The sequence below is a fragment of the Melospiza georgiana genome, chromosome 20 (assembly GCF_028018845.1).
Source record: "Melospiza georgiana isolate bMelGeo1 chromosome 20, bMelGeo1.pri, whole genome shotgun sequence".
NCBI lineage: Eukaryota > Metazoa > Chordata > Aves > Passeriformes > Passerellidae > Melospiza > Melospiza georgiana.
Window position 1 is genome coordinate 8,204,257 of NC_080449.1, and position 278,364 is coordinate 8,482,620.

At 49.7% G+C, this 278,364-nt stretch overlaps 10 protein-coding genes across 17 annotated transcripts in view; 7 read left to right on the forward strand and 3 right to left on the reverse strand.

Moving 5' to 3' along the window:
• The first annotated feature begins 9,831 nt into the window (after positions 1–9,831).
• On the forward strand, positions 9,832–48,527 carry FUBP3 (far upstream element binding protein 3). Of its 6 annotated transcripts, none has more exons than XM_058037971.1 (19): positions 9,832–9,930; positions 16,798–16,903; positions 22,908–22,958; positions 23,434–23,467; positions 25,058–25,107; positions 26,605–26,676; positions 27,369–27,426; positions 29,993–30,155; positions 31,011–31,109; positions 32,989–33,093; positions 33,483–33,585; positions 34,207–34,307; positions 35,506–35,647; positions 40,150–40,310; positions 40,997–41,070; positions 41,569–41,645; positions 45,227–45,298; positions 45,978–46,105; positions 47,159–48,527. In XM_058037971.1, the coding sequence occupies exons 1-19, from the start codon at positions 9,838–9,840 to the stop codon at positions 47,165–47,167; spliced, it is 1,698 nt and encodes a 565-aa protein (XP_057893954.1). In that variant the 5' UTR covers positions 9,832–9,837; the 3' UTR covers positions 47,168–48,527. The 6 variants fall into 6 exon arrangements, with proteins under 6 accessions (XP_057893954.1, XP_057893955.1, XP_057893959.1 ...); XM_058037972.1 differs by having other exon boundaries at positions 23,437–23,467; XM_058037976.1 differs by lacking the exon at positions 45,227–45,298.
• A 9,689-nt stretch (positions 48,528–58,216) lies between these two features.
• Positions 58,217–65,331, forward strand: PRDM12 (PR/SET domain 12). The gene is made up of 5 exons (XM_058038379.1): positions 58,217–58,430; positions 59,211–59,401; positions 60,319–60,474; positions 63,933–64,044; positions 64,949–65,331. The coding sequence occupies exons 1-5, from the start codon at positions 58,217–58,219 to the stop codon at positions 65,329–65,331; spliced, it is 1,056 nt and encodes a 351-aa protein (XP_057894362.1).
• Positions 65,332–67,356: 2,025 nt separating this feature from the next.
• EXOSC2 (exosome component 2) lies at positions 67,357–71,439 on the forward strand. Its single transcript, XM_058038201.1, has 9 exons — positions 67,357–67,489; positions 67,574–67,675; positions 67,773–67,818; positions 68,177–68,266; positions 68,378–68,443; positions 68,590–68,658; positions 69,511–69,687; positions 69,861–69,989; positions 70,662–71,439. The coding sequence occupies exons 1-9, from the start codon at positions 67,365–67,367 to the stop codon at positions 70,740–70,742; spliced, it is 885 nt and encodes a 294-aa protein (XP_057894184.1). The 5' UTR covers positions 67,357–67,364; the 3' UTR covers positions 70,743–71,439.
• A 5,331-nt stretch (positions 71,440–76,770) lies between these two features.
• Positions 76,771–154,462, forward strand: ABL1 (ABL proto-oncogene 1, non-receptor tyrosine kinase). The gene is made up of 11 exons (XM_058038281.1): positions 76,771–77,606; positions 131,060–131,233; positions 132,571–132,866; positions 137,920–138,192; positions 142,025–142,109; positions 142,473–142,650; positions 144,797–144,981; positions 147,069–147,221; positions 147,865–147,954; positions 148,287–148,451; positions 150,790–154,462. Exons 1-11 carry the CDS (start codon positions 77,471–77,473, stop codon positions 152,487–152,489), a joined length of 3,435 nt encoding a protein of 1,144 aa, XP_057894264.1. The 5' UTR covers positions 76,771–77,470; the 3' UTR covers positions 152,490–154,462.
• A 5,002-nt stretch (positions 154,463–159,464) lies between these two features.
• Positions 159,465–159,837, reverse strand: QRFP (pyroglutamylated RFamide peptide). Its single transcript, XM_058038460.1, has one exon. It carries the CDS (start codon positions 159,825–159,827, stop codon positions 159,465–159,467), a length of 363 nt encoding a protein of 120 aa, XP_057894443.1. The 5' UTR covers positions 159,828–159,837.
• Positions 159,838–161,425: 1,588 nt separating this feature from the next.
• Positions 161,426–177,857, reverse strand: FIBCD1 (fibrinogen C domain containing 1). Its single transcript, XM_058038347.1, has 7 exons — positions 177,729–177,857; positions 172,581–173,057; positions 171,264–171,423; positions 170,493–170,629; positions 165,716–165,812; positions 165,374–165,553; positions 161,426–163,986 (listed from the first exon to the last, which is right to left on the reverse strand). The coding sequence occupies exons 1-7, from the start codon at positions 177,798–177,800 to the stop codon at positions 163,727–163,729; spliced, it is 1,383 nt and encodes a 460-aa protein (XP_057894330.1). The 5' UTR covers positions 177,801–177,857; the 3' UTR covers positions 161,426–163,726.
• A 12,354-nt stretch (positions 177,858–190,211) lies between these two features.
• LAMC3 (laminin subunit gamma 3) lies at positions 190,212–209,727 on the forward strand. The gene is made up of 28 exons (XM_058038072.1): positions 190,212–190,269; positions 194,354–194,658; positions 194,836–194,966; positions 195,792–195,958; positions 196,223–196,411; positions 196,548–196,665; positions 196,768–196,866; positions 197,068–197,204; positions 198,572–198,688; positions 198,965–199,160; positions 199,351–199,463; positions 199,898–200,116; positions 201,744–201,932; positions 202,015–202,260; positions 202,574–202,727; positions 202,829–202,971; positions 203,053–203,231; positions 203,690–203,828; positions 204,210–204,415; positions 204,688–204,764; positions 204,878–205,003; positions 205,287–205,431; positions 205,536–205,694; positions 205,819–205,921; positions 206,023–206,222; positions 206,353–206,499; positions 206,727–206,826; positions 207,837–209,727. The coding sequence occupies exons 1-28, from the start codon at positions 190,218–190,220 to the stop codon at positions 208,079–208,081; spliced, it is 4,401 nt and encodes a 1,466-aa protein (XP_057894055.1). The 5' UTR covers positions 190,212–190,217; the 3' UTR covers positions 208,082–209,727.
• Positions 209,728–210,336: 609 nt separating this feature from the next.
• Positions 210,337–222,209, forward strand: AIF1L (allograft inflammatory factor 1 like). Its single transcript, XM_058038216.1, has 5 exons — positions 210,337–210,414; positions 214,743–214,809; positions 217,804–217,845; positions 218,980–219,142; positions 220,765–222,209. The coding sequence occupies exons 1-5, from the start codon at positions 210,337–210,339 to the stop codon at positions 220,850–220,852; spliced, it is 438 nt and encodes a 145-aa protein (XP_057894199.1). The 3' UTR covers positions 220,853–222,209.
• Positions 222,210–224,014: 1,805 nt separating this feature from the next.
• On the forward strand, positions 224,015–263,331 carry NUP214 (nucleoporin 214). 3 transcript variants are annotated; one of them, XM_058038213.1, is made up of 36 exons: positions 224,015–224,091; positions 225,429–225,624; positions 226,280–226,431; positions 226,690–226,894; positions 227,362–227,432; positions 227,795–227,858; positions 228,124–228,227; positions 228,536–228,642; positions 228,790–228,856; positions 229,364–229,487; positions 231,286–231,447; positions 232,523–232,979; positions 234,274–234,449; positions 234,971–235,062; positions 235,368–235,457; positions 235,799–235,948; positions 236,155–236,313; positions 238,490–238,593; positions 239,076–239,255; positions 239,702–239,787; positions 239,882–239,965; positions 240,312–240,557; positions 241,237–241,401; positions 241,938–242,049; positions 245,265–245,340; positions 246,006–246,114; positions 247,083–247,185; positions 248,691–248,764; positions 250,519–252,285; positions 253,690–253,760; positions 254,257–254,413; positions 255,716–255,865; positions 257,097–257,268; positions 260,499–260,641; positions 261,421–261,445; positions 262,124–263,331. In XM_058038213.1, exons 1-36 carry the CDS (start codon positions 224,050–224,052, stop codon positions 262,155–262,157), a joined length of 6,276 nt encoding a protein of 2,091 aa, XP_057894196.1. In that variant the 5' UTR covers positions 224,015–224,049; the 3' UTR covers positions 262,158–263,331. The 3 variants fall into 3 exon arrangements, with proteins under 3 accessions (XP_057894196.1, XP_057894197.1, XP_057894198.1); XM_058038214.1 differs by having other exon boundaries at positions 254,260–254,413; XM_058038215.1 differs by having other exon boundaries at positions 240,312–240,548.
• A 4,902-nt stretch (positions 263,332–268,233) lies between these two features.
• The window catches only part of FAM78A (family with sequence similarity 78 member A), a 12,620-nt gene continuing 2,489 nt past the window's right edge, over positions 268,234–278,364 (reverse strand). Inside the window, exon 2 of the mRNA XM_058037938.1 lies at positions 268,234–272,586. Coding sequence (XP_057893921.1) covers positions 272,058–272,586 — 529 coding nt within the window. The 3' untranslated portion in view covers positions 268,234–272,057. The remainder of the gene's footprint in view (positions 272,587–278,364) is intronic.

Sequence of the window (278,364 nt, forward strand, 5' to 3'; positions counted from 1 at the left end):
ATACCCAGGTGTGTGCAGCACATCCTGGGGGCTCAGACCAAGGTGTGTGGAGCCCCCAGATGTGGGCTGTAAATTGGGGACCCCAAGGGCCTGGTGGGGGCCCTCAGAGGCTGAGCGACCATCAGAGCCCACAAAAGCCAAGCCAAATGTTGTGCTAACCTTGTTGGGGCAGGGATTTTTCCTGCAAAAGACAGTGAGGATAGATGGATTTTAAGAGAAAATTCCTGGAGAGAGAGAGCAGTTGTGGGGCTGCTGGGTTTTTGCTTAAACTTTATTTTGTTGGGCGAAGAAGCACATCACTGGGTCCATGCAAGGAAAAAAACATGTTTTGCAGGAGGGAAGCAGGGAGGTCTTGTGTGGTTGTGCCCTGTGGGACTGTGTCCATATCACATCCCTTACTGGGGCTCCATCTCCCATCTGTGGGATGTGTAGGAGGGGACCCTGGCCCACCTCTCCCAAAAAAGGGACAGAAAATCCTCTGGTGCTGCCCAGTGTCCCATCACTGTGTGCAGATGGCATTCCCTGGCCCTGGGTGACATCCCCTCAGCAGGGACACTGCTACTCAGTAGGGACAAGGTTTACTCTTGGGAAAGCCACAGGATTCCCCAGGATGAGTGGTTGGCTCCCATTTTCCTTTGGAAATGTGGCTTCCAGTGGTCCATGGGAGCACAGAGGGTGCCCTGGGCTCTGCACAGGTCACAGGGCTGCAGCTCAGCACAGCTGCTCAGCACTCCCATCCTTCCCTGGATCACTGCTCCCAAACGAGGGACAGAAAACCCTCTGGTGCTGCCCACTGTCCCATCACTTTGTGCAGATGGCATTCCCTGGCCCTGGGTGACATCCCCTCAGCAGGGCAGCAATGGGTTACTCTTGGGAAAGCCACAGGACTCCCCAGGATGAGTGGTTGGCTCCCATTTTCCTTTGGAAATGTGGCTTCCAGTGGTCCATGGGAGCACAGAGGGTGCCCTGGGCTCTGCACACAGGTCACAGGGCTGCAGCTCAGCATTCCCATCCTTCCAGGGCAAAGCCATCCCCCCAGTGAGGTTGGGAGTCACCAGCCCTGATCTTCCCAGGCAGGGGGGAGATGGTGGCCTTTGTAAAGCCCTTAACAAGGTGGCTTTGTCTCACGTTTAACAAGGAGCTCCCTCGCTCCTTTCCCAATGCTGTGTCCCTGAAAGCCAGCTTTATGCTCTGGCTGGGGACACGCTGCTGTGGGGCCGGATCAGAGGGACACAGGGGCCCTTTGCACGGCCCTGACAAAGGCTGCCCCGGGGGGACAGAGCCTCACAGCTCAGCCGGCTCGGGGAGGGACAAGGGACCCACAGAGGGGGCTGCACTCGGAGCCCAGCGTCCATCTGGTCACTCGATCACAGGGAATGACCTGAGGATGCTCAGGGAGGGCCAGGGGCTCCTTCTGCTCTGTCCCCCTGCAGAGGGGGCCGTGGGAGGGGCTGGGAAGGCACAGGTAGGTTTTGTTGGCCGCAGGTAACAGGATCTGCGGCCGTTGGTGCCTCCCTGCCCTCTGCTCTGCCTTTGGCGGGGGGTGGGAGTGAGGAGATGAGGGCTGGAAATGAGACCTCATTCAGCAGGGATGGTTCAGCAGGGATGCTTCCCTCATCTGGAAAGGGGTTTGGAGCAAGCCTCGAGGTGTCTCAGCTCAGGCATCCCTCTGGTGTGGACCGGGCAGGTGCAGCAGCAGGAAGGGAGCACTGCAGTGATCCTTGGTTATGAGCAGCACCCTGAGGGTGGGAGTGAGGAGATGAGGGCTGGAAATGAGACCTCATTCAGCAGGGGTGCTTCTCCTCACCTGGAAATGGAGCAAGGCTTGAGGTGTCTCAGCTCTGGCACCCCACAGATCTGACCGAGCAGGTGCAGCAGCAGGAAGGGAGCACCAGGAGTTATCCTTGGCTATGAGCAGCACCCTGAGGGTGGGAGTGAGGAGATGAGGGCTGCAAATGGCACCTTATTCAGCAGGGATGCTTCTCCTCACCTGGAAATGGGTTTGGAGCAAGCCTCAGGCACCCCTCTGGCCTGGACCAGGCAGGTGCAGCAGCAGGAGGGGAGCGCTGCAGTCATCCTTGGCTGTGAGCAGCGCCCTGCTCATGGCACAGCCATCACCCATCCCCATGTCAGCGTCCCAGCTCCCCTCTGCCACCTCCTCTTCCTTCCCTGGGGGCTTTGCTGGCCTCTGCTCAGTTTGGGAGCTCCTGCCCTTCCCTTGTCCCACCCTCTCTCACCTCCCCCTCAGCCATCTGCCTCTGAGCCCCCCACCCAGCTTTGCTGTCGCACATTAAAACCAGGGCTCAGCACCAGGGTCAGCGTGTCACAGCGTGCCCTCATCGATTTGTTTTACCTCCCCTTGGCTAAAGCACTTTGCCCTGGCCCCTTCCATGGCAGAAGGAGCTTCCCAAGCCCCTCAGCTCTCCCCTTGCCCATCCTGGTCCTGCAAGGCCGGACCCTGTGGGCAGCAGGGGCCCAGCTGAGCTGCTGATCTCCTGACCCTCCCCGGGGCACCTAATGTGTCTCCCTGGTTTATCTGGATCAATATTTCTGCAAGGGCAAGGAGGATCCCTCCAGGGGAAGGAGGGGATGAGGGGATCCTGCTTGTTTGCACAGCCCCACGGCTGGTTTAATGCTTAGCTGGGCTGGGTCATCTCTGGGGATTGGGAAGGGAGGAAGACCCCAAATCAGGGGTGGAGCTCAGACCACTGAGGTCTCCTCCTCCCAGTTCTCACCCTCTGCACTGGGGCACAGTGGTTGGGATATCTTTGCCTTCAAAACCCGAGGAGCTGGGATGGCTTCAGCAGGGGTGGGGCTGCTTTGGAGGGTCTGCTTCTTGCTCGTGGTGTTTGGGCCTGGATGAGGGGTTTTGGAACTGTTCTACTTGGTGCTGGGACTGCTTTTATAGAAGCCTGGAGGTGACAGTAAAAGATGATCATCAACTTAATAAGTCCAAGCAGTGAGAGCCCTGGCTGGGACAGCAGCCTCCAGCCCTTCTTGCTGCACACTGGGGATGCCCAAGGCATGAGGACTCTTGGTTTTATGGCTTGGCTCAGGGAATGAAGGCAAAGAACACATGGACAACACTCCAACACCACCTCTGATGAAGGCACCACACCTCCAGAACCCCTCCCGTCCCACAGAACCACCCCACAGCCATGCCCAGCATCCCTGTGCCAGCAGCCAGGGCAGCCCGAGGAGAAAAGCAGGGAGCTCTTGGCAACTCTGCCTTTTGCTTTCAGCCCGGCCCTCTCGCTATTTATTGGTGACTTTTGTCCTTGGCCAGCTTAGCGGCTGAAAGGGGCTGTATTATATCACATGGAGGCAGCTCCTGGGGGGAGAGGGCCGCGCTTTCTGCGCGAACAAAGCGGGCTTGGCTAATTCCCCTCTCCTCCCGCGGCACCCGGGTCCCATCTGGTTGACACAGTTTGCTCCAGTGTCTCCTGCTATTAAGCCCCCACTTGCCTGCTTGAATCACCGGCGCTCCCCCGCCCCTGCACCCTCGGCCGCTTTTTCTTGCTTTATTTTTCATTTTCCCCTAAAGCCAGGCAGAACTTGCTCCGTGGAGTGATGTCAGATGTGTGCGAGGCAGACCAATAAAACCTAATGCATCCCCCTCTTTGTCTGCTGGCCTCTCCAGCGCCTCACATTTTCCACTCAGAAAGCCACTTAAAACACATCAGCAACAATCCCTCACAAAACAGCCACTTGTTGGCTAATTGTGCCGAGGGCCCGCGCTGCGCTCTCCTGCCAAGGAGGCTCTGATGCTGCCAGGGACCAGGGCAGTGGGGATGGAACCCTCAGCATCCACCAGGATTGGCCCTGGGGGTGTCTCAGCTGCTCTGCAGGGTGTGGTGAGGGATATGGGATTGGGATGTTTCTATTCCCCACAGCCTGGAGAGGATGGTCACAGAGCCAGGAGCGGGGCTTTGCAGTAGGATGGATGAGCAGATGGGTGCAGCAGAGCTCCCTGGACTCTGTCCTTCCTGCTAATTCCTTCCAGCATCCACCAGGATTGGCCCTGGGGGTGTCTCAGCTGCTCTGCAGGGTGTGGTGAGGGATATGGGATTGGGATGTTTCTATTCCCCACAGCCTGGAGAGGATGCTCAGAGCCATTTCTATTCCCCCTCAGAGGCAGGAGTGGGGCTCAGCTCAGCCCTCACTCTGCAGCAGGATGGATGAACAGATGGGTGCAGCAGAGCTCCCTGGACTCTGTCCTACCTGCTGATTCCTTCCTGGGAAGGAAAGCAGGCAGCTGCTGTGGAATGGGAGCTCTGGGGGGATGAGATGGGTGCCACCCTGCCAGACCAGTGACTTTAGCTCTGTGGCTGTGACTCTGAAGGCTGGAAGAGCTGCCCCACGCTGATGGGAGAGAGCTTTGTGGCAGCTTAGAGGGATGCCAGTGGGTTTCACTGGAGGGGATGGAGATCCAGGTGCCTGATGGAGGGCAGAGAGGGTGCAAATCAGAGATTCTTCAATGCAGGAAGGGAGGCAGAGAGGTTTGGACCTTTGCCTCCAAAATCCAAAAAGGAATCCTTTGGGCCCTTTGGGATATGGGAAAGAGATCAGAGGGTGGTTAATCTCCCCCTCCCCAACCAGGGGACCCAGCCTTCCCCTCCCCAGAAAGACACAAGTATGTGCAGTATCTGCATTTATTTTTCTGCAGAAAAACTTGGAGAGCCTCTGCTGCTGCCACCCCCGGCATCCTGGGGAGCAGGACAGGAGCAGTGTGCACTCACTGCCACCTGCTCTGGGGGCGGGGAGCTGTCACACCTTTATCTCACAGCCACCCAATCACACCCGGGTTTGGGGCTAATTTGAGGCAGGCAAGGAGGTTCAGAGACAGTGCCAGGGAGTGGGAATGCTGCCTGTGGGCGCTGTGCTGGGCAGGCAGCCCAGAGCCCCCCCTGCGGGCACCGAGCACACCTGCCCCTGCTCACCTGCCCACATCCACCTGCGCAGTTCATTGGCACAGGGCAGAGTCTGAGTGACCCGCAGGGACTCCTGCTGCTGCCTGCTCTGGCTCCATGGCCAGGCTGAGCCTCTGCCCCAGCGGCAGCCAAGGGATGAGGTGGGACATGCAGGCAGCTGCCTCCCATCCCCATCCCCATCCCCATCCCCATTAGCGTCCCCATTCCCATCCCCATTCACATTCCCATCCTGTTTCCATTCCCATCCCCTTTCCCATCCTGTTCCCATCCCCATTCCCATTCCCTTCCCCATTCCCTTCCCCATTCCCATGCCCATCCCGTTCCCATTCCCCCATTTCCATCCCCATTCCCATTGCCCCATTCCCTTCCCATCCCCATTCCCGTTTCCATTCCCCCATTCCCATTCCCATCCCTTTTCCCATTCCCATTCCCCATCCCCATCCCCATCCCATTCCCCATCCCCTTTCCCATCCACATCCCCATCCCCATCCCATTCCCATTCCCTTGCTGTGCCATGGGGGTCCCTGTGGGCTGGTCAGACCCCACCCCACACCTGTCAGGGGTGGGTGCTGGGGAGGAAGGGGTTAAGCAGCTGCAGGAATGAGGGATTACAGGTTTGTGTCCGGACTGTCCCATCTGTCAGCAGCACAAAGACGAGCCCTGTGCAGGGCTGGGCTGTCAGCGAGGAGCCCACCACTACATTAGGACTCCATTAGGGAGGCTGGTGCTGGGAAATGGCAGCTGTCAGGACACTATCATTTCTCCTGTAATTCCTCCTGCTCCTTTCTCAACTGCACTTAAATAGCAGCTCTACCCACTGGGCCAATTTTGCATTTTCGTCCTCCCCGCTGCTCCTCTTCTTTCTTTAAAGCTGCAGCTCCCTGGGCCCCTTCCCTGCAGCCTGATGGTGCCAGTGCCAGTGCCAGTGCTGCCTGTGCCTGGCCATGGCATCTGCACAGGGAGGAGGGTGCAGGAGCATTGGCAGCATCCTCACTGTGCAGCCACAGCAATGCCAGCCTGGTTTGAAATGGGAGCTCGCTGGCTCCTGAGCTGGCACAGAGAGGAGAGGAGGTGGATCACCATCTCCAAGGATGGTCCTTCCCTTCTCCCCTCGCCTGGGGCTGTCTCTGAGCTGGAGGATGTTTCCCAGGCTGTGCTGCCCTTGTACAACAGGCTGGCTGCTGATGCAGGGCTGGCCAGGATGGGGCAGAACAGCGGGTGGAGAATGGGGCTGGGGATCATGACCAGTGTGTGTCAGAGCAGAGTTTCTTCTTCCAGCCACAAAATCTGTCCAATCTTTCAGCGTTTGGCAGAGGCTCCTGGGTCACACTGCCTGCTGCAGTCGTGGCCACATCAGGGCGGGATGATCCCTTTGTGCCAGGGGACCCAGAGATAAAACCCCTGACAGATTTCCCGACGGGACAAGATCACCTGGAAATTCTCAGCACCTGCAGAAAAGCAGCTCAGCACGGTGAGGGGACCATGCTGGGGGGTCTCTCTGCTCACAGCTTTCCTGGGAATGCCTGCATCTTCCCACACCCTGCCCTGCCCTCAGCGCATCTCCATCCGGACCTGGCGCTCCCCATGGAGCCTCCTCTTCCAGCAGGGGATCAAAACAAACACTCGTGTGGGGAAGTGCATTGCAGTGGTGCTCGAAATAAATAACTAATTTCTCCCTACATGATCTCAAGGAGCAGGAGAGGTGTGAATAGCAGGGCCCGGTGTTGGGCTGACTGGACTCCCCGGGGCGGTAATTCAGAGGATGACAAACATAAGCCAAAGAAAAATGTTGAAAAATGGGCACTTCCCGCAGCCCTGAGCAAAGGAGCTATTGCAGGGTTTGGAAATAACGAAGGCAGAGAGAGGGAGAGAGGGGAATTTTCTCATTGAGACCAAGTGAAGTGCCAAACAAGCTGCTATTATGGTGGCTTTGAGAGGCACAGGGAGGGGGTGGTGGGGAGGAGAGTAGGGGGAAGGAGAGGAGGGAGAGAGGGCTGGAGGAAGGCAGAAGAGTGGGGGCTCTGGGGGAGAAGGGGATGTGAGGGGCCAAAGCTGTGAGGTGACACAGGGGACATGGAGAGAGCACCAAGGTGTGTGATGGTGGCAGGGCCACCACATGCCAGCACCCCACCCCTCACCCCCACATCTCCCCATCCTCATTCCCAGCCACCTTCTACCCCCTACAACCACCACCACCACCACCACAAGGGAGCGGAAAAAAAAAAAAAAAAGAGAAAAAAAAAGAGATGGAAAGAAGGAAAACAAAATATCTACAGTTGTCGAGACAAGGGGAGAAAAATAGAGGCAAACATCCATAATTTTCTCTGTGGGGCTTTGCAGTAATTGAGCCATTTGGATAAAAATAAAGGCAGCAGGCCCTTTAGGTAAGAGGAGCTTTTGCAATCCAAGAAGGCTGAATTATGCGTCTTGTATCACTTGAAACCCCCCAGCACATCACCCCCCTTCTGCCTCCCCCGTGCGACACCAAACCACTTTCCCTTTTCTTCTTCTTCTTCTCCTCTTTTTGTTTCTTTTTTTTTTTTTTTCCCTTTCCCTCCTCCTTTTTTAAGTACCCTGTCAAACAGCATCCGATGAGTGGAGAATTTCAGCTGTCACAACTAATTTCAGTGTGTGTGTGCAAAGGTGTGTGTGTGCCTCAAGAGGGGGGAGATGGGGATGGAGGCGTAGAATCACTCCCTTGCTTTTTATTTTTTTTTTTTTTTTTTTTTTTTATTCCTCAAAAAGGAAGATTTACATCAGAAATTTGTTTCTGGAAGTGTTTAAGGCCTGTAATTTCCCTCTTTTCAATCACTGCCTGATGTCTTCTTCTTGCCAGCTCCGGTGCTGAGGCTGGCTGTCACCCTCCCAGCAGCCTGGTCCTTCTCAGCTGCTCCTGCCCAGCACCAAGGAGGATTTTCTGCCTCTTACCAGGGCTTGGGGGTCCCAAAATTCAGCTCTCAGCATCATTCTGGGTCTGGTAGGGAAATTTCCAGCTTCTCCCTGCCTGTGTCCCGGTGCTGGTGGATTTGTGCTGCAGGTTTGGTCACCTTTGCAGCCCCTTTGGAATTGGCATTAGCTGGAGGCTCACAGGGTGGATCCTGCTCAGGACAGGAGGGCACCCCTGAGAGCCCAGTGGGGCTGTTGGGGTGATCCCTCACCCAGGATAAGCCCAGGGGAAAAGGGGCAGCTGGTGCTGAGCACATTGGGTCTTCCCAGCCAGAGTCAGGAGGGGAAAAATCCCCGAATCCAAAATCTCTGGGTGTTCCCAAGAGAGGAGGAAGCAAAGCCTGGGCATGGCTGGAGGTGTTGGCTCCATCACGTTCAGAAGGTGATGGGGTGGCCATGGTGATCATCTCAGGTGATCAGGTGCTCCAGGCCAGGCTGGGTGGAGCTCTGAACCACCTGGTCTCATGGGAGGTGTCTAATGGGTGGAACCAGCAGAGCTTTAAAGTCCCCTCACCCCAAACCATTCTGTGGTTAAAATCCTTCCTTTCCTAAAACAAATGGACTTTTTGCTTAAAATGACCCCAGTTTCTGAGAGGAGGAAAAGCTGGGGAGCAGCCAGACCACTGGTGTGGGGAGGTGACAGGGCAGACTCTGCACTCCAGTGGTGTTCCCTTCCCACCAGATCATTCCATCAGCTCAGCAATTCCTGCTCCTGTAGGCACAAATGGGATGCACAGAACTGGAAAGAGCAAGACCCAGCCAAGGATGAGCACAGAGCTCTGTGGGACATCCCTCAGGTGTTGAATTTCCTACTCAGGCCTTTGGGAAATGGGCTGTGGGTCCGTGAACCTTGTGTGCAAACCCTGCCAGGCCAGGAGCTGGGTGCAGGCAGCATTTTGGGGGGTATCACCCAAAAATGACACTCACAAAAAGCAGCAGGAAGGGCTGTGTAGGGCCCTGCTCAAGGAACAAGCTTTGCATGTTCTTTGCATGAATCCTTGACTAACTGGTCCTTGCATCATCATCCCAGAATCTCCTGCTGCTCCACTGTGGCAGGAGCAGGGGCTGGACCAGACCTGGGGGCACCCCCAGAGCTCCCCATGCCCAGAATCTTTGTGCAAAAAGTGTCACCAACACCATGGCAGTGTCCAGCCATGGCCATGTGAGTCAGGAACCTCAAACACATGGACCAAAGCAGGCAGGGAACGGGAGCTGTGGGATGGGAGGCATGTTCCAGGGAGGGGCTCAGTGAGGGCACAGCCTGGCATGGGATGGCACAGGCAGGGATGGGCTGGCGCGGGCACAGAGAGGGCACAGAGGGGATTGCATGAGCAGGGAGAGGATGGCGACAGGTAGGGATGGGATGGCACGGGCAGGGATGGGATGGAATAGGTGGGGATGGGATGGGACTGGCAGGGCACGGAGTGCAGGCAGGGATGGGATGTCACAGGTGAGGATGGGATGGAATAGGTGGGAATGGGATGTCACAGGTGCGGATGGGATGGCACGATCAGAAAGGGGATGTCACAGGCCGGTAGGGGCTGTCAGGGGCACAGCAGGGTCCGAGACAGCGGCGCTGCCGGTCCCTGCGGTGTCCCAGCCCTGTCCCATCCCTGTCGCCGCCCTGTCCTCGCCGTGTCCCATCCCTGCTCCCTCCGTGTCCCCCCCGTGTCCCATCCCTGTCGCCGCCCTGTCCCATCCCTGTCCCCTCGATGTCCCCTCGGTGTCCCCTCGGTGTCCCCGGGTCCATCCCGGGGGCGGTCCCAGGGGTCCCTGTGGGCGTGGCCTATCCTGACCCCGCCCCTCTCCCCCATCCCCACCCACGGCGCGCGAGCGGCCCCGCCCCTCAGCGCGAGCCCCCTCGCGGCCCCGCCCCCGCGGGGCACTTCCGCCGGAAGCGGGGGGCTCCTTCCCTTTCCGGGCGCGGGCCCCGGGCGGAGCGGCGGGACGGGCGCGGGCCATGGCGGAGCTGGCGCAGGGGCAGAGCCAGAGCGCGGCGCCCGTGGGGATCAAGCCCGAGGGGTTCGTGGACGCTCTGCACCGGGCCCGGCAGGTGAGGCGCCGGCCGGCGGGCCGGGGGCGGCCGGGAGGAGGAGCGGGGCGCCGCTAGGCCGCGGAGCGGAGGCGGGGCACGGCCGCTGCCCCTGTGCCGGGAGAGCCGAGCCCTGAGGGGGCGTCGGGCTCTGACAGCCCGGCCGTGCTCGGTGCCGCGGCGGCAGCGCTGCTGTGCGGGAGGGGGCGGCCCGCAGGCTCTGGCCGGGCTGAGGCGGTGCCGGTTCGGGTCTCACACCGGCCGGAGAGCGGCACCGGGGCTGGGGAAGGGGCCGGGCTGGGTGTCCGTGAGGAGCGGCTGAGGGAGCTGGGGGCATTCAGCCCGCAGAATAGCAGCCTCGGGGGGCACTGTGACAGTGTCAGTCCCTGAAAGGAGGATGTCCCCAGCTGGGGCTCAGGGAAGCTTTGTCACAGTGTCACTCTCTGAGAGGAGCTGTGCCCAGCTGCGGTCGGACTCATCTCCCCGACAGGACAGGAGCACTCAGTCTCAAGCCATGCCAGGGGAGGTTTAGTTGGGCATTGCATGGAATTCCTTCACAGAAGGGTAATTAGCCATGAATGGGCTGCCCGGGGAGGTGGTGGAGTCCCCACCCCTGGAGGTGTTTAAGGGAACCCTGGATGTGGCACTCAGTGACATTCTCTGATTGACAAGGTGGTGATCAGCCTCAGGTTGGGCTCCATGGCCTCAGAGATCCTTTCCAAGCTGTTTATTCTGTGAATGCAGACCTGGGCAGAGCAGGAGCTTGGCATTCCCTGCAGGGAGAGAGGAGGGGGCACTGAGGTGCTCCCTGAGGAATCCATGAGCTTACTCAGTGCTGAAATGGGGAGCTTCAGTGCGAGTGCCCAGCCCTGCAGGAATCACCACCCTTGCCCTCAGCACAGGCTATTCCAGGTGTTTCTGTGCTCCTTGCCTTGTGGAAGGTGCTGCAGAACCAGAAGCTGCTGCTGCCAGCACGAGTGCTGTGGCTGTTGTTCCCATCTCCTGTTGCAGGTCTGCCTCAGGGGTTTGTTTCATCTCTGAGCAGGCTGCACGTGCAGGAGCTGTGACACAGCTGAGTGCCGGGAGCAGCTGCTCAGAGACCCTGACTCTGCTCTCTCCAGGTGGGAGAAATCCCCTCCTGTTGCCCAGACTTTGTCACTTCACTGACAATCTTCTGAGGGAGCCAAGCTGCACCCTGAGGCATCTCAAGTGCTCTCTGTGGGTGCTGTCCCCTCACTGCCAGCCCCCCTGGCAATCAGGGGCAGCCAGTCCCTGTCGTGTGCAGCCTGCCCAGGGGCACCTGGTGCTGCAGACCCACACCCTGCCCCTCCCAGGGCACAGGAGCTGCTCTGGGGCTGCTGATTTCCCTCTCAGCACAGGCTGGTGGGTGTGAGCTGCTGCAGGGTGAGCCAGGCCTTGCCTCCTGCAGCCCCTGTCCTTGAACTGTGGTGTCTGAGCAGCCAGACTGGGTTTTGTGCTTGGTGCTGCAGCTGCTTTTGTCTGACCTGATTCTATCTTACTCGTTGCAAAAAAAAAATCTTATTTAAATATCTGATAATGCTGGCACCTGTTAGCAGCTGAATAACTCATTTATGTAAAAGAAAATAATTATTTGCTGTTGAAGTGCAGCTGGTTGGAATTATTTTGTGAGTGTTTTCAAGTCCAGGAGAGGCCATGAGGTTGGTCAGGGGTGTGGAGCAGCTGCCCTGTGGAGCCAGACTGGGAGAGCTGGGGCTCTCTGGAGAGGAGAAGGTGCACTGGGGACACCACAGCATCCTCCAGCATCTGAAGGGGCTGCAGGGAAGCTGCAGAGGAGCTGGATTCTTCCATCAGGAGAATGGGCTCAAACTGAAAGAGGGGACATTTAGTCAAATATTAGGAAAAAATTCTTCCCTGTGAGGGTGGTGAGGCCCTGGCACAGGTGCCCAGAGCAGCTGTGGCTGCCCCATCCCTGACCAGGTTGGACAGGGTTTGGAGCCACCTGGGACAGTGGAAGGTGACCCTGAGGTGGAGCTGGATGAGCTTTGAGGTCCCTCCCACCCCAAACCCTGCTGTGTGTACCACTGGTGAGCAGTCACAGCATAAAGGGTGATGCCTCACAGCTCAAACAGTGCAAACTGAACTCAAACACTCAAAGGGATCTGAGCTGGAGCTGCCTCACTGCTCTCATCATGTTTGTGAGGAGAGTCTGTGAGACCCCAACCCCTGCATGAGGGAGGTGGAATGATAACCAGTAAATAATTCTGGGTTGTTCTTAAGTTCATTATGCTTGCTGCAATTATTCTGTACCTGCAGGGTTTCCATGAGCCCCAAACTGGAAGATTCCAGCAGCAGCCTTCTGGCTGTCTCAGCCTGGCAACAGGAGTGTTGGGAAATGTGGGCTCTGCACGTGTTTGTGGGAGAGCAGTGTCCTACATTTTTGTGCAGTGAGTTGTTTGCTGCCTGTTGAATATGATTTTTTTTTCCTGTTAGGGTTTGTGGGATGAAAGGAGCTGTTGGAGGGCTGAAATGTTTCCTTCCCCAGTGCAAATAATTGATTTGAGTTCTGTAGAGGCTGGGTGAGAGAGCAGGTGGTTTTCTCTTGCACAGAACCAGGTTGTCACTAGTGACTCATTGCCAAATGTCACTGAGAATGCTCCTCATTGCTCAGGTGATGGATATTTCCCTCAGCACCCTGCAGTCTGTGATGGAACTTCCTGGCTGACAATCAGGGGAAAATGGAAATGCAGCTGCACCTTGTATCTCTCTGGAGGTGATGGCAGAGCTTTCACCAGGGTTTGGTGCTGTGTTTGCCTGAGCTGTACTGATCTGGCACAGCTTTTGGCCTTTTTGGAGTATTCCTTTTGCTCTGAGGGAATGAGGGAGCAGAGGAAAGAAATTCAGGATTTTACTTGATGGCTTGGTCATCCCTGCCTTGATGTTTGAACCTTTCAAGGTTTTGTGTCACATGCAAGACCAGGAATCAAATTTGCTAAATTCAGCTCTCATGAGAGCCACAACATCACAACCAGGCTATGGAATCCAGAGCTTGGCTCTGAACATCTAAACAAGGACAAGGAAGACTTCCCTGACTGAAGGAAAGTGCATTCCTCAGAGCCACTGGGATGTGAGGTGATTATGGGAATATAAAATAGAAACCTGGAATATATTTGAAAGAAATTACCTTGCATTGCTTTCAGCATTTGTGCAGGACTTGCTTGGATTTTTTGCGGACTCTGAAATATTTGGGATTTATGAATAATTACTTTTCCAAGGCAGTGCTGGGACTTTGAATTGCTCTGTCCTGCATCTTCTGCACCATGTCCCAAGTGGATTGGTGGCTCTAAGGTGGGGACAGGTCTGTGCAGCTGCTCCCAGGCAGGCTGGCTCTGGGGTGGGAAGAGAGAGAGAGGATGTTTGCTCCCCTTTTGAATAGTACTGCTTGTACTTTGGACTAAAATGAATTTCTCTCAGACTGTCCTTAAGTTTTGTTGTTCTTATTGACCAAACAGTGCCTTGCTGGGATTCTGGGAATGCTCTGGAGAGGAGAGGCTGATGAGGCTGTGATGTGCCATCCTGGCTGCCTCAAAAATGGGGAATATCCTGAGACTGACTGTCAGCAGGCTGTGTTTGAAATCCCTCTTTCTATCAGGCTCTGACTTTCATTTCTGTGGTGATGGAGGGGTCCTGGACAAACTTTTCTCTACCCCCTTTCTCAGGTCATCCTCAAATAGATTCAGGCTTTGCCAGGTACTCTGGTATTTAGGAAAAGCACCTGTGACAGGAGTGAATGGTTGTGGATGGTTTTATTGCTTTCTGCAGAGCTCTGGAGAAATGTCTGCCAGCCCAACTCGAGTGTTCTGCTGAGGGAACGGGAGGCGCAGCACAAGGACCAGAATAGTCTGAAGGGTCAGATGACAGTGCCTTACTGGGTTTTTTTACCCTGCTAATACCTAGAATTGGTGATTTTATCTCTTGCTGTTCTTTGCAGGGCACCATGGAGGGGTTTTTCCTAGAAGCTGGGCCTGTTCTCTTGAAATTCTGCAGATATTTGTGTTTGAGTGTGCCTAGCAAAGAAACTCCATGTTTAGAAGTGGTTTTGTATTAACTCTGTGTTTTGTATTGTCATTTTTCTGGCTGTTAAATGTATAGGAGAACAGAAGTGCCAGGTGTAGGAAAACTTGTATCTCTCACACAACTTCGTGGATTAATTTGATTTTCTTGGCTTTATCAGTGCAATTTGCAGCTGGGGTTTGTGTTGCTTTTTAAAGTCTTTGTTGCAGAGCTTTATTTTGGGATGCAGAAACAGAGATGCTTTTTCCCCAGTGTATTTCAGAGCTTGATAAAATGGATGCATTGGGTTTAAGTGCAAGAAAAAAGGAGGAAAAAAACCTAAGGCTGCCATGGAGCAGGACAAAAGCAGTGGCTAACAGCAGTACATTACTCAAGGTCATTGAGGCAGATAAGGGCTGGGTCTGCTTGCTTTTGCCATGTCCTAATTTTTGTGCTTACTTCCCTGCTGAACTTGTCATAAAATCTGAGCTTCCCATTTTAAGTTGAGCATGAGATGTTAAAATGTATTTTAGCTGCTCCATGTACTTGGAAAGCTCAGCTCTTCCTTTTGCAGGGTGCATTTTCCTGCTCTGGTGGGCTGGCACCATTGTCTGCCTGCAATCCAGTGGCAGCTGGGAGGCTTTAGAGATAAGGGTACAAGTTTAAATAAAGGGAGAGGGGGGGAGAAAGGAAAATATCCTAAAAGCTGATAATGTAAAAATTGCTTTAACACTCTTGCTTTGCCCTTTACTTGGAGGATTCTGTGCCAGGGTGATCATTGGGGTTCACAGAGCTCCTTGACGTGCCAGCAAAGGTCCTGAATACCTTTGTACTTCAGGCTGCCAGCTTCTGCTGTCCACAGACTGGTTTTTGATTTTCCTGGAGTGAGTGCTGAGTGATTTCACCTCTAAAGGATCATCCATAATTTGTAAGTCATGGTAAATAACCACTGACAGAAAGAGTTCTTGAATAGGGTGTTGAAATTAAATATCCCAGAATATGTCAGAGTGTGTTATACCTGACACTGTTCTTTTTGGTCTAAGTTACTGCATGAAAGCTGTTCATAGATTGCTGTAAAATAAATTTTAAAATTTATATTTCAGTGTTGAAGTAGTCAGAAAACATTTCTGCTTTTTGTATTTCATTGAAATTCTCTTCATCCCAAACATGAGGGGAAAGGGGAAAGGGCTGGATCCATGGATGCAGTACAACATTTATCAAAAGAGTAAAGCATCACCTGGCCCTCCCTCCTGGACAGGACAAGGTGTGTTAATGCTTTCAGAACCAGCTGGCTGGGGATTTCCTGCAGATGTTGCTGTACAAAATTCTTGTCATGAAAGCTGCACTACAGGATTGCAGCTGGAAGATTTTATTCTCTAGCTCTGACATTTCTGACACAGCAAAGTTTCTGACTTCCCAAAAGGAGACAAGACAGGATGGACTATAAGGAGAAAATGGTCCAAACTTGGGGCCTTTTTCATGGAAGGCATTGAACAGAATGTTTGCTGTTCTCTTTCTAAAAGCAATGCTCTCAATCTTCTGAGATTATTTCAAACAGCTTTTTTCCAGTGCCCTGTGGTTCTGCATCTTGGGCAGTTGTTTGTTCCACTGCAGCAGAAGACAGATAGTGTCAACAACCAGAGCTGCTGGAGATGTCTTGCTGTTGCAGTGAAATGCAAATTTTAGAAATCTTTAGATATGCTGGTCATTAAAACCATCTCTGTGTAAAATGCTCTTTCATCTGCTCCTGTTCCTTATTCCCTGGTGAAACTCAGTTATAATGGAGTGAGATCAGTCTCTTGGTAAAGATTTGATGAAATGATTTTATTTTTGCTGGAAAAGGCAGCAAGTGCTGTAGCATACAGTGTACTTGATATTTGTTCTGTAACTGCTTTGTTCTGTGCTTGCTTATTCCAGCAAAATGCTTTATGTGGGCAAGGGGAGCTGTGACAGTGCAGTTTGCCTGTCCTGGGTGGGTGAAATGGGGTGCAGCCCCCAGGGAATGCACCTGGCTGTTTCTGGGGTGGTTTTCTATCACTTAGCTCAGAGAGCTAATTGTGTTGTCAGCACCCAGCTGTACAGCTGTCCCCAGATGTCACTGGAGATGAGCTTCTCTTTTCTCTTGCATTGAGTGATGTTTAGGTGTGTGTCTCAGTTTATTTGCTTACCTCAGTCCCCTCACTGTGATACCTGCCTCTCCTCTTTGCTGTGAATGAACTCCTTGTGTGCTGGCTCAGCAGGGGATGGCAGTTTCCCCTCTGCAGGGCTTGGAAGCAGAGGCACAGGCAGCATTGGCTGTGTTTGTGCTGCACTGACCACTGCAGGAAATGGAAACTAGCTCTGCACTGATAGTTTGCCCACTGGCTTATTCCTCACACAGCAAACAAGAGTGATCCAGTCTTTGACAGGGAGCTCCCAAACCTGTCCTTGTGCTGTGTTTGCACTCTCCCTGTGCTCCCCCCTGGCTGTGAGTGCATTTCTGTGTGCCTGGATCTGCATGGATGCAGGAGGAAGCACGTGTCCTCCCACACAGCATCTCCAGGACAAAGTTGGGGGGTTGGTTTGAACCCTCCTCTTAGCAAGATTTAGCTTGTCAGCTATCCATTGAGCAAATAATCCTGAATGTAATGTTCCAGAGCTGCTTATGATCAGGAAGAGGAACTGGGTGAATATGATCTTAATTAAGCAAATATTCAAAGCAAGCAGAAAACTGTTTGCTTTACAAATGAAGCACCTTGTTACAAATCCACCTATATAGCAACAACCTGAGAGAAGACTGGCCTGGGGTCAAAGCTTTATTGGAAGAAACAGTGTTCAGTTGTGGTGGCTGATAATGTTTTTATCTCCTTTTTATAGATTGCTGCTAAAATTGGAGATATTCCTCACTTGAATAATTCTACAACACTTGTGGACCCCTCAGTCTACGGTTATGGAGTGCAGAAACGGCCCCTGGATGATGGAGGTAAGCTGCCTGTGGTTACTCACTCTTGTGCATGCAGCTCCTGAAATCCATCTATGGAGGCAGTTGTGTTTTAAGGATGGAAACTGCAGCTTTCTGTGTGTAGAGATTTTATACAAGATGCCCTGTGCTGTTTGCTCTTACCTAGATTGCACTGTGTTCTTAGGCATTAGTGTTAGTGTGAAGCAATTCTTTGGTAGTTCATGACCTTTGGGAATCAGCAAACAAACTGTGTCACTTAAATCTTGGTCCGTGGTAGTTGAGGGAGGAGGATTTGTTCATTTGGTCTATTCTGGAGCCCACATATAGAGCAGCAGGTGTACACAGTACATGTTCTTCCCTGATAGCCCTTCTTTTCTGAGAGCAGGGAATGTGTAGGGACAGTATTACACATGTTCCTTTCCACCTGTGACAATAATCACAGCCTAGGAGCTGAGTTGCTGTCAAGTTCTGGGTGCTGTTTACTTGAATTTTAAGGAGAAAAGATATTTATGTAAGGTGATGCAAATTGGAAGGAAACTTCCAATATTTAGCTGTGCTTTCTCCATTATTATTTGAGAATTCTGAAATCTGAAGAATTCAAAATTTGCCATAGCCAAAGGATGGTTTATTGCATGGACCATAACTGGTAACTGTCATGAGTCAATATTTTATGAATTGTTATAATTTTAAAATAAGCCACTAGTTTCTTATTAGAACAAGAGTTCTAACAAAAATGTTAGAACTCAAAAAATAGCTTTTTAGGCTTTGTTAATCTAATGATATGCATTGTTACAAGTGTTTAAACTGTGTTATCTGCTGCTGTGCAGATGCAAAGAGCTCACCTTTTCTTGTGAAGAAATAAAAAGCATGGCTATGTCTTCCTTTTTGTTATTTCCTCTGGTGTTTTTCCTGACACTCACAGCCCTGCAGGGTGATCCTCTCCCCCATGAACATGTTCAGGAGTACTGAGGAGATAAGCCAAGCTGCTGCCTAGCACTTCATTTTGAAAAGAATTTTTTTCTGTCTGATACAAAGGCTGAAAATAGCTGCATGTCTGCTCCTCAGTCTGAAAAAACATGCTGCTGCATGGGGAGAAGCTTCTCTCATGTGGAGCCTCTGGCTTGCTGTTTTCTGAGCACATGCCACCACCCACTTCTGTTCTCTGCTCTTGGCTCCATTTGAGCAACAGGTTGCTGCTGCTCCTTTGGTTTGGGGGTTCAGGAGAGAATGGATTTATCTGGGTGAGCCCCACATTTTGTATCTTTGTTGAGAAGCCAGAGGTCTGGCATTGCTGGTGTGTGCTGGCTCTGCAGGGGAAGGAGCTGGGCAGTGCTGGGGAATGCTGAACAGCTCTGAGCTTAGGGATGTGGCTGTGTGTGAAAAGGAGTAAAAATAGCCCTCTGGGAACCTGTCATTCACAACATTTACCCTGCCTGTGTTTGTCATTGATTCATCAGACTGAAGTGGAGCTCTGACCTCCTGGCAAAATGGGTTTTAGGAACTCCTACCACGTGAGTTGGTTGTAGTGTTTCAGTGACAGGTTGGACTTTGTACTTAAACTTGTACTGGTGAGCCCCAGAACGTGGTGAGCCTGTTTGTGTTGACACACAGCCTGTCAATACAGTAGAGTCTGGGCTAGAAAAGTGCATTGCTGCTGGTTTCTTGTGCTCTGGAGATAACTCCATGGGTGGGTGTTGTTCCTGGGAGAGCCTCCCAGAGTGGCTGTTCCTGACTCCTGCATCAGCAGTTGTTCTGCTCACCCTGTCCTCAGCACTGGACTTTGTTTGTAATTGTTTTTAAACGCTGTTTTTGCCCTTGGGTTGTTCATACACATCTGTATAGAACTTTGTCCAACTCCCCTCCCAAAAACCTGGTCTTTGAGAAGGTGAGAAATGACAGAAGTCATATTTTAAAGGGCTGGAATTTGACAAAGAAGCAGGAATTGTCAGGGTTGTAGCACTTCTTTCAGTTTGGGTCACGTTGGGTTTTATTTCTAATGGTGTTAGTAAATCCTGTACTGAGATGCAGCTGTGTGATGAGTTCCCCCCTACATGTGGGATCCTCCTGTGCTGATCTTTACCTGAAGCTGTGGGTGCTTCTTGCTCTGGATCTCTTTGTGGTGTTTTCCATATCTCACTCTTGGGCTACCTGCTCTTGCTGCTGTGTAATTAAATGTCTGTAATGCAGCTCTAGCTTTAAACATCTGGAAGATGGAAGTTGCTTTTAATAGGACACTTAAATTAGGAAAGCATTTCCTATTTGGATGATTTTTTAGTTCTCTGTTAGCTGCAACAAGGGGCGTTGGAATTTCATGCCCACACTTGTCTCCATTTTCTGCTTGTCTGTGAAACACAGTTTGGAGATGTTGTCAAGAAGTGATTATATTGTTACACATGCTTTAGAAATGTTATAGTGCATTTTATAGTGGATTTGGATACATTCTACTGCTTTGGATGGGCTGGAAACAAATCTGATGGGAAATTTCCCTGTATACTGCATGCTCACAGCTGGGTGCAGGTCTCACTGCTTCCTTATCCCCATGCAGCTCTTGGGAAATTATCTCTGTTCCTAATACTGCTGAAAAAATTGTCTGCAGAGGAAGTGTTTAAGGTGACAGGAGAACTGTCTGTCTTTCAGGACAATCTCATTCTTCCCATCTGTTTTTGTAAACAGCTGCTGCTGTGGCTGCCTGATGCCACCTGAGGAAGTGGTCTTGAGAAAGGTGTCAGTGTGTTGATCGAAACAAATTCAGCTGCTTTTCAAGCATTTCCAGGAAAAACAGATTTAATATAATGTCAGAAACCAGGATGTCTGAGTGCTTTTTGCACTTCCTTTAACATAACCCTCATCTGAACTGAGGAGCAGCAGGATCAGCCCTGGTAACCTGGCTCTGCTGTTAGATGGACCTTGAGACTGATTATTTCTCTTTTCCCTGGCTTCTTTTTTTCCCTTTTCTGGAAACAACTTGAAAGCAATCCTGCAAACAGCTGTAGTGCAGGGAAGAGATCAGGTTGATTTGTGCTGCTCCTGGCAAGTCACAGCTGGCATTTCTGTGGCCACTTGCAGGGGTTGATGTTTGTGGGGACAGGTGAGCGTGAGCTGCAGACAGACCTGGTGGCTTCTTGCCTGTGGCTGCTGCTGGGACAGACCCCAGCCCACCTGTTAAGGGCCAACTGCTGCCCCTGGCCTCTGTTCTAATTAAAAGGTCCCTCTAATTATCAGCAGAGATTAATAAGTTTGTTTAATGCCAAATAACCTTTAAAGAAGCAGCCTCCTTTTGTTCAAAGGAAGCAGGGGTCTAGTGTGCTGCAAAGAGACTGATGGACAGAGCATTGCCCTTTGTTTGGGCTGCTTTAAAGGAGTGTCCTGGGAGATCCGTGGGATTAAGCAGCAGCATTACAGCTGAAGGCTGGGGCACCCTTTCAGTCTGGGAAAACAAAGGTGAGAGACCTTGGAGAAGCCTCACACCCCCCTCTCCACTCCTCTCTCCTCCCAAAGCTCCTGTGGTACATCCAGATCTGAAGATGACTTGTTCTGATGTAATAAAATTTGATTTTAATAGAACCAAGGGCTCAAACATGACGTGATCCTGCTGTACAGAGTATTTTATTCTTTCCCTCCAATGTGTTTTCAATGAAAATAGTGATGGGCAGAAGGGAATTCTATCCCTTACTGCTGATGGAAGTCAGTACTGATGCTCTGACAGATCTGCAGCAGCAGTAGGACCAGGGCAAAAGTCCAGATCTCTTGGCAAAAGATTTTATTTAATACACAAAATGCCACTGTTCTTCAAAATTTGTAACTTTACAGATGGCCACTTTTTAAAATGAGGTGGTTTAAGGGAGGGGAAAAAACCTCCAAAGATTTGCAGTGAAGTCACACACAGAAATTATTAGGGTTTGACTATTTAATTCAAGAAAAACCTATCAATATTTAATGATGGAGAATTAGGATAACAATCTTTGTAGCTTTCTAAAATTTATGATTCTCCCATTTTGGCTCTAAAGTATGAAAAGCGACCCTGTTCCACTGCTCTCAAGGAGATGTGTTGCTGTGATTTTATTCTAGCCATGAAGATATTCCTGAAGAGATTGCATATTCCCATCATGCACATTAATTTAGTGGGAGGCACTGCTCTGTTTTATGGGGTGGAAGAAAAATCCACATTTGTTTTGAGTGTCTGTTAGGTAGAATTCAGTTAAGGTGAAGCGTAAAGCAGATTGAAGAGTTATCAACCAGCAGGTGCCATTAATAGGAAATTGTGCTGATTTTATTCAGTATTTTTCCTTATTTGCAATAAAATGACTGCAGTTACAGTTAAATTGTACTGAATAGATGTAAAAGAGGGAAATATGTATGTGGCTTGTCAGAGTTCAGCCCCCTCCTTGGTGTGAAGGGAGACAGTGGAATGGTGCATCAGCTTTCAGAACTGTGGCTGCCCCAGCCCTGCCTCTCTGTCACTCCCTGTTTTTCAGAGAAAAATGGACATGTTGGAGAGGGAATGGACCTTTAGTTTGTTGGAACTGGGAGCCACATCATTTTTTCCCCCTCAAACAGAGAGAAATCATAAATGACTTGAAGTAAATAATGTCCATTTCTCTCCGTTTGCCTTCAGTCTCAGTTTTTTGAGAAGTTATCTGTGAAGGAATGGTCTCTCACATAATTTACTGTGACATAATTTCTCCATACTAATTTGTCCAATAAACATGCATTAAGGCTGATACCTCCCTGTGGGGGTGAATGGCTTACTCTGGATTCTGCAGCTCACAATGGGTTGGAGGGACATTACTACCTGCATCCTAAAGCATTAATTCCCTGTCTGATTTAACTCCCTGTGCTGGTACAGGTTTCCCCTCCACAGCTGGCTTTTTCAAGTGTAGGATTGTGTTACAAAATGAAGGCTCTTCCCTTCCTTGCATGAACTTGGGGAGTTGATTATAGGATGTGTGTCTGTCTCATAATTTGTGGGCAGCGGCTGCAGCGGAACAGATTGCTAAGAGAGCAGTTCTGGTGAATTGAAATGAGAAGTGGAGATTTAAATACAGCCTTTGCAGGGTTAAAACCACTCTTCCTGGCATCTTGATAATGAGTGGCCTTGGCTGTGGCAGCCCCACTCTACACCAGTACCACCAGACCTACTGCATGGAGTTGAAATATTCTGAGTTTGGTTGTATTTGCTCAGCTCTGTGGTAGAAGCTTATCAGCCAGAGCAAATATTTCCCATTACATCACCCACCTTTTTCAACTGCAATATTCACAATTATCAAATTAGAGCTTTTCATATTCAAGAGGAGAATATGCAAAGACAAACTAAATGAGTCAATTAACACAGCAGTTGTCTTATCGCTGAGCTGGAGAGAGTAATAAAATAGAAACATTGTCAATATTTTGGTCCTGAACTATCACGGAGGTATTGACACGCAGCAGAAATACACTATTGACTCTCTTTGTCTCTTATTTTCTTTGAGTAAAGTGTTTGGCCACAAACTTGATGCATTTTTCTACCAGATTTAGTGAGTGTGGGATGCATCCACTTTCTATCCCTGCCAGCTGATTGCCAATTTATTTCAGGTCAAAGAATGTGCAGCTTGCTGCAAGGTAGTTTGAAACAGCATCTTTATTCTCACAGCTCACATGTTGGCCAGTTTCATTTGTTTTGTTCTGTGCCCTCCAGGCATGCAATATAATCTTTCAACTGGTTGTTAGCACCAAATGGTCTGGGTTTTAGCTGGTTTGCTGCAGGCAAAGTCCAGTAGGAAGCCCAGCAGGGCTCGTGTTCCTACTTTGCATGAGTTGGTCTAATGATATTTTCCCCATTAACATTTGGAAGAAAGATCTAATCTGTTGGGGCTGGGGGGAGAAGTCTGTCTCAGGGCTGTCAGTAGGGAGATAATTGCTAATCAGGGCTGGACCACCAGCTAGCATGGCAGCAATGCCTGGAATGTGTTGAAGAACATGTGTTTTGTTGGGTTGAAACAGCGTTTGGGTGCCACGAGGTTACTTAACAGCCCTATTCCTTTAACAGGTCTCCGTGTAAGTGGGCTCCATGGAGCACAGATCAGAGACACTGAGAGAAGTATGTGCCAGCCCTGTCAATGCTTGGACTGAGGGAATCTCTGAGGCTGCTTGGCTTTTATTCGTGTTTATTAATGCTCACTGGTCTCCTTCAGATTTCTCTCCCTCCTCCTCCCTCGCCCCCTTTTCCCTTTTTTTACTACTTTGGGTTTAATTTGGGAAGGGGGGAGGTTAGTTGCAGGGATTTGGCTTTGGGCAGGCAGGATTTTCTCCCATGACTCTCAGCATGGGGAGACTCGGATCAATTCCCTATCCTGTGTTCAGCTGGACACTGGGCTGTGCTGTGTGTTGATCAAGAAATCCCCTCCTGTTTTGTAGCACATAACGCATTCATTTCAGCCACTGAACCTAAATTACTGTTTTGCTTTTCTTTCTTTTTTGATGAAACGGTAAGAACTCTTTTTCTATAGGGATGAAGTTAGTTTATCCGTGCTAATGCTTTGATTTTTTTTCCCTTTTTTCTCTCTCTGCCACAGTAGGTAACCAGTTAGGGGCCCTGGTACATCAAAGGTAAGCAGTGGGTTATGTTTTATTATTTATTGATCAATTCTAATTGTTTATTGATCCACCATCTGTAGTAGTGTTAGAAAGTCAGAGGTTGAGAATGTGGAAAAACTGTCAGCTTGGGTTTTCTACAGCCTGGCTTGTTTGTTCTGAGGAAAAAAGAGGAGTTGATGTGAAACTTGGATTTGGTCTCTGCAAATCTGCAGGACTGAAAAAAAGAAATTCTCTCTCCTTTCCCTTCCCCTGCCCTGGCAGGGGCAAGACAGAAAAAGTGAGAAAAGATCTGGCATTTTGGTGAAAGGTGGAACTATGAAACAGACACGTGTAACTGTTGTTGTTGTCATTATTTAGTTTTGTTGATGTAAAATGACCTGGGATGACTCCTTTGTCAAAGATGGTTTGGGAAGACTGAAGCAAGTAGGAGTTGTCATCCAGCATGTCTCAGCATCTAATAAAAATGTAAAATTCTCAGTTTTTCTCAAATCCTGCTCTTGAGAATTTTCTGTGTTGGTTTGAAGGGAGGAACATTTCTAAAGCTGGATTAGCCTGAAGGTGAATGGTAGTGCCTTTCCATCCTAACCAGCTGTTTGGGGCCTCAGCAGAAGGGACAGACAATGTGCATGAAGGCTGTAGAACCTTAAATTTTTAATGGCTAAGCTAAAGCTAATGTCCTACCAGAGCATCCCAGAAAGGGGATAGGCAGTTTGAGTACTTATCTGCAACTTAGCTAATCGAGTCTAATATGTATTTTACACCTTTCCTGACTGATCTAAAGCAAAAAAATGGGAATATTTTAATACACCTCCCTACAAAACCTGCATTGAACTTACTGTGCAGGTGTTTTATTGCTTTTGGGATTGCTGAGCCAGTTGTATGTAATGCATATTTGCAAATTCCACATTCATGGTGTTGTGTTTTCTCTAAGACAGAAAAAGCTAAACAAAAAAAAAAACCAATCCAAGTTAATTTCTTTCTACTTCACTATGGTCATTTCTTAGGAAACTGCTTTGAGTAATTTGTTTTGAAAATGTCCAAAGAGCAATAGGTATGGAAGTCTAGAGATAATAAGAATTCAGAGGATAATTGAAGACAATCTTTATTAATTCCAAGGAAAAGAATGATAAGGACAAGCAAGTGAAAAGGAGTCCCAAACCACCAGACCTGTGAATATCAGAAGGGGGATTGATGTCAGGACTGGCTGTGGTTGGTGTCTCCTGGGAAGAGAATGTCCAGAAGCTCTGGGCAGACCCTGCTGCTTGGAAGGTCCAGGCTCAGTGATGAGGAAACTTTGTGGGTTTTTTGTTAAATCTGTCTGGAGCAAGAATGACAGAAGGAGCTTCTTCCATCAGCTCCATTCAAGGTACCAGAGACAGACTGGAAATGGATCCAGCATAGGAGGAATTGTGTGACCATCAGAGATCCCTTCCAAAACAAATAATTTTGACAGTGATGTGCTTTTACTTGTGTGTGCAGAGCCCCTGTGCTGAGCCCAGGCTTCATGGCAGGGCTGTAGTTTCCTCCAAATTGTTCTTTGTAATGACTTTGGGGTTTTCTTCCCTGTTCTTTTCTTTTCTTTTCTTTTCTTTTCTTTTTTAGGGCTGTAATAACAGAAGAGTTCAAAGTGCCTGATAAAATGGTTGGATTTAGTAAGTACCTTGGATGCTTTTGATGCTTCTTGATGTGTTTCCTGTGCAGGAATGCTGTTGATTCTGACACAATTTTTTGTGTTTATTAGCCTTGGATAAGTGTTGTTTAATGCTGTCTTCATGGGGAACAGAGGATCTGTGTTTAAAATCCAGATGCAAACTTCATGGAAAAGCTTGGTGTCTCAGTAATAAGAGCAAGAATGTTTGGTACAAGTTCCTGGGCATTTTAGTGATTTTCTCTTTTAAATTCCCATTAGCACAGTACATAAGTCAAAAGTGACTTAATTTCCCTTCATTGCAACATTTTACTTTGAGTATGCAAAACTGTGAGTGTTGAGGAAGAAAAACAACATTTAAATGTTAAAATATTAGTTGACCAAAGGCAAGTTAAACAGAATTTTAAATTCCTCACACATTTGCTGCAGGGAAACAACCAGACCAGAGTTTTTCCTAGATTTGCATTCCTGATGCTGTTCTCTTTCAAGCTTGATCCTAATTTCTCTCTTCCTCTTAATGATCATTACTCTGGCTTTCAATGGCACCTCCTGCTGATGTGTTACTGCAGTGATTGCATAGACTCTTCCACTGCTGCCTCTCTGTGTATCCCTTCCAATTTGATATATGGAGAGTAAAGAGGAAAATAACAGGCCCTGCTAATTACCCCATAGTGCGCCAAGTTTTGTCCCGACTCTGTAAGACTGGAACTCAAATTCCTGCAGAGGAAAAGCTCCCTCCTCTCCTGCCAAACCTCTTCATTTGTCACTCCTGGTGCTACACATGGAGCCCTGGGAGAGGGGAGCTTGCAGGCATCATCTCTGTTTCTCACACTGATTCAGGGGGGGATGCAGCCCCACAGATGAGATGCTTCTTTGGGAGCATCCTGAGCCAGGAATGCCTGGTTGACTCAAAGCTTTGCTGTTTCTGCAGTCTGGGAAGGGTAGGAATGGTGGTTGGCACAGCCTGTGCTCTGGGTGTCTTGTTGTGAAACAGCAATTTAACTCTGAGAGTTAAGGGAGAGGGATATTTGTGTTCCCTGGAGGTTGATAGAGCATTTCAGGATGTGGTTCTGGCTGAGTGCAGACAGCCAAATAGCATGTCCATTCAAAAATGGCAGTAAAATAGGAATTATAAAGAAACAAGTCTTTACCTTCTTTAGTACTCCAAATAACTGGCTTATTGGTTCAGACTGAACAAAATGTACTTAAATTACTCTCCTAGCATCATCCAGACTAGTGCCTTATTTCTTTCATGCTTATTTCTTTCCATTCCTGTGCAAGAAAGGCTTTTTTGTTTTGTTTTTCCAAGCAAATAGAATAACCTTCAGCAGTATTTTAATGTTTTTCTGCTATGATAAATTTGGTCATGCTGTGGATGCTCTTCTGCAATCCTGGAGTCAAACTGTTCCTTTATAAAAAGCTGCAGCAGAGTAAAAGGGGAAGGTGCTCTGCAGTTTCCAGGAAAAGCAGTTTGTTCTGATGCTTGTTGCACTCATTGCAGTAATCGGCAGGGGAGGAGAACAGATCTCACGGATCCAGATAGAGTCTGGCTGCAAAATTCAAATTGCTCCAGGTAAGGCCCTCTTTGTGTGGTGGGTGAGCAGGTTTTGATGTCAGAGGGTGTTGTGTCCATTAGATCAGGCACTTTCCATGCTCAGGGTGTGTTATCACCATTAACATGGATACACAGCCATGGGAGAGCTGTTGTGGGACCCACCTCCCAGGCAGGGTAGAGAACAGGTTGGCCAGGTGGTTTGGGGAATGGAGCACTGAGGGAGCTGCCTTTAACCAGCAGATGGTTGGAGAGCAAATCAACAATCCATGTTGTTCTCAGACCTGAAGCTGCTGGGTTTTCTCACTTTGCTCAGCTCTGTGGTTTGCCTCTGACTGGTGTGGTCAGCTCCAGCTCCTGGCAGAGGGCATTTCAGCAGGGTTGGCAGCAGCTTTCCATACAGCTTGCTTTGCATCATAAAAATGAGACATTCATCCAAATGGGATCATTTGGTGCCAATTTGCTTTGGGGAAGACTGTGCTGTTCCCTGCTGATCAATGTTATCTGAGTTTTTACCCTTCCCTTTAATTGGTGAGGAAGGGTTTAAAAGAATGCAGACATCCAGTAAATAATTTAAAATATGTTGATCCTGGATGTCTTTGAATTCTTTAGCATGCTATGTGTGCAGGTGGGTGGTGCTTCATGGTCACTGAAATAGCTGCCAGATTTTTAATTCCACGTATCACAAGTTTTTCTCCTTGTTTCCTTTGCAGACAGTGGTGGGATGCCTGAGAGGCCCTGTGTACTCACTGGGACACCAGAGAGCATTGAGTGAGTTCTGACTTCATTTCTCTCCCTTTTCCTTCTTTCTCTTCTCCCTAATGCTGTGCTCTGTCAGTGGTGCTACTTGGTTGTTAGCCACACCAGCAAATGTTGGCCTAGAGAAACTTGAGGGTCTCTGGAGCATAGAACCTCTTGGTCTGATGCTTTAAACTGTGCACCTCAAAGGCTTTTTTTCCACTTGCAGTTTGACTCCTCTGCAGAAATTTCCTTGGAATTCCCCTCCTCAGGGTGAGGTTGCTCTTAGGGCACCTAGGATGCAGTTTAGTAACTGCAGCTTTCCAGGATACTGAGCTAAGCTCTTGAAGGGCACTTCTCTTCTCCCCTTCGCTTCCCCACTCCTATTGAGATGAGCATCCTTCCAGCTGAACAAGGGCTGCATGAGGCCTCCAAAGCCTGTGGGTGCCACTCCAGGATACCCTGGAGCTGTTGGTGTTGTTGCAGAGGAGCATGAGGCCCACTGGGTGCTTGTCTCTGCATTGCTGCCAACAAGAAGCAAAGGACTGAACCCAAGTCTTGATTCTCTGCTCCTTGCATGGTAGAGACACGTGGCCAGCCAGCAGGGATTTCTATCTTTAGACCTATAGAAACTTTAGGGACAGTGTTTCCTCCCTCCCCCTTCCCAGGAGCTGAGTTTGAGACTCTCACAAACCAGTTGAGGACCTCCTGCTGGAACTGGATCCAGGATCCTCAGGCTTACAGGAACACACTTAACATATGGAGCTGCTCTTTCTCTCCCCAGCCTTTGGGTAGGTGGGTTTTTTAAAATCCATCTGGAAATCTTTGAGTTGCGTTTGAAAATACATTGGTGCAAAGATTGTCTCTCTAAAGAGAAGACACTCATCATCCTTCCATTCCTAAAGAGATCTAAGGGTACTTAAATCTCCTTATTCTACCATAATACTGCAAGCAGTGAGCCCCAACAAATATAATTGGCAAACTCATAGGGCAGGCAGTGTATTCTTGCTGATATTGAGGTGGTTTTCCCCCTTTAGCAAAGGATATTTAAGAACAGGAGCAAAATAGTAAAAAGCTGGGATGCTTCATGAGATGCAGTTGTGGGAAAATGGGGGAGAAGTGTAGTTAAAACTTTGTGGTTCTGAAATAAGCAGTTAAAGGTAGTCATGTCCAATGCTGTCTTTAAATAAAATACGAGTAAATCTTAAGTGAGACTTAAGTTAAATTTGTGAAACAGAACATGGACATGGAATTAATTGAAATTTAATTTAATTTTGTGGTAAAATTCTTGACAAATTGGTTGTTTGCACTGTTTTTTTCAGGCTACTTGTAGAAAAAGAAAATTAAGTAAGGAAGCCATTCTAAGTGTCAGACTTCTTTGAGAAGGGTTTTGTGAGGAATGTTTTCATTAGTTATATCCAGTGACAAACTTATAGGGTTAATTTCCAAGTGACCCCTTCTGATCTGAAATATGTTGTGTATTAACTGTTGTGGTCTCTATATTGTCACTAAAAAAACTTTGCACAAAATATGAAGGCAGATAAGTAAAATGTCCCAGGACTTTTCCAGAACATTTGAAGCAGGCTTCCAGAAATTCCACCTTTTCCCTTTTGTTGTGAGAAAGTCAAGGGCAAGCAGTGCTCTGCTCTGAGTGCAGCCTCAGAGCACCATCCCCTGAGATGCCCTGGGGGAATGTCTGCTTGAAGGGATGAGTTTGTACTGGTTCTTCAACTCTCCAGAGAGAATTCAGTCATCCTTAGGGTGCCTGATATGGCTTGGTGTGAGGTGGAGAGAGGGGAAGGTGCTGCATTAGGCTGTCAGGGAACCAGTGAATTTCTTCTGCTTTCAGAAGGGTTTTGGGACAAGGGCAGGAATGGGATGTGCTGGTATAGGAGTCTTCAAGAGGAAGGGAAACCCTGTCAGTTAGCTCTGACATGCTAAAGAATTTAGAGAAGGGATCTTTAATCTCCCAAATGCTTCTTTGTGTGTCTCTTCTCACCAGGAGTAGAAGAACCCAGTCTTTCACTGGTGGCTGCTGCAGTATCCCTGCCTTGCTTCGTGGTGTAGCTTCAGCACCTACTGCTTGGAGCAGAGGCTGTGTTAGGACAGTGTTCTGGTGCTGCTGGTAAGAGCAGGTAGAGAAGAGCAAAGCAGTTGCCTGTGACTGATCAGAGAATGGTTAATCCATGGGCTGTGTTAGTATCAGAGCAGTGTGTGTCTTTTTGTCTTGACTGAGAAGGAGACCAGAGCTTGAGTTTTATTATTGTGTATGTGTTAGAAAAGTTAAAACCTAGAGCATCTTCATTTGAAGCAAGCATCCCAAATGCTGTAGTTCAACTATGGTCCTTAACTTCCTAAGAGGTCAGAGCATGCTGCTGCTCTTCCTTTTCTCTTCCCCTTCAAAAATCAAACTGCTTATAAGTAATCATGATAGGGGAAAATAGACATCAAAGAGTTTATTAAAAAAAAAAGGGCAAACATTGTGCTGACTGGTTTCCTCCATCTTTCCACTTCTCCTCTCCATTCCGATGGTTCCTGGTCTCTTGGTCACGTGGAGCAATGTTGTCTAATGGTTGTTTCCCTCGATTCTTTTCCCAAGACAAGCAAAACGGCTTCTGGGGCAGATTGTAGATCGCTGTCGCAACGGACCTGGTTTTCACAACGATGTTGATGGCAACAGTACCATTCAGGAGATTTTGATCCCGGCATCCAAAGTGGGTCTAGTCATCGGCAAAGGAGGTGAAACAATAAAACAGTTGCAGGTGCGCAAGATGCATTTCCTTGAGGGCTCTCTTCCCTACTGCAGCTTCTCTAGATCCACTGGAACAGGCTGAAATGGAGAGCCTTGAATGCTCTAACCTTCTCCAGCAGGGACTACTCTTCTGCCTTCGGAGATTGGACTCAAATCCAATCTCGTGTTACAAAATCAGTGTGGCCCCAGCTACACAAGTAGTGGAGTTTTGCCAGAACTGCGACAGAAACCCTTGTGCTGTAGATAACACTTGGTGTGTGCTGTTCAGGAGGGGATCCCTGTAGCCAAGGAAGGGCCATGTCTGCTCTGCTCTGCAGTATTTTAATGCCAGCCACACTCTTGTAGAGTGCTCTGCTTCTCTTTTGTTGCTGGTCTGTGGTAAAGCTGCCATATGTCATCTTTTTTTCTCATCCCACCCCTTTCTAATTAAGTGTTGTGTTATGTATAAACTGTGTTCCTGGACGTTCTTTATTCCTCCATCTGGTACAAGTTTTTAAAGAATAGAAGGTTATAGCAAAACACCTAGGGTCAAAAATGGAGGGGTTTTGAGTGCCCTTATTAGACCTCTGTCATATAGTTTGGAGGCTGGTCACTTAATAACTGTTACATGCAGACAGCTACACATATTGGAAAGGGCTGGAAGGTCAGCAGTTGAGGTGGAGGGGGTTGTTCTTGCAAGGATTTCAGCTATTTGAGAACCTCAGGAGCAGTGCGGTTTCTGGCAGTCCTTTACACTCTAGGACTGTTCCTGAATTTGTGCATTCTATAGCGGTGCTGGTTTGACCTTCATAATGTTTAATAACCAAAATCTAGTCCCTTGTTTTAGGGACTCTGCTTAGAAAATTGCTCTGTGCTTTTTCTTCAGGAGCGAACAGGTGTGAAAATGATTATGATCCAAGATGGTCCTTTGCCTACTGGAGCAGATAAACCTCTCCGTATTACTGGAGATGCATTTAAAGTACAGGTATGTAACAAAAGCAAACTGGTTCCCCAAGAGAACTGAGGAGAAATTCAAACCTGACTGTATTTGTGAGCACCTAATGGAGTCAAATCCAACTGTAAATGTAATAATCTTTCCTGGCTTTGTTTGTTCTGTAAGGTTGAGTGGAGCAAGTTAAAACAGCAGAGTTTGTTTTACAGCATGACTTAGGAGCTGTCACTCCATAAATAGTGCACATGGGTAGGAGTAGAGATGAGGGGGAGGGTTTGGAGAAAGTAGTTTTGAAATGCTTTCCAGAATGTGACAAAAAATCAAAAAGAGCTCTGTGTCACTCAAGCAAATGGGTTCTTAGTGACTGAATCACGTTTGAGACAGCAAACCTTTCACAAAATTACCTCAGACAGCCAATCGACGCAGGTAATTAAAAACCAATCCCACAACAACTCCTGAAACCAAGGGGTTTGCTTAGTATTGGTGCCTCAGTCTCCTTGTGCCAGGGTTCTGCAGATGTGGATGTACCTATGGTTTGGAGAAAATCCCCATCAGCTGCAGACTGGGGGATTGCAGTGTGATGGGAGCACCTGAATTAGAGCATTAAAGTTCAGCCACAGCCTGTTCCACTTCTCAGCAAGTGCCTTTCATAACTTGCTAAGTACTTAAATCTAGCTTAGCATTCCTGTCTCCAATAGAAGAAGTTCTGTTTCATAGGATCTCCCTAATCATAAATTACTGCAACAGTTGATGTTGCTCAGGCATAGTGTTTGGGTAGTATTTTTCAAAGCTCTTATTGCAAGTTTTAGAGTTAATTTTTTTTTCTCTCTGAAATTCTTACTGTGGAGGTATCACTGTGCAAAAGGAGTTTAAAGACAGTCTGGCTACTTCTAACTAAATCATACTCTCAGTGCTGCCACTTCCCAGGTGGCTTCTGCTGTGCAAGATTTGCTGTTGTCACATCTTCCATTCAAGGAAACATGGAGACTGCACAGGCTGGAAGATCTTTGAGGCACTTATGGCTGAGCACACTCAGGAAGTGTTTAAGAAGTGTGATGAATCCTTGGGTTTGGTGGGATTCTGTGGATGCTGCAACAGTGTTTCTTAACTTCCTCAAATCCTTCTGAAATGTCTCCATCACCCATATTTCTGTCTTGGCATCTCTGAAATGTCTTTGAGTTGCTTCTTTCTGTTAAAAATACTTTGAGGACTTTGGGAAATATGTAAGAATGAAAGGAGAGAGATTCACCACTGTCCTCAAGCTTGGAAATAGAACCAAGTTGTCAAAAGCTTGACTGGTTGTAGAGAGAAACAAATGCTGGGGTTTGACATGCAGGCTTTTTTTATTTTATTGGTGAATACTGTTGGCTAGTTTCCAGGGTAGACTTTCACTAGCTGAGCTTGTGAATGGCCTTGAGTGCTGTCAGTAGGTAGGAAAAATATCCATTTGTCTCAGAAAATGTCTTGCTGGATTGCTGCAGACTTGGGTTTAACTTCTTAGAGTCAGTAAGCTCAGTGGTGCCCAGCAGCCTCTTTGGTATGTGCTCTGTAGCTCTTAGTGGGCATGACCTCTGCCAGCTTCTACCTTATTGTATTGGTGTCAGTTCTGTCAGTAGGAAAGGGCATCCACTTCCAAAGATATTTTAAAAGTTAAAGGACCTTTTTTAAAAAAATGGAGGAGGCAATTGCACCCAAGAAACTGCCACCTTGTGTACCTGGCAGGTTTTGTCAGACATAGAAGATGCCCTCAAGAACAGACTGTGGTAAAAGAAATCCTAAATCAGGCTGCTGTTCCTGTCAGCAGATGGAGACCCTCCTGCTTGAAGCCTGACCATTCCCCATGTTGAGGCCCTGACACCAGGAGGGCAAGCAGAAGAATTTGAAGCTAACTGTAACTTCTTTCCCCATGTAGCAAGCGAGGGAAATGGTACTGGAGATCATCCGAGAGAAAGATCAGGCAGACTTCCGAGGCGTGCGCAGTGATTTCAGTGCTAGAATGGGAGGAGGCAGCATAGAGGTACGTTTGCTTCTCAGTGCTCTGCTAACCTCCCTGTGGGATGGGTCCTGGGGGGAGTCATCCAACTGCACTTGTAACCTGTAAGCTTTTTTTTAAATGTGTTGTGTTCTGTTTTTGCCAGAAGAATTGAGTCTGGCTCTGCAAAGAGGAGGAGTTCTCGTGGACTCCCAGATGGCACTTTATAATTGAAGCTGCATTCTTGTAGTGCAGAGTTCATTTAGTGGGGAAGGAATTTGTGGCCACGTGTTTGTTTTTCTCAAGAGATGCGGTTCTGTAGCCTGGAGCTGCCTAACATGGCCCACCCTCAAAGTTAAGAGCATCTCCTTGTAAAATCAGAGTCATTCAGTCTAGTTCTCTGCACTTTCATACTCCTTTGCCTTTCCCATCAGGTCTCTGTGCCCAGGTATGCTGTTGGAATTGTGATAGGAAGAAATGGAGAAATGATCAAAAAGATTCAGAATGATGCTGGAGTTAGGATTCAATTTAAACCAGGTTTGTGTGAGGATGGAGAGCCGTTGCTTTCTGACCAGTGTTCCACTTTTGGGTTCCAGCAGCCAGGCTTTCCTCATTTACAGGTGCATTGTGTCTCTTTCTGAAACCCATTTAAATGTGATGTGCTGCCTCCTCATGCACTTCCTGGTTTTCAGAGAGTAAGATTACGTACAGCAACATTAGATGTCACAACAGTCATGTCTTGAGTGATAAATAAAATAACAAAAATCTTTTATTTCCTGTTAAAGAATTCTCCTTCAGGACATTAAAGCCTTTGGGGATCAGGAGTTGATTAATTCTGAGTAACTTTCTCTGGGTCCTTGGCTGTCTGATCACCTATCAAAGCTGCCTTTTTTCCTCTTAAAATTATATCAGTCTCTTTCATAGCTTTTTGACATTTGAAAGTGTTTTCTTTTGAGTGTTGTTCCCTCTGCAGTGTGGGCTGGGTTTTGTCTTCTTGCAGTCCAGGGAAGAGGGGCTGAAGGTGGAGGGAAGCAGTAGCTCCTGGGATAGTTCTGTGGTGTGAAAATGCTGCCAGCAGTGTTGGTGCTGGAAAGAGGCTTTTGTTGGTGAGTGGATGTTTTCTGCTTTTAATTGAGTCTCTGCCACCTCTCTCCACAGATGATGGGATTAGCGCAGAAAGAGTCGCGCAGGTCATGGGGCTCCCGGACCGGTGTCAGCACGCAGCACACATCATCAGTGAGCTCATCCTCACGGCACAGGTGGGTCCTGCAAGTGCTCTTTGGCAATGTGGGCTGCATGGAGGGATGGAGGCCAGCTTCTGAGAAGCAGCAGTGTTCAGTTTTCCCTGGTAGGGCACACATGCTGCTGCCCGGTGCTGCTGGGTTCGAGGTTTGATTTTTTATGATGAGGTTCTTTTAATGCAATGTGAGCTAACTGAGCTGTGGGAAGGTCTTTTATTCCCAGGCCTATGAGGCATCATTATAGCTCCACATCTATCTTCTGTTTAGTTGTTAACTTTGGAAACATTGACCTGATGGAATGGAGTCCATCAGCATCAGACAGTGACTGGGGGCTCTGCTTAGACAGCAGAGCACTGCCAGTGCTCAGTGGAGCCTCATCTTCAGCCTCCAGCCCTTTGGTCTGGTGGAGGCACAGGAAGGTGCTGAGTGCTCAGGTATTGTGTCACTGTGCTCTAAGACACACCAACATTGCATTGCACAAGAGCAAGAAAGGTGAAGTACTAGGGCAGACTCTTGAAGGAGGTTGTATATTCCCTTTGCACTATGAGGAATTAAAACTTTAGGCCATTTCAGAAACCTGAGCATAATTTGTCCAACAAGGTCCATAATTTATCCATCTTGATATCTCTTCTAGCCCCAATACCTGGTTTGAATACTTGATTTTGTAACTTGCTGTAATGATTCACTTAAATATTGTGGTCTGTCATGATAGCCTCTGACTGCCTATGGCATTTGCTTTTGGAAAAATCACTTACCCAAAATGGGTATGTCCTTTAAGTGCCTTTGAACTTAAAAGCTTCCTTTGGAAGTTTTGGAAAATGTGCATTTCTGCTGAGTAATTCCACCAGGGTGACACTTGAAAGGGGTGGAAAGCAACTTTTGTGTGTCAGTGCCAAGATCCATTGTTTGCTCTAAAGAGACCCCCATCACAAACTGAAAGTCCTTTAGTAGTTGATGCTTATTTATAGGTTTATTTCAGCAGATGTAAAGGCATGCATTTAAAAATAGAAATACCTTCCTGAATCAGGAAGGCAACCTACATTACTTGGCATCTTTCTAGAACACTTCAAACTCTTGACTGTGAAACTGAGGTCCAGGAATATCTCAATTCAATGCCATTGATTATGAGGGAGTTTAACTGACCTGGCTTTATTTTGTTTTTAATGAGCATTGGTGCCAGCATAAAACCACTGATGCACATGTTTTGGCTTCTCAGGAACGAGATGGCTTTGGGAACTTGGCTGTTGCCAGAGGAAGAGGTCGTGGCCGTGGGGACTGGAGTGTTGGAGCACCTGGGGGCATGCAGGAAATCACCTACACTGTTCCAGCTGACAAGTGTGGCCTTGTTATAGGCAAAGGTGGGTTTGGTGGCTCCAAATGCCACATCTTGCAATCCTTCTCTCTCAGGATGGTCATGTTCTTGCTGCCTGACAGCAAAGCTTTGGGGTTTTCTGTGATTGTAGTGTTTAGTGCCCGGTGAATGCAGCATAGGAATAAGCTGTTGTTGTTGTTGTCTTTGTGGTGTTCTCACTCATAATTGTGTTCTCCAGGCCCTTGTTCACAAGCTGTAAGAGAGGCTCTTAATGCAGAGCTGTCAAATAAGCTTGTTTTATAACAAGCAGCTGGCTGAAAAAAGGCAGGTTCATTTGTGGAGTCTTTTTACAGAGAATTCGTTTGAAGGACAGTTTATCAGGGATAAGCAGAGCAGTCATTTCATGGTGCTGGATTTCTGTGAGAGCTCTGTGAGGAAATGGAAGGTCTCTGGGTGTGCTAATAGCAGGAGCTGCTTCCAGCCCCTGAAGTGTGTGATGAATGAAGTGAAGCAGGAGGATTTCTCTGCCTGTGCTGGCACCTGACCTGGCACAGAAGCCTGGTGCACCTTGTGCCACTTGGCTGAGCGTGTTCACTGCCATGGAGGCCCCTTGGCTGCTTGGTCAGTGGATTTCTCCATGCTCAGGAGATGGATGAGGAGCCATCCTCTCAATCAAAACACCCCTGGTGTTGGCTATGAAACTGAGCCCCAGCAGCAGACTCTGTTTGTCACAGAGCAGGAGCTGCACGTGGGGCAGTGGCAGGACTCAAGGTAGAGCCAGGAGCAGACAAGCTCTGTAGCTCTGAACTGCTGGGATGTGTCTGAGCTCATGCACTGACCTATCTAAGGCAGTGTTTCATTTTTCTATCTGCTTATTTCAGAAAGAATGACATATGCCTGAACTGATGTTTAAGTAATCACAGCTGGCTTTCAGCCTCAGCAGAGAATAGAAGAGGAATAGATAAGCTACAGCAGAAAAGGAGGCAGAGACTTGAGGGCATTGGGCCAAGTTTCAGTGGCTTTGAGTGTTCCTGGCAGGAGGGAGCTTGTGGTGAGACTTGTTGTGGCCTCTCTCCCTCCTGCACATCCCTGCTGTTCCCTGCCATGGGCTGTCCCCACAGCACCCTGAACTCCTGCCCTGTTGGATGACCAGAGACATGGGCAGGTCAGCCCTGTGGCTGCAATTGTTTTCAGATGTTGTTTTTTGCCACAAGCCTGTTCACAAACCTGAAAACTTTTTTTTCAGTATGAAAAACCACCTGCTTTCCCCATTATGCAGAAATTGCAGTGATTATGCTTGTCCTCGCTGAACAGTCCAGTTGGCCAAAAGATCAAGCAAAGTAAATTTTAAGCCCACGAGTGAGACTTACATGTACAGAAAAATCAAATTATAATGAAACTTTATTGCTGTATCCATTAGTCATCTTTAATAAAGGATCAGAAAAGGTCACTTGTTGTTCAGCAGTGCACTGAAGTGGAGCATTTGTGACTACAGAGAGCACTGTGTGCTGAAAAGATAAATGCAGGTAGTGCAGTGAATGTCCCAGCATTCAAGTGCAAGGCCTGGCACAGCCTCACTGGGGGGTGAAGGGTGGCTTTTTACCTTTGTTTCCACAACAGCAAAATAGGGATTCTTACTTGGCCAGATCAGAAGCTTTCTGGAGTGACTAATTACTAGTTGTATGGTGATTTGAGTGCTGGTAGCATTGTAATACCACCTTGTAATCGGTGTTCTCACAGTGCCTGTGCTCTTAGGCTGCTGCAGCCTTCACTTTTGTCAAGTGAGTGATGGCTGTAGCATTGCCTTTTGGGGTCTGGACCAGCATGGATGTGCTGCACTCTCCACACATTGATGCAAGACAGGCAGGTCTTATTTCCACACCCTGCTGCCTGTGGGGCAGTGCAGGGCAGAGGGGATCTTAGTGAGGCTTCCTTAACTGTGACCAATTACAAAACCTTTGCACTCCCTGACAGTTTCTGAGCAGTTTCCAGCTGTTGGGTGTGAGTACAGGAAAGGGCTGTTGGCTTTCTCTGTAAAATCTGGCTGAGGGCTGTGGGCAAGCAGCTTGGTCTTGACATCAGCACCCAAGCAAAGAGTGCTGACCCAAGTGCCCTGAGCACCCAGGTGTGGTGTGTGTGATCTGACCTGGTAAGCACTCGAGAACTTGGCAAAAAAGGGAGGCTGGGAAGTCTCTCAGCTCAATCCTGCAGCATTCATGACTGAAGACCTGATGCCTTTTTCTTGTGACCATCTCAGCTTGGGAGTGTGAGCTTTTAGGAGTTGGCCTGCAGCTCCTGCGCATGGCTTTTCCCCCTGAAGGGTGGGAAGATGCAGCTTTTCTTTCCCAAAGGCCCTGAGGAAGGGTGGAGGCGAGCACCATACACATGTCAAAGTCTGTCTGTGTTTGGTGGTGCTTGGAAACAGCCTCTGACTGCCTGGGCCCCCCTGGATTTCCATGATAAATACAGCAATCCTGACAGATACCGCGCCCGGCCTGGCTCTTGTCAGGCCGGCCTTTGAGCAGGTTTGATTAATTGCTTTAGGATTTCACATCCAGCCGGGAGGGAGGCCGCTCCTGGCTCGCTCCTGCCCCCCATCAGGTGGAAGAATGGAGGGGATGAATGCTCTATAGGCAGGCACCATGTGCCCAGCAGTCACCTCGCCGTGGGGAGGAGATTCCTTCCGGCACCGCGGCTGCGTCACGGCGTTTCCATCCTCTGGAGGGTGGCTTGGCTGGAAGGGAGCACTTCCACCTGTACCAGGCTGCAGGGGGAAGAGCACAAGGGCACTGAGTCCTTCTGGAGTCTCCCACCAAACCTGGAAAGGCAGCTGACTTGTGCTGTGTAGTGTAGAGGAGCTGCTGTAGAAACAGGCCCAACAACCACAGGCTTGGTGCTGAATGCTAAATGGGGCAATGATTTGAAATCTGTATTCTCCTTGCTTCCAGTTTGAGAATGCTTCGATTTTTAATCCCCTTTTGGAAGGAGAAACTAGTCTGCAGTGCAAGTAGCAACCTCTGGTTGTGCCTCTGTCACCCAGTAAAGAAGTTGTGCCACTCCTTCAAATTGTGTTGCCTGAAAGGGTTCTCTGTTTTCACTGAGCAGATGAAATGGCTGTTGATTCAGATCTCACCTCGATATGTAAAAAACAGAGCTTGAAACAAATCTGCATCAGACAAAAGCATGACACAAAAAAAAAAAACCTTCTTGGTTTTGAAACTTCATCTTGCTCCTTTCCCATGCTTGACTGAAAGTAAGTGGGTTGGCTTTTGGCTGCACAGTACAATCCCTGTTGTCTGTCCAGGGATGTGACATGATTATCTTTTGTTAAATGCGTCTTCAAAAATTCATTTAGAAAGAGTTAATTGCCCTTTGGCAACTTTTCCTCCTCCCTTCCCCAAGAAGGCTTTAAAATGTTAAAAAGGTCACGAGTCCATTACAATGAAATGAACAAGTGTCTGCAACATCCACAGTTTGTTTTGAAATTGTGCTGGATGTATAGAGATGGAAATGTGAGCAAAATTGAGGCATTTCTTTTTGGAGGCTCTTTTTAATGAAAACCAAACAAAAATCCCTGGTTAGTTTCCTTTGCTCTCTGTGCTGCTTGCTGTCTATCCTTTGAGCTGGTGAGTTTTTGGTTTGTGATTTTAAAACTTATAAAACCCCTTCCTTCCCCACACCCTTTAATTTCTCCAGTTGAGTGGAGCTGCTCTGTAAGTTGTGTGAGCTTCCAAAAGAAGAATTGAACCATTGTAACATTGGCTGAGGCTTTTGTTAAGCAAATTTCATGAAGAGACCAGGACCTAGCAGGTCTTGAGGAAATCAGATCCACTTTGACTGGCCCTGCTGCATCCTGCTGGAAGCACTCCCGTGCTCTTGTGCATCCAGATGGCAAACGAGCCAGACATGTTCACTGCATGCACAGCTAACTCTGAAATAGCAGGAGACAGCCTGGAGTCGTGGAGGGATGTGTGGCTGCAGGGTGAATAGCAAACTCTGTAAGCAGAGGCTGCTCTAAGGCAACAACCTGTCAAACAGCTCCTGTTTGGGAGAAAGCTTAGGCTTTGTTATGTGGCTGGTGGCTTTTTGCCTTAGTGATGGAAAAAAGAAGAAAAACCAGCATGTTTAGATTGCAGGTGACCTTCATTTCATTTCCTAGAGGATTGGAACAGCTGTGCAAAAGCAATGGAATTCAGTCAGTGCAGGTTTTGCATCTGTGTTGTCAAAGTGTATCCCAGTCATGCTGCATCTTGGTGGGACCCTGGCAGTGGGCACTTAGCAGGGCTTGTGTGTTCTTTAAGCAGCATCATCCATGACCCCAAAAACTGTTAGAGTAGCTCAAGGTTTCAGGTTGTGCTTGTGAAGTAGATGAAAGGAGCAGCATGAGCTCAGGTACTGCAGTTTCTTTTGCCATCCTCAGCCCACCTCTCCTGAGGCACACAAAAAGTGCCTGAAGCTGTAATCCATTCCTAGGACCTGACTTTGATATGATTTTATGGAGAAAAATGCTGAATATCCCTCCTAATGTCTTGGCTTTCTTCTCCTCAGGTGGTGAGAACATCAAGAGCATAAATCAGCAGTCAGGAGCACACGTGGAGCTGCAGAGAAACCCACCCCCAAACACAGACCCTGGTGTAAGAATATTCACAATCAGAGGGGTCCCCCAGCAAATCGAGCTCGCTAGACATCTCATAGATGAGAAAGTTGGTGTAAGTTCCATCCCTGCTCTCTTGCTCTGTCCCTTTCAGACTTGCTGTTGTCACTCTTGGGTACAAGTAGGCCTGGACTCACAGGATGGCACAGAATGCACGTGCTTGCATTGTTCAGCTTCAGAACCATTTGCCTCTTAGCAGCTGGCTTGAACTGGATGGCCCTCCAGCATCCATTTGGTTAATTTTTGCTGTGGTCCCAGAAGGATTTGACTGTTGACATAATCCTGGGTAGTGTATACAGCTATATGAGAGGGAAGAACAGCAATAATAAGGTATGAAAAGGCTGTCAGAGGAGATTTTTTGAAAGGCAGACAATAGTGTCACTGTGTGAGAATGACACAGTCCTGGCAGCATCATCCTGGAAGTAAAACACTCAGCTTGCTCTGTAAGTTCAGGATGACTTATCTTACACTTAATGCAGTGCTGTGGTATTGAAGTTTAATGAAGTCATGCTGCGGTACTACTGAATGAGGACACTTTGGTAAAAAAAGTATGGAAAATACTGAACTGGGACATGGCAAAGCTGAAAAGCTGCCTTCATGCTGAATTGAGAGGAGAAGGCTTGACACCAACCTCAGGATCCACGTGTCCCAGGCTGTCTTCTCTCCTTTCTTACTACTCATAGTAGCTGCCTCCACCCTGCACTTGGAGCTGGCATTAAATATTTGTGGATTCTGTGGCAGGGTACCAGCATGGGTGGACCTGGAGGATTTGGTCAAAGTCCCTTCAGCCAAGCACCTGCTACACCTCATCAAAAGTAAGCTGCTGCATCTCCTCACCAGGGCTGGGGGAATGGCTGGGAGCTAGAAAGTGCTGGGAGAAGGGTGGAGGGCCCTGAAGGGGTTGGGTGTGAGTGGAGCCTTTTAAAGGCTGAGCATTCAGAAGCAAAAGCAAGTGAGCTCAATGCTTTAAGCTTGGCTACAGGAAAGATTTCACCTGTTAAATGATGCACAGGTAGGTATTGGCATCTCCAAAATTCCTATTTCTAGTGCAGTGAGCATGGAAAGAAGCCTGAACTGCACAGAGCACAAGGAGTGCTGTTCAGTGTGATGTATCTTCACCTTGGCTTCATGAACAGACTGATTCCAAAGCAGGACATAGCAGTTCACACCTGCACAGCTTTCCTTTTGCTCCCATGTTGCCTGTTTGATCAGCAGCTGCTGACTATACAGCTTCTCTTCTCTGGGCAGCTTCATGTCTGTGCCTTGGTAAGTATTTTATTGTCTACTTGAGCATGGCTTTTTGTCCTCTGCAGTGGTCCTCAGGCGTTCATGACACAGGGCTGGGGCAGCACCTACCAGACGTGGCAGCAGCCTGGACAGCAAGTCCCAAGTAAGTACCAGGGCCTGGAGAAGGGTTGGTGTTCCCTCTGCAGTGGCAGGATCCACCCATGAGACCACGTGTGGGAAAACAGCAGAGCAGTTTTACTGAGCAGAGCAGAAGTGTGTGGAGGCACGTGGTGGTGGCTGAGCTCAGAAGGAGCTGAAGGATGTGGAAAACTTTTGCTTTTTGTGTGCTTAAGTGCTTTTTGCCTCTTTCTACTCTTTGGGTAGGAACTTGGTCATTGCTGTCTGTTCCTCTCTTTACAAAAACATTCCTGCCTCTGGCTCTCTTCTCCCAGGATTCTCCAGGCAAGCACTTTCTAACCACCCTTCTCCCTAAAAGGTGCTGAGCCCTCCCATCTCTTTGTTCTTGACCTTATAGTTTCTTGCTTATTTTCTTATTTAATTATTCCTTACAAGCTTTTATCACTATTCAAATTCCAGACTGATGGAGCAACAGGGGAGAGGGATGCAGGAAATGGAAGGAAGGTTAGGGAGGGCTTCTGTACTGGTCATTTCTTCCTGAAAGTCTTCTGAGTCCAAATTGAGCAGTTTGGAATGGGGAGTTGCCTTTTCAGAATAATTCAAGTACTAAATGTTGGTGGTGATGCTGTAGCTGCACCATCCTGTGTCTCCAACAGCTGAGGAATGGTTTGCCTTGAACAGAGCAGATTCATGTCTGCTTGGTAATCGCAAAGCTCATGTGATGGTGATAATGTCCAAAGGACCTTTGCAGTCACAATATTTTAAGAAATACAAATTTTTTTAATTGTCTGGTCTTATAAACTAAAGCTAAGCACCAGAAGGTGTGTGGAGGGTTAATTTTAAAGGGGTTTAATGGCAGATCCTTTTCACTGCTAAGGCTGATTTAACAATGAAGCAGATTTTGAATTTTGGTATAAATTCCCACCCTTTGCAGTGCCTGAGGTAGAGGAATCATTGCAGGGACAATGCCTGCAGTTGCACTTGTGATTCCCTGTAACACTGATCACCTTTGAGTGTTTATGACTCATTATTGTGAATATGTAAAATTTGGAAATCTCAGCGCTGCTTTGTTAACTTGCTGCACTTGTGAAATGTGTGCTGTGGTGGCACATGGGAACCCTGCAAACTCTGGATGAATCCTCCCTCTTAGCAGTTACAGCCAGAAATGATGACTTTTCCTTTGAGCTCTTAGGGTCTTGGAGAAGGTCAGCAGTTGTTCTGGTTTCAGCACATTAAAATGTAGTGATGGACTTTTCTTGTGTGCAGGGGTGGAATGGTATGGTACTGAAGAAGAGTATTTTCTCACTAATTTGTTTTACAGGAAAAATTGTTACTCTACTCCTTTGCTTTGCACCCCCAAGGGCTCTGAACTTCCCTGAGCTTTGGGAAGCAGAGCAGTTAGTGCAGCAGGGAAAGCTCCAAATTAAGTTTTATCTTCCATAGATATTATTCCTTGGAATAAATGCTTGCTCTTTGCCTTGCAAGATGCCTTTAGAAACTCACCTTGGTAACTTAATTTCTTCCTCACCTTCCTGAAACATCCCCTCATGCTGCCCACCAGTCCCTGGGGAGAGAAGAATCTCCCTTCCTGCAGCAGATAATGTCTCAGGCTCACCCCTCCTGGCTTTGGAGCCTGCTGTAGGAAGCACAGCCCCCTGATGACCAATAATGCAGCTCATACTCCAGTTTTGCACTGTCAGGTTCAGGTGGCTCCCAAACCCCTGGAGCTTGTCCTTCCATTGTCCTTCCCCATGTGGGTTTAGTCCCACACTGCTGCCTTTTGGAGGCAGGTGTTTTATTTCTGCAGTTGAACCCGATGGAAGATGTTGGCTCTCTAGTTCCATGTGTGCTCAGGATGCTCCCTGTTCCTGTTTGAAGGCAGGCTGGGTGAGGAGAGAGGACACACATAAAATGCTTTAAGAACCTTCACCACTCTTCTCTGCTGCAGTGGTGCCCAGGTGCAGCTCACCAAGCTGTAGGAGGATTGTTGTAGAAATAGGTAAATACCTGATTTGCAGTTTTTAATGTGCAAACAGCCTTGTGCAGGGTCCCTGGCCCGAGTGCTGCAGCCTGTGTGTCACAGCTCTGTCAGCCCTGTCACAGCCCTGCTGTCCTGGGGACAGCCTCGAGTGCCCTGCTTGTGGGAGGAGGGGCAGACCCCCACCCCCTACACATGTATTTAGATTTTAATTACTTCCCCCATCTTAAATAAATTAACTGGCTGGGGAAACATTTTGCTGTGCAATGCATTTAGCTGCGTGTCCTTTCAGCCTGCTGTGGACTGTAATTCTCCGAGAAGAAAAGGCATTGAAGGAGGTCCTTTGTTGGCATTAGCAGGTGGACAGTTGAGGCAGCCTTGACCTCTGCCAGCAAAGGTCCTGACTTGTAGCGTTGGTCAAGTCTTTTAACCCGCTTTTATGCCCCTGGACAGGACACTGCTGCCCTGTTCCCTCCACCCACTTCACACTTGCAGTGTTTTATTTTCCCCTTCCCCCACTTCAAAGCCCCCCTCGGGCCAGCATGGGGCTGGGCTGTGCACAGAGCTGGGATGGGATGGGGAGAGCTCTGCTCCACCCGTGTCCTCTGTCCCTGCTCTCTCCTTGTCCCCAGTGCTCGTGCTCCCCACTCCTGCTGTGCCTCTCTGCAGCTCCCAGTGCTGTGTTTGCTGCTGGCGTGTCCTGTGGCTCACTGAGGGCTCTGTGCCTCCTGCTGGGGTCCAGGGAAGTGTGGGAAGGGCAGGGATCCTTCCTCTCTCTCTGCTGTGGCACCTGGATGTGCTGGGTTGAAGGTTCCTTAGTGCTTCAAAGATGGGGGATCTGTGCTGGGGGGAGCCCAAGGTTTGGAATCTCTCAGGAGACGCTGGCACCGCTTCCCTTGGAGGAGCAGGAGCCCAGATATGACACCATGAGCCAGCTGCAGCTGTTTGGGATATTGTGGCTGCTCTTCAGTGATGCCTGGGCTGTGCGCCCTGGGCAATGGAGCTGGCTGTACCCTGTGGCCAGGGGAGGAGGTGGCTGTACCTTGTGCGGGGCTCATGGCACCTTGAGGAGTCAACAGCTGAGTGGCTGCCCCAGAGTCGTGCAGGTCATGCTGTGGAGGCTCATGTGTGTGCAGAGTGTGTGGAAGGACATTGCTCACAGGTCCCTCAGCTCTGCTCCACTGAGAAGACCAGAGGTGAAGGATGCAGCCCCTGAGAAATAAATTAGTGACTCAAAACATGGCCGTTCCCTTGGCAGCTCTGTGGAGGTGACAGGTCTCAGCTGTGTCAGGTGTCTCAGCTCTCCTGAGTGCAAGCAGACTGGGAGCCCAGGGTGGCTGATTGCAGGCTGGGCAGCTCCTACTACGTGCTCTGCCTTGAGCAGGTCCCAGCAGGGTGACATTTGGCTTCATGCCCTTCAGCACATGAGGTGAGATCAGGAACTCCAGCTTTTCTTCAGCTTCCCCTGAACTGAAGATGCCCAACACTGTAGAAAAGTGGAAGCTGAAGTGTCAAGTCTGGGCAGCTGGGGTAGACCCAGGGCCTGTCTAGTGGAGAGGTGGATGTCACTGGCTGGAAACTGTCACCTGTTCCATACTGACGTGCCCCTTGTTGTCATCTTTGCACAGGCCAACAGAGCCAGCAGCAGAACAGCCATCCCGATTACAGCAAAGCATGGGAGGAGTATTTCAAAAAACAGAGTGAGTGAAACAGGCTTCCTGGAGATGAATCAGCTCTTGTCACAAGGAGTTAACTCTAATCTGATGACTTGCATCTCCATCCCTGCCGTTTTTAGCTTCCAGTCCTTTGCAGATGCCCCCTGGCCCTGCCCTGTTGGTGATGGTGCATGTAGGAAAGCTCTCGGTTGTGCTGTTGCCTCTCGGGAGACACCGAGCCCCTCGTGCCCCTGCTTGCAGCCAGCCTGGCTGGGGGAGCACAGAGCACGCAGGAGCTGCTGCTGGCAGGACCCAGGGAGCTGCAGCTGGGTTGTGAGAGGGTAGCAGAGCTCGTGGAAGGTCACAGGCCTGGCTCTCTGCGCCGTGTTCCGGAGTGCATGATCCCGACCTCTGGACTTGCTTTGACATGGAGCTGCTGGAGGCTTTGCACCGTTGAGGATGAGGGGTGTGCAGGCTGTCAGGCTGTCCCTGCAGCTGCAGGGACGCTCTGGGTGCTTTCTGCCTGCTCTTGGCTTGTCCCTCACAGTCAGCTTGGAGCCCATCCTGCCGTCCCACGCAGCGGAGCCGGTGTCACTCTGTCAGGTGTCTGCAACAGCTGGAAGGGGGCTGGCTCTTCATTAAGCTTGGCAAAAGGAGATCCTAAGCCTGGGCTTGGACTTCTGGAGTTGCTTATCTCTTTTTCTTTTTTCTTCTTCCCCTCCAGGTCATGCTGCCAGTGCTGCTTCTCAGGCAAGTTCCCAGCCGGACTACACGATGGCTTGGGCAGAGTACTACCGACAGCAGGCTGCCTACTATGGGCAGACACTAGGGCAGGCTCAGGCCCACAGCCAGGTCTGTATTCACCCTCCCCAAACCCCTCTGCTCCTTCTCTTGGGCAATTGGGTATATTGGCTTTGCCTTAGTGTAGGGACTATCCTTCAGACTTACAGGGTGAAGCAGAGATGTTTTGTGGCTGAGGAAGCGATCACGGAAGCGTTGCCTCAACATCAAAGTCTTGTTTTCCTGTACCGGTTGGGTGAGGGGTTTTTTAGGAGAGGACTGGGAGGTTATTTGTTTCTCCTGGGAGCCTTTCCTTATAGACCCCAGACAGTTGTTTGACTTTGGGGAATTAAAGTAAAAGGAATGATGAATCCAGGCTGGTGAGGCAGCACAGCACTGAACTGGGAGTGCAGGCACTGCCTTTTCTCATGCTGCGACACGAGCTGTGTGCTCACCATCTCCCTGTCCCAAAAGAGACCAAAACCATTGAAAAATAATTTATATTAACCTGCTTTTGAGTGAAATCTCCCTTCAGCTGTTACTCAGTGCACCAGAGAGTTGTGTGAGATTTATCCTAATCACACTTTGTGCTTCATGGAGCAAACAAAGCGGCAAAAACTTTGTGCAAAGCACAGGGGCACCTTGCTGTGGTCTGACACTTGTCCCCATTGCTCCACATTTAGCTGTGGCTCCGGGAGCAGAGGCTGCTGTGGATGCCAGCCCCAGCAGCTGCCCTGCCCAGCTCTGCCCAGCTCTCCCCTGCTCTCCCCAGCCTCTCCCTGCTCTCTCTTCTGTCCCCTGCTCTGCCCAGCTCTCGCTGCTCTCCCCAGCGAGGTGGAGCCGGCGCTGCCGCGGGCGCTGCCCAGGGCTGACCTGGACACGGTGATGATGAAAGGGCTTCTCTTCATTCCTCGCCGAGCCTGCCCTGCTAGAGAGAGGGATCTTGTTTGGTGAGGGCAGCGGAGCTCTGGGACAGCGTTGGGGCTCTGGTGGCAGCTCAGAGCATCCTTTGAGCTCTGTTTCCCGCTCAGCTGCAGCGCGGACAGACCTGTGCTCGGCAGCTTGGATCATTTTCCTGCTGCTCAGTAACTTTTCCTTTTCTCTCCTCTCTCTTTTTCTTTCCAGGAGCAGTAGAACAAGGTCCTCGTGGCAATTTTTTTTCTTTGGAATCGTTGTGGAAGAAAACCTTTTTGTAACAGAGGTTTCTAGATTTGCAACATTTTGATGAAGACTTTTCTGTTTGTGAAACACTAGCTGTAGGATAATCTATACTGAACTTTTCTAAGAATCAGGAACAATTAGTAATGTACTAAACGTATGGACATGCTGGTAATTTTGTTTCCAAATTTATATTAAAAAAAACCTCCGGGATTCTTTTTGGAGAGAAGCCAGAGAATTTGCAGGCACCAAAACGCACCCCAGAGCTGTGACATTTCAACATGTGGGTTTTTTGTGTGGTTTTTTTTTTTTTCCTTTTAATTTTCGATCTTTTCTGTTGGAACAGAAAGAGTGGCTTGGAAGTCTTAGGTGGTATGTAACAAATCTTAAAAAGAAAAAAAAAATTTAAACAGTATTTAAATATTCTTAAATATGTAAATTCATTAAATGTTTTACTTCTAATTTCTTGTATCTTGGCTGTCTTTGATTTTATTGCATTTTTAAAAAACTGAACTATGATATGTATTGTAATTAATGATATGATTTCTGTATTTGAAACAGTTACTGTTTGCAAGTTGGGGGGGCATTTTGTAGGGTTTGTATAATTTCTAGAGTCTAAAGGGGTAATATAAGAACGTGTTAATTTTTTTAGCAATACATGTTTTCATGTCTCCATTGGTAGTTGCATTTATGTATCTAAGACCTCCAAGCTTGTTAAAAAAAAGAAAAACAAAAAAAAAAAAGAAAGAAAAAAAACTTCTTCTATGCTCTCAGAAATATAAATACTGTTATTTTTAATATTAAAATGAATCTGCTATTAGTACCTTTAACAAACACTGTGGAACTTAAAACCGTATAAAAGGTAGTAACTATTTTTTAATTCCAAGGTGTTTTCTGCTTTTTCGTTTCTTTTAAATATTTTCTTATCTAATATTTGTCAAATTACCTAGAGAAATAAATGAATCTAGTATTAACCACAGTATGCGCAAAATAATTTTGATTTAATAAAAGGGATAATATGATTTCTGATGTTTACTGTAGTGTTTCTTGTACAGATAACAGTGTATTTTTAAAGGAAAAACGGAATTGAAGCTATTTTTTCTTGCATTTTTAATTGCCCTCCGGGACATTCCGTTTTTAAATGTACTGAATTTACTGTTCTTGGGTTCTTTCCTTATTTTTCCTTATGCTTGAAATGTCTAACTATAAAGAACCGCGATTGGATAATGTTGAGCATGGTGTTAAAAAAAAAAAAAGTGTTCTTTTTATTTGACTGACAGTTGCATTTTACACTCTATATAATAAAATTTCCACAAGGTGTCTTGTGGGCCAAGTATTTCCCGTCTCTTGGACTCCGTTGTTCCCCGCTCGTCGCGCCGTGTCCTGGGGAGTTTGGGTGGGCACTGAGGGCAGGATCAGCTTTGATTTTTGAGAAACTCTCCCTGTCACATCCCCTTGATGCTGTTCTGGAGAAACTCTCACTGTCACATCACTCTGGTGCTGTTCTGGAGAAATTCTGTCACTGTCACATTGCCCTGGTGCTGTTCTAGAGAAACTTTGTCACTGTCACATCCCCCTGGTGCTGTGACACCGAGGATTCTCATGGAAGTTTCTGTGTTTGCTGCCGTTTGGGTCAGAAGGGTCCTGGCAGGGTCTGTGTTAACACCAGGAGGTTTCCTCTGCAGCCCTGTAAGGTTTTACTGCTTAGGAGTTGGCAGCCCCTGTTTTTAAGGCTCTGGACTTGTTGCTCTTCCCCAGCTTTGTGGCCGAATCCATCAGGATCTGGAGCAGCACTGATGGGAGGGATGTGGCTCCGACCTTATCAGGTATGCAGGGCATTAATTGTGCCCAGGCCAAGTCTGGCAACATCTGTAGCTCCTTCAGGGATCCTTTTCTTGTAAAATGTGAGTTTTGAGCAGCCTAAGGCAGCTCCATGCCCTGCTCCCAGGCAGAGCCGTGGGGGTTTGTGACGGGGGAAGGGAGGAAAGAAGATCCCATCTGCAGAGCTGGGAGCGGGAGGCACATTGAGAGCCGGAAGAAAAGGAGATGTAGCATCTCTAAATATACCTCCAGAGAATCAAGAGAGACATTGAAAGATGGGATGGTAAAAGCCACTTGGAAAGAGGGGAGAGGGGGGAAAAAATGGCTAGAGGAGGGCATAAAGGCTGCTGATGGGAATTGGGAGCGGGCATTACCGAGAAGACTTCCTTCTAATTCATCTTCCAAGCTCTGTGCCAAAACAGCATTTGGCATGGTTCACAGGGAGCAATTGTGTGATAATGAACCCTAAGGTGTCCCTTAATTGAAGACTGAGGATTACAGATTGTGCCAATAGTCGTAAATGGCGTAGGATTGTGGGAGGATGCATTTTCTTAAATGTATCTGTAAGTACAGATGAGTGAGTCTCCCCAGTGAAATGCCCCTACTATAAATTATGGAAATATCTCTTTCTGATGCAACCTTTTATTGAGGGGGTGGGGCAGCAGCACAAGAAATAGTTTGCAAGCCTTTGAAATTTGGCCTGTCATTAAGATGGTGCCTGCAAAGCTGGGGTTTCATCAGCAGTCTGCTGTCCTGGAAGGATGAAGTGCTTGAAACGTTCCCAAGTTCACCGATTTGTTTTCCATTATTGCTGCCTGCTCTGGGCAGAGAGGCCACGGATGTTGAACTGTTGTGAGTCCGTGATGGGCTGGAGAGGGGCAGGGTTTGAGGCAGAGATGTCTCAGCACTTCATGAGGAGCTGATGGCCCCTGGGTTCCTCCAAGGCCTCCTCCAGCCCTGCTGCTTTCCTGGTCTGTGTCCATCCGAGGTGCTCTGGGACTGCTCTGATGGTCACTCCCACCCAGGGCTGGACACCCCTCACTTTTCACTCTGGGTCTGCAGGCAGCTCCTCGTGTCCTGGCTCGGGTGTGTGGTGCAGCCCAGAAGCTGCTGTGGTGCCTTCAAAGCCAAGTCTTGGTGTCCAGGAGAGGAACCAAATCTCCTGCTCAGCCCTGGGCAGATTTAACCCCAGGTAATGTGGATTAAGCCCCGGCTGCACTGGGTTTTGGGGCAGGAACTGGAGCAGGAGCAGTCCCTGAGGGCTGGGCAGGACAAGGAACACATTTGGGACTTTGGGGTCCATGAATGGTGATGGGGATGGTGCAGTTTTTCCTCCTCACAGGGACCCAGAGCCCAGCCAGGACAGAATCCTGAGGGGCAGGGAGGTGATCCCATCAGTTCAGTCTGGGGAAGGCTCAGCCTCCAGAGTGTGACATTTGGGAAGAGCAGGACTGAGTCAATGGCCTTTGACAAAAATCCTCAATCCCTCTCCAGAGTCCTTGGCTCAGGCACACGGTGGCTCTGCTGCCCCAGAATGAATCCATCTCGCTCCTGCCCAGCTCTGCTGGGTTTGTGGGGGTGTCTGGACCGTGTCCCACAGGACCCCCCAAGCTGGCAGCACCCACCCCACTCTGCAGGTTGAGCCTGAGTCCTGAGCAGACATTAAACTGTGATCCTCCTGCAAACCCCTTCTGAGCAGCAGCCCTAAAAACCCTGACACTGAAGCCTCTCACTGAGTCCAGGATGACCCTGATGCTCTCCCGTGCTCTGAATTTGGTGAACCTGAACAGGAACAGCACTTTTAGGAGTGGGAGACTTCGAGATAGACTAAAATCCTTTAATTTTGCATGATTTGAGAACAAACTACATTATAGCCATTGTGAGTTAGACTGAAATTACTGTTGAAAGAGACAAGATGTGGGACCTTTTTCCCCCCTTCTCCAAGTATTTAATATTTAATTGCATTAAAGGAACGCTGTATTTACAGTAATGGGCAGCATGGTCAGAGTGAGAGCTCCTGGTGTTTAACATGGAGCTTTCCAACAGGATGTGGATCTTCACAAGGTCCCACCTGTGCTGCTGCTTCTCCCCTAAACCCACCTGGTCCCTCCCGCTCTCAGGGGGATTTTCAGGGCTATTGGTGTTTGCAGGGTGAGGAATTGGGATCTTGCAGTGTCAGTGTATCCTGTCACACAGCACTTGGGTGTTTACTCCATGCAGGGAGCTGCTCATCCTTCATTTGGCTGGTTTGGAGGTTTTTCAGTGGATTTGCTGTGGGGAGCAGCAGTGCAGGGTGCCCATGGCCAGGCAGCGTTTCTCTGCTCTCATAAGGCTGGAAAAGACACAAAAGAAACTTTCCAGAATTTTAATGGTGTAAATGAACAGAAATTGTTGTTATGTGATATGAAGATGAGTTGGAAGAGCCACAGGCCCTGGAGCCAAGGGCAGTGGGGGGGCAGAGAGCCCCATCCGTGTCTGGGTAGCTCCTCAGTGATGCTGGGGATGGAGGAAGATGGCAGAGGGGAACCAGCCATCCCTGGGATGCAGGATTTGGGGCAGAGGGTACCAGATCTGCCCCGCCACTTCCCTCCAGGCCTGGGGCACCATGCACAAGGCAGGTGAGCCAAAAGAGCATCTCTGGGGGTGATGTGGGGGCAGGTACCAACAGCCCCCAGATTATCTCCCTACCCTGCCCCTTATCACTTGAGGAAATCCTATTTCAAGGCCGCTCTAATGAAGCCTCTGATCTTTGCAGAGCCCGGCTCGCTGCCCTCTAATCCGGGCCGGGCCGGGGTGCAGGTGCCGCGGTGCCGGGGATTAGACGCTCCCTGCCCTTTGTGGGAGCCGTCACTCAGCGCTGCTCCCTGTCCGGCCCATTCGCCAGGGAATATTAAACTTTGCTGCCGTGCAGTCCCTACACGGGCAGGCCGGAGCCGCTGCTCTGTTTGCTTTGGGGGAAATGGGGCTGGTGAAGGGCAGGAGCTGCCGGAGGGGTCACCCGCCTGCCGGGCAGCCCCGTCCCTGCCGCCCACCCCTGTTCTGCCGTGCCAGGGCTGGTCCCGCCGCGCTGCCCCGGCCCTGGAGCAGGGCAGCTGTGCCTGGTGCTGGGATCCTGCTGCTGCCAGCCCCGGCTGCCCTCTCCCGCCGCCGGCTCCTGCGATCCCGTGCCTTTGGCCGCTGCTGGGGAGGCTCGGGCGGCTGGTCCTGGCTGTGGGCAGGGGGAGCAGAGGGGCTCACGCACAGCCCCGCACTGTCACACCGTCACACTGTCACACCGTCACACTGTCACACCGTCACACCGTCACACTGTCACACCGTCCCCTCGGGCACCTCCCCGGCTGATGGCTCAGCGCGCTGGGTCACAGCCCGCAGCTGCATTGGAGCTGATGCTGCAGGAGGGATGGGGTGCGGGACAGACGCCGGTGGGATGCGGGACAGACATCGCTGCGATGTCACTGCCCCGTCCCCACATCGCTGCCAGCAGGGAGGAAAAGGCGCAGAGATTTCCCTGTCCTTGCAGTCCGCATCCCCGCCCTGTCCCTCCGGCCGCCCCGTGCCCCCGGCGCGGCTGCCGAGGAGTCGCCCCCTCCATCCGCCGCAGCCGCGCTCCCTTCGAGGCCGCCTGAGCTCGGCCGCAGCTGGGACGGTGATTTTCCTCCTCCTGCTCTTGCGTGCCGTGACACCCTCGCCGAAACAACCCTGGAAATAACACTTAAAAGAAAGGAAGGGGGGAAAGAAAGGCAAGGAAGCGAGCGAGAGCGCAGGGGAGAGCACTCAGCATCTCTGCTCGGCTCCGCGGCCTCCCGCAGAGTGAAATGGAGGCAAATAATGCCCCGAAGCTCCTTCCCCGAGCAGCGCGATCAGCCCGCGGCTCCAGGGGCTGCCGTGCCCTGTGCCGGAGCTTTTCCCCGCACCGAGCGCTCCGTGCCCGGGGCCGCGGGCACCGCCGAGGGCTGGCACCGCTCGGGAGCACCCGACCCATCCCCAGCGCTCCGGCCCCGCGGAGGGCAGCAGGGACAGGGTGGCAGTGCGCGGTTCGGAGGGAACAAGGGACCATTCAGCTCCGTCCATGGATGGGGCACCTTGGGCATGGTCGCTTTCTTTTTGCCCCTGGGAGGTGGCAGCGCATCCTCCGCACCGCGCACCTGCATCAGCGCTGCGCTGGCACTGCCATGGGGAACGCCAGGAGCTGCTCTGAAACAAGGGGGGCACACATGGGAACCCCTCCTCGGTGTCCCCTCGGGCCCGGGATGAAGCTCCCCGGGTGATGGTTCAGGGGTGCTGCGTGCGGCGGGTGAAGGCACAGGTGGGATGGAGATTCCACGCCCAGGATCCGCCGGGCTCCTCGGCCCAGGCTCACCCTGGGCATCGCCCTCTCCTCGCCGTGTCCTCCCGCACCCCCTGCTCCGCCGGCGGGAGCGTTCCCGGGCGCAGGGAACATTTGGGCACATTCCCATAACCGAGTGTCGCCAACTGCTGCGGCGGCAGGGCCCGAGCCCCTCTCCAGCGCTGCTGTTTGCTTTGCAGCCTCCTTAGCCCCCATTGAGGCTTTTCAGCTCCAGCCCCTTCAGGGGGTTTAAGTAGGTAAAACCTGAGGAAGAGGCTATTTTCCTCCCTCCCTTTTGAGCCCTGCCTTGTGCCCAAAAGGCCCCCTTGTTTCACGCGTGCCAGTCACCTGGCTGGGCCCCCAGCCCCTTTCTCTCCCAGCCTCCCTTTTCTTCCTCCTTTCTCTCTTTTGACTTTTCCAGGAGCCCTCGCTCTCCAAACGAGCTTCAGATTGGATCCAGATTGAGGTCCCTTTGTCTTTCAAGGGTTGTACTAAGCTAATTAAATGTGATCCCAACAAATAAACGCAGATCTCCCCATTACATTCAGGCCTGCCTTTCAGGCAGCACCGGGCGGCCCCTCGCCCCCGCCCGCTCCGCGCAGGGTCCCCCTCATTGAGTCCTGGCCATTGAAAGCACTGCCAGGATTTCTTTTGTGCCGGGGGTCTCCGAGCCCTTTTTCCATCAGAAAAGACCCCCAAACAGCAGCTCGGCCTTTGTGAGTTTGCAAGCAAACGCCAAAGAAAAGCCCCCTGAATGCTTTAATAAATGACACATTTAGCAACTTCGGAGGCGCCTGGCTCCTGCGGCAGCCGCAGGGGTGCGATGATCCCTCCTGCCCCGGCTCCCGCAGGGGTGCGATGATCCCTCCTGCCCCCCTTTCCCTCCGGCTCCCGGGGCATTTGCAGCCTGTGGAGGCGCAGAGGTGGCGGCCGGAGCGGCTGAGCGCCCCGGCTCGCAGCCCGGCTCTCGGCCGTGTCCCTGCCCCGGCGCTCGGGGCCCGTGATGGGCTCGGCCCCGCGCCGGCGGCGGGCAGCGGAGCCGCGGGCAGCGGGCAGCGGGCAGCGGAGCCGCGGGCACCGGAGCAGCGGGCACCGGAGCAGCGGGCAGCGGAGCCGCGGGCAGCGGGCAGGGCGCGGCGGGGCCGGGGGGCTTTGCAACTCAGAGCCCGCGCTCCCTTCGCCTCGTATTAGCGCTGGCAAATCCAAAATCGTTTTTAATGACACATACCAGCCCCCCCAGCCCGGATCGGGGGCTGCGCTGGACTTCTCTCAGCTCAACTAATATCTTTTTAATGACTTTGGGAGGGGGCAGAGCCCGGCTCTGCCCTAGAGCCTGGATTGCTCCAAACAGATGTTGGGGCAGAGGGAGGGGGATGCTCTTCCCTGCCAGGGACTTTCTTCTAAAGTTCAAACGAGAGGGGAGCTTTCAATCACCGCTAAAAATGTATTTCTCCCCATTGAACAATGGGCTCCTTTCTGCGCCCGAGGGGACTCGGCTGCGATCGCGTTTCTGCTGCCGGAGAGGAGAAACCTCCGCTTTTAGGGCAAGAAAAACTCAGCTTCCAAAAGGGCTCTTCCCTGCGCCGGTTATTTTCGTAGCTCTGCATCCCTCCTGCGTTCTACTCTGTACGGAAAAAAAATAAAAATAAAAATAATACAAAATTGTACTAACGAAGCACTAATCCTCCTTCCGCGCCGCAGCCCTCACCCGCCGCACCGGAGCTGCCGCGGATCTTTGCAGAGAAGCCGGGCAGCGAATGCGGGCTTGGAGGAGAGAATCGCGGCTGCTCCGGCCCGGGGCAGCGGCCGCTCCATCCCCTCAGCCCCGCTCCATCGCCGGCGGCCCCACAAGAGTTAAATTTTAAAGCAAATCAAATTCCCATTGGCCACTGTATATTATCTCAGCAGTCTTCATTTGATACCTCTTTAATACAGAAAGGAGCTTTTCAAACCCCTTTTCTCTCTTTTCTCCCCGCCACTCTTTAAGAGCAATAAATGTTCAACTGCAATAACTATAAATCAATCTCCGCTCTGTTCAAATCCTATTCATGCGAAGGGCTGGAAGAGGGGAGAGAGCTCCCCCCTCCCCCCCGCCCCCCAAAAAGCAGCTGCTGGGCTCTAATCTCCTTTCTTGCACTGTCATTCACCCTCATTTTTCCTCCATCACCCCATCCCTGCAATCTTTTCTTGTTTTGCTTTTCTTTTCTCTCTTTGCTGCATTATGATCCCATGTCTCCCCTCATCAGACCCCAACCTTGTCCAGATCCTGACCATCCCCTTGTAGGCTGTGAAAGAAAAGAAGAGTCCATGGATGTCAAATTGGTCTCAAAAAGACCATGAAAGATTGATTTGCTCCACTTTTCTTCTGCCTGACATTATTTCTGAGGGTCCTGAATGGGAAACCAGAAAGTCTGGGACTGGAATAAAGATGTTCTCTCTGTAAGGGGGAGACGGGGGGGAAAAATGCCCATTTACTCCTGGCCCATCAACCCTGCAAAACAGAGCAAAAGAAAAGAGGACTGTGGCTATTCAGAGTCAGACCAATATGTACACCTCCCAACAATATGCCAATATACTGAGGGCTTCTCTATTAACACCCATGAATATTAAAGTGCTCACTAAACGCTCAGAAGGAACTTTGGGAATATACACATGAAAATACAAGCAGCATTGTGCGGGGCTCAGAACAATGGGGCGGCGATAATGGCCCTTCTCTATTAACAGCCATGAATATTAAACTTGTTTCCTCTTAAATGTTAAAAAGGAGGGATAGCTGCGATATTAAAAAAGAGAAATGAGTAGGGGGTAAGGGGGGGGGGGGGGAACACGCAGCAAAGCACCTTCCTAGGACCGGGAAGAAGCTTGGGGAAACAGCTGGGGATATTTAAAACCACGCAGAAAATGGAAGATTTTATTTTTCCACCTTTTTTTACCACCACCCCCCCGCACCGCCGAGCCCCCGCAGCCGGGAGCGGGGTTCAGCGCAGCCCGCACCGGAGCCGCAGGGGGTTCAAGAGCATCTATTATTGTTTGTTTTTTTTTGTCCCGGGATAACTTGAAGGTTGAAGGGTTTTCCTGGGGAAACGGGGAAAAAAAAAATAAAAAAAGCAATCCGATGACTGGCTTGCCTCGGCGGCTGGAGGGAGCCGGTGTTGGGAACCTTTCCACCTGATGCGTTACGTTTAGCAAGGCTGAAATATTCTGACGGCTCCTCTAGCCCAAGTCCAGAAAAACAAAATAAACTTATATTTTACATTTATTAAACCAGTCCCTGGCAGGTTGTCAACATCCCCTTTCCAGGCGAAGACCCGAAAGTCAGCGCAGGTTTGGGTGCGTTCCTGACATGTGCGTTGCTTCTTGATTGGAGTAATAGAAATAATTAACTGCACATGGGTTGTAGCATCATTTCACCCAGGCCAGAAGACACTCCACAGCTTCACCCTATAAGAACCCACCCAGGGGGCAGGCTGGGGGTTTGGGCTGTGCTCCGGGCACGGTGAGACCCGGCGGGGCTGCCCGCGACTCCGGGCACCGGCCTTGGAGCGCCCGAGGATCCTGGGGGCCCAGCCTTCTTCCCGCAGCCCTTTCCAGCCCCTCGTCCCCATGAAAATCAAAAGAACAAGGCTAAGGAGAGGGCTCTAAGCTCCGACACAGCAGGACTAGGTTTAAAGCCGGGAAAGATTAACCCTTTGCTGAGCCGGCAAAGCTCGGGCCCCGAGGGGAGCGCTGGGTTTGGGGGGCGCCGCTCTGATGCCGCTTCGCTGGGGAGCAGAGGAGGAGCAGAGGAGGCTGCGGAGCTCCCGGGCTCGGCAGGGCGGGGATGGCCGGCCGGGAATGCCCGCGGGTGCGGGGATGGGGGAGATGCGGCGGCAGAGCCCCGGAGATGCTGCAGCCTCCGCGGGTGCGGGTCCGGCCCCGGGGGGACACGGCAGGGCACGGTTGTGATTGCAGGGACACGGGAGATCCACCAGCGGTTCCCGGCGCACACCTGGGCACAATTCCTGCGGGGATGCGGGATCGGGGACCGGCCGGGCGGGTGGCGGCAGCTGGATGAGCCCTGCCCCGGGGTCAAGCCGGGATCAGCCCTGGGTGGTGTCCCACCCTCGCCGTGCTCGGGGACCCTCTCCGGCATTCGGGGCAGCGGCGCCGGAGCCTGCCGGTGCTGCCGGTCCCGGCCGGGAAAGCCGGGGATGCGGGGGGCAGCGGGGAGCCGGGCACGGTCGGGGCCAGCTGCGGGGGCCTCAGCCCGTTCCCCCGGGGCTGCGAGGGCCGAACGCCGCCGAGCACCGGGAGCTGTCGGGCTCGGGGCCGCCGATTTCGTTGTGGTGCTCAGTGGCCCCAAAGCGCAGCGTTTTAGCTCCAAAACGAGCGCGGGGCCAGGTGGGGAGCGGGACCGTGCCCGAGGGTGCGCCCCGTCCGTGGGACACCGGCGGGGACATTTGTGCCCCCATTCAGCTGTTGTGCCGTGCCCGGGTCAGGTGCCCGGGTTTGGGTTTGCCCGGGCCGGGCGGTGCGGGGGCCGAGCCGGTGCGTGTGTGTGTATTGGTGTGTATATGTGTGTGTGTGTGTGTATCCTGTGTGTTTGTGTATGTGTGTGTGTGTGTGTGTGCTCGCCGTGTCCCTCCCTCCCTCCAGCCACCCCACCCCTGGGAGGGGAGGGAAGGAGGAGATGGGAGGGGGGGGCTCCGACGGCTCGCCTCGCTCCGGCAGCCCCAGTCTCTCCGCCAACGTCAGGGAGGTCATTAATAACCAATTAGGAGGGTCAATGAAGCTCATATATAGCCGGGCGGGAGCCGCCGAGCCGAACGGAGCCCAGCCCGCCGCCCACCGCCCGCCGCGCCCGGCCCCGTCGCGCTCGGCCCCGCCGCCTCGCCCCCATGATGGGCTCGGTGCTGCCCGCCGAGGCCCTGGTCCTCAAGCCCGGGCTGAAGCCGCAGGGGCTCTCGCTGGCCGAGGTGATCACCTCCGACATCCTGCACAGCTTCCTCTACGGCCGCTGGAGAAACGTCCTGGGCGAGCAGCTCTTCGAGGAGAAGAGCAGCCCAAAGACAGCGTTCACGGCCGAAGTGCTGGCTCAGTCCTTCTCCGGAGGTGAGTGACCCCCCCGGAGCCTCCCCGATCCCCCCGGTTTCCCCCATGGGCCCCGGGCCGGCTCCCGGAGCCCGGCGGCGGGATGCCGTCCCGGCGCCCCGCTCTCCCCAGGCGTGGGACTGGGGAAAAAGGGCTTTAAATTCATTTGGTTAACTTGGGCTTGACCTGAGAAAGTTCCCACTTAAACCGCGGGCTGGGGGGGCCGGGGCCGTCCCGCATTCAGCCGCCCGGGACAATATCTTTTCTCTCGCCCCGGCATCGCCGGGGCGTCCCAGCTCCCTTTTCCCCCTCTCGGATTTCTGTTCCTCTCTTAATTTACCATGAAGGCTAATTCCATTTCCATTCACGATATGTCAACCATCTCATCTCCCCATTTTGTAAGAGGAATTCCTGGGCCCTTTTAAACAAGCCCTCGCGCCATTCAGGCACAATGTACCGCTACAGCATTCCTAAAGGACTAATGAATTTAGAATTAGCAATTTCTTTCTAGTTGAGTTTAATGAATGCAGATCACTTTAACAGCATGACAAATTGCTGGATGGGCCGAAATAGACACCATTTAACCTCCTTTCCCAGCCCCGCTCCCTCGCCCAGCCCGGGATGCTTTTCCCAGGTACCTCCTCAATGCCCCGGGGGAACCTTGTAGCGCTTTGTGGGAGCCCGGTTGGGCGTTTAAAAGGCTCAGCCCCGGGTCTGGGCTGGGGCGGGGTCCCCGCCGCCCCCGATCTCCCTCCTCTCCCCCACCCCTGTCCCTTTCTGAGCTGCTCTCCCCCCTCGCAGAGGTGCAGAAGCTCTCCAGCCTGGTGCTGCCGTCGGAAGTGATCATCGCCCAGAGCTCCATCCCCGGGGAAGGGCTGGGCATCTTCTCCAAGACTTGGATCAAGGCTGGCACCGAGATGGGGCCGTTCACGGGCAGGGTCATCTCCCCCGAACATGTGGACCTGTGCAAGAACAACAACCTCATGTGGGAGGTAACGACCCCCCCAAACCTCGAGCCCCGACTGGTCTGGGGAGAAGCAGGGACGGGGTGCTGGGGCTCTGCCCCGTGCTTGGGCACCATCGAGCACCGTCCTTGTGCCTCAGTTTCCCCATTCATGCAAATATCTGGGCAGATGGGTTTAGGAACCCCTTGCAGGAGAAGGATGAGGTTTCCCCAGCCCACAGAGGAGCCCCGAGATGCTGTCGCTCGCATCCCGTGCAGGTGGATCACGCCCTGCCCTGCCCATCCCGTCCTGGTGGAACACCCGACTGGTTGCTGCCTGCACTGGCCACAGTGGACAAAATCAGCTCTGCCCTGTCCCTTGCCCCCTGCTTTTCCCCAGCCTTGGTGAGGTTAACCCCGAATGAAACCGTGGAGTTTGGGGGGATCTGAGATGCAAGGACATTGTGCACTAATGCACAGTGAATAGGGAGGGTTTTCCTATTTTTTTCATTTGTTTGACTCAGAATTGCACTTCTTAATTATTGTTAATTATTATTGTAATTTTATGCCTAACAGAAACTTGCCTCATCTTTCCTGGCACCCTGCTAAGCATCTTTGCAGGCCTGGCATGCACCTTCCCCCTACACCCAGGGATTCTCCTGCTCCCATGGCAGCTGCAGGATGCTGAACAGCCCCTTCCTCTGGGGCTGGGCTGCTGCTGGGGCGCTGATGAGAAGGGAAATTGAGGAAGGTTATGCAGGGAGATAGGGGCTGGCATGACCAGCCGTGCCAGTGAGAGCAGGGCACATTTCTCAGTCCAGCACCGCGAGCAGGAAGGGTTCAGCATCTCCAGCTGCTGTCAGGATCTCAGTCCCGGGGCTCTGCTGGCTTTGAGCTCGTCCCAGAAGTGGAGGGGCTGAGCCCACCGTGGGCAGCATCGCTACCAAGCGCTCTCTGCCCTCACAGGTGTTCAACGAGGACGGCACAGTGCGGTATTTCATCGATGCCAGCCAGGAGGATCACCGCAGCTGGATGACCTACATCAAATGTGCACGGAACGAGCAGGAGCAGAACCTCGAGGTGGTGCAGATCGGGAACAGCATCTTCTACAAGGCCATTGAGGTAAGTGGGGCTGAAGGGCAATGGGAATCTGCAATAGAAAAGTAGGGTGGTGGGATCCCCCACTGTTCAGACTCTCCCTCCCTTCATCTTTGGGTTGTTGGCGGGGTGTCTGTGGAAGGACACGGCAGCTTTTCCATCCTTGGCACTCAGATCCACCTGCAAAGGTAGAAATGACAGGGAAGGGTCGTTTCATGGGCTTCAGGGAATAGAGAAGGTCTCTTCTCCTCTCTGCCCCCTTTCTGTGGGCTCATGGAGTGATGTGTGTTAAACAGGGCGAGAGTAGATCCTTGTTTGGGGTGTAAAGCATGAAGAGCTGCAGTTCTGGCTCATATGGGGCTTTGGGCAAGGACAGGGTTTGGATGCTCTATTGAAAAAGTGGGATTTTGTGCAGAACCTGCTTCTTCATAGCAGGGTAAAGTTTGGGGGGTTCTGTGAAACCCAGGTGCTGAGTACAGGCTGTGCCTGACTCTGCACTTTGCCTGGGCATCACTCTAGCTGTGCAGGGAGCCATGGGGAGGGCAGGGAGTGGGGCTGGTGCAGCTCTGCCCTGGGCTTTACACTGTGGGGTGGGGGCTCTTCCTGCCCCCTCACCCCTGTGCTCCTGCATGAAGCGCTGGTCTGTGCTGGGGTGGCACAGGGTCCCAGGGGTGGCACAGGCTGCTGTGCAGTGGGGTGATGGCTGAAGGGTGCCCACAGCTCCCTACAGGAGGCTCTGGGATGGAGGTGGGTGTCAGCTCCCCGGCATTACTGGTGACATGTGCATGCAAATCACACAGTGCCAGAGTGGGGTGACTGTGGGGACCAGCCCTGCTTATGTGCAGTGTCCCCATAACCCAATGCTATTGCAAGTGGAGAAGGGTGGTGGCTTGGGTTGTCAAGCATGAAAAGAGCTGCACAAGGCTCTGTGCCACAGCTCTGGCTTAAAGAGTCACAGGAGGGGACACGTCCCAGTCCATCCCAGACCAGCACTGGGATTGTGTTGCTCCAGTATCAGGCTCAGAGTCTCACCTGGGGAGTGTTTGCAGTGGGAGAGGGTCTCAGCTGGGAATGACCATGAGCGCCTGCTGGCTCCGTGGGCATGAGCAGTGTTCTGGATTTGTCCAGGCTCCTGCACTGGCTCACAGAGCAGCACAAACCCAAATGCTCCACGGCACAGGACCACAGCAGGGCTGGGTTAGGAATTGCTGCCACGGGGTGGCAAAAGGAGAATGGGTGGGTAGGGAGAGGATCAGATATTTTCTCCTCCTGCTGGAGAGTCCCGTGTGCCCTTTGGGCTCTGCCACCTTTGCCAAGAGCTCCAAGCACTTCCCTGCTGTTCTCCTGCTGGACAACAGGCTCCAGGTGTTTCTAGTTTTAAGACCTGATATTCCTGTGGGTGGCTGTGCCTGTTGTGACAGCACCTTAAGTACTTTTTACTACTGTTCTTAAATTATGCAAATAAGTAGAATAATCCCAGGTAGCCGTGTTGTAATTAGGAACACAGCTGTGGTTTTTACACCTGGTGCAGGCACAGAAGAGAGGGTGGGTGAACGAATATTTGGGTATAGCCTTGATCCAGCTGTGGGCTTGCTCCTAGGGCTGAAACACCGAGCAGTGGAGCAGGATGAGTTTAATTGACAAGCAGTGAATTTGAGATGCTGAGAGTGCAGAACCCCAGGAGATGGGTGGGAGGAGGTGGGCACGAAGGGTCCCTGCTGTCATCCTGCTCCCTGAGCTCAGCAGGGCATGCACACACAGATCTGAACTTTGGTGCTGCCCTGTTCAGCACCAGAGGTGTCCATGCATAGCCATTGCCACCCTCCATCCTCTACCAGCCCTGATGGCTTCCCAACCAGTGAATCCATCTCTTTGGATGCCTTTCTCACCTACATGCCAAAAAAACAGACCGATTTGGTAATTTTTTTTCCTATTTGTCTTAGATATTTTAGTGCATTTTGCCTGTTCCTGCCCTTATTTTCTAATTCGTTTTTCCCATCCTCTTTCTCAGCAATACCAAGTTGTTGCTGCTGGAAAATAAAGCTAAGGCAGAAAGTTTTGGCCTTTGATCTGAAAGCCACAAGATTTCTGGGGGGCAAATTGAATTTCCTTTGGGGTGTACGCACATGGGTGCTCACCCTGCTGCTGGTGTGGCTGCAGCAGCTTCAGCAGAAAAAACCACGCACCCATGCAGATTGTTTTTTCCTTTCAGCAATATTATATTTGCTTGTATTGAAAATGACTAATTTTCTGTTAAGAGTAAATAATGCCAAGAAACAGTGTCATCAATTTGGGATGCAAAAGGATATTGGCTTCCTCTGACTCCTAAATTCCTCCTCCTCTGCAGCCCAGCGAGGGCTTTATGCAGAGGGACAAAGATATGAAGTCAAATTCCTATTTATTTCAGATGCTTCAAATTCAACATATTTTCAGTGTTGAGGTGATTGAACCTAGCATCTGTGTTTCCTGTGGATAATATTTTACTGGAATCTAACATGCTCTGTGCACAGAAAGCCATCCTCCAAAATGCAGGATGTTCTTATTTCTGAATTAGGTTTGTAACAGCAGGGACTGCTAGGGAAAATATGTATTTCTTTATGAAGTGATGTTGTTATTAGTGTTGTTTGAACTGGTCTGAGAGGACCCATCTCCCCAGCCAGGGCTGCTGCACGAGGGGAGCCGTGAGCGGCGTTTCCTGGCCGCTCGCCCCGGCCATGCGGGAACACGGCAGGAACAGCAGGGACAGGAGAATCCCATCACTGCAGGGAAATGGGAGTGTGGATGATGCAAAACCCCTGCCCTGCTCCTGTAGCTGTCCTTGGGCTGTTCCAAGCAGCTTTGGTGGGGAATACAAGCAGCGCTTCACACCTGAGCCATGGTCTCTGACAGCAGCTCTGCTCTGTGGGCTCATGAGCTGTTTGCTGGTGGATCTGCATTTCCACCTTCTAAAATCAGCCCCAACAGGGCTGGGTAGGAGATGCTGCCTGTGAAGGGTGCTGATGGCTCTGTCCAAAGAGAAAATGCTCTCCTGGAGCCCTGAGGGCTCCATGTCCTATCTCCTTGCTTTAGTCTCTGTCACTTGTGCTGGTTGTGGCTTCACAACTGATTTATTTCTCCATGTCTCTGTTTCACCCTGTCCTGGTCTCTCCGAGCTGCTGGGACCTCTGGGTCCTGCACTCCGGAGATTCCAGATCTGTGCCTGTGCTCTGTAGTTGCATATTTCCCCGTAATCTCATTTGTATCCCAGCTTGGGGGAGAGCCTGGAGTGGGTTTGTGCTGGTGCTGAGCTGTGCCATCACCTCTAGTGCTGCACCCTGGGCTGCTCCATGCCTGCCTGTGGGTGTAGGGGACTGCTGGCAGGTCCCAGATGGCAGCAGGGTTGCACAGAAATGGGGCACAGCCAGGGTAGGTCCCAATGGATCACAGCAGGGATGGATGTTCATTGCCCCTCCCAACAACCCTTTCTTTATCTCTCTTTGTAGATGATTCCTCCAGACCAAGAGCTGCTGGTTTGGTATGGGAACTCCCACAACACCTTCCTGGGCATCCCAGGTGTGCCAGGGCTGGAAGAGGAGCAGAAGAAGAACAAACATGGTAGGTAATATCAGAAAGAGCCAAGGGTGCAGCATCCCTGCCTGCTCACTGTGCCCAGCTCTGAGGCCGTTGGGTGGGCACAAGGCAGGGACATCCCAGGATATGTTAGATATCTCAGTTCTCTGTGGACAAGCACAGGGACTATAAAATGATCCATGCAGCTCGAGCAGGTCCTCAGAAATTCAGGGTGATGCCCCCAGGCCAGTTTGCTCACGGCTGTTGCTGGTGGGGAGTTGGCAGTCGCTGCCTGATCCAGCCAGGCAGGGAGGAGCAGTGCAGGGTGTGAGTGCAAGGCAGCCCCAACACCCCGTGAAACACCAAGTGGATGCAGACTCTGCATGCCCACTCTGCATTTAAGGGATCTTAACCACCAACACAGGAGGGCTTTCTCTCCTTGGGCTTTCACTCTCTGCTTGTCTCAGTGGCTCCCTGAGGTGCTTCTCCATGGCACAGCAGAGCTCAGCCTGTGTTTGGAGCCACTTCTGTGCTCCCTGACTCTGCTCCCCGCTCTGAGAGAGCCATGTCTGAGCCCAGCAGAGTGAGGGCACAAGCTGGGACTGGGGCAGGGGCCGGACAGTGTGGGTGGGGGTTCCTGAGAGTTCCTGCACCCACCTCCTCCAGCTCTGCTGCAGCCCAGGGAGGGGAAAATTGGTTTTGTGCCCATTTATAAGGGATTCATTCAGCTCAGCTTGAATGTACCCCTTACCTAAATTTGGCTGAGTGCATTCCCAGCACTGGCTGCATCCCAAAATCCTAAGAGCCAGCGAGGACAGGTGACCTCAGCAGCAGGGAGCCAGCAAGAGGGCAGTGGGGATTTTCCAAAGCACCCAGCACCTCAGGAACTTGTGCTGGGGTGAGATGCCACGCTGGAGGGCAGCGCCTGACTATCTCCTGTTGTTCCCAGAGGATTTCCACGCGGTGGAGACGGGGGCCAGCACGACGGGGCGCATGCGCTGCGTCATCTGCCACCGCGGCTTCAACTCCCGCAGCAACCTGCGCTCCCACATGCGCATCCACACCCTGGACAAGCCCTTCGTGTGCCGCTTCTGCAACCGCCGCTTCAGCCAGTCCTCCACGCTCCGCAACCACGTCCGCTTGCACACGGGCGAGCGGCCCTACAAGTGCCAGGTTTGCCAAAGTGCCTACTCCCAGCTGGCGGGGCTGCGGGCGCACCAGAAAAGCGCCCGCCACCGGCCCCCCAACGCCTCCCTGCAGGCCCACTCGCCCGCCCTGCCCGTGCCCCACCCTGCCTCCCTGGCCCATCACATCCCCACCATGGTGCTGTGAAGCCCTGGTAGGGCAGCAGTGTTTGGGACAGCAGAGACTGATGCTGAGACACGCGATGAACTGGGGGGGTGGCCCTTGGCTGAGCTGCTTTGTGTCTCAGAGAGTGTCGGGTTGTTTTTGGGCAGCGCTGACTGCAGGGGGTCGGCAGGAGGGGAGCCCCCAGCTCTGCAGATGAGTTGTGGGGGATCATCCCCAGGGAGATGTGGCACAGGGTGGGCTGTGGGTTTGCCAGTGCACTGGGGGAGGACTGGGAGAGCCGAAAAGCCAGGCTTGGAGGAGTCATGCCTGGGTTTTACAGAAAATTTGGTAGGAAGAAAGAGAAATTCCTCTTATGTGTCCTCCTCTGCTCTAGCATGCATGTGCCCCAATGAAAGGTTGGCACAGCCCTGATGTGGCCACCCCAGCCGTACCTGTTTGGCCCCGGTGGCTCCTTCCAAGGGACACCTTTCCCTGCTTGGGAGCCCAGAGTTAATGAACATTTGCATTTTCCTGCACCCGAGGCCCCTCTGCCTCACAGCCAGTACTGGGGTCTGTCACTGCTCCAAGCCGTGCTGTGGGCAGAGGGGACACCGTGCCAGCTGGGAATGCCCATCCACAGGCAGGATTTGTGGGGACCCTGAGCTCTGCCGTTCCAACCCTGGCAGATCTTCTCCCCATCCCTTTCCCAGCTCTGAAGGAACATTTTGGTTGGAACTGCTACTGCCCTCTGGGGACAGAGAAAACCTGTCCCCGAGCCAGCTCCGTCCCCAAGGACAACTCTAAGCGCCCTCTGGAGTCCCCGCATTGCGGAGGAGAGCTGTGTATCATAAATCTTAAAAAAAAAAAAAAGGTATTCTAATATTAATTATAAGTCTAAGATGTATAAAGTTCTCACAAACCGTGTTTCACTTCCAGAAGAAAATAAACAAAAACAAAAGAAAAAACCCCCAAACTGTCACTTTAACTTTGTAAATATTTATGTAAACATTATTTACAAGACTTTGATATTATATATTATTTGATTGTATATGTACACAGTGTAAATACATTTGTACCTTTCTTGTATTCTAAATAAAATTACTTGGAACATTTATCATTTAGAAGAGGGATTGCATGGAGAGCTTTATTTTACGTGCCAGGGGAAGGATGTGAGTATTGGAATGTTGTGTTAGTTAAGACCTTCACTCAATCTGTGAGTGAGATGTGGAGTCATCTGTTGGACCAAGAAGTGCATCTGGGAAGGGAAAAAACCCCAGTTTTTGGCTTAAGAAGCCCTTTTTCAGGTTTGGAAGCTGGGATAAGGGCTGGCTCACTCCAGAGTGGGTGGTATCTACTGCTCCCACCCTGCCAGTCCCTATTCTTGTGAACGTGTACACTCCCTCTTTGAAGCCACAGCTACTGCCATCCTTTGATATATTCCATTAATTAGTGCCCAGATTTCTGCTGTGATTCGACACAGGTGCAAGTCCTGCTGGAATGAAGGGATATATTTTAGGACGGTCATCTTATGGCGGGCTGCTTTTGGCATTTCCTCCGCAGCCCTGAGACCCTAACCCGTGCTTGAATGGATAAAACTTTTCCACAGACGTAGACGTATCAGTTCGTGCCGGCACAGCTCGGCGGAGGGGAAAGGCTCAGGGCCGAGCCCCGGAGGATGTTTGAGCCCAGCGTGAGCGCTGGCCAGCTGGGGAGGGCGTCAGAGGATTCCACTCAGGGGGACACCGTGTGTGAGGGGCACCCGAACGGGGGGTGCTGCTCCCCGCCTCGGCCCAGGCTGTGGGGCCCGGGGAGGGTTCCCGAGCTTCGCCCCGGTTTGCCGTGCAGGTTCCGAGGGAGCGGGTCACAGCCGAGAGCTGCCCGCACTAAAAATGGCCGCAGTCCCCCTTGGGTTTCAACGGAGCGAAGCTAGAGAGGCTCTCCGCTGCCAGGAACAAACATGGCTGCCCAGTCACCGCCCCTGCTGCCCGCACTCAAGATGGCGCCGCCCGCGCCCTCAGGCGCGCTCTCGCCAGCAGCCAACATGGCGGGCGGAAGGCGCGTGCGGCGGTACCAAGATGGCGGCGGTCACCATGAGGCTGCCGGCGGCCCGTGCGCCCCTGGATTCCAGCGCGCTCCGGGGCGGCGAGAAGCATCTGGTGGCACCGGGGGACACCATCACCACGGACACGGGATACATGAGGTACGGGCAGCGCCGGAGGAGAGGCGGCGGCGGGGTGGCGGCGCGGCTTCGGGCTGTCCTTAGGTAGCCGCTGTCTCTCCGCAGGGGCCACGGTACTTATGTGGAGGACGACAAGCTGATCGCCTCGGTGGCCGGCGTGGTGGAGAGGGTGAACAAGCTGGTGTGTGTCAGGGCGCTGAAGGCCAGGTGAGCGCGGCCGCGGCGGGCCAGGCCGGCGGCGGGGACTGGCTCGGCCGGGTGAGGGACGTGAGGTGAGGTGTGTGACCGCCGCTCTCTGCCCCAGGTACAACGGCGAGATCGGCGACATCGTGGTCGGCAGGATTACGGAGGTAAAACCCACTGTTTGCCGCGGTGCTGAGGAGGAAGAGGGTGGTTGTGGCTCAGTCCCACTCTAAGCGCTTCCCGGAATCCTAAAACACTGACACATCAATGTCCTTGCTCAGGGTACTGGGAGCGTGTGGATTTTAACTGGGATGGGGCTGGAAGAAGCCAGCAGAGCTGTCCCCTACTGCAGTTTGGTGAGCTGCAGGTCCCGTTCAGTTTTTGAGTGTGTACCCATAAAGCTTGGGTGATTTTTTCCCCCTTAGGTTCAGCAGAAGCGATGGAAAGTGAAAACAAATTCCAGGCTGGATTCAGTCCTGTTGCTCTCATCTGTAAATTTACCTTGGGTGGTTTTTTCCCCCTTAGGTTCAGCAGAAGCGATGGAAAGTGGAAACTAATTCCAGGCTGGATTCAGTCCTGTTGCTGTCGTCTATAAATTTACCTGGTGGGGAGCTGGTGAGTGTAGCTGGTTGTGTTTTGCTTGGCATCCTAAGTTCCCCCACAAAGAGCTACTGATGGGTGTTTTCTCGTTCTGGGCTACATGTAACTTTCCTTGTGATGTTTCAGAGAAGGAAATCAGCAGAAGATGAGCTTGCAATGAGGGACTACCTGCAGGAAGGGGATCTCATCAGTGTATCCTTCTGCTGCTCCCATTGACAGAAGAGCCAAGGGTGTGGGAAGAACAGGGAGACCTTGGCTGGCCTGGCTGGGGGTGAGAGCTATGCTGGGGTGGCACTGGGCAGCCTTGGGGACCCTGTTTCCTTAAGTAGCACCAACAGGCAGAGGTCCAATCTATATTTTCTGATGGGGCTGTATCGCTGCACACCCGGAGCCTGAAGTATGGGAAGGTGAGTTATTCCAAAGCCCTTGATCCTGGGTTCATTCTGCACCAGCTGATTTGTATAAGGCCTTTTGGAGGCTTTGTTAAGAAAACAGCTACAGAGTAGAGCACGATGTTGTTATAACCCATTCCTGCAGGACAGGAAGACTCTTAGCTCTTCCATGGGACCACCAAGCAGAGTTTCCCCAAAACAAAGGTGTCCTTGAGTTGCCCTTTGAGCCACTGCTCTCCCTGTCCACAGTTTCAGCCTGCTAGTTCTGTTTCCCCCACTAGCCACTTGGGAATTAAATCCTGTGGAGAGATCTCCTCACTCCTCTTCTGCTGGCTGTTGCCCCTGTGACTTGTTCTTCTCCCCAGGGCTCTATTTTAGGCTTTACACAGTTGGCATTTATCTCTGGTTTTGTGCATTGAAATAAGCCAAGGGGCCGTTGGAGCGTAGGCTGCACTTTGGGATTACCAGACCAAGGGTATTAGCACTTAAAAGATGAAAGGGAAGTGTGCTTATTGCACAAAGGGTGAAGGACAGTGATTGGATTATGAGGGAAAATGTTCTGCTAAATTGGGCCTCTGACTCCTCATTTTTCTGCAGGGATGGTTGATGTGTAGTTACGATCAAGATATTATTAACATTTCTGCTAAGCACTTAGAGTATTCTTCATCTTCAAAGGGCTGCACAGGCATTAGCTAATCCTCCCAGTGCTCCCAGAGGCAGCCAGGTTTTACATTCACTGTTTCACTGGAAAAGGTGTTAAAACAGAGTTGTTCCTAGGCCAGGAGTGGGGTGAGTGTGTATCAGTGACTTGGTGTTATGTGGTGGATCATGATGCCTCTCACACTGAGTTTGTGGTCTGCCCTCCAGCTTGCCCAGGGAGTGCTGGTTCAGGTCTCTCCCTCCCTTGTGAAACGGCAGAAGACTCATTTCCATGACCTGCCCTGCGGTGCCTCCGTGATCCTCGGCAACAATGGCTTCATCTGGATCTACCCAACCCCGGAGCAGAAGGATGACGAGGCTGGAGGCTACACTGCCAACCTGGAGGTGAGTCCAGGGAATGTGAGCCCTCTTCTACCAGTGATGGTTTTTAGTCTGACACAATCAGAGGCACCTGAGTAACCTGAGACTTTCAGGATCCTGTGTTAGGTTCACAGCAACACTTTTCTCCTTGCATTATTTCCCTGTGCATTCATCCCTTTTCCTCTGTCCTTCCTCAGCCAGTTCCCTTGTCTGACCGGGAGGTGATCTCACGGCTCCGAAACTGCATCGTGGCTCTGGTTACTCACAAGATCATGCTCTTTGACACCAGCATCCTGTATTGCTATGAAGCATCCCTTCCTCATCAGGTACAGGAACCAGTGGTGTTTATTCCACACTGAGGGGAGGGAACAGCAAGGCTGCTGAAGTCAGAGTTTCATTTCAATTTACCAAAGCATCCTGTAGTATGAACGCTCCTCTTCTGCACAACATAAGTTGCCTTGCACAATTTCAGGGATAGTTTGAAAGGTTCTGCCTCTGGCAGTATAAGTATTCCTAAAGAGAGTTCAGTCTCTTTATTGATAGATGTTGTGTATCCCTCACTGGGATTATGGTCCCTTTAATTCCTGTGAAAACAGTGTTAAATTTGGCATTGTATGAGGGTATAGTGCATTTTATGAAGCAATGAAAAAGTAAATGTCATGTATTGTACAGAGAGCAGGCTCATGTCTGTACCCACATCCTGCACTGCTGCAGGACTGCCTCCATTTGCCCTCTTGCTGTACAGCTTTTCACTGTGATTCCTGCCAGCACTATCACAGGCAATTCTCTTCCCACAAATAAATGAGATCTGAATTCTGCTTTCATTCCCAATGAGGTGTTAATTATGCCTTGGACCCTCTGCCACAGATCTTTTTTCACCACAACCCTCTAAACTCCCTTGCTGGTTGCTGCCGTGTGTCAGGGACCTTTGTGTCCCCACTGAGTGCAGAAGTAGCTGTTGATTCCTGGTGCTCATATTGCTCTTGTTTCCACTGCAGATCAAGGACATTCTCAAACCAGAGGTGACAGAGGAGATCGTTCTGGAAGCTCGACAGAGGTTGCTGGATTCAGAGGGATAGGACAGGGCACGTGGCCAGAAGCAGTCATTTGAAATCCCAGCATGGCAGCTTTGATTCTCAGTATTATACGTTTTTTTTCAGTGTTCTAGTTCCCAACATTCATTCCACACTTCAGAAACCACCAAAATTCCTCACTCCTAGGATATCTCCTGTGTCCTTTTAGTACAAAGTAGTACTTAAGTACAATAGCCTTTTAGTGCAACGGCCTGAGAAATTGATATCTGACCTTTATAAAGATCAGATGCAACTGGCACCTGTCTCCTAGCACCTGTTGCTGTGTCTAGTGCCCCAGAACTTTGTGCAAAATGACAGAGAGGAAGAGATTTGCTTTGTGATGTTTCTCTCTCCCTAGAAGATGATTTGGATTTTAATTTACTTGTGATACAGATCTGCCAGTCTGTCCCCTGATTGAAAGCCCTCATTTTTAAGAATGTGTTTAGGGAACAGGAGAATCCACAGCCTTGCTAACCACAATTTGGGTCTGGCTGTTCATGGCTTGAATGTCTCAGGGGTATGAGATGGGATGTGGCTGTGTCTGTCCATATGAGCCAGGAGCTCTGGACAAGCAGTGTCCTGGTTTGTGTATATCCTGCTGGTCATTTTTTATGCCTGAGTGGTGAGCTCCTCTTCTGAGGAGTCACCAGTATGGTTTTGTATTAAGTATTTTACATTTCAATAAATTTTTTGAAACAAATCAGTCCTTCAGCAGTGTGTGCATTGGCTTGTTTTTTAGCCTAGCTTGAGAGCTGTGGTTGGCTCAAGTTTCCTTGTGCTAGGACACTTGGAATGGTTCCACTGTCTTATCTCCCCTTCAGCTGCTGCCCTTCATCCCAGCAGGACCTGACCTTCCTCTTCAGCCCTTACAGGGTTCCTCTGTAAGGATTGCCTGGTGTTCACAGTGGCTTTCCAAGCACTGCCTCCCTGCAGGATCTCTTGGAGAGGTGAGTCAAGCAGAGGTGACTGGGAGGTGACAAGGAGCCCAGTATGACACTGGTGAAGATCTTCATGCTGGTGGTTAGAGGTGGACACGTTGAGTCAAAGTGTTGGCAGGCAGTCAGTCACGTTCTCTGTGAAGATTGTGATGTTTTCCCTGAGAATCCTCTCAGCTCCAGGTGCTGTATCAGAGCTGGTTTATTATATATGTATTCTATCTATTCTTAAAAATTATGATAAATCATCTGTCCCAATTATCCCTGAATCCAACTGCACGTTTCAAATTCACACTCTTGCCTCAGACAAACGGGAAAATTCTTTCCTTGGTGTTATCCTGGGAACTAGAAACTCCCTTGTGGCTGTCCCTGCAGCTCGGGCCGCTCTCCCTGTGCCGAGCAGGCACTAGATGGCACCTTTGGATCGCGTTTGTGGCACTTCCCTTCTCCAAACAGCAGGGCCTGGGCGGCTGCCACCAGCGCTGCTGCCCAGATCCTAAAGCACAACGGGCTAAGGACAAGCAAGGACATGGCTAATCCGTTCTGCTGCTGCACAACTGCCCGTGCTGCCTCTGAAAATAGCACTGAACTTGTTGGGGGTATCACTGGAATGCCCCACACAAGGCCTGGGAATTGTTGTTTTTGAGTTTTAAGAGGATTTCATAGTAAGTGTTGCAAAAATCACATCCTCAAGATGACTGGGGAAATTTGAAAACCAAGGTTTGATGGTGACACTTTCAGGTCTCCATTGAGACTGCTGGTAGCCACATAATACACACCTCCATTGACCAAACTGGTTCAAAAAGGCTAAAAAAGCTTTAGCAGTCTGCATCTTTCACTTAGAAAAGTACATTTTCCTCCCCCCTTAGCTAATGCTGTAGTTTAGCAGCTGTTTATTCTGCTAAAAACCAATTCAAGATCTGGACTGCTTTAGCTCTGAGCTTTCTGATTCCTCCTGCTTGCTGCAGGATTCCTGATATCTTGCATTAATGATGAGTTAAATAGGGGAGGCATGTGACTCATCCAGTTCCCTTACTCCTCATTACCTGGCACTTTTGTTTTTAAACCCAAGTAGAACACCAGCTGGTGAGGTTTGGTTGTGGATCTTTCCTGATGGGAGGGAACCAAAGGTCTCAGTATGTTCCCCAGTGACCATGAGGGGTAATTATTGATCTTTGCACATTCAGCCAGTGCTGTGCCAAGACCTAAATTCTGTAACAAGGCTTCAGCAAGGTCATTGCTGGCAGTTCCCATCCAGCACAGCTCTGCAAACCAGCAGCGACCAAACAACAAGCCAGCAAACAGCAGTGGCCCCTTAAATTCTTGAAATAGTCTGTGGGATTGTGCTGGGCAGCTTCTAAGCAGGAAGGGTGGAAGGGAAGAAACTGTGGATTCTCTGGTTTAAGAATAAAAAAAAAAAGTAGTGAAAGGAGGGTCAGAATAACCTAGTAAGTGTTCATGTTTCTATGGGGAACTAAAAGGCCCATGCAGGTACTAAAACAGCTCAGACCAACCTGATTTCTTTGCTCACCAGTGTCTGACACTGTAAAGCAGCTGTAGCACCTCCTGTGCTGCCTCCCCCAGGGTTAACACATGGTGCAGCTGTGCTCAGAGGTGGGGTTGGTAACTCACCCTTCCTGGTGAGTATTGTCTGTAGGAATAAGAACACAGTATCACTCATGTGCAAAAAGAATTTTCTTGTTTCTTGGTGCCAGTGTTCATGTACTAATAGCAAGGATTCCTTTACTCCTAGGAATAACCACTGAGATTTTAAATTTGTGCTAATGGGTTATTAATCCAATTACTGCTGCTTATTGCATTACTTCTGTACCAGCCGTGCAGTTTTGCTGTTCAGCTGAGAGTGGTACAAATAAAAAGCTTTGCACAGACCTGAGAAGAGACAAATCCCACTGAGATTTGAGACATCTTGAAATGGTTCTCTCAGGTTCCTGAGGACTGTTAATTAGCATGCTAAGTTTTATTATTTGGTGAAGAGGTTGAGTTTTTAAAATATTGTTATGGAGAAAATGTCACTGCAGCTGTTGGGTGAGAACCCACACTTAATGGGAGGTAAACAGAAAAAGTGCTGAAGTATCTCTTAGGAAAAAAAATAAATGGTGGTATGTACATGGACTTGATTGAAAAAAAAAAAAAAAACAACCTCTGAAGCTTTTTTAAAACTTATTCTGTATTCACACAACTTTTCTGTCTCTGTTTTCTCTAACAATTTCTGAATCTACTGGGCAGCTTTCAAGTTTAACAGGAGAGTCATGTTCACAAAAACTGGCAGCAGGGCTGGGGGCAGAACATGCAGTACCCTTCAGGAAGGGGAAGGCAGGTATCTCACCATGACATTTGGGAGTGACCAGCTGACTCATCTGCCTCTGTATTGTCCCAGATTAACCACAGCAGTGCTCTGGGAAACAGGAAATGCTTTTGGAGAAACTGCTGAGTGGAAAGAGGCTGGGAACTGCTGGCAAAGGACCTGCCCCACTTTGCTGCTTGTGATTGCACAGCGTCAGAAGGAATAACTGCCTGTCGGCCTGAATGATGAACTCACCTGGTCTGTTAAATAAAAAGTAAGTGCATTCCTCTGCACAGATCTCAGGCAAGGCAGGAAGAGCACATTTACAGCCTTTAGTGTCCACAGCATAGCTCTAGAAGTGTTCAAGGACAGGTTAGATAGGGCTTGGAGCAACCTGGAAGATGTCCCTGCCTGTGGCAGGGGCGTGGAACATGATTGTCTTTAGGGTCTCTTCCAATCCAAACAGTTCTGTGATTCTATTGTGTGTCTGGAATGACTTTTGCTTAATTTGGTGAAGGTTTTTCTCACTATTGTGGACCCATGGTTGTCTTCTGGAGTTTACTCTGCTTCAGCCCTGCCATGGTAGGAGAGATTATCCAGGATGCTGCAGTCAGACCCAGAAGGGAGGAACTTTTACAGTGAAGAATGGTTGGTATTGGGTTTTGTAACAAATTTCTCTTGGGCTGCTTGGCCTGTGCTGACAGCTTCATTTCCTCCCTTTCCTCCAGTCCGTGGGAGCCCAGAGGGGGTTATATCACCTCGGTGAGAGGCTGATCTCCGTTACTGAGATAAACCTGGAGAAATTCCACAGAGTTCAACAGATGTGACCTTGGATTTGCCTCAGCACGAGAATTTCTCTCTCCTGTGTGGGTGTGTGCGCAGCACAACCAGTCTCAGTACCTGCAAACTGAGTGATTGAGGGAGAAATCCAATAGAAATGGTTTGAGCTCAGTCTCCTGACTAAGAATTAGTGATGTAGGAACAGCCTGGCACAGCAGAGATGGAGGATCCCGCAGGGCTGGATGAAGTGCTCCATTTTGGAAGCTATTGTTAGAAGATGAAAAATGCAGGTCTGCCAGAGACCTTGAATATGGCACAGGAGACAAGGAGTGTGTTTGGATTTGTCACAAGGGAGGAGTCAGTATAAACAAGCTGCTCTGTGTCCAGATGGTTGCCCTGAGCAGGAGGCTACAGCACAGAATTGCAATTGTGTGTTCTCCTGTTGTCGAGTGGGAGCAACCACAGACCTTTGACCAAAACACCCTGACCTCAAGCTGCTGCCTTGACCTTCTTTATCCCCAAGGTGAACTGGAGAATGTATGAAAAACTAAATATCTTCAGCACCACGGTCTGCTCTTAGCTCCGGGAACTCTCAGTGCCTGCTGAAGAATTTGGTGGTTTAACTCCATCTTTGTACTAAATGGTGCACAAAAATAGGTCAATAAAATATTTTGTCAACTGTCACTGGACTCTATGGTTGGTTTTGGTATCGAGTTCTGTGTACGCTGAGAGCATTTTTAAGGAAGTGAAGTCCTTTGTGCAAGCAGGGTGACAGATTCCTGGCTGTGCACACAACTGATCCCACAAAGATCTCTTCTTCCCTGTCCATCTCTGCAAGCATCCAGGGTCCAGAGCTGGCCAGAGGCTCTGAGACCCCTGCAGAGTCAGATCTGTGGGAAAACAACTTGGGTGGCCCTTCTAAAGAGGTACGGGATTTCACATGAGATTTTGGGGCCTTTTCACATGTTTTTTCACAGAATCATAATTAGTTGGGGTCGGAGGGGATCTCTGGAGATCATCCTGCCCAACCCTCCTGCCAGGGCAGGGTCACCTGGAGCAGGTGACACAGGTGGGTTTGGAATGTTTCCAGAGAGGGAAACTCCACACCCTCCCTGGGCACCTGTTCCAGAGCTCAGCCACCCTCAACACAAAGAAGTTCTTCCTCCTGTTGCGAGGAAACTTTTTATGTTTTAGTTTATGTCCATTGCTTTTCATCCTGTCACCGGGCACCACTGAAGAGAGTCTGGCACCATCCTCGGACACGCCGGGGAGATATTGACATGGATATTGACATGGATATTGACATGGATTGCTGAGATTTCCTCTCAGCCTTCCCTTCTCCAGACTGACCCGGCCCAGCTCCGCAGTGTCTCCTCATCAGAGAGCTGCTCCAGCCCCAAATCCTCTGGGTGTCCCCTCACAGGACCCTCTGCAGCCGCTCCTTGCCCATCTCGCCCTCAGTGCCCAGCCCTGGGCACAGCGTTCCAGATGCGCCTCACCAGGGCCGCCTGAAGGGAGGATCCCCTCCCTCGCCCTGCCGGCCACGCTGCTCGGAGGTTTCTCCCGGGAGCCCCCCCTGCCCTTCCCCGCCCGGCCGGCGCCCGGAGCCGGGAGCGGGGCCGGCATCGGGCGGGAGGCGGGGGCGGCGGAGGAGGAGGGGCCGGAAGGGGATGTGACCGCCCGCCCGCCGGCCCGGGGGTTCCGGGATCTCCCTCGCCGCCTCCGCCGCCCCCCGCCAGTCCCGCAGCCCCGGGCTACCCGCGGCCCCTCGCCCCGCTCCGCCCGCCCGGCCCCGCTGCCGCCCGCCCGCCCGGGGATGCGGCCGGCGCGGTCCCCCACGGCTGCCCCGGCCCGGCCGCTGGGCAGGACCCGGCCTCCCGGAGCTCCCCGGCCTCGCAGCCCCGCGCCCGGCTCCGCCTGAGGCAGCGGGCACGGGGCGCCGGCCCGGCCGCCCCAGCGCTGCTCCGACGCCGCCATGGCCCCGCCGGGCCCCCCGGCCCCGAGGTAGCGGCGCTGGAAGGAGCCGAAGCCCGGTGACCGAAGCCCGGTGACCGAGGAGCCCCGGTCCCATCCCTGCAGCCCGGGGAGCGTGCGGAGCCCACCGCGAGCTGCTGCTGCTGCTGCTGCTTCGCCCGGAGAGCTGCCATGGTTCCAGCGCACCTGACCCTGCTGGACTTGAGCGATACTTGAAGCCAAATCCCCGTGGCTCTTTGGCCTTTGCTAACTCAATGCTATGCAAAAGAAAAGGAGGAAAAAAAAGAAACCTTGACACTAGCTGTGGTGGGAATGGCTGTTTCCTGCCCTGGGTGAGCCCGTGTGTGGTTTCTTGCTTGTGAGATGAACTGATTCTCCTTTCCCCGGTGGAAGACACACTACATATGGCAACCTGAAACTTTGGTACTGCTTGGTCATTGCTGAGCGGTTGGAACTTTTACTCGTTTGTTTTGTTTGCTTGTTTTCTTTTTCTTTTTTTTTTTTTTTTTTTTTTTTTTTTTGCATAAAGTCACCTAAGGAGCCTTGTTGCTGTCTTCAGGAGCATTGGAGGAATTTGTCTTAATTCTTCACCTCAAGTGACTTTATCCCACTGTGAGTGCCGCCAGTGCACCCACCTGAATACCTTCCTCCTTCAAAACTCCTTCCCAGCCTGGAAGATCAGGGATCACGGACTTCTTCGGAAACTTCTCCTCCTGGGAAAGGCTGCCCATAGTTACTTTATGGGGCAGCAGCCTGGAAAAGTTCTTGGGGACCAAAGGAGGCCAAGTCTGCCTGCCCTGCACTTCATCAAAGGAGCAGGGAAGAAGGAGTCATCGAGGCATGCGGGCCCACACTGCAACGTCTTCGTGGAACATGGTGAGAAGTTTCTATTTGTAACAGAAACTATTCCATTTGGTTTAATTTTGGTTTGCTGAGCTAGGTACAATATGGATTTATTCAAGACCATGGAGCAGATACAGACATGTACTTTATGGAAGTCTTGTTTTCTTTCTCTTGCTGCTTAATGCGAATCTTCTGTGATTTGTTTTTTAAGAAAATACTTGGGTCAGATTGCTTGAAAGCTGGGGAGAGGTTATTGTACAGCTAAAGGTGAAATGCAAGGAAGTAACTTTTTAACATTGTAAAAGTTTCTAATTTCTGCCTTGGTTATGTTCTGGTTTGCAGTCTGGGGAAGTGTTTGATCCTTTTTGAGTTGCCTGTGTCATAGTACAAACCAGCCTCAGCCAGTGGTGATGCTGTGGTCAGTCACAGGTGTTCTTTAATTATCTTTACTGAAGGGACTTTGTTACTTGGAAGGGAAAAAAAACTTTATTTTGGAAAGTTTGTGTGAACTTACTGCTGTTGTGAAAAGAGTTTCTTGTGGCATTTGGAGCAGCTTTGCTCGGTGGTTTCTCATAGCTGGTTAAACCTCCATCCTGTGCTGTGATGGATTAAAGTGCTAGAGACCAAAAGTTTGGGGTAGAGCAACCCTGTCACTTGCTGACCTTCTGCAAAGTATGAGGGGAGTTCAGAATCTCAGGAAAGAAGCCAAATGAAGAAAAACTCAGTAGGACTCAGAGGTAGATTTGGTGACTGCATCAAATTCTTCCTTAAACAACAAAAACCAACCAAACGACCCCCTCCCACTCCCAGAACTGTAAACTGAAGGCATCTTTGCAGAAGTGACGTGCAGAAATGCATTGTTTTTGCTTAAACTTTGGAGTAATCCTTGCTTTTGCAGGACACTTTAAAAATTCTAATACAATATTAAAATTGTAAGAGATTTCTTTGAAATGACATGCTGACTTTGACTGGAGAATGTGACTTTGACAAAGCTTCTGCAACAGTTCTGTCCTGTAGAGGAAGTTTATCTGTGAACAAAACAAAGCTGCATCTGTAATCTTTATAGAACTAAAAATTGAAATATTTGCTGTGTCCGAGAGCCCAATCTAGTTAGAGGAAAAGTTTTGATTTGTTCTTACTTTTAAAGGGCTTTGCTTTCTAGCTTTTTCTCATTCTCTGTTTCTAGAAGGGCCCAAGGAATTCTCTGCAGTGTTCAACAAACACACAGAGATCCCATGTTTGTACTGCCCTGCTGAATTACTGTTTTGAGTTACTTCAGTATTTTATTCTCCCATACAATGTTTGTGCACTGAAGAAATTTGAAGTAATTAAGGGAAGGTTAGAGAGAATACCAGAGCTAATTTGTCCCTCTGATGTTAAACCTGCTGCTGGTTTTTTTTCCTTGCTTTCAGTGCTGTGTTATTCCCACTCCTCCACCCCCAGTTTGGTTCCTGCTTTTACTACTTTGGACAGAGTTTCAAGGTCAGGTGAGGTGCAGCCAGAGCACTTGCTGCAAGCAATACAACGTTCTTAGTCCCTCTGGTGCTTTGCTGTGGCAGAAAAGCCAGAAACATTCCTTTTTGATCATCCAACAGCAACAGGCAGATGGTAACTTCTTGCCAGTGTGACCTGAGGTCAGCAGATCCCAGCACATTGACGAGGAAAAATGGCATCTCTAATGTCCATGTGCCATATGTCCACGAGAGACCTTGGTGTCTTGATTTAGAAGGGGATAAACTTGAAAGGGGACATCAGGGCTAGGACATCTGTTAAAAGAACTGCAAAAGATCAGCTTTGTTTGTACACATGAGGAAAAGTTTCGTCCTTTGAGTGGAGGAGAAGGTTCTTCCAGGTCCTGGCAGTAGAAGGCAGTCCCACTGTTGTTTGTTCAGCTCTCTTCTGAGTTTGGGCTGCTCCTGTCCTGAAAAATGCCATATTAAAAATCTGGACAAATTAAGAGGGAACAAAGTTCGTTTTAGAAAGTTCTTCCTTTTCCTTTCAGTAATTTGCCTTTGAAATACATAGAGTGACATTCTTTATAATTAATGAACAGATCAGTATTTAATGCCTTCACTTTATTCAGTTATTGTCCCATGGGTTGTAGTTCATAAAACTAAGATTGGTGTTTTTCCAGGGCTTAAATATTTGCATGTTTCCCTTTCAGTATGTTATTACACAGTTTCTTCTAAATACCAAACACTGTATCTGGTTTCTCTGTTGCACTGTGGGAACTGGTTTGTCCCGGGAAAATTGTGTTTCTGGCTTTTCATAACCAAGAAATGCTTAAGGAGAAATTCCATGGTGGGCCACTTAACCCCCTAGAGACAGGTGAATTCTTAAATGTACTTGTCTGAAGTTCTTGTGTATTAAAGCCCATGATAAAACAAACACGAGAAGTGGAACTTTTGGTAGCAGGGCTCTCCTTTTAGGGTTATTTTTATAAAGGTATTTATGATCCTGGTTTGGTGGAACATGCAGAGTTCTACTGAGGCTCATCCAGCAGGCACTTAGTGAAAGATCTGGATTGCTTCAGTGGTACCAGATTTTGGCTGAAAGGGTTGGTGAATATTAGCAGATACTAGCAATGTAAGGCAAAATAACTTTCAGCAAAGTAATTCTGTTTTTCGGTCATCACACTCTCCGTAGCACCCAAAGCAACACATGGAGAGGCTTCTGAAAAGCCAAGGAGGCAACTGGCCAGAAATCAGCTCTGCTGGTGCTCAAATGTTCTGTGAGAATAATGCAGAAAGGCTTTAAATTTTGTCCTGAGCTGACAATTGAGGAGTGCCTTAAGGGGAATAAAGTAATCTATGGGCGAGTTTTGGGCTTGTCTCTTTGTGCTGCTGCTTTCCCCACGGAGGGTGTTTTACAGGCTGGAGTTCACGCTCGTGTCGTTACCCTGGGCAGCAGAGTAGCCCTTGCTGGGATTTCACAAATTTCACCCTGATGCAGATTGCTCCAGCTCACAGCTTGCTTGCAAGCTTGAACTTGAGAGGAATTATAAAGGCAAACTTTGCTTCTTTCTCTCTGCTTTCCTTGGTGAGAGTTGAGTCTACAATCACTGCTTTTTGGGGATATCAGCTGAGAGAAAAGTGTGGCCAGCAGACAGTTAAGGGGAAACACTCTGTCAGCGCACCTTGAAATTGGCACACTAGTGTATCTTGTGCCTTTCCAGAATGTTAATTTCAGCAAAACTCAAACTTTCTGAAAAGGAAGGTGTGTGCTCAGAGGGCTCAGCTGTGATCCCAGAGTTGGCAGGAGCTGACTGGAGGGGCTGGCAAACACCACACCTCCTCTGACTGACTCTCATGGAGGTGTTGCTGTGCTGAATGATGAGCTGATCCCCCACAGCATGTTGGTAGAACAGCATCTCCGAGCAAAAGCAGCACTGGAAGGCTTCAAAAATGAACTCTAATTATTACATACTTGATGCTGAGATGAGGAGGAGATTGATGAAGCACTCAAACAAAAATGGCCTTTTCATAGTCTTTCATAGTGTTAAAATGTGGTCTTAAGAGTTTCTCTTCCAGCAGGTGAGTGATAGGGGAGGTTAAATGAGCTGTTTACCTCACTGTAAAGAGAGATAAACTGCAGAACTGGATCCATTTTTCTTAAACATTTGGTGCTGAATATAGCTGAAGTCAGCCAACTACAGCCTCTGTCATATTAGATCTGAATTCTTTTTCTTACAAGGGTGCTGAAAGATTTTACTGCTTTAATTAGGAAGCAATTGTGCAAAATGGATCTATAGCACCAGCTTGCCACAACTGCCAGTTGGAGATGTGCCCTGTACAGTTCACTGTGAGGAAAAACCCCAGCAATTAAAAGTACCATTATCGATTAAAAATAAATTTTAAGGGTCTTTATGTTTAATAATCTATCTTGTTTTATGCTGTTAAGTTTCATGTTTCAAGTACTTCAATTGTGAAAGCTAATAAATTACATTCTAATCAGTTCTAAGCATATCCTGGGCTGATCCCACAATGTGGGCAGAAGGGCAGGGGGGGAGATTCTTCTCCTTCTTGCTCCACTATGCTGAGAGCCCTCCTGCAGTGCTGTCTCCAGCATGGGAAGGACATGGAGCTGTTGGAAAGAGTCCAGAGAAGGCCAAGGAGAGCTCCAAGGGCTGGAGCTGCTGTGCTCTGGAGACATCTGGGGGTGTTCAGCTCAGAGGAGGCTCCAGGGAGGGCTCAGAGCTCCTTCCAGTGCCTAAAGGGGCTCAAGGAGAGCTGGAGAGGGACTTGGGACAAGGGTCTGGAGTGACAGGACACAGGGAGTGGCTGCAAGCTGAGGGTAGATGAGATATGCAGAATAAATCCCTCCCTGTGAGGGTGGCACAGGTTCCCAGAGAGGCTGTGGCTGCCCTGGATCCCTGGAAGCATTCAGGGCCAGGCTGGACAGGGCTTGGAGCAGCCTGGGGTAGTGGAAGGTGCCTCTGTCCATGGCAAGGTTTTGGAACAAGATTTGGATCCCTGGAAGTGTTCAGGGCCAGGTTGGACAGGGCTTGGAGCAACTTAGGGTAGTGGAAGGCGTCCCTGTCCATGGCATTACCTTCAAGGTCTGATTTTTGTACTCATTATCCTTTATCCTACAGGGGAGCTCAATATGTCTTCCTTATGTGCAATATACATTTATTAGATAGTCAATTGCCCATACAAGGAAATGATTTAAATGAGACTCCTTCCATACTAGAACTGTTTCTTCAAACCCATGTACTTAAAACCCCTGCATTTATCTCTTTCCATTGTACCTCAGGGAATTTTTATACTTTGTCTCTGCTTCACCAACTGCAAAACCTGAGACTTGAAAGAAACTGCTTTACTACTCCTGACTCCACTTTAGACTATTCACCTGAAATTGGATCATTAGCACTGGCCTAATTGGAAGCCATTTTTTAGTCTGCCTTCAGTATTTCAGGTTTTCATTCTGAACTGACAAAACTTTCTTTGTTGTCAGGCCTGGAGATTTGGCAGCTCCCAAATTTCAATTTCCATCTCTATTAGGAGAGACTTATCTCCAGCTTTTGGGATCATTGCTTATGAATCCAACTTCACTGTGCCTCAGTATTAGCCTGGTTAATGCTGACATCTGCTGCATGCTGAATGCAGATTTGTTTACTGCCTCTGACTGTATCTCTTCTCATCATAAAAATCACTTGCTGTATTTTTTTTTTTGCTCCAATTATCAAATACTACTAGGTTTTGCTAAGAAGCTCTTCCACAAAACTTGATCTATGGTTGGAATATATATGGAAAGAGATCTAAGACTTTCTAAACTGCTTTTCCACAGGCTGAGGTGGATGATGATGATGATGGGGAAAGGCTAATCCTTTCCTGGGCAAAAGCAGTTCTGTTCTGTGCACTGGCTAATCTTTGATAACTTGCCATATTTAAGCAGTTGATCTCCTTCATGACTAATAGGTAGTGGTTGCTCATAAGCCAGACTTTCATTAACAGATTATGGTAGCTCTGCATTCTTATTTACAAATTTTAATAGAGAGGCTGTGGTAGGAAATCAGGACAGGGAGGCAGGAGAAGGCTAGGGGGTATTAGCATAGAAATCTTCCTTTGTAGGAGATCTCTTTCAGCACACTTCAACATTCTAGTATTTTACATTGGAATGTTTAAATCTGAAGCCTGAAAGTGAGGAGTTGACACAACAGTTCTGTTGCTGAGAGTTGAGAGTCCTGAGTTTCATCCCTGTGCTCTCAGTGTCAGGCTCTGTGAGAGTGCAGAAAGGTGAAAATGGCCTTGCAAAGTCTTGTCCTGCTGACGATCTCTTTAGGGTGGTGATGCTGCTGTTGGGTGTGCCTTGGAAGAACAGGGATGTGTTTCCTGTGTAGGAACTGTGACAAAGCAGACAAGAAATAATTGGGAGAGTGTTTTGATAGCCCTGGTGTGGATGGGACTGCAAGCAGAGCCTTGGCAGGTGCCAATGAGGAATGCTCTTGGCTGGCAGCAGGCAGTGAGGATGCAGAGCTGCGCGAGTTAGTCCAGCTCTTCACACCCAGCTGACACCAGTGTTGTGTTCAGTAAAAGTTCAGAGCACCTGCCATTGATTTTGAGCTGTTTGGAATATTTCGGCATGGCCAGGACATTGCTGCAGCTCCCTCAGTGTACTTGAGCCACCCTGTAAAGTTTAAAACCTGGATGGCTGTGTGGGTGGACATTGGGTGTGTTGCAGGTGCCATCTCTTTCAGCTGTACAAAACACTCTGATTTGCATTTACAAAGACTGAAGGAAGTGTTTGAAACACTAGTGACCTTCTGGAGTATTTTTGCAGATGGAAAAATACAGATTTTGCTTTCCTTGTTCTTTGGCAGGGGGAAGGGGCTGCCTTCCCTCTGCAGTGTGCGTGAGGAGCAGTGTCTGCACCCAGCAGTGTTCTGTCAGTTCAGCCATGCTGTGCCATTCTTGTGAGAAGGAGTTGGTCTCCTTATAAAAGCTCTGTTGTGAAGTCTTTTGCTGTAGGAGCATCCAGAGCAGTTCCAGCAGAGAGAGGGACTCTTGCTTCTTTGCTTCTGTGACTCTCTTATCACTCAGCTCTTACTCTGCTCTATGTTGATTGAAGATCAATCTAAACAGTCTGTAGAGGTTATTAATCTGCTTGCCAGAGTGTCCATTTAATTGGTTTAAGGAGGATTCTTGGGCAAAAAGGTAATGAACATTCAATTTTAGTGAGTAAAGCTGCCTAAGGCAGTGTCTTTCCTTAGTTCTTAACTAAATTAGTTCTTAGTTAGTTCTTAACTCTGGTCTTTAAACTTCTGTGTTTAATGCCAGTGTTGCGCTTAGATATTATCATTAATTTTTGTGAGATGGCTCAAAGTTTCATCATGCTGGTGGCAAAATTTGATATAATTCTGCTAGAATGGTGTGTTGTGCTCTGGGAGGAGTCCCTCTCTACACATTTCCTTGTGTATCCTGAATACCAGCTTGCTTTAGTTTTTGCTTAAGTGCTTTCTGAAATTAGTGTTGAAATTAGATTTAGGGTTTTTTCATGTATATTTTCTTTTTCTCCAGCATTTTTTCCTGGCTGTCACCAGCTGGGTTGTGAAAAGCAGGAGCTTGCTTTTATGCAGAGTGATTGCTGCTAATTTACATGGATGCGAGCAAGCTCATCATTCTTTCATGAGTGAGGAGACTGCCTGATTTATGTTGTGTCATTTCTGAGCACTGTTTTTACCTAATGAATAGAGTTTCACAACAGATTATTAATCATTAAGACTTTGGTTTCATTGTGTGTATTAAAGAATCAATATTGCTACATGTTGCCTGCCTTGAGAAGCTGCTTATCCATTAGTGCTGCTTTTCTAAGGCATTCTGGTGCATTTATCATTTTGGCTGACTTAGTTCCTACCTTATTCCTGCCACGTTTTCCAGGGCCTGAGCTGTGTCCAGCCTGCCTCTCTGCAGATTCCTCCTTTGAAATGCTGTCTGAGCAGTAGCAAATGTTATTTGCTCCAGTTTCTCCTTAGAGCTCATGAAATAGTAAAAGGCTGGACCTTCCTCTGCTGTGGTTTGCACTCCACATTTGCATCAAAGAGGGAGTGATGGCCTCAGAAACTGGGAATAACGTGTGATCGAGAATATATTGAATTACAAACTCTGCTGCCTGTTAAATGCTGGGTTTTGGATGGCAAGGCTTGCTGAGGACAGGATTCCCCCACTGTCTGACCTGCTGTTTGTTCCCTGTCCAATGTCCATCTCTGCTGGAAGCACACAGTGACCTGGGCACGTTCCCTGTGCTTCCTGTCACTCCGAGCTGCAGAGGAGGAAATTTCATTGCTCTGCACATCCAGAATCCAACACACACCCACATGGGCTCTGTCAGGTTTGGTGGTGACCCCAGTGAGCTGATCTCCTGCCACTCCACACCTGGGGGAACTGATGGCTAATTCATGGCTTTTTTTTTTGTGCCTGTGTATTCCCAGAATCAACAAGGTTGTTTTTCCAGAGGCTGAATGTGTGAATGGTAGTGGGATAAGGACATGGAAACTTGAAATAGGAAATTCTTTGGGCTTTCAGGAAATGTTTGCTCGGTCATTCGTGCTCAAGTTGCCCAAGTTCAAAGGCTCCTTGTTATGTTCAGCCTCATTTAACATACCTGGTGAGGGGCTGTTCCCAACCTCTCAGCTCCTGGCCTGACCACAGGGCTGTTATGCAGCAAACACAACTGTTTTCACTTGGGTTTTTGTGAATGAAATTATTTAATTAATTTGAAGTGTTTAAAATTATTTACTTAGTTAAAATTTAAGCTTTATTACAAAGGTGTAAAGCAAATGAAATTGTCATTTGGGGCAGTGGCCACCAGATGTCTTCTGTGACTCTTCACTAACTTGCTCTGATTAAAACAATCCCTGCAGTGAGAATCGTCTTGGAAATGAACAAAAGTTAATTGGTGAGAACCAGGGTCAGAAGTGACAACTGTGAATTTCAGAAATAGTGGCTGTCAGGTCTTTTTAGATACTACCAGAACCTGTAATCTTTGTGTGCTTGCTTGCTGATGAAAAAAGCTTGGTAGGTGATGTTTGCTTTCACTGTTAATGGGAAAATCTTGCTCCCTCATCTCCTCAAGCTCCATTTTAGCTCATTCTTTGCTAAAAAAAAAGAAAAGAAAAGGTTTTCAATTTTGCATTCTTTTTCACTTATTGATGTCTTCTGCAATTGGTCCAATTCCCCTACTTCTTTTGTTATGCTCACTGACTTTTAAAAGATATAATTACTTTCCTAAAATTAATATTAAATATTAGATTTCTCTCAGTATAGAAATTGATTTGGTAAATCCTCTTGTAGCATTGAGTTCAACATTTGTGAACATGAGCTTTTTATGGCAAGGATGCTCAGGGAATATCTGGAAACAAATTCAGCCTGTGACACTTATTTACACAGTTGGTGTTGTCTGAATGTCAGAATTGCTCTCACAGAGCTAATGGTGGAGTTAAATTGTTATGAAGTCATAACAATGCTCACTAAAGCAAAGCTGTAATCTAGTAATACTCTATTTTACTTAAATCTCTTTTGGGTGGGGGAATTTTATAATAATGAAGATTTAGTGCATCTAGCAAAATAGTTTAAGCTATAAATATGTATGTGTGAATGGGGCTTTCTTTTTATTATTTTTATTGGCTCTAAGTTCTTTTCATTCCTGATATAAGTCTGACAACACATAATGTTCATTTAAAAACTACGTCCCATTTTAGCCTGAATAACTGGAACAGCTATTAGAGCCATTGTTGTCTGGCTACACCTCATGTTTGCAAATAACTTAGGAAAGCTCAAATGAAGAGTTTTGAATAAATGCCAAGCTGTTATTTCTTCTTTAATATATTTAGCTGGATGGATAAGAAGCTGCATTTAAAAGTCTCTGCAATTAAACCATTACTTCTTACAAGACTTATTGATGGATTGCACTAAATGTGTTTGTCTTTTTTTTTTTTTTTTTCTCAACGTGCAGCTATTTAATAGAAAATAGATGTCCTTTACAGGAAATGAACTGGAGGGAAGACAAAGCTCTTCCCATCATTTGATACTGTTGATGTTCATCTAGAAGCTGTAATTTCCCTGGGCTCTGCAGATTGTCTGTTATGTCTAAATAGTGCCTCCCACGCTGAGGGTGGATGTCAAGGTGCTATCATGTTTCAGGTTTTAAGTAGTAATTATTGTTATGAGGTGATCACATAAGACAGTGTAAGTGTTGCTCAACCTTTCAAATTCCCTGTCATTGGGGGGAAAAAAAATCTGTTGGGGAAACTTCAGTCTAATTTAGACCTCGCTGCGAGAACTGCTGGTGGTTTTTACCTTGCTCTTGCTGAAAAGTGGGATAAAAAAGGCCTTTCTGACCGCAGGTACACCACCAGATGTGGTGTGGGTTGTTGGGCTTGTGAAATACAACTTGGAGACATAATCTGGTTGTTAATTCTGGATTTGCTGCAGCAATTAGTCTGGAGAGGGTCAAATCCTGAAGGCTGTGGCTGGTTACCAACACCACTGAGCTACCTCTTAAGTAGGTAATATTTTGAGCCAAGCAAAAGGAGGAATTAGAATAATAAAGGTTGGATTTTTGGAGGCAAATGCTAGCTTGAAATGCTAATATAATCATCTTGGTGAGTGCAGTTTTGCCTCTGCAAAGCAAAGGCAGTGCATGACATTTCATTGAAGACCTGCTGCAATGTTGATAAGCCGACCTCTCCTGAGAGGAATTGTGAACTTCACTGAGCAGCAGCATGGCTTTGTAATCGTGGTTAAAAACACAGGATTTGAAAAACATTAAATGAAAATAGATCAGTGCTGCATTCATTATCAGGTAAGGATTCAAAGAACCGTGAAATGTTAACTTGAAGTATTTTGCATTCCACTCATAGGAATAAGTAGCACAAATCCAGGGAGGTGTTTTTGCTCTGATTTGTTAGCTTGGGCTGCTTTTCCCCAAAAAAGTGAATACTGCATTGTGTTTTGCCATGTCCACATCATTTAGTCCTGCCTAACTAGAGAGGCATTAAAAACATGGAGGTGAAAGTCACAGACACCAAGAGAGCCGTGGCTGTGCAGCTCAGACATCTCTGCCATCCGCAGCCTTCCCAAATTAGGAAGTGGTGGGCTTCAGCAGCCAGGGAGCAGGATGATGTGGAGCCCCTGGAATGAGACACATTTCATGGCCTGAATCATTGCTGGGGGTGCCTCGTCACCCCAGAGCCCTGAGTCACAGCAGGGGCAGACACAGCTCTGCCCGGAGATAAAGGGTGGATGTTGTGGCTGAAATGGGGAGATCACCACTCAGCCACTTCTGAAATAACTACGCCATGTGGTAGCCAAAGTGCTTGGCTGGGCTGAAATACCTTGGCTATTCTACCTTTAAATTGCTCCATGGATGTCACAGTTTTTAAATTCCGGATTTAGGAGGAAGATGGCTCTTCTGTGGCTTATGAGGCTTTCATCTGCTGAAGTTGTATTTTAGAAAGTTGGTGTGCTGCTTGTGAAATGCTCCCCTAAGGCAAACAAGCCCTTTGGGGAGGGGGACTGAGGGCTGGAGTGACTCAAACAGGCATTTTACATCTCAATTATTAATACAGCACTTTTTATGATTCTCAAATTGGAATTGCTAGAAGCTGAATTTTAAAAATGTAATAACTTCTAAAATTTTTAGGAGTAAAACTAACGCTGTGCAAGTAAAGGTGCTGTCTTCTACTCCAAGACCTCTTTACTACAGTCTTGCACAATCACACTTGGATTTGAGCTCTCTTTGTCTTGCTGCAGTGTGTCCTGTTTGTATCCATGGTCAGCCATGTGGGGGTGTCCATAAGGGATGAGTCCAGGGGATTTCTGCAGAGTAAGGTCTTGCCTGAGAGTACTCAAACTCAAAAGGTAATTGTAGGGTGCATTCCTGGCTTATAGTCCAATTCTGATTTATTTAAAATGGATCCAAATAAGCAGTGCTATTAAAAATTATTATCACAAGGATGCCGGATGCAAAGCTGAACAAATGGATTTCTTTTAGACTACAACAAATTGGATTAGAGTGTGCTGGATGCTTCCCCTTGTGCCTCTCTCCCCATCAAAAAAAGGTATTTAAAAAACCAATCTGAGTGCAATGACCTAGGCAAAAAATGGATGGAGGAGGAGGTGTGTGAGAGAGCTTTTGCTGAGTTCTGTCAGTGCACCTCCACCTTGACTCCATGTTGTGGTGGGGCTGAGCTGTGTGAATGCAGCTCCTGCCCAAACAAAGCCCCACAGGAGCCAGGGATGTTGGAATTCACCTCCTTGTGCCATGCAGCACTTCTCACTCCTCTGGAGTACATATCACCCTCCCTGACTCCTGATTTCAGGGGCTGACATCTCAGTCTGAGCATCCAAGGTGTGTGGCTGTGGGGAGGGGATTGCTTTTAGCCTGGGATCATACCTGGGGTGTTTTATGAAGCTTGAGGAGCTGTCCTTGCCAGGGGTTGGCCTGGGGGTGTTTTGTGAGATGCACAAGTAAAAGCAGATAGCAGGGATGGGGGAGCAGAGCCGTGGAAATGTTCTTTCCATGTTCTTTTACAGCTTCTCCAGGGCTCTTCTGCGAGCCAGCCTGGGTGACAGCTCCTGTTACTGTGACACCACAGATTAACCACAACAGGGACTTTGGATCCTGCTTTTCCTTGTGCCACCTCCACTCTTCCTCCCACACCTGGCCCTTGCACACAGTAGCAAAGTGCTACCAAAAGCAGACCAAATAGTACAGAAAAAAACCCAGCTTTTTCTTTGCACCTGACATCAGTGTTACATTGCAAAGAATAATTGAGATTTATTTCAGTCGTTTCTCCTCTGTGCTGGGCTTGTCCTTGGATATGTAAAATGTATATTTTTAGGCTGGGTAATTGAGGTTTGTGTAGGCAGTGATTCCAGGGATGCACTGGTGCTGAGGCAGATGAAGTCCTGTGTTATTCCTTGTACCAGGGAACAGTATCACAGATAGTTAACAAGTGCCTGCTTGGATTATTCCTAAGTCAAAACCAGATCCTTTATCTTTATGTTCTTTGCCATCACAAAGCTGCAACTTCTTGTCCTATAACCCATATAAATGGTTAATAAGATTTCTTCATAGAAGGGAAGGAGGGTTGAAAGTGTGGAAGTGCTTGAAGGTCCTCAGAGATGGAATAATTTGTGTTTGCTGGTTTGAATTGGAAGCTCTGCCTTTTGTGCAGGTATTGAGGCCAACATGGAACGCTGTGCATGTTTATTTGGCTTTGATTTATTCATTGGAGTGGGTGAAGATTAAACTCTTCTGGATAACACCTCTAGTGGATGCCTATCCTATTGGCACCTAAATTTGATCCTTTGAAAAATCTGTGTTGTATATCCCTGATATTTCACACTTATCTTGTAATTGTTCACCTTTTGTCTTTCAGTGTGTTAAAGCTGTTTATTTTTATGTGTTTTGATTATTTTGGAGTTGGTTGTTGTTGGCTTTCTTTGTCTCTATCAAATTGTTCCTGTTTTCTCTTGGAGAAACAACTGTCCATTTTCAAATTGGATGCTCTTGCAGGTTGAGTGATTGCTTTGTATTGTGTAAGACTATGGAAATCCTGCTGTTGAGCTGAAGCAACTGAAATCCTTGTTTAGAAAGGAACTAATAATTTCTTACTGCCTGCTGGAAAAGCTGTTGGCCTGCTCCTGCAGGTGACCTGCCAAGGATTTAAGAAAGAAAAATTGGATTTTATCCTCTTTTTTCCTGGTTTTAAGATGGTCAAAGCTGGCATGAAAAATAGTGATTTTCAGAGAGGGGCTTTGTCTGCCCAAGGCAGCAATAAAGAGCAAACCTAATCTTGTTTTTCTTCTCAGGTCAGCTTTAAGTTCTTGGATATATTAGCTTGCTATTGAAAATAATATTTTTTTCTTTCTGCCCCTTTAAGTAAAGGGTGATGGCTGCTTTGGCCACTCAAATTGATATTTTGGCATCTTTCTATACTTGTTCCTTCTTGCTGCTTTTTGGGGAGATTGTCTTTAGGGATTGGCAGTGTCCTTTTTGGGGCAGCTGTGCTTGAAATGCTGGTGGCATTTGGGTAAAGTGACATTGAGTCATCCCTGACATCCCTGCTGTCCTCTCCCACCACAGCCTGTGACCCTTGAGCTATTGATCACTGCTTCTAATTAAACATGCAAGCTGGTGTAACTCCTGAGCAGCCTGATGGTAGGGAACACTTCTGCAGTCTCTAAGGTGCAAAACACCACCTCCAACAGCTCAGTGGAACCAGAAAATCAGACTTGTTTTTGGGAAACTTGCTTTTTAGCTTTCTTGATGACATGGATCAAAGCTTTTAGCCAAACTTATCTGTATGACAGGATTGCACTGAACGAAGCCTGAAGGATTATGTGGACAGGAGGCTGTTGTGAGTTATAACAAGAAGCTTTGTTTTGAAAACCTGTGTTTTTCTCCTACCTTGCAATTACAGGGGATGGGACTTGGATTTCCACTTTGTTCTTGCCAGTTGTTGAGGCCTGACCTGGAGCTTGCTGGGAGGTTGGCAGTGTGATTGCAGCACTCTGGAGCAGGACAGACACTTGGGACTTCCAGTTCAGACACTTTTTCTCATCCAGCCTGCAGGTTTTTATCTCTTTTAACAAACAGTCGCAGAAATTGAAGAAACAATGCACAGGTTCACGTCTCGGCAATTTCTGTTCTTCCATGAACCCTGACCAACACAGCAACGGGAAAGAAAGAACATAATTGTAGCAAAATGTTATGTGTGTCTCCTTCATTCTGCAAAGCCTGTATTTTAGGGAAGATTGTATTGCTGGACTCAATAGTCCAGAAACATTGTCCTTCCATTTCCTCTGCATTGTCTCTTTCCTACAAATACTATTTTCATAAGATGCAGTCAGAACAAATGCCTTTTTTATATATATATGTGTTTTCTGTGTCATAAAATAACCATTCCAGCTGAGATCAAGTTCATCCTTCATCCATATTCAAAGGAGAAGTCTTAAGGATTAATAAAAAGCTGAATCTGGAGGAGGCCATCTTGCCTTCATGATCCTTTGGGCTTTGAGATTTTGGTTCGGAGCATTTGGTATTTTTTTTTACCTCATGTCTGGGGACATTTTATCATCCTCCTCTTTCCTGTTCCAAGCAATTACCATTTATTTTATCTTCAAGCAGCAGCCTGTGGCAATAAATTTTAGGAAATTCCTTCCCGCCCTTTATTAAGCCCCACATAATAGCTTCCGCTACTCACTCATACATTCATTAGGAAGAATTAAACGAGTGCTGGCTCCCATTAGCAGAGAGTTTAATAACCTCTCCAAGGGAAGGTGCAGCAGATTGGAATAAATGAACAGGAGCAAAAACAAATGAAATAACTCCATAGAATATGCTCAACTAATTCGTTCTTAGAAAAACTACTTATTTACATGAGCGTCGCACTTCAGAAGTTGTCGGTTTGAAACCCCTGGCAGAAGAGTCCCTGAAGATCTACAGGCAGCGACAGTGGGAAGGGTTCTGGGTATTTTAGGGAGAGAAAGGGGATTTTAGTGTGTCCTGCCCACTTGCCCAGCTGCTGGTGCTGTCAGCAAGGCTGATGGCCGTGCTTATGGACTGCAGGGAGGACATCTGTCCTGCAGGAACTGGGCCATCACTAATAGCTCAGCTCGTCTGCTAGCAGCCACACCACGGCCCTTGGATGCCTGTGATGGCTGATCCCTGCCAGGATGGGCTGTGGGGAAAACGCAGTAAGGAAATTACCCCTCCTCCATTGGTTTTGAGTTGTTGTGTTAAAGGAGATTGATGCTCAGCTGACAGTTGGCATAGGAGAGATCAGTCTCAGTACCCCTAAGTGGCTTTTCCACAATAAAAGATCATATTGGAGGCATTGCTGTAGGGAATTTCCTTAGGAAATGTCAACTTTGACTACAAATGGACCTGGAGTTGCACATTACAGGAAGAGTTTTGCCACTAGTTCTAGTACTTTCCATTATTTGACAGTATTTTAATTTTCATGTGTATGATGTGATCCACGCAGATGAAGGAAAGTTGCTGGGACTCATGTAGATCCAAGTGCTCTTTTGCTGGATGTGCATTTCCTCTTGTCTTGGTGGAAAACAAGCAGAGCTTTGAGATCTGCTCCTGTGTGTGACTCGTGACAGCTCCGTACCCTGGTGTAAAACAAACACCGTGCCCACCGCGGGCTCGCAGTGTCACACTAAGTGTCTCTCAGCTGTGCTCAGCAGCCTTTCCTCCTCCAGGATCTGATACTGACGCTTTGTTTTCACACACTTCAAAGCTTCAGACTGATTCTCTCTTGAAAAAAAAAAAAAAAAAAAAAAAAAAAAAAAAAAAAAAAAAGAAGAATTCTAGTAAATAAAGCAAATGAAAACTCTACAGTAGCAGTTTTCATGGCTAGCGTTTCATATTGGCAGTGCTGACAACTTTGTTTTCATTTTGCTGTTACCTGTTTTGGAGACAAAAATGTCATTGTTCAAATGTAATTCAGGTGGATGAGAGAGTTTTTTGAGATTTTGTGTTGTTGGGGTTTTTTTTTTTCTGTAGTCATTTCTGATCTCATTTGAGGAGCTCAACGAGTTGAGAACAGTGACACAATAATTGCAGTTATTGAACCAGAGATGCAGTCTAAGACTTTTACCTGGATCACTACATTTGATTGATATTTTAATTTGGTTTTCTGGCAGATGAAAGATAATGAGAATCAGTTTGTAGTTGGAAAGATTTGCACTGGAGAATTTCTAATTTTTTTTAATTATTGCTTTTTCCCTGCTTATAATATGCAAGTTTCCCTGCTTATAACATATGCAAGTTTCCTGTTTGAGACCCCTTATTATATTTCAAGCATCAACATATCTGAATGGAAGGAATCTGCACAAATCATTTCAATATGCTGCTAATACACTCAGAATATATTTTTCTTGTCTCTGTGCTGGATAATAGCTCGAATAACAGCTTTCAGACACGTAAATAACATTGCAGAGACATGGCGCAGACTCCTTAATGGATAAACGCATTTATGAACCTGGTTATTTGCATTGCTTTTTAAATGGCCTGATGACCACCCTTCATCTGAGGGAAGGAGTAACTCAGGAAGATTTGGAGCAGATTGGTTTTGGCTCTGTCTCCTGCTGTGATAGGTGGACAGTGAAGTGTCGCTGAGAGCAGGATTGAACATGCACAAGAGCGGGGTGAAATGCTGCTGATGAGCTGATTTATTCCTGTGGGGTCACTCCCCTGCTAGTAAATAGCAGCGTTGGTAATTCTTGCTATTTTCGTGCAAGTTTGCAGTATTTCCTAGTTGAAATCCTGCTGGATAGGGGCAGGAAAAGCGCTGCTCACATCCCTCCACCTCCAGCTTTCCCTTCTCCCCCACCGCTCTCCTTGTGGTGCCAGTCTCTGCTACTGGAGGAGATCTCTTTCCATTTTAATTACTCTGGGAGCCTTTGTCCCGCATTTGAGAGACTTGCCTGAAGGCACAGCGTAGATTGCAAATGGCTGCCCCTCGTATATGAGCTAATAATCGTAATAGAAGCTAAAAATTGTAATAATATCTTTATCGCCTTGGAACAATTCCCCGCTCCTTCCGCGCTCTGGAGCGGCAGAAGCCATTCAGCGCTGTGACATTTGATCAGGAGCTCAGGCGGAGCCGCAGCTTGCTAATGGATTTCTGATTGTTCTCCCGGCCCATTCTCCTGATGAATGGTGCTCCGGCAGTCTGGGAGCTCGCAGAAAGGCTCTGCCGTGCTGTCATTACCTTTCTCTGGGAGAGAACAAGAGCAGGTTGCCTCTCCTGTCCCCGTGGCTGCTCTCCTGCTCAATTAGAGAGATGGAGAAGGGTTGGCTCTCTGTTCGAAGCCGAAATTAGTTTTACAGCTTATATTAGCTCTTTCCTGGGCGTCTGGCAGAATCCCTCCTTGCTCTGGGGAGGCTTGAGCAGGTTTTCCTGTGGCTGTTTCACTCTGTGGCTGTTTCACTCTTAAAGCCCTGCTGTTAGAGCTGGCTGATGTAGTGGGAGGTGTGTTTTGGGTGGGGGGGTCTCTCTGCCTCCTGGACAAAACCCCTTTTTGTGCCAGGCCTCTCCATTTCAGGCCAGGGAAGCCACGTCTGCCTGGGGTCAGCGTGCAGGGTCCCCCTGCAGAACTGCCTTCAATAGGGCTTTTGTGCAAGGAGCTCTTAAATGCGCTGTGACTGCTGCTTTAATAACTCAGGTGTATGGTTTGGAATATCTGCTTCAGGGCTTGTGGGTGCTAGTGGGAAAATTCGGAGTGATCTCTTTATTTCAGTTGTTACAGGACAGCAAACATCTTTATAATAAAATAACATTGTAGAAAGAAAAATTTATTCTTATGAATAATTAATTAAAATGTTTTTATCAACTTAAAATCAGCATTTGTGGCCCCTTTACCATCTCTAAGAACCTGAACCAGCTCATTCCTTTCTCTTGAAGGATTGTTTCCCTTCCAACAACTCCCGGAGAACCACAAAAGTGAATTCTGAGCTTTGTAATTAAGATATCTTGAGTTATTTCTGATTTGTCAACATGACTGATGAAAGGGGTCATACATTTCTTTTCCTTTCACTGATATAGTTCTGTATGTGGAGGCGTTCTGGGGGCTTTGTGGGTGTCAGTCTGCAGAGTGCCAGCCTGCAGACCTCACTCCATGAGCAGGGGCACATCTCTGCCTGGGGAGATCCCCTGCAGGCTCTGCACCCTCATGTTTTGTTTTCTAGAAAACTCCAGGCTAATTCAGCCTGGAGGGTTGAGCCTGTTGAAGATAGCCAGTGATAAACAATGTTGTACCAACCTACATAATAAACAGTAATATCATGTAGGATGTTTTACTCCCATGCATCTGAGGAATACCTGCTGAGTGATCTAGCTCACATTTCAGCAGATATGACCAGCTTTAAAAAAAGTAACTAATGAATTGTTGGCTTAGCTCAGTTTTATGGCTTAGAAGTTCAGGCTGTGCATTTCATTCCGTCACAATCTCATTATATCCAACAGCTGCCTCCGGCCTGGTTCAGATAAACAGAATTAACTTGTATTTAACCCCAAACCCTGTGTGCTTAGGCTGTGCAGCCTTTCCCTTGCACAGGTGATTTGTACCAAGGTAAATCCTTTCCCTGCAGGCAGCTGGCCCTAGGGAGAGCTGATGGGCTGTACAGGAGGGTTCCATGATCCCTGGGTTTTCAGGAGCAGTTCTGATTGGACTCATCTTCTTGTGAGGAGAACATTGTTTTCTCAGGACGTGCTGTCTTTTGGTAGGGTTTTGAAATGGTGCTCCCATAGTTCTAAGGAGCTTTTCCCCAGGATCTTCCTACTTGTCTAGGAAGAAGGCCAGATTATCCTCCTCCCTTTCTATTACTCACTTGTTTTGACTGGTATTATCTCTATTCCTGATTTTTTTTCCTGTTTCCATGATCCTTCTGCCTCTTTGATTTCCTGCAAACCTAGCAGAGCTTATGGATCAGTTTCAAAGCCATCAAGTGCAGACCTCCTGGGCTCCTCACAGGGCCACAATACCTGATGGTGTCACATTGCCCACTCCTGTCCCTGCCGAGGTGTGCAGCTGGAGCTCCCCTCTCTGCCCTTCTGTTTGACTCCTCCATAAAAGCAAGCTGATTATTTCAACTTGCAATAGTTATACCTGTGTCCTGTGGACAGGCTAATACCAGCTATCTGTGCAGGCTTCCATTATCTCTTCATTCATAGTGCAGAAAATGTGAAGAAATGTGTAGAGTTTTTTTCCTTTCAATCTGTAGTGCTTTGGTTTAGTAACTGGTTTGGGGCCTTGTTTGCTGTTTGAACTACTCCATTTGGGTTTTTAGTGTTTTTTGAAAGCATGCCATCAGAACAGAGTACTCAAGTGTTTCCAAACTTCCCAATTACGTAGAGAATAATCACTGTGCCAGAACCACCAGGAATCTTTCTTATCATACATGGAGTTTTTTTTCCTTTGATTACATTCTTGCTGAAAGACAGTGTTTAGGCAAACATTCCTTTTTGTGTTCCCTGGGATGGGCTGTCAGTTTGTTAGGCTTCCAGCAGTCCTGTTTATTCACGTGTGCCTTTGGAAGAGTTGCGACACAGCAGGCCCATTTTGCCTTTGTTCACTGCTAAACAATTAGAAAATAATTTATGGCTTTGCTTTTGCTTTTGAATCTCTTAAGAAAATGATGGCATATTCTTACCCCAAGAGCTGCAGCGCTGAGCCCTTTGCATCAGAGAGGAGCTGTTCCTCATCTGTGTTGGCACAGCATTGGGGCACTCTGCTGATGATTGGGCCATTTGGCTGTTACTTAGAATTAAATGAATAATGAATTTTCCCATTCATCCAGAACGGGCTAAGTGTTAGAAGTGATGTATGTGTTAGATCCCTGCCTGGGAGCAGCAGTGTGGCTGAAGAATTGAATGCAGTTCAGGCAGGCTGGGTATCCATGAGTGTGTGGGATCATTAGTGCTTTAGGGTCCATCTGCCCCCCACTAGCAGCCAGTTGCTGTGTCTAACAAGCAACTGAGGTTTTAGCCTAACCCAGGAAAACATTTGTGTTGTGTGTATGGAATTAGCACCCAGGTTTATTGATCATCTGAGAGCGTTGTCTTGGGCTGTTTAACCTGTTGAACGTTAATTAAAAAAAGGAATGGCCAGCATAGAGACCTGATTGTTAATCTGAGTGTGACTGTGCAGAAGTGAGTTCTTTATGTACTGAAATTGGTTTATAAGCCTTTTCTAGATTGCTTCCCTTCCGCCTCCTGCTCTGTGCCTGGCATTTTTTTCCCAGCTTGACATAAATATTTGGCTAAGGCTAAAGGGATGAACAGAATTACATACTATCAGCAGAATTAGAGGAGGAAAAAAGGTTATTCTGCCAATCACATCATGCGCTGGGTAGAGCAAAGGCTTGACTTAATGCATTTTATTGTACTTGGCATATGCTAAGCAGGATGAGGATCCAGTGGGTGCAGGTCATCGCCCACTGCCAGTTTCCCAGGCTTTGGGAGAGCCTCCATCCAGGAGCTGGAACGAGCAGCATGTGTCGGTACCCGCTCTGCAATGTGACCTCTGCTGCATTCCCCGGGCTCATTCCTGGCATAACTTGGCTTCTCCATGCCCACCCCCTGTCCTGGCTGCTTCATGGTCAGGCTGGAGAACCGTGGTAACCCTGAGCCAGGCCTGAGTCCCACTTAACTGCAGCCTAGAGACCAGCTCAGGATCTCTGTGCCACCATGGCATGGCAGGAATGCTGGGACAGGAGGGGATGGCACCTAGAAAAGTCATCCTGTCACTAAACCAGCCAGCACAGCTTGCCAAGCTTCAGACATGTGCAGTCATCACCATATGTGCAGTCATCACCATACAACGATACTTAACCTTGTTAAGGGTAGGGTAACCTCTTCCAAAGTAATTTAAGCAGGAAAAGAAATCTGTAATGCTGGAGTAAGTGTAAATTACTGGGTTATGTGTCTGTACGTGTGACCTTTGGATTACAGCAAAGTGTCTAACAGGCAAGACCTTTTGCCTTGGGTTTTCTTCTAGAGTGTGCTCATCAGCCTGAGAACAGCTGCTGGTACGAGATATAATTAAGGTTTAATTGGAGATGTCCATTAGGAGAATAGAGAGAGGAACACTGGGAGAAAATAAAGAGAATAAACTCTGAAGGTTGAAAAGAAGAAGAAAGTTTAAAGAATACTAAACTGAGAAATGGAAGCTGATGCAATATTGGTGCACTGGAGGAGAAAAAAGAAAGGGCTGAGGAGCCACACTGGAGCCAGAGGGCATTAGAACAGCTGAGCTGGCAGAGCAGATCTCAGAAGTACAGTTGCCTGAATTATTCTGGGCTGGAAGAGAAGAGGAGCTGAGGAACATCAGGGCATGAATTTGAAGAGCTTGGAAGTGAAAATAAGTGGGTTTTAGATGGCAGAAGTATAAATGTTGAAGGGCAGGAGGCCTGTTGGGGTGAAACGATGAAGTGGAAGGGTTTTGCTGGAGGGCCCTGCAGTTCTTGGAGAATGGATTGTAATGGTTCTGCCCCAATGGATGGGAGTGGGTGTTGAATTACTAGCAAAATGCCTTTTCTTCAAAGTATCCTTGTTAATCTCTCTTAGTGTCAGTGCTGTGTTCAAACAGGAGTTTATAGCCCATGTTTTTGCCTTGTCAGTGTTTCAGAGGGGGTTGTTTATGTCGAGCACGCTGGCAGTGGCACAAGAGAGGTGGATTGCTCTTCCAGAGGTTGGTGTCCCTGGTGCTGCTCTGGGACAACACCAGCAAACATCACAAATCAAAAGCTCTGCAGCCAACCCAATGCTCCAGAGCCCTGCTTAGCAGGGCAGTTTATCCTGGGGGAATTGTAGAGGTGAGAAAACCTCAGGGTGTGTGCTCCCTACCTTCCTTGTGGCTCTGCAGGATCAGAGGCATCAGGGAATGCCTTGGATTGTCCTTGGCTGTGCAGGAAGCTCAGGATGGATGAATTGAAGGCTGATGGCCATTATGGATTGCCTGGGATGTTTCACCCTATAAATTCTAGCCAAAATGAAAATAGTTCCTTTAAACAAAATATTTAGGCAGGCTCTATTTAAACATCCCCTGCAGTTTCCTTTCTTTTATATTGCTTGCCTAAGTAAGTTTGAAATTCTGCTGTTGAAAATGGAAAACTCCACAGTGGCAGTTTCCAGTGAATTTTCTAATTGTGAGCATGTGCACTCAGTGCCTTCAGATTTTCATCGTGCCCTTTAGCAGGGTTGCTTCAAACTCTTTATGGAGGGAAGTGCATTTTCCTAAGAACCGGGGAATATTTGAAATGTTGAGAACAGATTTAGTATCTTTTGATGAGAAGGTTACTCTGGTGCTTAGAGCAAAGTCCTGGGAGCTGTAAAAGTGCAGGGCTATTACGCCAGTGGAGCCAACTGACTTTCCTCTCTGTATGACCTCCAGCAAGTCCTCAGACCTCTTTGCATATCATTCAACCCAGCTGGAAAACCTAAGTAAACAGCAGGAACCTTGCTTCAAGCCAGAAGCCTCAAATGACTTGAGTTATTCTGGGGAAATGGAATAAGTTGTGAATTAGAATCAGGTAAATAACATGTAGATTGGATTGCTTTAAAGAGAAAATAATTTTGTAAACGTCCAAAACCACTTTAATTTGGCTTAGTTTGAATGGGTGGAGTGATTGCTTTGTCCTACTTTACAGTAAATGGGAAAAAAAAAAATCTACTTGCAGTTTCTGTTTTCATCAGACTGTTTACAGAGTCTGTAGAAATCCAGTTAATCAATATTTCTATTAGGCACCTCTTTGGGCCCTCTGCCACATGCACACATTTTTAAAGCCTTCAATCTTGTATCATTTATGGAGATGGTATTGTCAGAAATAGTACTGTAAATAATTTATTCTGCTGCCAGTGCTTTTCTAAAGGTCTCTAGGCATGAGGCAAGATTTCCTCCAGGAGCTGTAAAGCCTCCAGATCAGTTTGCTGTGGCAGAAGGATTTATTTTTTTTTGAGGGAGACAAGAAGGATGGTGGAAATGATGGGTTATTTCAGGGAGTGGCTGGCAGCTGTTTCTTTTGCATCATTTTTGGGATCTAGAGTAGAGCAATTATTAAAGTGGAATCATTGTTTTGTGGGTTCTGCGGGGCGAGTTGGGCTCCTCGGTGCTCCCCACCTCCCAAATCCCCAGATTTGTGTCAGTGTGGGGATGATGGGTTCCCGGTGGCTGTGCCAGCTGGGAGCAGCCAAGGGCAGCTCAATGCACCTGTGTCCAGCCCTGGCATGGGCTGTGCCGTGCTGTAACAAACACCAGCCTGCAGACTGGGCTTCTCACTGCATTGCACAGGGACTCCAGTTTGCAGATTTGATGCTTTCCTCTCGCAGGTCATGCTGGTTTTAACTGCCTTGTCATTTGCAGAGGAAATGTGGCACCGTCTTCTCTTTGTGCTGTTGAGAGCAATTCCTTTGTGGGTGGCTGGTGAGTCCAGGCCCATTGCAGCTGGACATGCCAGCCTGGAACAGAAGATGGAAATCTGTCAAACTTATGAGAGACTGGAAACTTTGTTGATTGAAAGCTCTATAGCAGGCCTAAGTAAACATCAGCTGTGTGTTGGGAGGCTTGCAAGAAAGTCACTGCCTCCAATTTACTCCTGAAAATCTTCCCAGGTCTTTAACACTGTTTTGGATTTCTGGCTAATGAATAGAGAGTGCAAAGAAAATTTCATGTCAACTCACTTGGTTTACTCCCCAAATAAACCAGAAGGCAAGTTTGTAATAGGAAAGCAGGCACAGGTAGCCTAAATTATCTCCAAGCTTCAGGGCTTGATGACCCTTATGGGTCTCTTCCAATCCAAAATATTGTGATTTGCTGCAGGTTTAGACCCAGAGAGCTGATGTGGCTTTAATGATGGTGCATCAAAGCTCTTTCTAAAGCACTGACAGCAGTTGTCAAGAGACTACTTGGGTATCATGTGCTCCATCATTGTTCTCTGAAGGTCTCTGCTCTCTGGATATAGCGTGTATATAAGCAGTAACCCACAAAAATTGATTGTTGTTGATGTAAATCTTGGTGGTTCCTGGCAATGCCCTTCCCTGTCTTCACTCACCCTCAGTTACACGTAGAGAAATCAACATCTTCAAAGAAATTAAGATTAAATGCAATTTAAAAGAGAAACTGTGGCGTTTTGCTTGGAGGAGTAACAAAATCACAGCCTGGCTACTGTTGTAGTGCAAATGGCTACTTACAGGTATGGGATGAAACAAATCCATCCTGTACATCCTGTATGGATCACAATGTGCCTGATGAGGAGTCTCCTTCCCTGCGGGTGCAATGGTAATGCAGTTTGCTAACAGCTCCACCAGCCAGGCTCCAGCTTGATTAATAGATGAATCCTCAAATGCCTGCTTTGCCTAGATGTATGTACTCTTAAAAATTGCCTTTTTGTAGTGCTTTGGGAAAACACTAAGTATAATAGTTAAAAATAACTTGTATTACTTCATGTCAGGTATAAAACATTGCATTTTGACTCAAACTGCAGATTAAAGTGGGAGGCTGTGTCTTTCCTTCTCTTTGTTTTACAGCCCCCAAGGTGGCTGTTTCACATGAAACAGTGTCATCAGGCTTTGTTGTCAGTGATTTTTATGCTTCAAAGGGAAGAATAAAAAACTGAATCTACCAGTTTTTATACTGACAGAACAAACCTCACAGTATTTGAAGTCTCCTTCTGAGATAATTTATTTTTTCCTTGGCTTATTTTGATTTAGTTACCGATCTACCCTGACATTTCCCTCAATGTGCTGAGATGTCCTGGGACATTTGGTTGGATTTTTGGTTGTCTTGCCCCAGCTGATGGTGTCGGCAACTCTGCTGACCCTGGTGCAGCCATTCGGAGCTCTGCCACTTGGTGACAGTGTTTTAAAATAAAATCATCCCCACTAAAGGGGAGGCTTGAGCTCAACTGACCAGTGTGTGTTTCTCAAATCTCAGAGTAAAGAAGGCTGGGCTACAGGGATTTATTTGCATGTGAAGTAAAGTGCAGGGATTCAGCTCCTCAGTGCCAGTTTGCTCTAAATACCAGGTTATCACTTCTCATTATATCACTCCCTGGAATATCACTGCTGGTAGGACTTTTTTTGTGGAGCAGTAAATGGCAGGTCTCCATCACTGCAGTGTCTCAGGTTGTCACCAGGGGTGACACATATCCACACGTTCACACCTTGTGAGCAGCCTCTTCAAGGCAGTTCAGGCCGTGCTGCTCATCTTTCCATGAAAGAAAGGCACAATCCTGTGCTGGTGAGGGTTTTGCTAATTTATTCTAGACAGTGAATCTGTTAGCTGGACTTTTTTCAAGTGAAGAAAATATGTTTCAGGCAGGTTTCCTGCATAGTGTCTGCGTGGTAGCTGGTCTATACCTTATAACTTGCAGTCAAATTTAATCCAGGAATAGAGGGAGAAGCAGGGAAAGCTCATCTGTCAATCTTCCTGCACAGTAAAACCTGGTCAGATGAGCATTTATGTTGTACTGGACTAACCACAGAATATCTTCATTGAATCATTCCACTTTATTTTCTCTTTCCATTCAAATCTGGCAAAGTTCTCCCGGAAAGTCAGAGCAGTAGAATAAAAAAAAAATTAAGTTTGCTCTTTTTTGTGCTACTCTATGGCAACACTTTGCCTGTTGAAACATTCATGAACCCATCTAGTATTAAGCTATTTTAGTGGATTTCATGCTGCTGGTGCCAGGAGAACCTTTCTAGTAGCCAGAGTCCTGAAGCAAATCAGTAATCTCAAGAATTTGGGATCAATTTTCTTGGGTTCTGAAGTCTGGTGTGCTGCAAAGTGAGATAATTTGTGCTGTGTTCAGTTCAGTGCAGAATTGTGGAGGTGCCCAGTAAAGTCAAAGCACTAGTGCTTTTCACAGAATTATGGAATTGTTGAGGTTGGAAAAGCTCTCCAAGACCAAGTGCAACCATTAACCCTGCGCTGCCAAGGCCACAACTAAACCATGTCCCTTTTAGTGGTTCTTTTATTAATTTGCAGCTATATCCCAGGATTATAAAACAGACAGAAAGAAAACCTGGTGAAGGCAAATTTCCTCTAGAATAAACCTGCTTGATGGAGTTCCTGAAGGCAACAGAGATTTTGACATTGGGCCTGCTCCTCACCTAATGCAAACTTCGATTAAAACATTACAGTGTTTCGATTAAACATTACAGTGGAAGCTTCCTTGTTATATTTTGCTGGTTTCCTAAATTCCCAGGGTGGGAACATTGGTGTTACAGAAAATGATTTTCCATTTTCAGCACTCAGAGCTGTTTCTGAGCTGTGTGATGCAGGTACTGGCACAGCACTGGCTGGGTGAGCAGGATTTCCCTTAGCAGAGGGCAGGTGAGCAGGAGAAATCAGACTTCTGGAACCACAACAGCAATCCCCTTATGCTTCCATCTTGCTCAGCTCCAGACAAAAAGTCATTCCCAAGACAAACTGTGAGGGATACTTGTTTTTGTGCAACCTGAGCCTGTTGGGGTGGTGTGGGTGTCTGCTGTGTGTCTGACACAGGAGGAGAGCGGGCTCTCTGAGCCATCTTTCTGTCTCCAGCAGCAGCAGATCCTCTGTCTGGTCAGAGCCTCCTGTCTGCAGTGCTGCCTCAGCTGCTGCTTTCAGACAGCCTCGGCTCTCACCTTCTGATTCTTAATGGTCTGGAGAGGATGGAAGTGGGAGGAGGGGGCAGAAATCTTCTGTATTCACAATTTTGACATGACAGCTGTGGTGGAGCTTGGTTTTTATGCTCTGTGTTTAAGCAGGGCATGGTTCTCTTCTGTAAATTCTCTAATGCAAAGAGAAACACTCAGAAAATACGTCTTACTGCAGGTGTAGAATGCTTTGGGGTTACCTTGCTAAGCTCCAAGTTTCAAACAGAATACAGTGCATTTGTGGGAGCTGTGGATCAGCAGCACCAAGGGTCTGATCTTCTGTCAGTAGGCTGGTACCTGGTTTTGGATTGTGTAATTAGTTTGGGACACATGGCACAGAACCATAGCCAGAGGACAATATATTGGATTATTTAGATAGCTTGATGTGCCAGGGAGATGAATTTTGACTCCATTCCTTTGATTCTTGTTCATACACTGGAGGAGTAGGGGAGCAGCTTCAGCAGCTCAGAGCTGGCCTGCTCCAGCTGCCCCAGAAGAGCTCTTGGTTGTGTCAACACTGGAGACTCAACTCTCTTGGAAGCCAGGTCATGAAGGATAGCATGAGGCCGTTTTTTTCTGAGTTCTTTCCCTTTTCTGCAATTCCTGAAATATTAATCAGCCTTTTTGAAATAGCTGCCACGGTTTTCCAAGCAGGGGTGTCTGTGAGGCAGTGCTCCATCGCTGGCCACGATGACACTGCTTGGCACGAGCAGCTGCCAGGTGAGTGAAAGTTGATCTGGAGCTGTGGAGAGAGTGGAAATAACGTGGCCTGGGACATGTGTATGCAATTTGTGTAGATGATTCAAGTGAGAGCCATGGCAACTGAGATAAACAGAGGGAAAGATACTGGAAAACCAGTAATGGCTTCATTTTAATAGCACAGCCTTGATTCCAGACAGCTCAGATGTTTACTAGAAGAGCTTCATCTTCTTGCATCTCTTCCTGCCCACCACCCCCATTGCTCTGCATGCACTTAGTCATGAGATCAGATGGCTGCTTGGATGAAGCACTGCAGGCCAAATTCCACTGTTTCTACTTGAGCTGGGCTGCAGAATTTCTCTCCCTGTTTGCACACCCATGATTCAAAGCACCCTCATAAAAGCACATCCCATGGAACAAAATAAACTTCCTTGAAAGTGCTGTGGATTATTAGGCCTAGTGCTGAGCTTGGGATGTGCTTTTGCTAGAGGTAAAACCATTGGGAAGCTCCCAGCCTGTGCTGTCTAAAGGTAAAGCCTGGAATGGGAAGAGTGGAGCCAGGACTAAAGCACTGCTGCTCTTCCCGTGTGAAGTCAGAGCAGAGCTGGCTCATCTGTGGCTGTTGAATAACAAACAGCTCTTGAGAAGATCAAGCCCAGCTTCCATGCCAGGGCTCCGTGGCGTGCTTGGCAGCGGGGCCGTGCTGGTGTGTGGGCTTTGGGCAGGAGAAAGCTCAGGCTGCAAGCGGGAGCAGCCCAGCGAGAGCAGCAGGCGCCGCGCGCTGCTCCGCCGGGACAGGGCTGGGAACCAGGACCTGAGCTCTGCCTCCAAGTAAATCATCCTGTGCTCGCTGCCCTGGGTTGTGTAATCTGGCATAGGGCTGCACTTCGGCTATGCTTATCCCAAATTCACCCCCCAGGGGAGCTGCTGGTGATTCACCTCTCTGAATCATAATTCCTGACGCTTTTCTAATCGCTGTCCTTAGTGTGTCCCTGGTTCACGGGCTGCCAGTCCAGTCTGATTGGGAGAAAAGGGCTTTCAAACAGTTTAAAAGTTTGCCAATTTCCTACACCAATGCATTAATCCCACGTCAAGACTCTGGCTCATTTCTTTTCCTCTGTTGCTTTAAGAGTGAACCAGAAGACACAGAAAAATTAGAGAAAGAAATTTAGTTAGCTGTAGAAATGTGATAAATGACCAGTAATTTGACTGTGAGCAAAAGCATTCCTTGTATGCAGTTTTCAGTTCACAGTTTGTAAAACAGAGTGTGTTTGCCTGTTTAGAAAATCTGCTCTTTTTGTTAAGATCTGGCAGGATCCTCAATCCTCTCTTTCCAAGACAGTGCAAATACTAATTAAAAAATCTATATCTAAATAAAGTTGTTTGCATATATTAACACTAGATATCTTTTTCACATATGGTTTGATATAAAACTCCCAATTCTGCACAGAGAATGTGAAGCTTCGTGTGCCTTTTTATGAATGACTGACAATAAGGATTAAAGCAAGTTTGTAGGTCCCCTCCAAGTCCTTGTTTTGGAGTAGGGATGGAGCCAGGGCACTGATTTGTGAACTCTTGGCCCATGTGAAGCCATCCTGCACTTCTTAGCACCTGCATGCTCCAATCCTCCTGCCTGCTTTTCTCCCGGTGTCTCCAAGCTCCTCATGTGCTCCATATTCTTGGTTTCAGATATTGCAGTGTTTGTGCTAACACTTGTTACTCTGCAGTGTGAGGAAATGAATGTTTGGTGCTCTCTGTGAGGCAGGAATCAGGAACCCTCTGCTAGCAAAAGGCCTTTCTGCCCTAAAGAGTGAAGTGTGAACAGGTTTGTTTTATACATTTATCTTCCTTTACTTGGCTTGAATGGAATGAGCAGCCTCTCCAGCAAGGAGGCCTTTTCCCTGAGATGTGCGTTACCAGCGTTAGTGGAGATGATAAAACAAGACACTCGTCTTTCTCTCTGAATTTGTTCTCCACTTCATTATGTAGTTTTACATTTTTATGTCACTTCCAGTTCTCTTTATCATGGTGAAATCTTTCAGAGAGGATAAAAGCTGAAGGCAACAAGCAGAAACCAGAATTTTTCAGCTGCCTTTGCTATAGAGCTGCAAACATCAGTCAGAAGCCCAGTGTTTATTTTGCTTTTGTTACCATTCCTGTATGAAAAAAAAAATGTACATAAAAGGGCTGTTTGCTGACTTGCAGTAATTGGGAGAACACAAAGAGCTGAGTGAAGGGATTCAGAAGGAAGAGAAACAGAGTTCAGTTTTGAGTCATGGAAAATGCTTTTCCCAATCTAGTGTTTTTTGCATGCATGTCTCCCCATGGTGGTTTCAGGTCTCTTCCCATAGTCCACCCACGAGCACATGTGCTTAACCTGTTGGAGTGTTCCCTAAACGTTCCCTCCTGGAATAGATTTTCTCTTCTTTTACCTGCCTGCCCTTGCTGGGAAGATAAAACTGAGAAACTGGGAATCAGCTTGGAAAATGTAGTGTGAATCTGAATTTTAAGGGTGCAGCTTGAGAGCAGAGGTTTGCACTCAATAATAGAGCTGGAACTACAATCCCATGGGAACAGGGGCAGAGCTGGATGGGTCAGAGGAAGTGGTGGACCAGTGCTCGTAGGTGTTCTGTCAGAACCAAAATATTTTCCACAGAATTCAGAGTGGAAACTTAAGCTTTCCTAGAAGTATTCCCGGGAAGAAGTGATGCCAGTGATGAATCCATTTGCAATAAGGACAGGAACTGAAGTTTGCCCCCTGCTTCATGGGGTGATGCCTGCTCAGTTAGAATACCTAATTTCCATGGTTCTTTGGTGGCCACTTTGTGCCTGGAAATGTTTGGAGCCTGTTTTGAAGCTGTGCAGAGGAGCATGCTTGCGTCATCCAGAAAATGCAGTGAGTCAGTGCAGTCCTGAGGGAGCTGTAACGGCTCAAACAGAAACTTGGAAAATGAAATGGGGATGGATTTAAAGACACAGCATTTGTGGCTGCTGCTCTGTTTAGAGATGGCCTGCAGTCATCAGAGGCATTGGTGAGGAAGGGGTTCAGGGAGGACTTTGCTGCTGTAAAATACAAGTGGAGCTTTATGAGCGATCCACCCGGGACAGGGTGTGGAACTGGAAGAGGGTGTTGAGCAAGTTCTCCTTGTCACTATGCTCAGTAATTTGGTATTCAGAGAATCTCCATGAATTCTTCATTGATATGTGTATTTTGGTATGTTAATGAATAACTTATGGGGATGGACAGGAAGGAAGGTGGGGGCAGCCTCTTGGTTTGGCCCCCACTCCTCCTTTTCCTTAACGTTTTCAACCGCCCTCAGATTTGGGATGGTTTCCACAGCATTACGAGCTGTGTGTTGCTGCAGTGCAGCTGGGTTGGGATTGCTCTTGGCCCAGCTCCTCTGGCCCAGGAGATGCCCCAGGTCCTGTCACAGAACCCAGTGTGGCTTGTAGGGACAGGTCCTTGCTGGACCATGTCACCACCATGGGGAGGTTTGCTGTCAGTGCATGCTGCTCTTTCTCTTTGTGTCCACCCACAAGTGGGCAAAGCAGGAATGGGATCCCTCCTTCCTCCAAAGCCAGCAGTGATCCACAGCAGGACATTTAGAGGTGTGCTCTCCTGAAAATGCTTTCAGTCCTGCTGGAGATGAAATAGCCAAGCTCTGTCATGGTATGGTTGGTGTGTTGGTTGTTTTGTTTGAAAGCTTTCAGAGGTGTGAACCACTCAAACCCACAGATGAGTTCATCTTTATGGTCTGTTTCTGGAGGGACAAAGTACAAAGAAAAGAGGGAAAGTGGCCTAGCAGTGAAGTCAAAGACAATGTCTTGTGCTTATATATTTCCTATTGGTTCTGCTTCAGAACTGAGCCTGTTTTCCTCATTTACCAGACCAGCAGAATGAGGCTGTTCCTCCCAGCAGAGCACAGCAAAAAATCCTGAAAAATCTCCCCTCCAGGCAGGCTCTTTGCCTGCTGGGACTGAGTAACTTGAGGTGCTGAACTTTGTTGGTTTATCTGAGCAGGGCAGGGTAAGAGCATCAAAGCAAGCTGGCCCTTTACAGGTAAGATGAACCTCCAGAGTGACTTTTCTGTAAATAAAAGAAAAAGTTTCTGGAGAGCCAAGAATGAAGAAAAATGAGAAAACATGGCTTTTTCCATTCATTTGGGGTTTTTTGGGCAGGGGTAGCTCGGTCCCTGGGCTCCCTCAGAGCTATTCTGACACTTTATTATCAAGAACATAAAAGCATTTTGTGACTGTGATGTGTATGCACCTCAGCACTTCAGTTTAGCTGTTTTATTCAGACCAGGAAAGTTTCATAAGTTCATGTTGATTGAAGAGTGATATGGTCCCCAGCCATCCTAATGCAAATTGATGACTCATTTATATCTTTAAAGTTGAATTTAAATTTCTGTAAAATTTTAGACTTAGGCAAGTAATTGCATTACAGTTTTGTGGCTTCTGTGAAAAATCAATTTTTTTTTTTTAACACCTAAAGCCATATTTCAAACCTGTCACCTCATTCCCATAAAGCAAAGCTATTTCATTACATCATAGCTGTGCAATTTGCCTTCTGATAACTGGCATATACATTTATGTTGGATCTATTAAATACTTGTCCATTTAAAGAGCTGGCAGGCATTAAGATGTTAGCGTGTAAATATTAATTAAAAAAATATTAGAAATTGGTATTTTTTTGGCCTTCTTGCTGGCAGTTTTGTTAAAAACAAATGAATCGTAGTTTTCCCTTCCATCATCATCCTCTCGGTTTCCAGAAAAAGTGATTAATGAGCTTTAGCCTTTGCAGCTGCAACATTTGATTGCAGTCTGACTTCACTAGTGATGAATACGGAAATATTTCTGCAGTTAATTGGATGTTATCAAATCCAGAGCAGGTGACTAAGACCATACTCAGATGTAGTTGTTGCAATGAGCAAGATCTTTGAGGGCAGCTTTTCCTCCATGGCACTTTACCCCTTTGTATCGTGATACCAGTTCACACTTTCTATTAAATAAATACTTGAGGAGCTTAGTGTCCAAGATTTGCTCCATTCCCTTTGCTTTGGAGGAGCTTAGTGCCCAAGATGTGCTCTGCTCACTTTGCTTTGAGGCACTGAGGTTCCCCTGCTGCTCTGGTTAAAGTTAAGTTTCAGATAAGTTGGATGGATTTAGGGTGGGAAAGGATCAACATGTATTTGAAACAGTACAATGTGTCAGTCTCATACAAGATGCCCATTTATAGGCTCCACATAAATGTGAAATATTTTAGCTTAATATTTATCCTTAGCAATGGTCAACCATCTTTGAATCCCCCTGAGTTCCAGCACTAGTGCTCTGTGCTGAAATGACTTAAACCACATCTTTCATGGCTCTGCAGCTTTAAATTGCCTTATTTTTCCTTCTCTGAGCCTCTTCTGTCACCTCTGTTTTGCCAGCAAGTCTTGTGAAAGCAGCATCCCTTGTGATTCAGATCAAATGACCGCCTGGCAGCAGGACAGGGACCCTCCTGTGGGGAGCAGTGCAAGGGCAGACCCCCACCCTGGACCCCTCACTGCCTGGGGAGAGGATGCTCTGTCCATGGGATTGAGCAAACCTTCCTCCCAGCACACCACCATTAACAGCAATGTTTTCTTGGCACCTTCGGCTTGGGAGCTGTGGAGTTAAATTCCTCCCTCCCTCAAGCTTTGCCCCCTTGGTAACACCTCCAACACCCTGATTATTCATGTTAAAAACAAAAACAACAAAGGGATAATTGCCCAAATTTTGTAAAATGGTTATTTCTGCACATTCAGCCTCAGATGGTGTTTGACCCTTAATACATATGGTTTCACTTAATGTATTTTGTTTAAACAATCCCTGTTCCTGGAAGTGGTTTCAGAATAGGCTGTTCCTCATTGCTGTTCATGTTTGCTTTTTCTTATGATATTATAAGAAGCTTGAAGAGAGTGGATTGAGAAAAGGGCAGTAATCAGTGTTCACAGGCATTTGTGGAAGCCTTTGTATTTTCCAATTAATACCATGTTGACTCCTCAAGCTTTCAAGACTGAAGTGGTTTGGAGCACTTTTGTCCTTAGGCTGTCGAGCTCCCTGAGCTTCTGTTACTCCTCTGTCTGTGCTAAGAGACCCCAGGGAGTCCCAGCACATTTCTGTGGAACAGAAACCAGAAAATATCCCTATTTCATCAGGGGGACCTGGTTTTCCTCCCAGGATAGGCTTCTTGGTGCTCCAACACATGAAAACCTCCTTTCTTTTCATTGCAAACAAAGTGTTTCTGTGCAAGGGGAGAAAAAAAATTGTCTGTTGTGCTTGGAACTATCTCCTTTTCACGTCTGTTAGAATTTCTGCATGTGCAGACATTTCGCAGGTGGTGCAGGGTGTGTTGGTGATATTGAGCACACCCTGAGCGAGCTGTGAGAAGCCTCCCTCAGATTTGAATTCAGGAGTTTTAAAATCCTGCCCTGTGCCACAGCCACGAGAGGCAGCTCCACTTGATGGAAAGAATGTGAGTGCCCCTGAAGTGCATGGGAAGTGTGGTTTCTGAGCTGGAAGTTGGTGTGTTGGGTGTGTTACTGAATGTTTCACATTTGTGTAGTAACTCCTAGCAGTGGGTCCTGATTTGTGGTTTGAAGGTTTGTCTTAGTTACATTTGGAAAAAAAAAATGGAGATGCCAAGTCAGGTAATTTATCTACAATGATTGGAGAAATCTGAAGAAGAGTTGGCAATAAAATTATGGCATGTCTGTTCATATGATGAAGCAGAATAGTTAATTTTCCCTTATTTTATTCCGTATAAATACTTAATTTTCCCTTATTTATTTTTCCCCCAAAATTATTTTTTTCTTAAAATCCAGGCCCTGCTTGGGGGGTTGACAGTGTAAGCAAAAGTGACCCAAGCTATCTTTCAGGTCTTTCCAAAACAATAACCTGCTAAGCCTCCCAGTGACCTTGTGATGTCCTTTACAAACACTTCAGGTAGAATTAAAAAAATGAGAGATCACATGGTCTGTGGGATTTTTCCATTTTATAAATGGTGTGTTACAAGGCTTAAAATCCTTTTGTGTCACCTCCTCAATATCCTCTATTGTCCATTCAGTCCTTGCTTCATCCCCCTTGACTCCAGAGCTGCTGAAGATTTCTAGTCCTGATTCTTTCTATGAATGTTCTCTACTTTGAGATTAATTTTAAAATGGGTTCTCCTGGCACCCTGGCTGCTGTATGTGTGGGAGGGAGGGATTAGGAGAACACAGCAGCTCTTTCACCATCTGAAAATCCTCTGGTCACGCTGGACGTGCAAAGACTGAACCAAGGAAGGGAGGAAATCAGGATGTGTGGCCCAACAAAAACCAGTTCATTGATTTTTGCTCTGGGTATTCCCACCTGATGTTCCAGGCTCACTAGTTTTTAGTCTTTATTCTTGTAGTAACTGAATACAACATCTCTAACTTGGCTCAGCTTGTTTATGGCTGGCATGAGACCTCACTATGGACTGGCAATGAGAAATAGGAAAAGCTGTGAGTTAAATTACAGAGTTGTGCTGTCTTCTGTCTGGCACTTCACAGAACAACCCCAGAATCAGGAGAGGCTCAGAGTGGAGCTGCAGAGGAATTCCTTTCTCCAGAAGGTTTCTCACCAAGCTGTGTTTTCTGGGACTGCTGTCTGTGTTGCAGCACTGCTGCATATCTGGGTATCTGTCAGCTCTCTAGGAATTTGAGGCATTGCATTCCCTGGATCCAGACTGGAGTGCAGCCAGTTACTGGAGGCTGGATGAAGTACTCCCATTTCAGGTGGAAGCACGTCTCCCAGCACAGAATAACTGTGGTCTGTTTGAGGGTCTCTGAATGATTGATGAACTCCATCTATAGCTGGTCCAGTTCTAGATTCATATATTTATTTCTTTGGGATCTGTTTGTAACTGTCTCAGTAGGAAAGGTTGGTAAGATTAAGCTATTTATATACAACTTGTCAATACAGATGGTTTACTCAGTATTTTGAATTAAGGAACAGCTTTGCTGGCCCCCTCACGATGCCAGCACTGTTATTTGTTTGAATATAAACTGACAAGACTCTTGACATTCTTGAACTGGGTCACCACATGGTTGTGTGAGCACCAGTGCCAGCAAGAGGGAGAAGATGGGAAAGGTGGGACCGAGGCACTCTGTGTTTAGATGGGGTTAACTGGCTCAAGACCCTCACTCTGTGTCAGCAGGATTTCTTCCCAGCTCATCTCAGTGTTTGTCTGCAGCACTTTCCTGCTTCCCTCCCTGCTGCTCCATTGTGCAACTTTTCAGAGCAGTCACAGGTATTTTAGTTTTGTGTTTGTTTGTTTAAATATTTGTGCACATCCTCAAGATCCTCCTCTGTCCCTGAGCAGTGAAGTGACTCAGCTGAGCCTGACGTGACAGAAGTGCCTGGCTCACCCTTGGAGCAGGGTGGGATGGCTTGGAGGGCGCCAGTGGCTGTTACTCCTTGATACTTGGCACTTCTCCCTATTTTCTGTCTGTTACGTGGGCAGACAGAATCAGACCACATGTAACATATCTGCTCTGGGAAAGGCTCTGATTAATGATGGGCAGGTAAAGAGGCAGTGAATAGAAAGGAACTTTTGGGGTTGCTGGAGATCAGTAGCACTCATTTCTTTTTTACACCTTCCTTTATCTTTCCACTTGTGCCTGGAAAGGCAGAAAACATGCAGAGGTATTGCACAGTCTCGTGCCATTTTCTAAATCTGTATTCAGATATGACAAGCATGATTAAGCATACAAAAAACCCTCATTCTTAAAGAGCTTAGCTTAATAACTATTCCCCCTTATAAATTCAGCATCAGTCTTTTGCTTTGTCTTAATGGTGCAACCCAGGGACAATGTTCCCTAGCTTTTTAATAAAAATCCAAATTAAAATGCTTCTTTCAATGTGTTTTTATGTTTAGCAATTGGAAAAGAGTGTTCAGCCTTTGTGAGAGTTTAGGACTTGAACTGCATCCATTTGTGCTCAGCAGTGCATGAGTAAATTAGAGATCCTTTTCCTGCATCCTTGCTCCAGTTGGACCAAGACAGAGGTGTATATATACATTTTGCTTTTGCCTTATTTCTCTCTCAAGCTTCTTCCTGTCGGCCCCAGCCTTCACAGGAAAAAATACTGGTCCTGCCTTTACGTCACTGTCCCAGCAGGACTCTTAAAACTTCTTATATTGTGTCCTGACAACAAAATAAAATGCTGAACTGTTTGGAGGGAACCATTGCCGCAGGCAGTTCTAATTAACTGGAAGCTTTTCCTTTCTGGGAGCATATATTTACTTTCTTACACTGGGAATAATAAGCAATTAGTGCTAAGGAGCACCAGGCACTTACCTGCACATCTAAGGGAGGCTGAGAGTAGATCCTGAGGGTGGATAAGTAGAGTAATTTAAATCAAGTGACTGTAGATGGCTTTATATAGTGGGTTTTATGCTTATATGGATGCTTTTTTATTTCTATAGTTACAAAGGGCTTCCACTACTTTCTCAAAATAATATGTATTCCCCTGTGGATGAATTAGTGACGTCTGGAATTACTGAGCAGAAGGCACTGGAGTTTGGGGCTTTGGGTTGGGGTTTTGAGGGTTTTTTCCCTCGGTTTTTTTTAAAAAAAATTAATTTAAAAGAAGAGGAAAAAAAGCACACTCATTTCAGTGTCAAAACATCTGTGTGTTTTAAAGGTTTCTGCCCGTTGACGTTGATAGTGTTCAAAGGCACTGTCAAGATTAGGTCCCTAGAGAAAAATGATCTCTGCAATCAAATTTATCCTATTCTCTTGTGGCTGTGTGCATGTGTTACTTGAAATTTTCTGCATTTCAGTAAATTAGGATAACCTTTGCTGAATTCAGTGCTGAAAAAGCTTAGGTGAGTGAGTACAGAAATGATGTGTGGTGGGGAAGGGAACCTTCACCTGCCCTGAAATGGCTGTGAGACCTCCTTTGTGTGATCACCTTCAAGGCAAAGGAATTGAATTGCTCCTCGGTTTGATGGATTATTTGTTTATTTGTGCGCCACTACTTGCTCCACGTGGCTTTCCTCCCTCTGCTTTTCAAGTCCTTGGGTGATTCCCACACCTGTGGCAGCAGCAGGACACATCCACAGATCCCTGCCCCAGCCTAAACTCTCCAGCTGGGAGAGGAAAAGCAGCGCAAGCACTTTGCCTGGGTGGGGAGAGCCAGAGGGAGAACGGGGATCCAGCTGGTCCCATCATTGGGATTCCACAGCTGGTGCACAGAAGGTTTTGCACACTGACAGGGCTCAGGGGCTCGGGGCAGGTCGGTGTTCCCGCAGGGAATGGCGAGGTGTAGGCATGGATTGTGTTTGTGTTTACAGCCAGCCCTGGATAAAGCTCTCCTCCTCCATGTTCTCCTAATCCCCGCTGGGTCTCATGCGGCAGTGGTTCAGTAATACTTGTTTTCTTTTCTTCTTCTCCCCTTCCACCCCCTCCTCATGTGTAATTTGATCTGCGAGGCCTGCTCTTCTGCTTTGGCAGATTTTTCAGCTCTTGAATGGAAGAAATTAACCACTTAGTTACTGCCAGCACTAACCCCTGTTCACTGGTCCCTCTGGCTCTTCTTGCAGATGTGCTCGGATTTACCCAAGAAAAGCCCACAGTCATCAGCTCTGAGCTCCCGTTTAACCTCTTCTCTTACCTTTACTTTCTCATCTGCATTTCCTTGCCTTTTCATTTAAAGGAAATACGGAAATGCTCCCACTCATGATCTGAGTCAGTGTTTGGCAGAGATATTTCTCTAAAATTTGTTTGCTGGTCCTTTCCAAGCATGTATGTTTTGTGATTGCGTCCTGGCTGTCTGTGATTCCTCCCTTCCCCGGGCTGGCAGAAAATACTGAACTTCAGCAGGATCCCTAAACTTTGGAATTCTACCTAATGCACAGGAACTTCCAGTCCCTGCTCCCTCTTTCGCAATTTTAATAAACTGCCTGGACAATGGAAGGTCAGTCATTAATAGTCAGGAGGAATTTATGCCATTTTTGTGTCTTTAACGTACACTGCTATTTTTTTCAGATCTGAAAAGTGCAAGAAATTTCTTTGGTTTCTTTTCTTTTTTTTTTTTTTTTCCCTTAGCCTGCAGATGTTCATAAAGTGTTTAGTGGAAGGGCCCCAAAACTTTTTCAGTGATGGGTGATGAGCCCCTTTGGACTTGAATTTAACCTTGCAGGCATCAAATGACAAAACTCCAAGCAATTCCCTGCAGAGCTCATGACCCATCTTGTGTTTTTACATGAGTACAGTGAATACATATCACCATTGCAGGAATTTAGTACTACCTTCTGCCTTGTTACTACCTTAAAAAAATAAGGATTCTGCTCTGTTGCTTGAAAGGAATTTCAAATAGTTGAACATTCCATCTCTGAAATCCCACCACTTCCCAGGCACCTCCTTCACTCATGAAAATTGCAAATAACAAACATCTGTTAAATCAAGGAGAAAAACCAACAAATGCACATGGTTTATTGCAAAATCCTTGGCTTTTCTGTTGATGTGTACAGTGGACTTTTTGTAACCTGGCTTTTCTTGCTTTTTTTTTTTTTAAGTTTCTACCAGCGAGAGTGGGACTTAGTAAGTCCAAGTACCAGAAGTGTTTAATATCTCCCTGTACATGCATTTGCCTCTCTGTGCTCTTGCAGGGCTATGCCAGCTCTGCTGGATGGTGACTGAAGGAAGAAAAACACTCTTTGCCCTCAGGTGTTAACTTGCCTTTATTTGTGGGGTTTTTTATTTTATTTACAATAATACCTATTGTGGAATGGTCTGAGTAGTAGCAAGAGGCTTTTGTTTTTAACATGCTGTTTTAACTAGCTGTTGTAAACTTGTCAGCTGCATCTTGAGAAGAGCTTAAACAGGAAGGTAGAAGAGTGGTCCGTAAAAATGTTTTGTGTGTGAAGTGGAAAGGGAGAAACAGAGGTTTCTACATTAAAAGCTGGAAGAGAGACACTGGCAGCACTGGTGGAGTGGTTTCAAGTTAGGCTGGCATTTGCACACATCTCTGGCACAAAGGTTCATCTGGGCAGAGTGGTGAAACCACTTGAGCCCTGTTTATCTGGGTGTGCATTCCTAATTTCCTAATGCCAGTGGGATTCCTAGAGCTCACCAAATAAGTGCTAGCTGTAGATCCCTCAGTATCCTGGTTTCCTGTGCTTTCTCTTGTGGAGAATCTCACTTGGAGATCTCACCAGGCTGATGTAGAGCACATTCTGTGTGAAAACACCAACAAGGACTTTTCTCACCCTCTCTTCATTACATGGCAGATTTTACAAAAAAATCCCAAAAGTCATTGCCTTCTTGTGTAGTGCTGTCATAGCCAAAGAAGTGAAGAACCTTGGGGTATTCTGGAAGACTTGTTTTCACTTGTCCTTTGGAGTGTCTGAACAATCACTCGAGACTAAGAGGTGATCCACTCAGGAGACAGTTGTTGAAATCTGAGGTGGCTGGGTGTGGGATGTGCACTCACCCCTAACCCTGCCAGCCTTGGGAATTTCTCTACCATAACAAAGCTTTCATTACACAATGTGCTTGACTCACTGAAGTTGTTGTATTCACTGCCAACAGCTCTACAAGACTCCACCAGAGTTTTTGTGCTGCACGTGCCAAGAAGGCAGAGTTGAGTAGCCAGGGTTTGAAAGCTGCTAGCCCTCTGTATCTGATAGATAGCACTGTCTTCCCAAACGTTTGGCACTTTGTGTCTAAGAGTGGATGAAGTTGTTTAACAGTGCAGGATCTGAAAATCCAAAGGAAAGCTGGAACCTGTCAGACAAAGCAGGACTAACCCCCAGGAAAACAGGCAGTGCTGCATTTGCTGTCGGATCAAAGCCCAGCTCTGTTACAGCTCCATCTGTAGCACATGCTGTGGTCATTCATGGATTTCAACATTGGCTTCTTTAATTATTTGCATATAAACATGCACACACACACATTTTTTTATCAGGTAATGGTGTTAGGATGTGTTACTCCACTATGTGAAAAATGCCATCAGACAAGAGCTGTGTAGCATGGGAGTGTTCTGTGGCATGGGTGTATTTTTAATCCTAAAGACAGTGACCTATGAATGTGCCAAATGACATGTAATCTCACCACTTACGAAGAAAAATGCATCTCATAAATTATGTGATTCTACATTTTGTTGCTCCAGAGACAAAAAAAAAAACTGTTTTACAGCTGGCACTGAGTTAGTCTTTATCGTGGGGAAATTCTCAACTGCCTTTATAGAAGAGAAAGATAAGGCACAGGTAACTTCAAGCAAGAATTTGCTCTTTTTCTGGCACACTTGTTTACTCCTTTGCTTTAACCACTAGTTTGAGATACTTCTATTTCAAGTGACTTTTCCATCCCAAATCAGCTGAATGTGCCTATCAAAAAATGCCTAGACTTTGGGACTTGAAACTCTGTTAACTTTCCATGTTTCAGAAGAGGATTTTAAAACAAAATTAAGCTCAGATTTTAAATGGGTGACAAACACTCAAGCTGTTTTTAACAGTATTGCAACAAAATTCACTCCAGCTGCTAACACGTGAGATCATGCCAAAACTCACTTTCTGTTCATGGAGTCCAGTCCTTTTGCTGCTGCTGTCATATCTGTGTGTGTGTGATCATTTTCTTTGGGATAGAAATCTGTCCTCAAATTCTGGGTAGTGTTAAGAATGTAAAGAATAAATATCTGTCTGCTAGAAGCAGCTCTGACACAAAGGCTGTGGCTAAATAGGTTTGTGCTCTTGTAGGAGCATGAACAATAAAGGCTAACGGATACTGGATTGCATTAATGAGAGCAGAGCCAGCAGGTCGAGGGAAGTGATTATTTCCCTCTTTTTGGCTCTTGTGAAGCCACATCTGGAGCTCCTTCCCCTGCAGCAGATGCTGAGACCCTGGAGGGAGCTGGAGGGGGCTGGAGCCAGCACTGCCCCCCAGGACCGAGGCAGAGAGGGGGTAGAAGGGGTCCCAGAGCTTTCATCACCACCCCGCTGGTGGCTGGAAAGGCTCTTCTCAGAGGTGCACAGCAAAAGGAGGAGAAGCAACGCTTAAAACTTGCAACCAGGCAAAGCTGGGTAGGTATGAGAGGATAAAAAGTGTTTAACTGCCCAGCAGACTCTAAGCCTGGAAAATCCTGATGTGGGGAGATAGCTTCCCTCTGAGCAGGAGCTGGAACTGGAGACCTTCCGAGCCTGCTCCCAACCAAATTGTTCTGCCATTCTGCAGCAGAGAGACTGAGTTGAGGGCTGCATCAGTCACTATAGTCCAGAAATCTACACACATTTCATGACTGATCTTGTTTAAGATGTGTATGACAAACAAATGTGAGAGGGATTTATAGCTGACAGCACTAAGAGTGGCAGAGGTTGTGTGACACTACCAGTATGGCTTTTATTTCTGTATCACCAGTTAATTTCATGGCATTCAGGAATGGCAGAGGGTGTTTGCTCAAAGTATTTACAGCCCAGTTTGCCATGACACAAAAGAGGAAATGTTGAAGGATGATGTTTGTAGCACAGGGACCACACAAGCGTGTCTGCCTGGAAGCATAAAGGGAATTAATTTGTTTATCTACAGAGGAAGTTATCCCAGATAGCCCTTTGTGTTTAACTCCCCAAGTGGATGTGTTTCTCCTAGAGTGAGGTTCTTCTGCAGGCGGGTTAATTTAATTTGAGATGAGGCATTCTTCTTCAGGAATAGGAACCCCAGGAGTTCATCAGAAATGTAATCCGCATTAATTCTGCTGGCACTCATTGTATTAACCTTAATTGTGATGGCTGGGTGGTGCTCGTGGGGGGCAGCCTTTGTACTGCGGGGAATGCTTTGGGGATTCTGAGTTCCTATAGCTGCAGGAGAAGTGGGATAGGGATGGGGACGCTCGTCTCATGGAAAAGAAGCTGAGTGCAGGATGCTTGGTCTGCTCTTAAAACCTCATTTCATCCTAAAACATGACACTGGGCTGAAATATGTGAGGCCTGAGCTCCTCCTGTGATTTATGTAACCTTTCTCCTCCAAATCTGTGTTTAACTCCTCTTTTGTTTCCTGGTAGTTTTTTTTTTTTCACTCCCCCAGTGCAGTTGGACACAAGTTCCCTGTTAGGCAGGCAAGGAACAAGTAGATAGGTGTGGGTTTCTCTTAAACTCTGGTGCTTCCATAAAACAGAAATTCTCCGGAAGTGGAGAGAAGATGGGATAGATGGGGAGAACTGTATTGTTGTTTTCTCAATGTCCATGCAGGTTGCCAGCAGTGGGGATGAGAGCCTCAGCTCTTTGTCTGAATTGAGGAAATGTTGAAGTTCTCTACCTGCTTTCTGGTGTATTTAAATGGGCATATCCATGTTTGTGTTTTCTGAGAAAAAGGTGAAAGCACTGTAAACATCACACTGTCCTTAGTGTTATTTCTTTGCTAGAAATGTGACTAGTGGTATTTAAAAAACCAAAAACAAAAACAAACGCTCTTATTGCAGTTCAGTACGGGTTGAGAGATCAAGGATTTTTTTCCCAGCTGTCTTTCATGTTTTTACCCCATGGATCAGAAGACCGGGGCAAAGTGATGCTGTAAAATAATGTTTAAAGAGTTTGAGCAATGTTTGCTGTTTCGGAGGCACAGACCTCAGATGCTGGAAGCATGCAGAGTTTCCCCTAAAGTATTCAATGTTTGAAAACCATGGAGGGCAAAAGAGCACAAGCACTAGTCAGAAACCTTGCCAAAATAAACTGTCAGATGTGAAGGCAAGTTTTCAGGGACAAAAAATGAAGATTTGCTGATCTGTTGACTCTGTGTGTGACACACCAAGGGCTCCACATGTCGTGGGGTGATTTGTGCTGAGATCAGCTTCCCAGGCCGTTTTCCCCAAACTCTGTGTTCTGCATCCCTTATGAACTCTGCATCCTTTGAGCACCTCTTGCTCCAAGCAGCAGGAGCACCCCGAGCTTTGGGAGGTGAAAAGGGATTTTTGAGTGGAAATAATGCAGTTGTATATATACCCAATATGCTATCTCCTTTAGAGAGAGATAGGTAGGTAGATAGACCATACCTACTATATGTAAATATAAACATGTAAAATAGATGCAAATACAAATATAAATAATATATAAAAGACATAACTAGATATAAATATAAACAAATATATTTTATTATATAAATATATATATAAATGTATATTAAAAAATTATATATATATATATGTGTGTGTGTGTATATATATATATATGTGTGTGTGTGTATATACACACCCCCAAAATTATGTTTGTTTAAATGGGACACACACAATAATGCCAGAAAACAATCTATAAAAATACATGAGCAGAGAGCATTAATTGGTGTGCAGCCTTGAGAAACATGCCGGGAAAAAGAACAGTAGGTAGTGTGAGAGTGAAAACTTTTGTGCCCTTGTGCCGGAGGAGCAGCAGTAACCGCATGATCCTGAATCCCTGTGCCTGTAATTGGCGCAGAGATGCCAGGACAGATCGCAGGGCAGGAGCTGCGGCTCCCCCGCCGTTCTGTGCCGGGTTACCGTGGGCATCGCTCCGGGCTCGCCGCTGTTGGAGCAGCCCCGGAACGCGCTGTGGAGCGACGCGCTTTGGAGGCTCCCCTGGCGGCACGGAGCTCCAGCACTCCGCCTTTCCCCCTCTTCCCCAGACCTGCTGGTTTCCCCCCCGGCCTCCCGGGCGCTGGGAGAGTTGCAGGCAGGAGGAGGTTAAGGAGCGAGGGCGTTGCTGCACGCCTGATGTCATGGAGGCCGGCGGCGGCGGAGTGAGGGGCCCTTTGTTGGCAGCCGAGCCCCAGCAGCGCCCGCCGGCTGCCGCGCACGGCCGGCACCGCTCACTCTGCCCAACTTAGTTGGCTGCGCTTTTTTTTTTTTTTTTTTTTTTTTTTTAGTTCTTACTGCTTTTATTCTTTTTTTTTTTTTTTTTTTTTTTTTTTTTTTTTTTTTTAAATTTTATTCTTCCCCCACCTCATTCCCCGCCTCCTTTCCTCTCTCTCCCGCCAAAAGAGTTGGGAAGGAGGGAAGATGGCTGGAGTTAACTCCCCGGGAGAGGAGGTGCGGGGCCCCTGCATTTTCCGCCTCTCGGGCTCGCCCTTGTAATGCTTTTCGGAGCGCTGGATTTCGTCGAGTTTTCCTGGATATTTTGTTTCAGGCTTCTCCTGGATATGTTGTTTTAGACTTTTTTTAGACTTTTACCGGGATCTTTTTAGACTTTTTTTTTTTTTTAAAAAACTTCTAACGGATAATTCCACATAGAAAAGAAGCTGGAGAAGAGGGGGGAAGGGAAAACTGAACAGCCGAAGCCAAACTCTAACAAATGAAAATGTTGGAGATTTGCTTGAAATTGGTGGGTTGCAAATCGAAGAAGGGGCTTTCCTCCTCCTCCAGCTGCTACCTGGAAGGTGAGTACCCCGATCCCACCATTCCGGACAGAGTTTTATCCCTCGTTTTTTAAGCTGGGGCCAGGTTTGGGGGATATTTGGAGCTGGCCACGTTCGGGTTGGGTTTTCCAGAGCCAGGGTGAGGAACCAGCGGTGTCGGACCCAGGTGCCTTTCATTAATGCAGTTACAGAGGGAGCGCGGCTCTACCATTTATGGTTGTAAAATGTCAAGTGATCTTATTGCCGAGCCCATAAACAAATCCCTATCTTCAGGCCTCAGCTTTATAATTTTTTTTCCCTGGGGGGGGAATCTTCCTTATTTTGGACGTGAAAAAACCTAACGCCGTACTCAAGAAAATTTAGATGAGTCCATCGGTAAAATATTTTCAGCATGTGTTAATAGGTAACACATTAGTCAATTTTGGTTATCCCCCTTCTTAGTGTGCTTTCCACAGGCATTTGTTTAACTGACTTTTCTTGAGTGTTTGCTTTTAAAAAGTGATTTTTGAGTCACACCCGTGGTTACTTGCAGACAGCGGGATGTTAAACATATGGAGTCAACTGGTTTGGATGGAAAGCTTGGGCTCTCCAAGGGGGGACTTTGGGATGAGGTGTGACCTCAAGCAAGATTTTCACCCTGCCGTGGCTTCACACCGTGCCTGGACCAGCCTTGTGGTCCCTCCTTCCCTGCGCTCCCAGGGCTGTGTCCATCCCACAGGCTCCTTCAACTTCTTTTGTGTTGCTGGATGTTGTTTCAGTAAAAATAATCCTCCTGCCAGGAGGACCGTGCTAACTCATCAAATCAGAGGCACGGAAGGCAGCAGCTGATTTCCAGGGGCCTATCGCGAGTCGCTGTTGCTCAACTCTCAAATATTCAGTGCAGAAACGGCCCTCGGAAATTCATAGGTTAGGAATCTCAAAATCTACAAATGGCTGCTCGTGGCAAACTCGCTTGAAGAAGTTTTGGATCGAGAGTCTGTATTTATTGGATACATTCAGTGACTCTGAGGAATTTTTTCTGTTCTCTAAAATCAAAGAACATTGTCCAGAGGACTTTTTTCTGCTTATTTAAAGTTTCAGAAACCAAATGGTGGGCAGATGCATGAATAATTTTGATGTTTTTATGTGACTGAATTCTTCTGCGATATTTTAAGCACACAAAGCCTGTGTCTGTGTTCCCTGCCTCTGGTATTGCTCAGGGTGTGTGCGGAGAAGGAGCCCCAAGCTGTGCTGGGCCTCCTGTCTGTGCTGCTGGATCTTTCAACACAGCCCTGGGAGAGCAGGCAGAGCATCTGGGGCCTCATTTCCCTCTGCAGAAATGAATGCTGAGGGATGATGTTACAAGGGTGTTGCCCTGACTCTTTCTTGCAAGTTTTCTCTTTTGTGTTCCTTACAGCCACTCCTCCCCTCCCCAATTTGCAATGCAGTTTCATAATAGGATTAGAGCATAGTTTGACTCGGCTGTATAGGCGGTGTGAGTTAAGAACGTTGGACACAATTCATATTGTAGTATTTCCACCTCCTGCTTCCCTGAGACTGTGGTTGTATATTTGGGTTTTTTTAATGATGTAATGGGAAATGCGTATTGAAACGACTTTTACTCAATTTCAAAGTCTCACTTCTCAGCTCATCATGGGGCAAACCCAAAGCCAGTGTCAGAGCTGATGTTAAAGGTGTACAAATGTGGCAACTGCAACCTTAATGTGGCAGTCAGGACATAGACAGCCCAAAACCCCCATAATTTATTGGGGAACAGGGTGAGATACTCAGCTGAGGAAAAAGAAGTGTAAAAAATCAGGATTTTCTGTTACTCCTTTCTAAAGCTGAATGTCTTCCTGGGCAGTTTTCTTATAAACGTTACTGTCAGGTTGAAATCCTTGTTGAGTACTCCTCCAAAAGAACGGTGGTGGCTTGTCCCAAACTCCTGAATTCCAAGAGCACAAGTGAAATCCATTTGCTTGTGCTGCCCTTAAGAATGTGACAAGCTTTTACGTATGGATTTGTTATTTTAAGCTTGGCAGATCATGAGAAGGGGGCAGGGTTGTGTCAAGGGTCAGAAACTCTGGATCATTGCTCCTGGATCCCTGTGAACAGCCTGTGATGGCCAGTCCATTTCCATGCACAACCCTCAGCCTCTGAAAGAAAGAATTGATGGTGATATCATTGGAGGATTTAACTCTGCTGTTATTTTAGTTGTATGAAAAGCTGAACATTTCTTTACTGTAATAGATGAGAAACCTTAACCATAACTGCTTAAAGGCTGAAAGGTCCATTAGGTGTTTGGAAAACCAGTTGCAGCCAGGAGGATAGAAGAAATTTTACTTAATTCCTTATTTTTGTATGTATTTGTATTCCTTATTTTTGTATGTATTCCTTATTTTTGTATGTTAACAGAAATAATCCAGTTGTTGGTTGATGAATAGCATGGGAGGTAACAAAATCAAGTCTATTTGTTGTATTTTCAAACACTTCTGGAGAATATTGTGCTGAGTCTGGATTTGCTGTGAGGCTGATTTGGTGTCAGGCACGTGTGTAGGTGCACGTGTCCTTTGACCAAGTAATCAGAAATGTGGTTTTCTTTTCATGGTGGTCCCTTCTGAGAGGCTTTTATGCTCTGTTGGTTTGCAGGAACGAGGGTTGTTTGGAGATGCTCTGTGTGTGGTGTGTGTGGAGGGCTGGCAGGTGCTGTGGCCCATGGCTGTGTGCTGCTGTGCAAGGGCAGACTGTCCTGCTCCCTAAAAAAGCTGAAATCTTCTCTTAACTTGATCAAAAATACGCTCAAACTGGTTCTAACAATGACTTGAGTTTTCATATTGACGTTTGAGCTGGGCATTTCTTTGCCCTCATTTCTATTCCCACTAGTAAATATTATTTTAAAATGTGACGGATTTGAATTTCTCTCGTCTGCTTTCTCCTGTCTGCCTTTGCCAAAGTGAATAATTCCTCACCCACTTCACACCAAGAAAGGGTAAAGAGTAGAAGGGAAGAGGCACAGCGAGTACTGCTGCCAATCTGATCAGGAAAACAGAATGTGTCCATGTCCCAAATAGGGGCTGGAATAGTCTTGCTGCCTTTTTGGGCTTGGCTCTGCCACTGAAAGGCAAAAGCCTTGTTTAAAACCTGTCAGTGTTCTCTGTGAAGTTGAAAAAAAATATTTTGAGGACACTAGTAAAGTCCTTTTGTTTTTTAGCTGAAAAGATTCCTGTTCTGCCAGCTGTCAGACTGACTTTTTTTTTTTTTTCTAGTTTTTCTTTTAGCATGTCTTGTTACAGCTAGAGGAGACAAGCCTGGAGAGGAGCAGCAGCCTGTACCCATTGCCCTGTTCCTGGAGAGGGATTTTTGTAATGCATTTGGGCACGCATTAAGCCAGACCTAAACTGGCAGCACAGTGACTCGTCTGCCCCAATGTCACAGGGAGAGCAAATGCATTAACCTGGAATTGCTGCCTCCCTTCTGTGTTTCCTCTCTTCCTTGGCTGTTTTCTGCTCCTCACCTCATGGCCTCTCATCTACCACCACTCACTAGAGTTCTTGCTGTTATCCACATTTCTGGCTTTGCAGCGGCTTCTTTCTTGTGTGCTCGTTCCAGTGGTTCTTATTTGTTCAAAAATCTGGTTGATGGTGCTTGCTACAGTTTCCCGTGGGATGTGGTGAGGGAAAGGATTATCATTTCACAGGAAAAGTTGTAACAGGTTTGAGACCTGAAACTGATCATCCACAGACACGTCAGTCCTTCCCTGAGCAGTCTGTGGGGCTGCTTAGTGAAACAAGGGAATAGAACAATAAATCTTGATGATTCTTGCTTGGTGCTTTCCCTGCCTCAGGGCTCAGAATCAGGCAGACTTTCCTACTTCTGCTCCTTCAGGAAGGAAACAAAACCAAAAGCTATAAAAGTGAAGTTGTCAGAAATACTGAAGTGTCACTGAAGTTCACTTGAATCTAGTTACTCTTTATTCTTTCTCTCCCAGACGTTATTGTCTAAGGTCAGGCAGAACTCAGTGGCAGATTTGGGAGTAAAGTTCAGATTTCTGCCATACCCACTGTTCTACTCCATCCATTTACAGCTGTGATTAGCTGGCTGCAGAAAGATGATGTTTGCCGTGTCACTAAGGGGTTATAAATGGAGTAAACTCAGTGACTGAGTTCAGGTAGAGCCTACCAGTCTGTGTATGAGTGAACTTGCTGAAAAACCCAGCAGAACAACCCACAAACAAATCAACAAAACAAAAAATGACATTAAAAGCCCTGAAATTATGGAATCATCTCTTGGAGGAGTGGCCCAGCTCAGGGGAGTGGGGCTGCAGTTTCTGCACTGCTTCATCTCTGTATATAAATACACAATGTTTAAAAAGTGGTATTTATCCTCATACTAGCTCTAAGAAGGTGGATTTTCCAAATATCAGCCAAGAGCAGGAAAATCAGCAATTGTCATTGCTGCAGAAGGGTCTGTGGCCTGGGCTGTGCAGGGGGTAACAGCAGAGGCTGAGCCTGATCTCACTGGAGGGATGAGTCTGAAATAAAACATGAATCCCTCCTTTTTGGAAAGATCTGCTTTACAGGTTCTTTAATTTTATATTTAAATCCATATTCCATCAGGCATAGGGAATCTGTGAGGGCCACTAAGGAGCAATACTGAGACAGAGAGGCAGCTGCTCCGTCATATGTGCTCAGAGTGGGAAACATTTGGAAGTATTAAATCTGCATTGCTATTTATCATAGTTTCTTCCAGGGGAAAAGGGGAGTAGAGGGAATGTAGGGAAAAGAGAAGGCTTAGGTGGCATGTGCTGTGCCTCCAAAGAGATTAGTAGATGTGTTCTGCACTCCCTTGCTCTACAAACCGTGTGGAAAAAATGCCAGCACAGTTTGTAAGCCCACAGGATGTTTGTTTTGTAGGGAGACAGGAGGTCTCCTCCTTCCCTCAGGACTGCCTCGCAGTCAGCTCTGGAGGAGCCAAGTGTAATTCTGTGCTCCTGCCTCTTTGCCAGCCCTTCCCTTGCATTGTGAAGGAAATTTGCTTGCGTTCATCTCGACCAGAATTGTTCATACTCAGAAGTTCTCACACAGCCCCTAACCATGATTCATGGCTTCGTATGAACAGTAATGAGTAGGAGATAGTTACACTTACGAAACCTTTTAGTGTGCAAGCATAAATACCTTCTGGGAAAAAAATTTAGGGAGGAAATGATGACATTCTTATGGCTAATGCCTCAAAATGCAAACTGCTGTTGTCTTATTTCAAAGTTGGCACCACTTTAATTAAGAGTCATCATTTAGTTGATGTTAGTGGAGAACTGAATTACAGTGCTGCTTTAGGACTCCCATCAGGAACCCAGGTGTTATCCAGAGCAGAGTAATAAATTGCAGGCTTGCTGGGATGCAGCACAAGACAAAGTGGATGTGTGGAAGGAAGGACAGCCCAGCGATAGCAGATTGAATTACGCTCGCTTCCTGCCCCATCTCCATGCCAGGATGGCCTCCTGTGGGTACAGCAGCCAGGCTGATTTATTAGGAGGAACCTGGCCCACTGAAGATCTCAGCAGTGCTGTAAAATTGTAGTTAAAACCAGCAGTAGGAGGTGAAGGAGCTGTGTGTTGAAAAAGACTCTCAATATGTAGGAGCAGCAATGTCTAATTCCTGCTCTGGAGGACTGGAATGTCTGGGCAGATTTGCTGGAGGATTGCTCAGAGGGTAAATGCTGCTGACAGCCGGCTGTACGTGGCTCCCAGATGGACATGTCCTGTCTGCTTCTCTCGCTTCATGGTTTTGTGTCCTCAGTCTGCTGACAGTCTCCTCTTGGGGCCCAGACCTTTAAAAGTGTGTTTTGTCACGGTCTATCAAGCTTCTGCTACACTCGGGTCACCACAATTCTGCTCTTTCCTTTACGCTCTTCTCTGTGTTGACTCAGGGCCTCATCCTCCCTTTCTGGACACTCTTCAAGCTTCATTCACCACCTTCTCCACCCCAGTTCTTAACTTGGGGTCCCTAACTTCTGGAAAAACCAGCTCCACTCAGCCCAACAGTTGTCTGGCGTGTCCCCATCGTGCTCTCCTGCTCAGCACATTCACACACAGCCAGCACCTCTGTTGGGGTGCCTGTGGCTGCACAGGAGGGTCAGACTGGGAGAGACAGAGGGTGTGAGCATCCCCTGATGTCACTGGGAGACCAGTGTGGTTTTCCACTGTAGCAAATTCTCCTGTGTGTGTGTGTGTGTTCAACAGCCCTTGCTCCTGCAGTGCTTGGTGTTGCAGGTGTTGTCACTGAGTCAGTGTCTGTAGGAATGTCCTTGAGCACAGCCAGCCTTCCCCGACTCTGCACCACGCTCGTGGGTGTTGCTGGCACTGGCATGGTGTTGTCTCACAGCTGAACTGAAGCACATACCTTGGCATCCCAGTGTAGTGAGTCAGTCCCAGCCTCACCAGGGCCTGGGCACGAGGGAGGGATTCTCGTGGAGCTCTTGGCTTTGCTCCCACATCCCCATCCCTGCTTGTGCCTGAGCCATCCTCGCTGGGCTGCCATGTGCTGGAGTTGGAGGGGAGCCTGCCTTGGATTTCCTGCCTTCCTGTGGAATTAGTGCCCATGTGGGAGGCATTTTCCTTCCTAAAGGAGTTTATGGTCCATCCCACAGAGCAGTGACTGCTGCTTTGTCCCATTTTGGGGGAGAGCATCACAGCATTGCTGCTTGCCGAGGCTGTGTGACTGCCCCTTGCAGCTATGCTGTCTGTCTGTTCCAGGTGTCCACTGATGGTTTAACTCCTTGGAGTACCTCCCATCACTCTGGGGCCCTGTGTTTGATAAGGGAGCTTAATGGGCTTCAAAGTGTTTTCATGGTAAAATGATTGTAGCTTAATTTCTCAAAGTGGATTTTCTGTTTCTTGTCTCATTGTCACTCTTGAGGGAAACCAGGCTATTAAAATATATTCTCCTTCAGGACACATGAAGAGGAAGCCAGGATATCAATGTGCTTTAAAATAACCCCCCAACACATTACCACTTTTTCTGACTGTGGAATCATTTAGAAAGTGGAATTATTTAACTGCTGAGATTCACTATGGAAATATATCTCCCTGCAGTTACAGTTTGGCTATGAAAACAAGGCCCAGCAGTGTCTGTATTTGCTATTTTGCTCACGTAGATCATATACTTTTTCCAACAAGTACAGTAGTACTCATGTACATAAATAACCACCCAGAGAGCCTTTACCAGTGGTCACCTGACTAACACATCAAGGATGCCAGATTGTCTTTGGGTGAATAGTGGCCGCTTCTACTATTTGCACTTTCACTATCAAAGATGATATTAGAAAATAATGTGTGTTGTTATGATTTGTAGGTTGAATTTTGGGGGGTTGGTGGTATTTTTTTTTTAATCGTTTCTCCACTGGGAACATATTTTGGACATGTCCCAGTACACACTAAACTTCCTTTTCTGATGTCAATTGCCTCAGTTCTTCACCGGTTTACTGGCACAGCTTATACTCAATTTCCAGGCCAAACAAACAGTAGTGTTAAAACCATGTTTTGACAGGATTGCATCTGTACAACAGCACAAAGCTACTGAGTATTGCAGGTGTAAACAGAGTTCTGTGCTCCCAGGTGACCTGACAGCCTAGGAAACACTTGGCATGGAGTCTCTGTGTGCAGAGCCCTGTGTGTGCAGAGAGGGGCTCAGCAGGCAGGGGCTGATGCTGTAATGAAGGGCAGTCCCTGGGGCAAGGGGCTGCAGTGACAGTGCCGCGTTTCCTGTCCCCAGAGCCACACTGACGCAATGCTTTGTGTGCAGCTCTGTGACCTCGCTCAGCAAACTCATCCAGATGGAGAACGACCCTTCAAATACAAGAGTTTCACAACTTATTGTCCTGGCTCTGTGCCAGTACAGTCAGGCTTGGTGCTGCCGGCACATCTGGGGGTAGCGTGTTAAAGAGTGAGGGGCACAATTATCTGGAACATTTCTGCTCCAGACTCTACGGTCGTGCCCCAAAGTGAAGGACTTGCAGGAGCAACTGCAGTAAAATTCCCTGGTGTATTGGGACTTGCCTGACACTTACTGAATATTACATGCCTAATGTGCTGCAGGGTATAAAAAACTTTGGAGGTTGGCTTTTATTCACCTGTAAAGCTCAGTTTTCAGGAATTTCTGTCTTTGGAGTTGTCTCAGGGTTCCTAAAAGTGTAGAAGTTTGCTCAACACTGCTGTAGTTTGAGAGTGATGGGCAGGAGAGAGGGCAACAAAAAATACTGCCTTGTTCTCAAATAAGAAGAGAAATGATTAAAAGAACTGAAGACCAGAAAGACCTAACTCCTTCTTAAATACCATGTCTTATAAATCTCACCTTGCTTGGCTCCATTTGCTGCACGTTCTAGCCATTTCATTTATAGGATAATTAAGGGATTTACCTTTTAAAGGTCTTGGGTTTGTTTTCAAATCTAACCATTCCAGCAGTTAGGTGTGAGCCAAAGGATTTACAGGCAGCAAACAGCCTACGTGAGCTGCATTTACTGGGGGAATGGAGAAGGGCTTTCCCTTTCCTGCATTTCCTGAGAGCTGGGGGCTCTGGGAGGGTTGGGGACAGCTCTGGAGCAGGAGTGTCCTGCCCATGTGGCAGGAGATGTGCACTGAGGCACCGTCCATATCTGCGCTCTGACGCACGAGGAGCACACGTGTCATGAAACAATGCAGCTTAGAAAGTCAGAGTGTGTGGGTTGGCCAGATGGCTTTTATCAGCCAAAATGAACCTGCTTTTTCCTTTCTCTCCCTCTTTCTCCTGCAGAAGCCCTTCAGAGACCGGTAGTGTCAGACTTTGAGCCGCAGGGTCTGAGCGAAGCAGCTCGCTGGAACTCCAAGGAAAACCTCCTCTCCTGCCCCAGTGAAAATGACCCCCATCTCTTTGTTGCACTGTATGATTTTGTGGCGAGTGGGGACAACACTCTCAGCATAACTAAAGGTAAGGTCACTGCCCAGAATTCCACTGGGAGTGTGGGAGAAGGTGTAGGAAGGAAGGTCGCTGTGAAATAATTAAGTTTAACACCAAACCCTGTGGAATTTTTTTTACTGTGGGAAATCATCTTAAACAAATACAAATATTTCACAAAGTCATGACCTTTTTAAAGGTTATAACTGTCTTTTTTTTTTTTTATTGCATTGGGCAAGAAACTGTCAAAACTAAATTCTCCATTAGGATCAAGAATTTGAACTGAGAAATTAAACTAAGCTGATTTTGGAGGCTGGCCTCTTATTTTCACAGTTCTCCAAAACACAGTCCCTGTATGAAAAATGACTGTACAGATATAAGGACCAGAAGGATTGAGAAAGAAAACACTGTACGTACTCCAAGTCACATCTACTTACCTTCCTAATTAAAATTATTTTTTAATTGTTTATGCACTCCAGTTCTTTCCTAGCTCCAAGAAGCCAGCTCAGTTCAAATAAAATTTGCTGGATTCATTTCTTAAACTCGAGCAGTATTGGAGCTGGTGCAGAACTGCAGGAGAGCCTAAAAATCTGAAGCATGTGACTTTATTTGGCTTGGAGAGCTCCACTCAAGCTTGAAGAGAAACACATGCTCCCTGCTGAGTCAGATACCTATTCTTATAGGAGATTATTTAATGATCTGCTAGGCAGAAAGAACTTATCTTTGTCTTCAGCTCCTAGGCTCGCCATGTCTAAATCTAATCCCGACTCTCTGCTGGGCTGATTTGCCCCAGAGCAGGCAGCAAGGACAGAATAGCTCAGTCCTTCATGGGGGCAGAGTGTCCGAGTGCCCAGGCCACTCGCAGCCCCTGGCTACCTTAGCAAGCCCAAGGGATATCAGCTCTTTAGTGATTACCAGCTCTCTTAGGATTCCAGCTCTTTCCTTGCTAAGGTGCCCAGGCTAGTTGAGAAGCAGACACGAGAGAGGAGATGAAAATGTCCTGGGGTTCCACAGCGATGGTTTTATTGAGGGGTCTGTGAAGGGTTCCAGCCATGGCTCTTCTAACCAGAATGAGCTAAAACAGCCCCTTTTTACAGGCCATAAGGGGATCCAAACTTGTCCAATAGTAGGGATTAAGGGAAAGTGACCTGTGGGGTTACAGAGATAAGCTGGGGTCTGAGAGGTGGAAGGCGGGAGCTTCTTTTGCTATTTCATCACGACTTGGCAATTCCTATCTTTGCACCTCAGCCCTCCGTGGGGCCCTAGTGAGCCCAGAGCCTGCCACATAAATCCATCTTCACTCCCCCAAGGTGAAAGGGGCCCTAGTGAGCCCAGAGCCTGCCACATAAATCCATTTTCTCTCCCTCAAGGTGAAAAGCTCCGCGTGCTGGGCTACAATCACAATGGGGAGTGGTGTGAGGCTCAGACCAAGAACGGGCAGGGCTGGGTGCCCAGCAATTACATCACGCCGGTGAACAGCTTGGAGAAGCACTCGTGGTACCACGGGCCGGTGTCGCGGAACGCCGCCGAGTACCTGCTGAGCAGCGGCATCAACGGCAGCTTCCTGGTGCGCGAGAGCGAGAGCAGCCCCGGCCAGAGATCCATCTCCCTGCGCTACGAGGGCAGGGTCTACCACTACAGGATCAACACTGCCTCCGATGGCAAGGTGGGCTCCGGGCTCTGCTAACCTCGCTGGGGTGTTTGGTGGAGCAGTAGCGATGGAACTGAGCAGTTCTGAGCTCTGGTCGCAGGACTCGTGATTTATCACAGTAAAACTGTGAGATTCTGATGTGGCTGGGACAAAACAGTTCTGTTCCTGTAGAATGCTGTATAATCCAGAAACATTTTATCCCTTTCTTTAAGGGAAAAAATAATAGAGTTAGATCAGAGCAGAATCTAATACATAATTTTATCGAGATCCTGAGAATTCTTATCCCTTATGTTCAAAAGATAATCCCTGACTGTCAAATCAGAAAAGTCAGAGCCTGTTGCTAATAATCCTGTAAATATTAGGGACAGAATGCTTTCTGAGGTATTCTGCAGTATTTTTAACTACTGTTTTGATTTCTCTACAGTATTTCAGCGTGATCATTGGAGACGGGTAGGCACTTTCACTTTTATATGGGCTTTGTCCCCAGTTCCTTCATTTTTCCCCTAGATTGTTGTGTGCTGTAGCAGTGGTGCAATGCTGTGCTTTGTGGATGCTGCAGAGAAATGTTAGCATAAAAGTGTAGTTTTCCACAGGTTTTTGTTTTGATTTCATGGAAACATTTCCACTGGCATTGGAATTTGGAAAATTTTGTTTTTTAACAAATCTATTTTAAGCAGTGTCTCTTTAGATCCTGTGCAGAAGTTGAAGTGTGGGTCTGGAGCATGGCTGCTGAGGCTCTTCTTGCCAGCATCTAATAGATGACAGATTCTGTACCATTAAATTTCCTCAAAAGAAAAAAAACCAAAAGTAATCAAGTATAGTAGCAGCCCACTGTGCCAAATTTTCCTTTGTCCTATGAGACCTTTACTTTTCTTACAGCAAAGGTGACAGCAAAATCTTTAGTATGAAAATACAAGGACCCAGTACACTGTGTTTCCTATTTATTAGACTCAGCACTCTAAAACCTCCAATAAGATAACCAGATTTTATTCAGTGATGAAATATTTTTTGTCTGCTTTAACAAATGGGTTGTAATTGAGACAATTCTGACCATGTCATTTAAGGCAACATATTTCCAACTTATGGCATTTTGATTCTTCCTTCTCCCTCCCATGTAGATGCTCTCTGTGGTCAGCATCAGCTCAGTGAAGTGCTGACATGCAGCATACTTGAAGGACTACATGGCAATCTGGAATATTATTCCTCCTCCTCTCTCTCTAGTGGATATTCCTTCTATTCCCATAGATGCTGGCAGATGAGCAGTGCTCACATGTGAACGTTTTGAACCGAAGGCTCCTTGGGTTGGTGTAAATAAGCATGTGTCCGTGAGGAGATAGCACATGGTCTCCATTTGAGCTGTAATAGAGTTTGGCATATGAAGGCTTTCATCCCAGCAGAGCTGTTTTATCCCAGAAAAACAGTTCTGCAGAGCTCCAGTAATCCATTCAGGTCTGTGTTAGCCAGGTTAACTGTTTGTTTTCCACAAAGTTGCTTGCATTGGTGTTTTTGAGAAGAAGCAAAACAAAGGTTGGAACAATTCACTAAAGCAGATTTGCAGCTCATGATGGTTGGAAATACAAAATTGAGCAGCAGCAGTGACCTAGACCTGTGGCTTTTGGGCGTTGCAGGATCAAGCACAGAGGTAGCCACAGTGCTCCTGCTGCTGTGCCAAGTGCCAGCATCCCTGCAGAAGGGGCAGTTTGCCACGGCCATGCATCATGAGCTGCAGTTTGCAGCCTGGCCTGTTAAAGCTCATTGCTTTCAATTTGCCTTAACGAGCCGGGCAGTGAATTGCGACATCTCAGCGGCAGATGTGCTGCTGGGCTGGGGACACTGTGCTCTTCCAGCACCCTGTCCCTGGCTGTCAGAGCTGAGGAGCTGGGAGGAGAAACAGCCAATATCCCTGTTTATCCCTCTGCAGGATGGAGGCTGCTGGAGCAGGTCCTGCTCTGAGCTGCTCGTGTCACACTCTGTTTATTACCAGCTTTGCAGCAGATCATGGCTGTGCTGGAGGAAAGCTCTTACCTTCACTGCCCTGAGCACCTGGGGCTCTCCCAGCCTGCTGGATCATTAGTCAGCCTGTCCAGGGAATTTAATATCTCCCAGTGCTGCAGTAAGGATGAATGGCTTTGGTGGGATCATATCCTGTGCCTGACAGAACACGCTCCAGGAGAAAGAGGTATTAGAGGAACATGTGGAGCAGCTGCTGCTCAGCTCACTGCTGTGTCCTGCATTGCAAAGCCTTACCCAGACTTTTTCCTGGGAGAAAATTGAAGGGACTAGAGAGATCAGAGGTTTGTACATCTTCATTTTAGTACAAATTATATTGAATGCATTGGCTGACTTCAAAAAAATTCCTCTGGGAATTTTTTTCTTTATTTCCCACTTCTATGGGTCATATTATTTTGGACCACCCTCTAATGTTTGGTTTTGTTGGTTGGGGTTTTTTTAAGGAAGGTATTAAAAGTGACCTTCCTTGATTTGGCTGGCACAGTGCAGCCAGTCGTGTGGTAAACCACTTCTGTGGTACAGAGGCCTTGGTTTTCCTGGGTTTGATAGTACTTGAGGGAAAACCTTCTAGTGAGTAACCCAACTGAATAAATAGCCTTGTCCAGCCAGTTCTTCAAATCCTGCTGTCCTCAGCAGGAAGGAAACAGGACTGGGGTCCTGTTTGAATCTCTTGGATCTTCCAGTGGCTGAATTGGATGCAGACTTGAACCTCCATGGATTTTTTTGGTGTGGATGTTCAGTTTTGTCTTCTGAGTGGGGAGTGGGAGTGCCGCTGGATTCAGGATGTGCTGAGGTTAGCACGGGCCAGTTTAACCACCTGTACAAAATACCTCAGCCAGGAAAAAAGAGATGTGGTCTGGTAGTAGGAGTGCAGATGAGCAGCCCATTTGTGGAGGCAGAGCCCCTTAAAACAGGACTGTTGTTTGTGGTTTGTTTGATACACAAAAATTGACCAAATAGCGTCAACAACATAGCCAGGAAGCAAACTTGAGTCCCTACAATCTCAGATGCTGAGTCTGTCACCTCTGTGAGAGTACAGGTCAGCAGCACCACATGTTTTTTTGTTGGGTGTCATCAGTGAGAGGTTAGAAAAAACCTGCCTACAGAATAAACACATTTACTGTTGGATGTTTATCTTAATGTAAATGGAAAACTTCATGAGTGTTAAGGCATGAAGTGTTGTTTTTGTGGCCTGGACAGGGCAATCCTGTTCTGTGCTCATCCTCCTACAGTTTTTCTCTGAAATCTTTGGCCATTTATTTAGCTTCTTTTTCCTTCTGTAACAGGATCATACAATCTGTCACACTAAATGCAGATATCTCTAATTTTCATGAGATAGAACTTGTCATAAAACCATGGGGGAGCTTCCTTCTCCGTGCTTCTCTAATACTTCCAAGTAATCCTGGAGTTCAGCTTTTTCTACATCCATATTTTCAGATTTTAATTCTCAGTGTAACATGGGAACTGCTTATACCACTGCAAGTCAAGTCGTTCCCAAACAGGCATAGCTTGTTCTAAATTGTGGTTGTACTGGCTAATGCTTGATCACTCACACCAAGCAGCTGTAACAGCCTCTTAGGTTGTCACTTTTCTGTTCTAAGAACATCTGGTTTTAAGGTGATTGCACCTGTTTGGTCGTGAAAAGCTTTGTAGGTTTTTGTAGCTTTTTTCATTTGAGGGGGATTTTTTAGCCAATGTTGAAATGAGATATCAAAAGAATATCTGAATAATTCGGGTGGAGAGATGTGAACATGCTTCCCAGGAGGGTGCCATTATCTTCCAGTCTTCATTAAAAAGACTAATCAAGTTTGAGGGTGGTTTTGTCCCTTCTTGCAAACACTTTTTTCTCTTGCAAACACAGTTCCCTTTTTTGTTGGTGATACTCTCTTACTGCTGGAGCTTCACAGATGCATTTTCTTTTTCCGTCCAAATATTCTGTCTAGGTGGAAGAAGCAGAATTTTACCCTAAGTCTAGGATTTTTGGATGCCTGGCAGCCCCATCAGCTTCCCAGCCTCCTGAAATCCCAAGCAGATGGCCAGTGCACATGCAGAAATTGTTGAGTGTACATCCAGCATGTCAGAAACATTTGAGAAGTTTGATCATAGCATGTGAAGTGAGCAGTAGGTCTAGCCTGTGGAGTGGACAGGAGTTTGGGTGCTGCTCTTCCTGCAAGCTTGTCCCTTGCCAAACCTTGGTCCTTTGTGAGAAATGGAGCTCTTCCATCTTCTGTGTTGTAGGCTAGACTGTGATGCAAAATGCATATTGATACAAAGACTTCTCCCCATCTCCTTCAGGTGTTACCAGCACTTTTCAAATAATTCAATTTCTAGCTTTTTTCACCTTGCCTGGCAGAACACTGGGCTTGAGGATGAAAACTGGAAGCACACAGCTCTGGTGGGAGGGAGTCAGTTGTCCATTATCTTTAGCAGGATTTTAGGCTTAAAATGGATCTTGTGTATAAATGTTAAGAAGGTAACAAATATGGGTTATCATGCCTCGCAGCAGGTTTTCATTCAGTGGTAATGATTTTCCTTCTGTGCTATTGATCAGTGCCCATCACAGGAATGGAGCAGAGCAGCTCCTGACTTCATGCTAAACTTCTGCAGAAGCTCAGGCCTAAAGCAGGGAAGGCTCGGGTTTGCCAATGACACTTGAGGGAGAATTTAGGCAGGTGAAAATGTAATAACCCAAGCAGTGATAGTTGAAACACTGAGGGTGACACCCCCCATACTCTGCAGGAGATGTCCCACTGACCAGCCTTTTGAAAAAAGGCATCTCAAGCAACAGCATGCCAGTCTAGTGCTATTTGCAGCTATTTCTGCCCTGTTGTTTTGGCGAAGTGCATGTATTTTCTCCTGAATCCATGCCTTTCCCATGTAAGCATTGGTTGTTCTGGGCTCTGGAGCTGGTTACAGAGCTTGTGGAGCTCACAGTTCCACGGCTCAAGCAGAAGCAACGCCACACTTTGCTTTCACAATTTTACAACGCAGCTCCTACGCACAACCTCTCCGAGGGGCATTACCTGAACGAGCTTTTCCCTTCCCCTTTGCTCCCCAGCTCTATGTGTCTTCAGAGAGCCGCTTCAACACGCTGGCAGAGCTGGTGCATCACCACTCCACGGTGGCGGACGGGCTCATCACCACGCTGCACTACCCGGCGCCCAAGCGCAACAAGCCCACCATCTACGGCGTGTCCCCCAACTACGACAAGTGGGAGATCGAGCGCACAGACATCACCATGAAGCACAAGCTGGGGGGAGGCCAGTATGGAGAGGTCTATGAAGGAGTCTGGAAGAAGTACAACCTGACGGTGGCTGTGAAAACTCTCAAGGTAGGACTCGATCTCGGAGTGGTTCGCGTTCAGGCTGGCTGCCCGCCCTCGCTTCTAGTTGTGTTTGTGTTGATGGTTGCCCTCCCTTTGAGTGCTGTAAGCTGGAGCCAGAATATTTTTAAAAGAGCTTGATCCTCTTATGGTTTATGTGATACCTAAAACACTCGTATCTAAACAAAGGAGGATGTTAGCAGCACAATTTTTACTGGAGAATGGATGAAACCTTAGAAAAGCAAATAGTGCCACGGTGTCTCGTGTTCAGGGTGTGGTAGAGGTGAGCTGTTCACGGATGAACACACCAGCGCAAGCTGGTGTATTAAAGAAAACTGTGGATTGTGAGTCAGTCAACATAAAATTCAAAGGCTGTGCTTCAGGGAGGCTTTACATGTTTTGATTTTCTGTCTTATGTGGCGTCCTTCCCAAAAGACAAGCTCCCTGTGTACCTGAAAGTCTTAAGCAACTGTTCACAGCTGCTTCTTATCAAAAGACACAAGAGGAGAAAAGATGGTATGCAAGCTAAGGTATATTAAAATTCATAAGTGGCTTTAATGAAGAACTGGATAATCAGTTCTGTTTCTGGCTCTGCTCCCTGATTTCTGCATCTTGGTTTCCTTGTCTCTTGAAATGCAAATAGTGCTCTGTGAGTTCATAAGGTCATTTCTTAATTCATCTGTGTTTATAAAACTGTCTTGAGATCTTCTGGCACCATCTGCATGCATTGCATTTGATTGCTTAATAGGAGTTTATGCAAACTTGACACCATGTTCTCTCTCCTCGAATGGGGACGTGGTTTGGTCTTGCAGAAACAAACAGAACCGAGGGTTTAGTTTGTTTCTTTTGGGTTTTTTGCAATGGAAATTTTGAAGTGGAGAGAGCTGTGTAGACGCTTCAGTGTCAGGGGAAGAACTTTTTCTTGATTTGGGGAAAATATTTCTTCCTTGCTCTCCGAGCAGCGGCTGCCTCAGTACTCGTGGGTTGCCATGGCTGCAGAAAGTATTTTGATTTTGGCCTTTTCTGTACTCTGGAGGTTCCTGCTGCTGCTCCCGGCGGGGGAGTCCAAGTGCAGCTTGCACAGGGAGCGAGTGACATCTAGTGTTGTCCCTGCTCGGGATGCTCGGAGCGCCGCGGTGCAGGTGGGCTGGGCTGGGGCCAGGTTCAGCAAAGCTGCTCAGCACTGAGCAGAGCTCAGCTCTGCCCTGCAGCACAGCTTGCAGTAACATCTCCCTGCTGCTGGCTGCACTGTGAGCATTCCTGCTGCTTTCAGACTTCCCACCTTGCTCCAAGCTCAAGTTGTTGATTTCATTCTCATCTCCCTGAAACCCGTCAACAAAGACAAGCTGCATGTTATCCCATCCAATCTGTTTGTGCAAAGGAGAAACCTTAATACAGACCATGGCTGTTTCAAATAAATAAATATTTAATGAAACACGACTAAAAGTGGTTCATAATGTAGTATGGAGCAGCGTGTTCCACTGGGGAGTGTAAGAACAACCAGGAAGAGAGTTGAGAAACACTTCAACCTGCAATTATGTACGCTAAAACCATCCTTAAAAGCAAATTTATAATCCACCTTCTTTAAATCCATTAGTCTGCTGCCTGACAGGTGGGATTATAGCTTTCTTCAAAGTTTTGGGAAACATTTTAAAATCGCATTTATATCCCAGTTCTACTGGGAAAAACAAGCCTTTTGCAGCTTCTGCCCGAATCTTCAGATGACTCATTTTATTTTCCTTTGAGACAATGTTTTTCAAAACTTTGTATGATTCTTCTTGCTCCTTCCTCCTCTACCTCAGATATCTCTAGAAGAAAGATAAAGGAGAGCGAAGACTAAAAGAGAGAGGAGGAAAAAAGTCCTCCCAGCATCTTTTTGAATAATGATGCTTTATGAACACCCATTTGTTGTTCAGTTTTCTGTCAAGTGTCTAAAGATAGCTCATGGCTGGCACAGAGCTGGAGAAGAAGAGATGGAAGCAGCACAGGCTGTTCCTCAGTGTTTAACTGGAGAGGGCAGGACTGTGTTTTGGTAATGAGATGTTGCCTGTTAAAACCCATCCCTGGCAGCTCTCTGAGTTGCACAGGACACAGTATTTATCAGGGGCTGTTATAACAGGACACACTCAATTTGTGGTTTTACCCCCAGATTGGACAGGAGCACAAGGCAGTGGCTGTGGGGACAGGGGGCTCTGTGACCTGCACTGGCCAAGTGCAGCCAGTTGTGACTCTGGCCGTAACTGCTTCTCCTGAGGGCCATTTAATGGCTGAGCTGCTGTGAGCTGGTCAGCTCAGCACATTTCTCACTGCTCACCTCGGCTCTGCTGCCCCTAGGACTGCTGCTGCTTTTTCTTTGGTTTTTTTTTTTGGTTTTTTTTTTTTTTTTTCCCTTCTCTCCTTTATTTTTTCCCCAGCAGAGAAGTCTGTGTTTAAATTAGGCAGCATGTAACCCTGGTGTCCCTTAATGCCATGGCATGGCCCTGTGCTGTGCTGGGAAAATGCTGGACAGCCAGAAATGTTTTATTTCTGCCATGGTTTAGTATAGTAGGAGCTGGAAGCCAGTTAAAGCTTGGTCCTTTCCACAAGATCAGGTTTTCAGAGAGGTCATTGCTACAGTGGTTCTCTGTATGTGTCCTTCCTATTAATATGGTCACTGAGAGGTAAGAAATTTCAAACTGTGGAGCAGCTATGCAAAGGACAAACCTTCCAAGGCTTGTGTAGCACGAATAAGACAAAGACCTATTTAGGATAATTTTGCAACCTGGATTATTAACCCAGTTTCCTCTGCCAAAGAGAACAGTTTAAGGTTCTGCTCACAAGGACCTTTGGACTATTAGTTTTGACAGTGTGTTGAGCAAATCGCAGCTGTCAATCAAGCTAATTGGCAATGAATAGTAAATGATTGAATGGAAGTGTTGGAAAAATGTTCTCAGTGCTAAGTGCAGAGCAGGGAGCTGGCTGGATCTCACAGTGGCAGCCCACTGTTATCGTTCTCACCAGCAGCAGTAAATCCTTTCCAATCCTTCCCTAAAACACTTTGTCCATGTAGCCTGTCAACATTAATCCATCATTGAAAAAAATATGGATATAGAAAGAAACATTGCTTTAGGAATAGATCTGTATTTTTGCACCACTTTGAAATGACCTTCCGGCCATTTGGGGCGTATCTCCTTCAGAAAAATAGGTCTTTTGAGCAAGATTGTATATTCCTTGGTTTTGTGCTGTGCCAAGTGACTTGATGGTGCCCAACAGATTGGTGGTGACACCTCTACCCAGAATGGATACGTCATGGGTCAGGCTCTGAATGCCAGAAATGAATCTGTGAAACCTTGGGTTCTCAGTCACACCAGGGCTGCCATCGGTTGTGCCTCCCTGACTGAGAGAGGGAATTTCTTGTTCCTGCCCAGTGAACACAAGGGCCTGCCTTTCAGCAGCCTCTCAAGCGTTTGATTGTGGTGTATCCTTTCTTTTATGTTCGTTCTTGTTCCTTTTCTGTACTTTTTATTTCATGGGGTTTTTTTTTTCCTGTTAGGAACAGGCTTATTTTTTCCTTTTCTGCTCCCAAGCGTTCTGTGAGAGACTATTCACAAAAGGGATATGGATTTTCTTGCCCCAGCAAGCTCAGCTAGTATGAAAATTACAAAAATATGTATTTTTAAAACCATACAAAAAATTAATGTTTATAACTCCCTGGCTTTGTGTTGTGGCTACAGAGAAAAAATTACTGTGTGAGAACTGTGGCGTATGTTGTCAGTTTGCAGTTCTTTTTGTGTCTTCATATAAAAATCTGTTTCTCCTTTGTGTACACTGCCTTTGCCAAAGCTTTGCCATTGTTCTGCAGGAGGATACCATGGAGGTGGAAGAGTTCTTGAAAGAAGCTGCAGTAATGAAGGAGATCAAGCATCCGAACTTGGTGCAATTATTAGGTAAGTGATAAATACCAAGCAGAGGGATTTGAACTAAACCCTTGTGCAGTGATATGGATGTTAAGGAGCAGATAAGCTGCTTACCATAGCAAGGCTTTAAATACAGACACTTATTGTCTGGCAAAATTCACAATTTGTACCACTAATACATGATTTTTAATGATCTCGTCTCCCTAATGTTTAATTTGCCAGAGGCTGAAGCAGAAAATTAAGCCCCTCTATTAACCACTTCCAAGCAGAATCCATTCTTTCCACCAGCCCCATTTTTCTGCCTTCTGGAGGTACAAATTGCCTTTGAGGATGAAACCTGAAGATTCACTGATATTCTCCAACATTCACTGTCAACTTTACGTTGTTCCCCAGGGGTGTGCACACGGGAACCTCCTTTCTACATCATCACAGAGTTCATGACATATGGGAACCTGCTGGATTACCTGAGGGAGTGTAACAGGCAGGAGGTGAATGCTGTGGTGCTGCTGTACATGGCAACTCAGATCTCCTCAGCCATGGAGTACCTGGAGAAGAAAAACTTCATCCACAGGTAGGGAGGACAGTGAGCACCCTTGAATGTTGAGCACAGAACAATCTTGATGTATTTTCCTCCCTTTCAGTCTGTCACAGCATTGATTGGTGTCATATATTTAACACACTAGTGCAAATCTGGCACAGTCTATTAACCTGCCCAAAGGATGAGTTTTCTCTCTGGGTTTTTCTCTTGCCTTTGAAGTAGATGCAGGTGAAAGACACATCAGTACTTATATGTTTTGGGCAAGGCCTGAAATGTGAATTTACACCCAAAGTAATGGACTTTTAATGGACCAGATAAGGCATTTCCTTGTTTCTAACAACCTTTCAAACCAGCTGCAGTTGGTGATGCTGGATGTGTGCAGGTCCCCACAGCAGAATCACCCTCCCAGCACCGCCCCAGCCTCTGTTCTGTCTTGTTTGGTTCACTTTGTTTTCCACTGCAGGGATTGTTCCATGCTATTGTCCAGATTGTGTATTCACTTTAATAAGCATTTCTACTGTCTTAAAAGTCTCAGGGACTCTGACCTTTAAAGTGTGCTGCAATTATGGCTGGAGCTTTGCGTTCCTTGTCTGCAGAAATGGGCTCCTGGCAATGTAATGACACATCCTGCACCAGGGCTCAGAGTGCCTGAGCTTTGTACAAGATGCTCTCAGTGTTGTAGCGTGACCTTTCCTGCCCAATTAACTGGAATATGGAATTAGCACGTGGGTTTTTTAATACAGACAAATATGAAGATGATGTGTAAAGTTCTAGGTGCTCTTCTAAGCCATGAGTTGCCTTTGCTGCTTGAAAGGCCTGGTTAAATGCTGCTATCAGTCAATAAATTGAACAGTGATGCTGCCAATTAAAATTTCCAGCCTTTGATTTGCTCTGTTGAAAGGATTTTGTCCCTTCAGCCCGCAGGAAGTAAACTTTAAAAACTCCTTTGTGTGAATCTCATTTGTCTTCTCTGCCATTCATTTCATTTCCTCTTACTTCTGATGACCCATTTATCTAAAATAAATAGTAGCTTTTTTCCTTATCAGCCACCCCCATAACCACCTACCCAATTATTTGAAGAGTGTTGTCACAATTCACATCCATGGATTCAAATGCTGTGCTCTGACCTCATTTAATGAATCAGGAAGGAGGAGGAATTTGATTATGGAGAGGAGCTTTTATTTGGATACACATTGTAGTAATCAGCATTGATAAGAAGGTACATTCAAAAACACTGTGAAATTTAAATGGGCATCCAGTAAGATGTACTTTTTTTTGGTTTTTAATTTATTCCAGTTGAGAAGAACAAGCAACAGAAACAGCAGTGTCTGCCTCATATCTAAAGATCTCACAGGAGCTTCCTGGTACAATCAATTTTTAGTTCAATGTGACATAATCTGGAAAAGTGTTTTTAACAAAACCTAATATTAGGAGAAATGTAGTTCTGTGCTTTACATTTTTATCCCCCTGAAGCATTTCCAAGGATGCAAACAGCATGTACAAACCAGAGAAGTGGCAAATGCAATGTGCACATCTCTCACCTGCCAGGGCGGGGCCAGTGGTGGAAAAAAATACAGAGAAAAAGTTAAATCTGCTTTTTGCCCAGTCCTTTGAAAATGCCAGCACTGATAACAGAGGCTCCAGCAGGTTTGCAAAGGCCAAGTGCTGGTTGTGAACAAGTTGTGTTGTGAAAGGTGGTACACCTGGGAGGAGAAAGAACAGGACTAGGAGCTCATCCTGGTCCTTAAGCAAGGACTGGAAAAGGAGTTTTGGAGAAAGGCTGGGGTGACTGAAGTGCTACAGAGGTGGGCAAGAAGTGAGGAATTGAAACTCAGTTTATTCAGTGCTCATCCCCAGCTATTGATAACTTGAGCACTGACATTTCTTTGAAATATTTTTATCCTGAGGGTGGCAGCTTTTATTGAAAGTGAGGGGGCTTCTTGAAGCTCTCACTTCAAATTAGAAGAAAAAAAAATTGGGATGACAGTCTTACGAAGGGGGAATGGAAAATAACTTTCCCACTTGTGTGTGTGCATGTAACTCCAGAATTTCTGTGTAATATTTGGATCAAAATAATCACACAGGCCCAGGTTTCTTTGGGAACAGCAGGCTGCCTTGCCATTGCTAAAAGTGAGATGGTAAAGAATTCTCATTGCCTATTTTTGCCTCTTCTTTTTAGGGACCTTGCTGCCAGGAACTGCCTTGTAGGGGAGAACCACTTGGTGAAGGTGGCAGACTTTGGCCTGAGCAGGTTAATGACGGGTGACACCTACACGGCCCACGCTGGAGCAAAATTCCCCATCAAGTGGACTGCACCAGAAAGCCTGGCCTACAACAAGTTCTCCATCAAATCCGATGTCTGGGGTAAGAATTTGCATGGGAAATTAATGCAGATGATAGTGGTTTTTTCCAGGGCTGGGAAGTGAGGTTGTTTGGAACATTTCAGGAGGGAGCAGCAAGTTCCCTGGTTTGGGCAACGTTGTTCTGTGAGCTTATCAGAGTGCAGGAACTGATCTCTGCTTAGGCAGTCTCAGCAGAGAATGCACACCTGATTATATATATTTGAGTTAGCAAATATGAAAAGTAAAGGGTAGTGTAGTGTTTATAGAAATGTAGAAATGGGGCTGAAGTGCACCAGTGCTACTGCCTTGATGGGGTTCTGGCACAGGATTATGAAGTGATACATTATTATATAGCCAAAAACTTTCTAACTACTTAAAATGAACCAGATTCTTTAGTCCTTTATGTTAAAAAAATAATTATGTGTGTATCTGTCTAGTGATAGCTCGAAGCTTGTCTTTCTGCATTTTAAAGGAATGATCTTTGGAATGAGATGAGGAGAAGGAGAGGGAAAATTTGATGACAAATGGTTATTGAAGAGCCCTGAAGTGCTGGTGATAAGAGTAGACTTAGCTAAATTGAGCTATATTGTATCAAATCTGACCACAGAAAATCTCATTGTACTTTTATCAGTACATTTCTTTGGGTTTTATATCTCTGCAATAGCTGTTGGTCAAATTCTCAAAAGTGCCCAGTGACATGAGATAGAGGTTTGTGGAATGCGGTCCCAAAGGCACTTGGAAAATGATATCCTGAGCACCTTCTATGAATAAACCAACAGACAGTAGTGAAGCAGAGATGAAGTTTTCTGCAGTTTGGGTGAAAATGTGCAGAGAAAGGTTTTATGTTGAAGAAACTTTTAGGTGGATGGGGGATGTGTAAAATATTTCCTAGATGGAGGAGGAAAAGCCAAAACAGCCCCCAAAGGAGTATGTGATTGCTGATCAAGATGTTTCTTCTGCCTTGGGTTTCCATGTGTTGTTGGCTGCTGAGTGTCTGCCACAGTCTTAGGATGTTGCTGTACTGCTGTGGTGCCTTTCAATAACAGAGTATTTGGGTGAGGATAGATCCCAAAGGAATATGGGATGTCTTTATTGAGGGTGAATGTAACCTCAGGGAGCAGAGTTGGGGCAGTGGACTTTGGGATCTCATCAGAGATCAGCTGTCCCCAGAGGCCAGGGCTGCTGCTGGGCACGCCAGGGTTTAGATGTTTTCACCTCACTGCCTCAAGACAGCAATCAAAGAAAATTGTGCACAGCAATGTCTAATGTAAATTGCCCTTGGTGGCGTTGCCATGTAATGTGATGTGATTTCCTTACTTATGCAGAATTGTAATCGCTTTCTCTTCAGGTTAAGAACAGAATAGGGTGACTGAACTAATTACATGCAGGTTGTTGAACTGGTGTTGGGTTTATTCTGTGTGCCTGACTCCTGGGTTAGCTGCCTGACCCCGCTGCTGACCTGCATCCCCACTGACTGCTGCCACTTGAATGCCTGTTCCAAGACCCTTTTTGTGCTCTCCCTTTTCCTATTCAGCTTTCCCTGGGCCCAAAATGTCTCACCCTCACCGTATCTCGTTGGTAGCAGCTGCTCAAACTTTCCACTCACTGCTGCCTCCCAAATTCCCCTTCCAGACCACACTGCAGCTAAACAAGGGCACCCCAAAAACACTGAGCTATTAAAATGTGCGAGTCCTCCAGGGAGAGGTTGCAAATGAGAGGAGCTGTCACACTGAGGGAGCGACTGCAGTGCAGCAGTGAAGCAGTTTCAGCTAATCCACTGTGAAGTCTCTTAATTGTGCCTCTAATAGGACTTGAAGGATCTCAAGGCGTTCGGGTTGGAGACAACTGATACATTGAAAATTAGTCTAATTCTACCCTGTCATATCGCAGGAGATTTGTCTGTGCTGACGGAGAGCCTTGTTACGCTTCTTTAACATTTCAGCTGCTGCTGAGCATGGGATCTGAGCCACCCAGGGCTGGTCTAAGTGTGCAGCACTGTTTAGTGACTACTCCCACTAAACATCCTCTCAAATTCAAGATGAAAACAAAGCTTATTGATTTTTTTCTTCCTTTTTTTTTTTTTTTCTTTCCTCTTGTTCTCTACCGCAGCCTTTGGTGTTCTGCTGTGGGAAATTGCAACCTATGGTATGTCCCCTTACCCTGGGATTGACCTCTCTCAAGTCTATGAGCTGTTGGAGAAGGACTATCGTATGGAGCGTCCTGAAGGCTGTCCTGAGAAAGTTTATGAGCTCATGAGAGCATGTAAGTGTTTCTTAGCCCTGCAGATGCTGCTTTTTACCTCTGCAAGGGTGCAATAAAAGTGCAGGGGTCTGACTGTGTACCACAAGGCATGAGAATCCCCTGCCAGTATCAGGGAAGGTGCAGTGCTGTGTGGAAGTGTTTGGTTAAAACTGCTTTCTCTTGAGGATGAACATGCTATGAAACCAGCTGTTCATCTCTGCTGGGAGCCCACAGGCCCAGAGAAGAGATTTGTTGTGGATCTCAATGCTTCCTTTGTCTCCTTTTTCCTGACAACTTAAAGAAAAGCTTGTGCTCCAGGGATGAAGCAGGAGCTTCATTTGGCTTCTTGCAGGACAGACTGTGACTCTTCACTGTGGCCTTTTGGTACGTGACTCAGTGCCCTGCACTTTCCCCCAGCAGTGCTCAGCACCTACTGTCACAAACTGACACCAAAACCTGATTTAGGGAGTGCTGGGTGTCTGCAGCTGTCACTGAGCCAAAGTGGTTGCAGACACTCAGCACCCTGTAAATCACATTTTCATGTCAGTATTTTATCTCAGTGTATTGGAAGGGAACTGTGATTTCTGGCTCCTGTTGGTGCAGGGCACTGAGTGAGTGTCTGCTGCTGGAGGGAAGATTTGAGTGGTGCTGTGCTTTTTTTCAGGCTGGCAGTGGAGTCCTTCTGATAGACCATCCTTTGCTGAGATCCATCAGGCCTTTGAGACGATGTTTCAGGAATCCAGCATATCTGATGGTAGGTCTGGGTCCCTGCTGGACCAGCAGTACCAGGGGTGAGGTCAGGGCTGACTGCATCCTTAACTCTGCTGTTATTCATAGACTGCTTTGCAGTGAAACTCAGTCCTGTGTTCTACTACCTGGTGTAAATGATGTGGAAAGCAGTTATTTGTTTACATGGGTATTTTTTCTGGGCAACCATCTCATTTTAAAGGGCCAAATGTCTGAACTACCCCAAGGAACCCCCGTTTTGTGTTGTTCGCTTTTCTTTTGTGCTATTAATTCCAAACAGAGCAATAGTTTTTTATCTCCAGTTGATTGCAGTGCTTGTTTTTCTTCTGTGCCTTGCAGAGGTGGAGAAGGAGCTGGGAAAGAAGGGCATGAGGAGTGTGGTGAGCAATTTCCTGCAAGCCCCAGAGTTGCCAACCAAAACGCGAACATCGAGGAGAGCTGCAGAAAGCAAAGATGCCAACGAGGGCTTGGAGACTGCTCATGCTCGAGGCCAGGGGGAATGTGGTAGGTTTTAATTAAAGTCATTATTCCTTCAGGAAATACAGGGGGAAACAAAATGCACATCTAGCTGCAGGCCCTCACGTAGGCAAAGCTGTGCCTAATCACAGGTGCCATCTCGCTGTGTTTCTGGGTGACAGGCTGCTGAGTTTGCTGTCCTGGGTCCAGAACTCCTTTTATTAGTTTTTGCAAAGGTGGGCTGTTAATTCTGGAGCCAGATACACACAGCAGCTGGGAGTGTGAATCCTTAACTGGCTGAGGGACTGGTGATCTCCCTGCTGTTGCTTAGAGAAGCCCTTGGAGTTCTTTTAACTTAATGGCTGTTGCCTGCAGCTCCCCAAAGACCAGAGCCTGAGCACAGAGCTCTCTGATCATATCCTCTTCCCATTCCCTGACAGGAGCTATCAGTGGGATCTCCCACTGCATCTGAGTGCTGGGTAATCTGCTGTGTTCAAGCCACTTTACACTACCACACTGCATAATTTAAAGCAGGGTGATAGCTTGGGTTTAGCAAGCCCCATAAGGGAGGTTTCTTCACTGTTCCATCCTACCAGATTTGTGCTTGCAGCACAGAAGTGTATTACTCTTGGCAGGCACCAAATATAATTTCAGCGAGGGACAAAGAGGTATTTACAGACTCTTCCATAAAATTAAACTTCCAATCAGTTTTTTCAGGCACTTACCTTCCATTCCGAGGTAATAAAAGCAGTGGTAAAAGGCTGAATGAGTACAGGAGATTTGTGTCTAGCTCTGTGCTGGAAAAACAAGAATGTAAAACGAAATGCAGTGGGGTTTTTTGCAGCTCCTGTTGAGGCTGCCTCTTCTGACCATTCATGAGACTGACCTCTTTTGTGTAATGTCAGATTCACCCAGTGGTACATGTGTCAGTGACCAAAGTACATCTGGGCAGAGGGGAGGGAAAAAGGGGATTTTAAATGATGGAAAAAGAAAATATCAGTGACTCAGGCAGGAAGGTTATTTACCACGTATAGGAAATATAATTGCCTATTATTACAAGCTTTTGAAGTTAAAATAATTTCATTTAAATACTTGAGAGCTTTGAGAAATTAAAGTACAGCAGGCATAATACGATTTTAACATTATGCTGGGAATCATTTAATTCTTTACTGTGGAAGAAATTTTTTCACAATAAAGTTTTATTGCAGTTTCCCTTCCAATTGTCAGTGTTTCCATAGCAAGTCCAGCAGCTGGAAGCTGTTCCTTAGTGCTAGCTGCTAGTTTTCTCTGGATTTCTGCACCTCTACTGTGTCTGTACTCAGTAGGACCATGGTCTGGCTCTTCTGGCTGTCCATGTCCCCCTGAATCCCATGGGAATGGTGCAACTGCAGTGTTCCTGTGCAAAACATGTTGTCCTCTCAAACTGCACAAATATTTTCTTTTCAAATTCTCTCCCCTCAACCAAAATCCATTCCTCAGCCAAAATCCTACCCATAGCATGATGATCACCAGTTTGTGACTAAGAAGCATCCTTCCTTATGACTCTGCTTCATCTCCCTTCTTTGCTGCCTAGTCAAGCTGTAAATGTATATGCTGCCCTGCAGGCATTCCTGCTTTGGATTAGAATGCCATTGGAGTGCCTGGCCTGGGAACGAGCCCCTCTGTCAGTCAAGCACAGAGACCTTCAGGACTCTCTATGAATTTATTATAAACCATTATTCATTTTTAAGTACTGCTTGTAAGTGGAGAGAGGGTCACCCCCTGGCTTCCCTCTGCAGCAGCGCTGCTGGAGGAGGCTGGCACTGCCCCTTTTCTCTGTTGCTGTACAAAGCTGAGCATCTTCACTGTGCTACGACCTGAAGTGTCATAGCTTGATCTCCATTTCTGCTCATGAAACAGTCCTTTCCATTCCCCACAAAGGATGACATCAGGAAAATGAACGAGGAGCCTGGGGATGGAGGTGGGTTACGGAGGTGCCTTATTAATTCAGAGGGTCAGCGATTCAAAAGACAGCAATTGCACAGGGACTAAAGCAAAGGCTTCTTCCTATTTATCTTCTTCACAGTGTGAAGTTTAGACAAATCTCCAGATGTGAGGAGGGGAATCTGAACACAAACATGTAGTGTTTGTATGTCACTCTTCCAGTCAGAAACCCCCACAGGGAAAGTAGTTTGGCAGCCACCTCAGGAATGAATGGATGCAGAATCATGGACCATGTTCAGTCTAGGCTTGAGTGTGGCTGCACTTGATTTATTTCTGCTCTGAAATTGTGTCTGTTTAGAGAACCTGCACCTTTTGGAGGTGCTGCACTGGTTGGATCCTGTAGGAAAATGGGTTATTCTGGCTCTTTGAGCACTGCTGAGAAAACTTCCCTTTTCCCTTGCAGACCTCCTGGATCATGAACCTGCTGTTTCCCCCTTGCTCCCACGGAAGGAGAGGGTGGCCCTGGAGAGCAGTTTGAATGAAGATGAGCGGCTGCTCCCAAAAGACAAAAAGCACAACCTCTTCAGTGCCCTGATCAAGAAGAAGAAGAAAACTGCCCCCACCCCTCCAAAAAGGAGCAGCTCCTTCAGGGAGATGGACGGACACTCGGAGCGCAGGGCAGGCGGGGAGGAGGAGAGCAGGGATGCTGGAAATGGAGCTTTCATTGCCCCCCCTGCAGACACAGCTGAGCCCTCCAAGTTCCAGAGCCCCAGCAATGGGGCTGGTGTCACCAACGGGGTCGTGGCTGGCAACTCTGGGTTCTTATCTCCCCACCTACGGAAGAAGTCCAGCACGATGAGCAGCAGCCGAGGGGTGGCTGCTGAGGAGGAGAGTAGTTCCAACTCCAGCAAGCGTTTCTTGAGGTCCTGCTCAGCCTCCTGCGTGCCCCACGGAGCCAAGGACACAGAGTGGAAATCTGTGACTCTGCCTCGGGATCTGCAGTCCACGGGACGCCAGTTTGATTCCTCCACTTTCGGGGGGCACAAGAGTGAGAAGCCGGCGCTGCCTCGGAAACGGGCGAACGAGACCAAGGCTGAAATTGCTGTCAGGGGAACAGTGACCCCTCCTCCACGGCTGCTTAAGAAGAATGAAGAGACTGCTGATGATGTGTTCAAAGATGCAGAGTCCAGCCCTGGCTCCAGCCCTCCCACCCTGACACCAAAACTTGGCCGTAGGCAGCCTGCTGCTCCTCCTTCCTCCAGCGGGCTCCACAAGGATGATGGAGTCAAATCCAGTGCCTTAGGTACCACTGTGATGATGGACCAAGGTTCTGCTGCCAAACCCAACCCTGCTGGGTTCGTGGGGGCAAGCAAAGCTTCCTCTGAGGAGCCACGCCTGAGGAGGCTCAAGCAGCCCTCAGAGTCGGCAGGGAAGGACAAAGGGAAGTTATCGAAGCTGAAACCAGCCCCTCCTCTCCCACTGTCTTCATCCTCCATTGCCAAGCCTGGGAAGGTTTCTCACAGTCCCAGCCATGAAGCAGCAGCAGATGTGGTGTCTGGGCCGAAATCCAAACAGTTGACTCAGGTTGGAGAGGCTGCAGGCAGTGATGCTGTCAAGCCAAACCAGTCAGGGGAAGGTGTGAAAAAGCTGGGGATCCCCTCTGTACCAAAGCCACAATCCTCTACAAAGCTGCTGCTGAGCACAGCAACCCCAGCTGCCTCCTCCTCATCCATCCCCTCGGCCCCAGGCGGGGACCAGCCATCATCCACAGCCTTCATCCCCCTCATATCCACCAGGGTCTCGCTGAGGAAGACCCGGCAGCCCCCGGAGAGGATTGCCAGCGGCACCATCACCAAAGGGGTGGTGCTGGAGAGCACCGAGGCGCTGCGGCTCGCCATCAGCAAGAACTCTGAGCAGATGGCCAGCCACAGCGCCGTCCTGGAGGCTGGCAAGAACCTCTACACCTTCTGCGTGAGCTACGTGGACTCCATCCAGCAGATGAGGAACAAGTTTGCCTTTCGGGAGGCCATCAATAAGCTGGAGAACAACCTGAGGGAGCTGCAGATCTGCCCCGCGAGCGCTGGCGGCGGCCCCGCCGCCACCCAGGACTTCAGCAAACTGCTCAGCTCCGTGAAAGAAATCAGCGACATCGTCCAGAGGTAGCAAGAAACCAGGCTGGAAAACAAACCATGAATCAATCAGTCAATCACAATGGGCCAAAGCCAGCTGTGGAGAGAGTAAGGTGTGGACTGACAAAGGAGAGGGGTGTTGGGGTTAGGGCTGTGCCAAGGATGCAGACTGTGAATGGACACCCCAGCTCCAAAGGGCAGGGCTGTGTTCAGGAGGCACTTCCCACCCTCTGAACCCACATTCCCTGTGTTTCATATACTTGTAATCGTCTTATCTGTGGAGTTCTTGCCTTGTGGACTACAAGTCTAAATGCTGATGTCACACCATGCCTTTTTATTAATATTTTATTGTTCTGGACAGACTGTTGAGACTGAAGCCAGACTGATGGACACTGAGATGACATCCTCCCCAGGAGGACTTTGTACTGCATTTTTGTCCCCTCCTTCTGCCCCCCTGTACATGAGCATGAGTGTTTGGATAACAATATACCCATTGCATTTCTTGGGAGAGTTTGCCCAGCACGTGCTCCTCGCCCAAGTCTGACATTTGCCTGACACTAATGCAACAGATTTGGTGCTTGGGAGGGAAGGGGGGAAAATTATTAATGTAAGGTTTTTTTAATGACAGAATGCTACAAGTGATGATTGCCCAAATTCTTCCTCTGATTGCACCTGCTCCCCTTGGTTTCTGTGTTTTCAGTGGTTTCTCAGTGTTGTTGAGTTCCAGTGGATTGCTTGGGCTCACGGTGTTGGAGGCAGCACCCGCTGGTGTCCCAGCCCTGGAGCCCGTTTGTGGCTCTCCCTGGGCAGCAGAACAGGCCTGGAGAAGGTCAGGAGGAGGATGTGGCACTGGTGATGGCTGACACCAACAGGGCTGGCCTTTGGGGTGGGGTCACAGAGCTTGGGGAGGTGGGAGGGTGGCAGAGGGAGGAGATGGCTCAGGGTGAGCCATCCCCATCCAGCTGTGCCTGCAGCTGCTGTTCTGGCTGAGCCTGCTCCTCTCAGTGGGTGAGAGCTGCTGGGCTGTGCCTCCATTGAATTTCCAGCTGTTTGTTTAGTGAAAGGAGATGGAGCCTGCCCTCCTGCAGAGCTTTGGGGGGCTGTGGTGTCTCCCTTTCTGTGCCCCTGGAACCCCCTGGCAGGAGCTCCAGTGCTCTGGGGTTGAAAGCATTCCCACCCTCATGCCAGCCTGGTTCCATCCAGCATCAAACAAGGATCTGTGAGACTGCAGACCCTTCCCTGGGGTGCATCTCCCCAGAAAACTGCCATGAAAACAACATGCTGACAGCAGGACTCCAGGCCTTCCTTGCCAAGGTCCTGTGACCTTCCCAATTAATGCTGGGAACTAATTGTGACTGGTGACAATAGTGAAAGAACAAGGTTTAGGGCTATTAACAGTGCAATTTAACTCCTCTTAACAGTTCCAAACATGAGGAAAAACACATTTCCCGTTTTCTGTTCCCCTGTAACTCGTGACCCCTCTTGTGTATCTTAAACACTAATTGCCTTCAATTGTATTTTATGCTGTTCTCTTTGGAACTGTTTGTTTTGTATATGATTTCTAGTAGTTCACTCATGTATGTTCATGCCACTTCTCGCCCTCACAAACAGCCATGACTTAACATGTGACAAATGTTCAAAAGAAAATACACACTTCTACCACAGGCTGCCTTTAAAAATGTAAGAAAAACCCTAACCCTTGAATTGTCTCTTTCCTGGAGGTACTGTTTTTACTTTGATAACATATTGTGCCACTATATTATACATTTGTATCTCATTATTACACACTTTTGTAGACTTGTCTTTTTTACAGTGTGTAAATAGCTCTGTCCTTCATCTCTGTGATACTTCAGGGGGTCGTTTCCCCTTTAATTTAGTCCAGTACAGATTGTTTCTGTACATGACTTCCAATTCTTCTCTCTTTCTCTGTTTCCATTTTTTTGATTTGTTTTTTATTCCAGTCTCTCTTGCGTAGTATATTTAAAAATAAATCAATGTTGAGGAAAACTGGTGTTTGTCTGTAAGTGAGGTTTTTCCAGCCCAGCTGACTCCCCTTAGACTCATCCAAACCCAGGAGTTTCTTGTTTGGGTTCACTGTGACCCTTCAGCACAGTGGGGTGGGCAGAGCCAGGGCAGCAGCCCCTTCCCATGTTCTTTGATCTGGCTCTGAAAAGCCAGGAGAGAAAAGAGATACACAGAGTAAGACTGTGTCATCACCTCTTCTAAATCAAGGACTTTCTGTTATCTTCAAGGAGATTTATATCAGAGATTTGGCTAAACTTTTCTTCTGTTAATGGTTTGTATTCTGTATAATTCAGCTGCTGATGTGTTTTCCTCCTCCTCCTCCTCTGCTCTGAAATGACCCATGAGTTTCTGTCCTCATGCAGTTCCCTCCCTCATTTCTGCTTGCCCATTCTTATTTTCTGTTTCCCTTCAGCCTTTCCAGCAAACCTCGTGGGAGGGACATTTCCAGGCGCTGAGCAGCCTCTAAAATCAGCCTCTGCTTTGATTAATGAAGATGCTCAAGACTAAAAAAGGATGAGAGGAAAACAAGGGCAGGTGACAGTGTGTGGTGTTCCCACAGTTCCACAGTGATGTTTTAGGGCTGTAACCCAGTTGTTTGCATTCCTTATCCCCTCAGTAAGTCCCTGGTGAAATCTGTGGGTCCTGGCTGAAGGGGAACAAGGCTGGGGGGAAACCTTGGGCTGCTGCTGCTGAGGCTGAAGAAGGTGAAGCAGGAGGATGCACTGGTGAATATAAAGAATATTAATGGCCTGCACTTGGCAAGGCAGAGGCACAACAGAGGGGTCTGCAGCACTCAGGGAGTTCTGGGTGGGATTGTGACCAACACCCTGGCAAAATTCAGTGTCCAAACTTGGATATGGTGGGTAGCTGTGGGCTGATGGAGAAGCTTCACCTGCCCCTAAATGCTGTCACTGCTGGTGATTTCCATCCCTGCTGGCTTAGGGACTGCTCTGTGGTGTCGTGGGAAGGCAGGGGCTGCTTGACCTGGCTGGGGAAAGCCCCTGGATCTTTGGTGTTGGGAGTGAGAGAGGGGGGATTAAAGGCTAAATTTAGCTGAGTACAGTAGGAGTTGATTTAACAGATCGATGCATTTAACAGTTTGATTGCTCCAATTTTCAAGGCTATTGAGCTTGAAAGTGAGAGTGCTCTGGGGGAAAAATAGCTGTGTTTGTGGTTTTGTTTTGGTTTTCGTGTCTTTGAAATTACAATGTTCACTCTTTTAAGTTTTCATTTAATGTCGTCTTGCTTTTTGTTGGGAAGTTGCTTGTCACGAGATGTAAAATGTCAGTGATTTATGCTCAGTATTTTTCTTCCAAATCCCATGGTTTTTATGGTCAGGCTGGCTGGGCCAGTGGCGTTTCCAGGTGTGCCTGTCCCCCAGGATGGTCAGGGACAGCCACAGCCTCTCCCTTGGCTGAAATCCATCCTTCCACAATTGGAAATAGAGGAAAATAGACCTGAGCACAGTTTCAGCTCTGAGGAGAGGGTTCCTGTCATCACCTGTGCACTGAAAGCAGCTGGCAGCAGAGTGGGGCACTCCTTGGCCGAGGGTGAGACCTGGCCGGGGTGGGCTGCAGGGAATGATGCTCCATGGTCAATTCCTGGTCAGTCCTGGTGCCCTGGCAGTGTGGGTGAGGACAGCCCTCAGTTAGCTCAGTGCTGAGCCTGGGCTCGGGGCTGTCCTCCCTGGCAGATCCAGCTCAGCAGAGAGCTGACCTGCAAACCAGGCTGTGCTGCACCTTTGCCCAGCAATCCCCCCCTTGCTGAGGGTTCTGTGTTTGTGCTGGCATCTACTCTGCTGTAAAGGTCCCACCTGTGCTCCTGCAGCCTGCATGGCCCAGTTGTGATACCCAGAGTCCCTGGGATGCAATTAACCCAGGCTCTGCTCTGCAGAGGATCCTTTGGGTTTGAGGTTTGCTGTTCCTGCTGTTGTGTGTGTGCAGCCCTGCCAGGGCTGGGGGAACAGTGAGGGGCAGCCCATGGGAGTGGAGCAGAGGCCAGGGGAGCGCCAGGGGCTGTGAAGGCAGGGAAGGTTAATGTGGCACTTCATGGGCAGTCCCAGCAGTGGCAATGCCTGCAGGGCTGTCTCTGCCCACCTGTAGAGGAATCCAGAGCCTGTTTGATGCAGCTCCCTGCGGGTAGGTGGGTTCTGAGCTCTCAGGGATGTTCAGGGTCTGGGTGTCCCTCAGGGTGAGGTGTCCCTCACCCTCATGGGTGTCCCATGAGGGTAGCAGAGGATCTGGGCAGGGGTGCAGCTTCCTGTGGGAGATGATGTGTGCAGGGTGGGCATTCAGCCCCTCAGGGGTCGTTCCTGGCATGTTCCCCCCTCCCTCCTCCCAGCTACCCCCCCAGGCTCCAGGCAGTTATTTTCCATTCACTTTTACCTCCCCTCCCCAGCAATAAGCACCAAGGAGCAGCAACCAAGAGCCTGGAACGCTGGAATGCTGCCTCTTCCCGGGCACGCCGAGGTGTGCTCAGGGCAGTTCAGGGATGCCATGGCCCCTCACCTGCCCCATGGCACAGCCTGGCAGAGCGTGAGGAGGGCGATGGCAATGCCCTGCTGGCACCAAGCCGCCCATCAAGGAGCCCTGGGGCGTGAGGGCTGAGCCCAACTCCGTCCCACCTGCCAGGTAAGTGCTCCAATTTTCAGTGAGTTCTGCCGAGGTTATTGCACATCAATCAAAGCCTCGTTATGTGAGAGCTTTTATGAGGCTGTTCTGAGCCTGTTCCTCTCCGGCACTGGAGTGCAGGAGCCCAGGCGTGCCCGCAGCCGCAGCATTGCCCAGCAGGTTCCCTTTCCCTTCCCGCAGCAGTCAGTGCCGCTTTCCCCTGCAAAGATCCATCACGGCAAAGCCGGGGATTTACCAGCCCTCACTAACCCTGAGTTACACCAAAACTCTTCCCCTTCCTCCCTTGGCTCGCTCCCCCCGGCTCCAGCGCAGGGTAAAATTGATCAGTGCGCGTTTATTGATGGTTTGAACGCTCAGAAGGGAGAGGGGCAGGGGGAAGAGGTTGCCATGGAAACATCGATAACAGCTCCGTCTGCGCTGCGTGAGGCGGCGCCGCCGTCCCGACCCAAACCGGGACTGGGAGCGATGCAGGGATGGGGATGGGATGGACACCCCTGGGCTGCGGGTCTGTGCGGGCTCAGTGCCGGGGGTGAACCTGCTGTGCTCCCCAGTGCGAGATGCTCGGGGCTGCAGGGGGGGAAATGCCCATCCTCACCTTCACAGCCATCACCATCCTCACCTGAGGGCAAACCATCCTCACCTTCACAGCCATCACCATCCTCACCTGAGGGCAAACCATCCTCACCTGAGGGCAAACCCGGCACTGTCCGTGTCCCTCAGACCTGGGTGAGCCTGTCCTGTGCCTGCTCCCTGCTCCTGCTGCCCCACAATTGTTCCCCCTCCATCCAGCCCCAGCCGCTGCTCTGCTGCCAGAAGGGCTCACGCAGCACTGCATTAAGTGCTCTGTCTGCCTGATGGATATTACAATGCACCTCTTGCAGCCTGATTTAGGTTGCTTTTTTTTTTTTTTTTTTAATCTTTTTACTCCCCCAACCAAGTCCTGCCACGGTCTCTGATTTTTGAGGGTGCAATTCAGCGCTTGCAAATCATCTCCAGGCTCGTTTCTGTGCCTGCAATGAAATATCAGCCGTGGCTCAGTGTGTGAGTTGCTGTTAGTGCCTGCAGCAGGTAGTTAGAGCTCTGATTGCTGCTACCTCTGGCAGGCACAGAGAAAACACTGGGATTGGCACAGCTAAATCTGCCCAAAAGAGGGGAAGGCAGTGGCTGGGGCTCCTCCTGTGCTGACTTTTGGGGCTGATGGTCCCCAAAGCTGCACTGATGGTGGCTGGAGCACCAGTGACACTGAGCACCTCTCAGTGGTCAGAAGTTCTTGTTTCAGTCCTTCTGCAGTAGCTCCAGCTGGGTTAGGTGGTGAGGAGGCCAGGAAGGCTTTGGGAAGGGCCAGGCTGCCTGAGGAGCTGGGTGGTGACAAGGACATCGAAGGTCAGGCATCACAATCTCACCCTGGTGTGGGGCATGGGCAGGGCTGTGGGGCTGTGCCAGGGCTGGTGGTGCCAGGGCAGGGTTCTGTGCTCACTCCAGGGGCTGCTAAGGACAAGATTTTCTCGAACCCTGCTGCTCTGCCCTGGTTTTGCAGGCAGGAGCTGCCTCGTGTGAGAGGCATCTTGACACTAAGCAGAATTTGCTGCCGGAGGGACTTTCCCTTAATAGGCAGGAGAGCAGCAGCTCGGTGGAGAGCTCTGAGGGACCCTCTCCTCCCTGATGGCTGGCCCTGGACTACAAACAGTCCCTGGGGACTATCAGCGCCACAGCATCCTGCCGTAACCCTCCAGCCCTGCTGGCACTGCCCATCCCATGGTGCCACCCTGCTCTGCCCATCCCATCGTGCCACCCCTGTTCTCTGCCAGCACTGGAGACCCAGCTGTCACACAGCCCCTTTCCCTGTGCCCCAGCAGAAGCTCTGTGTGATGAGGGAAGGGATTTGGTGATTTCTCCTCCTCAGGGCACCCTCCTCTTCTTCCATTGCATGGGTCGGGAACAGGGATGGGAGATCTAGAGCAGAGCTGGGAGTGGGGCAAAAGCAGCATCCCCCCTTCCCAAGGCACCCCCAGCAGCAAAACCCTAAATATCCTTTTTTTTTCTGAGCAAACCCGGGTGAGATGGAGGGGAATGACAGGACAGAGTGACCCACAGGAGCAAAACCCTAAATATCCTTTTTTCCAAGCAAACCCAGGTGAGATGAGGGGAAGGCCGGGACGGGGTGACCCCCAGCAGCAAAACCCTAAATATCCTTTTTTCCGAGCAAACCCAGGTGAGATGGAGGGGAATGACAGGATAGAGTGACCCACAGGAGCAAAACCCTAAATATCCTTTTTTCCGAGCAAACCCAGGTGAGATGAGGGGAAGGCCGGGACGGGGTGACCCGCAGGAGGCGGGGAGTGCAGTCCGCGCTCTCATCTCCCGAAGCGGAAGGTGAAGCCCCCTTTTTTCCTGTTGTAGCCGGTGAGTTCCTCCGCCAGGCTGCCCAGGGCTCCGCTGCGCTTCTCCCCTCCCGCGGGCAGCGCCTCGGGGCCGCCGCTCCGGCCCGGCCGCGTCCCGAGCAGCTCCCGGGCGATGCTCAGCAGCGCGTCCCGCTCCTCCTCGCTCCTCCGCCGCTTCGGGGCTGCCCTCCAGCCGGCACCCCGGCCCTCCGTGTGCCAGCCGGGACCCAGCGGAGCCCCTTCCCCGGGCTGCGCCGGCTCCCAGCGCTCGCCCGGGGGGAAGCAGGCGCCCAGGCTCAGCAGGAACAGGCAGGACAGCGAGTAGCGTGCTCTCATCTGGGGGAGGCACAGGGAGGGGAGGGAATGGCAGGGGAGCAGGGGGTGCCCTGGGCTGTTCCCCATCCCTGCGGCAGCACCCCCAAACCAGCCCTGCTAGAACCCCCCAAGCACCCACTGCTCCTCCTGCAGCAGCACCCAGCCCCAGAGAGGGTCTGAGCTCCCCCATGCCTTCCCTTCCTCTTCCCAGAAAGAGGAAACAGGTATTATTATTATTATTATTATTATTATTATTATTATTATTATTACTACTACTACTACTATTATTATTACTACTATTACTATGCAGATATTGCCTTAAAAGCTGCTGCAGGTGCTGTGGGCCAGGCTCTCTGCTCCACCCAAGGAGTTTGTTTCTCCCTCCTGCTCCAGACCCAGACGCACTCAAGCCCTTTCCTGCCCTTCCCAACGCTCCTTAGCCCGGAGGTTTCACTTCAGTTTCACCCCTACCTTTTCCACACCTTCCCTCTGCTCTGTTCTCTCCCTTTTTGCTCCCCGTTTCCCATCAGGGATCCAAATTTCTGAGTCCCATCCTGGGGTCTGGGGGTGCTGTGCGTCCCCAGCTGTTTCCCCCAGCCTTTCACTGCTCCCCAGCTGTGCTGCCCATCGAGGCAGGGCTGTAAGGCAGACAGACAGACAGACACACGGGCACCAGTCACTCACCTCTGCCCCTCGGTGCTGCCCAGTGCTGCCTCCCCTGGCACCTCTCTGCCAGCCCTGAGTCCGGATGAGTGGCCAGCCCACCCTGGGCCATTAAATAGCCACGGGCGCTGATTGCCAGGTCACCCCTGGGCTGTGGCCACGGGGAGAGGAGGGTGGGACCCTGGGGGACAGAGGGGACAGGGGTTGGTGGAGCTGCCACAATGGGAACGCAGCAACGCCACTCATTAACACTGCTGCTGTCTGCTGCCTCATCTGGAGAGCGGCTGGGAGCTGGCCTTGTGTCCCTGGCAGCTGTCAGGGGTGCTGCAGGGATGGAGGGTCTCATCTGGGGTACAAGTGTGGCCCCTTCATATGGCTGGTGTGTCCTGTGTGCAGCTCTTGGGGGTCCCACCCATCTGTTTGTGTGCACAGGCACCACTGGAGACCCCAAACCCGCCCAGGGCCCGGCCCCACATGGACATGACCAAGTGCTCCCACCCTCCCTGGTCAGCACACACAGCCCCATTGCTGCAACATGGTCCCCAAGGCACCCTGCTGTCCCCTCCAGGTGTGTCCTGGCTGTGGCAGTGGAATTGGAGTGGGCAGCAGGGAGGGACTGGGGCATTGCTCGGTGCTCTGTCCATCAGAGCAGGTCCCCGTGGCACAGAGAGTGCCGCCCTGACAGTGCCAAGGCCACCCCAATGTCCTGCAGGGCCTTGGTTTGGGCTGGAGCTCTGGGGAGCCTCCTCAGCCCCTGGGTGTCTCAGCTCTTGTTTTGCAGGGTGGTTTTGGTGTGGTGGCCAAGTCCCCAGGGATGCTGTGCCATGAGCCTGGCATGGTGAAGGATCCATCCCCCAGCACAGCGAGGAGCTGCAGGGATTCAGTGCCACTCCCTCTGCTGTCCCTCTGGCCGTGTCCCCGCGCTGTCACAGCTGTCACACGGTGAGTAACGATGAGATCCTTTTATTAAGGAGTTTAGAAAGTCCACATGTACAGCTTTGGACACACTCACACACGACCTAGACTTCACAGCACTGCTACACACCACGGCCTGGCCCAGGGCTGCTCTGGAAGGTCCACGGCCACATCCCAGCCCCGCGGTCACCCCTGCCCACCCCTTCCCAGGGAGGTGTCACCACAGATGGGTTTAACCTAATCCAGGGCCATGGAGCAATGCTTGAGCTCTTGGGAATAATCCTGGGAAATCCTGCGTCTTGGCATGGATTAAAAACCTCTCGTGCAAGTCAAAACAAATCTCTGGGGGGTCCTGGGTGACACAGGCGGCTACACAAGGATGTGCTACCAACAAACCAACGTACAACATTCCCTCCCTGGCATGACCAGGGGAGGGGTCTGGGGGGGGATGAGCCTTCCCACCCAGCACATGGTTCCATGTGCATTCCTGCCCAAAGCATCAGAAAACCCAGCCACAGCTAACCCACCGAAATAACTGATCGAAAAGTAAAGATGGGTGCAGGCAGAACTTTTCCAGAAAGGTCCAGTGGACTGCAGGAAGCTCCTTGGAAGCTGTCAGGGCTCCTGCTGTTGTGCTGAGAAATGCCACTGCTGAGTTCCCCCAGTGCCCATCGTTCTGGGCATGGATGGAGTGCTCAGAGCTGAGTGCCCTTGGCTCAGAGCTCTCCCTGCCCTGAGGGCTCTGCAGGATCTCTCTGGCAGAGTAAAAGCTGTGGTGATCCCAGTGCATGGTTTGTCTGTTTCTCTGTCAGGGCAGACAGACAGACACTCACCCAGTGGGTGAGAGATCTTGTCCAGCACAAGATCCGAGGTGGGGAAGGCTTAAAAAAAAAAGGAGATTCACAGAGGGAAGTACAAACCTGGCACAGTTGGGAAGCTGAGCCTTTGATCTCCCCGTGCTTTAAGCTCCCCTGGAAATGGAGACAGGAAGAGTTTTCCTCCCCTCCTCAGTCCATCTGTCTGTCTGATGCTGTTTCTTGGGGCAGGGCTCTGCTGTAGCACAGGCAGAGAATGCTGTAAAGGGTGGCAGGGCTCTGTCTGTCCCCTCCCCTCTCGGTCCAGAGTCTGATCACATTTGGTTCTCAGTTTTTTTGGACAAAATCCCCCATTTGAGTCCTTCCAGGGAGCTAGCAGGAGACATCAGTCCCACGGCAGCTCCTGCCTGGGCTGGCTGGTGCTACTGCCCGGTTATCAGGGCCCTGCAGATGCTAAGCCCCACTCGGGGCTCCTCTTTTGCAAAACCTTAACAGGATTTGAGGAAATGAAAGGCTTTGGATATCTGCAGGTGCCCAGCCAGTGCCACAGCTCAGAGTGCAGTGTCCAGGCCAGCAGTGAGCAGAGGGGGCTCACTGGGAGATGGAGCTGAGCCGCCCCAAGGGTCTGGGGAAGGTCACAGCCTTTGCATGGTGAAAGTCTGATGTGAATCCAGTGGGTCTGGTTGGGAGGGAGGGGCTGTGAACTGCAGGCAGAGCTGTGTTGGGAAGTGAGCCTTCCTCGCCTCCTCCTCTTCCTTGCTGTGCTCCCTGTTTGCCCAGCACTGCCAAAGCAGCTCTGTGCTGAGCTCAGTTCTGGGTGTGCGTCCTTGCAGCGCTGCTCTGGCTCACTTTGGGGTGTCCTGGCCAGCTGGGGGGCTCCAGGAGCCAGGACAGGGACAGTGGGGAGTAAGGAGCTGGTGGTTGTCCCTCCCCAGCCGCGCTGCTCCTGCAGGGGCAGGGGAGAACGTTCTGCAGCCCAAGGAGGAATTGCTGGCACGTCAGGCTTCCCCAGCTGAGCCTCCCCATCACCAGTAGCACCATGGGGGAGCTGGAGCAGCCTCATCCCAGTCCTGTGGCTTTGGGGGGCTGGGGTTCCCCACAACAATGCCCCCAGCCCTTTGCCCGCTTGGTGAGCCCACTGCCAGGTGTCAGTGCCCAGGGCAGAGGTGACCAGAGGTGCTCAGCCTGCCTGGGCTGCTGCATCCCTCCCTCCTCCATCCTTTCCTTCCTGCTGGGCACCTCTGCCCAAACACCTGCAACCTCTGTGCCCCAGCCAGGAGCACAGGCCGTGGGTCACACTCTGGCCAGGACGCCTGGTCGTGGCAGTGGGAAGCTAAACTCTGACAACACCTCTGGGTGCCCAGGAGCCAAAGTCACCCTCAGTGGCAGCAGATGCTCCCCAGGAGCCCCTCAGAGGTGGGCAAGCCCTCGGAGAGGATGAGGAGGGTGGCAGCTGAGGGAGTGGGTCTGCAGGGAGCTGGGGAGGGGCAGGGGAGCGGGCACGGTGAGGGGGGCAGATGCCATCAGCTAATTCTCCTCGCGGATGGGCCGGATCTTCATCTCGGTGAACTTGAGCGAGTACTGCCAGCCGGTCCAGGAGGACCACTCGATGCCGTCGGCGTAGGAGCTGTGGTGGCCGCGCAGGTACTGCCCGTTCAGGTTGGACGTGTGGCAGTTGCGGTACCACCAGGCGCCGTGGTAGAAGGAGGCGCAGTTGTTCTCCGAGTGGTCGTTGTCCAGGTCCTTGGTGGTGAACTTCATCCCGTTGTGCTTCAGGAAGGAGTCACCTGTGCCGGGGGAAAGGAGTCCTGATGGGCACCTCCTGCTCCTCCAGCAGATCCCCGACCTCACCCACCCTCAGCTCCCCAAAGCCGCAGGGATGCAGCTGGTGCCGCTGCCATGGCACACTGGAACACCCCAGCAAGGGGGTTTGATGGCTGTGTGTCACAGACGTTTTATGGAAATTTTTTTTCTCCTGAGAAGCCTCAGGAGTAAAATATAAACAACAATTATCTGCTGCTGTGCAATGCAACAGGTGGATATTTGATTAGTCTCATGTAGTTGTTTCTAATTAACGGCCAATCACAGTCCAGCTGTATTGGACTGTCTGGTCAGTCACAAGATTTTATTATCATTCCATTTTAATTCCTTTTCTGTTCTGTCCAAGCCTTCTGATGAAATCCTTTCTTCTATTATTTTAGTATAGTTTTAATATAATATATATCACTATAATTATAAATAATATAATATTTATATTTTGCATAATAAAAATATATATTTATACTATATAAATATAAATTATATATAAAATATATAATTTTACATTAAATTATATATTTATATCTTTAGATTATATTTTATATTAAATTATATATTTATGTCTATCTATAAATTTATAATATTTATATTAAAATATAGTTATGTACAAATATATAAGTTTATTTATATAGAAAGATCTATTTCTATATAAATACTTTAATATAATATAATATTTTAATATAATATTATATTTTTAATATAATATTATATTTTAATATATATAATTATATATATTTTATATATATAAAATATATATAATATATATTATTATTATATATACAAATATATATGATTATAGATATATTATATATTATAATTATATATATGATATATATAATATATATATTTTTATATAATTATATATACTATATAAAAATATATATGTTTTTAATATAATATTATATTTTAATATTATATTTATATTAAAATATAGTTATGTACAGATATTATATAAATTTATTTATATAAAAATATCTATTTCTATATTATTTATATATAATAATATATATGAATAATACATATTATTTATATATGAATATTATTTATATATAGATACTATTTGTATATAAAATAGAATATATTTTTATATAAATATAAATAATATTTATTTTAATAAAACAATATATTAGTCTTATATATTAATATTATTTATATATAGATACTATTTGTATATAAAATAGAATATATTTTTATATAAATATAAATAATATTTATTTTGATAAAATAATACATTAGCCTTATGAAACATGGAGTTAGATCCTTGTCGCTTCCCTCTTCCTAATTCCCCTGTGAACACCACCACAGCTGTGGACCTCCCCACCCATGGGAGATGTGCCCCCCATCCTGGTGCCCCACCTGCAGTCCCTGAGTAGTCGGCGATGCTGATGGGGTACCCGTCCTCCTCGGGGTCCACGGAGAAGAGCCCCACCCCGAAGCTGCCGTAGTGGGCGAAGGCGGTGCCGTTGTCGAAGTCCTCCAGGTCGATGCGGAGCTCGTAGCTGCCCTGCACCGTCAGCAGGTGGATCCTCTTGAGCCCTGGCAGAGGCAAAGGGGTGAGTGTGGGGATGGCGTGCCCAGGGCTGCAGCCCCTCCCTCCCTCCCAGCCCACGCGTGGGGGTCTCGGCGTCCCCTCCATCACAAAGGAGCCCCGGAGCTGCCCAGGCTTTGCCAGGAGCCAGCAGTGCCAGCCCCACGCACCCAGCCAGTGCTCTCCTGTCAGCTTCCCAAAGCCGTCCCGGTAGGCTTCCCAGCCGCGGAAAAAGTTCACGGAGCCGTCCTCCCGCCGCTGGAACACCTGGGGACACACAAAGGGCATCAGCTGTGGGGCTGCTCCCAGCCTGTGGGACCCCTCTGCTCCCCGCCCTGCTGCCCACCCCTGTTTAATTAGCAGCACAAATTAAGCCCTGTCGGCTCAGTGATTGCACCGGGGATGAGCTCCCCGGGGAAATGCTCCATCCCAGGGGTGGGTGAGTCCGTTCAGGCAAAACCCTTCCCAGGATCCTCTGTCTGGAAATGTGAGCAGAGCTGGGGAAACCTGAGTTCTTTGGGAACCTGAAGTTCCTTGGGAAGCTGTGGGTGAACCTGAAGTTCCTTGGGAAGTCTGTGGTGTCCCTGGGGTGATGGACACCCTGCAGGCTGCCCCTGCACAGGGGAGCAGGGACACAGAGGGCACAACCCAAGCTCTGTCCTGCAGCACAGGGTGCCCACGTTGCTGTGAGCCCTCCTGCCAACAGTGGGTGCCCAGAACTGTGCAAAAACCCAGCGGGGCTGATTTCCTCCTCCTGGATCTCCTTGCCCTCCTGGGCAGGCACCCCATTATAAAACATCATCTCTCTGACAGCCTCATTAATCTCCCAGAGAAATTAGCTGTGAGGCACTGCCTGCCCTGAGCCCTGCAGAGCCCCCAGATCCCAGGCAGATCCAGGGCTCAATGCAGCTTTGCTCAGAGCCTTTCCCTTTCCCATCTGCTCACCAGCCCGTGTGCCCTGTGTGTTCCATCCCCTTTTATCCATACTTTTGGGTTTGATTTATTGACGGCGATCCAGAAAATGCTGCTTCATGCCCGACCATTTGAACTTAATTAAGCCTCCAGCCCTGGATTAATTGCATTAAAGTTGGCTGAGCAAGCCTGCCCCATTGCCACTGAGCTCTGTGCTCCCGAGGCCGTGCTGGGGACAGCTGGGACACTTGGTGGCTTGGGCAGAGCCCTGCCAGGGGCCAGAGCACCCCATCTTCAGAGCTGCCCAGCTGAGCTTCCAGGACTGGGGAATGTGGATGAGCCCTGGAGTTGGGGGAAGCCACTCTCCTTTGCTTCCCCTTGCTGCTCCTGCCCTCCCATACAGGTTTTTCACCCTGGCACACAAAGCAGAACCCCCTTGTGAAGCTCTCAGTGTTTTCCCTTCCCCAGATGGGCGTTTTTGGGGCTGGCTGAGGCTCTGGCACAGCTCTGATCCTGCTGTACTTACCTTCTAGAATTAGAGCCTTAATTTTTATCCCCGCGTTGAGCACTTGAGAAGCTGTGGTTAAGCCCATTTAAAGGGGCTTTCTTCAGCCTTGCTGGGAAAGGGGGACAGCGTGGCTGGACAGGGGCCTGAAGCTGCTTTTCCCCAGCCACCACCAGCTCCGTGGCTGGCGTGGGGAAGGCAGTGGCTGCAGCACCAGTGCTCCCTCCTAATCGGCTTTGAGCCACGGCTCTAAATAGGCCAATTGCCTGAGTGGTGCCCAGGGAAGCGTGTGGGACAGGGCTCCGCTGCCTGAGCCTTGGCACAGCTCAGGAATCATCCCAGGAGAGGCCTCAGTGCCTCTCAGCCCACCAGACTCAGCCCCAAAGGGGTTTGAAACCAGGTTTGTTGCTGGTGAGTGCTGCAGTCCCTGTGTCCTGCTCCATCCTCACCATCTCTCATGCACAATCCCTTCTGTGCCTCTTTTTGCACCCTCCAGGTGCAGGCAGGGCTGTGGGAGCCTCCTCATCACCCTCTGTGGGTGCTGGGGATGTTGGGTGCACCAGTGACCTGCAGGATCATCGTGTTCCAGCCCTGCCTCGCTGCTCTTTCCCTCCTCATCAAATATGCATCACCCCCCTCTTAAGCAAAAAGGATTTCCCTCCCTTCTTTAAAGGCAAGGCTGAAATATTTATCTCCCTCGTTCTCTGCCTCCCCCAGTTGCCCCTGTGGGGCAGGGACAGGCTCCTGCAAAGACACAAACCCAGAAAAATGGGTTGAAAGCAGTGAAAAGTGGGAGCACCAGCCTGTGCCTGCCACTGGCAGCTTCCTCTCCCTCAGCTCCACCAAGATCCTGCTGGGCTTGAAGCTCCCAGCGTGGGGACATCACCAGCACAGAGCTCAGGCTCCTGGTCCAGTTTTGGCAGCCATGGCACAGAGCCCGGGGTGTTCTCTGAGCCCTGTCATAGCAGGGAGACCCAAAGAAAGCCAGGGAGAAGCTGTGGGCAGTGCAGAGCCAGGCCCCAGGATGTGCCAGTGCCTTGGGACAGCTGTGAACACCAGAGCTGGCAGCTCTGCCCTCCCAGGAGCTGCTCCTGCCTGGCCCTGCCAGCAGAATTGTCTTGTCCTGTTTGTGGTGGCACATAAACCACATCCTTGGAAACAGAACGCGTTTCTGTGGCTCCTCTCAGCCCTGCCTGTGTTTTACCCCAGCCCAGTGTCAATGCCCAGCCCCATCCCTGCCCAGGACCCCTCTCCAGGCTGCTGAGGCCATCCCCAGCAGTGTCCCAGCACAGCAGGCACCCCTGAGGCTGGGAGCTGTCACCTGATGTCACCACAGCCCTTGTGCTGCTGGCACAGTCTTTTCTCCTGCTTTCTTCGGCTCTCCAACATTTCCCAGTGCTCGCACCACCTGAGGTGATGCTGAGGAGCTGAGGTGCTGATCCAGGGGATTTTGCCCCAAATGAGGAGCAATGGAGGCTCAGGGGCACTGGGAGGAGCGTGGGACATTAGCAAAGACACTCTGAAGACATCATGTGAAAAGGACACTTCTGGAGCCCTGCTGAGCTCCCTGGACCTCCACCATGCCATCATCACTTCGAGAAAGAGCCAGAGGTGAGTGTGAGGGGCAGAGCTGGGCTGGGCAGCCCCAGGGAGCCACTGCAGCCCCAGGCAGTGCTGGGCACAGGGCATGGGTGGCACTGACCCAGAGCCACATCCCCAGCAGCACAAATGTGGCCCTGCTGCTGCTGGGCAGGACCGAGGGGGGACAAAACCCCCAGGGTGGGGACAGGGAGCCAGCAGGACCCTGCAGAGCAGGCTCTGGGGACAGCGAGGTCCTGAGCTCTGGCCCTGGCCTCTGAGCTGCCCAGGCAGCCTAAAGCTGAGCTCAGCAGCTCCCAGGCTCCCGAGTCAAAATTGATTCAGCGGCTGCCATCGCTTCCACCCACCCACCCACATGCAAATGAGCCCAAATGTCAGGAGAAATCATTCCAGAGGGAAGGGAAGGGAAGGGAAGGGAAGGGAAGGGAAGGGAAGGGAAGGGAAGGGAAGGGAAGGGAAGGGAAGGGAAGGGAAGGGAAGGGAAGGGAAGGGAAGGGAAGGGAAGGGAAGGGAAGGGAAGGGAAGGGAAGGGAAGGGAAGGGAAGGGAAGGGAAGGGAAGGGAAGGGAAGGGAAGGGAAGGGAAGGGAAGGGAAGGGAATTTCCCAGGCTCTGCCCCACAGCACCCATCCATGCCATGGCTCACCTGGAGCCTGGATCAGGCAGTGCCCCCCCAGCCCCCCAGAGCTGGCTGAGACCATCCCTGCACCCACGGCACTGGGGGCACGTTTGGGACCCTCTGCTGCAGAGCACCCCCAGAACAGGAGCCTGGGGTGGGCACCCTCAGCCCAGCCCTGGCTGTCTCTGGGGTCCTGCTTTGGCTCCTGGTCCCACCCAGGCAGGGCAGAGCTCTGTGGTGTCTGTGCCACTGCACTCCCAGGCTCAGAAACCCTCGCTGAGCCCCCTCCCCAGCCCAGCCGAGCCCTCCCGTCTGCAGCAGCTTTAAATAAGCCTCTGAGTGTCTCACTAATCACCTTGGGCTGCTCTTCAGGCTTGGCTGGGGCTGGCAGAGGCTGTGCAGGCTGTGCACGGCGTTTGCAAGGACCCTCTGCACCTTGGGGAGCCCGAAGGGTCCCCTCTCCCCTCTGTAATCCCCCTAGAGCTGAGGTCCTGGCTGTGCTGTGCCTCAGTTTCCCCACCGGAGCTGTGGTACCACCCTGGTACCCACCACAGGTCCCTCCTGCCCTGGGTGGGCTCTCAGCAGCCCCTGAGGGCAGGGGGGCTAAGCTCCCTGCTGGCCCTGCTCCAAGCTGCTTAGGGGGATCAGAGGGTGGGGATTTGTTTCCTAGAGCGCCCAGCTGGAGGGGTCCTGGCCCAGCATGTCCCCAGGGCACAGGCTGCCTGGCGAGACCCCCAACACCTGCTGGCACCCCAAGTGATGCCCTCCAGGCCAGGGGGTGCTGCTGACCCCCAGCTGCTCCCTGGGGCAGTGGCAGAGCCCTGTCCCCCCCCCATTGCTGTGATCACAGCCCGTTGCAGCCGCTGTGGCAGAGTGAATCGGACAGGGAGTGAATCAGCAGAGGTGCCCCAGGCAGCCCGGCCTTAAATGAGGCCAAATGGCCGGGTTTGGGGTCTGCCTGAGCCCCAGCACTGCCCCGATGGGGCAATGCACAGCCACATGGCCCATGGCACAGCCCAGCCCTGCTGAGAGGGACAAATCCCAGAGGTGGCACCAACTCCCTCCTGAACCCCTCCAGCCCCAGCTCAGCTCCGCAGTGCAGGCAGGCGCTGGCTCCAGCTCAGGGTTCACCACTGGCTGCACAGCCAGCCCCCCTGGCATCACCTGTCCCTCCTGGTGACACCCCCAAGTGTCCCAGTGCCATCTCCCCCGCCCAGCAGGGCCAGCAGCGCCATGTCCCCGTGTCCCCATGTCCCTGTGTCCCCATGTCCCTGTGTCCCCATGTCCCCAGCGGGGTGCTGGCAGCTCACTCACCGTCCAGCCGCCCCCGTCCGTGCTCATGTCACAGTAGACCTGGAAGCCATCGGGGAAGTGGGTGGGGAAGATGGAGTAAATCCCGTCCTCCTGCTGCCCACTCACGTAGATGTCAAAGCAGTCTCGGGGCCGGGAGCCTGCAGGGTGCCATCGGGGTGGGGTGGGGTGAGGGGAAAGCTGGTTAATTAATGGGCTAATTTAATGCCTTGCCATTTCTTCCAGGCTCCCAACCTTGCTTGCAGCTTGGCGCTGCTTTGCTCTTTTCCTCCCTTCTCCTCTCGGGGCGAGCAGTGCCAAGGGGGATGCCACCACCATGGGGCTCCCCAGCAGCTGGCAGGGACTGCCCTCATGTCCCTGTGGGATGGCAAGGGCAAGCTGGCACCCAGATGGGGACAAGGGACAGCCAGTGCCCAGGGAGGCTGTGGGCACATGCTCCCAGCTCCAGGACAGGCTCCTCAGCTGCATCCCAACCCAAGGCTGAGGGATGTGACTGTGCACGGCCACCTTCCACACCCGACGGAGGTGAATGCTCTGCCTGGTCCCTGCTACCCTCTGTAGGAGCTTTGCAAGGGTGTGAAAGGGCTTTTGGGCTGGTTTATGGATGACTGGGAGCTGCAGATTGAGAACTCCCCCTCCCAGGACACTCCTTTCCCTCTCTCACCTCCTGCACTGTATTAATCCCCTCTCCAGGATGCTCTGCCCCATGCAGGGTGATTCCTCCCTGCCCCGAGCTTCCCCAGGCCCATCCCTGTCCCCAGGGGTGCCTCTCACCGTTGGAGCAGCCCCGGGGCCGGGCTCCCCTGGCCGGGGCTCGCTGCAGGTCAGCCTTGAGCCGGGGCCGGGCCCCGCCGCGCTCCCTCTGCAGCGAGTCCAGCGCGTCGCTGACCGAGCTCACCAGCCGGGCCATGCTGCTCTGGCTCTCCGACAGCAGCTGCGGGCAGGGACACGGGGTGGGGGGGGACACAGAAATGAGGGGGAAATGGTTAAACCCCTTCCACATCCCTCCCTGCCCCCCTGACTGCTGTGCTCGGCAATGCCAGGGTGTAAATCCCATAAAACATCTCTGTTGCTTTATCTCTTTATCTCTTGATTTTTGGCAGGGGTCAAGGTCCAGATAAGCACCTACTGCCCCCAGGAAGGAGAGATCCCCAAACCTGGGTGCAGTGGTGCTGCAATCCCGTGGGATAAGGGGTATCTCTGGGCAAGGGCAGGATGACGGAGGCGGCAGGAATAGCCGTGTCCTGAGGCAGCCCCCAGCTCCTGTCATCCCCTGAGGTGACCCAGGCTGGGACAGGGACACGGCGTGGCTGTGGCAGAGCACCAGGATGGGAAGCAGCGAGAAACAAGCAGCGCTGGGCAGAGGGAGCTGAGTACCAGGAGGGTCAGGCATGGAGCCATGCCCTGGATCTTGCTGTGACACCTGGCAGAGCCCTGGCATACTCAGGTAAGCATTTCAACACAGCTCATTGGCTGGGAAATTTTGGGGGCTGTAAAGAGGGGGAGCTGATTGCTGCATGAACTGCCCTTGGGAAGATTCTGTGGTGTGCTTTGCTCTGTCTGGAGCTCCCAAACTGAACCTGGAGCTGGGACACCCACAAGGTGGGAGGCTGCACACCAGGCTCACTGGCACTGGGGTGGTTTGGCAGGGAGACACTTCCACCTTCCAATTCCCAAGCCCTTACCGTCAACCTCAGCTCCTTCACCTGGAGCTCTCCCCTGGATGTTGAGGGCAGGAGCAGCCATGCCACAGGGATATTGGCACAGGGAATTCCACCCCCAGGGATGTTGCGGGGTTCAGTGGGTTAGGATAGGTGTGTTTGGTGGAAGGCTGGGCCTAGGCTGCTTAGAGTGAAGGCTGAGTAGAGGCTTAGGTGGAGGTAGGATATAAAGAAAATTGTAGGGTGGTAGTTTCTGTTATTCTGCTCATTCTAATCCGCCTTGAATTCATTCGTACACTAGTCCTAGGGTAAGGAGGAGGAGAAGTGAGGAGGTTCAGGTTGGGGTGGTGGTAGGGGATTGCAGCTGGGTGGCTCACGGTGGCAGGAGGAGTGGGGCCTGCCCTGCCTGGCACTGCCAGCCCCAGCTCACCTGGATGAGCCTGCCCTGCTCTCCCTGCAGGGCGCTCAGCTCCTGCCCCATGGCGCTGTGCCCCTTCTTGAGCCCGTCGCAGTCGGCACGCAGCTGCGCGGCGTGGCTCAGCAGCTTGGCCACCTCGTCCGCCACCGTCACCAGCAGGGCCTTCTGCTGGCTCTTGGTGGCCTTGGCCTCGGCGTCGTGCTCGGTGAGGGCGTGCAGCAGGGAGCTCTGCAGGCCCTCCACGCGGCCCAGGGCGCCGGCGGCGCTGGGGCAGTTGGGGTCGATGAAGATGTTGATGCGGGAGCTGTCGGCCTTCTCGATGGTCACCAGCGCGTTGGCCTCCTCGGGGTTGGTGCTGATGACGGGGGGCGGCTCGGTGACGGGCGTGTGGTAGTGGTTCATGAAGAGGATGGCGCCGGTGACCGTCACGGCCAGGAGCACGGCCACCGAGAGCAGCACGGTGCACAGGATGTAGCCACAGCTCATCCTCTGTGGGCAGACACGGACACGCCATCAGCCCCATCCCCTCACCCCACAGGTGGGCTCTGAATGGGGTTTGGGGTCTGGCAATGGCTCTGAGGGAGGGTGGGGACTCCAGGAGCCCTGCAGGGACATGGAGGCCATCAGCACAGCCCATCCCCTCACAGGCAGGCTCTGCCTGGGATTTGGGGTCTGGCAATGGCTGTGAGGGAGGGTGGGGACCCAGGGAGCCCTTCAGGGACACGGGTGAGCCGTGAGTGAACAGAGCTGCCGAGCCCGCTGGGGAGCGGGCATGAAATAATAACGAGAGCAAGGCACGGCACCGCCCGCTCCCGTGGCATGTTTTATTTACAGCCCTGATCCTCGGCTGGAGCAGCCCTGGCTCCCCTGGAGATGTGGGGGGGGCTCCCTGCTGCCCTGGGCACAAATGTGGGGGGAAAATTGGAAAACACCTCGTGTCCCTCACAGCAGGACCACAGGGAGAGCAGCACTGGTGGCTGTGGGGCTGTGCTGGGGTCACTGAGTAATGTGGGGACCTGCTCTGCACAGGGCAGCTCCCAGCTATGCCAGGCAACTTATCTTCATCCCCTTCATCCCTCATCATTTCCTGCTGGAGGGGGCAGAGCTGCTCCCAAAGCTTTGGATCAGTCCCAGAGCCTCCTGGCAAGGGAGAGTCGCTGTGGGAAAGGTCTCTGACCCCCCCAGCCCCTCTGGCAGCTCTGCTGCTGCTCAGAGCCACGGGCTCAGCCCCTGGCACCTGCTCCATGCCCACCAGGAGCCTTTTCTCCCTGCAGAGCCTCGAGTGCCAGCGCAGTCAGAGCAGAGCAGGTGAGCTGCCACCCGATCCCATCGGCTCCCTGTCCCCTCCCCTGCTCGTTACACCTGCAGGACAGAGGCTGTGATTTCCCCCTGACCCTGGCCACGGCTGTCACAAGGAATTGCAGGGCTGGCAGCAAACTGCAGATTCAGAGAGACAAAGACTACTTTGCCCAGAAACGAGGGGAAAATTGCTGCATCTGCAAAGATTTCCCAGGCCCTGTCCCCTCCCGTGCACATCTATCTGGAGTGACACCTTCCTTCAAGCACCCTTCATTTCGTTCCCTCTCACGCAACCATTTGCATTAAGGTGACCCCACAGCAGCAGCAGGGTTGGCTGGGGGGCTGAGGGTCCCCCACCAGCCCCTGGGTGGGCTCTGGGTTTCTGCCCCTCTCCATGGAGGGAGATCAAACAGCACTGGGCTGAATGGAAGCCACCTGCAGGGAGGACACAGCCCCAGGCTCAGCCCCTCGGCGCAGGTTAAAAGGAGATGTCAAAGGCAATAAGGGAAACTCTGGGCAAGCAGGGTCTTGAGGAGTTTGCCTGGTGTGTGTGTAGACACAGAGCCCTGCTTGGGGGCACAGGGGACACCCACGAGCAGCAGGATGGTGGCAGACAGAGGCGGCAGATGCCCATTGCTCACATCCTTAAATGGGCACCCAGGACCTGGGCTCAGCTGGGCCCCTCAGCACCCTGAAGTGACAGGAGGGGTGGCTGCTGACCAAAGGCCAGTGTCAGTGGGATCTACGGGGTGAGCAGGGGCCCTGTCCCTGTGGTTGTCCTGGCTGTCACAGCACTCTCATCTCCAGGGCTTTGTGCCCTCCCATGCTGCTCCCCACAATGAGCCATGCCCAGCTCGAGGGGCACATGGAGGAGCTGCAGGGCACAACGTCCCCTCTGAGCTGTGAGAGCTCCCAAAACAGAGCCATGAGTGGATGAGGCTCCTCTTCCCACAGCCACACAAATGCCAGCCACCAAAACCTCACAGCTCTGCCTGGCTGTGCACCACACCAGGAGCTGTATCCAGCTGTTTTCCAGCCCTCAAGGCCCACAATCACTGCCCTCCCACCAGCAGCAGGAACTGAGGCCAATCCCCTTGCAAAGGGATCCCCCCTGCTTGTGGCTGCAGGATCCTGAGTGGCAGCAGCCTCAGGAGTCCCACGGCGTTTTGCTGGCAGGTTGTGTTACCTGGCAACCTGCAGTGGGGAGAGGAGGCAAACCCAGCCAGTGGCACCAGCAGCGCTCCAAACTGGGCTGGGGGGCCCCCCAAGCCCCTCCAGCACAGCAGCACTGCAGCAGCATGCCCAGCTGGGCAAGGGACCCTGCAGACACCCCCTGCCACTCACTCCTGCCTCGCCATGAGCCAGCTCTCATCATCCATAGGGTTCCTGCTGTCTGTTCCACGGCCTCAAGCTCCTGGAGTTCTTGCCAAGACTTTTGGACAGCTGTAAGACACCCCCCTGCCCTGGTTATTGATGTTCCCCTGGGGATATCCACTGGGCTGGAGGTCCCAGTGTCTTGAAATCATCTTTCCTAAGGAGAGCAGAATCTGTGTGACTGAGTGGTGCCTGGGATGAGCAGATCTTCACTTGCAAACCTGCTCTGGAGCCTGGAGGGAGCCCCAGGCAGCATCCAAGGGATGGTTGTGTCCCTGGTGAGTTGGGCTCCCCATGCCCTGCCCTGGCACAGGATCTACACTTGGTCACCCATGGGTCCTTGGTGACCCAGCCACACTTCCTGAGCAGCTCTGGACCCCATCAGGAGCCTCAAATCAGCCCCCAGCCCACTCAGCCAGCCAGACTGGCCATTCTGGGATAGAGACAAGCAGCGCCAGCACTCCACACCTGTGGGAAGGGAAGGACACGAGCTGGCTTGTCCCCAGAGCAGCGGTGGCTGGTCCCTGGAGAGCATGGATGGAGAGCAGGGGCAGCAGAGGCTGAGCTCTGCCCTGGGAGATGCTCTAAGATGAGGAGTCCCCTTTGCTCCTGCCACAATCCCTGCTGCTCTCCAGCCCAGCAGACAGAGGGATGGCAGGCAGCGTTCCTGCAGCCTGGCTGCTCTGCTCTGCCCCCAGGCTGTGCCCCGAGCCAGGGACGAACCAGAGCCTCTGTTCTGCTTCTCAGGTAAGTGAACACCGAGGTTTGCATCGCCCAGGCTCAGCTGCTGGTGTAACTTTAGTCCAGGTACCCGCACCTCCCTGCCGGGGTCCACCCAGCGCTGCAGGGTCCCCCAGCCCGCACCCATCATTTATTCAGAGCTCAGTTTGCATCCTCGCTCTGCTCGCCCTCTCCGTCGCTGTCCTCCCTCGCTGCCCATCCCGCCCTGCCCGGCTCGGGGCTGCAGCCGCCTCCCCTCGCCCTGGCCGGGGCTGTGTCACCCCCGCGGGCACGGAGCGGCTGAACCGAACCCCGCTCCTGTTTTCCTGCTCTGCTCCGTCACCCAGAGCCCGCCTGCCACCGCTGCCTCGGCACGCCACTCTCTGCGGATGGGGAGAGGAGAGGAGAGAGCACGGGCAGGATGGCGAGCACCGAGCCGCTCTGTGGGTGAGCACGCTGGGCTGGGCTGGGCTCCACCGGAGCACGGCAAACTCCGAACACCCCTGAAACCCAGCGCCAACCACCCGGCCCCGCTGCCTTGTGGGACTGGATCCGTCCTGACCCTGCCCGGCTCGCCCTCGGGGGCACAAACCGGGGGGTGGCAGCTCCAGACGGGTGGCACGGCTCGAATCCCTGTGCACAGGGAGGGCTCTGCCAGGGAGGGGAGGGCAGGGCAGGCTGGTTTCTCTCTCGGGGGTCAGGGCTCTGCCAGGGAGGGCAGGGCAGGGCAGGCTGGTTTCTCTCTCGGGGGTCAGGGAGGGCTCTGCCAGGGAGGGGAGGGCAGGGCAGGCTGGTTTCTCTCTCGGGGGTCAGGGCTCTGCCGGGGCGCGCAGCCCCTCTCCACTGAGCTGCTGGCAGAAGGAGAATTCGGGCAGAAGCCCCTCTTGCCTTGCTGCGGGTGTCAGAGTGGCAGAGCTGGGGTCGAGCGTGTCGCCCCCCATGCTTGCCCAGCTCCTGGGTGCCGAGGGAGGGCAGCGCTGCCAGCTCTGGGTCCTTTCCCTTCACTCACAGGCTCGCTGGAGATTTGCTGTCCTGCAGCTCCTCGCAGACGCTTTTGCCCACACTCCGCACTCCTTCCTCCCACCCTGCCCGCGCTCAGCGCGCATCCGTGCCCGTGCCCATCCCTGTGCCTATCCTGGAACTGTCCAGGGCCGGGCTGGATGGGGGGTCGAGCAGCCTGCAAGGTGTCCCTGCCCGTGCCGCGGGGGTCGGAGCTGGGTAATCTTTAACATCCCTTCCGAGCCGAGCCATCCCGCGCCTGCCGGGCTGGCAGCCCGCTCGGCCGGGCTGTGGAGCTGCCACACGTGCAGCGGGGTGTGCAAACGGGCTCGGCACGTGCCGGATCCCCGCGTGTCACCGCGGGCTCTGCCGCCGCAGCGCCGGCCCCCCCAAAACCCAGCGGGGCCGGGAGCCCCCGAACCGGGAGGGGTGAGCCCGGCTGCGGCGCGGAGCTGAGATGCCAAATCCCTTTTAAAGGGTTTTATTTCAGCAGTTCACAGCGGTTCGGCAGTGTGGTAGCCCCCGAGCATCGCACGCTGCCCCAACCCGGGGCAGCCCCGGGTTAATTAACCCGCAGGTTAATGAACGCATTAATTGGGAGGGGGGTGAGGAGGTGCAGCCCGGGGGGCTCCGCGCGGTGGGGACAGGGGACAGCTCGCCACGCTGGGGTGCGCCGGGAGAAAAGCTCGCTGGGGACACTGGGGGGTGGCTGGGACCCCCGGGCTGGGTGACCCCCACCCCCTGCCCCCCTTGCCCCCCGCCCCGTACCTGTGATTTCTCCTGCTGCCCATCCTCAAGTTGCGAGGCTCCTCCCACGGTTTTCCAACGCTCGTTCCCCATCGCGCCGCCAACTTCCAGCCCAAGTAAGTGCCCGGACCCCCACAAGCCCCCCCAAACCTCCTCTCCGGCGGCGCAGCCCCCGGCCCGCCCGCGCTGCCCGGCTGGCCGCGGCGGAGGACGGGCGGCGGCGGCGGCGGCGGCGGAGGAGGAGGAGGAGGAGGAGGAGGAGGGAGGGAGGAAGAGGAGGGAGGGAGGACACGGGCACGGACACGGGGGTGGATCTTCCCTCCCCGCCCGCCCCGACCCCCCCCGGGGCTCCCCCGGCCCCGCTCCGGGCACCCCGCCCGGTGATGCCCCGGGGGATCTCCCCGCCCCCCCCAGCACCGCCTGCCGCCCCCCGATCATTCCGGACCCGGAGCCGAACCCCCCCTCCAGCCCCGGGCTCCGCGGCTGCCCAGATGTGGCAGCACAGCAGGTAAGGCGGGGTGCCAGCGGGATCGGGGGTGCTGCAGGGCCCGGAGGGGAGAGCGGGGGGTGCCCCCGGAACCCGCTCACCCCTTGCCGGAGAAACGCCCCCACATCCTCCGGCGGAACGCCCCGAGCTGGTGGGGCTCAGTCCCATGGGTGGGCAGGGATGGGCAGGGTGCCGGGCGGGGGGGCGGAGAGGGCGGCATTGGCATCGCCACCCCCCAAACCTTTGTGCCCGAGGCTGGCCGAAGTGCCGGGGGGCTCTCGGAGCAAATCCCAGCGCACTCTGCGGAGCCGGGGCCGGCGGGGCGAGGCACAGCCGCCCCCAGCCCCTGCAGGGTCGCAGCGGCGCCCGAAGCCCAGCGCTGCCAGCCCCGAGCCCTGCGTGCCAGGGCTCCCTCCCGGCCCCGCGTGCCGCCACTCCCGTGTGGATGTGGTTTTCCCTTCCCAGAGCTTTGCCGCACCTCCCGTAAATCTTTTATTTGCCACTTGTCTGACCTGCGGGCAGGAGCGTTGCTGAGAGGTTCAGAGGAGCAGCGTGAGAGCAGCGATGGCTCAGAGCTGCTTCAATCCGGCTGGGGGGAGGCTGAGCTCTCTCTCCAGGCTGAGAATCCCCTGGGAAACCTCCTGGGCAGCCCTGCAGCCCCTTGTCCTGCAGCATGGGGCGGTCCCCTGGGCACCCCCAAACCCCCCTGGGTCTGTCCTGGAGCTCAGCCCCAGTCGGGACCTGCAGCAGCTCCAATGTGGCTCCACTGGGGTGGGGGCTGCCTGTCTGTGGGGCAGGGGTGGCACAGGGGTGGCAGTTTGCATATATGGGGAACAAGGGGTTCAAGCAGTTTGTCTCCAGAGCACACACCCTATTTTGGGAAGAGCTGGATGCGTGCTGGGCTGGCGAATATTCCCAAAGAGCTCTGTGGGGCAGGGAGGGGAGCGCAGGCTTTGCCTCAATCCTTCGGTTCTCTGTGTGTGTGTGGGGTGTGTGCACTGTGTCCCAGCCAGGTGCAAATCCTGCCTTTGGCTGCAGAGGTGTTTAGTGTGGATTTACCGGGCGATGCTCACTCGTGGCTGCCAGCCCAGCTCCTTCCCCATGGATGATTTTCAAGGACTTCCCTGTGCAGCTGAGCCCGGCCAGCCCGTGCCCCTGGCGCTCGGTGTGCCCGCACCAGCCGGGCTCGGCTCCTGGAGGCAGGAGGCGCTGCCCCCGGGAAGCTGTTTAAGCAGAACTCCGAACAATAAAAACTTATCATTAAAAAGAAATGCATCTTGGCTTCATGTGGCCTGGCAGCGCGGGGAGGAGTGATTCAGTGGCTTGTCAGCCCTGGGCGTTAGGCACGCCGAGCTGCACAACTGGACACTCTCCAAGTCCAGCAACTCATTTTCTGCAGATGGAGCCGGGACCGTGCAGCGGGGCTGACGCTTAATTTGCAATCCAACATACCTTGACATAGCCCACAGCCGGACTGCGGAGGCGGTGCAGGGTGGGATCTGGGATCCTGCTGGCCGGGCTGTGCGGGCAGGGCCGGCCCCTCGCAGCCCTGTCATGTGTGGGGTGTCCCCGCTGTCCCCTGGGAGGATGCAGGGTCCGGCTCGGTCCCACTGCTGTCTCCAATTGCCGGTCTCCAAGCCATGCGGTGAGTGGGAAGGAGATTGCCACCCTGGCAAAGGGTTTTGGGAGCTTGAGTGATGCTCAGGATGAGCCCTGCCCGGACCAGGGGCCAGCAGGGACAGCGGCCTGGCTCATCACTGCCTTACACTGAGCCGTGCCACCTCCTGTTACCTGTCACAGGGTCCGGCTGTCGGTGTGGAACTGGGGACATGGGAAGGGGCATCCATGCCAGCTGAGACCCACGGCCCCACAGGCCTGGACCCGGCTCCACAGGCTGTGTCGGGAGGGATTGGGCGCTCAGGGTGAGCCGTGTTTTGGGCACACGGCGGTGGCTGGGCACCGATGGGCACAGACCCTCCCCCGGGGCTGAGGAGGGGGCTCTGCCAGCAGCCCAGCCCGGATCGATCGGCATCGGAGAGGATGATTCATGTCTCAGGCAGTGGCCCGAGGGCAAAAGCGGGAGAGGTTTGATGTGAGGATGCCGGGAGGCTGCGGCTCCTGCGGGAGCCCTCCCGGAGCTGCTCTGCCCGCTCTGCTCCGGGGTCCCGGCTTGGCCTGGGGGAGGAAAACAGCTGAAGCAACACTGGATCAGACCCAAGCTCTAAACAGAGCCCTTTGAGACATTTCAGACACTCTCTCCTATGCTGTGGTCCAAGACAGCGAGCAGAGTTGCAGTGGGGGTGCCGGGCAGAGGCTGGGCTGCGGTCAGCGCTGTGCCCCCGTGGGGACAGGACACCACAGAGGTGGCACTTCACCCTCCTTGTGCTCAGCCACACTCGGTGCTAGAGCTGGTGAGAGCAGCGATGACCCGTGGGTCCAGCCCAGAGAGGGGCATCAGGACTGTCCCAGACACGGTGCCAGGGCTGGGCTGGGGGACACCGAGCCCTCCCCAGGAACAGCGTGTGCTTTCCTTGGCAGGGAGCCGGGGGAGGCAGAGCCGTCGCTGCACACGCACGGCGTCAGACATCATCATCATATTAATAATGAAAGGGCAGCTCCTTCAAAGCTCTCCGTCCCCGCGCCGGCGAGAGCGCGGAATGCAGAGGAGCTGCGTGAGCCTCATCCCAAGCAGCCGAGGGAGAGCGCTGCGGTGCCCGGATGGTCCTTCGCTGGTCCTTCACCGGGCCACCGACCCGGAGGGACAAAAACCCTCCCTGGTCCCCGCTGGGGGCTCTCTCTGCTGGCAGTGTGGCTGCTGCGGGGGTCCCTGCACAGGAGCGGGGCAGCCCAGGGTGAGCTGGGCACAGCAGTGCCCTGTGCTGAGGCTGTGCAGGCTCCCCTGTGTGTCCCCAGGCTCCCCTGTGTGTGCCCAGGCTCCCCTGTGTGTCCCCAGCTCCTGTTCCAGCCCTGCTCTGTGCTGAGGCTGTTCAGGCTCCCCTGTCCCCCCTTTTCAGCCCGTTTTGGCTGCCAGGGAAGGAGCCTCTCCCCCAGGGTGCCCTGTCCATCCCTGGGTGACACGGCAGGACACCGCTGGCTGTGTCAGGGCCTTTTTCTTCCACAGGGGGAATCGATGGCTCAGACAAGAGACAAACCACCCACAAAGAGCTCTCGGGCTGCAGCCCACATGGGGTCAGTAGCATCACTTCTGTTCTTGTCCCTGCAAGATATTTGGGTTTCCAAAACCCCTCCTTTAACAGCCCCATTTTGTCTAGAGCGTCCCCCAGCGTGGCTGTACTTTGCGAGGGTCTCAGCAGGACCAGACGAGGGCTGAGCGTCTTTTCTCCTCTCTCCCCTCTGCCAAACCCTGTCATGCACTTTTGCCCCTCTTTGCTGCAGATGCCACGGTCTGGGGAGGAGAGAATGGAACCCTCTGTGCCAGGAGGAGATGGAGCACCCTGTGCTCACCCCATTCCCATCCCAGTCCCACCCCATGCCCTTGTGCTCTCCCTGGCACCCCGAGTGTTTCAGAGGGTCCCACCCAGTGTCCCAGACGGGTGGGAGCTGCTCTGTCCCCCCCAGCTCTTCCTTCCCAGCCCTTTCTCAAGCTTTTTTTTCCCACTCCTCCCTCCAAACACAGCAAAAGCCCCAAATCCCCCGCAAATGAGAAACCTCTTTTTGTTCCTCTTTTCCCTTTGCTCTCTGCTACGGCAGAGTATTGATTGGAGCTGATGTGCTGTAATCCGCTGCTTCTCTGAAAAGTTGGCATCCCAGAGTCCCTGGAGGGGCCAGATCCTGCCCTGGTGTGGGCACTGCTCCTCTGCCAGCCTTGTGGATAGCAGGGAAGCTGCATCCATCCCCATCCCATCCCATCCCATCCCCATCCCATCCCATCCCATCCCATCCCATCCCATCCCATCCCATCCCATCCCATCCCATCCCATCCCATCCCATCCCATCCCATCCCATCCCATCCCATCTCTACACTGAGCAGCTGATGGGTGGGAAAAGGCTCTGGTTTGGAGCAGATCCAGGTCAGACCCCACTGGGATGGGTATCCAGAGTGCTCCCCTGCCCATGGTGACAGGGGGGACATTGGTGCTGATGAGAGGGGCTGGCTGGGGGGTCCACAGGGATCTCCAGAAAGGAACAATTCATTTTCCTGACAGCCAAGGAGGGCTATGGGCAGATAGGGCTGACCCCGGGCTGAGAGGGGCTCACTGTGGGGTGCAAGGATGTCTCTGTGGGTCTGGGCCCTGGCTGGAGACCCCCCTGTGCCCACCCAACACCACCGTGCTGCCAATCCATCTGCACTTAATGATGGCAAATGGGCTGGAGAGCTGGAAAGTCAGGGGAAAGAAACCCAGCCAAAAATCACCAAAAAACACGGGGAAGATTTTAATTTAAAACCTTTTCCCACATGGAGAGCAGCAGCCTGGGCCATCTGGAGGAGCATATGCAGGTGAGGGGGGGCAGTGGTGCCTCCTCCAGCTCCCCTTGCTCTCAGCAATCTCCACAAAGGGCTTTGGGCTGGTGAAAATTAACCTGGGGGGGACCTGGGTACCCCAGTCCCAAACACCAGCCTGGGGGAGCCCAGCTTTCCCCCCCTGAGCTACCAAGACCTTTCTGTTTAATTGCTGTGTTTGCTGCAAAAGTGATGATGAATCCCAAAGCAAACTACAATAGCAGCTGAGTTTATTGCTGGAGATTAATTCAGTGGTTTAATTGAAACCACAGGAGCAGGATGGGAAAGCACCAGCGTGGGGCTGGGAGGAGGGGGTCAGGGTCAGCTCTGCTCAGCACCCACATCCACCCCGAGCCCCTGCAACCAACGCCGCCCAAATTAGCAGGTTTACTCCTCAGAGGACTTCTCCATTGGCTGAGCATCACATCCAGCATCCCAAAGCCCCAAGTCTCCTAGCAACTCCCCAGCTCTGCCTGTGCCCACCCATTAACCCCTTCCCAAGCCCTCCCCACGCTGTGTGGAACACCCGGCGCTCCGAAGGCGTCGCTGCCACGCTGGGTGGGAGCAGGGGATTTGTGCAGCAAATAAATCTGCAGGAGGCTGGAGGGAAGCTCAGGATGCTCGGCTGGGTGGGAGAACCAGGCTGCTCAGCCAAAACTCAGTGTTTGATTCCGGGTGGCGCAGAGAAACCCCTCGCATTTACGTGTTGGCGGTTTGGTTTCTAAGTGCCGGGTTAGTTTGGAAGGTTTTATCCTCCTGGCTTGTGGAGATGATGGGGAAAGGTCAGGGAACCCCCAAATCATGGCCAGCCCGTGCGGCTCCCAGCTGGCATCAGCATCAGGGGAGGCTGAGCATGAGCCAGCCGCTTCCTCCACATTTCAACAGCAAATCAATGACACAGTTTCTTTGAGGACAGGATGGAAGGGAAATTTTCAAGGAAAATGGCCTTGAAAGTGTAAAATCGCAGCAGGACATGGTGTGATGGCCAGGCCTGGGATGAAGGAAGTGGGGCTGCTCCGTGATGGTTTTTTCAGATGGGATGTCCAATACTTGCCTGGTTTTGCCCTTTAGAGATCAGAAAGGAGGAAACCAGAGTTGGAAAAAATACTGGGGTTTGTGGTTGAAAAATAACAGCTGACATAAAAAAAAAAACAACACAAGTTTGTTTGGGTTTTTGTTTTTTTTAACTGTCTTAATATATATAGACTGGGAAATGTATCCAAAGATCACGTGCCACTGAAAAGGATAAATCACTTCTCTCACTTTAATGTGCTTTGTTGGGTTTTATCAGAAACATTGTCATAAAATTACCAAATTGAAATTTTAAACGGGGGGGAGAGAGGGGATATCTCGAGGGTTTGTTCTTGCTTCTCTTTTCTTACTGCCAAATAAAATACAATTAAAGCAACATTTTCTATGCCAGCCAGCACAGCTAACATCGCTTTTCTGACGGCGCTTTTTTTCTGTCAGCCAATGAAAATAAACGATGCAGGATTACCAGGGAGCATCCAGCCTCCGTGGCTGGAGGGGGATGCCGAGCAGCAGGCATTCCAGTTGGAAACAGAAGGATTTTATTCCCGTGGAAGGTGGAAATCTCCGGGGACGTTTCCCACAGAGCTCTCTGCCGCCGCCTGGAGCGAGGCTTTGCTTTCCCTTCGCTCTCCCAGTTCCCACCAGTGCCTCCCAGTCCAACCCGGTGCTCGGCGCAGACACATCTGGGAGTGCCAGATTAACTCGGGGCCCTCTGCGGCACTTTTGGGGTGACCCCAGTGGGGCTCTGTCCCCCGTGGGGCTCCTTCAGTGCCCGGTGGCTCAGCTGAAATCCCTGTGGTAATTGGGTGAGGGCACCGCTTTCCATGAGAATATTAAATCAGAGCCCCGGCCCCGATGCAGGGCGACACGCCTGGGGATAGAGAGACACGGTAGATCACGTTACAGAGGAGTTATTTCTCCTGCTTTAAAGTCAAAGGTATTGCAACAACTTTTATTTGTCACAGGGAGTATTGGGGCACCTCTGATTGATGGGAGAGGGAGGGAGGGAGGAGCCCCTGGCAGAGGGGCTGAGCGCTCACCACTCATCACAGCAACGGGCTCTGGGGGCTGTGGGAAGGCCACCAGGCTTACAGCAGGCTTAAATAGCTCTTAAGTGATCCCCAAGCCTGATTTTCCAAAGCCCCCTGAGAAACCATCTGTGTGATGAGGTGCGAGTGCTCAGCCTCTCTCAGAGGACAGCTCAAGCTGTGGCTGTGGCCACAAACCTTTGTGACAGAGCCAGTGCAGGTGTTCCAGTGCTGCAAAGGTCTTGTGGGCAGCAGGTCAGTGCCACCATCCCGAGCTCGCCCCCCTTGGGACCAGAACAGGGAGCCACTTAGGAAATGAGGGGCTCCAGTGTCCTCCCAGTTACCAGCTTAGCTGGGCCTGTCATTCTGGTGACCATCTGGTGGCATCTGCTGCTGCTCAGCTGTCACCCACCCTGCTGGTGAAGGGGAAATCTGGGCACCAGGGGAAATGTCCAGGGATCCAGCAGGGGATTAGGGGCAGCCATGGCAGGAACATCCCATGGCTCCTGCTGCCATGGGGATGGATGGATGGATGGATGGATGGATGGATGGATGGATGGATGGATGGATGGATGGATGGATGGATGGATGAGGGATGGATGGATGGATGGATGGATGGATGGATGGATGGATGGATGGATGGATGGATGGATGATGGATGGATGGATGGATGGATGGATGGATGGATGGATGGATGGACGGACATTTCCCCACCCACAGCATGGAGGCTGGGACAGACAGACAGATGTGCCTTGTTAGCCAATGGAGTGGCCTCAGGTGGTGCTGACAAGCCCATTAAAGGGGTTTATCAAGGGGGCTGGGGCTGGCAGGAGGCTGCTGGTTTTATCTGAGATGCTGCTTTTGGGCTGGGAGAGCCTAAGCCTCTGCTCATTAATTAGAAAGGCTTTGAGGAGGTTTGTGCTGGTTGGCCTCACTTGTGAGCAGCCGTAATGTGATGAGCGATTAGGGGCTCTGGAGCTTTTTAGGCAGAGTCATTAGGCTGCTGATGAGCTCAGGAGGGAAAAGGTCCTTTTTGGCTGTGCCTGAAACCTGCTGGTCCTGCTCTGACCTGGTGCTTCCTCCTGCTGTGCTCCCCGACCTCCTGAGCCCAAGGCAATGGGTGAAATGCGTGTCCTGGGGACAGGGATGGCTTGGCTGTCACCCTGTGTCCTTGAGCTGGGTCAGATCTGGAGCAGCTCAGCTCATCAGTGACATGATGAGCTTGTGGTCATGCACGAGTGAAGCTGAGATGTTCCTATTTTCACTGTCTGCCAGGTATTGAGAGAATTTGGGGATGATTACCTCTGAAAAGGTGACTTTAGACCATTTGTGCATCAGGGAAGAAGATGGTGATGTGTGTCCTGATAATTGCTTTGGGAGAGAGCTCCTTTACCCGTTGTGGGGTTTCCCCACTTGTCTGGACACTGCTGGTGGAGCCTTCTTGCTCAGGGGACATCCTGACAGTGTCACTGTCCCATCCTCCCCTTGCCCCTTAGGGGCTGTGGCAAAGCAGGGAGCAAAATCTGCCGGATTTTCTCTGCCCTCCCTCATCTCCTGTCAGCCTTGGCAGAACTTGCTGCAGCTCAGCAGCGTGGTGGCCCCTCCGTGGTCTGGCTGGCATCTCCAGCACTGCATTTACAGCAGTGTTAATTAAATACTTTCTGCAATCAGCGCCACGCATGACCCCGCTCCCCGAGCCGGGCTGGGCTGGAATGTGCCATCATCGAGCGAGAGCATCACTGCTGCCATCCCAGGGAATTTCTAATAGAGATTTACTCATCCCAGGCCTCTCGTTTCTCCGTTTTGTGACATTTTGCAAAGTTCAGGTTTACAAAATAAGCCAGCATGCATGAGAGATGCTCCAGCCATTATTTACACTGCAGGTTCGTTTTCCCACCATGCTGAAGATGGGACCTTCACTCCGTGGTCAGCAGAGCTGGAGGGTGAGCTGGCAGCTGCCCTTTCCTCCTTTCTGCCCAAGGAGCTGCTGCTTGTGACAAAGAGCACCCTGTCACCCCAGCTGTGCCCCCTTGCAGGGCTGGGAGAGCAGCAGAGCCATGTCTGTGCTCATTGGAATGCTGGTGGCATCCTGCAGCTCAGCCTGCCTCCAACCCTGCTCCAGTCCCAGGGCAGGGCATGCAGGGGGAGAGGGAACTGGACACAGTGTCAGGGAGGGCCAGGTAAGGCTGCTGTGGATTTTGGGCTGTGATTTGGGATGCTCAAGTGCTCTGCTTTTGAAAACAAGGCTGTGCTGAAAGCAGGAAGATAGCATGGAGGCAGCAGGCTGCCAGCAGAATCCTGTTACTGTGCCCCAGGTCCCAGCTACAGGCACAAAAACCATTTCTGGCAAATCCCTGGTGGTAGGAGCTGCCTGTTCCAGGAAGGTGAGGCAGTGTGTGTGTGAAGCACAGGTAGGTGTCCATCCCAGAGGCTTGTCCCTCCATGGCACATGGTGGTGGTTAGTGCCTTCCTGACCCTCTCCCCTTTAACCTGTGGGAGGTGGGACCTGGGGCAAACCACCAAGCTGGGTGACCAAACCTTCTCCTCCTCTTCCTCAGGATGGAGCTGTCCATCCTGTGCTCCCCTTCCTCCAGCAAGGTCAGCTCATCCTTTGGGAGAAGTTCCTGCTGGAAACTGAGAACAGAACCACTCCAGGAGCGCAGTGGAGCCTGGAGCAGTGACCCAGCTCTCACTCCAGCTGCAGGGCGTGGATGGGGCCACCCTCAGCCTCAGGGGCGCTGGGGGCAGGTAAGAGGCACCCAGTCCCACACAGCCTGTAGGAGCTGGCCGTGCTGGCAGCCTGGAGCTGGGCTGGGGGACACGAGGGGCTGTGGGATGTGGCACACCTCGCTCCTGCCCCGCGCCTGCCTTGTCAGGTCTGATCAGGAGGAGGATCAGTTGGCCCTGTTCCTCGCTCTCCAGATTTAATTAACGGGCCTTTCATCTCTACCCTGAAGGAATCTGCTATCTTCTGTCTTCTTAATTAACGTTCATTAAGCAAATCAGAAGAACATTTTCTCCTCTCCGCCTCCACGGCTTTTAACCCTTGCGGGGTACCAGGTCTGTGTTGGGGCACAAGAAGGTTCCTGGACAGGCTGGTGTCGTCACAGCCTTGGTCACCACATCCCTCAAGTGCTTGGACCAAAGTCCTGGAGCATTGGGTGAAGTCTCTCAGGTACAGAGGAGTTCAGGTGAGGTTGGGCTTTGCTACTATGGACCACAGCAAGGGGCAAACTTGTGCCCACCAGCCAGCAGGAGGCTGGTGAGGGCTCATCCTGTCTGGGGCACAGCTGAATCCACCTGGGAATGTGCAGTTCCCACTGCAGCATCCCCATTGCAGAGCAGAGCAGTGTCAGCACCAATTCCCATCAAGCTCTCTGTGCCCCCACACCCAGTGGGCTGTGGTGGAGGAGGAGGAAGAGGAGGAGGGATTGGGGCACTCATCAGTGTTCTGAGCCCTGGCTGTGTGGTGTCGTCACTCTCTAACATGTCATGACTCTCTCCCCCTCTGTAACAGGGGCAGGCAAATCCTCTCAGGGATGAGTGCTGCATCCCAAGGAGGAGGAGGCAAACCCCTGACACGAAAGGTTTGGTTAGAGCTCGAAACCCCTGACACAAAAGGTTTGGTTAGAGCTTGAAACCCCTGACACAAAAGGTTTGGTTAGAGCTCGAAACCCCTGACACAAAAGGTTTGGTTAGAGCTCGGTGTTAATAGTGCCAAGGTCGTGGGATCAATCCCCACATGGGTCATTCACTTAAGAGCTGGGCTCAATGATCCTTTTGGGTCTCTTCCAGCTCAGAGTATTTTATGATTCTATCTCCTGTCCTGAGCTTACAGCCTCAGTACCACAGGAAAAGCAAAACACCTGGAAAACCTCATCCCTGCAGGATGCAAATCCCATTAAAACTGGCGCTGGGAACGCGCGGGGCAATAATTGAGCTGCAAACCCCTCTCCTTCTCCCCGGAGGCTGACAGTGGGTTTCCCAGCGGCTGCCCACTCCCAGCAGCTGCTGCACAGCTCCTGGATGCTGGGAAATGCAGCCCTCCCAGAGGAGCTGGCTCTGGCTGTCAGAGCCTGGGTCAATATATGATAATGGGGCTTTGAAACGGCGCTGCTGCCCAGGACTCTGATTCACAGCTCCCCTCTGGTGCTTTCTCCCGCAGCGTGGAGGGGAAGGAGAATAAAATAAATAAGAGTAGAAGGGAAGGGGAGGAAGAGAGCTTAAATTATATATGAGTACTGAGTTTCCAGAGCCCCTGTGGGCAGCTCAGTGAAGTGGTGTGGGGGTCAGAGCTCCCCTGTGCATCCCACTTCTGCAAATACTGCCCTGTGGGGTGTGGGTCAGGGTTTGCCCAGGGGCATGGCACCGTGCCAGGCTGCCTCTCTCCCTGTGTGCTGCCACCCTCCGGCCCTCATGGGTCAGATCTGGAGGGCGCCGTGGTCCCCAGAGAGGTTCCCCTGGCACAGACTATAATTAGCATTAGCCGAGAGCTGCTAATGAGGTCTGGTGATGATCTGGTTTGCCACCCCATGGAGATGCCTCCACAGGAATGTGCCCTCACTTGGGTCTGGGGGACTGGGCTGGCTCAGGGCAGCAGGCAGGGATGGGACCCCCCACTCGAGGGTGCTGGGGTGTCACAGACCCACAGCCCAGGCAGGCTGGTGTAAGTGGGAGAGCAGTCAATGCCCCCCATAAATCAGTGTGGGGAGAAGGTGCTTCAAAGTGAATCTGTTTCAGAGCCTTTCCCTAATCCACCCTTGATTTTGGAGCAGCAAAAAAAGTGGCGATCCCTACCAATTGAAGGAAAAATCCTCATGTGAGATATGCACCACCACAAGCTCATTCCCACGGCTGAGAAATGGAGGAGCTCGGCTATGCCCACGCAGCTGGAGATGCAAATCCCCAATCCACAAAGAAAGGGAGATGTTTTGGGGATGGAGCACCGGATGGTCCCAACCCCACGGCCTGAGCACTAGCATGTCCTGCAGGGATCTCAAACTCCACAGCTCTGCCTCTCACAGGAATATTTCGACATTCCCAGCAGCTTCCACAAGATGGACCTCGGAGCGAGAGGAGGTGCCGGGCAGGGGGACCCGTCCCATCCCATCCCACCCATCCCACCCCGTCCCGTCCCATCCCATCCCGCCTGCTGCCATCCAGAGGAGCCTCAGAGTCCGGCCGGGATGGCTCGGCCTGCGGGGCTCTGCCTGCTGGCCCTGCTGGGGCTGGGGCTGGGGGTCCCATCCCCCTGCTGGGACCCCCGGGGGCAGCCCCGCCGCTGCATGCCCGTGTTCGAGAACGCCGCCTTCGGCCGGGCCGTCCGTGCCAGCAACACGTGCGGGTCTCCCCCCGAGGATTACTGCCTGCACATGGGCGCCCAGCACGCCAGCGCCCTGTGCCACCGCTGCGACGCCAGCGACCCCCGGCGCCACCACAACGCCTCCCTGCTCACCGACTTCCACAGCCAGGAGGAGAGCACCTGGTGGCAGAGCCAGTCCATGGCCTTCGGCATCCAGCACCCCAACTCCGTCAACATCACCCTGCACCTGGGTAAGCGCCAGCAGGAGCCACGGCGGGGTCGGTGGAGGGAGATCGGGGTGCAGAGATGGGGCTGGATGCTCCTGCACCCTGCAGCTCTTGCTGCCAGCGCTGGGTTAAGGACAGGACCCTCCCCAGGGATTTTTGGGGGGTGGATGGAGGGAGCTGCACTGTGCAGAGCACTGGAAGGACTCGGGGAGGATGGACTCCATCAGCCTTGCCCGGGATGCCAGGAGCTGGGCCTGTCTGTGCTGCTTCCCAGCCATGCCCAGAGTGCTGCTCCCCCCTTCACCCCAGGATGTTTTATTCACTGATTTTGGAGGCCTGTGGAGCTGGAGGCAGATGGTTCCTACCCTGGGAGAGCCCTGCCCGGGGAGGGTGGCTGCCGTGGGTGCCAAGCTCCTCCTGTTTCACCCCCGTGCGTTGCTCGGGGTGCCTGGTGTGTCTCGGGGTGCCGAGCTCCAGACTCACCGTGCAATCCCAGTAGGTTTCCCCAGCTGGCATCAAACCCTCTGTGTTTTAAATACCGTGCAAGCCGCCCACCTGGAGGGTGCTTAAACCCAAGGGGCATGCCTGGCATTTTAAAAAGGTTTTATAACATTTTCCTGCCATCTAAACTCTCCTGGCTGTTGGCCAGCGCTGTAAAATCTTCATTCTCTGCAGTCTCCTGCCATCTGCATGCCGAAGGCGGGTAGTGGAGGGGCTGCGGCTGGAGCCGGTGAGGGGACGGATGAGTGTCGGGGTGGCACCGGTGAGGGGGCAGCTGAGTGTCGGGGTGGCACTGGTGAGGGGACAGCCGAGTGTCGGGGTGGCACCGGTGAGGGGACAGCCGAGTGTCGGGGTGGCACTGGTGAGGGCACAGCCGAGTGTCGGGGTGGCACTGAGCCGTGCTGGTGGCACCCAGCGGGGTCGGGGTGGCCGTGGAGGGTCCATGCCTGTCCCAGCAGGGATTTGGGAGTTGCCTGGCTGGGTGGAGGTCGCTGCTTTCCCAGTGCCCTGCGAGGGGAAGGACATCTGCTCCTGTCCCCGGGCTGGGGCTCGGCACCAGGAGCGGTGCTGGAGGAGTCTGCCATCCTCACTCCCTGCTCCTGAGGGCATTATCCAGCCTCTTGCCCACCCAGCACAGGCTGTTTGTCCCCAGTCCGTGTGTGGGTGACCCGGGGCACAGACCACCCGAATGCAGCCCGTGTGGCTGAGCTGCCGCCGCCGGGCGACTTTGCGGCCACCAGTCCCAGCTGTGCACACCCACATGTGCGGGCTCTGCAAGCCCCGGGGCTGCTTTCCCATTCTCCGTCCTTCTTCCAGCTCTTCCCTGGCTCCTCTGTGGTCTTTCTTGGACCCCACACTGGGGTTTCCAGTGGAGCCCAGTCCCTGTGACTGCCCTGCTGTATCTGTCTCTGTTAACACAGCCAAGGCTCAAGCATTGCACCGAGCTCATCTTCCAGCCCTATAGCCCTTCGTGAGCTGGAGCATCCTCTGCCATTCTACCCTTCTTCCTACATGGCTCCTTTATCTTGCCATGCTAAAAAATACCATCTTGGTGCTTGGCACATCATTGTCTGACCTTTCCCACAACTGCCAGGCCCTGTTCTTGTCCCAGCCACAGATGTTTTTATTGCTGCCTCAATGCTTTCACTTGGGTTAAGCAGGAGAAGCCCAACTGCAGTCCCCTGGAATGCAACCTGGGCTGAGTCCTTGCCCCTGAGCTCCACCAAGTAATTGGGAGTTCCATCCCATGCAGTGTGTCCCCTCAGCCTGCCTGTCTTGCTCACTCACACCTCCTGTAAGTTCTGCAGCGTGGTTGCCTGGGGAGCTTATTAAATAAGACATGGGATGACTTGGACAAGACCCGTGTTTACCTGTGTGTTGTTGATTGGCGTTAATTAGATTATGCTCCTTTAAATCTCTCTCTCTCTGTGAGGTTCCAGCCATGCTGTTATGGTGCAGTGTGCTTGCAGCTGGTCGATCATCCCAAGTGTCCACAGCTCTTGTATGTGCCCTGTCAGATGTCAGGAAGGAACTCAAAATATCCGTGGCTTGCAAAGGCAGCAGACTCCAGGGCTCCTCAGGAAGCAATCTGAATGCCAATGGCTCACTTTGGAGTGTCTAGATCGGGCATTATCTGTGTCTGTGACTCTGATTTTCCTGCAGGATTGGAGATGACAGGACATGTAGGTGACATGACTGTCCCACATGCTCCTTTCCTCCTCTCCAGAATTCACTTCTTGGAGCCCCAGGCTGCAGTTTGGGCTCAGGGGAAGGCAGGTGCACAGCTGGGAGAGCACCCAGGGGTCCTGGTGCTGCTTGTGTACCATTCCCAGCATCACTGTCCAGCAGCACATCTGGCTTTGGGACATGTCACACCTGAGCAGCAAAGAGGAGACAACCAGCCTGGTTTATTTTCTGGATCTTTTTTTTTTTTTTTTTTTTTTTTTCCTTAGGAGAAATTGGCTGATTAAAAAGCCTGTCTGGGAAAAGCACATGAAAATTCTCAGACAGCCTATTTAATCAGCCAAATTTCTCCTCTCACGAAAATTCCTCAGGAAAGTGAATCTGCTCCACCCCAGCTGGAGGCACCAAAACGGGGCTGCCCCAGCGCGGCCACCCCCTCCCCTCATGCGGGGCCACTTGGGGCAGGGGTGGTTTATTGACACAGCCCTGCCTTCCCTTCCTCTCCCAGAGCAAGCTGCCCCGGGAGGTGACGGCCCCGACCTCGCTGTTTTGGTAGAACCCCTCTGGGGACAGCGCTGTCTGGGAACCGGCGCCTGCCAGGCTCGGGGCGTGCAGGACAGGGCCACCCCCGCTGCCACCAGCGCTGCCCGAGGGAGGGGACAGGCACCAGGCGAGGGTGGCACAGCCCAGCTGAGCCCCTTCTCGTCACCTCCGGGTGGGCTGGCAGTGGCTCTGTCCCCCTCTCCCGGCAGAGCTTCCCGCATCCCTGATGGGATGCAGCTGCTTTTCCCCAGCGCTGGTAGCCGGCTGCCTCGGCTCCCCCGCAGCAAAGTCGCAGCACATACGCGACAGAATTCATATGGGCCCAATTAAAGGCTTGTTTTCCTAGTCCCGGAATAACCCCTCTAACATTCCCAACTCATTATCTTTTCAAATAAAGCCAAAACCTTGCAGCTAATTGTTTTGTGCTGTCAGGAGTGGTGCTGTTATGGAGCAATTCGGGCTTTGAGCTGGTCCTTCATCTCTGGCAATTAAGTGGGTCTGATGTTCACTTTGGTGTTTTCTCTTTTCCTTTCTGCTAATCCTTTCAAGCTCTTTCAGAGCTCGCTGGGACGCCCCAAGGATTGGTGGCCTCTCTTTGTCTTCATCCCAGCAAAGATGGAAGCGATGCCAGGTCCTGGCATGCAGCTGCCTGGGAAGGGATTGGCCTTGACCTTTTCCAGCTCTCCATCCCTAAAGCACCGCTGCCCTGGGGATGCTTTCAGTGCTGTGGGCCTAACTCTCCCCCACAGCCTGGATTTGGAGCTGCTCTTTGCAACCCACCCAGTGCACCACACAAGGGGTGGGCCCTGCATTGGGGTGAGAGCCAGCTTGGATCCACACAGGGTTTGGGCTGCACCAAGGAGGAGCTGTTGAGGGCAGATGGGCGAGTGTGACCGTGTTCACAGGGGGTCTTGGATGAGGGAAGAGACAAGGATCTGACTCCATGTTTCAGAAGGCTTGATTTATTATTTTATGATATATATTACAATAAAACTATACTAAAAGAATAGAAGAAAGGATTTCATCAGAAGGCTAGCTAAGAATAGAATAGCAAAGAATGATGTGGCTCGGACAGAGAGCCTGAGCTGGCTGGGCTTTGATTGGCCATTAATTACAAACATCCAACATGGTTGAATCAAAGATCCACCTGTTGCATTCCACAGCAGCAGATAATCATTGTTTACATTTTGTTCCTGAGGCTTCTCAGGGGGAAAAATCCTACGGAAAGGATGTTTCATAAAAGATATCTGTGACAGGTGAGGGCAGTGATTTGTCCATTTTTAGCTGTGCTGGGTGCTGCAGGGTGCTGTTGGGATAACCCAGGCTGTGGTGCCCATCAAGTGACCTACACAGGGTCACAGCATGGTGGCTCTGTCCCCAGGCAAAGCCTACGAGATCACCTACGTGCGGCTCAAGTTCCACACCAGCCGCCCCGAGAGCTTCGCCATCTACAAGCGCAGCCGCGCCGGGGGGCCCTGGGTGCCCTTCCAGTTCTACAGCGCCTCCTGCCTCAAAACCTACGGCAAGCAGCCGCGGCAGTACCTGCGGCCCGGCGAGGACGAGCAGGTGGCCTTCTGCAGCGACGAGTTCAGCGACATCTCCCCGCTGAGCGGCGGCAACGTGGCCTTCTCCACCCTGGAGGGACGGCCCAGCGCCTACAATTTTGATGGGAGCCCCGCGCTGCAGGTGCTACCAGGGTGGGAGAGGGTGTGGGGCACGGAGCCTTGGGATCAAGGGAATTATTGCACCCAGCTGGGGATGAGCTGCAGCCCGGCTTGAAAAGCTGCAGGATGTGGCCTGGTTGGGGTGGGAGATGGTGGCCCAGACCTCTCCACCAAGGTGGCTTCCCCATGTCCCCTGCAGGAGTGGGTGACAGTCACTGACCTGCTCATCTCCTTGAACCGGCTCAACACATTTGGGGATGACATCTTCAAGGACCCCAAGGTGTTGCAGTCCTACTACTACGCCATATCTGACTTCTCTGTTGGTGGCAGGTGAGGAGCAGCCAGGCAGATGTATGGGGACCTTCTTGGGGCTGTGGGACTGGGGCAGCTGCTCCCTATCTCTTGTCTGAATTGCGATTTTGGGGCAAACTGCTCAGGTGTGGCTTCCTCCATGTGTAAACTGGAGCTGGAAATGCAGAGATAGGGGATGAAATCTGGAGACCTCCCAGCTGTGCAGAAAGGTCTTTTCCCCACTAGCCCAGTCCATGTGCCACCAGCTGTATTTGCTTTGTTCCCTCCCAGCCCAATGGCTTTTAATCATGCTGGGGCTCGTGTTGCTCCTCCTGCGACTCTGCTGGTTCCTGGGCACTGCAAAATGGGAGCTGTGGGGTTCTAGTGGAAAGATGACCTGAAGCTGCAGAGGCCACCAGCAGAGAAGCTGGAAAGGGCAGCAGATGTGGGATAGAAATGCAGGTGGCACCCACTTGGTGCTGCCCGTGGGCTGTGCTGCACATGCCCTTCCCCAGCTGGGAGAAGTGGAAAATTTCCCCATCCCTGAGAGCGCTGTCTGCCCCAGGCAGCGGGGCTGGGACAGCTCCCAGCCAGCAGACCTGGAGCTGCTGTCCCACCTCCGGGGTCAGCAGCTGGAGCTGGTCAGCACGGGCCACCCTCAGTGTGTGACCTCCCAACTGGCCAGAGTGGGAGAGCCTCAGGGACATGACAGGCGGCCTCAAGGCCAGCACAGCCTGAGCTGCTCTCACCCCACAGCCAGGCCAGCAGCAGGGTCACACGCGGCACAGCCTGGGCACTGTGCTGCTGCTGCTGCTGCCCACCCTGTGCTCAGAGCAGCTGCCCCGTGCTGGGGTCTCACTGCAGGTGCAAATGCAATGGCCATGCCAGCGAGTGCTTGCCGGACGAGGCCGGGCAGCTGGTGTGTGTGTGCCAGCACCACACGGCTGGCACCGACTGTGAGCGCTGCCAGCCCTTCTACCAGGACCGGCCCTGGGCGCGCGGCACGGCCGAGGCTGCCAACGAGTGCCTCCGTGAGTACCCCCCAGAGGTTCTGGGTGCCCTGCTGCTGCATCAGCTCACCTGGCACCTCCTGCCCTTCCCGCACTGCTCCATTTCGGGAGGGAGGGAGGATTTGTACCCCGGGGCACTCATCTGCTCCATGCATTGTACTGCACCCACCTCTGCTTCCGAGGGCACAGGCACTGCTGAAAGCTCTCACTGCTGGGGCAAGGGGTCCCATCTGGGTCCTCCAGTGCCCGCCAGGTGCCCACCCGTCCTCCCGCCCTCTCCCGCAGCTTGCAACTGCAGCGGCCGCTCCGAGGAGTGTTTCTACGACCGGGAGCTGTTCCGGCGCAGCGGGCACGGGGGACACTGCCTCAACTGCCGCGACAACACGGCCGGGCCCCGCTGCGAGAGCTGCAGGCAGAACTACTACCGCTGGGAGCCGCAGGGAGCCTGCCAGCCCTGCCACTGCCACCCCGCAGGTGCGTGCGGCACAGCTACCGATAACCCAGCCGGAGTTTGCTGGGAGGGATGGATTTGGGGGGTTCTCTCTTGCTCGGGCTTTCCCCGTCTTTCCCCGGCTGGGGTTGAGCCTCAGGGCTGGTCGGGTCCCCGCAGGGTCCCTGCAGCCCCAGTGCGACAGCTCGGGGAGCTGCGTCTGCAAAGCCAACGTGACGGGCTGGAAGTGCGAGCGCTGCAAGGACGGCTACCACAGCCTCAGCGAGGGCGGCTGCAGGTGAGGAGGAGCTCGGCCTGGGCAGGGACAGCGGGATGGGACCGGGGCTCACCCCGTCCTGCCTTTATCTTACCCCGTCCTGCCTTTATCTCACCCATCCAGACCCTGCAGCTGTGACCCCGCGGGCAGCGTGGGCACCTGCGACCCCAACACGGGGCACTGCACCTGCAAGGAGAGGGTGGAGGGACACTTGTGCAACAGGTGAGCACCTGGCATGGGGACAGGAACACTGTCCCTTTCCAGTCTTGGGCTTGGGGACAGGGCTGTGGGGCTGCATTCCTCTGGACCACTGGGGCTGGGCTCACAGGAGTGTCGCCAGAGTCCCACACAGTGACACTGCCGTGGTTCCCTGCAGCTCTGCCTGCCCTGTGCCACATTCTCCTGTTTCCTCCCCGTGCCCAGGTGCCAGCCGGGCTGGTTTAACCTGCAGCCCCACAACCCCATCGGCTGCACCAGCTGCTTCTGTTACGGCCACTCCAGCGCCTGCAGGGCGGCAGATGGCTACGAGGAGACCCAGATCCGCTCCGACTTCAGCCAAGGTAACGACCTCCCCTAGCCCCAAGTAAAACTAAGGGCACTGCTCTGCCAATTTCAGCCAAAAATGGTTGGGAAGGATGTGGCTGAATGTCCCCTCTGTGGGGCTGAGCATCTCCCTGGTGGTGATGGGTGGAGAGGGATTTCTCTGGCTTGCCCCTGTTTTGCTGTTAAATTTCTGCTCCTGCCCCCAGCTCCACGGGGACAGGGTGTTGTGGCTCCCCGTGGCACCCCTCCATGCCAACCTGCTCCTGGGGCTGTGCATGGCTCAGGGAGGGCTGTGGGATCAGGCATGGACGTTGCACCACACCAGGGACGGCAGGAGCACTAAAGATCAGCTCAGAAAGATAAAAAAAAAAAAACCAATAGGACGGAGCCCGCTGGGAACTCCCCCAATTATTCCCTTCTGTCCCCGCGCCCGGCTGGGATGTGACAGCTCGGTTGGACGGGCGGGAGGGAGGGAGGGAGGTGGCGCTTTTGCCTGTCTGCTGGCAGGGCTGGGTGCGTGCGGGATGCTGGGGAAACCCTGCCATCTGCCGCACGCTGCGGGGACACCGCGGGCACGGGCACCCCCGGCGGGCACCCCGCGCTTCCCAGATGGGTGCCAACGCGCCGGGCACGGGCGGATCTTAATTGCCTTTAAACCGCGCTGCCAATTGCTGTGCTGCTGGAATGTCTTCCCGGCCTTGAAACCGAGCCAGGCTTTAAACCGAGCCTTTTTTTCCATCCTTCACACAGCCAGTTTGGGGCTGCTCCTTTGGGGGCTGGTTTGGAAGTTTCTGAGCTGAGATGCAGCCACAGCACCCTCCTAAATCCCTGCTCCCCAAAACATTCCCCAGCCCAGAGTGGAGGGGGATCAGATGGAATTTTCTTACACTGGGTGAAAGTATAAATTGGGGATGATTTGATAACACAGCACAGCCCACTTGAGAGATTTCCAAGTGTTTGTCCTGCAGAGCTGGAAGAAATAGCTAACCCTGTGGAATGGGGGGGAGTTTAACTGGTTTCTTAAGGAAACCAAATTAATGCAACTATGGCCCATCTCTTCTGGGCTTCTCCAGCATTTCTCCTCAGGCTTCCTGTGCTCACCAGCACACAGTAATGTTAGAACGGCAGCACAGACAGGAGGGCAAAAGTTTAAAGATGATAATTTCCTCCAAATCTAAGAAAATAAATAGATGAGGGGTGGTTAAGGGCATGAGAACACAGAGGAGCCCAAGTGGAGCAGGGTGTTACAAAGTGCTGGCTCCTTCCAAGGAGAGAGTGTTGGGAGGAGGGACAGAGCCCCTGAAAGCAGCGCCCTGCTGGTGCTGTGCTGGCAGGCACTCACTGCTCCCTTAGCTGTGCCCTGCCACTCTATCCTGTCACACAGGGCTGGAGGGCTGGGCTGCCACAGCTCCAGGCACCACAGAGCTGCCCCTGCGCTGGGCTGGCCGGGAGATCATCGCTGAGTGGGATGGAGAGGAGCCAGTGGATTTCCTCGCACCAGGTACTGTGGATCCCTTGGTTCTCTCGTCCCACTGCTATGCTGCTGCAGGAGGCACTGGGCTCCATTCCAGAGCTAAGAATATTTCCATAGCAGAACACACAGTGGTGGGCATTGGAACAGTGCATTGGGACCCCAGGAGGGCAGGCTGGAGCTGGCACCACTCTAGGAGGGTGGCTGTGGCTCTTGATGGTGGCGGTGGGAATAGGAGTGCACTGGCAGTCCTGGCAGAGCTGTGCCTCCATGTCCTACAGGCTTTGCTCCTCTCTCCCCTCACAGAGAAGTTTCTGCAGAACCAGCGCCTCAGTTATGGGCAGCTCCTGTCCCTGCTGCTAGGAGTGGAGGACGGGACAAGAACAGAACCCGGAGTGCCTCTGCTCCAGGTCCAGCTGCTGCTGGAGGGCGAGGGGATGAAGATCACCATGTCCAGCAGCAAGAGCCAGCTCCAGCATGGAAAGCAGGCTGTCACCTTCAGGTACCCATCACGGTGTTTTGGGGAGCCTCAGTGGGTTTAGGGCTCAGTGCCTGATTTGTCTGGGCTGTCTTTTACTGCTCTCTGCCCATCTCGGGGACCCCCTGCCCAGGTCCCAGCATGGAGCCGAGCTGTCCTGCAGCACCCAGCCCATGCTGGCCCTGTCCTGCCTTCCCCACTCCCTCTCCAACAGGCTCCACGAGGCAGAGGAGGGTGCAGAGCCTTTGCTGTCAGCCTTCAGCTTCCAGCGCCTGCTCTCCAACCTGAGCTCCCTCCATCTCCGCGTGAGCCACGGCCCCGGGAGAGGTGGGTGGCTCCAGGGGACATCCCATGGGACCAGGCTGGGGTGGGACTGGAGACATGTCCATAGGACATCCCATGGAGCCCAGGCTGGGGTGGGACTGAGACATCTGCGCAGGACATCCCCATGGGACCAGGCTGGGGTGGGATTGGAGACATCTCCATAGGACATCCCTGTGGGGACCAACCTGGGGTGGGACTGAGACATCTCCACAGGACATCCCCATGGGGACCAGGCTGGGGTGGGACTGGAGACAGTGAAGCAGCATCAGGCTCTGAAGGATGAGAGAGATTGTCAGGGGTGTTTTGGGGCAGGGGCTGCCTCCTCTCTGTGAACACCCCCGGGCTCTCAAGGAGGTGTTTTGGGGTCTGTCTGGAGCATTTCAGGGCAGAGCAGGGCATGCAGCACCCCATTCCCACACGGCTCTCCCCTCTCACAGGCAGGCTGTCCCTGAGCCAGGTCCAGCTCACATCTGCTCGCCCCGGGCCGGGCCCTCGGGCGGGCTGGGTGGAGGAGTGCACGTGTCCCACGGGGTACAGCGGGCAGTTCTGCCAGTCCTGTGCGCCTGGATTCAAGAGGGAGATCCCATTTGGCGGCCCCTTCGTCAGCTGCGTGCCCTGCACCTGCAACCAGCACGGGGACTGCCACCCCCTCACAGGTGTGCACCCTCCAGCCCCGCCACTCACCTGCTGCTCCGTGTGTGGGTGACAAATCCCCGCCTTTGCTTGCTCTGAGGGAAGCTGGGAACCGCTGGTGAGGCTGTGGTTCCCAAAATCTGCAAGCTGAATCGCTTGGGTGGTTGTAGGGGCAGGGTTCATAGCTGCAAAGATAGAGATTATTAATGAAGTGCAATAATGGTGGTAATCTATAATTAGAGGAGCATTTTTCATGAGAATTTATGACTTCTAAGGAGGAGGAGGGAAGGGTGCTGGTGCTCAGAGGAGTGAGGGAGCAGGGAGCAGGGCAGCAGAGAGGGTTTAGCTCGGCTGGGTCTCACAGATAGCATCACTGCCCGATGAGAGGAGCAGGACTGGGGACAGCTCTGGGATCTGCAAACTGAGGGTTAACCTGAGCAGAGAAACAAGGAAAAAATCAGGAAAATACAGAGGGCAGACACCAGAGGAGCCCAACCAGCCCAACCCCTGGTGGCTGGCTCTCCTCGGTGGGGAGCAATAATGATGTGCAGCAGGGATGGAGAGGGCTTGGGGAGGCAGAGAGCTCGGCAAATGTGCCTGCCCTGCCCACAGAACCACGGCAGCAGCTCTGCAAACCCGCCCTCATCCCGCAGAGCGGGGCTGGCGCCGCGACTGCACAATCCCCAGGGAAGGGGCCAGACTTTTGATGTTCCGGCCTGGGCGCTGCCAGCCTGCGCATTTCCTTTCGTTTATTTTTCCACTTCTTCCTGCCACCCGCTTTTTCTTTCTTTTCCATCGTCTGACTCTGCCTGGATGTGAGGAAAATGGAATAACACTCCCTCCTGCGCAGCCTTCCTGGTATGACCCGACCCCACAAAACACGGGGGGAATCCTCCCCCAGCTCCTCTGTCTCCGGGGAAGCAGAGCATCTGCCTGGAGCTGGGGGTTCCTTGAGCCCCCCCTCTTCCTCCTCTTCCTCCCTCTCCTCCTCACAGCCCATTTCGGAAGGCTGACTCAGAGGCTCGGCTCGCTCTGGAGATGCTCCCCGGTGGGTGCCGGGCCGGCTGTTTGTGTTTTCCAAGCCGGGCTGGAAAGGACGCGCCTCGACACTCGGAAATGTGTTGTGGATTACGGCAGGCGCCGGCAGCCCCCGCGCACACTGATGGTGCTGCCTGTGCCAGCGCTGCCTCGTCCCTGCATCGCTGTGGCCTCCGTGGCCACTCCAAAACCTTCTCCCTCTACCAAAGACTGGGCAAGGAGGGAAAATATCCCGAGTGCTGGTTGGGGATGTGCAACCCCTCGCTTGGAGCTGCACATCCCTCTTGCCGCGCTCAGCAAGGGATCCGCTGGGTTGCATCTAACCCCTACCCTTACTACAGGGTGTTGGGGTTAGTTGTAGCAGTGGTTGCAGGGTGAGGTTGACTAGTAAGTTTAGGGGGTCTCTTTTGTGCCTTTGGTGCTCGTTATAGTTTATTTAGGGGGGATGTTGGTAGTGTTTGTTTATTCAGCGTCATTGGCCGAGGATCCCCATCTGGAAGCTTGGGCTCGTTGGGGTGTTGTTGGTTATGGCCTTGGGATAGGGTTGGTTGTGGTGGTGGGGCTTGTTCATGGGGGTGTGTTGGGGTTATTAGCGGATTTTCCTCCCCGCAGGGCGCTGCCAGTGCTCACACAACACAGAGGGTCCCTCCTGCGAGCGCTGCAGCCCCGGCTTCTACGGCAACCCCTTCGTGGGGCGCTCCGATGACTGCAAGCCCTGCCCCTGCCCCGGCCGCTCGCCCTGCACCGAGGTGCCCAGCACTGGGGAGGTGGTCTGCACCCACTGCCCCCCGGGGCAGAGAGGTGAGGCCGGGCCTGGGTGGGCACAGGGGCCGTGGGCAGCGTGGGCACGGCTGGATCCTCGCCACCGTTCCACCTTCCCCAGGAAAGCGCTGTGAGCTCTGTGATGATGGGTTTTTCGGGGACCCCCTGGGGCAGAGAGGCCCCGTGCACCCCTGTGAGCCCTGCCAGTGCCACGGGAACGTGGATCCCAATGCCGTGGGGAACTGCGACCCCGTGTCCGGCCGATGCCTGCGCTGCCTCCACCACACAATGGGCGAGCACTGCGAGAGGTGCCGGCCGGGCTTCTACGGGGATGCGCTGGCTCCCAGCCCTGCTGGGAAGTGTGCTCGTAAGTACCGCCCCGGGGCACGGCTCACTTGCAGCCAAAACCCTCCCAGCAGTGAAGGCAGAGGGTGGAAGGGGATGCCCAGCAGGTTTAGGGGCTGATGGATGGTCCAGGTTGCCACCACCTGTTCCCCTTTGCCCTCTTGCTCCACTGCCATCCTTCCCCAGAGGTACTCTGGCTTGCAGGGGCTCTTTGGAGCCCTGGCTGATGGAGGAATGTGGCTCTCCACGTTGTCAGGAGCTCAGCCCCAGCGTCCACCTGCAGGCCAATCCACCTGCCCCATGCTGGGATTTAAGGGTTATTTTGTCTCCCACAGCTTGTGATTGCAGCCCCAGTGGCTCAGACCCGAGGCTGGAGGGCTGTGATCCTGGCACAGGCCAGTGCCACTGCCTCCCACACGTGACAGGCAGAGCCTGTGGGCAGTGCCAGCCTGGCTACTACGGCCTGGAGCCCACCGTGGGGTGCAGGAGGTATGTGGGGCATCCCACGGGGCTGCCAGGGATGGCTCCATGCTCCCAGCTCTGCTCTCTGCACTGATTGCCTGCTCACGACCCTCCACTTCTCATGCCAGCTGTGAGTGCCACCCAACAGGGTCACGGGAGAGCGGGTGCCACGCGCTGACGGGGCAGTGCTCCTGCCAACCTGGTGTCACAGGGAGGAGATGTGATCGGTGCCAGCACGGCTTCTTCGGCTTCTCTGCCAGGGGCTGCCGAGGTAAGGGGAACGGGCGCTGCATCTCTGTCCCCAGAGCAGGGCTGGCAGCCACACTGTGACGCCTTCCTGCCCCCACTGCAGCCTGCAACTGCTCCCCGCTGGGCTCCATCACCCCGCAGTGCCACGAGAACAGCACCTGCCTGTGCCACCCTGGCTTCGTGGGCTACAAGTGTGACCGCTGCCAGGCCAACTTCTACCTGGAGCCGCTGAGCTCCCGCTGCCAGCAGTGCCCTGCCTGCTACGGGCTGGTGAAGGACGAGGTACAGCCTGTGACAGGCACAGCACCCCTGCGTGACGGTGTTCACAGGGGTCTGAGGATGAGGGAAGATATGAGGGTCTGACTCCACGTTTCAGAAGGCTTGATTTATTATTTTATGATATATGTTTTATTAAAACTACACTAAAAGAATAGAAGGAAGGGTTTCATCAGCAGGTTAGCTAAGAATAGAAAAAGAATGATAACACAAGGCTTGTGTCTTGGGCTCTCTGTCTGAGCTAGCTGACTGTGCTTGGTCATTAATTAGAAACAACCACATGAGACCAATCACAGATCCACCTGTTGCATTCCATTGGCAGATAATCATTGTTTCCATTTTGTTCTTGAGGCCTCTCAGCTTCTCAAGAGGAAAAACCCTAAGGGAAGGATTTTTCATAAGAGATGTCTGTGACACCCCTGCAGTGCCTCACTGTCCCCCCGTGTCCCCTGTCCTGCCCCCAGGCTGACCGCCTGAAGGCCAGGCTGCAGGAGATGGAGCAGTGGCTGCAGAAGCCAGGCTGTGACACCCACCCGGGCCAGGCTGCCGTGCTGGGAGATGCACCCCGTGGAGATGGGCTGCCCAGCCCACACCTCCTGAGAGGTACAGGGGACTCTCCTTCCTCCCACTCTCTGCTCCCTCAGGGTGCTGTGACATGCTGGGGGGGTGCAAGGAGGTCCCAGGTGCGTGCTAGCCTCAGTGTGGTGTGCCCTGGGGGAGAACAGTGGAGGGGACATGCCTTTTTGGGAGGACAGAACACTGCAGGGATGCTCACACCACTGAGGTCTTGGAGCAGGCAGTGATGGGCATTATTGGGGGGTACCCTTTGGGTGCTGAATTCCTGGGTTCCTCCTGCACACCCAGAGGGACTGCACTCCCCTTTCAGCAGTAGCTGTTAGGGGCTGGGGCATGGGGCAGCTCCACAGGGCAGCAGGGAGCCCTGAGCAACCCCAAGGGGCATTGAGATGCTTGTGCTGCCCACAGGTGCCTGGGCCACCCTCCTGGTGCAGGTGGGACAGCTGGCAGGGGCACTGAACACTGCCCAAGGCCGTCTCAGCAATGCCAGCCAGGCCAGCAGCTGCTCCCATCACGGACCCCCCAAGACCTGCATGCTGCTCTCAGAGATTGGGGCCGTGCTGCAGTCGGCTGAGCAGGAGATCCTGCACGCTGCTGACACCCTGGCGACCACGGTGGGGACTCTCAGGGGCTCCTGAGGGGGTGGTGGCAATCCTGGGGGCACTGGGATGTGCCTGCCAGCACTGTTGGGGTGGGATGTGACCAGCAGAGTGGGGGAGTGGGAAAGCCTGGGCTCCGTGTGGGTATGGCCCTCCTTGCAGCTGAGCCAAGAGGAGATATTCTCCTTGCTCTAGCCCTTTGGGAGGTTCTTGGTGGTGCTGGGCTGGCAGGGTGCAGGGGTGCCTGTCCCCTGCCAGGGTCTCAGTGCTGCTGTTTGCGTTCCAAGGAAATTCCCCAGGAAATCCCACAGCAGCCCACAAACTGGAGCCGCTGGGCACTGGAGGCTCAGGCTCTGTCCAAGAGGTAAGATTTGAGCAGGCAGAGGAAGCTGTCAGCCCAGCTGGGGGTGCAGGGGGCATTCCTTTTCCAGGAGGCCAATCCTGATTGCCTCTGTCTGTGTGTCCTTGTCCCTGCAGCCACAAGGACTCCAGGGCACAGGTGGAGGCCGTGGTCAGGAGAGCACTGCGTGCCTCCAATGCCAGCTCCGAGCTCCTGAGGAACCTGCTGGAGAGGAACAGCACACAGGACGAGCTGGAGGCTGGGTGAGGGGCTGGCAGGGCCCCACAGCCCCTTTCCTCTGGCCAGGTCCCTGTCACAGGGCTCAGTCACAGGGATTTGCCACCTGCCCAACAGGCACATGCTGAGCAACTTGCAGGGTGCTCATAGCACCACAGTGCTGTAGACCAGAGGGACAGGGTGCTGTGTGCTGGGGAGGGTTCAAGAAAAGCCCCAGAATTTCCTGCTACATCCATGTCCAGGGCCACATTGTCCTCTTCATCCTTGAAGGGACCAGAGGGCCCTGGCTGACGGCAGTGTCCTGTGTAGGTATGAGGAAATCCAGCGGGCACGGGAGGAGCTGGGTGCTGGCATGGCAGAGGTGGCAGCAGAGGCCAGGAGAGCTCTGGCAGCTGTGGAACGGGCACAGGCTGACCTGGCTGAGAGACTTTTGCAGGTGGCTGCTCTGAGGCAGGTGAGCAGCACCCAAACTAAGCTCCTGCTGGCACCCCTACCTCCTGCTTTACCAAGCTGGGAGATGATCTCATGGAGCCTTTGGCACTCCTGATCCCGCAGCAGGCGCTGCCAATGCAGGCTGCAGACCTGGCACAGGAGCTGGCAGTGCTGGAGCAGGCAGCAGCAGCCCAGGAGCCCTTGGCTCAGCAGGCTGTGGAGGCATCCCACACTCTGGCAGCAGGATTGCATCTGGAACTGCAGAGGACTCGTGGCTTCAAGCAGGTAATTGCTGCTCACAGGAATGGGGAGCCCCATCCCTGTTGCTCCAGCAGCCAGGTGTGGTCAGCCTCATTCCTCCCAGATGCCTCCCAGCTGCCCAGCCTCATTCCTCCTATCTTCTCTCCAGCTCCAGGACCAGGCTGGCTCTGCCCATGGCATGGCCACCAGGGCTGTCTCTCGAGGAAAAGCTGTTCTCTCCGATGCTGAGTCCCTCCTGGCCAGCTTGGAAGGTAAAAGGCACCAGTCAGAGCATCTCCAGCCACAACCTGGCTCTCACCAGGTGGCAAGGGGAGAAAAGGACAGTTTGGTGATGGCCAGGTTGCTCCCATAGGCATGAAGAAGGTGCTGGGGCATCGGAAGAGCCAGGCTGCCCTGAGGAGGAGGATGGCCACTGTGCGGGACAGAGTGGTGGTGGATGCTCAGAGGAAGATTAAACAGGCAGAGAAGACTCTGGGAAACTCCCTGTCCATCTCCACCACAGCCCAGAGGACAGCTGGGGAGGCTGAGAAACTCTCTGAGGAGAGTGCCAAGGTCTGAGCTGAGGGGTTGGGGTGGAGCTGCTGGGCATGGCCAGGCTGGCAGCATCACTCACAGAGCCCAGGCTGCTGCAGGCAGGCTGTGTGTCCCCAGGTGACTGTCCCCCATCTCTGTCCCTTTGCAGAGGGCACGGGCTGTGCTGCAGGAGAGCAAACAGGCCCTCAAACACGCCAGCCAGCTCGCCATGCGTGCCAATGAGACCCAGCGGGAGCTCTCCCGGCAGGAGCACATGGCTGAGAAGCTCAGAGGCGACCTGGAGGAAGCACAGCAGGTCAGCTGGGTTCCCTTGGGCAGGCTGTGTCCTCCAGAGCATGGAGGCAGCTTTGCCCACAGCCCAAAGCATAGGGAGCAATCTGGTTTGGGAGCTCCACTGTAGGGACAACACCTTGGGGAGCTCCACTGTAGGGACAACACCTTGGGGATGTTCCTGGGATCTCCTCCACCATCCAGCCAAGGGTCAGTGGTGTCCCTGATCTGGGTGTCTGTCTCTGTTGGAAGGTCGGGTCAGAGGTGAGTGAGATGGCAAAAGGTCTCCAGGAAGCCCGGGGCTCACTCATGTCGGACATCGAGACCCTGAACAATCTGCTGAACAGCCTAGGTGAGGCCTGGGGGGAAATGGGGTGTGAGTTCCAGGGGAAGGGCTGGGCTCTTGGGGACCAGGGCTCTCCTGCTCACTGCTGCTCCTGCCTGATGGCCATCCAGGCTGGGCTGGGTGCTCTTTTGGCTGAGATATCCATGGTCTCAGCAAGGCTTCTTTAAGGCTCATGAAGAATGAATTGGGGCTTGCTGAATGTGTGTGCTCGTGTCTGCTCTGGGTACACTGATCTCCCTTGGGATCCTCAGGGAGAGCAAGGCTGGCAAAGTCCCTTTGGAACTGAGGGCTGTGCTAGACTGGTTTGCTCCTTGTTGCTGGTTGGTCTTGCTCCAGCTCCTCCTGTTTTTATCACATGGGTCTATTTCTGAGCATTCCAGGACTTTTGCATCCAAGAAATTTTGAAAAAGCCTGGAAACCATGACCCATTTGTAAGAATGAGAAGTGCCCAGGCCCTGCCTGGAGCCACAGCTCTGTTTGCTTGTCTGTGATCAGTGAGAAGCTGCAAAGCCTCCATGCCCTGCTGCACCCACTCCTTATAGTCTGCCTGGTGCCATGGAGTCCATCCAGAACATCTCCTGTCCCTTTCTCTGCTCTCATCCATGTCCTCTCCTGTAACCGTGTTCACAGGGGTCTGAGGATGAGGGAAGAGAAGAGAATCTGACTCCATGTTTCAGAAGGCTGATTTATTATTTTATGAAATATATTATATAAAAACTATACTAAAAGAATAGAAGGAAGGATTTCATCAGAAGGCTAGCAAAGAATAGAAAAGGAAAGAATGATAACAAAGGCTTGTGGCTCAGACTGTCTGTCCAAGCCAGCTGGGCTGTGATGGGCCATTAATTAGAAACAACCAACATGGGCCAATCAAAGATCTACCTGTTGCATTCAACAGCAGCCGATAATCAATGTTTACATTTTATTCCTGAGGCCTCTCAGCTTCTCAGGAGGAAAAATCCTAAGGAGAGGGTTCTTCATAGAAGATGTCTGTGACCCTCTCCCTCCTTGCCCAGGTGAGCTGGAGCAGGACGCGGAGGTGGAGGCGGTGCTGAGCGCTGGGAGGCTGCAGCTGGAGCAGCTGTGGCAGCGCCTGGCCACACCAGGGCCCCTGGCCAGGCAGCTCAGGCGGCTGCAGCAGGAGGCAGCACGGCAGCAGGAGCAGATCCAGGCGTTTGAGAGCGACTTGGCTGAGATCCGGGCCGACAAGCAGAACTTGGAGGACATTTTGAGGAGTCTCCCTGAGAGCTGCTCCAAGTGACAGGTGGCTGGCTGCTGCCACACGTCCTCTGTGCCCACCCTGCACAGGGAATGGCAGAGGGAAGGACACTCTGCATTCACCAGCACCAATCCCTCCCACTGCACTGCCCTCCCTCAGTATCACACCCCAGGTCCTTCTCCACACCCGTTCAGGCTCCGCACCTCAAGCACTCCGCAGCACGACTCCAGCCACCACCTCTGTCCTTGGGATGGGGGGACACCCACCCACCAGGGGCACTGATGTTTCTGTGCAGGATATGGAGCCATTCCAGGGTTGGTCTCCCACTGCAGAGTGAACAAAGAATCCTCACAGATCTCCTCCATCCCTCCTTTCCCATCGCTGGGACAGCTTACCAAGTGTACCCAAGCTGTACTGCCTGGCACTCCCTCCTGCCCCAGGAGAAGAGAGAGGCTCTCACACATGCTGGAAGCTGGTCCTGCTGCACAGCACCCTGCAGTGCTGTGGTCACAGAGGTGCAGAGAGGAATGCTGGTGAATCCAGGCAGAGAGCTGCTCGCCTGAGGGCACACAGCTTGCCTGCCTCCCAAGGGAAGGGAGCTCACAGCAGGGAGGGCTCAATTAATGAGCAGAAACAAAGCAAAGATGGATCCTCACCCAGCTCCTGGAAGGCAGGTGGGACATCCTCAGCCTGCTTCAGTATGAGAGGAGCTCAGGTCTTGCTGTTCCCTTGCTCCAGGGTAAGACAAGGCCGCAGCCAGCTCTGCTTGGCTCACTGAATGTCACCAGGCATGGCTACAAAACAGCCAATTGCCACCAAGTCCCAGAGATGCAGCCAAAGGAGGCGTCAGAGCAGCAGCACCCACAGCCCCACTGGAGAGGAGCTGGCTGATGGCAGCAGGCTGTGCAGCCAGTGTGGACTGGATGGGGAACAGCTGGACACTGCTCCTGCCTGTGTCACTCCCACGGGGTGGCAGAGGTCAGGGGCTGTATTGCCTTTAAAGGAAAGGCATTTCTGTTCCTCTGTGCTCCTGTGTGGGCTAGGCTGCAGGACAAGCCAGGTCCTGGCTCAGCCCACCTTGTGCTGGCTGGGCTGTGACTCCAGGTAGCTGAAGTCATTCCCATGAGAGCAGAAACGAGTCCCCAGGCTGGAGCTTGCTTCATTTTTTAACCGGTTTTACCTATGTTATTTTTCTGCTCACAGTGCTGCAAATCAGGTTTGCTAAAGTCTTGTGTAATTTATGTAAAATTGCTGCCATCGATGTTGAATTCCCCCAGCAACATCTCTGGTGGGTCCAGTGGCCTGGAAGGAACACAGGATTCTCCTGCTGAGAACAAAGCCATCGCCCTTCTAATTCTGCACAAAAGCTGCCCGAGGAGTGGGGTGCCAGAGCTGCAGTGCTGTGGGGGTGTGATGGCAGGGGCTCCCCTGCTGCTGCCCAAGGACAGCTCTGGGAAAGCAAAGCCATGGAACAGCGAGAGCACAGCGTGATCCGGCTTGGCCAGAGGCAGGGGGCCGTGGCCACTCACTGCCTCTCTGGGAGGACAATTACACATCTCCAGTGAACACACAAATTTGCTGCTCTCACAGAAATGTCAAGCCTCTGCTGTGTGCCTGCTGCTGAAGCTGTGCTTCACGCTGCCTCCTGCTCTCCCTGGAACTCTGTGTTTTTGGCTGGTGCCACCTGCCTAGAGCTGTATCCATTAAAAATTCTTAATATAACACGCAGCTGTCCATCCAGGGTGTGCGGCGGCAGGAGAGCACGCTGTACCTGCATTTGCTGCTTTAAAGAGCAGGGCTTGAGATGCGGCTGCACTTGGGGTGGCGAGGGGCAAATGTCTGAAAATTCTAGCATGAAATCATGCTAGAACATGATTTTAAAATGAGGTGTCCGGGTGGCAGCGAGGAGGTGCGACCCTGGCCGGGACACGCATGGCCGGGACATCACCTCGGTCCATCCCTTTTCCCGCTGCTCGCACTCCAGCGTTAATCCATCGCCTGGAAGCGGCTGTGCCATCCCGCCGCTGCGGCTCTGCGGGGCGATGCCGCTCCCGGGGCAGCTCCGAGCGATCCCCGGTGTCCCGGAGCCGCGTCCTGCGGGCACAGGGAGCCGATCCCTTCCCTCCTGCGGGAAACCCAGAGCCGGCGGTGCCTCCCCCCTGTGCTCGGGCACCGCGGGCACCTCGCTGCCCTCCCGGTGCGGGGCGGGGAACGGGTTAAGGGCGGGGGGCGGAGGGCCCGGCCCGGCGCTGCCCGCCCCTATTTAAGGCGGCGGCGGGCGCGGGCGGCTCGGTGCGATGGCGGCTCCGCGCCGGCCGAGCGGCGGGGGGCTGCGGAGAGCCCCGCACGACGGGCGGCTGGACGAGATCAACAAGGTGGGGCTGGGGCCGCCTCCCGACCCCTGTGGGCAGTGGGGAATGGGGAGGGGGCTGCGGAGGGGGCGGGAGGAAGAGGAGGAGGAGGAGGGGGGCGGTGGGTGCAGGAGGAGCTGGAGACCCCTCTGCCCAAACCCCTTTGGGGAGGGGATGCGGCCGCAGGAGGAAGCGGGGTTTGTGCGGGGATCGCTCTCCATCCGCTGGTGTTGCGGCGCTTTGCTCCCCATACATCGCACATCGGCAGGTCCGAGCGGGCTGGTGGGCGCCCGGGGGCTGGCTGCTATGGAATTCCCTTTGGGAACGTGCTCCGGCAAGAATGGGGGCTGTTGTTCTCCTGGAGGATTTCAACCTCCTCTCTGCTGTATCGAGCGCTTCAACTTTTTCTTCCCGGAATGAGAAGTTTGTGCTGCTCAGAGCTGAGTCCAGCCTTCCTAGCTTTTAATTACAGCGGGTGAACGGGCTGTCCGGGATGGCTGGACGTCCCACAAGCCTCGGGCAGGGGGAATGGAACCTCCTGGATTAGTGCAAAGTGCGCTGGGCTTCGTGCCCTTCATGCCAGGGTCAGGCAAGGTCCTTTCCCCCGAGCTCCAGGCTTACCCTGTCCCTTGCTTGGCATGGTTATGGGGGCAGCTCTGTTGGCATCCCTCCCAGCTAAGAGCAGTTCTGAGGGTGAAAAGAAGGTTTTAACCTCGAAGCAAACAGTGCTGGGATTTCTAGCACTTCTTAGCTGCTCCTTTAGTTAGTGACACCTTGGTGTTACAAGTACAGAAATCAAATTGCTGTACAAGATGAAAGCCCAGAGGAGATGGGCTCACCTTGCCCTCACACTGACTAAGCTATGAAAAGTAGCAATGTGCTCCTCCAGTGAGTCAGTAAAGGTGAAGTTTAGATCAATGGGGAGGGAATTAAATCATTAGAAATTACTCAATTAACTAGAAATTAGGATGTGCTGTGGAAAAAGAGCACTTGGTTAAAATGGAGCCTTTGTAACCTGCAGCTGGAAGGCAGACACAGCACACCCTGCACCAAGGTGTGCAGCTGGGTCTAACACATCTCTCCTAGCCAAGGTGGTGTTGGCCCTTGGGCTGGGGATCAAGGGACTGTGATGTACCTACTGCTGCAGCTTCTGCTTCTCCAGAGCATCCAGGATCACACAGGCACACGGTGGATTCACCATCCTTAAGCTGGTAGGACTGAGCCTGGGAAGCTGTGCTTGCTGTGATGCTGGGGCTGTGCCCCTGCTGTGTCCCCAGGCTCAGGGCTGTTCCCACGCAGGGGACAGGTTCCCTATCTCTCCCCTAAGCTGACATCACTTCTGGCCTTTTCTTTGGCTGAGGTTTGGGTGACAGAAATGAAACAAGGTTTGTGACTTCCCACTGACAGAGCTGCCTGTTTGCACCCTTGCTGCCCTGTGTGCTGGCTCAGCGCTACAAGCTGGGGTTTGAGCAGCTCAAAACCGAGCTGCAGATAGCACGGGTGGCCCGTGGATCCTCAGAAGCCATTGTGCTCTGGGCAGCAACCCCCACGCTGCTGTGCTCTGCCAGCTCTGTGTGGCAATGGGGGAGTGCAGCAAACAGCCTCACACCTCCCTGACAAGCAGCTGATACAGAAACTTGGGCTGATACTGTGGCTGGAGCCAGGGACGGGGGTTTCCCCAGCGCTGAAGAGCCCTGAGGCTGTAAAACAGTCAAGTGCTCCTAATAAAACCCATCAGGCCAAATTCCTATCAGGCTTAATCTCATTGTCTCATCCTAACACTTAGCTCCCTCCAGCCCTGTTTTCCTGGCTGGTTTCTACCCCAGAGCTCTCTCTGGGATATGGGTCTGGCAGGCAGAAGGCTGAGTGCACATGTGCTGCTGAAGGATAGCTGAGTCCTGGTGCTGGCTCCTCTCTTCCAGCCTGAACCACTCTTGTGGGCTCCCCTCTTGGTTGTTCCCCTCTTTTCAGGCAATGCAATCACATTGTCCAGCCTCGTGCATCAAGGTGGCAGGTCTAATCCAGCACAGATTAGTTTCAACCTTGTTTTACCTTCTAATGCTCTGGGCTGCAGGGAAGGAATTCAGCCTGTTAGAGAGCAGGTGCCTGCTTCTCCCATCAAGGGCAGGCAGAGCATCCCTCAGCCCTTCCCAGCCCCTGCAGGCAGGGTGGCTGGCATTCAGCACTTCAGCATCCCTGTGAGAGCTTGGCCTGCCAGCTGGAGTCACCTTTTTGGGGAGCAAGGATGGATCTGGCTTTGCTCAGGTTGTGTTGCAGGTAACTGGGGCTTGTCTGACTGAGTTTATTGGCTTAGAAAAGTCAAGAGCTCAAAAAAGGCTGTTCAGGGCAGGAGCGGGGGAGAGGCTTTTAAAGCAGTTCTTATTAATAGAACATGCTCCTTAAAATGGGGACTTTAGCAAAGGGCTCTAGGAGGAACTTTGAGCCACTCTGAGTTTGAGTCACAGGCCCTGGGGACTGAATTCCTGTGTGCCATTGTGAGTGTTTTCCTTATCACAGTCACAGCCCAGCTCACACACAATGTGGAGAGTGGAATGCCTTTCAAGTACAGCCCCTTGTTGCTTCCTTGCACCTGGAGCAGAGCTGTGGAGCTGGTGGGCCCTGCAGCCAGTTGAAGCACAAGGGAACTGAGTCCTAATGCTGTGTGCAGTGTCACCTGTGCTGCTCTTGTGTCACACTGCCAGGTGCTGGTGGCTCCTGGGCATGTATCCTTCAGCCATCAGGTCTGGATGTATTCCCTTCAGTCTTCACCATTTCTGTGCTGCTTCTTGCTCCCAGAGAGACGCTGTGCTCTGCCCTCACATCCCCTGTCCTGCTGGGAGGTGGAAGCTGCTTGCTGCTCCTGCAGGGCAGGAATGAAGCTGTGACCTAGTGGCCAGGAGGTGTTTTGGCCCTGCTTTGGCTTTCAGTGATGTTTGCCTTCTGCAGAGGCTGTTCAGTGGTGATGGCAGCAGGTAACACTACTCTGGTCTCTGGTGACTCCTGCTGCTGCCTGGGCCCAGGTCTCAAAGCTGAATTGGGCCCTTTGTGTTGGGCTGGTAAATGATACCCCTGGGTAGAAATAACTGAGCTAAATGAAACTGTGTGTGCAAAGGAGAGCAAAAGAAGGAACTGGAAATGTTGTTTTTCACCACAGCTCTCCATCTGAGTTGGTGACTACGGTGATGAGGGAAGCCAGTGTCACACTGGTTTTGTGGCCATGGTGTCTGGTGTCCCATCTGGAGTTTCTGGGGTGGGAGGAGGGGGTGGCAGTCACTTCTGTCCTAGTGGGCTTCCTACAAAACCCTAGTTCAGCTGCAGGGAAAAGACTTGCCATGGCAGTGAAGGTTTGAGGATTCCCTGAGCAGTCCAAGCTCCCCTGTCCCAATGAGGAAGGAGGGAGCAGCTCCAGGTGTGTGGGACCCAGAGCACAGGAGCAGGATTAGCATTACCAACAGTGATCAGCACACTCCTGCCCTCCCCATGAGCATGGGGAGCAGTGGTGAGGAACACATTCCCAGAGTAGGCAACAGCCTCAGCCCTCCATCCACTCACCCCTCGAGGGGTTTGTCCTGGGCAGGCCATGCAGAAGCTGTGCAGATGTTAATGATTTCTGCACTGAAGAATGTGGTGTTGTGCTGAACACAGATCGAGTCATTAAGCTGTGCTGGGCTGGAGCTGGTGTGGGAGGGCAGGGACAGGAGCAAGACCCTGCTGCTCACAGCTGTGGGGAGTGCTGCTGGCAGGGCACAGCACAAGAGCTGGCTGTGCAAGCTGTGGTCTGTTCTCATGGCTATCTGAAGGTTTTTGAGGTGGGGCTAGGGACAAGTGGCCAGAAGTGAGCAGGGTAGAGGGGGGAAAATGGATATTTGGTATAAGAGTTCCTGAGCCCAAAATACCCGTCCTCTTGGGCATATGACATTCTGCAAACTTTGCCTGCTCTCTTTGCAACCCCTCTGAGTTTATCTAAGAGTTTGAAATCTGAGATAAGAGTGCTTTCTGCAAGGACTAGGAGCCCTTGCTGGAAATAAGTGCCCAATCCACATGCTAAGTGTGCTTAAGCAGAGATGTGGGGAGCTGAAACTTTGAGAGCATGAACAGGGGCTTTCATGCAGTTATTTCAAAGGCAGGTGGGGTCCAGCCCTCCCTCAAGCTGCTGGTGGGAAATCTGAGACATCAGAGGGATTCCCCTTGCACTGGAATGTTAATGACAAGGTGTGGAGGGATTCAGCCCATTTTCAAGTCTCCTGGTGCTGTTGCTCAGCTGTGACTCTCTGGGAATTGTGCCCTTTGGAGGTGCCCTCCAGGGTGTTTTCACACCTTTAACCTTGAGGATATTTTTTTTTCTGTTTTAGGAGTTTCTCTGTGACCCAAAGTTCAGTAATGAAAAAGGCCTGGAGGAGAAGTTGGCAGTGTTCAAAGGTGAGAACTGGAGGGTCGCCCTGTCCTTTGAGCCTTACTGTTTGCTCTGAACCTGATTATTTTCCTCAGCACTTGGGTGTCACCAGCCTGAGATTCTCGGCCAAACACAAGTGACTGAGCTCGGATGGATGCCTCCCCCCTTGCTTGTGGGACTTGGTGAAACTCTCTGGAGAGGTGTTTTCCACTCAAGCCTTTGTGGAAAACACCTCTCCAGAGGTGTTTGCAGGGACTTGTCACCCTACAGACACCCTGCCTGGCAGCTGCTGTTACTACAAAACCTGCTGTGTGGGCAAAACCCTGGGGAGCAGCAAAGGAGGATGGTTTCTGTCTACTTACCCAGCAAGCTAACTGGCATAACGGGCAATGCAATAGCTGGACTCTATTTTTTGTTTTTCCAATATGTAGGAGGGCCTCATTCCACAAAGCAGAAGTGTCAGCTGCTTTCTGGAGGAGTTGGGGACTTCCTCTCTCCAAAAGTTTTAGTTCTTTCCCAGCAGAGGGAACACAGCACTGATATGTCTGGTTCTGGCCAAAGCCTGACTCCAGTGGGTCAGCAGATCCAGGGCTTAGGTTTGGGCCTTTTGCTGGGACAGGGGATAGAGAAACAGCTCAAAAGCCTGGAGTCCTCTGGAGCTTGTCCTCAGACTGGTTAGAGGACAAGATCTGGCAGGGTTATTCTGGTGTACCCACTTTCTTTCCAAGCCGTGGCTGAAGGCAGTTGGGAAAACATGCCTGCGTCACACTGCCTCGAGGCTTGTGCTCAGCCTGGCTCTAATCAAATAAAACCTGACCTTGCTTCCATTTCAGACATTGTCTGCTATTTCCCTTTGAATTTTGGCTTTGCAGTCCAGCGAGGAAGAAGCTGGCTGGCGTTTTGTGATCCCTTACACTGCTGGGCACAGAGGAGCCTCCTGTGCTCCCCCATCTCTTTGTGTTGCCTTTTGTGCAGCTTTGGCTTTTGGCTGCAGCCCCGCATTATTTTTTCCCATCACAATTGGGGCTCTTCAAACATTGCAACTGTAGGTCACAGGCGCAGAATTCCCTGTAACGAGAGCCTTTGGCATCTCTTCCTGCTGCCTCGTGAGTTTGTCTCCGTGGCCTGTCCCTCTCTCCAAGGCCTCCTCCAGCTCCCCCAACAATGAGCTCATTGTGTGATGATGGGGGGAATATTTCTTCTCTGCTGTCCTTCCCATTTCCTCCTCCCAGCCTGGGGGAGGCAGAGATGGAGCCCCCATGCAGGGTTTGTGTAAATGTGTTTGTGAGGGAGGGACCGTGCATGGTTTTTGCCCCACTATGTCCCTGCTGCTGGGGTGGGAGGGAAATGTGAATGTGTGAGCTGAGGCTGTTGTAAAGCTGCCTCTGTTCTCTGCACTGTTGGCTAAGTGTCAGCTCAGAAGAAAAGAAAACATGGGCTGGGCATGGACATGGCAGAGCAGCGTTTGTGCCCCAGGCATATGCAGGGGTGCCTGACCCTGGTGAGGGAGGTGGCAGCTAAAATGCACAAGGTCATTCTGGTGAGGCAGAGAGTGGGGAGAGGCAGTCCCACATCAGCCCCTAATCAGGGCTGTGTGTTACAGCCCTGATTTCTTCTAGGATTGGTTGCTTGATGCTTAATGTGAGACATTTACTCCAGCCTGAAGCATGAATAGCTTTGGTTTGTACATGGTATTTCCTGTCCATGGTATTCTGTCCTGGTCAGCTCATGGCAGCAGGAATCCATGGGCTGAGACCCAGGTGAAGCCAAGCCAAGCCATTCCTTTGCCTCCTGCCCATCAGTCCAGTTATCCCAACAATTTCCTTTAGAAGCACAGGTCCTGGGAAGAATCCATTGTGTGAAATAACCACTCTTCCCTTTGGCTCCTTAAATTAGCCTGCCACTTCTGTGTTCATGCTCATATGCCTGTTGGTGTTCCTGGAGCAGAGGCAAAAGGTGTTTTCCATGTTCCTTCCTGGGGCAAAGGAGCAGCCTGGAAGGGCTTGGTTAATTTGAGTCCTCCAAGGCTGGTGTGGGGAGCGAGTGCTCACTGCAGGGTGATTTCTCCAGCTCAGCATGGATGGGATGGTACCAGCAGGCATCTTGCTCTTTCCATTTAGTGGAGCTGAGGTGATGGGGGCCTCCTGCGGTGCTGGGAGCTGTATGGTCTGTAAGACAGACAAATCCTTGCCTGAAGAGCTTAAAGTCTAAATGGGGAACAGCTATCAAGGGGTGAGGGGTGTGTAGGAAGCTCAGGTGTGCCACTTCAAAGGGCAGAAACTGCACAGGACTGAATTCCTGAATTTTCTAACTCAAATCAGTGCTCTGCCTGTTGCAGCATGCAAGTTTTTGTCCTGCAAAGCTAACCAGACCTTCTGGAGCAGGCTCTGCCTCTCCCTGACAATGCTGGATTTGCTCGAGTCAGCAGTGTTTGACAGCAGGCTGGAAGGGCAAACAACCTGCTCCAGCATCACTGTGCCCAGGCATGTTCTTGGCTTCACCCTCTTGATGTGGTCCTTGAGCATCTCAGCTGGCAGGTGCTGCTCTGGGAGGGAGCACAGTGATGGGAGCACTGTGGAGTCTGTCCCTCATTACTGCAGGCAACTGCGTCATTTAATCCCCCTCCTAATCCGATCAAGCTTCATCTCTGCAGTGCTCAGGGGTTTGTTTTCCTTGCTACTCCTTCTGGGAGCCTGTTCCAGAGCTTTGTTTTTCTGGCTGGAAACCTTTTAACGCTGTTCATAGCCAGCTGATACCTTGTTCTCATGCCAGTGTTTTCCTTCAGCTTAAATGAAAAGCAGCCACAATTAAAGAGAACCTAAACTCTAGAGCCCTAGAGTTGAGATAAGGGTGCTAAAACCAGGCCTTGAGATGGTCTCCCCCTCTGAACTTTGCATTCAGCAGTATATCAATCTTATCACCAAATGCTTTATTTCAGGGCTGTAAGCAGGCAGTGCTCCAAAGCCCTGCACACCCCCCTGCTCTAGAGTCCTGCTAACTTAATTCTGTGTCTTTTCCAGAGAAATACATGGAGTTTGACCTGAACAACCAAGGTGAAATTGGTGAGTGATTCTGAGGGATGCTGGGCTGGAAGAGCCACAGCCTGTCTGCCGCTGGATCTGCTGCTTCCTTCTGCATCATGGTGTTGAGGAGGAAAACTTGTGGGCTTTTCCTATGTCCAGCCTTGCTTGGACCTTGATTGCCAGCCAGGGGCTTCCTTGGCTCTCCAGCCCCTGCCTCTCAGCTTCCTCAGTCTCTCCTTGCCTATTTCAAGATCTAAGCTCTTCTCAGTGCTGTTCTACTGAAGTTCTGTTGATCTCCTCCACTTCTTTCTGCTCCAAATGCTTTTTTTTTTTTTCTTCTCCCTTTTTCTCCACTGAGGCCTTCTACTCAATCCTCTGCTGCAAAGCTGGGAATTCAGAGCTGGGAAGCTGCAGGACTTGGACAATCCTAGGGCTTGCCTGGCTTGAGGCAGGAGCTGTATAAATCCACGAGCAATTCTCTGGTGCAGAGAAGCTCTTTGCTTTGCAAGGAAGGGAGCAGAGGGAAGCCAAGGCCTTGGGTGTGAGTCTGGCTCAGCTGAGCAGCCCTGCTTTGGGCTCAGAAAGCACCAGTTACATAAAGTTCCAGCCTCCTGCAGGCCTGGAGCTGACACTGAAGTGTAATCACTTGTGCACTGTGCCCTTCCAGGAGGCAGCTGCCTCGTTCCCCTCCTCCACAAGTGTTGCAGCTGAAGTGCAGCCTGTGTGGAGCTGGAGAGGCCTGACTGAGGCTTCCGGGAGGGAAGGGGCCCGCAGGTCTCAGCAGGCAGCAGTGCAATGGGAGGAAATGGCCTGTGGAGATGGGCAGGGGCGTCTGCTCCCCACTGCTTGTTTGTCTCCAGCTTTAACCCCAGTGGTGCTTCCCTCCTCCCCACCCTTGTGATTCTTGGCACCACCATCCGAGCTAGAGAGCACTGTCCCCACGTGTCCCTGGAGCACTTGCAGTTGTCCCTCTTCTCTGAGTGTGTGGTACTTTTATCCTGAGCTGCACAAGTGGGAAGTGATGCTCTGTACTGGGCAGAGTGGCATTGAGCTGTGCTGGAGGACTTTTAGTGTCAGCCACAGGGTGAGGTGGTCTCAGGTGGGGAACTCATGGCTCTGTCCCTAGGGTTGGTCTGTGGGGTCACCCCTTGACAGCAGTGATTGCTCTTGCAGATTTGATGTCTGTCAAAAGGATGATGGAGAAGCTGGGGGCTCCGAAGACCCACCTAGAGCTGAAGAGGATGATCTCTGAGGTGACTGGAGGGGTCAGCGACACCATCTCCTACCAGGACTTTGTCAACTTGATGCTTGGGAAGCGCTCTGCTGTGCTCAAACTGTGAGTGTCCCAGGATGGAGCTGGGGAGAGCAGCAGCACCTGAGCTGCTCTGGGGGCAGCTGGAAAGCACAGGCTGTTCTGTGTGGTGGAGCTGGAGCTGTGCACGCTCAGTGTTCATGGAGGGAGACAAGGATCCTTGTGCAGGGCAGTCTGCAGGGTGCCATGGAGGATGTACAAGCTGAGCAGTGGTGAGTGCTCCCAGCAGAGCTGCCTGCTGTGTGTTAGCACCAGGCTTCCTCCCACGTGCTCCATGGGAGCCATCCCCCTCCCTTCCCGAGGGTGTGCAGGCATTCAGCACTGCAGGACTGCTTCCCATCTCCTCCTTGAGGATCCTGCTGGCTTTGGGAACACAGACTTCCCCTGTGGATGGTGGCAGGACCTGAGTGAATGATGGAGCACCCTGTATCCCGCAGGATGCTCCGTCCCTGCCTGATCTTGGAGGGATGGGCAGAGATGGAGATGGGGCACATGCTTAAAACAGCTGGCTTGTGCTGGGAGAGGTTTTCTGTGATACAGGCTGCCAGCACTAGCCTCCCACGGCCCCCTCTGCCCTCTCAACAGGGCTCTGAAAGTGCTGCTCTAACAAATGGCTTCCAAACACTTGCTTGGCTCCATCTCCATCCCATTGAAGCCTGGCATTTCCTTTCACAGCTCAGAGGCTGGCCCTGCTTTTCTGTCTGAAACTGCCATGAATAGGAGCTGATCCTCTCCATCCTCCTTACCCCTTTTTGAAGGCAGCTTTAGAAACACAGCCAGCTTTCCGGGCAGGTTGGGAGGAAGAATCTTGCATCCACTTCTCACGTGGTTTCTCTAAGCTGGGACATGTTTGCTGGCAGATTCTCCCCACTGTGTGCTGTGTCTCTGTTGTGATGCTCCTCTTCCAGGCAGACACAGACTTCTGACATCCCTGCTCCTCCTTTTTCTCCACAGAACCAGACAGAGCCTGCAGCGTGTCCTGTATCTCCCATCCCTCCTCCCAACTGCAGCAGCTTTCACAAACAGGTCCCTTCTCTTGCTAACAGACACCCCATTGTCTGTTGGACCCTGTAGAGCAGGAGCAGAAATGTAAAACTCATCCTAAGAGCAGTGCAGCCCTTTGATCCATGGAGGCAGCTGGCATTCCCAGCGTAGCTGCAGTCCTCAGGGACAAAGACAGTGCTAGTGGTTTCAAAATGCTTGAGATTCCTACAGCCAGTGCCTTGCTCCTTGTTTTTGCTCTCTCCCCGGGCTGTAATTGCTTGCTCAGTGTTGGCTTCTGAATGCTCTGTTGTGTGGTTATGTGCAAGGTGGGCCAGGAGTGGTATTTGCTTTTACGCATCAGGAGCACTTGGCATGCAGTGTGTGCCCAGGGGATTTCGGAAGTGGCTGTCTAAATAAAATGTGCTAATCCCCTGGGCTCTGAGAGGAAAACCGGCAGAGACTTAGGGAACCCACTCCTGGTAGCTGCTGGAAAAGCCAGCCTGGCAGCACTGCCCTCTGTTGGCTTTCCCTGCTTTGTTAATTATCTGAGTGCTCTTTGTAGGGGAGCCAGATGCTCTTTTTCAGCAGAGAATGCCACCCCCAATGATGGATAAATATACATTTGCTTTTTTAAAATTGGCAATATCTGTTGTGTTTTGCAGGGTCATGCTGTTTGAAGGAAAAGCCAACGAAAGCAGCCGAAAACCTTCTGGTCCCCCTCCAGAGAGAGACATAGCCAGCCTCCCTTGAAGAGGACAGGCTGTAAAATGGGCACTGTTTGCTTTGCTGGTCTGTAACAGAGGTTACCTGTGCTTTGTTACTCTTTACTGTGGACAGTCCTAGTTTTCAACTAACCTGCCTTAGAGGAACAGCAAGGGAAGCTGGAGCCCCCCCGCTCGTGTCTTTCTGCTGCATCCCTTAGCCAACTCGATCTGTTAGACAGAAGCCGTAGCACCAAGTGTAATGTGAGACCAAAAAGAACAAAAAATATCCTGTGATTTTACTCTTTCTTCTGCCCTTCCTGCATTTCTCAGACGAGGAGCTACTTTGTTCCCAGCCTATGGATTCAGAGCTGTGCTTGTCACGACAGGTTCCTGATGGTCCTTGCTGCCAGATGTGGACAAAGCCCCTGAGAGCAGCTTCATGGGTGCAAAGAAATAAGTGCCTTCTCTGCTGCATCCTCCTGTTCCTACTTTGGACTTAGTTCTTCCCCTCCTGACCTCCCCAAAATGCAAATCAGCCTCCCACATCTGCCTGATCCCATGGGGAATGTGCTTGGACACAGAGATCTGCCTGCACAGCCTGTTGGAGTGGGGACAGTTTCTGTCTGCTCTGGGGGCTCATCCTGCAGGCAGATCTCGGGGTCCAACTGCAGTGAGGATGGTTAATGCCACCTTGGGGAGCCCCTTCCTGATAAATCACCACTTGGGCCCGACCAGGAGCGTAACCTCTGGGCAGGTGGTTGTCTGTCCCATCCATGGAGTCCAGAACCAAGCTGTGATGCCTTTGCAGCCCCACAGGATTCCTGGGGCAAGTGAAACCTCCAGGTGAAAGGAAGCTGAGTGACCAAACTGAGCCTGGCCAGAGCAGCTGCAGATGAGGATCTGTCCTCAGGCAGCTGCTCTGTCCCTATGATTTTTGCAGACCTCCCTGTATGTGTTTCAGCCTGGTCCCCTGGGATTATCCATTTCCCTGATGGATAAGCCCTCAAATCTGCAAAATAAGAAGGGCTGTAAATATGGAATATGAGCTGGGACTGTGCTATCCACGCTCTGGGTACTGTGGTGATTCTTGTTCCATACACAATTTCTGGAATTCAGGTGTTTGCTCTTTGGCCTTTCCCTCCTCTTTTCTTAAATGTTCTTGACAGCTTGTAACTTTTTTAAATCATGGTTTAGTAAGTACATTTTTTAAAGGAAATACAGATGATTAACTCTACTAGGCTGATTGTTCCTGCCAAAGGCTGCACTTTTAAATAATTTAAAAAACCAACAAAAACATTCTCACTACTGTTTGTGTGAAAACCAAAACTGTAACAGAGAGAAAAATTATGAGCAAAAGCAGCACCAGTCTACTTCAGGGACTGAAAATAAATCTTTTAAAGCTACACAGTGTGTCAGTGTTTACTGTTATCTCCTCTGAAGTTTGGTCCATATGACTGGTTGAAGATTAAGAGAGCTGGTTTCCAAGTCTGTTAATATAAACTCTTAAACAGATCGTGGAGATAGGTTTGGACTGTCTTGATCTGATTTTTATCTGTAATAACTGACTGAAAGCCATGGAGTTTGTGGGATGAAATACAGAGGCCACCTCCTGAAAGTTGGCGCTTTTTTCTGACTTACTGAAAAAGAAGCAGGTGCCAGTGCTTGTTTTAAGGAATAACTTGTTTATTGAGAGCAGACACTTGCAATGCTTCTCTTGAAGGAAGGGTTTTCTTATTATTCTCTCTGCTCTGGAAGCCATTGCCCAAGGTTCTTGTCTGATGTGAATTATCTAAAGGGGAGACCACGTTTCCCAGGGAATTACTGTGTGCACTTTTTTCACATGTTTCTCAAAAGGACAGAATTTCCCTGAGATCACAGCCCCATGTCTGCTTTCTGCTGCCTGGTAGCCTCTGGGAATGTACCTGCTTTTCTTGGCTGTGTGTTGGAGCTGTTGTTCACTTAGGAAATAAAGGAAGCATATTACACGAGGGAAACTTGGATGTGGTTTGCTGCAGTTCAGGTCACTGCCCAAAGCCATCATTGCTTGTCTCTGTGGAAGTCCTTGTCCTTTTTGGTCCTGGAAAAGAGAATGACCTGCTAGAGCTGGAAACAGCCCTTCTCAAGATGTTCCCATAGGGCTGAGTGCTGGCATTCTGTCTGGTTGGGAGCTGACCCCCTCAAAACTTGAACAAGTAAAGAAATTGGGGACCTGGCATGATTAAGGCCCCATATTCTGCTTTTGCGTGGTCCTGGAGCACAATAAGGCTCCTCCAGCTCACAGAGCTGCTGTGTTTGCAGCTCAGCCACCCCGCACTGGAGCTGACCCAGAGCATCCCTGTGCTCCCACTGCAGCCCATGCCAAGGGAGCAGGATTTTAGCTGATGGAAAGGCACGAAACTGAGTCAGGGTAGGTAGGGTTAGGTTGGAATTAGGAAAAGGTTCTTCCCCAGAGAGTGCTGGGCACTGCCCAGGCTCCCCAGGGAACAGGCACGGTCCCAAGGCTGCCAGAGCTGCAGGATGTTTGGACAAGGCTCTCAGGGACACGGTGGGACTCTGGGGTTGGCCTGTGCAGGGTCAGGATGCTCAATTTATCCTTGAGCGTTCCTTCCGACTCGGGAGTCTGTTATTCCTTAGCCCTTCGGCAATACTGATACGGGAAAAGCATCAAAGCAGCTCACCAAGGGCTGGTGGCCGGGGTGGAGCAGCCGCCTGCCAGGCTCCACCGTGGCTCGGCAGGGACAGCCGGAGGCCATCCCCGGTTCGGCCGGAGCCCAACCCCGCTGTCAGCGGGGTCTGTCCCCTCGGGATGGAGCGAGGCACGGGCATCGTGCAGCTCTCAGCGCCTCAGGACGTGTGGAGGGTTAGAGCACACAGCCTTAAGCTGCGCCAGGGGGGTTTAGGCTGGACCCTGGGAGGAATTTCTTCACAGAAAGGGTGATCAGATATCGGAATGGGCTGCGAGAGGGGTGCTGGAGTCACGGTCCCTGGAGGTGTTTAAGGAACGACACTCAGTGATGTGGGTGACAGGTGTTCGGTCACAGATTAGACTCGCTGGTTCATAGTCATTTTCCAATCTGACTCTGCGCGAAGAGGGTTTATTAAACCCAGCTGCGGTAGGGGAGGAGCCGCTGGGAGGACCCGGAGCAGCGAGAGCCGCGGCCAGAGCGGCCCCGGCGGAAGCGGAAGCGGCGCGGGGCTCTCCCGGCGGAGCGCGGGCGGCGGGACCGCGGCCGCGGGGCCGCCATGGGGGACGACATGGACGTGATCCCCGAGCGGGAGATGAAGGTGAGGCACGGGGAGAGCGGGGCTGTGGGGGCAGCCCGACGGGGGAACAGGCTGTTTCACTCGGGCCGGGGGGCCTTGGCTTGGAGCCGGAGGGGAGCGGGGCTTGGAGAAGGCTCGGCCTGGGCTGCGAGCGGTGATGGGTTATGGGGGAGGCTTGCTTGGGACCGTGGCGCTGACAAACCGGGAGGGTCGGCTCGGGATGTGGTGAGGCTGTTTGAGACATCCTTGCAGTGTTTGTGAAACAGAACCGCAGGATGGGTCAGGCTGGAAGGGACCGCAGTGGTCATCTGGGCAAACCTCCCTGCTCTGACTGGTTCGTCCCAGAGCACACGGCGCAGGATTGTGTCCCAACGGGTCGGGAATATCTCCAGTGAGGGACACTCCGCTGCCTTTCTGGGCAATCTTGAGGACTTTCAAATATTTGGGGACTCTCTAGTATAGCGTGGTACAAGCCTGTGGGGTGGAAAAGTGGAGGCTGGCATGGCTTTGGTGTAGAGGGGTGTTTAATGCCTGGGGAGGGAATCACAGAATGGTTTGGGTTGGAAGGAATCCTAATAACCCCTGCCATGGGCAGGGACACCTTCCAGCAGACCAGGTTGCTCCAAGCCTCGTCCTTGAGCAGTTTCAGGGATGAAGGAGAGTTGGAGGAACCTTGTTTTGGAAGAAGAGTGATATGTTTCTAAGTCCTTCTGTCAGCATGCCTTGAGCTGGGATCTCCTGGTTTGGGAATGTGTGGCTGTGGGGCAGTGTGAGGTGGAGCCAGCCTAGCCCATCCTGTGTCACCCGGTGTTACTGTGAGAAGGAACATGGGGGAACAGATTCCTGGGGTGATTATGGATCTTTATGCAGATGCCTTCTGCCCTCATAGACAGGGTGGTTGGGCTGTTTGCTTTGCAGAAGTTTCTGAGTTCCTGCATCCTCCTCAGATTGCAGGAATGTCCTTATTTAGTGGCAGTTATTTGGGAATAACTCAGGTGCTTGACTGGCGTTACTGGCATGTAGGTTGGCAAATGTGTACCTGTAGCAGCAAGTTTTGTTCAGTCCTGTACCATCTTTTCTTTATTCCTTTCTCTTTGTATCCCTTGGCTGGTTTTGGTGTGCTCCTGAGAAGGTCAGATATCCCAGGCAGATTTTATGAACACAAGCACTGGGTACAAGAAAGATTTAACCAATGGGAAAAAAAAAAAAAAGTGGTGTGATCTCAGTCCTTTTATGGATGAGACAGAAAATGTGATGGAGTGGCCAGAGCCTGCCTGGATGTGCAGGATAGAGAAGCCAAAGCAAATTGTTCCTCTTGGGCAGCATGTGAGCAGCCTCTTCCCAACTCTCCCAAACAGGATTTTCAGTTCAGAGCGCTGAAGAAGGTTCGCATCTTTGATTCTCCTGATGACCTCCCCAAAGAGCGCTCCAGCCTCCTCGCAGTGTCCAACAAATACGGGCTGGTCTTTGCTGGAGGAGGGACCAGCCTGCAGATCTTCCACACCAGAGATCTTCTCATGCAGAAACAGCCAGGAGAAGATCCCAATAAAATTGGTAAGCCACACTTAAATGTCATGGTAAGACACACTTAAATCTCACGGGTTTGGCAGAGACAGGTTTGTAGGGGTTTATGACATGGAACTCTTGGTTTCTGATACATGTTCCAGTCCTTGCCATTCTCTGTCAGGCATTTGAATTGCCACATTTTCTTGTGTAGGAAGGCAGGAACAATGGTTGGTAGCCATTCTTTGAGCTGTGAGCCTGTGCATGTGTCAGGGATGTGTGAGATTTGAGGGACACACTGAGGCAGCTTTCACACTGAGTTACCCACTCTGGCTAAATTACTGTCCAGGAGAGGAGAAGCAACCACTGTTCCACCACCTGAGTGCAGAATAGTTTTTATTCTCCTTAGTAACTGTTCCATTCTCTACATAAATAAATAAAGCCAAAAATCTTTCCACTTATTATTACTCAGGTTACTGAGGAAGTAAGGTGGCGTTTTCTTTTCTCAGAAATTTGGCATCTCTCAAGATTGTATTGATACAGATCAAGGGATTTGCTTTCAGTTTTTCTACATGTTACTTTTAATAACTGCTGTTCATAGGACTGAAGATTATTGCATAAATTTGTTGTCTCATTTTACAAGAACAATTCCTGCTATTTAAATTTGTCCCCTTCATTCCATCTTCCTTTCTTTTTGTGTTTCAAGTGGAGAACATTCAGAGTACTCTGGTTCCCATGAAGTTTCCTATGCAGCACCTGGCTCTGAGCTGTGACAATCTCACCCTGTCTGTCTGTATGATGTCCAGTGAGGTTGGATCCTTCATCAGCTTTTTTGATGTCCGCACATTCCTAAATCAGGTACAGCCTATGCCAAGTGGGTTTGCCTTTGGTTTGGGGTTTGGATTTTTTTTTTTTTCAGAATACAGCAGAGGAGAGGTGTAGCTGGGGTGGGATTTTCTGTCTCTCTGAGAGTTGTCTTGTACAGGAGTTGCTCAAAATCTGCTTGTTTTTATCATTAATTTATAGACAGGTCAAAACTGCTTTGAGCTGTGGCTTCAGGAGAGTTTGGTTTTGTGCTCTACTTTGACTGTCCTGTGTATTTGTCTTCCCCAAAAGGCAAAACAGCAGAAACATGCATTTGCTTGTCACAAACTGGCCAAGGACTCAGGAGGTGCAGCCATGGTCAATGACCTGAAGTGGAACCCTGCCAGTCCCACCATGGTGGCCGTCTGTCTGTCCGATGGCAGCATCTCTGTGCTGCAGGTCACAGACTCTGTGAAGGTCTATGCCACACTGCCATCCTCTGCTGCTGTCACATCTGGTGAGTGGCAGCCTTGGAGGGCACTCAGAATCTTGAGCATTAAAGAGGAGACATTGACTGAGAGGTGTATAAACACAGGTTGTTTGCCTCAGGAGGAGGTTTCTTAAAATTCTTCTCAAAAAGGAAGGGTTTGAACTCAGTGAGACTCAGAAAATGTGTTGCAGTGGAATCACTCTTTCCCAGTTGATTGCAGCAGCTGAGTCTTGTGAGTTACCAAACGTGCCCACCTGTGGTTTGTGCTGTCTCAGGCTTGACTCATTTCCAGGAAAACATGCAAATAAGCATCATCACCTGTTGGGCTTTGACCTGTATAGTCCTGCCTTCTCTGTGACTGGATGATGCCTTGTTTGATTCAGATTATTTTTTTTCTTTCAGTTAAAAAAATAGCAGTTTTAATTTATTTGTCCTCTTTTTGTGGGGCATCTCCAGTTCCTCAGGGTAATGAAATTTTCTCTTTTTTTGCCTAGTGTGTTGGAGCCCAAAGGGAAAACAACTGGCTGCAGGGAGGCAAAATGGCACTGTGGTGCAATATCTGCCTGTGAGTATTGGTGGTGTTAAGGCCTTATGATTTCAGGAGTTTAAAATATGTTTTGGTTGTTGGTTGGTTTTTCTTTGGTTGGTAGATTGGTTTTTGTATCACAAACTCCAGAATCTGGTTAGGTGGCACATGGTGTGAGCCATGTGATGCTACCCAAGTGCTTCAGTAATATTCAAGTGTCTTAGGCCAATACTTGGTTTAGTTTAAGGTTTGCACTGGTCACTGAAGTCATGATTTCAGAGTGGCCCATGATTGTTAAAGAATGGGTGAGTTTTAAACCAGTTCTCTGGGCTTTCTGCAAAACTTGCAATTGGATTTGTTCATTGCCTTTTCTGTATATTTAAGAGTTGTTTTATTTTCAGAATCTGCAGGAGAAGAAAGTGATTCCTTGTCCTCCCTTTTATGACTCAGACAATCCTGTTAAAGGTGCATCTTTTTATTACTTTTTAACTTGTTTTCTCTTCAAAAGTATTTTACTCATTGTTCCCCCTGTTGTCTTTAGTTATAGCACCTGTATAGCAATGATTATGAAATTACAGTGTGATTTTTCTGTGATTCTTAAGCTTGGTAGTTTAGGAGTTTAGTTGCCATTTGCTTGTTATTTCCTTTTGTGTGCTGTGCACAGTTAAAATCAACAAGGAAATATTAACTATGAAGTGTTTCTGGCTGAGGTATTTGCTTTCTCTTTCAGTTTTGGATGTGCTTTGGATTGGCACCTATGTCTTTGCCATCGTGTATGCAGAGGCTGATGGGACACTGGAGATGTCTCCACAAGTGGTCATAGCCATACTGCCTGTAAGTGCCAGCAGTCACAATGACAATAGTGTCTGTTGCTTGTTCCTGACTTCTTCATGACAATGGAGAGTTGCTTTTATTGTTGATGTTGGCACCACATAGAATTTGAGTTTAGTCGTGCTCTAAATCATGGGATTGAGGTTGGGGGATTAAGTGGAGGAAGTAGGATCCACCTGAAAATCAATGAGTAAATTGTTCTCTGCTGAGATCCAATTGTGATGTTACTGGTGTGCCCTGATACTGTCAAGTTTAAGGGAGATCACTTGGTTGGTGCATTGAAGGATAAATTATCAATGTTGATCCTACAGAAAAAGGAAGAGAAGCGACCAGAGAAGTTTGTGAATTTCATGGAACCGTGCTACACGAGCTGCACTGAGAGACAACATCATTACTTCCTCAATTTTGTGGAGGAATGGTGAGTGGCAGGAATCATGGCAAAGTCCTTCCCTTGGTATGCATGTCTGAGGCATCAGTGCTTCTGCATAGATTGTGTTCCTCCTTTTTGTTGACCTTGCAGTGGACTGTTATGTTAGTTTTAACCTGTCTGTGTCCATGCTTACAGGGATCTAGTTCTGGCAGCTTCAGCAGCTTCCACAGAAGTCAGCATTCTTGCCAGGCAGGGGGATCAGGTAATATTTTTACTCCATTTTGGAATGTATTTTGTGTTGCATCTGTGCAAACATGCATTTTCTTTCCCCAGGTATAACCTGTATAAGACCTGGAATACCATGAGATGATGATTTTTTTAAGACATCCCAAAACTAAACGAGCTTCTAAATTGTACATAATCTGAAGATAACTCTTAGGTGAACAAGAGATGTGTGTTGTGAATCAAGTTCCAGAAGTCTATTTTTTGTTATTCGCAAAATTTGATCAAACTCACTATAATAAAGTGATTGATGTGGGGTCATCAGTTGAAGTTAAGCATTAAAAATATCTGACCTCTGACGTGCAGTGATACATGAGAAGTCACACAGAAATCTGTGAAGGACCCTGATCTTTCTGGCATTTGTTAATCTGACAAATTTAAGTAGTTACTCTCTAGCTGGTGTTTCAGCTGTTGTAGGCTGGAGTGCTGAAGAAGGCTGGTCACAGGAAAGCAGTAGCTGATGTAGCAATAATTTTACTTTTTGCAGAACTGGGAATCGTGGGTTTTGGAGGACTCAAGCAGAGCAGAACTTCCTCTGACAGATAAAAGTGATGACACTCTGCCTGTTGGTGTTGCTGTGGACTACACCAGTAACATGCCTATTGTGATCAGTAAGTCTTGTTTGTCTTTCTTGTGGGGTAGTCCAAAAATCTCAGTATATTTGATGTTCTTGAGGGGCAGCCTTGTGCTCAGAGTTCTGGGAGATCATTCTGAAAGGCAGACCAACACATCTCCTGCTGTTTTAATTCCAAACCCACAGCACGTGGCTTCACTTCTGTGTAAGGATTCAGGGGTGAAGTGTTAAATTCTTTTTTTTCCTGGAGCTTTCAGCATCCTGGGATATGAACCAACAGACATGACAAACAAAGCTCCTGAGTTACATCTGTCCCCAGAACTGAGATTTTAGTGAGTTTAAAGGAGTTGTGTTCCAACACTGGGGATTTCAGGCTGCCCATGAGGTGTTTTTTATTCTTGTCACTTATGTCCTTTTGCAGAACTGTTTTGTATCAAGTACATTTGCATGGATCTAAAGGAAAAGTGGGTTGGTTTCAAAGCCAGAAACAGCAAAGATCACTGAGGTGAATGCGTAGGTTTTAATTCTGCATTAAAGCTCAGGTCTGTACTGCCTGAACCCTGCTGTGCTCCACATCTCAGCTGCATTATTGCTGTACCTTCTGTGCTGCCTGAAGGCCCTTCAAAGCATTTTGTCAAAGTCTGAAGCTACATCTGAGCTATTGTGTTGCATCTCAGTGAATTCTGAGAATTCTGCCTTGAAGGCCAGAGACAGATGGAAATAGAGATGCTTTCAGGCAGAGTGGAAGGTACTGCAGTCAGGAGTTCCTGAAGAGCACAGGAGGGTGCCAGTTAACTGAGACCTTTACCTGAAAAAAAACCTGCAGTAGGGAATTGAGGTCAAACATTTGTACTTGAATGCCAAATTGAATTTGAAGCCTTTTCTCTGTTAATCTATACAGTTACTGGATTAAGAAATCTGTCAGGACAGATTTTTTAAAGCCTGTGTTATGCTGCCTCAGAGTTTTTAAAAAGGTTTTTGGAGAAGCTCTGTGCTAATACATTTTCTGTGTTCTGACACAAGAGTTTGGCTACACATTAATTGGCTTTGCAGTTCACAGCAAGTTTAGGTTGCAGAGAAACCTGATTTGTCCTGGAGCTTGTTCCCAAATGGAAACAGCTCTTCCTAAAGAACCAATAGTAAAGAAAAATGGCTATTCACTGTGCCTGACAAACAAATTTTTCCTACACTCTGTATGTGTTGGGTTTGGGTTTTTGCATGTAATTAGGCACAGTTAAACTATTACAGAATTTTAGAAATACAGAGAGTGTTCTGAAGCCTTTAACTGTTCTGAGAATTTTTGTACTGAAGCAGACTCACAAAGCAGCTGCATAAAACACAAGTATTTTATGTCAGTGGTTCAGATCACGAGGATATTTGTTTGATGTTTGCTTTCTTTAAAGTTAAAAAGCTTCCTCTGTAGCAATTCCATTTTGTAGTTTATGCATATGAATGTTAATGAGGAGACAGGGCCCAATGGAATGTGGGGATTGCTGAGAGGAATTGAAGGAGGGAGCAGAGTATCAGTGAGGAAAAATGACTGCTTCAAAATCTGAAAAAGCTTGGCACAGGAATTGATGGGTGAAAGTTGGGCTTTGTCATTCAGGAGATGACATTCAATTGTCAAACAACTCTTTTATGAAACATGAAGTCAGAAACACAAAGGAATACAAAAGGATAAAGGAAGAGATCTGAGCACTGACAGAGAAGCAAGGGAACAAAAATGCAAATGAAAGCAAGAAGGTAGAAATGTAAGAAATATTGAAGGAGGCAATTCCAGCAGGAACAGAATAGGAAGCTTTGACTGCAGGACTTACATGTGTGGTCTCTGGCAGGTGATGAGAAGATCCTTGCTCCAGCTCCAGTTCTGATCCTGCTCTCTACGGATGGTGTGCTTTGCCCATTTCACATGATCAACCAAAACCCAGGAGTCAAGTCACTTATTGTGACCCCAGAGCCACTGCAGGTGGCAGGGGAGAGAGCTCCAAAGGCAGCAGGTGAGTGCTCCAGGGGCTCTGGGAGCACTGGGATTTGTGGATCTTTGTCACACTGATCTGTCAGTTCAGTAGTCAGATACATGTGGTCACAGAAAACATATTATTTCTTTATAATGATAATGGGGAGCAGTTCTTGGGTGTTTTGAGCTTCCAGGACTGTTCTGTCTTTGGTGCATGAGTATAAAATTACCAAGTCCTGTTCACCAAATCACAGAATCCTTTGGTTTGGAAAAGACCTCCAAGATCATGGAGTTTGTTTGTGGGATCTCAAGCACTTTGCAGGCTGTGCATTTAAATTTCTCTGTGCAATCCCTTCTGCAATGTCCCTATTTTGCAGAATAGGGCCAGACCAGTTTTAGGAGGCTCTTTGCCCAGCTCTGAGCATGGCCTGCACACTTCAGAAAGATGATGGTTTTCCTCCATAGTTTTGCCACAGGAGGTCATGATATGAACTAAGGTGTTTGACTGCAGAAAAATCCTATTTAAATAAAATTCTTTTTAAATTCTATTTAAAGCTTTCCTCAGCACTGTGAAAATTGTGTCAGCAGGTGAATGGGAGTAGTTTTGTTTGAGTTATAGATGTGTTGCTCTGTGTGGTATGATGTAGGCAGGTAAGATGATTGTTTTGCTTGTCTGCATTCATAGAGAAATAATTGCAAATGCACCATTTTCTCTCCTGTGCCCAAATTTGCTTCTCCTTTCCCAGCCAGAAAGCTGCTTTTTGGCAGCCTGCCTTCCTGCAGTGCTGGCTAACTTGAATGCTTACTGCTTATTTTATTTGAGATGGCAGGAACCTCATCAAAATCAATGGAGGAAGGTGAAGCTTTTTCACAGGAAACTGCAGACAACATTAATCTGAACAGATTGTTGTATTGATCATGACTTTGTACAGTTTCTGTATCACTTGCTGGGATTGGGGACTGCCAGCCCAGCTCTGCCATCTCTCTCCCTCACTGTCCAGTGAGAGGAGCAGTGCTGAGCTGTCCATATCAAACAGATTTAGCCTTGCAATACCTTCTGCCATGACTCAGTGCAGCCCCATGAGCCTCCTCCTTTCCCATTTGTCTTCCTGCAGGGAGTGCTGCCACAAGTCCAACCACAACTCCAACTTCTCTGAAGCCTGATACAGCCCCAGCTGCTGCTCCCACTGTGCCCACCTCAAGTCAGCCTCCAGCAGGGAGTGGAGCAGCTGTTTTTTCCTTCATGCCCTCAGCTGTGAAGGCTCCTGGCTCCACAGGCAGTGATCCTCCACCATATTCCTTTGCCACTGATGCCTCCAAGCAAGGCCAGACTCCTGCTCTGACTGGACTAGCAACATTCTCCTTCTCCTCTGCTTCTTCCAAGGCATCCATGACTCCTGCTTCTGCAGGCAGCACTACAGCAGCTCCTGCCACCTCTTTTCCTTTTGGCTCCATGAACTTTAAACCAGCTGCAGACAGCTCACCTGGGCCGCTGCTCTCCACAGCACCTGCTGCACAGAAGTCATCTTTTACACCTTCAGCTTCTTCAGTCAAAGTGAACCTCAATGAGAAGTAAATAGATTCAGCACTGAATGCAGGGGCTGGATACATGTTAAATTGCTGCAGTCATGGATAATGTGTGGTAGTTCTGAAGATGGTGTCTGGCTTTTTGCCCTGAAAGCAGTTCCCCACATTCCTAGGAAAGCACTGAGGAAGCCCCTCTTTATCCAAGAGTGTTGTGGCTGTGGAAACCCTCAGTGCTTCCCATGCCAGAGATTTTGTTCATGTGTAGTAGTCAAGGGACAGTGCCAAAAATTTAGACTGATAAATTGCCAGAGACTTAGGGGGGGTTTATATCTTTGTTTAATAGGCATCAAACAGTGATTCCATGCCTTGGTTTGATGCAAATCGTGACTGAGGACTGCTGGGAAACCTCTTCTGTCTGGAATTGTTTGAGTGGGGTGGTGATAGCACAAGATTCTCTGACAGTTTATTGAAGGTTCCTTACCCCAGCCTGAGAGGAAGCTGGAGCCACAGCTGATGAATTGCTTTGCCACTCTGTATTCAGCAGAGAAGGTGCCAGACCTTTTGGTTGTGTTCTTAAATGGACACTTGCTCACTGAGCACAGGATCTGGAATCTTCAAAGCTTGTTCACACTGACTGAAAAAAAAAAACTAATATTGATTAGAAGCCATGTAAAATGGATTTGAGTGTTCTCAGATGTCATATACTCACTCTTCCCTCCAACTCCTGAGACTTGCTCTTTATTTTTAGAAAAAGTGGTTTAAAACACAGAGCTCAGATAATTGGAGCTGCTTTTTAAGGAGAAGAACTTTCATGTAAATGCATCATAAAGAAATTTCTGATGGTTTAAATGATTATTTTTGAATTAGAAAAATCTTTACTACAGCAGTATCTGATGGGAGCTCTTAGGGCTTTTTATATTTTGTGTATAAAGCAAATGATACACCAGTGAATTGGCTGAATATTTAAATTGGCTGCCTTGAGGAGCTGAGTGTGCAAATGAATAGAAATTCATATTTTCTTACAGAATTTTTGTTTGAGCCTTACTCTGAGATGAGCAGTGAAGGGCAGCTCAGATTTGCTATAGCTGGAACAAAATTATGAGGTGCATTTGAAGCAGGGTAGTATTTTTTGGTAGCATTTAGCTTTTGCTCATGAGAGGATCTAAGATAGAAGTCTCTGTGGTTCCATGTATTCAGAAATTATCCTGAATGGCTCCTTCCCACTATCCCACAAGCTACGGTCGTGATTTTGTATCTGCAGCTTGAGTAGTTCTGATCCCAGGGGGTGCTCATTCATTTATTCATTCATTCACTCACTCATTTATTCATTCTGTTGCAGGTTCAGTGCTGTAGACACCTCTTCTCCCACCAGCAGCAGTGGGCAAAGCACCTCCACAATGTTTTCCTTCTCAACCAGTTCCAAAACTGCTCCTGTAGGTTCTTTGAGCCAATCCATGCCTGTTGCAGCCCCTCCTGCCACACCACTGAAAACTTCATCCCCTGTGCCTGCCACAGGTAGGAGTCTGACACCTATTGTTGGGAATAAAGCATTATGAAAAACATTCTACAAGTTCTAGGACACAGGGAGCTTCATTTGGCTTTTTGCTGATTTTTCCTGCTGCTTTTCCTGCTCCAGAGGCCCTCATGATTGGCACACCATCATGATGTGAATCACTTTGTCTTGAAACTGAGCATTTTTTCCATTTGTGCTCTATTTCTCAAAGAGCCATGTGTGAAATAATTATATTCAGCTGCTTAAGTTCACCCAGAAGTTCTGGCACTTTCAGTGCTCTGAGGGTTTCTGGGCAGCCACACAAATCAGTGCCTTACCTTCCATCTGCATTGACCAGAGCTCAAAGCAGTCACAAGAGAAGTTGAATGGAAGTGAAAAGGCACCTGAGGAAGGTGTGTTCTTGCATTGGGGCCCATAGCACTACTGCTTTTGGATTTGATAATGCTGGTTGTTTCTCATCACTGCCTGTTTCCTCAAGCTTTGTTTAACTTCATCCATTTCTGTTGTTCTTATTAAATTCCAGTGGCACGTCCTGCTCAAAATCCTCCTTCAGCTTCCTTGGTACAGAAGACAGCCAAAGTCACCCCATCAGCAGCAAAACCAAGCTCTGCTCAGGTAACAGGAACTTGTCTGGTTTCTTTGGAGGATGAATGTTTTTCATGGCCCATGAATTGCTTAGAATTCTTTGGACTGAACTAATGTTGGTCAAAGAATTAGCTAAGTTCTGATTTTGAAACAGTGGCAAATCTGTGGTTCTAAATAATGTTTTCTGCATGTCTTTAGAGAGCTGTATTTTACCTGTTATAACCAGAGTGTGTGAATGGAGTTTAACACCAGGCCTTTTTTGATATTCTGAACTCCCTGTTACAATGGATATATCCTTAACATTTGTTTTGGTTTTGTCTTTTTTTTTTCCCCAGGGCAAATCAGCACTCCCCAGCACAGCTTTAGAGAAACAGACCCACCAGTGGAAGGAGTCAGACCCTGTCATAGCAGGCATCAGGGAGGAGGTAAGATTTTCAAGCAGTTTTCTTCATAATGCCACACAAACACTTCAGTTCAGCTGTGTTCTGATGGTGTCTGTAAGTAGTTCAGGAATCAGAATGGAAATTTTTCCTAAGATGATCAGCCTGATTTGTAGTTATTTGTGTGTCCTGTTCAGTCATCTTCAGTCATTGTGCTGAGAAGATGGAGTATTCTTTCCTGTTAATGTTCAAGAAGAATTTCCTGCTTTGGCTGCAAAGTGACCAGTGTTTATGGTGTAGTTGAGGCATGGTCCAAGAGCTGAGACATTTGTTCCAGTCCCTGCTGTGTTTTCAGTGGCTGCCCTTTCTTCCACTTGGCCTTGCAGATTGCACATTTCCAAAAGGAGATGGAGGAGCTGAAGGCCAGGACTTCCAAAGCCTGTTTCCAAGTTGGGACTCCAGAGGAAATGAAGCTGCTGAGGACTGAGTCAGAGGATCTTCACACCTTCCTCTTGGAAATTAAGGAGACAACAGAGGTGAGCAGGCTGTCTTCAAACTGTGAACCAGCAGTGACTGTTCCTCACCTGATATTCCTCCTAAACCTCTACACCTGAACTGTAGAGGGAACACCTGGCATTTGCCTTTGTGCTTTTAGACAGATAGATGCTTGCAGGAGCCCTTGTGCTAGAAATGGCAGTAGAAAATGTTACCTTGAACCTTGTCCCATCTTTTCACTTTGCAGTCACTTCATGGAGATATCAGTATTCTGAAGACAGCCCTGCTGGAGGGATTTGCAGGGGTAGAAGAGGCTAAAGAACAGAACGAACAGAATCGTAGCTCGGGGTATTTACACTTGCTCTATAAGAAACCCTTGGATCCCAAGAGTGAAGCACAGCTTCAGGTATGAATCATGTCAGCCAACTTCTGATAGAGAGCTTTAAATCAAATAAAACTTAGGCTTGTGTGTGCAAGTTCCTAGCATTCTTGTTCTGCCCTAAGTATTTGCTGTTTCAGTAAATAGTCTAGTAAATGTGTGGGGAGCTTTGGTTTCCTTGAGTTTGCAAGAGCTGCTGGAAATCCTCTCCTGAAGCTCCTCTCTGTTGTTGCCATTTGCAGTGATGATTCAAAACTCCTCCTGAAGGGGATGTAGTTCACCTGAGATCTAAGTCTTCTAATCTTAGAATGTGACTCTTGACATCCTGTTCCTTCTCAGCCTGTAGTGTTTGCTCAGGGATTTAGTTAAAAGAGTGTTGGTTTTTTTCCTACACTTTATAGAAGAGTTCTTAGAATTATTTTTATCTTCAGCAAGTGCCTTGTGGAACGATTTGATGATTTATTATGACTTACAGAATTGTGTGGTTAATTTCATGGATGGTGGAGCATAAAGCTTAATGATATTCTGAAAGCTGGGGCACAAAGGAAAATAACCAGCAGTACATAAAGAAGCTTTCAAAGACAAGAAAGAAAGTAGGGGTGAAGCACTTTTTGTTGCAGCTCTGGTGATGAAGGCTATTTAACCCTAAGCAAAATAGAGTGAATGTGCCCTACAAATGATACTTGGTCTTTTATACACTGATAAGTTCCCCTCAAGAGGTTTGACTGGCAGGTTGAAGGCATAATTGAATGTCATCTTTGTGGCATTAAGTATCAAGACCATGCATGTAGTTATTGGAAATCAGCTGACACAAAGTAATTTCTTTTAAGTCTGATCTCTAATCTTCACCTGGATTCTGTTGATTGATTCACAGTCTTAATTGCTGCTTTGATGTCCAGCATGTCGCTGTGACATTTGAAGCTTAAGCTTGTGACTTCAGAGAGATGATAATCTTGAAGTATGTGTTTCACTGTGTAGAGAAAGGACCATGAGGAAAGTAGAACATAGTAGGAGAGAAGTGGAAGTGGATTTGAATGGAATGAGAGAGCTTTTGGGTCAACTTTGTGGAAGTTTGCTTTGAGAAAGCTGTGTGCTGACTCTGAAATTTTGCTTAGTCTGCATCATCCCCATTCTCCTGGGTGAGAAAAGCTCCCTTAGGCAGCTTTGTGTCTTAGTTTTCATGAAGTTTTCAATACCCTGAGACTTTTCGGATGTCCAGCTCTACCAGTTTGGTATCCAGAGAGTTGCTGCCATGTGGATGCTGGGGAAAGGAAACCTGGGCTTGGCAGTGTTTAACACGAAGCCCACAGCAGGACTGGGTTTGCTTTCAGGTTGGAGAGGTCCCACTAGAATTCCATGCTGTGTCTTGAGAGCATTTACAGTGGAATTCTTCTCAAGCTGTGTTCCTTGGTTGCTTCATTGTATTTAGGTGAGCATTCTCTTGAGATGAGCTGAAACCAGCTGCAGTTCCCATTTCCGTTTTACAAGGTTGGAGTTCAAGCCAGGGCTGTGCCATGCCAGGCAGGAGGGATCTCAGGAATGAGATTGAGCTTTGGGTTTGTTTAGGGAGCAGAGCTTGGGGCCAGAGGTCTCTTGCATAGCTGCAGTTGTGCAGCTGTGTGGTCATGGATAAGTCACTTTACTCTCTGTCCTTGCTTTTTACTTACTTTTATTTTCCTACCTATAAAAGTCAAATTAATTCCTTGCCTTACTGTGGGAGGTGTAAGCATTTGTGAGTGCTTTCATGAATCATAGTCTGTGAATGCTGATATTCTAGAGCCGTGTGAGCAGCCTGCAAAGCTTTGATCACTTATAATTGTTAGAAGTTTCAGTGTTGTAAGATGGGACCAAATGACTCATGCTCTGGAAGTGGCATTTGAAATAAGAATTGTTTTGTATAATGCCTGGGGTTTGTAAAATCCTTTTTGTAAAGACCTGGCAGTGTTTTGCAAATAATTATGGACAGTATTTCTCTTAGTTGAGAGCTGAGGTGAAATGTCCAGGGCAAACCCTGGACAATGTGTACCCTATTGATTGTTACATAAATTTTCACCGTGTTGGGTTCTGTTGTGCTGGCAAAACTCTCCAGGCAGAAATACAGGCAAGTATTCTATGGCTTGGACTGAATGAGCCCAAAGAGTCTTCCATCTTCTTCACCTGAAATATCTGAAATGAATTGAAAGCTCTTTATTTTTCATGGCAGGAAATCCGGCGCTTGCACCAGTACGTGAAGTTTGCTGTTCAGGATGTGAACGACGTCCTGGATTTGGAGTGGGACCGGCACCTGGAACAGAAGAGAAAGCAGAAGTAAGGAACTGGAGTACAGAACTACATCTGTGAATTGGGAATTAGTCTATAATTAACAGACAAAGACCTTTTTCTATTTAAAAGTATGATTTTTTTTTTGGAGGGATCTGCAAGTGAAGCTTGTCTCAGACACCTAATGGGAGCCATAGGTTCAGACTCTCTGGCTTCGTACATGTTATAAGCTTGTTGTGTCTCTGTACGGTGTAAATAGTGCTTGTAGAAACAAACTGAGTTTTGCAGAAATTCATTGATGGCAGCTAATTAAACCTTTCTAATAGATAAAGCATCTTAAAGCAAATGAGCTAAAGGAATAAACTGCACATTCAAAGGAGAAATCTGTATTTGAAATGAACTGAACTGCTTTGGAGATTGACCTTGAGTTTCAGTAGCCAGAACCACCAAACCATTGGTGTTTGCTTGCTGCCTGTGCCCCAGATGCACAGAATGATCCTTACCCCTGTCTCTTGGTCTGCTCTCTGCAGGCGTCTGATAGTCCCTGAGCGAGAGACTTTGTTCAACACCCTGGCAAACAACCGGGAAATCATCAACCAGCAGAGGAAGAGGCTGAACCACCTGGTGAACAGCCTGCAGCAGCTGCGCCTCTACAACCAGACATCTCAGTGGAGTGTTCCCAGTGATTCACCTCTCAACAGTGCTCAGAGGTGTGTGAAACATGAATTCCTCCCTCTCTCTTGCCCCCAGTAATGTGCATCCTCCAGACAATGATGTTTTGTGGGCATGGTATGGGAGGACAGGATGTTCTGAAGATTATACTAAACCATGCCCAGGTAATACAGAAGTTCATTGGTTGTATTCGTGGACATTGTGTGATACTTAGCAGAAATTTCCCCTAAAAGTTTTAACGAGTTTTTTAGTAAATGGGATAATTGAGCCTCCAGGCTGAGATACTGCTGATTGTCTGTCTGACTTCAGGGGAAGAATTGAAGTTTCCAAAATAGTTAAAGGTGCATCACACAGTATCTAGAGGAGCCAATTGTTCTTCTAAATATGCCAGTGGTTCTAGTGGCTACTTTGGCCCAGTTTTGTTCCTGCTTTGGTTGGCTTCTTTTTTCTGCTGCTGTTTTTTCACTGCTCTGCCTTGTCCCAGTTTTGACAGTGACCTTGAAAGCCTGCGCAACGATTTGATGAAAACCACTTTGAAATCACATGCAAAACCTCTGCCCAAAGCACCTGGTAATTTATTCTTTCTTCCTGCCATAAATGTGAATTACCTTTTTTTTTTACTTGCAGTTTGACTGTAGACTAATAACTGCCTTCCATTTTCCAGCTAAGTTATCCCCAGTGAAGCAGGCACAGCTGAGGAATTTTCTAGCCAAGAGGAAAACTCCACCAATTAGGTCTACAGCTCCAGGTAAGACTTCAGTGACTATAGAAGTCTGATATGCTTCTATAGTCACTTCTATAAAGTCTCACTCTTTCTGGGAGGGTGACTTACTTGCTGTGGGACTGAGACCTGAAATTAGCATTTGACTACTCAGCCCCTACTTCTCCTTTCCTGTTCTCCCATCTGCTCTCAGAAGGACTTGCCTTCAGTTGCTGTCTGGTTGAAGGCTGCCTTTGCAGGCAGTTAAGAAGTCAAATCTTAAATGTATGAGTTCAACAAGCCAATAGGTGACTGTCCTAGGGTGCATTTGTCATGGCTGTTACACTGGATGGTTCCCTCAACGTAATACTGAATTTTGGTTTTGATGTTGCAGCAAGTTTGTCCCGATCTGCCTTCTTGTCCACAAGATATTATGAAGATTTGGATGAAGTCAGCTCAACATCCTCAGTTTCCCAGTCACTGGAGAATGATGATTCCCAAGCAGTGGACCAGGAAGAAGAGGCTGCCCCAGTCCAGGTCCCTCGTCATGCTCCCGTGGTCCGAACTCCCTCAGTCCAGCCTGGCTTGATGGCTCAGTCTCCATCCTTTGGGAAACAGCACCTCTCCCTGGGTACTTTGTGTGAGTTGTGTTTGCAGTGTCTCTTCTCAATGTGGTCTTGTGAGTAGCTTTAACTACTGTGTTATCCATTGCCAGTGCTTCAGGCCCTGGAGAAATGAGATTGCAGGGTACAGATTTACTTTGCCAGGTTCCCAGGAGCAGTAACAGAGGGGCTTTGTAACCTCATGAACTTGAGCTAAAGGCACTAAAACACCTTGACTCACTGCTTGTGTTTTTGTGATAGCCTGCTTCTTTCAAATTTCAGTGACCTAAAATATTGCCCAAAGCCTAAGAAGCTGGAGTACTGCTGCATCTGTGGCCAGGGTTAGGAGGTCTGAGCCCAGCAAGTCTCACTAAGAGCTGCATTTGCATACATTCAGTTTTCCTTGTGCAAGAGAGGTTTCTTTAATCTCTGCAGCCAGAGAGAGAAATAAGGTGTCAGCAGAAGTGTCTGTTACAGCAAATTGGAAATCCTCTAGTGTATTGAAATTACATCTATTGAGACTGACTAAATTCCTTGGGATATACCAAAATCTGCCAGGGACAGATTGTGTTGATTGTTTGAATGGCCTGCACATGAGTCCTGTCAGAAGGAAGCTGTGTACTTAGAGGAACTGCAGCTCAGCAAAGGCTTCCAAAGACTCCCTGATTTATAGAGAAACATTTAACTAATACTTTTGTTAATTTGTTTTATTTTTAGTGCCTGCATCTTCAAACAGAATCATCCCACAAGGGGCAGACAGTACAATGCTTGCAACAAAGACTGTGAAGCATGGAGCCCCTGTTCCCACTGTCACTGTTCCAGCACCACAAGCAGCTGCTGCTGCAGCTCTGCAGAGGCAGATGGCTGCTAACCAGTCCCCAGGTAAAAGGATGGCTAATTGCCCAAGTGACCTCTGAGCAGCTCAGTGGGGCTTTCACAGGGATTTAGTGCTCTCAAAGGAGGAGATCATCAAACAAAATGTGGCACACATCTGTAGTTGTTGCACCTCTGAGCTATCGAGTGTTCCTTTGTCTTCCTTTTTCCTGTAAGCTGCTGGTACAGAATACCTGAGAAACTCCTATTTCTGTTAACAGAAAATGTTACAATGTTGGTAAGAGAGAGTTCACAATAATTAGATTTGCTCAGCAAACAAAAAATGTACCAACTATATAGATTGCTGCCCACTTTTGTCCTTAATGAAATCTGAGGTTCCAGATATTTCAGGCCAGGTACACTATATATGTTCTGAAATCTTGGATGGACCTTCTTGGAATTATTCAGGCCATACTGAATGAAATGAAATGCTTAATATAGAGTTTTTCTTTACATCTGGTTTTTTTTGTTTGGTTTGTTTTTTTTTTTTTTTTTTTTTTTTTTTTTTTTTTTTTTTTGTCTTGTTTTTTTCCTTTTCCTTCAAGCTGTGAGCACCTCCTTGACTGAATCAACTCTGAAGAATGTTCCTCAGGTGGTGAACGTTCGAGAACTCAAGTCTGGTGCACTGTCCAGCAGTGCAGTCTCTGCAGTTATAGGGTGAGTGAGTGCTGCCTCTCTTTCTGGTGCCCTTTGGTAGCATTTGCACTGGAGCACATCTGCCAGTGGGGAGCAGTAGCAGTGTTTTACTGAGTCTGCCTGTGTAAGACCTGAAGTGGGTGCATTTAGACAAGAGTATTGGGTTTGTGTGTTGAAAGAAGGAAAGATCTTAGCAGGTCATTCAAGGAATTGCTAAAGGCTTGTCCTGAACAAATGATGAGACCAGTATTAACCTCCTTCTCCATTTGTCTGTGAAATGCGTTTATGTGCATCCTCTGCTTTTGGGATTCAGTGGTTTAACTGCTAATATGAAATTTGGCCCTGGTATCTCTCAAATCACTACCTCTATTCTACCTCTTTCAGTGAGGGAATTGCAGCCCTCTGTCACTGAGTGTGGTCTGTGACTTCAGGCTGTCCAGATGTTTTCCTTCTACTTTGTCATCCTTTGCTGAGAGAACCTTCTCTGGAGTTATGCCTCTTCTGTCTGTTCCCACATTCACCCCCTGAAGGGAGGGAGAGCTGTGCTCTGGCTTTTCTGGAAACTTGTCTCAAATGTTTTGACACCAGAATTTTGACTGAAGGGTTGGGTGTCACTGGGGGTCAGTCCCTTTGGAACCTTTCAGAGCTGCAGTGCTCTTCCTCAGGAGTAAACTAGGAACATTGACTTCTGGTATTTAACCTTGAATTTGTTACCATTTCTTGTGAGTTAGCTCTAACACTTGGCTTCCCTACTCTGCTTCCTGCAGACAGCAGCCAGCTCAGCTCATTCCAGAGATTTCTTCCTTATCACCAGGCTCTGTCACCAGCCTAGGACTAAGCTTTTTCCCTGTCATTGTAATGACCTTGGAACTGTCTTAACTTGAAGTTCATGCTGTTGCTTAAGACCAGGGCAGTGCATGGCCAGTTCAGGGCAGTACTGAGAAGTCTGTGCAAAGTTGGGCTTACTGCAAGAAGAGGGATAAATTCACCACATATCTCTGATTATATATGGAATTACAAATGCTTTATCCATATAACTGTATGTGCAGCTCCTGGAACAATTGCTATTGTTGCATCACCGCTGGCTTTCACACATTTGTGTGTTTACTTTTCACTGTAAAAAAAAAAAGGTGGAATTCCTTTGATTCAGCTTTTTAGAAAGGGAGCAGTCTTACAGTGGTGGTACTCAACTGGAGACCTTGAGATTTATTTCATGCTTTCTTTTGGATTTTAATTGAGAAACAGCTTGGGTGCTTTTTGCTATTTTATTTCTTCCTAAAAGTGATAAACTGGAGTGGGGAGGGGAATCGCTACATATTTTGAAAGTCAAATTTGTAGACAGCTCTACTTGGGAATTTTTTTGCTGTAATGTTGTGACCAGGAAGAGTTTTCCACCCTCTGTTTCATCAGAACTATGATGAAAAAAAGTAGAAAGTACTGGCTGTGCACAGAGAAGATTGTGAGTGAGCAGTCTGTAATGGGACTGGTTTTCAGTTAAACTGTACTTAAAGACCTGTCTTACTTTCAAGTAGTTTTAGATTGTCAGTATTGATTGATATCTCTAATTTATAGAGCACCAGCTAGCTTGATATCTTGGAGGCTTTTTCTACAGTTTTACTTTATAGCTGACCTCATAAAAATGTACTTTCTAAAAATTCTACCCAAATGAGCCATGCTTGCCAGTCAGATTCAGCACTGAAATGAAGAGCATTCACCCAGCAAAGTTAATTCACCACTTTTTGCTGCTTCAGACATCCTGGCTGCCTTTTGCTGCCACAGCACACTCTTTGGTTGGTAAGCAGGAATGATTTTTCAGTTGTTACCAGTTGTTCAGTGGCCTATGACTGGGTGTGTTGGTGGTCCCAGTCCGGTTTTCAGTGAAAAAATAATCCTTTCTCCTCAACTGAAGCCAAACTGAGCATTTTCACAGCATTGTCAAGTGATGTTGAGATCAAGTCCCACCCTCTCATGAATTTCGCAGACTTTCTGTTGTTTTCTGTTTTGTTCAGCATAAGCTGGAAATGTACAGCTGCACCATCCCAACACCAACTTTTTCCAGTGTTAATCTTGAAGTTTTCATTGTTTGCTGTACTTTTGCTTTGGGCAGAGGGCAAATCCAGGCCAGGCAATGTAGAGAGAGTACTCATGGCTGAAAGGAAGGACTTTCTAGTAAAGCAAAGCTGTTCAAGGCACAAAACCATATCCAAGACCAAATGCAAAATGTGTCATATCTGTGTCCTCTTCCTTTAGAATATGGTAGAAAACTCCTGTGAATTGGCCTGCAGCTGACCAAACAGTAAATGCAGTTTGGGAATCCTCATGCTTTAGCAGACAGACAGCTTTGGATGCCCAAATTTGCTCACTGTCTGGGATTTGCAGCCTCAGCCAGAGATTGGTTATTGCCTTAGGGAACTTCTTGTCCAAGTCAAGATGGAAAGAACCTGCCTGGGTAAGAAAGCTGGGCTTTGCCGCCAAGAGAATGCAATCATGGTTTAGTTTAAGCTTCTGAAATCTTCTGGTATTGGCCAGTGAAGCTTCTGAACCTGGTGGGCCACAGCCTTGAGATGCCAGAGCTGGTTGGCTGTTCCCAAGTTGCCTTGATTTGATTTGTTGGTGCCCCACAGTGCCAAGGTCAGATCCTGCAGCCCATGAGGTGCTGCCATTCTGCAGCAATTGTCTGGGGGTTTGTATTTCATGGTCAAAAATACCAAATTTACAATGTAGAATATAGATTAATTTTATCACAGTTCTTTCCATGACTTTGTCAGTGTTTATAGTGCACTTCAAAGACAGGAAATGCTCCCTCCACCCCCTCCCAACTTACTCAGCATTTCTAAGTATTGCATGTACGTGTCTGGACTCCACATTGTGGAGGAAGCTGCTTAAATTTGTTATCCACTAGGCATAAAATTGTAATCCCCTTACCTGCTGATTTTTCATCAACTCCCTGTAAAATAGAAAGCCCTGACTCTGTTCAGAGACAAGAGTGTCTGGAGAAGACTTGATCATTTCAGTCTAGAGGTTTAAACACATTTACAGACTTCCTTTGTTAAATGTGGCTGATTCATTTAAGAGGTTTATTCTCTAATCAGATTTGTTCTTTTGGAGTTGTGTGTGGAATCTTTAATAGTGGCTGTTGTTCAAGGCTTCTGGGAGCTGGGCTTTCTGAGAGGAGAGGAAATCCTCTTTCAGACTAGTTATTCATATAATTGTTTAATTTTTTTTTTTTTTTTAAGATCATCTGTACCTCACTCTGCAGCCCAGGCAGTCCATCAAGTTTTGGCAACTGTTGCTACAAATCAAGCTAAGCAGGTATTTTGATACAGAGCCCTTTCCCTGTGGAATACTTACCTGGGCATGCTCAGCAGAGTTTGGGGGTTTCATTTTCATAGCTTGCCCTGCATTCTTGACAAACTATTTCTGTATCTGTGACCTTGACAGCGTGATGTCAGGCATATCTTATGTTATGTCTTGTCTTTTCTCACTTCTGAAGATGTGCAGCTTTCTAATGGCCACAGCCTTGCTGCAGTGATGGTTGCAGCTAACAGCAAAGGAAGCTGTGTTAGGTAGCTACAACTAAATTTCACACAAAAAAAAAAGAAAGTTACAGGAAAACAAGGGAGAGAGTTCTTTATTACCCTGCTGTTCTACTGAAAATATTGCTTAATAGTTGACAAGCTGCTGGGGTTTATATCTATGCATCAAAAAACCCCAATGCAGAAGTCTTTGTCCTCTGAAATCATTGAGCTGCTGCCCACAGAGGCTTGCTGGCTTGTTGAAAAAGCTGAGGACTGACCCTCTATTTAAGTGTCAAGACATAATGGGCCCAAGAGTGCAGAGCTCTTCTAAGTGCTGCAGCCACCCACCTCTATTTTATTCTTAAGTCACTGCATGACTCTGATAATAGCAAACCAAAGTCAGAAAGACCTTTGATAATGGACAGACTTCACTGACCTGAGGTGGTGCTGTGTTTTTAGACATCTCTCACAAGCTCAATGAAGAGCCAGACTCCACCTTCCTCTGTGTGTGCACCCTCTCCTATGGCATCCACAGCTGCTCCAACATCATCAGGCAACAAGATCTCAGGTAAGCTGGAAATAAGGCCTGGATGTCTCTTGCAAGATGTCAGGGTGCACAGTCCAGGGAATGAGAATACTGAGAACAGATTTGGCTCCACTGAGAGGTTGCTGTGCCAGTCTTGAAGGGAAGAATTTGTAAAAATGAGGGTACAGAAGTACAGGAGCATGGTTTTCTACTCTCCCTGTGTTTTGTCTGCTCCTGCATCTAGAATTTAGTGACACAATTCCTTGTTCAGCGTGCACTCAGGGCTTGTAACTCTTATCAGGGAATGCTGAAAGCACATCTTCCACAAGGCTACTGTGGTTTGACAGCAAATTAAAAGCAGATCGCATTTTTAAAACATTAAAATCCTACTGATTTTAAATGTGCTGATTTGATTTTTAGCCACATAGCATTATAGGAGTACCTGAACAAGCTTGATCTAATTCCTGTGCTGGATCTATTGAACATTGAGCTGTAGGACCAACTTCAGATCCTCTTCAGACACAGGGATCAGTCTCATAGAGTTGGGAAGCTTGCAAAGAAAGGAGTGCTCAGTTTACAACTTAACAGGGAAAGAGGAAACATTAGGGGAAGGAAGCAATTGATTTTTAATGTGTATTAGACAATAATGCTTGCATTGGGCATGGTTTTATAAGCCTCTTGCATAAATGTCTGCAATCCATCTCTGTTGGTCTTTTGCCTTTAATCCGTGGATGTAGGTTGCCTCTTAGCCAGGGGTAGGAAGCAGTAAAAATAGCTAGGAATCATATTTGACTTGGCAAATGCTTCTTAAATTTTGGTTTATTGAAAATGTCAGCCCCTGAATTTGATAGCACTTCCTTTTTATTAGAAATTTATTAAATTATAGACTGTGTGTGCAAGCTAATCCCTGCTTTTCTAATAGATAGATGACAGGATGCCTTGTTTATTTTTTTTTTAATTTGTATATTTATTTTAAAAGTATATTTATTTGTTGTTCTTGTAACTTACAGGACAAGGGACAGTAAAAACAGTTACAGCTGTTTCTTCTGCTGTGACATCAGTACAAGCAACAACTTCACAGCTTAACAAAACGTCCTTGTTTTCTTCTGCAGGGTCTGTATGAACATTAAATTTCTTTGTGGTTGACATTAAATATGAGTTTTGGCTGTTACAGCAGGTGTTGCCTACAAGCTGTGCAGAACTGTAAAATGGCACCTGCAATGTTAGACTGGGAGGGCAGGGGTTGTACCAGAGTCCTTTGAAGACCTTGTTTGTGGAAGCCTGAGTGAAGGTCTTTGAGATTTTGACTCAATATCATGTTGCTCTGAGAATTTTCAGTGTATCAAGAGTAAAGGATGACTGGCTTACTTTTGGGTTTTATCTACTGATAAACAAATTCCCTGTTAGGACTTGAAATATGTACTGATGGTCACACTCACTGAATTACTTCTTCATTTTAATACAGCAGAACAAATTTTGTGTTTTGACTTGGAAAAGTAATCAGTTCATGAAGGTGACAAGAGGGGCCCCAAGCCATCTGGTGATATCTGTTACATAACAATAACACAAAGCAAGGCACATGTTATGAACATACAGTTACTCTGAAATCTTTCTTATGGAATTTCAGGGATAGCAAAAATGTTTATTTGGTTATATCTTATGTTTAGGGGAGAGGGATAATTCCTTAGGAATGATTGTTTGAAGTTCTGCATGTTTACTGGTCTACCACTCAAGTGAATTTCTCTGTGAAGTTGGCAACATTAAGTATTTCAGAATACACACATTCAAATGGGTGCTTTCTTCCAGTCTTACCCATTTCTCTGCACTTTTTTAAAGTGAATACTACCCAAATGCCTTGCTGGGCTCTTCAGAGGGCTAAAAGAGTCCTTTTGAGTGATGGAAATTCAGATTCAAAAAGCAAACAACCCTCCCTTTGTCCCATGTGCAGTGCCTCAGTGTGTAAACCATATGCTAAATACAGTGCTGTTGTCAGTGATGTCTTAGTCCCATGGCCTGACTTCTGTATCAGCAGCTGGTCTTTGAGAATCAGAGAAAGCTTAAAAAGCCTCAGGGAATGGAGATCTCTGCAAGACTCATTATGAAAGATCACAGTATTTTTGCAAGACAAAATATTTTCAGTGTAAAATAGTCATGATAACTTCTCATTTTTGTCTTGCTATGAGTGATCTCCTTTTTGATGGATGGTTGTATCCAGTCATTCCCTTCTGCACATGCACTGATTCTTCCCTTTTACCTCTTTCAAACTCTAGTTACCTCTGTGGTTTTTCCTCTCACCCAAATCCATCAGGTTTTGGTGCATGAGGAAGAAATACACCACAGAAAGGAAAGAACATGGAAGGATGAGGGGGGTCAAAAGAACTTTGAACCCTGACTCTCTTTAACCCTCTAGAGGCCTTTTCAGAGAGGGAACAAATGGAGCACAGTGTGTGTGTATGCTTCTCTCTTGCTGTTAATCCTTGGAGAAACTGTTCCCGTGTGCCTGGCTTTGTGCAAGTCTGTACTGGAAACCTGAGCCTCTGAGTTGTGCTCATCATATGGTTGGAAATTTCAGCACTTTGAGCTAAGTCATTCTTTCCCTTTCTCCCCTCTCCTCCTAGGCCTGTATTTAATTTTGGTGGTGTCACATCAGCTGCTTCATCACAGGCGCCTGCCAGCCTCGCTCCCTCTCAAGGTTAGTCTGGGAGAGTTGTGCAAACAGCATCTCTTCCCTCTTAACAGAGTGTTTACTCTTCCTAATCCATGTGGTTCTTGTTGTGTGTTGCACTTCTATTACTGAAATTGCACTAACATTTCATACACATGCTGGGTTCTCCCCTGTAATACACAGAAATCTGGGCCACCCACCCATCAATTAAGCAAAATATTTGTTGCCAAGAGCATTTAGGAGGCACTAGTTTATGGAAAGGGTAACATCTGTAGTCATTTCCTCTGCTGTTTTTAATCTGTAGATTTAAGTTTGCTGAGGTGGACTGACATAGAACTGTTATCCACTGAGCATTTAGTAATCAGAGGGAAGTGCTTGGAATGGCTTTGTGTTGCTTCCAAAATTGAAGTGACAATACAGAGGCTGATTTTCCATGCCGTAGGTAGATCCTTGTTGAGTCTCATCAAAGGGAACTGATAAAATCTGCTTTGTAATATTTTTGAAGCTTTCTGCCTTTAATTTCAGTCTTGCAGATGAGATCATACAGTCAGAAAATTTGCTCCCAATGTTGTTGGTTCCTCTGATAAAAGATATCACCTCTTCTTACAAATCTTGGCTTGTTTCTATCCTTAGACATCACAGCTACAGTAATCTTACTGACACTCTTGATGTTAAGCAGAGAGAATGAGCTGGGCTTAAAATTTGGAGATGAACATAAAAGCTTAGGTAAATAACAGAGATGAAGCAGGAGTGGGAGGTACAGGAGGCAGACTTGTAAACCACAGCATTGTGTGAGGGCAGGTACTTCACTCTGTTCTGTGAGCTGGTAGGAGCACCTCTGTCTCTCTAATTGATAATGAAAGAACTACAGAATGTAATTTCAGGGCCTCAGGAGGAAAATAAAGCTACATTATTGAATGTCAGTCACTTAAATATACTTAATATAGAGGAAAACACAAAGATAATACCAGATCTGGTAAGAAACTTTTGCTCTTTGTTGTTTGAGCTCCATGAAGATTTCCTGTTCTTTGTCCAAACACCAGTGAAGTGTTTTCTGGTCAGAATTTGGTGCACAGAAATGAAATGACAGTACATTAAATAAAACTAGCTCAGTCTCCCTTAAAACTAACAGTTTCACCCTGTTGGACAGCAGTGTAGGTTAGAAATGGAGGGCAGGCAATTACCTTTGAGAGTTTTTCTCTAGTTTTTCAAAGCTGAAAACAAGCTGTATCAAAACTGGTTGGTGGTCTATAAATAACTGAATTGGTAAAGAAAGATTTGATTCTGTGGAAAACTCTTCAAGTGTTAGAAAGTATTTTTATGACCTTTACTGTTCTGAGCCATTGGTTTAAAAAGAAAGTGCTGTAGTAAATGTCAGGAATTTTTTTACCTGAACCAAGTAAGAAGAGGTGAGAGTGGTGTCAGTAGAAAATGATCTGTAATAACCAGGTCTTTCATGTTTTTATCAAACTGTTGAAAAAGAAATGGGAGCCAAAGGCTGGAGTTGTCTGTTCTCAGAGGAAAGGATGGTTAAGTGGAGGCTGTGATGTGACACTAGCAGTGTTTGTCACTGCCACCCTGGCTGTAAAGGCTTCAGGTGTCACTGTTGTGTCCTGAATGGATGTGAAGGCTGCAGTTACCTGATGGACAGAGGCTTTATAGCTTTGAGGCAGGAGCACTGACAGTCTGTGAAGCACTAAAACGGACCATTATTGCAAGAATGATAAATGAGCTTTGCATGCCTTAACTCAATTTGTTTCCTCTGTCTCTCTCACTGACAGCTCCTGCAAAAGAATCAGCCCAGCCAGACTCATTTTTGTTTGCTGGGAGTTCCAAACTTGGAGCAATTCCTGAGGCCTCCTCCTTTGTGTTTGGGTCCCACAAACCAGCAGGTGCTCCAGGAGGTGTAGTAGGAAGTAGCTCCTCAGCAGATGGCTCCCAGTCAACCAAAGCTGCTGCAACATCATCTTCTGCTCCCCCCACAACCTCTGGCAAGTTGGATATTGCTCCATCCAAACCAGGAGATCACTTGTTTCAGGGCAACCTAGCTGGGGAAACTCTTGGGAGCTTCTCAGGACTACGGGTTGGTCAAGTAGATGATAATGCCAAGACCACCAGTAAAGCACCATCCACCAGTGCTGCAGGAACACAGTCAACTAAAGTGTCTACAATATCTTCTGGGTTTAGTTTTACTGCTCCCCTGACTTTAGGAAAAGCTGGAGAAGCTGCTTCAACCTCAGTCACATCAGCTGGCACAGCACCCCTGTCCATCAGCACCAGTGCCACGGGCAGTCTCTTTGGCAACGTCCAGTTAACCAACACAGGCTCTTCTGGGGTGTTTAATCTTGGAAGCTCTGGTGGCAGCAAACCCACCTTTTCATTTGGCATTCAGCAAACAAACAGTATGAGCACTTCCACCCCTGCCCCTTCTACTCTCCCTGCTTCGACATCCCTCTCCTTTGGAGGTTTCCCAAGTTCATCACAAACTGCTGTCCCTGCTGCAACTTCCAGTAAGTCTGCAGGGGATGCCAAATTACCACCAGGCTCAGAAAAACCATCTGAAAACGAAGCTGGAGCAGCTGGATCTTCAGCTGCAGTGCCACAGCCCCAGGCACAGCTCTCAGAGCCACTCAAAGAGCCAGCCTTACCCCAGGCCACAGCTGGGGACACCGTCCCAGAGGGCTCTGGGACCACAGTGGCACCTCCTGCCCCTGAGCCCGTGGCTGCTCCCACCTCCACCAGTGATCTGAAGGCCCCAGTGCCTCCTGCTGTCTCCACAGCCACCCCTGCAGATCAGAATGTGTCAGCAGCAACCTCCACAGCAAGTGTTGCCTCTCCTGCCTCTCCTGCAGAAGCCACAGGTGCTCTGGCTGCTACCTCTGATGTTACTACAGGTGTGCAGAGTGCAGCTGTTGGTGCCTCTGTGTTTGCCCCCACGTCTGCAGGCTCCTCAGTGTTCTCTCAGCCACCGAGTTCCAGCTCTTCTGGCTCAGCATTTACCCAGCCTGCTGGAGAAGCTGCTGCCACTCCTTCCACACCCCCAGTTTTTGGACAGCTCCCAGCAGGTACCACAGCATCCTCTCCCTTTGGGCAGCTCACCACCAGCACTCTGTCCACGGCCACTGCCACCACCCAGGCTGCCACCTCAGCCTTTGGTGCTTCTGCTTTTGGCACCACCACCACGGGAGGCTTTGGCCAGCCAGCCTTTGGGCAAGCACCAGTCTTTGGACAGCCTGCAAGCAGTTCTTCAAGTGGCTTTACCTTCAGCCAGTCTGGCTTTGGGACAATGCCAGCCTTTGGCCAGCCAGCAGCTTCCACAGCAGCCTCGAGCAGTGGGAATGTTTTTGGAGCCTCAGCCAGCACCAACAGTGCCAGCTCCTTCTCCTTTGGGCAGCCAGCCAGCACAGGGGGGGTGCTCTTTGGGCAGAGCAGCCCTCCTGTGTTTGGGCAGAGCTCTGGCTTTGGGCAGGGGGGATCTGTGTTTGGGAGCACTGCTGCTGTCACCACCACCACGTCCTCTGCTGGCTTCAGCTTCTGCCAGGCCTCAGGTAAGAGCAGAGTGTTGGCACTCTCTGGCTTGGAGTGTATCACTGGGGAAAGCAGGATGGCATTAATGCCTTTTCCCCCCCCTATTGCACCTGATGGGTCTCATTTTTTTGGTTTTGTTCTGATTTGTTTTCAATTAGAAGAACAAGAGCTGCAGTGGATGTGAGAAGCAGACTAATGTTGGAGGCAAAAGAAGCTTTTGCTCTGCTTCACTGTTCATCAGCAGGCCTCTGAATGTAGCCTTGTCAGCCAGTCCTGCCTTCATTTTATACTTGCTAGTCTACCTTAATTTAATTTTGAATTACATATTGTCCTGCCTGTTGCACAATAACTGGAAATGTAAATTGTTGCACGAAAGGGACAGAGCAGCTCTGAGACCATAACCAAGGCAATGAATAAACACAGATGCAGCACTTCCCTCAGTGGCCTGCACTGAACAGATGCAACAGTGCATGTACAGCCAGGTGTAACATTGTCATAAGCTAGGATGGCAAAAAAAATAAATTTAAGCCCTCAAAGTGATGGGTTTGCAGGGAAAAATCTGTTAAATCCACTTCTGCATTTGGAAACATCTCAAAATTAAATACAGCAGTAACAGGAGCATCAGCTGCCTGTCCACACAGTTAAATTGGATTCCTGCACAGACCAAACCTCCTTGGTCAGTCCCTTTTTGTTCTCCAGTATATTGTTGGGGCTTTTCCAAAGGTTTTTCTGTACAATCTTCAGAGAGCTTCCAGGGAAAAGTGACAAGTGCATAGTAATAATGGAGAGCATGTATTTCCAAAGAAGAAAAACTAATTAGGTTCATTTAATTAAAAATGATGGCACTGCAGGCAACTGCTTGCTCATTTTAACTACAGTAGCAGAGAATAGTTAAATGGTGGGAAGTGAACTCTGCTCGAGAAAGGTGTTCCTAATTATAGAGATGCAAGTTTTATTACAAAAGGCACATTTAAGTGAACTGGGAAATGGAAAGGGGAGTTCTTTTTTTAATCAAAACATTTCATTATCTTTAACAGGAGTCTTCAGGTAACAAAGCTCAGATCCTCTTTACACAAGGGCAATCAGAATGCTCCAGTGCTTGTGCACGACTTGCATGTTATTGTAGCCATGTTAACAGAAATTCCATTCTCTTAGTGTTAGTTACAATCCTACAAGTGAAAAGGCCTTCTAATGTCTGTTTTTAAGTTGGCCAAAGAGAGAATGAGAATGATTTTGCTATAAACTTTCAGTGTAAATTATTATTTGTGTGTTGGGACATGCTTTGTATTTGTCCATCCTAGATATGTTTGCTAACATCATTTGTATCCTTGTGTTTTGGTATGGAAGACCTGTCCTTATCCTGTCCTGGTCTTACACTCTGGTAATAGTTTTGGTGGTTAATTTTTCTTTTTTTTTCCTCTTAGGTTTTGGTTCTAGTAACACAGGTTCTGTGTTTGGGCAAGCAGCAAATACTGGAGGCACTGTCTTTGGCCAGGCAAGTATTTATGGCTTTTTGTGGGGCTGTTACATGTGGGGGACTTGATCAGGGTTCCTTATTTCTGATGTATTTTTTTTAAAATATAGTTTGATGTATTAAATAAAATGTGTCCCAGTCTGTACTGGAGATATTTGCTGTTGTGGTAAGCACCAAAGCAGCATCTGCATGAATACTGCAGGGGGCATGGAGACACAAACATTTTATCACATGCAAGGTAAGATAGATGCAGTGAGTCTCCTGCCTTTATTCCATGCTATGTGGAAAGTAGGACAAGTGTAGGGCAAGTCTCAAAGGCATTATTCTGTGCTGTGGACAAGATTTAAGAGAGACTTAAATAAAATTTCATGGCATTCCATTTTGGAAGGTGATTGCTGGCTGGTTTGTCAGCCCCTTCAGACATCCAGAGAAAAGGCCCAGGCAGAGCAGCCTGGGGGGAACACGTGCTGCTTTGACTTTGCTTAAATCCCTTTTTTGTCCTTTTTTTGTGTTCTAGCAGCCATCTTCTTCCAGTGGAAGCTTGTTTGGAGCTGGAAGTGGTGGGAGAGGTGGAGGCTTCTTCAGTGGTTTGGGAGGAAAGCCAAGCCAGGATGCAGCCAACAAGAATCCCTTCAGTTCCTCCAGTGGAGGATTTGGATCTGCAGCTTCCCAGAGTAAGTGAACAAAACAAGAATACAAAATGTGCTGTGATTTCCATCTGCTTTTTGTGAGCCCATCTGCTTCTCTGCTAGTTGTTTTTGAGTAAATTCTGTGTTAATATGAAAGGCTTTGAGGGAGTAACCAGTGCATGTGTGATGTGTAATCCAGAATTTTTCTTCTAGGTTTATGGAAAACAAGTAGGGAAGCCATTGAAACAAACAAGAAGTGTGAATAATATCTATATTCTGTAGAGAATTCTTGTCTAAATCCTTCCTTAAAATGAAATACTCAAAATTCTTGTCACTGAATTTCTGCCTCCAACTTGGATGGAAGTTAGAAAGCTTTGATCATCTCTCATCGCCCTAGGACTGTAAAAATTGCAACAGATCAATATGAGAGGGAGAGAATTTTTGTGAACCTCTACCTAAAAATTAATGTCTTTATGCAGCACATGCAAGGTACTTTATCAGAATTTGCTCTGACATATGGATAGGCAGGTAGGAAGCCCAAAGAAGGGGAAGCAGTTGCTGAACATGAAAGTTGGGAAACAAAGGAAGGCTGTAAAATTAGTGCTGCAAGTGGTTAGAAGTAGCACTTCAAGCCTTAAAAGAGAAAATCCATTTATTTTATTACATCTTTAATGATCCATTGGGATTAATGGTTGAGGTCAGTTTTCTAACCTTGCTAATTTAATCATTTAATGCAATTCTGGGGTTTGTGATGAAACAAAACAGATGGTTTACCAGAGAAAAGCTTTGGTTGTTCTGTGTCCTGCCTCCAGATGCAAAAACTCCCTGTAGGCTCATGAAGGATGAAGAAAATGAGTTATTTCTCAGTAAGGCTGGACAAGTTTGGCTCCTACTTTAAGGTCCTGTTAGATAATCTTGTGTAGAAATACTGAGCATTGCCAAAACAGCTGAGAACCTTTAATTTGTGGTTTGCTGATATTTGTGTTGTCTGGAGGGACTGATTGTAGCTGCTGGGATTTCTCACTTGAGGAATTGTCTTTTACTGACTGGGGCACAGGATGCATCTAAACAAATCATCCCTCCTGGTAATTTACTGGATTGCAGCAAAAAAGGCTTGTTAGTGGTCTCTCAAACCCAGAATGGATCTTGGTGCAACTACAAAGTCCTGTAGGAATTAGGGAAAACTTGGCTTCTCCCTGTGCTGTTGTCAGTGTGATGTTCATTGTGTGCTTGGGGCTTGTGGAAAGAAAAGTCATTTTCCTTTCTCCTGCTTCAGCTAATGAAGTGCAGTGTAGAATATTGTCTTCTTGAGTATTGGCTGTTTATAAATATTCTTCGTCTCCCCAGATTCTTCGAGCTTATTTGGAAACAGCGGAGCAAAGACTTTTGGCTTTGGCAGCTCCTCCTTTGGAGAGCAGAAGCCTACAGGCACTTTCAGCTCTGGTGGTGGAAGTGTGGCCTCCCAAGGCTTTGGGTTCTCCACTCCAAACAAAGCAGGTACTTTGGGGAGCACCCACTAGGACAGCCCTCACTGTCTGGGAGGTATTTGCTGTTCTGCACTGAGCTGTGCACAGCCTGGACTCGGTGCATGGACAAGAATTGTCTCTGAACAATAAATGAAAAATAATAAATGGCTGAGTGAATGGAGCTTTAACTGGTGGGTCCAAGACTGAATTTTACTCTCTCTTAAGCAGCATCCAGTACACCACTTCCTCAGGTGTTGATTCCAAAAATTCCCATTGCATTTTAAGAGCTGAGAGCTGTGTAATTTAGTTCTGGTCATATGTTCTGTAAAGTTAAGAGTACAGAACATGGAACTGAATACATTTTTCTTATTTTAGATACTTCCTTGGAATATTATCTTACAAGCTTTGCTCTGGGTTTTGTAACCTCTTTTATCCCCATTTCACTACTTCAAATAGTGGAAAAAGGAAAGTGAAAAATGTTAATATACGTTGCTAAAGAGAGTGTTTGCTGACCAAAGCTTCAGCCCCTGGGATAAATGCTCTTAACTTCCTAGAGATAGAGGTAACAAAATATCTGATCTGCATTTAAATAATTCAGGCCTAGCATTTATTTTTTTTCCAGACCTTTTGTGTTTACAGCCAAACAGTATCCATTACCTTGGCATGGACTGGAATTTCACCCTGGGTATTAAAAGGTGCAGTGGTATCCCATCCTCATCCCTGGTCAAATAAAAGAGCAGGTGTCCTTCATGTTCCACAGTGAAACAGGCCAGTAATATCAGCAGATGAACATAGAAAGAAATAATCTGGGTAGAAATCCATTCAGAGCTGCAGGAGGCAGCTAACCCCTGAACAGAAATTGCCAAGAGATAAGTTCTTGGTTCCCTGCAGGCAGTTCCACTGACCTGGCATTTAATCCTTCCATTTTAGTTTCCACCACTTAAACCAGAATTAAATCATACCCTACCTCCTGAATCTTTGCATCCTTGAATCACTTAAAGCCCAAGTTTGCATTACTCTCTGATCTTCAGAGATGGGGGAGACTTGCCACTTGCAGTTTTCTTTCATGCATTCAGGCACTTCTCTTACCCATATCTCTTACAACAAAACACCCTGCAGATTGGAATTAATTCCATAAATTGATGTCCATATGATAGGATGCACACCCCATGACCTACCTGGAAAGCTGCTCTTTGTTTTCTCTCTCTGCCTTATCGTTTATGTGATATTCCTGTCCCCTTTTTTGCCTCTGTTTTGCTCAGGTGGCTTCGGTGCTGCTCCAGTGTTTGGCAGCCCTCCCACTTTTGGGGGATCCCCTGGGTTTGGAGGGGTGCCAGCATTCGGTTCAGCCCCAACCTTTTCAAGCCCTCTGGGCTCAACGGGAGGCAAAGTGTTCGGCGAGGGGACGGCAGCAGCCAGCGCTGGAGGATTTGGGTAAGCCAGGGAAAGCAGCCTGCTTGCATGACAAGGTTCTGCTTGGTTACCTCTGCTTTGACGTGAGGAATATGTTCTGTCATTGGCTGGTAAGCTCAAACTGTCCTTGGTTTGTTTAAAAGACAAAAATATTAAGGTATAAAACTAAAATTTGCACCCCAAAGAATGAGCGTGAGCATTGTAATGCTGGTAAATCCTGTGTTGAATCTTTAGCTTCAGAGATGTCAGCTTGTAACTGTGTGAGGAAATGCAGGGGTATTTTCTCTGTGTGCAAATCTAGGACTACAAACTATGCCTAGCAAAGAAAATAACAATTATTGTTATCTGTTACTCTGTCCAGACACTTTATCATCTGGTTAGATTCGGGCTAGAGATGCTAATGAGAATTCAGGCTGTTCTCTCACCTGTGGGATGAGGCACTTGTAACAGTCTGTGCGCCCAGAGCTCTTCATATTTATCCCTCCCTGATTGTTTTTACCTGTTCCTGTGTCCCCTAAGCCTGTGCTTGGCACCAGAGCAGACAGCACATCATTCCTTGCTTTGTTCAGCAAGTACAAAATTCCAAACCTTGCCAAGCAGCTTCTGCAGGAGGCAGCAAATGCAGTTCTTCAGCATTGTGCTACAGTTACAAGTCAGACTGAACAGAGTCAATTAAAAAGAGAAAAACTTCCAGTGAGGAGAGGAAACAGGATGTCTCCCCAATCTTGGTGTTTATAAATTTCACAAGTGTTTGTCTCTCTGTCTGGTTTCAGGAGGAACTGCCCTTATGTAAGGCTCAGGGGAGCATCCAGAAGTGTGACTTGTTAATTCCTGTGAGGTGTGGGCAGGTACCCCTGAGCTGGGGCAGACTTCAGCCAGGTGCCCCTGCTGTCCAGAATGTGCAGCAGCTTGAGGAGTCCCTTTGGAAAGTGAAAATACAGGCAGCTTAATTAAATCTTAAAAGGAAGATGTGTTTGTAGGGATGACTTAGCTTAAATCAACTGCTGGTTTGTTCAGTTCCATCATCAAGCCACTGTGCTGCAGGATTTTGTACTGAGATTGGATCTGCTTAGTGACAACATGGAGAGCTTAAAGATAAAATGGGATTCAGAACAAGCAGCATGTTGATGGAAAAGAGGGCTTGCATAAGCAGTCTGCAGACTCAAGAAAGATAATTCAGTGACTTCACTTGTGGGAAGCTTTGACAATTTTTTCTCTACTAGAAAGGTAGAGACTCAGTCTGATATTTTCAGAGTTCCCTGATGATGTTGATTTTTTAAAACTTTAAAAGAGTGTGCAAAATTCCCAGGCATCTTTACAAAAATCCAAATCTCACCACAAAATGTTGAGCAATAGTTTAATTCTGTAGCATCTGTGCAGGACTTCCTTTTTGCCTTTCTCTTGAAGTGAAACTTTAAAAATCCCAATTCCAAAGGAGTTACTTGCAAGTACATGGTGTTGTATTAGCTTCCAGTTCCTGAGAATACTCTGCTGACTTAAATACATGTGATTCATACTGCTTCAGTTCTGAAAAATGTGCATCACTCAATAAATTATGGGGCTATCAGAAATAGAAACCACTACACTTCTTCAGAGCCTGCAGTTCCAACTGTTGGTGGGCAAATAATATTTTGCTTTTATAAACTAACCTCAAGTGCATCTCAGTTGTGTTTTGCACAGCAGCTTTACAAAAGACCTGAAAATCTGGGCAAGATAGGTTGATGAAATTGTTACCAGGCAATGACTGCATTTCATGTCTTTTATGTGTCTGGAAAAAAAATCCGTCCATATTAAGCTGTTTCTTACTTAAACTGTGTGCAGCCTTTCCAACAGGCCTGAAGGGAGCTGTTTGAACCACAAGTTTTCTTGTCACTCTTTTCACCTCTTCCTTACACAAGGTAGACAGGATTTGTGTTGTAGCGTGGTCCTGAGAGGATGGAGCACTCTGAAACCTCTTGTTCTGAACACATCACCCAGTCTTGCTTCTTTTTAAAATAAAAAATCTGTTCTGCTTCTCCTGAGAAAAGCACATTTGTGGTTCTGAGAGATGAGAAGGCAGAGCAGGAGCAGAGATGCAGAGTCACTGAAGTGCCCCTGGTGTCTCTGCAGTCTGTGTGGAGGCAGTGTGCACACTTGGCAGTGTCTGGGGCAGCAGAGGTGATGTCCTTTGCCAGGTGAATTGCTTGTCACATTGCTACAAGGGCTGTCTTTTGTCTGCAGAGATAGCTTTTGATGTAGCTCTGTGTTTTGGGTGTTTTCAAGTCTCCTGGATGTGGATGGATGGAGAGGTGGGTTAACGTGCTGTCAGGTTGTGTTTGAAGTGAGAAATGACAGGAGTTTGTGCGAGGCACAGCCCGGTAGAGCTGGCACACTGTGACATGTCCAGCTCTGCTCAGGCTGGGGTTTAGGATTGTTGTGCATTTGCAGAGCTTTAGCAGAGCTTGTCATTTGGAAATCTGCATTTTGCCCAGTTTAAGTTAAATTTGAAGGTCGTTCTTTGAGAACATTTCTTCTAAGGGCAGAGAAACACTGCATGTCATGGTCTCATTAGTGTGTCACACCAAGAGCTTTGTGCTGCCTGGTTGGACAGAGTGGGTGGAGAAAGGCACATTTTCATATATAAAAGTGTTTCTCATTTCAGTCCCCAAAGGCAATTAGGGAAGTGATTAGTTAGAGTTGGTGGGGAGAAGTGCCAGGTTGGTGAAGATCTTCAGGGAAGCACTGGAACCTTGTGTAGTTCAAAATGGGCTGTGGGGAGAAAGGAATTGAGAAATCTGCATATTTCTGGGCAATGGGGAAGGTACCCTCTGAAATTTGAGAGTCTGGGTTCTGTATCTGGGCTCTGGTTTGTGCTCTGACTTTGAGCAGCTCACACCAATTCTGTGTTTGCTGCCCTGTTTGTGAAGCAATGCTGTGCTTTTGGTGAGAACACACAGAGGGGTAAATTAAAATATTCCATTTGTTGGCTGGAGTTGGTATTTCCAAGCCCTTGAAAACATACACTGTGTGTGAGCATGAACATATTTGCCTGGTGTGTGTTTAGAATGGGAGCTGAACAGACCTTGCTATGCACAATATTCTGCCAAAGCAGGAAATCTCTTTCCAAAATGAACAATTATTCATATCAACTGATCCCACCTTTTGATGTATCCTCATTTAAGGAGTGCACTGTTATCATGGGCATGGGGACAAACTTCCAGTGTAAGTGAGATGATGTTTGCAAACTGAGATTTTTCTCTTTAAACCTGCAGGTTTGGTGGTACCAGTAACAACACGGCGTCGTTTGGCACCTTGGCAAACCAGAACACTCCCACCTTTGGCTCCCTGTCCCAGCAGGGCACAGGCTTTGGCACACAGAGCAGTGGATTCTCAGCTTTTGGGACAGGTGGAGGAGGTAGGAGAGGCTAAAATCACCATAACATCCCCATGTCTCTGGTTTTCCCTGGAAATTTGGTGGGAATTCTCAAAAATCTGCCTGGTGCTGTAGGGAAGGCACCATGTCCAGGAGGACAGAGGTGCAGGGTGAGGTACAGCACCTTCTCAGCCTTCAGCTCCTAATTCATGACTGATCTGCTGGCTGCAATGGCAGCCCATCACTACTGCTCTGCACACCTCATCTGTTTACTGCTTTTCACCCCTTTTTGTGGAGTTGCTCTTTCTCCTCCAAGGAAAATACTGAGAAATGAGGAATATTTCTTCAGTACCCACTTGGGTATCTGTGCTGTAAGTGCTTAGTGTTAGAGGAATATGCACTGAAAAACTGAGCTGGAGCACCAACAGCCAAATGTTTTTGTGCTGCAGTTCAGTGGAGCCACAGTGATTCAGGCAGGGCCACGTTCCCTGGTGGCTGCCTGACACCAGGGGCCTGCATTAAGCACAAACCTCAAAAAAGCAGCTCAGGGAGAGAGGAGCAAAGCAGGCACATTGTCTGCAGGGCTGCTAATGAATGACCTGGCTGATGAGCAGTGAAAGCCAAGCTCTCTCAGGAGGCAGGCAAGTCACTTCTCTTGTAGATGGAGATTTGACTTTCATTGTTTGCCCATCGCTTTTTTCCTGGCCTAAGGCAGGAAAGAAATATTTTTCAATCTGTGTGTGGGAGGGGACATTTACTACAAATCCTAAGCATTCGTTTTCCCTTTTACCAACTATTTTTCTATCTTGCTTTTCTTTCAGGGTTTGGTTTTGGATCACCTAACACGTAAGTACCATTTTGTGTCTTAACTCTTCCTTAAAAATAGGAATTGAATCAGAATAAAGAGTGGAATGGTTTACAGGAGCAAACACTCAAAATAGCATTTAAATACTAGCTCTATTCCCATTTTGGTGATGCTGCAGAGGTCCAAGTCCAGGCTCTGGATGTGAGCTTTCCAGAGAGGTTTACCTGTCTCTTAAGAGAAAATTTCCACTTGGATCATGCTCCCTCTCCACCTCTCAGGGACATGATCTCTCTGCTCAAGCTGTGTGTGTGAATCAGGAGTCTGCTCCATTTATCAGGTTGAAACAAGGAATGAGATAAGTTGGTACTTTGGTGGCTGAAGTGAGATGATGATTTACAGTTAAAGGTTAACTCTGTCATCTGCTCTGCCTCTGCCTGGCTGGATCCCTTCCAGCAAGTTTCCTAAACTTTGTTTCCCTGTCAGATGGAGAGAACATGGATCTCTGCAGATGGCAGGCTCTAGAATAAGCACAATTATATCTAGTCAGTGTGTGTTGCTGCAGGCTCAGGTAAAAGAGGCTGGAAATACTTGTGTGTTCTCATAAAAAGCTCCTGGTACTAGGGAGACTGCAGGTTTGATTGAGAGATCTGCTGAATTAATGCTGCCTGAGGGAGGCTCTAGCACTCACTGCTGTGTTTTCTTTTTATCTTGCTCCACAGATCTTCCTCTGGATTTAGTGGATGGAGAAGCTAGGGACATCCTGAACTCTTCCTGTAGCTCCTGCATTCATGAGTCACCCACATGATTGATACCCAACCAGCTTTTCTTCTAAATACGAGTTCTCAGACTTTTTTTTTTTTTTTTTAAGAAAAAGATTTTGCTTATTTTTATGCAATACTTGCTCTTGCTCTATATTAAACTATTTTATCTGGCTTGATGTTTTCTGTGGTGGAAGGGTTTATTATCTCTCTGCATCAGGAGCTGGATGTGTGCTGAGCTCAGCTTTTTCTTGTCCATCTCTTGCCTACCCAAGGGAGAAGCTCCAGTTGGTTCCTGACATAAACCAGCACATTTTTCATTAATAGAATGCCTGATTATCCCAGGCTCTGAAGAAGGGGCTGGGGTTTGCCCTGCTAATTTTAAGTCTAGGATGGGGCACATGCTTATCTCAGTGAAGTGCTGAAACTGAGTCATGTGTGAGCCAGAGGCTTGGTGGAGAAATAGGAAATTATCTGGGAAGAAGCTGGCAGCGTGCAGAGCACGTTCCCATGGCAGTAACATTCAGCAAAGAGGTGGGAAGTAAAAGCTCTCCTATTTTTACCTTTCTGTACATCTTACAGAACTCAAAAATTGGAACTCAGGTTCTGGGGAAAACTTCTGGCCCTGGAAGGAGACACATGACCTCCATCTAGAGCCATTAGTGATTTTGCTTTTTTTGGCTTTGGTTGTTGGATTCTACTGTTGGATACATTTTGTTTTCTAACAGAGATGAGATTTTGGGTTTTTTTCCTGTAACTTTTGGCTTTAGTCAGTTTCATTTGTGAAATTCTCATGTGTTTATACTTGAACATACTAAACAATTTTTTTAAGAATGCCCCAAAGACTTCTGACCAAACACTTTTTGTATTTGATGCATCTGACCTCCATGAAACCTGCAAATGTTGCTCTGTGGATAGCATGTTTGAAATAGCAGCTCCTGTATTAGCAGATTAGATGGGATTTTCTCCTTGGTCCTATTAGGATGTTTTGGGGAGTTCTGCATTTTCTGTTTTCAGCAGAAACATTATATTGTTTCTTTTTTTCTTTTCATATGATATGATGACAGGTGACATTTTCTGGTTTGGTGGACATGTGATCATTTTTGGGAATTGTAAATAATTGGTAACTTCTTGTTTTCATATCCATTATAAACTTATATTTTTCAACAGTTCCTGAAGAAATTGTTATATTTTTTTTCAAATCAGCCTAAAAATATTTTCCTAACTCTGTCCTTGCTAAGGTGTCCTTCCCATCGCTGCACCTGGGAATGATGTTAGGCAGGTTTCCTTTAAAAATGAAGAGATGTGGGCAATGTTTTTAGCTGTGGAGAGGCTTTGTAAGGCCACGGGCTCCAAGGCTGTTCCATAAGCCCTGGATTTCACACCTGGTGTGCTATGGGTGATGTTAGAGGCAGCACTTTTGGGATTTGGGTGGAACCTCCCAGTCCTTTGGGGGAACAGGGAGAGTTCTGGTGATCCAGGGACCACAGCACTGGGACAGAGAGAATACTCCACACTGGCTGGTCTGGAGGTGAAGAAAAGCTGAAGATGGATTGAAGCATGCCCTTCCCAGTGTGCTCTCCTTGACAAGACAACATTTCTTAAGGCCTAGAGGTGACACTGCTGTTGTGCTTTCTTTCCTCTTTATAAATAGCAGCTGGCCCAAACCACTGACCTTAAATTCTTTGCATTAATCTCCCCTCACTGTGGCATGTGACACCTCCTCAGAGGCCATATCAGCTGTGCTCCCCCAGATAGCTCAGAAGCCTCTTGCTATGGAGAAGATTGGCTTGGTAAGAATGTGGTGTTGGCAGGCTGAGCCTTTTAGAGTTTCTCTTTTGGAATGATGGGAGCAGTTGGGGGTGTCCCTGCCCTCTGCTGCTTGGTTCCTGTTTAACTCCTGTCCCTTCAGAACTACCCCAGACCCTGACTGAACATCCCTTTTCTTGCAATTATTCCCAAATCCTGGCTGAAACAGCCCAGCCCCCTGAACTATGTGCCCTTGAGAAAAGCAGGTGCTGCTCCCTGTTTCCATAGCAGCTGCTGGAGGAGCTGAGCAGCTCAGGCTGATCGTGACCAAGAGCCCACAGGAATATGCACAAAACCCAGCAGAGTCTGCTCTGGAAAATCTGCATTTTCATTAGATGACTCAAGGAGTTGGTAAGTGTGTGTGTGTATGTGTGGCAGTGGCTTGGTGGCTGCCAGAGGCTGTCACAGCTGTGTCACATTGCTAAAAGTGGCCTCTGGTGATGGGGAACAAGTCAAGGACCAGCCAGGTTTGGGGTCTCACTCAGTAGTTTGTCCATGCTGGTTAATCCTTGGGTAACCAGCACCTCTCACTCCACTCTTCTGGAGGAGCTTTGCCTTCTGTGCCTTTTTTTTTCCTGAGCAGAAATCTTCCAAGGCTTTTATCAAAGGCAAAATCTTAATTATGTCTAATGAAGGCACACACTTATTTTTCCCCTCCCCTGAGAGCTCAGGGCAGTGGGAAGCCGAGTGCTGGAAGGGCTGTGCTGTGACAGAGCACAGGGCTGGTGTCACTGTGGTGGGCAGAGGGGAGCCTCAGGCACAAAAAGGATCTCCCCAAACCCATGGGGAGACCAAAACAGGGATTTCTGCTTCCTCGAATGATAAAAGAGCAAAAAAAGAAAAAAGCTTTTCTCTGGAAAAATAGGGCCAAACCATAGCTTTGTCACAGAGGTAGAAAAATTAATTGCTTAAATCTCATGTTTGAAGGGCTTTTGCCCTGCCATCCCCTCCCAGCTCAACAACAGCAGGACACCACTGGCATTTGTCTTCTGGTCACCTCCCCACTGTGGCACAGAAGGGCCAAGGGAATGATGTCCTTCCCTTCCCAGACAGAGGGATATGGCCAAGACCACATTTTGAAATACCAAGCCTTACACAGCAAAGCCTTTCAAACATGAGATTTAAGTAATTAATTTTTCTACCTCTGTGACAAAGCTATGGTTTGGCCTTATTTTCCAGACAAAGGTGATGTGTCCCTGACCAAAATCCTGGCAGTGGCAGGAACCAGACCATGGGAGGGAGCTGCTGTGAGGTGTTCAGGCCTGGGGTAAGTCTCACAGAGGTGATGGAGGTTGGGAAGGTGCTGCAGATGCTGGAGCAGGGAGTGAGGCTGGGCAAGGGTGCAGGCAGGTGGTGGCTCCATCTCCTGCCAACAATCAGGGCACTGCTCTCTGCCAGCATTCTGGAGCAGAGCTCCCTTCTCCCCTCAGCTGTGTATGTGCCCAGGCTCAGAGGCTGAAATGACATTTTATTTATCCCTTCTTAGTTTTCATGTGTCCCTGGTGCATTGCTTGCAGCATTGCTTACAAGGAAAAATAATCCTGCATGAGGCTCTGGCATGAGCGAGCCTGGGAGTGCCAGGGCAAGTTGTGTTCCTGGATAAATGTGTGCAGCCCTAGGGGCTGGGCAGAGGCAGCTGTGGCTCACAGGGTCAGCAGTGAGTCCATCCCTGTCCCCCCTCTCATAGCCATGAGGCTCTGGGGTCTGGCAGCCATGGAGAACAGGCACTCAGTGCTTTGCTTTAATTGGCATGGGGGTGTTTGCTCAACGGTTGGGCTCCATGACCTTGGAGGTCCTTTCCAACCTTTGTGCCTCCGTGGCTCTTCCTCTCCCAGGGATGAGCTTGGATGTGAGAACACATCTTCCAGCTCTGCACACCCACACGTGTCCGTGGGCTCAGCTCCCCAGGGGCTCTGTGGTCACTCTCAGCATATTCCTCACCCCATCTGCAGCTCCCAGCAGGTCACAGAGCTCCTCCTCTCCAGTGTGAGTCTGTCCCCTGCTGCAGAGCCAGGATTTCTCCTTTCTGCCCTTATCTCGTGCAGGCTCTGTGCTGCCAGGGCCTGTTTGGGACTCCTGTGTTCCCTGATAGGGGATAAGCTCGAGTGCTGGGGCTGCACTGCTGTGCCCCAGCCTGGGCTGCAGTTCTGCCTCCCCACAGCCCCATCCCAGCAGGGACAGAGGCAGTGAGCCCCCCTGCACCAGTGCTGCACTCAGGGCTCCTCACAGGACCTCTCTGCAGGTGCACAGGTGAGAGGGAAATGTGGGACAACCCCAAAGTCGTGAATCATGGTTGAGTCAGCCCTGGCTCTCCAGTGCTGCTCTCCTGGGTTTGGGGCAACCCCAAAGTCATGAATCGTGGTTGAGTCAGAGCTGGCTCTCCAGTGCTGCTCTCCCATGTTTGGGCTCTTCACAGAATCATGGAATGGTCTGGGGGAGAAGAGACCTTAAAGCCCATCTCAGTCCACCCCCTTCCACACCTCCCGCTATCCCAGATTGCTCCAAGCTCCATCCAGCCTGGCTTTGGACACTTCAGGGATTGGACACCCTGTGCCAGGCCCCCACCACCCTCACAGGGAAATCCTTTTTCCAGGACTCTACAACCAAAAGCTTTGTAGGGACCAATTTACAAAAGCTACTAAAGGTAGCCCTGAGAATCTCAGTGCAGGTTGTTTCAGGAGCTGTTACAATTATGTGGCAATTCCTGGCACTGTATTTTTATTTTATTTTTCATAGGTGCTTCAAGGTTCTTCAGGGCATTGCTAAAAATGTTTTGCTTTAAAACTTGAAAACATGAAGGAATGAAAGGAGTATTTGCAGCTGCTGCACATTAACAGCTTAAGGAGATGTGAGAGAAGAAATAGGGAACAAAACCTGATTTGCATCAGCAGAGGAAAGTCCCTGCAGAGTTTCAAGAAGGAACTGTGGAGGTCAGAGGGTTTCTTCAAATGAAGGAACTGTTGCCTCAGTCTGCTTAAAACTGAGGTCAGAAAATCACAAAACCAAGGGAGAAAACTCGTAGAAAGGCAAAGTTTGAGATGTGCTGCAGTCAAGGATTGGTGTTAGCTGAGGCACCAGAGCAGAGCTCCAGCCTCACCCGGGCTGTGCTGGGCTCAGCAGCTCATGGTCTTCCCTGTGCCCTCCTCATCCCCCACAGGGGCTTTTCCAGCCTCCCTGTGCAGGGAGAAGTGTCCAGGAGCTGTTGGCTTTTCCAGGATCTCACCAAAGCAGCTGTGAGTTGGCTGTGTCCCCTCCCCACCCCTCCCTCCCTCCCTCCAAAACTGGGACATCTAAATTTAACCTGCTATCAACAGATGAGGCTGGAGTGTTTCCACTGTGGCAAGGAATCCCACTCAGAATCTGTCCTCTCCCCTGCTCCAGCTCCATCCCTGCACATTCCTTCCTTTGAGCTGGGAGTTTCCTTCCTCCTCCTCCCCACCTGCACTTGTTTGTGTCACTGCCACAGCACTGATACCCAGCAGGTCTTTGCTCTGCTGCTTTTTTGGAGAAGTTTGGATGCTGCTTTGCCAGCTGAATCAGAGACCAGCAAAACTTCTCACAGACCAAACAAATGTGCCAAGGAGAAAGCTGTGTCTTGCTTGGGCAGAGCCGGTGGGAAGGATGGGAGCCTGCAGTGGGGTCAGGCTGTGGCAGGAGGAGCTGGAGCACGAAGATGCCAGTGGGTTTAAGAGATCAGCAGTGCAGCTGTCCTGGCTGCTTGGCCAAGCACCCCCTGCTCTCCAAAACTCAGCACTTTCCTTTACTGGAAAGCAAACAAAACCTAAATGTGAAAATTTTCGGGGGCCGGCAGGGAATAACGGAGTGAGTACAGGTGGTGTTTGAAAACCACACAGACTGCAGCATCTTCCACCCTCTGCCCTGCCCAGGGCTCTGCGCTGCTGCCTCTCTCCAGATGTGATATTTTCAGTGAACATCTGCCCGGGGTTCTGCTAAATAAGCCAGTGGTGTCAGGAAACCGAAGCGTGCGGAAGTTCAGCGCTGCCTGCACCGACCAGCCCGGCTGCCCCCAATGCACGGCAGGCTGCTGATGAAAAATGCAGGATGTTTGGCTGGTGCTGTTCACCAGAAACCTCCTGGCTCTGTCTGCTGCAGCCCAAGAGCTGACACAGAGAGAGAATTGATGGTAAATAGGATATTTATCGCTGCCTCCAAACGTGAGCGCAGAGCTATTTGTTTAAAAACAGCCACCGCCCAAACGACTCCAGGCAGACGCGTTTGAAAATTTCACTTTATTTCTCTGTTATAAAAGCAGGGTTTTGTAGTTTACATCTCTGTAAGTGTCCAGACTCGGTACATCTTGGTTTTGTTTTCACAGTATCTCTGCAAGACCAAGGACGATTCTTATTGCTGCGCCGGGAGCCAGGGCAGGAGGGCCGGCGGTGCCTCGCCTTTTCCCCGGGCTGGAGCCAGCCTGGCGCCGGCTCCACAGGTCTCTACCCCTCCCCAAGGCTGCTGAGGGTCTGTGCTGGCTCCCCGAGGGGCTGCCCCTCTCCTCCCATGCTCATCTCGGTGTCAAGGGCAGGGAAGGAGAACCACGAGGTCCCTGACCCACTCGGTGCCTTGGCCGCGCTCAGCAGCCCCTGGGGGCAGGTGAGGGTCTGGGCCAGGGCTGCTGCCCACCCTGGAGCACCACAGGGCTGTGACAGGATGGCCAGGCTGCACTCTGAGCCCCTCTGGGGGTTTGGGTCTATAAAGAGCTGAGAGCATCACTGCTGGGAAGGGTGAGGCACAGACACGCTCACGTTCACCCGTGTGCGCCGTGTCGGTGCCCCAACACCTGCCCAGGGTATCCTTTGTGTATTCCTGGTTCTGCCAAAAGCTGCCAGAGAAGGAGCTTGATTCACCTCTGCTCATTTGCCACTCTGCCATGGCTCCCCAGACATTGAAGTCCCCACTGGAACCCTGTCAGTCAATCCCTGTTGTAACCACCAGCCTTGGCAACAGCGGTGTCTCAGAGCCCCTGTTACTTCCAGCCATCCTTCCTGTTATAGACAATCTGTCCCCGTCAGTTTTGTAATGAAGCAGCATTGGAAAAACATCACTTTTAATCACAATGCATGAAATCTCCAAAGAGGCAGCATCACTCTCTCTGCCGTGTCTGGGGATGCAGATGGAGGTGAGGGGGCACGTTTCGACCTAGGCACGGGATAAAGGCATTCTTTGGGAAGGGAGAAGTCCATGCAAAGCCGACCCCAGAGTGAAATCTGAATTTTGTGTTTACTGCTCAGCTGGGTCCGTTCAGTGCAACAGGACAAATTAGCCAGGAGGTTACTATCAAATTGCATGGATGTATCCAGTCCACCAGGGAGAGGGAATAGGAGGAACCAGATTTGCTTAATGCACTGGGAGACTAAGTCCAACACAAAGCTAAGTGGAAAAGGACGTAGGTGTTCCCTGAATGTGGTTTTTGGTGACTGAGAAGAAATCTTTCCTTGGAATTTCTTTGTGCAGCTAATTAAGACAACTGGGTCCGATTCCTTCGACCCAGGCTGACATCAGTGAGAACTCTAAGTACTCAGCACCTGGAGACAAAGTGAATACCAGACACAAATCCCCCTTCTGCTCCCACCCGTGGGACTCAGCAGCAGCCAAGATGCATGAGAGCATGATCAGCTATTCACCCACAGCTCACAGTTTGTCCTCTTCTGCATGTATTGCCTCGGAGAAGATACAGACAAGTCCCAAAGGGCTGTGCCAGTGGAGCTATAGTTGGATGTGAATCCAGGTAAGAAAACGGAGTTTAATACAGAGAGTGACTGTGCAAGTCCAAGTCTCCCTAACTTCATCCCTTATAGTCCCAAAGCCGAGACTGAGGCACCCTTTGGCTTGTGGATTTGGGGTTGATCCAGTCCAGTCGTTTCCAAGCTGGAATTCCCACCTCGGAGCTCTGCCCGTGGAAAGGAGCAGCTCCATGGCTGAGCATCTCTGAAAGCCAGTGGATGAGGAGGGTGGGCTCCCCTGCAGGCAGGGGAATGGCTGCAGAGCCCCAGGATCCTTGTTTGCTGGTTTGAGGCTGTCCTGGTGGGGGACACAACTCCTGGGTGTGCATTGCCCAGGCAGGGGTTGGTGTTGAACCTGTCGCCAGAGGAGGTGGTGTGGCTGTGGAGAAGTGAGGAAGGAGAATTTCTTGCTGGTAAGGTCCTGTGTGGAAGATGGGGGTAGGAATAGCAGCTGATTGGTGCCTCTCCATGGGGAGAGCCTTTTGAGCAGCGTGTGTGGGGTTGTGAGACCTGTTCAGACCAGCTCGGCAGGGCCAGGCTTGTACCTGGCACGCAGAACTCTCCTCAGTCCCAGCTCTTGAGGCAAGTTGTTAATAGGAGGAAGAAATATTTTCTGGGGGAAGGAGCTGCAGAGGGAAGCGATCTGCCTGAGGCCACGTGCTGGAGCAGGGCAGATCCTCCACTCCCCATCCTGTGCCCTGGCCTCCAGATGCCACCTCTACCACAGAACTTCCTCTGCCTTCACACCCCTCCCTCCCATTCAAAGGGCTCTTGTGCCTCATCCTCCTCTGCAGAGGAGCATCTGGTTATCTCAGCAGCCATCTGGTCCTTATTAAAAGCTACAGGTTTCACCTCCTCCTCCAAATGCTCCTTCCTCACTGAGGATCCACACCCAGGGCTCAGGTGATGCCCTGCCTGCACCTTCTTGTGTGTTTCCCTTTGCTACAGTGGATGTTTGTGCCATGACAGACAGGGACAGTGTCATGGCCCTGCCTGTACCTCCTTCCTGACAGCCAGGTAGATCATGAGGTCATTGGGAAGAAAATGATCTGTGAATCCCAATGTGACTGGTTAGCACAGAAGGAAGAGTTTTCCTCAGCTGTTGCTGTGTTTGCCGGGAGTGGGTCCCTGTTATTTTCAGACGTGGCTGCTCCTGAACTACAGATCATGCTGGGTAAGATCTGCCCTCTCTGACACCTGTGTGTCTCCAGTGGCTTCAGAAGGATCCTTGGGACACCCCACTCTTTGTACAGCTCCATAACTGGGATTTCTCAGCAAACGGGGCCACAGAGCTTCACCCGACAGCAGCAGGCACGCCAGCTCTTATCCACGAGAAGGTGAGGCTGTGGGCTAGCTGGGAGAACATCTGTGTGTCCTAAAGACAAATGTCCCAGTGGGACATCCCCCCCTTGACTGGTGTTGACTCCCAGGGCCACAATTCCAGCTGTGAGGTGATTGATTCCCTGTGGGACTGCTAAGGGAGGCTGAGACCACCATGGGTGATGAGCAGCACGAGGAGCTTCCGCGGCCTCCTGCAATCAGGGAGAGGTGGCCTGGGAGCTCCCCTCGAGAGCCATCCGACAGCAGGGTTGTTATTTGCATTGCTTTGAAACTGAGATGATTTCCGTGCTTCCTTGTTCCAGGTTTTAAAAAGAGGAAGATTTTCTTGCTTCTTCCAATTTCATGCCCTTTGTATCCATCAGCCCATGCCACGCTGACAGCCTATTCCTTGTTCCAAAACTTTTTCTCCAGAATTCTGTAGAAAGGACATTCTGCCTGGTGGTGGTTTTGTTGGTTTTTTTTTTTTTTCAAACATAGCTTTAAGGCAAAAGTTTGGCAATGCAAAGCAAAGTCTACATAAGGCCGCATGACTTGGATTTGCAACTCAGAACCTTACAGCTTAAAAAAAAATACCTTATCTTAAATAGTCAACTTTTTGCCCCAGGAACTTGTTTCATTCTCAACCAAAAAGGAAAAAAAAAATTCTTAAAATCCCAAATAAAATGTTCATATTGTTCTGGGCAGTTCTGGACAAGCTAATGAGACTGAAGTTCAAACGGGAACTAAAGTAGGGAAGAAAAAATAAAAGCTATAGGGTAGACATCAGTGTTAGTTTCTTCCCTTAGGAATCCAGTGATGAGACAGACCCAGTCCAAGGTCTCCTCTTGAGCTTTAGCACAGTGAAATCCGTCCCAATGGGAGAAGGTAGAATGGTTGCATTTGTTGAATGAATAAAAAGTGCATTTAGGTTTTGCTCAGATTATAGGTGTGTATCCTAATACCTAAGTGATTGTTTTGCTTCGGGTTTGTTTTCTCCCTCTCGCTGCCGGGACGCCAGGCGTGCATTATCGATGCTTTGGGGGTATCACCACGAGGGGTGGTCCATCCTTTGGCCTCCACATGAGTACCTGAGCATCATTGGCATTGGGTTTGACAAGGGCACTGGGTGGTATTGGCTCATTCTTGCTGAGGACCTGGGGCTGCTCTTGGGCAGAGGGCTCCTGCAGCTTGGCACGCTGCCCCAGGGGCCTGCTGGGGTTCACCTCGATGCCCAGCCTCATGCGCCATTTGATAGTCTGCAGGGTCACCATCTCGTTGGTGGCCGTGTTGGTGGCCACCAGCCAGGTGGTGAAGCTCTGATCGCGGTGGATGCTGGTGAGCTTGGCCACGTTGCTGTCGCTGACGGGCACGGCCCACGTCACGCTGGGGTAGAAGTTGTCGTTCATGCTGATGTTGAACTTGGACTCCTTCTTGGTGGGACCCACGATGGTGCAGGTTTCTGTGGTGTTCCCATACCAGGGATAGTTCACTCCGTCTGAGTCACTGATGGCCTGGATTTTACCGTCCAGGAGATCTGGAAGCTCCCAGCTTGACCTGCCATAATCGACAGCAAATGATGGATAATTAATTAATTAATTAGTTTAGAAACGTGCTGGATTTTAGAAAGGAGAAGGAAGAGCTGTGGATGCATTCCCTCTCTGGAATCTGTGCCCTTTGTGCCATCCCTGCCATTAGAAGCATCCTTCTCATCAGGCCTGCTCTCAATCCGTTCATCCCCTGAATTTCTCTCTGGATGAGCCACTGTCCCTCCCTGCTGTCTGCCTGGCTCTGGAAGTGTAACCCATCCTCCTGCAGCCCTTGGAAGGAGCCAGCCCGAGGGCTGCACTGCAGGCTCTGGGCTGGGGATGGTGTTACAGTAATCAGAGAGCCCCAGGTGGAGCTGCTTGTAGAGCTGCCCGCGCTGCTCACCTGCGAGAGGGACACAAAGGTCAGTGCTGCTAGCAGGAACGTGAGGGAAAACACTCCCCTGTCACCTTGTGCTGCTTGGTGCACAGCTTGGAGTGGGTTTTTTCATTAGCTTCCAATTTAATTTTTAAGATTAGATTTGCCAATAGAGGCAAACTGCTGTAAATGTCTCAGAAGAAGGGTTGGATGTTCGCTCTGAGACAGCACGGCCACAGATCACTTGCTCGGTGCACAGCAGCTGTTTTAAGGACAATCTTTTAAAAACCAGGCTGGCAGAGGTGCCTCTCATGCACCTTCTCCTTCCTGCTCATGAATCAGCACTCCTCATCACCCAGGGATGGTGTCCCAGCAGTGAAGGTGGCAGAAGGGACTGGGTGGCAGCAGCAGTGGTGTTTGCACCTGACCCTGCCATAGCACTGGCTGTGCTCCAGTTCCCCAAGCCTTGTGGCTCCCTGCTGCAGGCTGGGACATGGGAAATGATTTATCTTGGAGAGACACAGAGGGGACGCCCTGAGGCTCCTCAGGGTCAGGGTGACTGTCCAAGCCTTTCATAAGTCTGGTGCTGCAGCTTAAAATAGCCCCTTGATTGCAGAGGAGCCTGTGGCTGGGGGTACTGGTCGGCCTGGCTGGCTCTTGCACGGCTCTGGGATGGCTGCTCTGGCCAGGGAGATGTCACTGTCTCACAAGGCTGTTTTGACTGTTAATTAGTTAACGACCGTGAAGTGCCTCCATGTTTGTACCCGCTGGATCGTTCAGCACTTAGCTGTGTCTGGCTCTGGCTAGAGGATACCACGGGGGATTTCAAGGTCTCATTTATCTATTTTTTCATGCCGGGGTCCTGGCAAACACCTCCCCACGGGAGATGAAGTGTGAGCAGGAGGTGGGGTGCCCTGGGGGCTGCAGGATGCTGGGAGCAGCAGGAGCAGGGGATGCTCTGAGCAGCAGGGGCTGCAGGGATGCTGTGAGCCGCAGCAGCAGGGGCTGCAGGGATGCTCTGAGCCGCAGGAGCAGGGGTTATGCAAGCACAACATCTCCCTACTCAGATTTACAGGCTGCTGTCAGCTACAGCACCGCAGCTGCAGCAATGCCTTCCTCCCGCGCTCGTCGCCAGCAGGCAGAGGGAGTCCTTTCCCTGGAAGAAAATTTTTAGTGAAGGCAGCCAAAAGGAGATCCCTGAGCAGTCCTGCCAGGACCCTTGTGCACTGCAGAGATGTTTATGTGCTCTGCAAACCGGAGTCATCCTGGCTCACCACCCCTCGTGCCCTTCAGGCAGAGCTGAGCAGGGGAAGGCTCAGGGATGGCCCAAGGAAGGCTCAGGATGGCCCAGGGATGGCCCAAGGAAGGCTCAGGGATGGCCCAGGGATGGCTGAGGGAAGGCCCAGGGGATGCTGAGTGACCCAGCCCTCGCTGGTGGAGGAGTGGAGGTCCTGCTCTGCAGCCCCCACCCCTCCCTGCTGCAGAGCCCAGCTCCGAAACCCCATCTGGGCGCTCTTCTCTCCCTGTCACCTGCTGGTTTAGGATTACTTTCCATTCAGACAGGGGCTGGTGCTCAGCTTGGCTGTCACCCAGGGCTGAGACGTGGCAGAGGTTGACGCTGAGGTGACAGTGTGGTGCAGCCACAGCATCTCTGCAGGTACCCAGGTGCCAAACCAGGAGCTGAGATGCCCCAGAGGATGAGAACCCTCCTGAGCTGCTCCAGCCTGCTCAGATCAGAGCTGCTGGCTGGATGGCAGGAGAACCTGACAGAGAATGCTCAGTAAATGCAGCTCCTCTGAGATCTGCTTGTCCCCATCTTCATTCCCAGGTCAGGACGGAATTGCAGGAGCTTCTGGGGATTTGCCCAGGATTTAAACAAGAGCACGAGGGTGGAGCTGTCAGGGCCTGAGCAGGATGGTGCCTGCAGAGCCTGCAGCATCCCAGGGCAAAGCTGAGCGTGGCTGGGCTCAGGGTGGCCCAGGAGGACACCCAGCTTGAGCAAAGGCGTGGGCAGGAATAGGGAAGGAGACACCAGCCTGTGCTTCTTCAGAGAGCACACTGTGCCTAATTCGAGCCAGTGTGGTTAACCCCAGGGTTTCAAAACCATCATGCTTCATCTGCTCTGCTTGGAACAAGCAGAAAAACGAGGCCTCATGATGATCCCATGACTGGAGCAGAGCAGAGGCTGCCTGGTGGCTGCTGCTGGTGACTGTCCCTCTCCTGATGCTCCAGCAAAGCCCCTGTGCCAGCCAGGCTGGCAGCCTCTGCTTGCAGAGCGTGTCCATGCTGAACAATATGCCAACAACTGGATGATTTTGGAAAGAATGCTGTGGAATGATCTCTGGCTGCATCAGCATCTTTCTGTGGTAGTGTCGAGCCAAGGAGAGACCAGAAAGTGCCCAGTAAACACTTTGCTGACAATAGCAGGAAGGAGGCATGAAAAGCAACCAAGCTATCTGGTTTCGTGGGTTCACTGATCAGCTCCAGGATCAGAAGGTTCTGCCTCACAACACTGACAGGCCTGTTTCTGCCTCTTCTGAAACCTTCAGAGCCAGTGTGGGCACCACCAGAGCCTGGAGCTGCCAAGAAACCTCTCCAACAAATGTCTTCTTGCTACCAGAAGGAACTTTGAGCTATTTCTTGTGGTACAAGCAGAGCCCTGCTGCTGACAGCCAAGCAGCTTTATGTAGGTTTTGGCTTCCCATTTCTCATTCAGACACTTTTTTCCTCTTCTGTCACACAGAACAAATCCTCCTGAGCTCCAGATGTCTGTCCCACAGCACCCAGCAGGGCAGGGACAGCAAAGCCAGCCCTGGGCATCCAGCAGTGGGGAACATGCAGGTAACCTCTCCAGACAGGCACCAGGCACTGCTGCAACCTCAGCTCTAATTGCCTAAAGCCAGCTCCTAATTAGTCACAGGCCAGATGGACTTGCACAACCTTCTGCTTTCCAGCACCTTCCTCTCCAAGCTCCCTAAATAAGAGCAGCCCCTGTGGGGCACAGCCCCTGCCTGGTGGAGGGAGCAGGACCATGTACTGGAACTCTGTCTCAGGATTTCACATCCTGCTCCTGCCTCCCTCCACCACTGCCCTGCACTGGGGACTCACTGACAGAAAGAAAACCTGATAGCCAGAGCTGCTTAATTTTAAATTCTCCTTTACAGTGCCTCTCTCACCTTTTCCAGCATGGCAGGCAAGTCAGGGCAGGGTTAGAGTGAAGGACAGGAAGGAAATTGAAGATGTTGCTGGGCTGCTGTGGTCCCTCTTCCTCCCACCCTCCAGCTGTGTGTTCCTGCCCCATCTCCTGAACCAGCAGCAGTGTCTGGGGCTGGGTCAGGGAGTGGAACTAGCACAAAACTGGCATTAGGAAAAGGGGAACAATTGCTGCTGGTTTAGGGCAGCAAACTCAGGGGACAACCCATGGAACTGGGCTAAGGTGGGTGAGATCCAGGGGCCACTGCAGGGCAGCAAAGCCTTGTCCTCTGAATCCCTGGAGGAGTAAATTCCCACAGGGAACTGACCTCCCTTCACTTTCTTTGGAAAAGATGCCCTTGTGGTGTTTTTGATCGTGTCCTCCCTCCTGGGGACTGGGGGTTCATTCTCTTGGCAATTTGAGTTCATTATGTCCCTGCTGCAGGGCATGGAAGATTTAATCTCACCAGGGAGAGATGCCTGGGAAGATGGAGTGATGATGTGAGGATGCAAGCGCCCCATCAGGTCTTCCAGGGGGAGAAACATCCACAGGAAAACTTCTCCAGATTCCTGGCTGATCCAATTCCAACTCCAATTCATTTATCTCTCTCTTTTGCATATCTCCATCTGCACAGCTTCTTGCACATCTCCATGGAGATGAAGGAGGCTGGATAATGCCATTCCAGCAGGGCCCAGAGCTGGCACAGGTTCCACCAGGTGCAGGAACCAGCACCCAGCCCAGCAGATGCCAGCAGGGACCTGGTCCAGCTGCTCCTGCTCAGGTCACAGCTCTGGCCTGATGCTGCTGCCTCCCTGTGCACAGCAGATCCTTCCCTAAGGACCAGGGTGAAATCCTGCATTTTGGGGAGGAACAGCAACACCGACCGTGGGTGCACAGAGAGGGGTCACAGAGCACATCCCCATCCCCGTGCTGAGGGTTTTCATGTTCCCTGCAGCATCTCCTGACTCACGTGTAAAGCAATGCCAGCACTTAATGTGTTAGCTGAGCTCTAATTCTCTCCCTTTAAATTTAAAAATGCTGCATTTAGCCCCCAAATTGTCAGTGCCACTTTAAACGTGCGTGTCTAAATTATCCCCTCTGTACTCCCATCCCTATAGCAGCATTATGCACAGCTCCATCTGCTCCAGTATTTCTCAGCTGTTTCCATCCTCAGTGTAATGGCCAGCTTATGCACAGCTAACAACTTCCCAGCAGAGAAGTGCAAAATTAATCCAGAGCCTGCTGTAAGTATTGGTGCTGCGGTTGGATGAGTGATTTTTGATTATTTGGGGGTTTTTGTTTGCCAGTCACCACAGGGGTTAAACACATGGATGTGGCAGTGGCCTCTGCCTGCCATGGAGGGTTGGGGCTGTGCTGGCATCAATCGATGCAGCTCTGTGGAGGTCAGAGGGATTACATCGAGTTTCACCAGCCAAAGCCTTGGCCCATCCTCTCTCCCAGGTTTGTGTCCTCTCTCTCTCTGTAATGGTCTTCCAACCCATGTTTCAATGGCATTGAAGAGGCCTTTCCTCCTCAATGCCTTTATTTATAGCCTTCAGATGGCAATGAGTCTATAGAAAGAGAGTGCAGGAACAGACAAATTCCTGCTTGTGTTTGGGTAACTTTTTTTTTTTTTTTAATCAGTTAAATGTCAGTGAACCTCCTAGGGAAACATCTTTGTTTCCATTATTTTCTAGCTAAAAGCTCTCATACATAGCTGCAGTGTTTAATTCTACCAGTTTACAGCAGCACCTACTACTCCTTTTTTTTTTTTTTTTTTTCCTTTTCTTTTTTGTCCCAAAACATTCCAGCAAGGGCAGGCTGTACCAAATCCTCATTTTAAGCACAGGGAAACTCAGGTGCAGGGAAACAAAAGGCCACACTGAGGTTTGCAGCACTGGCAGCATCACTCTGTGCCCAGTCCCCTCTATTTCAGTGCATCTGAGCTGTATTTATACAAAGTGGACTTTTCTATTTTCCCTTTGCAGCTGGTGGCTAAAGACAGGATTCCTAAATGAGCCTGAGAATTACACATGCAAATCCCAAAGGCCTGCAATTGGGAACATCTGAGCAACAAATTGTCCTTGCTAAAGATGCTCTTGGAGCCAAGAAAGCCTACAGATTTCAGGCCTGCTGTAAATACTTCTAAAATCACAATCAGCCTGCACTGCTGCTGTTTGCCAGGTACCAGTTTGCCTCTCAGTAAACTTTCTGCTTGAGCAGAGAGGGGACATGGG

Coding starts and splice junctions, on each gene's coding strand:
- FUBP3 (XM_058037971.1), top strand. CDS start 9,838: ATGGCGGAGCTGGCGCAGGGGCAGAGCCAGAGCGCGGCGCCCGTGGGG. Junction 33,586..34,206: donor TAGGATTCAATTTAAACCAG/GTTTGTGTGAGG, acceptor CTCTCTCCACAG/ATGATGGGATTAGCGCAGAA. Junction 45,299..45,977: donor GGAGTATTTCAAAAAACAGA/GTGAGTGAAACA, acceptor CTTCCCCTCCAG/GTCATGCTGCCAGTGCTGCT.
- PRDM12 (XM_058038379.1), top strand. CDS start 58,217: ATGATGGGCTCGGTGCTGCCCGCCGAGGCCCTGGTCCTCAAGCCCGGG. Junction 58,431..59,210: donor GGCTCAGTCCTTCTCCGGAG/GTGAGTGACCCC, acceptor CCCCCCTCGCAG/AGGTGCAGAAGCTCTCCAGC. Junction 59,402..60,318: donor ACAACAACCTCATGTGGGAG/GTAACGACCCCC, acceptor CTGCCCTCACAG/GTGTTCAACGAGGACGGCAC.
- EXOSC2 (XM_058038201.1), top strand. CDS start 67,365: ATGGCGGCGGTCACCATGAGGCTGCCGGCGGCCCGTGCGCCCCTGGAT. Junction 67,676..67,772: donor GTCAGGGCGCTGAAGGCCAG/GTGAGCGCGGCC, acceptor TCTCTGCCCCAG/GTACAACGGCGAGATCGGCG. Junction 67,819..68,176: donor TGGTCGGCAGGATTACGGAG/GTAAAACCCACT, acceptor TTTCCCCCTTAG/GTTCAGCAGAAGCGATGGAA.
- ABL1 (XM_058038281.1), top strand. CDS start 77,471: ATGGGGCAGCAGCCTGGAAAAGTTCTTGGGGACCAAAGGAGGCCAAGT. Junction 138,193..142,024: donor TGGCTGTGAAAACTCTCAAG/GTAGGACTCGAT, acceptor ATTGTTCTGCAG/GAGGATACCATGGAGGTGGA. Junction 142,651..144,796: donor AAGAAAAACTTCATCCACAG/GTAGGGAGGACA, acceptor TCTTCTTTTTAG/GGACCTTGCTGCCAGGAACT.
- QRFP (XM_058038460.1), bottom strand. CDS start 159,827: ATGAGAGCACGCTACTCGCTGTCCTGCCTGTTCCTGCTGAGCCTGGGC.
- FIBCD1 (XM_058038347.1), bottom strand. CDS start 177,800: ATGGGGAACGAGCGTTGGAAAACCGTGGGAGGAGCCTCGCAACTTGAG. Junction 165,554..165,715: donor GACAGGAGAGCACTGGCTGG/GTGCGTGGGGCT, acceptor TGCCTCTGCCAG/GGCTCAAGAGGATCCACCTG. Junction 163,987..165,373: donor CGACTACTCAGGGACTGCAG/GTGGGGCACCAG, acceptor CCCCCGGCACAG/GTGACTCCTTCCTGAAGCAC.
- LAMC3 (XM_058038072.1), top strand. CDS start 190,218: ATGGCCTTCGGCATCCAGCACCCCAACTCCGTCAACATCACCCTGCAC. Junction 196,412..196,547: donor CTGCCACTGCCACCCCGCAG/GTGCGTGCGGCA, acceptor GGGTCCCCGCAG/GGTCCCTGCAGCCCCAGTGC. Junction 202,728..202,828: donor CCCACCGTGGGGTGCAGGAG/GTATGTGGGGCA, acceptor TTCTCATGCCAG/CTGTGAGTGCCACCCAACAG.
- AIF1L (XM_058038216.1), top strand. CDS start 210,337: ATGGCGGCTCCGCGCCGGCCGAGCGGCGGGGGGCTGCGGAGAGCCCCG. Junction 217,846..218,979: donor GAACAACCAAGGTGAAATTG/GTGAGTGATTCT, acceptor TTGCTCTTGCAG/ATTTGATGTCTGTCAAAAGG. Junction 219,143..220,764: donor CGCTCTGCTGTGCTCAAACT/GTGAGTGTCCCA, acceptor TGTGTTTTGCAG/GGTCATGCTGTTTGAAGGAA.
- NUP214 (XM_058038213.1), top strand. CDS start 224,050: ATGGGGGACGACATGGACGTGATCCCCGAGCGGGAGATGAAG. Junction 226,432..226,689: donor TCCGCACATTCCTAAATCAG/GTACAGCCTATG, acceptor CTTCCCCAAAAG/GCAAAACAGCAGAAACATGC. Junction 247,186..248,690: donor TCCTTGTTTTCTTCTGCAGG/GTCTGTATGAAC, acceptor CTCTCCTCCTAG/GCCTGTATTTAATTTTGGTG.